The sequence below is a fragment of the Ambystoma mexicanum genome, chromosome 11 (assembly GCF_040938575.1).
Source record: "Ambystoma mexicanum isolate Mex_15411 chromosome 11, UKY_AmexF1_1, whole genome shotgun sequence".
Taxonomy (NCBI): domain Eukaryota; kingdom Metazoa; phylum Chordata; class Amphibia; order Caudata; family Ambystomatidae; genus Ambystoma; species Ambystoma mexicanum.
In genome coordinates, this window is record NC_090934.1 from 445576112 (window position 1) to 445864469 (window position 288358).

Genomic DNA, 288358 nt, shown 5'->3' on the forward strand with positions numbered 1-288358 from the left:
CAAAATGTTTTACCTCAAAATCTGTCGTATTGAACATAGGATCAGACATTGATCAACATCTCTGATGCTCATGAAAATGTGGATAGGTTGTGGGAGCAGCTCCACTATACTTTTGCATATGCACAGCAGAACTTGGAGAAGACTGTGGTGAGTGTGAAAACTCAGTTGACCTGAAGACCACCATAAAGGAATACAAGGTAGGTTATCAGGTTTACCTTTATAATTTCCAAAAGAACCACTATAAATAGTGCAAATTCCTTTCATCTTGGAGTGTCATGGCCACTTGCCCAGGACCAGAGGAGCTGCACCAGCAAGTTGTGGGAACAAGGGGTAGCATGGTTCACACACATCCCTTTGGAACGTTTATACACAGGGGGCCCGGTTGTACTCAGTCCTGGCGCCTTTGGCACCAGGCTCATAGAGAAACATAAGCAAGACTCTTTATTATGGGTAGGAATGCTTTTCAGCAACTTTCCATGTGTGTGCAGTCAGTCCGGGTGTGTCTTTCCATCTTGAGCTGCACGTGCAGCTTTCCATCTATAAGCTGCATGTGCAACTTCAAGGAGTGGCAAGGTGTGGCAAGCAGTACAGAACTAGTAGGCGTGGCCTTAAGAGCTCAGCTATAAAAGCCATCCCAACCCCAAGGCGCACGCTTCACGTTAATCTGCATAATCTCACCGCCGCCTGGGATAAAGCACCACTTACCTTTGGGAATCCAGTCTCCTGCCCATATGCTTACCTCCTGGAGTCAGCATTCACCTGCATTATTCAACGCTGAGCCTGGCATCCATTCTTCATCCTCCGGAATGCAGGACTTCAGCTCTGGACACCGCAGCACGACATCTTCTTCATCCTCTGGCATGCAGGTCTTCAGCTCTGGGCACCTCAGAACGGCATCTTCTTCATCCACGAAGGTGGACCCTGCAAAAGGACAAAAGGCAAGGTTAGACATTACGAACATTCAGTTTGAGGTCGCGCTTGCAAAATTTTTTACGCATATCCTTAAAAGCTCAATTACCTGCTGCCGGACTGCCGCAGGATCCTCTACTCCTCACCTGGAGCCACCTCATGCTCTGTAGCTCTGCTGGTCCACAATCACACCTATTTGGGAGAAGGATAGACATTATTACAGAGTTCACAACAGGCTGTGAGAAAGACAATACAAATACTTCAAGACAAAGAGAAAACTGAAAGACACTTACCAGAAAGGCATGGAATAGTTGCAGCTAGACTGGACACCACGTATGAAGGACCAGTGAAGGAACTCGGTCCTCATCCTCAAAGCGCCCCTGCGAGAAGTAGCAGGATGGAGAGCTCACCATTAATAATTTACAGGTGAGAATTAATGGGTCGATGCATGCTCATGGAAACCACGCTATGAGAATAAGGGTTTGAGAGGGAATTCACTCACAGATCAGCAAACTTAAGTCCTCTCATATCTACGCACGAGCAGTATTCCAATTCATTGCAGAAACCCACAGCCTATTTGCAGCGGGAGGAAGCAGACAGGGGGGTTCAACTTCCTGGGAGGGCTGCAACCGTGCCCCAATGTCCCGCAAATGATCGTAACATGAAGAGGTTCTTTCAAGGTCATAGATAAGATCCCTCCCATTGCCTACAAAGCAAAAGTACCAAAAGAGGAACAGACAGAGGAATGCTGGCTCCATGTGAATCATCTGAAGACCTGTCATCCCCAAAACTCTCTTAGATTAATAATCGAGCAATCAGTTTCTGCCACCAATGAGAATAACTCGGAATAGAATAAAATCTGCATACAAATTATAAATTCAATTTATTAGATGAAAGGATGAATGTTCGTGGAATATTTAACATTATATTACAATCACATCTCTGTTAGATTTATGGACTTTGATGTAGAGATTAGAGTACAAAATAGGAAATATAAAGAAATATGTAAAATTACAACTCTGTTATTATGTTGTATTAAACTAGCCTTAATAAAGCTCTCTTTAGTTAATTTAACTACTGTTCTTTCCAGCCTCATGGACGAAAGCAGTAGAAAAGGATAGGGAACAAATGGATTGGTATAAACTCCTCACCCCAATGAAGAATGTATACCCCAAAGATCCAAGTACACTTATCCGAAGAAAAAAGACCAAGCCAAAGCCACAGCACTAGCAAGACAAAGCCAGCTGAAGATCTAGGCAAAGAAGACCTAGAAGAAGTTGATCATGTTTGTGGCGCTGATATAGTGAAGGGTGAATAAAAGACAAATGTACACTGACTATATTCAAAGCGAGTGGTGCAGGAATAGTGACTTTTTCACTGCTTCGCTATTGTAATATTTTCCTATTGCTAAGATTTGGGTGCAACTGTGGAATGCAGCTAGTAACCTGCACACCTAAGAGACAGCACCTGACCTATGGTGCAGATTTTACAATAAACTAAACTCTGAGAGCGATAATTTTGGCTCATGAAAACATTTTGCTCAAATACTGAATTTTAACTAAAGAATGTGAAAACAGGAGATACAGAATGCCCTAGTTTAAAACAGAACTCTCTGAATTCATGATATCTTACCACAGTGCAACAAATTGTATGGGATTATACTAAACAAAAGATGTGGAGCCCAAAAAATGTAAAAGCAAAATTCAACAATAATCACATTTTTCCTTATAATTCGCAGAACTGCACATCAGAAATTAGAGCATGGCCTATGCTACATAAATATGTTGTTTGCAGTGGCAAACGTCAAGTGAATTATTCTGTCATTTCAGATGATGTTGACTTGTGTACTAAATGCAATTATCACAGTTGGGGAATACCATCAGGGTGCTTATGCGCTCCAGATTCCCTGGTCAATAGTGTAAGCGATCAGCAGCAATCTAGTTAAGAAAGGTGATGCCCCACACCTATTATGAAACCAATAAACTATAAATCCTTAACAGAATTGATTGCACTTGATCTAAATCTTATTATTGACTGTAATAAATAAACCTTGTGCTAGTCTTAAATATTTATTCACACATTTTAGATAGCATCATGTAGCTTTAGCAGTTATTCTATGCAAATTCTGCTCTGCTGCATTTGGAAGATATAGTCGCATCATGTAGCTTTAGCAGTCATTCTATACAAATTCTTCTCTTCTGTCCTTGGAAGATATAGTCAACATGTGTTTCGACCCATCAATATTTATCAAGACTATCTCACTATTCAAGGCAGTATTTAAAATCCCAAAAACCAGATTAATAAGATAACAAATTCTTAATTATAAAGCATATTATAAAAATGCACAAAACACAAGAAAGAAAAGCGAAGAGAGAAGAAAAGCAACATAAGTTGTCAGTATCTTCTATAATAACATTGTTGAAAAAGATTTGGTTTGAAATTGAATCATAATTTTATATTACGGTACCTCTAACAAACCACATGCATCAACACAGGAGCACTCCCCACAAAACCAGAGAGCATGCGATTGGTTTTGATCTCCTATGTGAGCCTCCACCTGGATTGTATCATTCCCATATAATGGGCACCAGTAGTGTTTCCCCTGGTGCTGTTCCTCCTAAGTTATTTTATTACTCAAACAAGTATTCCATAAAATGAGAATTGCTCTGTGTTCGTAACGTAGTTGTCCTATATACTTAATGAGTTGCATCTATTTATAATAAAAGATTAGTATTTAATGTTTAGTTACTAGTTTAGGATATTAGTAGCATTTTATGCCACAATAACACTCACCTATTGAGTTAATAACTTGTCCTGCTGCTCAAGTGTAATTAGTCAGTAATGATAGTGTTTTGAAAATATCATGTTATGGGTATTTATCAGAAATAGTATCCCATAAAGGATAGTTATGGTCAATAATGCAAAGATTCCCCGTGTTTGGTCTCCACTTACCTATCTTTCAATAACGTTGCGCTACCATTGTTAGGGTGTAGCGTTCTCGGCATGCCGCGATTGTTCTCTTTGCGGCCATGTTTTAGTTTTGTGTATATGTGTGAAGACATCATGCATACATAACAAGTGGCGTCACTGCCTCATTGGAATAAATAAACATGGATACCGCGATTGTGCGCGCTGGGAGATTTGGAAACCATACATGCCCCCAATGCATTACAATGCATTAACTTTAGTAATTTCCCTTACCTACTGAGTCCCTCCGCAGCTTTGCTGGATTTCTAGGATTTCTTTTTTTTCACCTGGTAAGAGTGTGAGCCTTTTTTCCCACTCTTACATGTGTTTTGCTGTGTATTTTAAATTTTTGTATTTATAGACTGGAGTCTCACCTACTCCAGAGGCATCACCTTTTTACTGTGTGTCACACAGCACCTTTAGTGCAGTGATACCAGGTCATCTTTTTCAGACTTCCCACTTTAAACTCCATGTTCTGGGACTGACTACTGTCTCCCAGAACATGTAAAGTTATATTTGACTTTATTAGTGTTTTTAAATTCACAGACCTAGTAAAAACTATCTTCCATAGAGTACTGGAAAGGGTTAATAGTTATCCCTTTTTGTCTGTTTCTCATGGAAAATTATTTATTTAAGATTTGGCTGGTGGCAGTGGTATCTACCATTTTTTTCCTACCGCGGACTATGAAAATAGCCTTGGTAATGTTTTAGGCTAAGTTAGTAGCCTCGAACTTTAATCCGCTGGATCCCTTTTAATTCTATTTGGTTCTGGCTGGGTTTATTCGCCATTTCTTTTTGTAAAGGTCTTTCTCGTGTTTTACTCTGTGTGCCAAACCAGGATTGGTTCCTTTGTTCGCCGTCCTTTGGCAGGCTTCTGCACAGAAGCGCTCTTTAGAAGCCTGAGTGTCTGGGGGGACAGTATGTGAGGGAGGGGTTTTGGGCCTGCTGCACAGGGTCTCCTTGGAGACCCAAGTCACACTATTGTTTGATTGGCTAGGTGACTGTCCTGCCAGGACAGCCACCCTGCTGTGTAATTGAGAGCCAGGCTGTATGAATGGGGGAAAATTGCATAAAAAGCAGGTCTCTGGGACTTGGAAGGCAGAGTCACCACTGGATTGAGAGAACCGCAGATAAGCTGAAGGAAGAGGTCTACTGCAACTACTGAACCTCCCGGTGAATCCCTGCTGCAGGTCCGAATCTCCTAAACTTTGATGACAGAGAAGATCTGCAAGGAATCTTCTTCCCTTGAGCTGGTGGGACCAACTAGTTCGCCAAACACCAAGCAAGGCCTCCCACCCCTGGTCAAATTTGCTGTGCATTGCTGCAGTGAACCGGATAGCCAGGAGGACCAGGAACGCACCTTTTATTCATAGCTTTGCTCTGCTATTGTTTTTTCCCTGGGCAGTGCAGGACCCTGCAGTCTTCCTCCTTCTTGTCAGTCCGACAGTCACTTCAGAAACCGTAAGCCTGCAGGACCTGCCAGGAACTTCTGCCTCAGCTACAGCATTCTTCTTCTACTAAGGTACTGTTCAAATCCGGTCTTTCATCCCGTCCGACCGCGGTGAAAGTGTTTGAAATCTTTCTATAATCCAAGGGCTTGTCCTTCTCTACTCTTTTAAATAACTTTTCTTATGACCAACTTCGTTTCGAACTCTTGGCATAGACTTAACCGCAAACTACTCTGAACTGTGTGATCCTCTGCAAAGACTCTGAACCATTAACATTGGCCCAGGCCTAATGATTTGAATCCTAGTTGTAGTAAGCCTTTTCTAGATTGCCCTGCCTACTTACTTGGTTGTGCTCCTTGATTTTGAACAACCTTGGGCCTCATTACAACCCTGGCGTTAACCATGGCGCTATTAGTGCCATGGTTAACGCCAGTATTTTACCAACTCCGCCATGGTGAATGGCGGAACTACCGCCCCATTCCAAGGTTGGCGGGGCTGTAATTCCCCATTCACCATTGGCCCTTCCCCATTCCCATTTTTGCCCCCATAGGGCTCAATGGGAATGGGGAAGGCGGTAAATATGGTACAGCAAATTGCGGTACCGTAATTACCTCGAAAGTCCCTTTGCGGGTTCCTTCCTTAACGGCTGGTAAAACCAGCCGTTAAGGTCGGGACAGCAAAGGGACCTTGAAATTAGGCGGTAAGGGTTTAACTGCGCCAACACCTTTTACGCCGCTGTTAACCTCTTACCGCCAGTGTCGTAATGAGGCCCCTTGTCTATCCCTTCCTTTTTAAATTGCTGGAGTGCCATTTTGCTCACACTTCATTTTGAACTTAACTTGTCCAGAATTCATTAGGTGGTGTGTAGTGTATTAAGATTGTGATTTTCTGCTTCTTTATATTAGTGAACTGTTTTACAACTGATGGTGTAAATAAATGTATATTCTTTTACTCAGAAAACTTGAGTCAGTGTTTGTTTGAACCATAGCAATCACTGTCCTTTGTGTAACTTTTGATACTGCTCACTTTACTCTTGAGATAAGTCTGGCTGCTCAGCCATCGTTACCACTTTATTGTGTAGTACAGGCTTGTACCAAAGGTGAATTTGTACTTACACTTGTAGTCTTAATTGTGTGTGGTGCTCCCAAAGGGCACTGCATATGATTCTGCCTAACAACCCCGCTTCTACCAAGATATATTTTTTCACTTAGGTGTTGCCATTAGGAATTTTCTGATTATCCCTGGAGTAGCTTTTATTCTTCAAGCAATGCTCATAATCTACAGGATTCAGGCAACTCTCATTAATATCCTGGTAAGCATCAGTCCTGGAGAGTGATGTGCTCAAGTAGGGGCTCCATCTAGCTGAAAATTATTTCATTGGAATTTTAGCATGGCACATTATAACTTTTTGCATTTGAAAATCCATATATCAATGCACTGAGACATTGGGCCTCATTACAAGTCAGGCGGTAAGGGGTTAACGGCGCCAGTAAAGGTGCCAGAGCCGTCAACCCCGTACCACCTGATTACAAGGTCCCCTCGCAGGCCCGGGTCAGGGTTCCCAGAGGGAGGAATTACCGGTCCCTCGGAACTCGGAATGGCCCGGTAATTCCTCATTCTGGGAACCCGGACCCGATTTTGGCAGCAGCCATGCCGCCAATACGGCATGGCTACTGCCAAAATCGTAATGAGGCCCATTGTATCTAATGGCTTAAATTATACACAGTTTCATTTTTTCAAATTACACAAATATGGTGGTTTGTTCATTTTTGAAGTTGGGCTTTGGTCTTGGTGTTTATCTTAGCCGTCCTGTAAACGCCCAACTGGGGGGGGGTCACAACCATGGCTATTTATTCCATCACTAGTTGCTGGAGTGTGTCCTATTTATTTGTTTGTGGGCCTTCATTATTTTGGGCACTGTTTGAGATTATCACATGCGTGTAGTACATATTTAGTGAACAGAAATGTTTTCTTACTATTGTATTGAATCTGTTTACAGTTCTTAATTTCCCTAACAAAGACGTTTCTAAATTACATGTAATGTAGAAAGTGGTCAGAGTGATTTGTGAAGTGGCCGCAGGGTGAAATTAGGAGAATGTGATGCTTTCTTCTATGTTGAGGCCATAGAATCTGTTGCCATGAATGGTGAATGATGTTTGACAACATCAGATGTGAGTTTGCTTGGCTGCTGTGGACTGTTTCATAATAAGTTAAGCTGTTATTTTTTGTCTGTTCTCTAAAGTTTAAATCTTCTCTTTGCTGCCATTTGATTCAGTCATGATATTGAGTTATTAAAAGAGTTATTTTTCTAAATGATGTCCTTTGGATCTCTTTCTGATTATGAGCATTTGAGTGCCCCCCATCTGGGGTGGCAGGAACACCTGCTTTTATGCTGGTTTTAGGGTCTATGAGCACCAAACCTTTCCATGGCAAAAGGAGGAGTGGTAGGACACCATGACACCTGCAGAGAGTGGATGACTTTATTGTACTCTGGGAACCTTGCTTTTTAGAATAGCACCTAGACATTTGGACTCAGGAACATAGGTCATCTATACAAGGGGAGACAGCTCTATAAGGGAGTCTAGGATCTTAGGGCTTGAACCAAGTCACACGCAGGTCATGGTGACATAGAAGGTTAATCTGAGTAGCAAGCTTGGAAGCATTGCATGGTATTCTTACTTTCTGAGTGTGCTAATTTGCAGTCACCCTGCAGGTGAAGCTTGGGCTGAGAGATTGTGTAGTGGAGGGAGCCTTTCTGTTATTGTGTTCCTATACTTTTGCTATGAGGAATTATTTCCATTATTTCACAAGCTGTGAAACCTTTTTTGTGTGTCAATGAATCTTCTTCCTATGTGTCATGTGTGAGAACCACAGAGCCATATACAAGTAGATAATTGAATGAATGCCTCTATTCCACTGATAAATGAGCCAAATTAAGGATGTGCACATCTATCTACCTGGACCCTCGGTTGAGTAGTGGGCTGGCCGGGCCACATTTAGTTACAAGGGAGTCCATTCAAATATTGTCAAGGGCACCTCAGTATGCGGCCCACCTTCTGATCATCCATATTTGTCAATAGGCCCAAGTGAGGAGGGGTAGCTCATAGGAGTCAAGATGTCCAGCTTTGCAGAAACTGAGAAGGTACGTACACCAAAGGAGGAGAAAAAGAAGACTAAATTACCAAAGTGGATATCTTAGTATAAGTCTAGCGATGAAACCATCCCTATCCTGACACTGTGTGGGACATCAGCGTAACCATGAGAATGAAATCAGGAGGTCCTGGAAAAAGGAATGTCACAAACCCGGTCCAAATATGATTACATTGTTGTGGAATTAGACATTGGTAGAAATGAAAATCACATGGACCCTTGAATAAATCACTAATTTCTGGCCTCCTTGCCTACATTAAGCAGTCAGACAACTGTATAACCCATCCCTTGATGATGTCATTGAGACCACCAGTGGGCATTAAAGAGCCTATCTTCCACATAATCTAGTGGTATATCCACCTTCAAATAAAGCTTTCTGTAGAGATGGAAGATATGAGGTAGCTCAACTCTGGTCACGGATCTCAACTACAAAGCCCTCCTGAACACAGCTGAACCCTCCCCTCTAGTGTGCAGGCTGACCACATTGCTTCTGCTTGTCTGCATCTTCACCAGGAAGAACTTATGGCTTCAACTCACATGACACCTGACCGAACTAGAAGACGTTCACCACCATGGATATTCGAGGGGGTGGAAGAGGAATACAAGGACCCAGGAGGTGATATGTTGGATTAGGGACGTGGATGATCTGGATGTATATAGACAAGTCGAACGTATTATGACTGTAGCATTATTAGCTTCAGCAACTCACCAACCTATTGTCAGGGCTAATTTGAAGTTTCCACAACAGCTACCCCTAAGAGGCAGGTACAGATCAGAGGAGAACAAAGGCACAGGGTGGTGTACCCTAAATCCAAACTCACCATAGAAATAGAAGGAACAGCCTTTTCAGTGAAGCATTAGTAGTACTGAGTTTCCCTGCACCTGTCACACTGGCAGCAGATGCAAACAAAGTTTAGCACTGGTTAAGCACATTTCAGGGTCAAGCAGTTGAGCCCATCCCTGGAACTTATTTAAATTAGTATTCACTGTCCTTTTTCCTCCTGTTCAGGGAATGGTGCCTCGACTGATTTAATTTCCAATTCTCTGAAAGTAAGAAATGACTATTCTAACAGGAAATAGGATCATATCACATGTATTTAAATTCAGGGAAAGAAATCCATTTTTGGAAGACTAGCTAAACAATGGGGGAATCTAAACATGTGTGAGGAAACAGAAAAAAGAGGAGGAGATATTGGGCAATGCTACTAGGCCACATGATACAATATATTTGGGAAATCTGAAGACACAAAGGAACAACCCGCTCCAGATGCAAATCCTGGAAATGATTAATTGGACATCCTCCAGAGCTCTCCCAGTCCTCCCAATGCAGGATAGAGAGATAGAGAGCACCAGTGACTCATACAGATAGTTGTCAAAAATCCATGGCAAAACTGGTATGCTCACATACATTCACAATGCAAGATATCATGCCTTGAAACACTTGTTTATAGGTGTGTTATAAATTCCATATCATATTATTTCATATCATTTCATATACACATCTAGGTTCTGGGACTGGGAGCTTCTGTTAAAGAGACAGAAGAGCTGGAGAGAGGTGGAGGGAAAGTAGGCTACTGAGGAAGGGGAAAAACAATCAGTAGAGAGATGAAAGGTTGGATGAGTGGAAGTGATATTTGGAAGAGGCTCACAAAAAAGTTTGGGAGAACAGTGGTGTTAGGATGGGAGGGATGATTTCACAAGACTTGTATGGATCACTGCCTAAGGACTTAGGGTGTCACCTTGGTGCAGAGCCATGAACTAGAAGTTTGTCAGCTCAATGAGACTACTGTGACAGAGTGCTCACAGGCACAATTCAGACAAAGACAGAGAGCTTATTGAAGACCTGATGACAGAAGATGGCAGGAGCAGAACAGATTTAATTTAAGGGCACAGTATTCTCTACATTTAGCAAGCAGGGTGAAATAACCACAAAACAGATACAAAGTGATATGGGGGTCAAATTAGGGTTGTCAGCACCAACTGAAGATCATAGCATATGCTGTTAGGTAGCGGGAGAAAATACTACCCATGCAACAAACCGTGGCATGATGATTGCCTACCCAATTTATCACAGTCAGGGATTTGCAAGTGAAGGAGAATTACACACTTGGTCATTCCAGTCACAATTACTCCAAGGAATACTGTAAGCCATCTACCTCTCCAGGGTCAATACATCTTACAAAAACTAGACCTATCCATGACAAAAGAAGGGTCTTGAAATGAATGCTAATGACTTTGTTGGAATTTGGGAATCTTAAATTTTAGACTAGGAGTTGGAATTTTGGACTGGGGACCTGGACTCCTCCAAGAACAAGGGGTATCCCCTGTTCTTGGAGGAGTCCAGGTCCCCATTATGTTTAACCCATCCAGTTGGGCAATGATTGGTCCTGGTCAAACCCCAAGACATGTGGCAGAGATATAACATATGGGCAACATTTTAGAGGTGATCTTTTCTGTTAGGGTGTCCCGGCATGTAGGCAGCAGAATGACATTTGTTCAAGTGGCTGCAGTGGTAGGTGGCAGGGGTGGGGGGCAGAGCATTTATATTGTTCTAGGCTCCTATTTTGCTGTTTAGAGTGTTACTATTCCACTATTTCAAAAGATGTGCAACCTTTTACTGTGCATCAATTAAGCTATTTCTACTGACTCACATCTCTGGAAAGTGGAGCCTGACCATGGCCCATGGCAGATTTAAGGAGGTATGCCATGCCCTATTACCTGTTTATCATCAAAGTTGTTGCACCTCTGAGACAAGTTGTGGTAGAAATTTGGACATAACTCATTAAAGCCTTTGTTTCGACTTGTACACCTTCCAACCAAAATATAATGTTGGCAAAGGAGCCATCATTGGAATTGTGTTTTCCCCCAGTGCAATTGTTTTTCCATTGGAATAACTTCCTTGTGCCTTCACTTCCAAAACTCTGGTCCATTTTTCCCACTTGTACCTTGCTGATCCCCTGGATTCTTTTGGCTCACATGCATTGTGTTGTTCTACCCTTGTGATTCTTGACATTTTCACCAAGAGTTTTTTGTATCTTGCTTCCTTGTTCCTGGACTTCCAAGTTACTTGCACAAGATGCCAAAGAAACAATCCATGCTGTCAAGTGAAAGCTTCATATTTCCATACCAGAGTTTTTACAAACTGTGTTTCCTCTTTTTGCATCTCAATGCCTGTTTCTGTTTCAAATTTTCCAATATATTTGGTTAATAAAGTACAGCCTGTAATTGATTCTGAGCAAATGTATTTGTGAAAAGACCAGGTGCAATTTCAGATTCACTTTAATATGTGTTTGAATCAACGGATTGATGGAAGCAGTTTACATTACATCACATCATCAAATTCAGAAGAAGAAGACATGTAGTTGTGCCACATACGTGGAGAATGAGCCCATTAAAAAACATTATGCCTCTCTAAGAGCTGGATAATTAAAGCAAATCATTAAGCACTTCAGATAACTAAATGCACTTGGCGATTAAATGATCATCATGGCGTCTTCTTTCTACGGAAGAAACAAACTCTCAGGGAGTGACCTTTCATGAGCATCGATTTCTCTATCAGGGAGATGAAACTGTGAGGAAAAAACAGAGAAAACAATACGTAAATGTGAACTTTATTTTCTGCAGTTTTTATAATGACTCACTTAAGAGGCCAACAGAACATTGTATAAATTGTAGAAATACTATACAACAAATAATAATTTTGAGTCTTCCTGGAATCCTAACAGGAGGTAACAACATCCAAACTTATCATACTTTTCAAAGTGTTCAGAGAAAGAAATGTAGAGACCTTATGAAGAACATGAAGGTGGATGAGACAAGATGTGACAGATCTACTCTGAGCTTTAAGAGAAAACTCAAAATCGAAAAGATTGGAAGAATCTTCTTATACCGGCGTATTAAGCTTTTACATTAATGATTTGAAGCCAATTTTCCTTCATTCATCATGGCACTGCTAAAAGGCATGACAATAAACAGGTGAAGGAATTTTCATAATTACTATCTAGTCTATTCAGAACCTGAGTGTCACTGGCATACCTAAAGAATCCAAAAGCAAAAGTACAAATTGAGGAACCCTGAGACACCATAAAACAGTGAAGGCAAAGGAGGACGTATCACATCTAATATAAATAGGTTGCTGGCAATGGTTGAGACAGGAATTAACAGACAAAAAGCGATGCCTCTGAGACCAATCTCTCCCAGATGGTGTAACAGTGTATTATGGTCAATGTTGCAGAAGGCTGCTGAGATATCTCTTACAATATGATCCAAGAAAGTGCTGCCATTGCTAACTATTCTAAGATTGAAAAATCACAAGTGGGAATAGTTTCAGTTCCCCTTGAGGGAGAAATTCCAAACTGGTAGTAATTGAGACAATTGCTATGTGCAAGGCATCAATAGAGTTTGTGCTAATCATAATTAATTCTCTAACAACATCAAAAGAAGAAGATAGATAGGCTGGTAGTTTCATAGGCAGAGAGAGTTGAGATCCAGCTTTTTTAGAAGATGTATTGTAACTGTGCTTCTGAAGGTAGGGAAAGGGACTCAAATTTGTGTGCCCTCGTCATAATTATTCCTCACATCCTGACAGTAACCAGTGACTTGGCATACACAATGAACAATAGGTTGGGGAGGATCGACCCATATGGGACCTTAATGTGGACAGTCGCAGTGGCATGACATTGGAAATGACATTGAAAAGTTTCTTTTTGAAATTCAGGAAGGAGAAAAACAGTTAAAAAATGCACCCACCAATCTACACTCCAGTTTTTAGGAATGGGCCAAAAGCCCACAACAATCAATCATCTTAAAGGCTTTTGACAGATGCAACATGAACATGACTGAAGTACTTCTGTCCATTGACATGAGCAAATCATCCACCCCATTTATATTCTATTCAAAAGCTGGCTCTAAAACTGGACTTAGAGAAACGAAAGGCGCAACCATTCTCCAAGCATTGTGCAAGCTACCTCTCTTTTACCACATGTAGAATCATTCCAGACTGAAAGAGATTCCAGATACAGGGCACTTCATGAAGTTTGATGGAGATGCAGGTGGGGGAGGTTTATGTATCAACACAAGAAAGTCAAAGTGAATCCCTCGGGTATATTACTGAGTACTTGATCTATGCAAAATGGGATCTAACCACAGTTGCCTTGATGAAAAGAATTTCCTAGATAATTGGGGCTGGACTGGGGCAGGCAGGCATGTGTGTTCTGTGTTGTATTTGATGATGAAACGTTAACGTGGGACTTCCCTCTCTCCATTCTAGAGTGTGAAGGAGTATGCATGTGTTTGGTGGGACAGAGTTGGTTATCTGTGGGCAGCAAATAATATGGACTGGAAGAGTATGTGGTTATATTAAGAAAGTTTGAGGATCAGAGGTGTTGTCATATAAGCATCTACCTATTTGTGAACACAGTTAAGCCTCTACAAGATTGTGGGAGGGGAGACTTGTTAGAGTTACTGTAAGGGTGGGAATAACTAATTCATGGTTATTAGAGCTTGGAGTTTAACATAGCTTTAGTTCCTCAATGTTTGAGATTATAGAATCCTAGTGCTCTACTGCCCCAGCAAAGATATGTCTTACAGACCATTTAAACATATGTATACTATATGCTTATATGTGAGGCTTCACTATAGTTCAAAGATGCAAAAATGCCTCCTAATGCTGTGCACATTGGTTCCTCAAGTCAATGCACACTTACCTTAGGTGGAATTCTCTGCTGGTCAAATACATATTTATGACCCCCCACCCTACCAAATATAGCAACTGTAGTGAACCCTATTAGCAAAAGGAAGGACACAGGGTCTTCATGTTATCCTTGCTCTTGTTTGCCCACTTGAGTGCTAGATTTGTACACTGTTCAGTGTGGACAATGCTAGCCTCAATATGGTGACACTAATGTTCATACTCTGTACTGTGAGGAACCAGGAATGAGACATGGCCACAGAGGACTCATGATCATTGCTATAATATTTTATGTAAATAATAAAGGGGTGGAAAAAGTCCCTAATCTAGGGGGTATTTCCCTACCTCAACCAAAAACTAAGGGCCTGTCCTGTGTCAAGATGTCCAAAGCAAAAATGTCCTCCTATACTATTCCTCTCATTCTAAGAGTAACTCTAAGTTGTTAAGTGAATTGTCTTTGGGTTGAACAGTGAACACATGTTCAAGTTCATCAAAAAGGCATAAATCCAACAAAGGCTCCACATGGACAATGTTCAGAGTTCCAGTGAATTGCTGCCGTCCCAGGTATTTCTCTAGTAAAACAAAAGTTCAAAAGAATAATCAAGATCTTTTTAGCTGAAGAGGGAGGATAAGCCCCTTCTACTGGTGTTGCAACTCACTCCAGGGGAAATTACTCCCTTCCCCAGGTCCTTTCCACATCCAATGCAGTTCAAAAACCTAAGGGCATGAATCTTACTTGGGATTCTCTTTTCTAAAATACTACAAATGCAGTTCAAAATCTTAAGGGCAGGAATGTTCCTTTAGATTCTCTGTCTCACAAAACAACTGGTATACTCTCCTGCCATGTTCTCTCACATAATTGATACAATTTGAGTGTGGGTCCCAGACTCGCAAAACACCTGGTATACTCTCCTGCCAGGTTTCTCTCAACTTACAAAACACCTTGTATATCTGTTGCCAGGTTTCTCCAATGCCTTTTTCACTCTCTCATATATCTTGGTATACTCTCCTGCAAAGACAATGGGCCTCATTACGACTTTGGAGGCAGCCATGCCCTTAACAAGGGCATGGCTGCCTCCAAAACCATGTCCGAGTCTGGGTTCCCTGAATGGGGAAATACTGGGCCATTCCGAGTATGGAGGGCCCGGTATTTCTTCCTTCAGGGAACCCAGGCCCGGTCCTTCCCCATTCCCATTTGCGCCCCCATAGGGCTCAATGGGAATGGGTGCGGGAGATAACAACGGGCCGATTACGACCGGCCCATTGTTAGCTCCCTGGTCCCCTCGTGGGACCCGCTCTGGACGTCTGGTCAAACCAGACGTCCAGAGCTGGTCCCGCGAGGGAACCTCGTAATATTGCGGAATGAGTTTAACAGCGCCAGCACCATTAGAGGCGCCATTAAACCCATTCCGCAATAGTTGTAATGAGGCCTAATATCTCTAAATATATGATTCTTCCTTGAGTTTGTATACTTCAACTATTACACTTAAGGGTGCAGGTGCAGATTTGCACACCGCCTGGTACACTCTCCTCTGAGGTCTTAATTACACTGTTCACTCTTGCTGTCATCCAGGTGTACTTTCCTGCCAGGACAACCTCTAAAAGGGTATGAGTCTTCCTTGAGAACTCATTTAACCATATGAGATTATGGGTGCAAGCCAAAGACTCGTACAATGCTTGGTTTTCCCAAATTTTTCACTTCCTCGGAAACAAACCCTCGCGTCTGGGTTTCTCTTCACTCCATGCTGCAAAGTGCCCCGGTATCCCATTTTTGCTTTCTTATTAGGCGGCTTTCGCATCCTCCATGCATTGGCGTCTCCAACACTCGCCGGTCCTCTCCCCACTCTGATGTAAGCGGCAGAGCTTCCCCCGATCTGTGTCTCGGGTCAGAGGACTGCTTGGTCTCGTGTCCCTTCTTCACTCATGTGTCCACCTGACAGGTCGCGTCCCAGGCAATCACTACCTATTCGGGTCTCTCTCTAGTTCTGCACAGCTTCATCTTTGACCTCCCACAGGAGTGAAAAGAGCTGTTTGGAGCCAGTTGGATTCCTCCAACAGCTGGACCATTAATTCCAGTCTGGCTGAGTAGACTTAATTCTGGTTGCTCTCTTTCTCGTGACAGTTTTTGCTACAGATAAGATTGCAGGGTGTTTGCAAGTTCTATGACTAAGTGTTGCAGAATATTAAGGATTACTGCCATAATTTGCTACGATTACCTGAGGTACTGAACAGGTGTTCCCTAAAAGGGAATGGGGGATACCATGCCTGACCCAATGATGTTGCTTTACTACCCTGAGGGTTGCCAGCAATGTGTGGTCCTCACTCGAACAGCCTCCCCAGGGTCAGGCTGCTGTCCACTGGCCACATGAGGTGATTCTACCTCTGGGAAAGGAGTTATGACACTGTCAGGTTTATCACAGTACTGTTAACATTCAGACTGATCCATGTACAGTAATGTTGCAAAGAGGTCATGGTGCAATCCCAGATATGCAAAAACATAATATGTAATAAAATCCCTCTCTTCTTAGGCAGTGTTGTGCAGCTTCTTTTGGATTCACAACTAAAATGTGATTGAGGAAAATTGATTAATTATTAACGGGTGAATGTGTTAAAACTGAAGAAAACAATACAAAATGGAGCAAAACTCCCTTGCAACCCAAACTACATATCACTTTCAAAGAACAACATAGCCTAAACACAAAGATTTGTTGTATGGTTAAGCATTAAAGGGATGTAGTAGAAATGGGAGGTTCCAAGAGCGGTATTGGAGGAAATCAAAACAGGAAATGAATGAGAAGGTACACTGTAAAACCAAAAATTTATTTTCAGCAAACATACATTGGGGACCACTACGAACCTTATTAGACACCAGTAATGTAATTTAACAAAATAGTGAATCCCATTAAGCAATTGCTATATGAGAATTTGAGAACTATCAGTCTAACATGCACATAAGAAAGCTTGGATGAATTGTACCTAGAATGCCTAACAACTTTGGAAAAAAATAGGCACTACTTGTGAAGATTTGTTAGCCAACCCAAATTTGATAACAAGTAATATAATCATTATGATTACGTTAATAAGAGAGTTAATACATTCCTGGGTATTTCTCTCTGTTGCCAGATCGTATGGTCAGAATGACGTACCTTAGATTTAGGTTACATGTCTTTGTAAGGCCAAAGAATCATGGAAACATATGATTCCAGAATGTCATAAAATAAAGACGTCTTAGAGATCGATGGTTGCAGAGATGTGTATCTGACATATTTATTTATCTATTTTTTTTATTTTATTTTTACATTTGTAGAGCGCACTACAGCCCCAAGGCATTGAGGCGCTGTTTACATGAAAGTGTACGTAGGCATGAGAGCATTAGGACATGCGGTTACTTGGTTACATCATATGTGCTAGGTTACAGAGTACAGGTGGGCATACGGCGCCTGACATTTCAGACAAACAGGCTGGTTTTTATGGCCTTGCGGAAGGCTAGGTGAGATTCGATTACCCTAATGTGTGGAGGTAGTGCGTTCCAGTGGGTGGCAGCGATGGCTGGGAAGCTGGAGCCCCCTGCACGCACTCTGCAGGTTTTGGGCTTGGTGATCAAGTTGGTGTAGGCTAGCCTAGATGGCTTTGTGGAGGTGGGGAAGGCGAAGCGCTGGGCGAGGTAGGGGGGTGCCAGATCATGGAGGCATTTGTGAGTGATGGAGAGGATTTTAAAGATGATTCTCTGTTTGACAGGAAGCCAGTGAACCTGTCTCCTTAGGTCCGATATGTGGTCCTTTTTTGGGAATCCAGTGGCAGCCCTAAGGGCATTGTTCTGGACAAGTTGGAGTTTGGCAATGTTTTTGCTGGAGGTGCCTCCGAGGAGAGCATTACAGTAGTCCAGTCTTGAGCCGATAGTGGCTCTAGCGATAGTAAGGCAGTTCTGTGTCGTTAGGAAGGGTCTTACTGCGTTAAGCAGTTTTGAGTAGTATGCTGAAGAGGCAGCAATGGCGTTAACCTGTCTATTCATGGTGAGATTAGAGTCTAGGTAGACACCCAGAGTTTTTACTGTATGGGACACAGCGATGGGTATATTATCGATGGTGAAGGAGCGATATTTCTTGTTGAGGTTGGCCAGGATGGTAGGTGACCCAATGAGCAGAAGCTCGGTTTTGTCACTATTTAGGCATAGCCAATTTTCAGCCATCCAGGCTTGGATGGTACAGTAGATGGAGTTGAGGGTGATCCTATCTGCCTCATAGTCACCTGTGAGGGGGATGAGCACCTGGGTGTCATCAGCGTAGTTGGTATATGAGATACCCATGGTGTCAAGAAGGTTGAAAAGGGGCCTAGTAAATAGGTTGTAGAGGGTGGGCGCAATGCAGGAGCCCTGAGGCACCCCACATTTGATCTGACTAGGGGAAGAGCATGCTGAGTCTGAGAAGACTTTCATGGCCCTTTCCTGTAGAAAGGAGGTGATCCATGCACATGCTTTAGGGGAGAAGTTTGCTGCGATGGAGAGGTGATGGCAAAGAGTATTGTGGTCCACGAGGTCGAACGCGGCCGATAAATCAAGGAGCAGAAGGAGCGCTGGTTTACCAGCGTCTCTGATGTCGTCCATTTGATTTTTTAAATCGAGGAGGGCAGTTTCGGTGCCGTGTCGTGGCCTGAAGCCAGACTGCCGAAGGCCCAGAAGGTGGTGATCCTCGAGGAATTTCTGGACTTGCAGGTAGGCTGCTTTGTCGAGAATTTTAAGCAGGAAGGGGACGGTGGTGATGGGCCTGTAGTTCCCTGGTGCCGCGGGGTCAAGGGAGGGCTTCTTGAGGAGCGGTCGTACCCAGGCCTCCTTGAGGTCAGATGGGACATGGCCAGACTGGAAGGAGGCATTGATGAATGCAGTCAGGAAGGGTGCAAGTGTCGCGCCGCAGTCCTTAATGAGCTGAGAGGGGCAGGCGTCGCCTTTACAGTTAGATGGTTTAATGGTTTTTAGGAGGGAAATGACTTCAGATTCCGTCACGTCCTTGAAGTTGAATACAGGGGAGGGTTTGATTTTGGTCTCTTTATTCTGTTTGCTATTCTGAGTGGCAATTAGTAGGGTAAGGGCCTTTTGGTGAGCTTGGATTTTTGTTTGTAGGGTGTTTAGTTTGTTGAGCATGGCCGATTGGATGTCGTTGCACCATTTCTCATCCTTTAGAAGCGTGGGTGGCGGGGTGGAAGGTGTTTCCAGCTCCCTAAAAATGGTGAAGATTTCCTTAGTGCTGGATTTGGCGTTGGCTATCCTAGTGTTAAAAGAGTTTGCTTTGGCATGGACTATGCTTAGTTTATAGTCTTTGGAGATGGTCTTGAAAGCTAGTTTGGTTGCATCATTGGGGTTGGCTTTCCAGGCTGCGAGGGCGGCTCGTTTCTTTATACGCATCTGGAGCAGATCCTGGGTGAACCAGACATTGGTGTGCTTGGATTTCTTAGCTTTCCTGAGAGTGAGGGGGGCAATAGCGTCAACTGCTTGGGTGATTGCTAGCTTGAAGGATCTGGCAAGGGTTTCTGGGTCCTGCGAGAAGGGGGCCTGGAGTGCGGGCACTTTCAGGAGTGGGGTAATGTTTTCCGCGGTGAGTTGACGGGAGCTTCTGGAGAGCCCTGGAGGGAGGGGGATAGTGGGCAGGGGGGTTCTTTGGAGGTATCGATGTTGAATTGGATGTAGTGATGGTCGGACCACGGTATGGGTGAGTTCTTAGTAATAAGTACTGGGCAGTTGTGGTGGCTGATCCAATCCAGTGAGCGTCCTTTGGAGTGGGTGGGAAGGGAGACGGCTTGCGCGAATCCTAAGGTGGATAGGGCTTTTTCCAAGGTGGCTGCGTGGGCGTCGTTGGGATCATTAAGGCCAAGATTAAGGTCACCTGCGAGTAGGACTTTGGATGTCTTTTTCAAGTTGCTGGAGAGGGAGTGAATAAGGGATTCATGGAATTCAGTGATAGGCCCCGGGGGGCGATAAACGATGTGGAGGGACAAAGTCATATTAGGGGAGAGATTGATTTTGAGTGGGAGGTAGTCACAGTTGTGGCCTAGGTTGCCTTCTGTTCTTCTGATAGCAAGGCTTTCTTTGGCGATGAGAGCTACTCCGCCGCCCCTAGTGAGGGGTCTATCTTGTCTGTGGATAGTATAACCATCTGGGATGGCAAGGGCGAGGGCTGGGCCCGAGGTTTCATTCAGCCAGGTTTCAGTGATAATGAGGATGTCTGTCTTGTTTTTGAGTATGAGGTCATGAATATCCAGGGCATGGGCTGGGATAGATCGGGCATTGACCAGGCCACATTTCAGAGAAGTGGTGGGTACAGATCCATGTACAAGCTTGGGGGTACCATGCACAGTGGTAGCAGTGGGGGCATCAGGCACATCAATAACAGTAAGCGCATCAGGCGCAAGCAGTTTGGTAGCAGTGGGGGCATTAGGCACATCAATAACAGTAGGCGCATCAGGCGCAAGCAGTTTGGTAGCAGTGGGGGCATTAGGCACATCAATAACAGTAGGCGCATCAGGCGCAAGCAGTTTGGTAGCAGTGGGGGCATTAGGCACATCAATAACGGTGGGCGCAAAGACGTCAGCTAGCGCTTGCTCTGTGGATATGGTAGAGACAGGAGGCGGTGTGTGGCCAGCCTGGAGTGGGTTATGTCCATTGGTGGGGGCAGCGTCTGCTAGTGGCGTTGCTACTGAAGGGCGTTGTGGTGCTGCAGTAGCCGCAGGAGGCATGTGACGGAGGGCAGGCGGGTGGCGCATGGTTGCCTGGATCCGCCGATGTTGTGCAAAGCAGAATGTTCTCCCCCCCAGGCGTTTGTTCCGCGTGTGGAGAAGCGGAGCGAGGGAGGTTGGAGGGGCCAGGGCTGTGCGCAATCTTAATCGCGCGTTCCTTGCAGAGGGTAGGGGTGGCATCAGGTGGTCTGTCAAAGCGTTGAGGCGCATGATTGCAGCCTTACCTTTAGTGATGTGGCCAGCCGCGCCGACAAACGCCGTCGAGCAGCGGAGAGCTGCAGAGAGGGGGGAAGGCCTTTTCCCTTGGCCTTCTCCCGGCGGCTTCGCCTGTCGGCCTCCTCCCACTCCCTTTAAAGCAGGAGGAGTGGCAAACCTCCTGCTTTAATGCCCAGGAAGAGTGGCAAACCCTGTGGTGGGACTCCAGGGGCAAGATTACAGAAACTTTCACAGGTCACAAAGCCATTTAAATTTGCTTGTAGGCCCGGAGTACCCCCTAATTGCTTCTGCTGCTGCCCCAGGTGCATCCGGCGCCCCCTCCTGATACCTCCTCCCCACCAGGAAAAATTGCACTTGCTGCGGTGCAAAGGTTTTCTAATATGGCCCACATGTGTTTAGCACTAGGGCAAACTTTGCCCTGCTGCTAATATCGTGCAACATGGCACTAGCGCTGGCGCGAATCTTCTGTAATCCATGCCCTGGTCGCAGTTCCATCTATCTATCGAGCAGAACTGTTATGGGCCCTGTTGTTGTTGGTAGTAACACAACTGTAATAATGGTACTTGCTCACTTTATTAAGCATGTATATCAGCTGCTAGGTGGCATTTCTACTGAAGAAGTTTAGTTTATGTTATTGATCAATTAATTGAATTTGTTGCACAGTCTCACTTTATTGAGAACGTTTATTAGCTGCTAAGTGCAATTGTACTATCCGTTTAGACTGTGTGATGATTAATTGATAGTATAGACTTCTTGAATAATAAATAGTGTTTGTTTAGTCACACTGTGGATTATGTTAATTGTTGGATTATTTACATGTGTAAAATTGTGTTTACAGAAGGGGAACAAAATCCTATACACGTCACCTTTAGTGCCATACCAAAATGTTCACTTCTGCTTACACGGCCTGGATATTTCAATTCTGCAAGGAAACACAAGCATAACCATACAAGCTTCAATGGTGCACATAGGCCCAGAGGTATGTCCAAAGGTTATGCTGCCAAAGTTCTCATGCTAACTGACACTGATAGGTAAACAAGCCAAAACATGCCTGTGGGTTGTTTTTGCCCTTGTGTAGAAGGAACGTAGATTGTAGATTCACAGATTGGAATGTGCTTTTTCCGTTGGCAGAAAAACGAGGTGCAATGTGTCTGGTCCATATCTGTAATCTTGCAGACATAATATTGCTACCAAAGGTTGTTCAGATCAATTGACAGCAGTTTTGATTTATTATAAGCTTTCCATTCACTGCATTTTGGGTGTTTCTAAGCTGACCAAGTATTTCCCAAATGTATGTAGTCAAAGAACAAATTGTACATTCCGAATTCTCAAGTTTGAATAATGTTTTGTCAGTGATTTTATCATATGTAGCTTACCAAAGGTGTAGGACACTTGGAATCCGGCAAACTGGACACCACCATCGCTGTGGAACTGGAGCAGAAGAGAGTTGCCAGTGGATCTCACTGGGGGGAAAAGAATGGATCCGCAGTATGATCCTATTCGTTTGGCATAATAATCGGGACCATCGAAAATAGACAAGTAGTCATACATGCAATTCACATCGTTCTCAAGATGAAAATCACTGCACACCAGCGAGATCTGCAGGGTGACAATAGAAGGAAAGTCTATATTAGTCAATAATGTTGATGTTTCCCCTCATGGAAGAGTCATATTGTGCCATTAAACAATCCTTGGCAAAACCAATCAGATTTTAAGGATTTGCTACTGAAATGTCAAGTGCTGCCTCAAACGCAAAGATAATGCTGACATATTCTCGAAATGGACTAGCCTGCATTTGACATAGTCTGTTTCGCGACAGACCACCTTGGCCGAATTGGGGTCTGTCAAAATAAATGCATCTGCTGTTTGTGTATGTAAATGTATAGTGTGGCCTGAGCAGGAAATGGATGTTGTGAGGTGGTGTGGGTCTGAATGGGACAGGGACTAGTCGCTCAATACGGGGAACAGGAAAGAAGACAAAGGGGTGAAGTTCTTGGGGTTTCGTCAGTCACCACTGCAATCAGGGCAAAGGCTGATCAGTGATGAGTATAGCAGGAATATGGTAGAAGGAGCGTTGCTGGGGTCTCTAATGCATTGCATAGAGATGGAGGAATGTGTGGGAGGATGGAAGGGCAGTGGGTAACAGGAATGTGGAGTGGGGGGAGTTTCTGCAGGAAAACCAGCCTCCCCAATGTGTGAAACGCTTGTCAGAAAAGTGGCTTTTTATGCAAGCAGATGGAACCCTAGTAGCTGTATGGTTTAACATAACCTTGCATGAGAATCAATGCCATCGTATGCCATGTGCTGCTGAAATGCTCCATCAATATTCCATATAAATCTTCCAAATAGACAAATACATGTGTAGTCATGATTGGAATACTTGACTAAGCTTTGCATCATACGGGTGCCCTTTTCCGGGAAGTTTAACATTGCATTGTTTGCACATTATCTTAACTACAACATAAGTTCTTTTTTCATGAATCCATTTTATATCTATTTGTATGTAGCGCTTCATGTGGTTTTTCTGCATCTTTTGAGCACGGTCACTCTAATACTAATACCAAACTTCATGGAATCTCGATATTAGAAGGATGAAGAGATGAGTCACACTTGCCAGGTTTCAAACTTTTGCCATGCAACCTTTCCTCATCGAGTATTTCCGCATAAGCTATCCACCTCGACACCATTTGAAAACAATACATTTTTAACCATAAATAAACCGGAGACAAAATGTATGTCCTTAATTTCCACTGACCTGTCAACTACAGTGCATGTGTGTGTGATTCATGATATAGTTTTTTTTCTTTAAGTTGTATGCTCCTAAGTCTATTTTTCATCTTTACATTTGTGTTGGTCCACTAAAACAAGCTCTTACCTTTAAAGGCTCATAGCTGACATACTATAATAAACATGTTTTATTATCCTATTGAAATTAACACAGGGTGCTACTTGGTTGATGGTTATTATTTATGTTCATTCATTGCTTGAAAAGTAACATCTTTCCGCTGTCCTCTACTCTTAAACCTCTGGAGTTGAGAGATATTTTACCCACTCTACAGATATTTTCTGGGGAAATTGTCAGCGTCTGTAGATGTTTCATTAAACTATTAAGGGAGTTCTTCAATGGAGTAAAACCAATGCCTTGAGGTGCGTACAAAAAGTAAGATGGCCATTTAAAGCAGCTTTTCCAAAAGATTGCTGCGGCTTCTGAGAACACCCTTTCATGTGTTCTAACTTGAACACTTAGGAGCTCATTTTGAAAAAATGTGCAATTTGGCAGCAGGATCAGATGCACATTAACGTAAGCGGGTCCCGCCGGCAAATTTTTGTGGTTTCCACTGCAGGGTGCAAATGTAAAGGGCAAAAGTCAGCTTACAAGCTTGTATGCCGCATTCAGCCTTTCACATTTGCACTCCTCAGTGCAAAGTGAATAAATGCTGCCTGGAATGCTGGCATGTCAGATAGCATTTACTTTTGATTGAGAGCACTGCTTGCCATGCTCACATGGGAAGTGGCACTCACAATTACAATTAAACACTCTCTGAGATGCAGAGACTTTGGAGAGCCTTTAATTTTCATTTGTGAACACTGCTTACCATGCATGCACAATGGAAAATAAATGCTGTCCGTCATGCAAGCATGTTGGACAGCGTTTATTTGTAATTGCAAACATCAACTGCATGTGAGCATGGCATGCAGCATTTACAATTGATCCCTACGGATCCCCTGCTTTAAGTTGATAAATGCAGCTGGCACAATCCATAGGGATCACCAGCATTTGAGCCGGCATAAAAATATTTGCTGGGGCAAATGCTGGAGAATTTTTATGGTGGAGGGGAAAGCAAGTTGTGTTGTGTCCCTCCTTGTTGTCATACAAATGATTGAACATGGGGGATAACTTTAATGGAAGGCTTAAAAGCCTTGCTGTTATGCTTTCTATTAATGTCATACCCCCATTGAACACGAGCCCCCTAGTGTTAACCACTGTGCAGCTTTTGAATACCTGGTGGAGGTGCATCGAGTCAAACCTTTAATAGGGAATTGAGATTCATTCTGGTAGAAAACGGTGATACAGTCATTCTACACAAGAAACATACATTGTGATACAAACAAACACTCCCAGCACTCGCAGGGGCATTAGGAAAGCAATAGTAGCACCTTCCTAATTGCGAATGAGAATACATGCTAATGATTTCTCATGAAACAGGATCTTGAAGGAAACGAGTGGCGAAAACTAAAGTGAAAGGCACTCATCATGAGTGCCTATGAGTGCTGCAGGGATCATGCTGAAGGTCGGCTGGATTTACTGGCTGGTGAGTAGATGTGATGCAATGGAGTTCCAGGGCAGAGGGTTTGGCCCTCCCTTGGGCCCTCCCCCAGAACGAAAAAAAGAATAGAGTTAATGGAGAGGGCTGGAGGGGTGCCATGTGGGGGACTTAGGACATGGTTTGGGGAGGGCAGAGTGTGAGACACAATTGGGGAAGGAATTGTGGGGGGAAGGTGGGCCTGCAAAAGAAAGTAAAATAGGCCGAAAGGGAAGTTGCTTAAGCTTGGAGAGTATGCAGCCAACATTGCACCCAGAACTGGCACCAAAGTGGTGGTGGCAGATGTGTGAATAACACTGTTAGAGAGTTATTTTGCAATAGAATGCGTTGTGAGATTGCCACATAGAACATGGTAGCAATAGCTGTCATACATTGTTTCATATCGTGGGAGAACATGAGCACATTATGCTGATACATAGCAAATTAAGGTACTACCATGCTATTATGTCAATAGCTGGTGGTAAATGTCCCGAGACTAGGGTGTATGATGGGTGTTCTGGCAAATGGCTGTCTACTGCCTATATAAAACAAACACGTTTGGCTTGGTCAAAGCTTATTTATATAGTTGGTATCCAACAAGACAATACAAAGTTAGTGGTACAAGACACAGGCCCTCATTCCATGTTTGGAGGTAGCCATGGTGCTATTTGCGCCATGGCTGCCTCCAAACCCAGGTCCGTGTCCGGTCTGGGTGAATGAGGAGTTACCGGGACATTCCGATCTGTGCGGACCCGGTAAGTCCCCATTCACCCGACCATTCCCTATTCCCATTTGAGCCCCCATAGGGCTCAATGGGAATGGGGTAGGCGCTAATTACGGGCCTGTTCTTAGCAGGCCCGTAATTAGCGCCCTGGTCCCTTAGCGGGACCTGTAAAGAACGTGTGGTCCGACCACACGTCCTTTGCAGTTCCCTCTAAGGGACCTTGGAATTGGACAGTAAGGGATTAGAGGCACCGGTCTCCTTACCGGTGGTCGGTATCCTTTACCGCCCAACTCGGAATGAGGGCCACAGGTTTGTCTTGAAAAGCAACATGATTTAGCATTAAAGCACTTTCTGTTTTAAAGATGCAGGCCAAGTTGTGGGCAATTGTCTGGAATAGTCTGGGGTCAAAAGGAACCCTTAGATTGATATGGAGGCAAGAAGATCTTCTTCCTTAAATTATGTCGCAGAGTTATTAGGTACTGTTATGCTCTTGTTGATCCAGTAATGCAGTAGTCGTCTCCTGCCATTTTTTAAGTGAAACTACATATTACACATCTCCACTTCTCTGATTTTTCCATTACAAAGCTTTATATAAACTCAGTGACTGGGGAGTGTTTGAAGCCCTCATTAGCAGTCCTCAGGTCTTGACTGGCTTTGTGAAGTGCTTTTTAGAAATGTGCCTGGTAATAGTATACATTGAACTTGCCTTATATCCCACTGGAGCCATAATGATGTAGGTGCAGTCCCTTCCAGGTGTGTAGTTGCTGGGATAGTTTGGTGATGTCATGGTCCCTGGTGAGCTAAGGTAGCTACCACCACATTGTGCTGTGAAATATTTAAACAAATCTAATAAAATATGCATATATGTCAACTCTGACCTGAATCAAAAACATGACCACAACCACATGACCACAACCTTGCCAAATTTGTCTCTAAAATGTTGAGATCTAAAAGGTATGTATACTTGCTTGTCACTGTGCAGCTGTTATAAAGTCTGTTCTTAAACCTTCTTCAATTAAGTCATATTATCATAAAGCACCAGAATACTATCCATTAGAAAACTGGGAGGGTACGCTGGCCAATCAGGAGGCTTGGATCACAGACTGTATTGTAGCGTCCCTTCCCTTCCTACACAGATGCTAATAGTGTCTTTTTTATCAAAGAAAAAAAATGAAAAGTACCTTTGTTGTGAATGCTGATGACATCACAGGAAATGGAAAAATGACTTCACTGACAGCAGCACCGCATAACGCTGAGACATACAACAATTACATGTTCTTCTTTTTAAACAAAAAACACCAGTAGCACCTGTTTAAGAAACTACACGGTTGATAATGACGCTATTAATCTCAGCCGTGGGCCATCCCTATCGGTAACGCACCTTTGCCCATGTTAAAAAGGTTCCCGGTAGGTCGGACACTGCCGGCGACAGCAGCCACGGTAAGCAGACCTACACAGAAGCACCGGCACTGTTATTTACGATGCCGGTGCTTCCTTGTTCCCCAGTCCCATTGAGTCCTGTAGGACCCAATGGGAATGGGGATTAACATTTACTGGCTCCTGACTTCCCGGAACGCCCGGGTCATAATCCCTTGGTAATTCCTGCAAGCCAGGTGCCGGTAAATATTGAAAGTCCAGCAGCAACCTGCCGGTTTTACCCGGATGGCTTCTGCCGGACTTGTAATGAGGCCCATTGTGTTGATATAATGCATCCCATTACATATCAATGGGATAGTTCCCCCGATCTGGTGTATTCTCAATGGTGGGATCCCTACAAAAACCAGAAACAGGGGAACAGCTTGTGGATGCAGTCTGGAAACCCACGTTTCCTGCTTCGCCACCAAATACCATCCAATGTGGAGGCATCTTGGTTTTCTTGAGCATGGTCCTCAATCCTCTCCTTCTCAATTCTGCTGGGCCCCTGACTTTGCCCGCCGACAAGACTCCGCCCTCTCTAGGTCAGCCATGCCAGAAGTATTTCCTGTGGTGCTAAATGAGGGTTGAGCTCTTGGATTATCCACTTTGGCTTTTGTGCCTTAACTGAGATGCTATGGCATGGGCGATACCCCTCAACGATAGAGATTGAACAAATTCAACATTCCTTGATATCAAGCAACTTGATCCTATAACTTGGTGCATTTGTTCATCAGTCTGCATACGTCGGATTGTAAGAGCTTTGCTCCCTATTCACCTTGTCTAACATTGGTTTTAGAACATCAATCACCATTTTCATTATAGATAGTTGGTTAGTACCCAACCCTGAGCTCTCCAGTAAGTTGACCTTGCTAGATAAGGTAGCCATATGGTGAAGGTCAATCTTGGATGCTGCCAAAAGATAGGAAAAGTAGCAAATACAGTTCTCAGTGCTCTCACCACACTTAATATCTCAAAGTGTGATAGATTTGTAGGGTGTCTTTGCAGAGATCCTTTCCTTGTTATGTTGTATGCCTATTTCCAAGGCTGCTATTTATGTGGCTTCTTCTGACTCTCCAGCTTTGTTGATCCATTCAACTTTCCTTTCCTTCTTTGGCAGATGACCTCTCAGTGCATCAGGTGGACTAGAGAGGATTCATGACTTTCCCTTTAATTTCTATTTCCCTTTCACTTTCCCTTTTTCTCTGTCTCACACAATAACAAAAGAAAAGGGTATTCAGAACAGCTCTGTTCCTGAAGTTTGGGACCTGGAGCCCGGGAACAGGTTAGTGGTGACTGTGTGTGTCAGTTGTAACCAACAAACATTGACCTCCCTGGTGGTGCAGGGGTCTCAGCACCACCATAGTTGCTGGTTCATTCAGGTGACAGTTTCCCGAACCCCCCCTCATCCTACACTTAATCTATCATGGTGTATTTTTGCTGTGCAGCTATAAAGTCTGGGTTCCTTGCAGGGATAGGTCAATTATACAGTCCATGATCACTGCTACATTGGAGCTGAACAACTTGCCAGGCTTGAGGGGCTCACTGGAGGTGGACAAGGAAATCTCATACATACTGTTCAGATGGCCTACACCCTGCTGTACTACCACTGCTCCAATATTGCCTTTCCTTTTCACAGAAATGGAATATTTGGTGCATTTTCCAGATTCTATTGTCATTACCCTTTTCTTTGTAACCGGTGGGGATGTGAGCCAGTTTGTAACTTTGCTCTTCATACTTGCACTTACCTTGCGCTGTACCATGCACGAGAAAGTTAGCAAATATAGAATGTTGTTAATAAAATATTAAGCCTCCTCCACAGCCAGGGCAAGGGCAAACCGCAATGTAGCTTATTCCTTTTTGAGGGATGTTAGTGAGCACCATTTCTACCTCCTGGGCTTGTGTATCAGACCCCCTCCCAGATGAGTTCAAAATGGAGGGAGGACACCATGGGCATAATCAGCACCGGAATCTGATCTAAAATTGTTGCACTGGCACGAAGCTAGAGAGAAAACAATCTTACCTTTAGCACATGCCACCTCTGTCGCCTCACCTCGCCATATTGCCACCATCTCACTTCTCCTTAGGCACGGAGTAGCTCAGCAAGGCCATGCACCATATCATAGTTAGGGTTTATCACCTCGAAGAAGGAAGTACATGGGGGGATAGAGGAAAAGACCTGCTAGGGTCCCAGAACATTGGTTCATGCTGCACTACTTCCATTCAACGGGAGAAGTTACTTTTTACACACCATCGATGGTCACTGTTTGCTCATACTATTTGCCAATGGTGACATTAATTCATACAATAGTACACATCATTTCTTCACTGAAAAATTCTGAAATCATAGGCACTGTTTGGCCCCTCCTATTTCTATGTGTCCCATGATAATCTGAGAAGAACTGTAGGGAATGCTCCTCATCAGGACAGACAAACAGAAAGTAAAACACACATCAGCACGCAGCTGCAACCTGCAGCCAATCAGGTGGCTCAGAATGCAGGTTGTACCTACTTGTGTGAACCTTCGTTTACGATATTTGATCAGTTATAAAAAAAGCAACATATTTCTAACTTTTGGTATTTTTTTTTCCTTTTTTTTTCGAAGGTCTCTGTCACCCAGTACACATTGATTTTGGAGTGATATACACAAGTTTATTGGTCTAAAAGCTGCACAAGTCTACTCAGGTGCACACACCAGCCTCCCCATTATATGACTAGTAGTAACACAATGTAGGCTGTATGCCAGCTATTAGAAGCAAACAATATCAACCTTTCCAAACATTCTGTTTGGCTCATCTAATCAGTATTGGGGATTCTGAGCAAATGATTGGCACTGTTACCCAATATTTGTGCATAATCCTCTTTTTCTGCCTGACTCTGCAAATCAGAAGGTTCCTGGATGCTCTGTCAGTCCTTTGCTTTTCCAGCCAGCTTCATCTTGTCCTGAGGTGTCCCGGGTTCTTCCCAGCTTTTCCTGCTTCCTGCCTCTCCACTATGGTCATTTGGTCTTTGGTCACTGCATGTGCCAGCCCCCTCACATATTCTCGTGCCAAACCAAGCTGACAAGGTTTCCAGAAAGCAGCATGGCTGCACCAAATATTTCAGATGACAAACTCGGACCCACAGTGCTCCATCTTTTTTTAAAGATAGGCCTTGCCCACGCCCACTCCACTGGTGCTAAAAGACTTAGGGCCTCATCACGAGTTGGGCGGTAACACCGGCGCTCATAGTGCTGGCGTTATTAGCCCTCCTGCCAAACCCAGTGGCGGTATTAGCGCCGGATCATGGGTTTGGCAGAAGGGGTATTGCCCATTCCCCATTGAGCCCATTCGGGAATTCCCCATTTCCCATTGGGCTCAATGGGGAAATTTTGTGCTTTTACCGTCGGCGGATTTCCTGCCGGCGGTAAATGCGCCGAAAATCGGCAAATTCTCAGCAGATTTCCCCCCAGCTGACAGCTGGGGGGAAATCAGCCGAAGCCATGATTTGGCAGACCCTTAAATGCGGCGGTAACAGCACTACCGCTGCATTCAAGGGCTACCGCCAAACTCGTGATGAGGCCCTTAGTGCTTTGGGGCTGGCCCTCCCAGGTGACTGGTACCCAACTGCCCTTGTTTTAATAGGGATGTGATGTTGTCCTTCCTACCTTATACCTAGAAATCCCATACCCCATGGTAAAATGTTCTGGTGGTGCACAGGGCATACCTGAAGATAAAATAGAGGAGCGTGTGCTGCAGAGATCCACACACAATCACAAGTCTAATGTCATGCTTTCGAAAGAATATAGTGAAGACACTAATGTGATGCAGCAGGTTACAAGAACTGCCAGGTGAATCACACTGGAAGCCAATTGCTGATTCCTTTGTGCATTGATGTGTAATGAGAATGAGGTGTACCTGTACTAAAGGAGGCCTTGAAGCCACTGGCTGTGGTGGAGCCATCAGTCTTAAACTCCACCAACATCACACTTCCGGAAGAGGTAAAAGGCGGGAGTTTGCCAGTTCCACATGCTCTGTTCAGTAAGACCGGGGATGCAACGCTGCCTCCATCATTGATTTTAACATAGTCTGAGGTGCAGTCTGTGGAGGACTGGAGATCAAAGGCATCAAACTTCAAATATACCTGCAGAGACAAAATTGTCAAATGAGACGAGCAACACTTAAACTGACTCCAAAACTCTTCTCAGTCCGCTCTAGATAAGTGCACACATTCCTAATTCCCCTACTAATGATTCTTAAAGTTCAGTAGATCAGTGGCGCTTATTCGGATAAAATACCAACGCATAAAACATAACGGCTAGAGCAATTATGTGTATGTTTCCTGCTGCTACCAGTTTTGTCAATTAAATAGAATGCCACAGGTAGCCAAAGAGGCACTGCACATCCTGTGGCCCATTTATCATGCTTCATGATATGACATCAGTTGAGCTCTAAATCCAATGACATCATAATTAGTGATATCACAAGATCAATGATCCTTATAAATCAAAACATGAAGTCTTCAACACAATTACCCCGTGAATTACATACTGGAACTGCCAATAAATTCAAAGTTATAAGCCATTGTGTGTAGTGAAGAAAAAGGAGTGTGGAGTGGAGTGCTGTTAAACAATTGCTGTACATTTCTCACAACAAAGCATTCCCGGTTTACCAAGAACAGGAAGAAAACGAAGAAATCGAACCTCTCAGGAAACTTAGTTCAGTGTTAAGTGCAAGAGAAGAACCCAGATTTTGAATAATAGATACTGGAGATTCTCAGGAGTGTCACTTTTTGCGACGGTAAGGAGATGTGTGATTGTGTACAGGCATAAGGAGGAGGTCAACGGGCTGAGGCAAGGAAAAGACAGGCCCCTATAAGGGCTCAGAAAAAGCCTATGTAAAAATGAAGTTTTTCAAAAAGCTTTGAATATACGCTTGTGTACTTATGATCTTAACCATTTGAGTAGTTTGTTTCAAATTCTTGAAGGATTTAATATGAAGAACATTCATCCATGATACAGTCTGATAAATTTAGGTGGTGGTCAGGTGGGTTTCATCTGTGGATCTTTGGTTCCTAATGGGTGATTTGGTTTGACGAGGAAATGCAATATTTGACCCTATCTTGGAGAGGCTTTGATGAGTCAGGCACAGATAATACTTACGAAAGTGGGTTCAGACTGACAGTGGCCCTCATCACAAGGGCGGCGGAATGGGTTTACCGGCACCGGTAAAGGTGCTGGTGCCGGTAAACCCATTCTGCCCTACCACGAGATCTGCTCGGGGGACCCGCAATGGGCACCTGGAAAAACCAGGCGTCCATTCCGGGTACCGCGAGGAAACCAGGGAGCTAACAATGGGCCCGTTATTAACGGATCCGTTGTTAGCTCCATCCCCATTCTCATTGAGCCTTATGGGGGCTCGAAGGGGAATAGGGAAGGACAGGGTCCGGGTTCCTCAGACTGGGAATTACCGGGTCTGTCAAGGTTGAGATGACCTGATAAGTCCTCATTTGAGGAACCCGGGCCCGGAATGCGGTAAGGAGGCAACCATGCCGCTAAAACCTGCAAGATGATCAGAAATATTTTTGTGTTTTAACTTGAACACAGTTGCAGCAGGACTACCCAGTAAAGAGTGTGCCTTTAAAATACATTGGGCCTCATTACAAGTCAGGCGTTAAGGGTTTAACGGCGCCGTCGGTGCCGTTAACCCTTAACGCCTGATTAAGAGGTCCCGGGTTTTAACGCCTGCTTTTTGCAGGCGTTAAAACCCATGCCGCAAAGTGACCTTGGTGCTAAGTATGGTGCCGCAATTTGCGGCACCGTACTTAGCGCCTTTCCCCATTCTCATTATGCCCCATGGGGCAAAAATGGGAATGGGGAAGGGCAAATGGTGAATGGGGAATTACCGCCCATGGTCCAGCGCCGGACTTGTAATGAGGGCCATTGACTGTTTTCTGGTTGTGTGTTTTGTTAATCAAATTCACTGTCTGATTGCTTTGTATGAAGTTAATCTGTATAAGGCATTTCGATGCAATGGTCAGGAGGGATTAGAGGAGATATAAGGAATGGAGCGACATAGGTATTCATTCTGTCACGGCACTCCTGACAGTTCCATGTTAAATAGAGTCACACAAAGGCTGGCTGCATAAATCACCATTAAGGAGGAAACAGTGAATCAAACTACTTCTGTATCCTTACACAAATCTGGTTGCTCTCAATACAGGATTATTTTGGCCAGAGGGGAGTTTGCAACTTTCTAGTTAAAAGTGCAGACATAATTACTGCCCCATGCATAATTAGAGAAGACACAATTCTAAATAGTAATAGCTGAAATGACAAAGTGTCTGTGGATGCCTTAACACAATACTGCTAAACCAATCTGTCCTGCAGTTCACAGATGCAGTGGGCGATAACTCTCTGAAAGTACAAGCACATGTTTTTGGGAATAATTCATATGTGAAAGTTGAATGGACAACCTGTGGTCTTCTTGAAGCTCATCTTAACATACTCAAACGTTGGGAAGGTGAGTACTGGCTTGGAGTAGGGTAGTGACAGGCACTAGTGTAGGTGCAGGGCCTCATTGTGAGCATGTCAGTTTGGGTAGAATGATGGTAAAACGGTGGTTATTAAGTTACTTCCACTTTACCACAGCCCCAATACTTCAGGTTTTGTTGTTTAAGTGAAGGATATACCTCAATCAAAAAGCTGGATGCAAATCACGATTTTACCATCAGAAATCAGTAACATTACCAGAGCAAAATTACCACTAATGGAAATGCAGAAAAAATCCCCATTTGGTCAAATGGACTCCAGGAATGGGGATTTACAACTTATTGTCACCTCTCGTAACTCTGTGTAATTCCATGGGACCAAGTGGTCATAGGAGTAATTTGAATGATAATGTTGTGGTTTTACAGCCGTATTGCCTAATGAGACCCATTTATTTATTTATTTATACCACGTGCAATACAAAGCCCGAAAGCATACGGGCACCAACGAAGACAGAACAACAAAAAACATAAACAGAAAGAGACAGGGAGATGGAACAGGCTACAACAGGTCAGTGGTTTAATCAAATAAAAAGGTTTTCAGCCTGTGTTTGAAAAGATGTAGACTAGTGCATGATCTGAGATCCTTCGGAAGGGTATTCCAGATCCGTGGAGCAGCATGCAGAAAATATCTTTGCTCCACATAAGTAAGATGAGATCTTGGGGTTTCAAGAAGGTAGGTGTTGTTAGGTCTCAAAACTCTACGAGCCACCATGCATGAAATGCGGCTAGCCAAAGTCTTGGGCGCTTGCCCAGAAATGCAGTTGTGTGTGATACACATAACGCAATAGGTGACTCGACTGTGAATAGGGAGCCAGTGTAAGGCTCTCCTGGCAGCCGAGACGTGTTTTCTCCTTTGCTGACCTGCATTATTTTGAATCACCTGTATACGGGTCATGTCAGCTTTAGAAATTCCAAGCAGAAGACTGAAACAACAGGCCAAATGTGGCTCCTATAATTGTCCTTGGAACTATGGTGTGATTAGCCAATGAAAGAAAGGACTGTAGATGGGCCAAGAGATTAAGATGGTAACAGGTACTAGACACAGGACCATTAACCTGACTTTTCATGGATAGTTCTTGATCAAAAATCCCCCCAAGTGTCTTGACCTTGTGCTGAGTGACGACATTGCAGTCTGCAATTCTGCAATTCTGAATGAGAGATACTCTGGATCGAGTTTCTTCAGCTGCGTAGCAGTGCCTAGCATCATGAGTTCTGTCCAGGAGCTGTTGAGGGCAAGCTTATTTGCTTGTCTCCATATTTAAAAGAGTTCATAAGTAGAGCTTGAGGAGACTTCCATTGCCTTGTCTTGTACTTCCCTCCACTCTGACTTGATGCCTAGATACATCAACCAAGAAGACCCAAATAGAAATGCTGATTGAAAATGTTTTTCACTCACTATTTGTCACTCTCTATAAGCCAGTTAGCCAGCTTGTAATCAAGTAAGCGAGTTTGTAACTCAGTTAGCCAGCATGTAATCTGAAGAATGCCTACATTTATCACCCTAGCACCCAATTCTAGGCTGCTCAGATTGCAGTCAAAGAAACTTGTGATCCGTGCTGTGAAATGCTTGATGTGTATTGGTTGACATTTCCTTAAATGATTACCTTATCAAATGGGACTCGGATCAGATAGACCCAGCTGGCGTTGTTTGGGTATGCAGACGGATAGTTGGATGACACCAGGGTGCCTGTCACGGTAGAATACCGGCTACTGCACACACCTGCAAGCAAAGATTGAGAAGGAAAAACATTGTAAATTCTAAGTTATTACAATAGCCCTTTTCAAAGAAGCATACAAAAAGTGAGATATGCACATGCTATTTCAAGCTGGTAAGATCTTTGGGGTGCTATAAACTGAAGGCCCCAAGAAAAAAGATATGGGAACCCCCAAGATAGTCTGAATTAGTGGGGAATGGACCACAAATAGAGAAAGTTGCCAGTGTGCTTTGAAGTGAAGTTCTATATCTCACAGATGGAGGTCTTACAGTGTGAGCTAAAGAAGAAGTGTATCAGTGTAATGACCTAAACAAATTAGGATAAGGCCATGACCTTTTATACTTCTATTTGACCAGGAAGTAAAAAATAAATGGTTTTGAAAGGAGGGGATAGTTTCACTAGAACAGGTAGATATATGCTTAACCCCATATTGTCCATTCAGGGAAGGAAACATTGTTCCCAAAAAGTTGTTACAACAGCTGTAAATGTGTAATTTACACATGAGATTAATACTTCAAATTCACGAACTGGAAGTGGAAATTGCTCACATTTCCCAGAGCCTATGTAAATCTCTACCAATGGGCCCTTTAAGGTCGACTAATCGTGGCCCAAGGAAATGTGAGAACATCTTACTTCTTTTTCATTTTATGATTTTGGTGCAAAGAAAATACCCTTCTTTAGATGTAATTTTTAGACAATGCTGATGTATGTTGTCATCTATCTGGTGACTTAAAATCAGAGCAGGAGACGATTTGCATATCTCATTGTAGGAAAGGATTGCATGATTGTTTATTTAAATAGATTCTGCAATAAGAGAGAATGAAAGTGTGCTCGGGTGACAGCATGAGAATGGCTGCATTTTGAGCTTATTGCAATTGTTTCCTGCACAGGGATGCATTTAGAAACACAAGTGGCTTACCTGTGTATAAATTGGAAACCAGTTGTGACACGTTCAACCTTATTGTCCCCTCTCAGTTTTATGTGCCCAACCTCCTATTTAATCTTTACGCACAGCCTCTGGGATGTTTACTGAGAGAGAAGCCATGAGATGCTGTTTGATCATATGCTGGTGACACTTAAAGCCCTCCTTCAGCTTAAAGGGGGGCTTGATACCTTATCTGCATGCTTTTTCTGGTATGTGACTCAAGTCTGAATCTGGATGGACAAAAGTAGGCTCACATTCAAGCCTATCAAAAGTGATATCCTGGTCAGATTCCTTGGGACTACCCTCCAAGCCTTCTTTAGAGGAAAGAATCGTCAGGGGCCCTCTTGATGATCAATTGAATCATGGACTAGAAATCAGAACAGATACTCAAACATGCATTTGTATCAAGTTTCAACTTTTGTAGGGCAGAATGCCAAAGTAAAGAGTAACACAATGTGAAATTGCCTTTACACCCCGTTGTTTTCCAAAAAGTAAATGCTGACTTCAAATTATGGTTTTCAGGTGGTGGTTACTAAGGATTACTATGGAATCCACCTGCCACTAGTAAGTGATGATGCAAGGCTGATTCCGCGTGAATTCATTTGTTTAAAGAACAAGACAAAGAAGGAAAAGAAATGCTCTCACAAGACAGAGAAGGAAAGCATGGCAGCATTGATGTCTTCACTCTATGCCCCTCCTTCGGCTTAGAGCTAATTTTCAATGCCCCTGCAGCATAAATGAACACTGGCTTAACTCCTCCACTCATGCTCCAGTGATTTTCATAGTTTTTGAATGTGGAGGGTGGGGGCGTATTGGGAAATACATGTATGCCTTCCATTTGCCCTCCGTCTTCAAAATCAACTTGGTTTCACGCCAGTATGAGATGATCATGTTGGTGTGAAACCATTGATTTGTTATGGAAACCACAGGCGGTTTCCGTAAGAAAACATTGTAAATGCCACCATCAATGTGTACATGGATGGCAGGCAGCATTTACTCTATTTGCACTGCAGAGTGCAAATAGAGAAGTGTAAGGAGGCTTCCGCCACCTCTTACGCTGCTCATTGCTCTCTGCTGTGTAATTGATGTAATTGATGAACGTATCTGGAGGGGAACTGAAAGCACTTAATGGCAAACGTCAGTTGCCCTCTCAGGAGGATCTAAGTTTAAATAAAAAATTAGCTCCAGTGTATGCAGGAAAATAGGTTGGAAAATAAAATGAAGGATAAAAAGCATTGCACCTTGCTTTCATGCATTAATTCATTTTACACTTCAATCTATTTTAGAATGACCCCTGCTATCTTTTCACTTTTCCCGATCCTAAAACACTGATACCTTTCTTCACATTAAGGCTAGACTATTATAACATGGCTTACCGAGGGCTCCCTAAAGGCGACATCAGGTGTCTCCAATTAATGCAAAATGCTGCAGCCAGGTTGATGATGGGCCTGAGTATTCGAGCCCATGTCTCTACGGCACTGAGGAATTCACATGGTTTCCCAATGGACAAACGGATCATTTTTAAGAACATTTGTTTTGACCACAAGGCATGTGAGGGTTGTGGCCCTGGGTTTCTAATTGATCTGATTTTCCTCATAATCTCTTAAGAAATTTCTACTCACATCAACTTGCTGACCTCACCTAAATAAAAAAAATATAGAGCAGGCAGTGAAACATTTGCTGTCGAGCACTGGAAGACACTTCCTGTCCACTTGCACCATAAAGGGAATATTCGAAATTTAGGAAATGCCTTGAAACCTTCTTATTTGCCACATAATTGGATTATCTGCATTGCAGCTGCTGTATCCACAGCTTTCTGCTAGTGACAAGGCTTTGTTTGACGTGTGTGAGGGCTCTATACATACGGTTAATACGCACATACATACCGCACTGGTAGAGGGTGTTGACTTTAGCAAGATCCAGGTTGCTGAGTCCGTATCTCTGTCCAATTGGAACATTGGGATCTGGCTTGGGGATGATGGTCGCTTTCCCTGAAGTGTTACTGAAAGCAATTCTGGGGATAAGAAAATAGCCTTCCTTTAAATGGTTGCACTGATGTACTGGAGTGCCATACCAGATTATATTTTCAGTTATTTCTTTAACCAGGAAATAAGTAGGCTTTGCAGACAATCATTACTTTGATATGTTCCTTTATTATTGCCTGCCCATCCCACCACAGTTCTGACTAGAATACTCAGAACCACTGACAGATTTACCATCAGTTTTACATCCTTGATATTGGATTTTAAACATTGTGGAAGGAGATGTGAGTGGATTGGGACCTTATGTGAACAAAGGGGTTTCTCCAGTATCTCAAGGAGAAATGTCCTTATGCTTAGGTGAAAATTATTAACAACAATGCAATGGGCCTCATAACAACCGTGGCGGCCACGGTATGAACGTTGCTGGTAAGAGACTGGCACTGTTCATACCGGCCCGCACATTACAAGTTCTGCTACGGTCCCGCTCTGTACGCCTGGCCAGACCAAACATGCAGAGCGGGACCCGCTAGCAGTACAGGATGCTAACAACGGGCTAGTTAATGACGTGCCCATTGTAAGCATCCTCCCCATTTCCTTTGAGCCCTACGGGGGCTCAAATAGGAATGGGGACGTACCGGGTCCGGTCCGGGTCCCGCAAAAGAGAATTACCGGGCCCTCCAAGGTTGAAATGGCCCGGTAAATCCCCTTTTGTAGGACCCGGACCCGAGTATGGGTTTAGCCATGCCACCAAAAACGGCATGGCTACCTCCAAACTCGTAATTCCTCTCTTCTAACATGACCAATCTTTCTGCTCCTTCTGTTAGCAATACAGTAATTTTGGCTTCTGTGCATTAAACGGACAAACGGAAGGCATTCGGAGGTGTGCATTTCACGCTCATGTCTTGCATGTGGCCTAAGTGCGCAAGGTGACTGGTACATATTGCAATCAGTAAGTACAAGATAGAAATGAAAATAAGCCTTTCCATGAGATACACTCGTGAGGAATACCTAACGACGACTGGTGCATGCACCGAGGGAAGGGAATGTAGACTCCTCTCTCTCTGTATAGGAATTTTATTGCACAGCAACTGACTTATCAGCTAAGTATGCCCAATGGAAAACCCTCACCATACCATGTAACACCATGGAGCTGGGATTATCTTTGTTTCTTGGCACTCATCCCTAACACATTGGGTCACAAGTTCAGCATTGTGTATTAAAAGTGGTGGTAATTCTGTTACTGCACTGCCGAACAACAAGTTTGAACTTGACATGGGGGATTTTCCTCCAGCATCATGCTGAAATTAAATCCTCCACTTTATGGTCAAAAGTCGGTGCCACAATCCCTATGTAACGCTCACCTGACTCCCACGGGGGCGCTGGCCTGGTTCGCGCTGCTGTGACCTCGTCTAAGCTGATGCGCAGGGTTCAGAAGACGGACTGGACCGGGCCCCAGATCTGGCTTGTCTGACTCGCAGAAGTATCCTTCTGTAGGTGAGAGTAGGGGGTTAACTGTCTGCGGGGTAATGCAATCGGCCTCCCACTTACCCCTCTCACCCTCCTCAAAACCCTTCTGTGCTTCCCCGTAGCGTCTCACCTTAGGGTCTGGAAGGACGAGCTCTCCATCCTGCTTCTGATGCAGGGGCGCGTTGGTATCCAGTTACGTCACTGGATTTTCGGATGGGTGAGAACCAAACTTGCTTGGCTTCCAGGTAAGTTTTTCTATAAGTGGTTCCCCTTGTGTGCATGCATTAATGTTCTAATGCTAGTGTCTTTTTCCCCATAGGGGCTGGGGTACGGAATGCCGGGGAACAGGCACCGACCCGAGGTGAGCGGTGAAATCCTTGTGGAAATCAGGTAAGTCTTTAATGAGTGTTTTGGTAATGTCTTTTCATTCACTCATTAACGCTGATGTCTTTTTCCCCTTAGGGGCCGGGGTCCGAAAATGCCTGGATGCGGCAAAATGAAAAGGGAATGACCCAACAGGTAAGTCTTGACATGGAGTTTTAGCTTCCCTTTTCCCTTCTTTCTCTCACCTTTGTTCTTGTCTTTTTCTCCCTAGGCGCGGGGGCGCGACTGAGAATCCGGATGGTCGCTGCTGAACATGGAGGCGCCCTGTAAAGGTGAGTAGAATGCGGCGCTGCAGCGATCAATGCGATGTGCTTTTAAAAATAAATGTCTTCCTTTTCAGGATTGTCGCCGAAATGTCTCTGGGATGCAGATTTAGCAGGTGAGGCCTTTTCCTTCTTCTGTTCTCTTGTTCCCTTCCTTTGCAGGTGATTCAGGATGCTGGCAGGTGTGGCAGAAGTCAAGATGCAGGAGCAGACACGGTGAGCGTCCAGCTGCTAGATGCAGAACAAAGCGAAGCACGTGTGGCTGATCGGGTGTGGTTTAAATAGCCTTGGAAGAAGTTCCTAGAATGTGTCCTTCCTACAATCAGGTATGTATCCTTCCCCGACCACGCCCGGGTGGTAAATGAGTCCCACAGGTAAAGTAGTTCCTTTCAGACCTCAAGGAGGCTGGGGTTCTGCAGCATGGTCTGCATCAGGTAAGTGCACCCAAACACTTTCATAATGAGCCTGGCGCCTATGGCGCCAGGACTGACGTTTTCTATGAGCTAGGCGCCATAGGCGCCAGGACGCTGTCCAAAGGGCCCCTATAAGGGGTTGCTGGGACCTTCCCCGGGGACTTGATGTCTGCTTTCGGGGACGCAGGGCCTGAGCCGGCTCCCCGGGAGCGGGCATCGTGACAGCACTCCCCCCCAAGGCCCCTCCCAAGGTTGTTCCCTCCGGGGGTTTTGGTTTGTTTGGGACGAGTCGGTGGAATTTCCTGACTAATCGAGGTGCATGCACATGGTCACTGGGTTCCCACGACCTCTCCTGAGGTCCGTACCCCTTCCAATGAGTTAGGTAGAAAAGCTTTGACCTAAACATTTTTGAATCTAAAATGTTCTTCACTTCGAATTCGGGTTCCCCATCTATTGGAATAGGTTCTGGAGGTTTGAGTAGTCGGGTTCCGGGTACCACTGGTTTCAGAAGTGACACATGAAAAACAGGGTGAATTCGCATATTAGCTGGTAAATCAAGTTTAACTGCTACTGGGTTAATTATTGCCGTAATAGAATAAGGTCCCAGATATTTTGGGTTAAAAGTTCGAGGCCCTTTGAGCGGTAAATGTCTGGTAGCTAACCACACTTGATCCCCAATCTGATATGGAGGTGCTTCACTCCGATGTAGGTCAGCATTCTCCTTGTATTTTCTCTTGGCTTGTTGTAAATGCGTGGTTGCCTCTTTGAAGGCTCGGGTAATGGTAGAATGCAGATGTTCTACTGCGGGCACTGCGAGGTTCTGAGGTGAGTCGAGGTTTGAGGTTCGAGGGTGATGTCCAAACAAGGTATAAAAAGGACTATGGCCAGTTCCAGAGTGTACCGAATTATTATATGCGTATTCGGCTATCCAAAGAATGTCTTTCCAGTTGCTTTCAGATTGCTGTAACATACACCGTAAGTACTGCTCAAGGGTCTGATTTGTCCTCTCAGTCTGACCATCGGTCTGAGGGTGGTGACTGGTCGATAATCTTACGTCGATTTGTGCCATTTGACAACATTTGCACCAGAAGTGGGAAATGAATTGGCTTCCCCGGTCAGAGATTAGTATAGATGGGAATCCATGTAGCCGAACAATATTTTCGAGGAATTCTTTGGCTAGGACAGAAGCTGAAGGTAAACCTTTCAAAGGAATGAAGTGGGCCATTTTGGAAAACAAATCCACAATTACCAGAATGGTATTGTATCCCGAACAAGCAGGCAAGTCCATAATAAAATCCATTGATAGGGTGTGCCAGGGTGCTGGCGGTATGTCTAGAGGTTGAAGGAGACCGGCTGGTCTTTTCTTTTGACCTTTATTTTGGGCGCAAACACCACAGGACATCACAAAAGATTTAACATCTTTTCGCCAAGAGGGCCACCAGAATTGTCGTTTCACCTTTTCCATTGTCTTGGCAATACCGGGGTGTCCCTCTATTAATGTATCATGATAACCTGAAATAACTAGTTCGTGTAAATCCTTGTGTGGCAGGAATAAGCGTCCTTGGTAATAAGGTAAACCATTATCTATGGTAAAGTCTGATCCCTTTTGTATCCAATTCTGTAGGACTGTAGGGTCCAGGAGTTGTTTCACTCTGACTTGAATGTCTTCAAGCGTCTGTAACAAAGTCATGCCTAGAATTCTCTCTTTGGGAATTATTGGTACTGGTTCTGAGTTTGTATCAGATTCTCCCATTCCAATTCGGGATAAGGTGTCTGCTTTGCCGTTCTTGCAGCCAGGTCGATAGGTAATCACGAAATCAAATTCAGCGAAAAACAAAGCCCATCGGAGCTGGCGTGATGACTGAGCCTTGGCGGTTTCCAAATACTGTAAATTCTGGTGATCAGTGATCACTGTGAGGGTATGTCGAGCACCAAGCAGGTAATGCCGCCAGGCTTTAAAAGCGGACTTTATGGCTAACAGTTCTTTGTCAGTGATTGCGTAATTAATCTCTGGTGCCGAGAATTTTCTGGACCAAAATGCTACGGGATGCAGTTGGTTGGTTTCAGGATCTCTTTGAGACAGAACTGCTCCCATGGCTAGGCTGGATGCGTCAGTTTCGACGACATACGGGAGGTCTGGACGTGGGTGTTTCAATATAGGTGCAGAGGTAAACTTAGCTTTTAAATCCTGGAAGGCCTGCTCGGCTTCTTCAGACCATTCAAAACGTTTATTTTTCCTCAAGAGTGCAGTAATGGGTTGTACTATGCGTGAAAATTCCGGGATAAACCTGCGATAGAAATTGGCAAAGCCGAGCATGCTTTGAACCCCTTTTACAGAGCTAGGTGATGGCCATTTGAGGATGGCATCCACTTTTCTTGAGTCCATTCGGACTCCTTTGGGTGTCAGGATGAAACCGAGAAACTCAACTTCTGTGGTATGGAAAACACATTTTTCCAGTTTAGCAAATAGTTTGTGTTGGCGCAGTTTTTCCAGAACTGCCCTAACGTGTTTTCTGTGATCAGATTCCGAAGAGGAGTACACTAGAATGTCATCGATATAGACGACAACACAAACATCGATGAGTTCCCGAAGGACATCATTCATGAAGAATTGGAAGGCAGCAGGCACATTGCACAACCCGAAAGGCATTACCTGGTATTCGAATAATCCATATTTTGTACGGAAGGCTGTTTTCCATTTGTCGCCTTCTTTTACTCACACCAGATGATATGCCCCCCGGAGATCTAACTTGCTGTATATGCAAGCGTCCTTCACCTGGTCAAGGAGTTCAGGAATCAGAGGCAGAGGATAACAGTTTTTAACCGTTATCTGGTTCAATGCGCGGTAATCGATACAAGTTCTAAGGTTGCCTTCTTTTTTAGGCACGAAGAACAAAGCCGAGGATGCCAGGGACTTTGACGGGCGAATAAAACCATTGGCGAGGTATTGATCCAAATATTGTCTCAAATGCTGGTTCTCAGGTTCGGTAAGGGCATAAATCCTGCTACAAGGGGGTTGTGCACCGGGCACCAGATCAATTTGGCAATCGTACGATCAGTGAGGAGGTAACGTGTTGGCCTGTTCCTTTTGGAAGACGTCCTGAAAGTCCTGGTATTCCGGAGGTAATTGCATGGAGGCAGAGGTTACAGATGCTAGATTAATCTTCAGGTTTTCTGGGTAGCAGGTTTGTGCACAATCCGGGAAGGTTATTCTCTTAGCTCGCCAATCAATTCGAGGATTATGTGTCTCTAACCAAGGAATTCCAAGAGTAACCTGAAACTGTGGAGCCTTGATTACATCAAACACAACTGCCTCCCGAAGGCCGTCAGGACCAATAAGAGTCACCTAGTAGTGGAATGTGTTACCGGTCCAGAGGCAATTTCAGTTCCATCGACTATGGTGATGACATCTTTGCTGGTTTTAGGACGGAGAGGGAGGTTAATCCTAGAGACCAATGCACGATCCACATAGTTTCCAATAGCCCCACTATCGATGTATGCCTTTATTGCATGCAACCGCTTAGGCTTTTCTGGATCTACGAGAACCATTGGCACAATGAAATGCGAGGTCTGAGAGTTAGTTTTCAAGCTCGGCAAGCGGACCCCTACGCTTGTCGGGCTGAGTCGTTTCCCGAAACAAAGTCTTCATGGTTTTTATCAGCGTCTCCTACTGCTTTTCGGGGCGGTTTTGCCGGGCAATCTCGTAGAAAGTGTCCAGAGTTCCCACAATAAAGACATCATTTTAACTGCCGCCTCCTTTCACGTTCCTTTTGAGTTAAGGGTTCTTTAACCCCTCCAATTTGCATAGGCTCAGAGACATCAACTCCCTTGGGGTTAGCGTGGGTCTTGACCAACACCCGGGTCTCAAACCTGGACCGATCTGTTTTTCTGTTTTGAAGTCTGTGATCCAATTGGACCACTAAGTCTATATATTTTGTGCATTCTTGGGGCGGATTTACAACTTGGGCGAAGACATCTTTAAGTTCTCCGCATAGACCTCGATAAAATAACGTGACTCTTTTATCCTCTGCCCATCCCGTTTCCACAATTAGTCTATTAAAGGTTGCAATATAGGATAGGAGGTCCTGATTGCCCTGTCGCAGGGATAGAAGTTCGTCATCCAGAGCCTGCCCCTGAGAGTGTCGAGCAAATAACCTTTCCATGCTTGCTTGAAATCCTTGAAAATCACAGAGAATCGGGTCATCTTGAGTAACCAGTGGAACTGACCAATCGGCAGCGCAGCCGCTGAGATATGACAATACAAAGGCTACTTTGGTCTGATCATTAGAGAAGGCCCCAGGTCTGCATAGGAAGTGCAAACGACACTGATCCATGAATACGGCGAATCGTTTAGGGTCCCCAGCAAAGCGTTCAGGTGGGGCCAGCGGCATGTTTCCAGCTAGATTAATCTGCACAGGGTTACTGGGAACCACAGGAGCGGGGTTCCCTCCGGAACAGGGTAGAGGAGTTTGTCCAGCTTGACCTTGCAAAAGCTGTCTGGCCAGGTCATCAGTTCTTTCCTTTGATATTATTAATTCCCTCTTGAGGGCATTAGTCTCTTGACGAGCAGCATGTACTTCGGCCCGTAATTCCCCCAGTAATTGGGCCAACTGATCAGTCTCAGAAGTTTCCATAGCGCCTGGGTGGGAATTTGTAGGAAGGCTTTGCGTTCTGTAACACTCACCTGACTCCCACGGGGGTGCTGGCCTGGTTCGCGCTGCTGTGACCTCGTCTAAGGTGATGCGCAGGGTTCGGAAGACGGACTGGAGATCTGGCTTGTCTGACTCGCAGAAGTATCCTTCTGTAGGTGAGAGTAGGGGGTTAACTGTCTGCGGGGTAATGCAATCGGCCTCCCACTTACCCCTCTCACCCTCCTCAAAACCCTTCTGTGCTTCCCCATAGCGTCTCACCTTAGGGTCTGGAAGGACGAGCTCTCCATCCTGCTTCTGATGCAGGGGCGCGTTGGTATCCAGTTACGTCACTGGATTTTCGGATGGGTGAGAACCAAACTTGCTTGGCTTCCAGGTAAGTTTTTCTGTAAGTGGTTCCCCTTGTGTCCATGCATTAATGTTCTAATGCTAGTGTCTTTTTCCCCATAGGGGCCGGGGTACGGAATGCCGGGTAACAGGCACCGACCCGAGGTGAGCGGTGAAATCCTTGTGGAAATCAGGTAAGTCTTTAATGAGTGTTTTGGTAATGTCTTTTCATTCACTCATTAACGCTGATGTCTTTTTCCCCTTAGGGGCCGGGGTCCGAAAAGGCCTGGATGCGGCGCGGACCCAAAATGAAAAGAGAATGACCCAACAGGTAAGTCTTGACATGGAGTTTTAGCTTCCCCTTTCCCTTCTTTCTCTCACCTTTGTTCTTGTCTTTTTCTCCCTAGGCGCGGGGACGCGACTGCGAATCCGGATGGTCGCTGCTGAACATGGAGGCGCCCTGTAAAGGTGAGTAGAATGCGGCGCTGCAGCGATCGATGCAATGTGCTTTTAAAAATAAATGTCTTCCTTTTCAGGATTGTCAGCGAAATGTCTCTGGGATGCAGATTTAGCAGGTGAGGCCTTTTCCTTCTTCTGTTCTCTTGTTCCCTTCCTTTGCAGGTGATTCAGGATGCTGACAGGTGTGGCAGAAGTCAAGATGCAGGAGCAGACACGGTGAGCGTCCAGCTGCTAGATGCAGAACAACGCGAAGCACGTGTGGCTGATCGGGTGTGGTTTAAATAGCCTTGGAAGAAGTTCCTAGAATGTGTCCTTCCTCCAATCAGGTATGTATCCTTCCCCGACCACGCCCGGGTGGTAAATGAGTCCCACAGGTAAAGTAGTTCCTTTCAGACCTCAAGGAGGCCGGGGTTCTGCAGCATGGTCTGCATCAGGTAAGTGCACCCAAATACTTTCATAATGAGCCTGGCGCCTATGGCGCCAGGACTGACGTTTTCTTTGAGCCTGGCGCCATAGGCGCCAGGACGCTGTCCAAAGGGCCCTTATAAGGGGTTGCTGGGACCTTCCCCGGGGACTTGATGTCCGCTTTCGGGGACGCAGGGCCTGAGCCGGCTCCCCGGGAGCGGGCATCGTGACACCCTATGGAGTCCTACGGTCTCCAAAAACGGGGATTACCAGCACCCTTCAACCACTTGTAGTCCTGTGGGAAACCCACAGAACCAAGTGGTTGTAACGGTAAACAAGTTGGCAGTGATGTGTTGAATTTACTGCCGAATTACCACCAGATTCATAATGTGAGCCATTGTTCTCATTGCACACGGGGATTCAAACTCCATTGAGACATCTCCTTCCTTAATCCGTCATCTATTTGCTGCATCTCCACCCCTGATCCAGCCTCAAAACTGGTAGGCACATTCATAAACTTTTCTATTTCAGTTGCAGTCCCATCCTTAATCATGTAAAACACTTCATACTGTTTCTACAGTTATCGTATGCCTTTACGTTTGGGCACAATATAAACAACCCTTAACATAACATAACATTCTGGATCGCAGAGCTTCTTTTATCATGTCATTGACATTGACTAATAGACATGCATGACTATTTGTGAGGGGAAAACCTTGAACCATACAGTTAAAAAGTGCCAGTCTCTCAACTAAGGTTTACCTTGGGTAGTGCATCATGGACAAGTAGTCGTACTCCAGGCCCAAGTTATTGGTGTCTACTTTGATGAAATTGCCCATGTCACCTGTCAAAATTAAGACAACTAACTGAGCCTGAGAAGGAGGGAAAGACAAGAATACTGCTTTACAGAGATAAGCAACTGAGCATTTCACATCTGTGTACTCTCCTTGTACCCTGATCAGTTTTTTTTTTTATGTGTGTATTTCTATTGCAGATGCTAGTACCAATTTGTGTAAGTGACCTGCTGTTTGCTCCTGGTCAATACATATATTTATTGAAACACTTGAAGATTTTGACACATAATATATATATCTATTTACTTCATATAAACAAACATTGCCTGCCTTCCTCTTCTTTGGAGCCAGAAGAATTTTCACTATGGGTAGCTGTATTAATGTATAGAGCTACTAAATTCTAAAGTGAGACATCAAGTACAACCACTCACAATAGCTGCTGGGTGCATCATGATGTGGTGAGCCCACTTAGATGAAATAACTTGAAATGATGGATTGTTTAAATTGTTCATAAGTTGACTAAAGTTAAGGCTTGTGATATCTAGGGACATAATGCACACCCGTGCTGCTCCTTTGTTGCAGAGGCCTCACACTAAACAAGCACCCCCATATTAAGCAAAGACCCATTTTTGGCTAGTTGTGGTGGCATGTCAGGGGTCTCTCATCAAGTTTTGCACGGGCTTCCACATTCTTATTTATGCTACTGGCGACATTCCACAGGTGCATAACTGAAAGCGGCAGATGGCTGATCACAATCCTTATCGTTTCAGTTTTAGAGTGTTTATGGGAGTCCAAGGAACGTGAATCAGCCACGGCATGTTACTCTGCTTCTGCCACAATCTTGTGATCATTGAATGTGTCACACTACCACCTTCAAGAGTGTATTATGTTGAGATATTTTGATTTATGAAATTTAAGGTAAGGTGGTTGCTCTGCAGGAACGTGTGTTCCGATTAACATACACACTTTCCAAAAATACATTTTAGTGAGCGTTTGGCATTCCTTTCAATTTGATTAATAGAGTGGTAAATAGAGAGCTACTGTGGTTTGAATGCTCACATACGCTCATCTCAGGAGGGTATAGCCTGCCTGTGGCCGATGCTATTATTCACATCCTGTATATCGAATTATCTAAGGATGTCTCGACACATGGCACAGACATCCTAACTATGTGATCCATGCACACCTCTTAAAAAACTATACCTGGAAACCCCCAACAGTGCTATTTGCTGCTTCCATTTTCTTACAGGGATATATCAAAAGAACAAAACAGGAATATGCAGACTGTACATCCTCAAATAAATAACTTCTATCTAAAAAGAATTTATTTGTCTATTATAGGTTTTGATGATGTGCTTTGCTCTGAAAGACAAGTGTAACATTCTTATTAAGGCTCTAATACATACTGGAAGTGTTCCTGCGAAATGAACATTGCTTTATTTGTAAAATAACCAGCTTCAAGTGTTAATACAATTAATCACTGCAATTTGTATTAGCTCATTGCAGAGAATACAAACAATTCCCTCCTTCTAAATGTCCTTCATAGATAGAAAGGATTATGCTCAGATTTAAAATAATGAACTGTTTCTTCTGTGAGCACTAAGGCAACGCTTATCAGTGAATGATGTTCACTAATTTGAATGAGTGCTGTTGAACCTAAACATTCATTACAGTATGCAAAAGCATTACTAATAAGTAATACAAAATGTAAAATAATAAGCACAATGGTAGAGTCTGCAGCCTGGTCCTCTGGTCCATTGGATGGCCTGTCAAAACCCCAGCACCACTTAAAGAGCATATTTGCATTTGCTTACATCTCCACTTAAAGACAAGACTCCCTCTGTGTTATGGTGACATTTCTGCAGGATACATTGAATAATCATATACTCCTCTAAATACAAGGCGGGTAATGTTGGTGAGATGCCTCTGTCTTTAGTTCTCTCATTCGTCTGTTACCTTTAAGATATAGGTCTTATCTATGGTCAGCCTGATGTCAGCAAAGGCTGCAATGGCTCTAGCAAATGTGCACCTGGCAAATCAACTCTCACCCGCGCATGAATAGAGCAACAGAGGCATAGAGCTAGTACTAGAGTGTGTGAGAGAAACAGAGAGAGAGAGTGAGAGAGAGACAGAGACAGAGAGAGAAACAATATCAGACTTCATCACACTGAACTAATAATAGCAAGACCACCCAGACTCTTGAGGGCTAGTAGATGATTCATGTGTAGCTTGAATGTCAGAACACAAAGACATTGGGCCTCATTAAGACCCTGGCGGTACGGAGTGAACGGCGCCGTAAAAGGTGACGGCGCCGTTCACTCCGTACCGCCACATTACGAGTTCCCCTCGCGGGACACGGTAAGCATGCCTGGGAAAACCAGGCGTGCTTACCGGGTCCCGCGAGGGGAAGAGGGAGCAAACAACAGGCCATCTCATAATGGCCCGTTGTTTGCTCCCTCTCCCATTCCCATTCAGCCCTATGGGGGCTGAAATGGTAATGGGGAAGGACCGTGTCCGGGTCCGTGGAGGGAGGAATTACCGGGCCTTCCGAACTTGGAATGGCCCGGTAAGTCCTAAGTCCGAGGACCCGGACCCCGACGCGATTTCGGCGGCAGCCATGCCGCCAATAGCGGCATGGTTACCGCCGAACTCGTAATGAGGGCCATTTTCTGTTCAGTGACAAAGAACCTTGCTGTTGTCCTTTAACCACCATTGCATTGGGATTCACAAGGAGCAGTGTGAAATGTCACGGTAGATATCTATTCGGATTTCACATGGACCGGGTGTTGACATAGTGTATAAAGTGATATCAATATGTCCTGTGCCAACAGACCTGTTGGTGAGGGCGAGAGGATAATGAATACGTGCAATTTCTGGTCATATTGTTGATGAGAAGGAGACAGAAAATGCACACTGCAAACTAAAGGGGTGATTAGGTGCCTACTACTATTTGCTACAGGAATATCACATGCAATAACGATTGGTATAGCATGCAAAATGCTGGCTTTACTGCAGCTAGAGTGGGAAATTATTCCACGCATTCAGTATTTCACAAATACCCCATAATCGATTCCCCTTCAAATAAAAAAGTTATTGTCCACACCTGTTTGCAGGGTGGAAATGCATATGCATATGGGAGAGCAGCCGTTTCTATCACTGCTTTTCAGGTACTTAAAGATAGAATCTAAGAGTCAGCATGGTCCTTGCTGTAAATTACATAGGTTGGCCATAGGGCATCAGAATGCATGCATCATTGCACACATCATGGCTGTACTAGCTGTGCTTGCCATTTTCAGCAAAAGATAATAAGTGCAGAAGCATTGCTTCATTTGCAGGAGAGACATATTTTTGAAGCGGCTTCATAGTTTGCCCCCAAATTATTATGACCTCCTCCTTTTGGGTGTGGATAAAATATAGGGTACTTTTGGGTAGCATTCCACATCATAAACAGGGAGTTTTTTCATAAAAGCAGAATTAAGTATTCATCATTCAGTAATGAGGTGATAGATAACACGAAATGCTCACAGGATTTATGATAATTCAAGTGTGTACCCTTACCACACCAAAGAGTGCACATTTACCAGATATCATCTGCCAACTTTGGTGAAATTAGGTTTTAGCCTTTTCACTATAAGGGCAGAATTTAGGTTTTGGAATTTCAGTTGTCCCTTTTGGGGATACCTAAACATTTTGCTTTTTCCTCTGTTCTTTTTCAGATGTCTTTTTGTGGACAGTGGGACTTCTATTGAAGTCCAGCTGCGATTGCAACCATTTTTTTAGGATATGGTAATATGGTAGCCCATATGTCTGTAAGTGGAAGGGTGCTTTTTGTATGTTGCCCATTTTGGCCCTTATATTATTATATCCCCCTTCCTGGGTTTTATGGAGTAGTCTGCTGGCAGCTGTAATTTATTTTTGGCATTAGTAGCTTAATGAACCTTTCAGGTAGCCATTGGGTAACCTATGTATTTGCTTAATACCTACTCTCGGGCATTTCATTTTTGTGGCCTATTCTTTATTTAATCAAAATAATAAGACCAGTCTAAAATGGCCTTTGTGCATACTTGGGATCCATCTGTACCCAACCCTGAACCCTCTATAGTGGGTCGGACTCATTTAGACCTGTCCCTCATTCTTAAACCGCTACTATACACCTTTTGGAGATTGACCAGAAAGGGTGACATTTTCTGAGGCCAACCTAACTGTTTGGCTGCCAAAACCTTGGTTATATGCCCTGGTGTGTGATTGGATGACTGGTTTATGCAAACCCATAATTGTGTCAGTTTATCTAGGGAAGTCCATGATCCTGCCATCATTTCTGCAGGATTATTCTTGGAAGGATGCAGTTCTGCAATTCTGAATGAGAGATACTCTGGATCGAGCTTCTTCAGCTGCGTAGCAGTGCCTAGCATCATGAGTTCTGTCCAGGAGCTGTTGAGGGCAAGCTTATTTGCTTGTCTCCATATTTAAAAGAGTTCATAAGTAGAGCTTGAGGAGACTGAGTACTTCCATTGCCTTGTCTTGTACTTCCCTCCACTCTGACTTGATGCCTAGATACATCAACCAAGAAGACCCAAATAGAAATGCTGATTGAAAATGTTTTTCACTCACTATTTGTCACTCTCTATAAGCCAGTTAGCCAGCTTGTAATCAAGTAAGCGAGTTTGTAACTCAGTTAGCCAGCATGTAATCTGAAGAATGCCTACATTTATCACCCTAGCACCCAATTCTAGGCTGCTCAGATTGCAGTCAAAGAAACTTGTGATCCGTGCTGTGAAATGCTTGATGTGTATTGGTTGACATTTCCTTAAATGATTACCTTATCAAATGGGACTCGGATACTTAACTGCTGGAAGATGTTGGCACTAAAAAGATGCTGCTGAATTTTGAGGCCATATTGACTGGGCTTGAATCTCTGTACCTTAGCTCTGGCTGTTCTTTTCCTCTCCCTGGACCATCCTTATGGGACGGGCGAGTCTTTCCATGACTTGACCACCACTAGCCTGTTTTGCTGCCATATTCTTTATTTGACTGCCTTGGTAATTTGCCTTTGTGTAGGAAGCTACTGTTGCATGAAGGCTATTCAGACCACAACACTTGACCTCTCTTATTCTTCTGACATCCCTGGGATGCTTTCACTGTTATGTTCTCTGACTGACCATTTTCTTTTAGCTGGCTGCCCTCCTTTTTTCTCAGAAACATAAGAATCTATTTGGCTTCGTTCCACCCTCTTCAATGAGCCATCTGTTAGGGAGAATTCTCCAGAATGACTAATTTCCCTTACATGTTGAGTCGCTCAGCAGCTTTGCTGGATTTCTAGGATTTATTTGTTTCACCTGGTAAGATTGTGAGCCTTTTTTCCCACTCTTACATGTGTGTTTGCTGTGTGTTGTACATTTTGTGCTCATGGACTATGGAGTCTCACCCACTCCATAGGCATCATCTTTTTACTGTGTGTCACAAAGCACATTTAGTGCAGTGACACAGGGTTGCCTTTTTAAACTTCCCAATTTAAACTCCATTTTCGGGCACTGACTACTGTCTTCCAGAACATGGAAAGTTAACATTGACCTTACTAGTCTTTTTAAATTTACAGACCCAGTACAACCTATCTTCCAATAGAGTACTGGAAGGGTTAATAGTTATCTCTTTTTGTCTGATTCTCATGGAACATTATTTTGTTCCCCTTTCTCTAAGATTTGGCTGGTTGCAGTGGTATCTACCATTTTTATTTTACCGCAAGCTATGGAAATAGCCTCAGTACTGTTAGAGGCTATGGTGGTAGCCTCAAACTCTAATCCGCTGGACGCCTTTTATTTTTATTTGGTTCCGGTCAGGTTTATTCAACATTTCTTTTTGTAAAGGTCTTTCTCGTGTTTTACATTGCGTGCCAAACCAGGTTTGGTTCCTTTGTTCACCGTCCTTTGGCGGGCTTCTGCACAGAAGCCCTCCTTAGGCGCCTGAGTGTCTGGTTGGACAGGATATGAGGGGGGGGTTTGATGCCCCCTGAATAGGGTCTCCTTGGAGACCCAGTCACACTCTAGTTTTATTGGCTAGGTGGCTGTCCTGCTAGGACAGCCACCCTGCTGTGTGATTGACAGCCAGGCTGTGTGAATGGGGGACAACTGCTTAAAAGCAGGTCTCTGGGATTGGAAGGCAGAGTCGCCACTTGAACGAGAGAACCAACGAGGAACTGAAGTAAGAGGACTGCTGCAACTACTGGACATCCCGACGAGTACTGTTAGAGGCTATGGTGGTAGCCTCAAACTCTAATCCGCTGGACGCCTTTTATTTTTATTTGGTTCCGGTCGGGTTTATTCAACATTTCTTTTTGTAAAGGTCTTTCTCGTGTTTTACATTGCGTGCCAAACCATGTTTGGTTCCTTTGTTCACCGTCGGTTGACAAATGTATTGCTTGTAAGGTAAATCTGTTCCTCTTTTGGTGCCTCTTGTTTGTGGCTCCAAAGGCAGCTGCCTACAAATAAAATTGTACAACTGACCCTGCTGCCAAACTCCCCCGTGGATCCATGCCAACTTGGTTTTACCACTTTACTACAGCTGTTAATAAATAGTGCCTATTGGTGCCACTGGGAACTGCATTTATTTCAGCAAACTTCACATGGGGTGCTCAATAATCTCACTAGATTGTGGGATACCTTGATCTTCATCATTGGGGTCCTGTTAAAATAAGGAACCTAAATGTGAAAACATGTGCAATGCTTTCCAAGGCATATAAAACAACGTGTGTTGCAGTTTTTCTTTCCTATTCGATGAATTACTATGGAGTTTCACTGTACCGGTTGAGATATACTGTGTCATGATGGTCACATAATCATCATGATGGCTGCGGTTTTGCTTGTGGTAAAATCCCAGGGCATGGTGCAACTCATGCTGAATTGCACCAATTGTCATGCAAGATGCTGTCAATGATATTTGCTGGGCACCTCCAATTTTTCCGATGTAAGACCAGCACCTGGAAAGAAGGGAACACCACATATCAGATAATGCAACATTTGGTCTGTATCTTCCACTATATCAGGATCCTCAATCACACTCAACGTGCACAGTGTAGCCATGCAAACCAGTGTTCTCCACGATTTACCAGTTTTCCTCAGCAAGCCGTTTTGAAACTCCCTGCTCTCTCTCTCTATTTCTCTGGCTCCTCCCACTTGTATCACACAATGCTGGGGCTTCCCCATCCTGCTAACATAGTTCTTTCTTTGTGTTGGACTTGTGTTCTTTAATACTCTGTGTCGTTTCTTCGTCACAGTAGTTGATAGACAGACATTCTTCATTACTCCTGTGATCTTCCCCTTCACAGTACCAACAAATCTCTTTTTTCAGTAATTACATTACAATAGTATATACAAGAGTGTTATTGGTGTCTTTCATTTGACAGAACTAGATTGGACATTTGAGGGTTATAAAAATGTACTTAATTATTGAAAAGGGAGTCCTTATCCCTAAGAGGAGAGTCTCTCCCTGTGATGTCTCAATGACCACAACCCCTAGGGGGATTTGCATTGCAGGCTCACCTCCATAGCCTCAATCGAAGGGGCTCACCCCTGGGGCAAGTGATTGAATCCCTTGATTCATCACACCTCCTTCACTGAGAATTCTCCTGAAGACATCACTGAAATTGTGAACTCAGTGACAATTTCTGGAGAACAGAGATACATTGTTCTGCTGTTTTGTTGATGAAATTATACTTATCCTAACCCCCCGCCACCCCATCACCACGAACTGCAACACATCCTTTGGTACAGGTAAGATATCTGTGATCCTCATCCGACCTACCATTGGACAGTTACTAAAAGCAAACCTACTTTCAACCCTGATGTCCACAAAACTACACTCCTATATCAAACATTCAGTTGTTTGGCCAAGACTATTAAAAAACATTACCTTTCAGATTACTGCCCTGCGCAAGGATAATCTTTCCCTACACGATAACCAAACAAGTTTCAGACAACACAGAAGCATGGAGACTGCTTTGCTCTTTTTCGGAGGACATATTTATAATCTCTGAACACTAACAAATAACACTCCCTCAACCATTTATCATTTAAGGGATTGCTAGAGTTTACGATCATCCCACTCTCCTAAAAGACTAACATATTCCATGGGCATCACAGGAGTAATGATGTAATTTGTCTCCTCCATCACTGAGCATGGATTATCCCAGGTTGAACAAGGAAATGTCATCCCCTCTTCATTCCATCTAAAAATATGTGTTCCAATGTTTCTACCCTTTCAGCACGGCATTTTAATGCATACACTAAACTTATGGCAAACTCCCGAATAATGATTTTGTAATTGATCTCTAGTTGCTTAAAAGTCAACAAGATTGGATGGTGCATAATAACCTATGCTCAAACTTGAGCAAAACTGAAATATTGCTTTTTGGAATTCTAACCACAATGCACTTATTGTTCCAGTGGCCAGAATCTATTTGTCAAGACCTCTGTATAAATCAATAATATGGGGTTATTTCCAACCTGACCCTCACCTTTATACTAGAAATGAATTAGATCATTCCGAATATGCATTTCAAATTGATAATTATTTAAATTGTTAATATGTTCTAAAAATTTACCTGGTGAGAATTCTTATGCTGCTCCCAGGAATATTGTAACATTTCTTACCCGGGTTTCAATAAATCAACCACTCACTAGCTCTACATGTCTCACTACAGAGAAGCACGACTTCTCCTAGATTTGAAACCCCAACAACGTAAGGCCAGTGGCTTGATCACACTGAAATAGCTCCCATTCAAATGTAGTTTAGACAAAGCCACCATAACTTATAGTCCATGATCATATAGTCAAGAATGGCAAGTTGGAAATAGGCCTAACATTTGTTTAGTCTGTGGGGTCCCTATTAGGCATATTTAACAATGTGGTTATGTATGCAACTATGGAAGCTTTTGGGACTACCCAGGAAGATAGCAATTTAGAATGTCCGTATTGGTGTAGCCAGTAAGGGAAGCTTGAATAAAAGCTTAAAGTTCCTGGAAAGATATATATCTTTAGTAAATCCTGATAATGGACTAGAGTTGGCAAGAAGTGCATAGTCTTCTTCCGACAGAGGGTTAAACGAAAACAGTCTCCCCATTTATAAGCATTCATTTGTTGCTCCAAGACCGATATTGTGAATCTGGCACATTTTAGGAATTGAAAAGTAATTCTTAGTTGCAGTTTTTTTTGTGAAGAACTGAGCAATTTCAATGAAGAAAAACTGCTGCCGTAGTTGCTGTTGGGCTGCGCAGCTTATGAGTAAGATAGAAGAATTATATATTTGAGGCAGCAGAGTAGTCAAACAGTTTGAAAATATTGCCTTTTGATTTGAAGTATGCTCTTTTTGTAGTTTCTGAAGCCCTCTCATCATTGGGATCTCTTCAGATTTCTTTCAGATGTTTTTATTCCGGTTTTATATTCCTCAGTTCCTGGGAATACCACTGATTCAATCTTTTTTTTGTGCCCGTTTCCAATTTTAGGTAAAATAACATCAATCCATTGAGAGAAGTGTTCAATTAGTTGTTGGCAATCACTGTCAATAGTTGATAAATCATTGATGAACATCTCTAGAATTTAAGCATTCTTTTACGTAGTTCTGTGGTGAATTTGGTCCAATTTCCAGGTTGATCTTCCTTAATGACAGATTGATTTGGTCTACATTTTTGAATTAGTGAGTGAATAAATAGAACATCAAAGTGGTCAGACAACAGCAGAATTTTGCAGTTCTGCTGCACTCTCTAGGTGTTTAAATGTCTCTGTGCCTCATTACAAGTGTGGCGGTCCAGAATTAAGGGTGCTGGTAGCAACGTACCGGCACCCATTCTGGAACGCCACACTACAAGTCTGTGACTTGGGGCCATTTCGCTTGGCAGGTCTGGCCTGTCAGGCACAAGGGCACCTGCCTGCAGAGTATTCACAGAAGCACTGGCACTGTTAGGACCCGGTGCTTCCCTCTCATCTACTCCCATGGAGTCCTATGGGACTCCATGGGAATATGGATTAACATTTGCCGGTGCCTGACCTCCCGATCGTCTGGTAAGTCAGGCCCCGGTAAAGGGTTGCAAGCCTGGTGGCAACCCGCCAGAAGCACCTGCAGGGTTACCACCAGACTCGTAATGAGGCCGATTTCCCCTCACTCTTCCCCTCCAGACTAGAAGGATTGAAAGACTTGCATCTTGTCCATGCACCATTGTGATAGATCTCATATGGCCACCCGCAAAATGTATTTTGTTTTGGTATTATAAATTGATATAGGACACTTTTGAGAAAACAGATATAGGTAATTGATATTTATCAGAGTGCTTTCATGGAAATGTGGCTAGTAAAGACGTACAATGCTAAAGAAGAAGGAAGCTGCAATGTAGATCATATACTTACCCAGTCCCCGGTTGGATCTGGAGGTAGTTTGTTTCTGCTGTGTGAGGCACAAAGAGAATGCAGGTAAGTGTTGCATACTCCTGCATTGTGTCCACAATTGTAGGTATATTTGCTGCGCCTGTGGATAATGAGAGTGTAGGTTGAGTTTTTGTTCAGAGAAGTTTGAAACCCAGGGTAGGTAAACAGTAGGGGAAAATATCAGGAGGACATATGTAGGAACATATGTGGAATTTAACTCACTGTAAGCAGAACTGATGGTATATGGTATGGTGACGATTCCATTGCTGGATTTGGGCAAGAAGCAACTGTTGCCTGCACATTTCGCGGCACTGCGCCCAGGGAGAACAGCAATGCCCCCCTCACGTATCAGCTGTGGGCCACCTAAAACAAGAGCAGAGGGAAAGTGAAGGGATCTACAGCCCTGCATCTGACTCTGGAGGGACAAGGTCCCTATAATAGGATTTAGTGAGCAGATAGAATTGGAAAGTGGTAGCTTCTTGCACCACTCCAGTGCCAAGGCAGGTTAACTGAAGACAAATAATTTCAGCTAAACATAGTACGATTACACACAATAAAATAAGCATGTTGTCTTTTTATAAGCATGGATTAATTAATGTATACAGTAATGACCATTTGAATGATATTCACAAATGCTGCAAAAATGCTCTAAGGTACATGACCTGTATATAATTGTCTATGTACAAAACCAGTGATGTTTTGGGCTCAAAGGATTAATTTGATTTTTCATTGAAACTTTGTAACATGATATATAACACAAGAGTACATAAGAGTGTAGGGGCTACAGCTGTGGGAATTGCTTGTGGCTGGAAAAAACTCACGCTCCTTTTGAGAAAAGCAGGTGATCCAAAAAGGGGGAGTTTACCCCTTAATCATTTACATCTTCTTGGGATGATAGCTCAGCATCAACGTGTGCTCCTTGAAAGCAAGACGACACGGAGCAACAGAGGTTCGATCCCCGGGTTCGCGCTTAGAAACCTCTGGGTATTAAGCACGTTATAAATAACCTATCATATTGCATCTGACAAATTATGATGGTGTTGTAAAGCCAACCTTAGGCCTCTGGATACAAATGAAATGGATAACAAAGCTAGAATTACATATTACTCTCTCATTGTTAGGAAGCTAATATTTTTATAGTCTCTGAAGCACATCCTTGTTTGACATGAGATAATAATCAGCCGAGATTTAGCCCCAGTCACTGGCCTAGCATGGTCCCACAGATCCACCATGGTGCAGAGAGTCCTGGAACACTATGTCCTGAGTGGGAGTGGGCAGAGGGCTACATCCATCTTCAGAACTAAATTATGTCTTTCTGAATTCAGAATGCAGGCACTCTGAATTCAGAAAGATATATTCTGGCACCACGGGTTGGAGGCCTCAAGCTCCCTCTGCTACAATGTGGAAGGAAGGAGACAGGATGCTCTCTCTGCTTCCTGGTTTGTGTCAGTGTGGTGCAGTGAGCAAGCCAGTGGCCTGGAGTCCCTCTAGGTAGATGAATTCTGGACAGCAGATAGCACAAATACATCTTTTTTGTAAGTGGTGGATACTGGATGTTTATGATGCATGTATGTGTGTATGTATGTGTGCATGCATGCAAGGGTGTGTTATGTATTATGAAATGTTTGTATTAATGAGTGAGTGTTTGGATCGCTGGTTGCGTATGTGAATGGTATGAGTAAATGAGTGAGTGAATATTGTGTGAATATGTGTGCGCATTTGTTTGCAGTGGGCCAGCTGCATAGAAGCAGATTTTGGTGACTGTAGGTGACAGGCGGGGAGGGAGATTGCAAGGGTGGCACTTGCATTGGCAAAGTCAATAGGAGTGTGTCCTTTCGTGCGGATACTGCCATATATAGGCAGAGGCAGCCTGGAAATGTTTTCTTCTCGTATCATTACGGGTATTATGCGCAAAGCAAACATGATTATGTTCTCATATCGGAATATTGGCATATATCTTGGTGCTGCCATCATGGACATGTATGGGCATATCCAGATTGAAAACATTTTTATACTGGCATATATTATGGGCAAAGGTATCATGAAAATATATTGGGAAATGCTCCTGTGCACGATTGTTGCTAGAAGGCAACATTTTAACCCATTATTCATGAATATTTATTGTTGTTGGGAACACCCGAATGCCCTTTGGTTGGTTCGCTATGCTCGGTTGCTCTGGCGTATTTATGGGAAATGTTTACAGCCCTCTAATTAAAAAAGGCATCAGTTGCCACTTGATGGGTGGCTAATGGGTTAATAGATATGAGTTTGTGCATGCAAGGCTGGTGCCCAGGCCAGTGGCATTGGAGCATTGACACGTTCTTACAGGTTTTAATGTAATTGTTTGGCAAAGCAAACTTGACAAATGTAATCAGATGAAGGAGGGTTTGGTGTGGGGATTTATAGCACAATGGGATAGGCAGGCTTGACATTTTATTTCTGTAGCATGACATTTTTTACTCACATAAGGGGCAATGCCAATATGATGTGTGCTCTTACAAGGGGAATGTAGGGACAGTTGTGTAGTCAGAAAGTAAATGTTTTCTTACTGTGGATTTGCAAGTTTTACTGGTGTGAAGGGTATAGTTAACATGCTGAGTGTTCTTACATGGTGGGTCATGGGTGGAAGCATTTGTGCAGCCAAACACGGAAGTGGTTCATTACTGTGGCATTGCATGTTGTACTCGGACGGAGGACATATTTAACATGAAGGTTATTCTTACATGGTAGTGATGGGGTTGTGCAAGCATTTTGTTCAGCAGCAATAACATATTTTCTTCTTGTGGTGGTTGTTGCTTACCAGCACAAAGGGCAAACCCAACAAGAGAATATTTGTACATGGGGATACTGTGATATTCTGGCAGAGCCAGCATGAACATGTTTTCTTATGCATCATTATTTTGCATAATATGACTGCTTATTACAAGATGGGAGGAACCCATTTGGGGGATTGACCCGGTTACAAAATATAACTTGCAATACGCATAAAGCTCATCTTGACTGATCAAGCACCTTTTTAGAATGTACAAATTGAATTGATACATTTCAAGTTTTTCTGTATCTCAATTTATTCTTTAAAAACACACTTTATTTTTAGAATACATTATTTACATAAACAGATTTGGATGGTACATTTGGTGTTAGGACTGAGTAGCCAGGAACAGCTGCCTTGTTTCTACTCTAGGTGAAATAATTAGAGTTTGATTGAAACACATACATCTTTCACACAGTACAGTCCGTGGCATGCCCTGGTGGCAACAAGATCATCATGTGCATTGTGCATGCATGTTGGTCCAGGCTGGCCCAGAGTGTGGCATGGCTGTGCCTTGTTGTCAAGTTTTGTGTGAGTGCTGGGAGTGCACTCAGCCTGCTTTGCAGGGTGTCATTACATGTTTGTATTATGCCACTTGCCAATGTATTTACAAGTATTCCTTCAAATTTTTCCATCTGGTATTTCTTTATAGAAAACATCCCCAATGTATACAGTGTGAACACAAGAGGAGCCATTGCTTAGTGCACCTGGAGATTCAAGGTAAACCTCCCTAACAAGGCCTCATGTAAGACCAACATAGCAGCAGTGAGTGATGTTTGATGAAGAGTGGATGTGGACAAAGGGTTTGGGCTAAGCTGATCTTTTTAGGTTTAGTCAAGGCTGATGCACACACGTTTGAACCCATGCTAAAATGATGGTAAATGGTCCTCTAAGATATGTTTAGTAGTGTCTCCCATTTCAAACCCTAAGGGCTACAAGCACACCAGAATAAACACTTCCAATATATGTAACACCCATGTAAATTCACAGGTAATGTACTGACAGTCTTTTATCTAAATCAGGAAATGCCCATGAACATTTCAGATTTGATCTTCTTAACTAATGCCTGATTCACAAACCTAAAACTTGGACAAATCTGAGGATGCCGTTGAGCAAATTTGCTTGTGTGCCTTTTGCACATGAGTATCTCAAAGATACTCCAGACATCTGCATATATCCTCCAGGTGTATGCTTTTGTGAATACGGTGTAAGAGGCACTTGCAACACAGAGGGGTATTCCCCAATGTGTTCCAGTGCAAAAGTATGTGAATATGGCCACTGTTTACTAGCATCTATATCAAACATATCCATCACGTTTTCTGTCTTGACTTTTCAGGTTTGGCCAGAAGAGAGCAGTGTAGAGGAGGCCCCAGACATGGCCTGCACCCCTTCCGCTCATTTCGGGGTACCAGGAGCGTACTCGCCAAGGTATGTGACGTATGAAGAGCAAATGAACCTACAAAGATCTGCACTGGGACTCTGCCCAGTATACATCAGAAGATCCATACAGGTTGAAGCACCCATACCCAGACAACCCTGGGCAGCACGGTACCCTATCAGACAGCCATACCATCCGCTGATACGAAATGAGTACCTACACACGGTCCACAAAGAGACCCCAAAAGCCTTAATGGAAGGCCAGTGGAAATGACACAAGGGCCTGAACAGATCCGTGAATGAACGAAAGCAGCTATCGAAGATAACACGCCAGTGCGAGTAATTACGAAATTGAATGGAATAGGCACAGAGAGGAGTCAATGTTACAACGTGAGGAAACAGTGCTACGAGACAAGATGGAAGCAACCGTCCTGTTAAACGTGTGTAAATAGGCTTGAAATGCAAGATGCTAAGAAATCGATATTGCTTGCAATGCTTAGTAGAAGATAGAGCGGCAAGCGCCAACCATATATCTACCTCAATAAGGCACATTATACAAGTGCGACTCCATTTTGTAAAAGCAGAAATCCAGGTGGCCAGAGGCCTGACAGGCCAAGTTTTGAAACCCAGCCAAAGGCAAGAAAAGGAGCGGAATCGAAACTCAACAAAGAGTGGCTCATGCCTAGGAAATCGCGGTCAACCAGAGAAGGGGAGGAGAGCGTCAGCTCACAAGACTCCAACTTCAGAGCATACCAGCCTGCCTCATGAAGGTCAAGATGAGGGGGGCCCATGCAGATGGCTAGGCCAACACAGAATTAAATGCATAAACGCTGGAAACTGATGCAGATTCATGGTGAACTAACACGTGACCAGCTATGCGCAAAGTACCATCGCCTGATGTAACCCAGGACCTGAGGATGCCATAACTTTTCCTGATAAGAGACTACAGTTTCAAGGCCATCCTTAGCCAACTAATTGACACGTCGCCCTAAAACACTGATTGATGAAAGGGAGGCAGGGTGAAACTTGGGAAACCAGGCACATGGGTGTCCATTCTGCATGCTGCTAATTAAAAGTGGAAATGTATGTCTAGGGGTGTAACCTGCCTAATCACAATGGACCAAGTTATCTGGAGTCCTATAGATATTGTAACCAATAGGACATCGTAGTTATAGTGATGTTTATCACGTGTGATGTAGAGGGATGGGCGTAGACACCCATCAGATAAGAGTTATCCAATCCGCATGCCCTACTATCATATACAGATATAACACCTACACTTAAGTTACCTTTCCTAACCAATTATATTGCATTGTGATTTTTGTAAAGTTAGATGTCAATGATGACGAGTTTTATACATAAAAGTGACTGTTCAACTGAAGTTCGAGGAAGTCGGAGTGAGACAGGTGACCGCACTACAGCTGATTCCCATTTGTTTCCCTGTTTGATGTACTTGTCATTAAACAGACTTCCCTTTGCCAAACTATTGTGTCCTCATTATTGAGTCGTGTCAGAGTAAGTGAATCCTGCAACCCCTGTCCTCGCAAGGTGCGGCTATCTTGTCTTACAAGTTGTAGAGGGTGAGTGCTGACCAATGGGCCTGTCAGCATATTCCTCTCCTCCAGAACAGCAGTATACCCATCCATCTGTAACCGTGATAAGCCTACTTCTGAGGTTTAAATGGAGTTCTCCCATTAGTACATGGCTACGGAATGCTTAATGTTTAGTGAAACATCCCATCAAATGTCTTCATGTAGCAAACCAGTACCTATACCAGATCTGGAATGTAACTAGGAACACCCTCAATATTTAGCCTGTAATGTCTGATGAAGGATTTGCTCACCTTGAGTACAGCCTGTGAGGCCAGCATGCCCCTGAGTGTCTTGCCCTGAATCCTTGTGAGGAGGGGTGTGTCACAAGACAATGTTGGTATTAGAGATAGCAGACCATATCCACCTGTGTATTGACATGGTTAAGGACTTTTGTTCTGCTCTGGCTACACGATTAGTTGAAAACAAGTTTCTGAGATCCTGAAAGAATTGTTTAACAAACATTTAAGAACTGCACTTGAAATGTGCAGTAGACACAGCTCTTCTTCAGGAGTGGATGGTTCAGGGTTAAACGTAGGGAGAAGAATGTCCTGAGACTAACAACATTTCGTGAGGACTTTGGGAAAAAAGAAGGGTCATATTGCAGATTGCGGCACTCAACTTGAACTGTCAGTAGTGTAGGGGAAGTTACACGGTCCCTTTCTCCCACAGCCTCCAAGCCAAGGTAACTTCCACCAGGAACACAGTCTTAAGAAGTCAGGCGTTAAGGGTTTAACGGCGCCATCGGCACTGTTATCCCTTAACGCCTGATTCACACTTTAACACCTGCTTTTTGCAGGCGTTAAAGTCCAAGGCGCTAAGCGACCTTGGTGCTAATTACGGCACCGTAATTTACGGTGCCGTAATTAGCGCCTTCCCCATCCCCATTATGCCCTATGGGGCAAAAATGGGAATGGGGAAGGGCAAATGGTGAATGGGGAATTACCGCCCCACTCACCTTGCAATGGGGCGGTAATTCCGCCTTCCACCATGGCGGAATCCGGCATGGACCATGGTGCTAATAGCACCATGGTCCACCACCTGACTTGTAATGAGGGCCAACAACTTTAAATCACTTGAATACATTCGCTCAAATGGGGAGGATTTAAATCCTTGAGATCTGAAGCAAGATTTCCGGGGGGGCAGCCAACACGGGGGACTGGTCTCTGATAAAAGGAAGCCTTTCAATAAGAGACTAACAGAAACCTCCCCTTCCAATAAACCCTCCCAGGAGGAACCTAATAGCTAACCACTGGGCCCTGAGAGATTACACTGGTAATCCCCTAGATAAGCCTTCTTGGAAAAACTGCCTGACTTTAGGAATACTACCGTATAGTGGAGGAATGTGTATTCTGGTCCACCGATGTGGTTCCTCTAGTGCTTGCAGTAGGAATTCTGGCTTGCCTGATGTTGGGTGTTCTGAACGGTTGCCTTAACCTGTTCTGAGAGGTCCCTTTCATTCAGGCTCCTCCTTTCAATTTCCAGAACACACACATCAATCTTTTGGTTTCTGATCTGTGATTTGGGAGGATAATCAGAACCTACGAGGCTGATAAGCAACCCCAGGATCACCTCCACTCTGGCGTCCCTGATATTTAGACCGCCTTTTGAAGTATGTGAAAGGCCTGCAATACACTTATGCTTTAAGATACAGATATGATACCTCGCCATTTTGCTCCCCTGCATATGAACCTGCAACAGAAGGAAAAAAGTGTCACCTTCTCCTGGGAAGCAAACATGTCCAAGGATCGAGTCCTGAATATAAAACATATTTTCCAAAAATCCAGGGAGGCACAGTCCAATCCTGGGAAGGAGAACACCTCCTGTTGAGCATTTATGAAGCTGTGTTTCTCCTGATTTCTCATTGCCCCAGGATAGGCAGATATTTTAAAACATGTCTAATGTTCTGGTGGAGATCGTAGAATCAATTGAAGACTGCATAGAAGTGTAGCAGAGATGGATGCTGCATTTAAGGGATAGACTCAACCCCACACACGTTATTAAGGGTTCTGTCCACTTTATTATCTCATGTGTTCTAGATAGGGGACTTATCTGTCGTAGAATACCATCCTGTCAGACTGGGCAGAATCGTTTCATTTTGCATATTCTGAGGGTAAAGCTTCAACAGGATACAAAACATTTGAATCATTTCTGGCTCTTTCCACTCTTGAAAGATCTTACTTTATATGTCTCAGATCACGGGCAAATTATGGTTTGCTGCATGCTTCAACTGGAAAATGTGGGCATATTTATCAAGGTAAGTGGGATCCAACGAGAGCAAACATAGACTTTCGGCTGTTTCCTCTAGCACCTCCATCCCTATTTCAATGGATAGATATGTTCCTCTCTGATCATAATCATCTCTGACAGAATCATGCTTGTTATAGGATAAGGGTGACAAGGATGAAGAAGATGACTTGGAAGAGTAAGAGAAGGAGAATTGTGCATGTCTTTTCTTTTTCTTCCCATTTTCTTCCCCCGGGGTCTGTTAAACCATCTGCTTTACCTGAGCATAAGAGAGATCATGTTTCTTTTGTTTGTTTACTTCTTACTCCTTTTTTTGATAGAAGATTAAGATTCAGATTCAGAGGAGCAAGAAATGACAGCCTGCATTGTTATGATCTTACCCTTGGATGCCCTTTTACCGAGGGGAACCCACCCTGACTCAGAGTATCACAAAATGACACTAATTACTACAGGGATGACACTTTCCATCCCTCCCAGAGTGTGCATGCTCACATAGGCTCGAGGGATCCCAGAAAAAGGAAGGTCACTGGGCTGGAAATTAGAGCAGGTGGCATTCCATACACAAAAAACCCAGGAGGGAAACCCATGTTGCTGCTAGAGGGCCTTTCTACTTACATTCTGAGAAAGAATATGCCACAGTGTGGGAATCTCTTGACTAGCAAGTGTCAAAGTAATGACTTTGCCAGTGCCTTTCTGGATTGCGTACCTATGTGTTCCTTATTGTTGCTTAGGTTTGTGTTGAGACTCTCTGTAGACATATCTGGTCATGCTCTGGCGTGTCTGACTTCTTTCCTCTCCAACCGACCCTCCCAGGTCCAACTGGGATCCTTCCTCTACGACATCTTTTTCTCTACCTGTGGTGTCCCCCAGGGATCTAACCTCTCTCCCTGGCTGTTCAACAAGTATCTGGCACTCCTTGCCCACCACATCGCCGCTCTCTGCCCCAACCTTCAGTGCTATGCGGACAATACCCAGCTCATTTTCAGGCTACCCTCAGCCTCCTCCTCTCCTTCCCTCATCTCTGACTGTCTGTCTGCCATCCAGGAGTGGTGTGCCACAAACGACCTCTGCCTTAATGCCAGTAAGAATGACATTCTACTAATCGGCACACCCACTCCCTCCTTCCCTGCAGCTCTTGAGACCTCTTCCTACTCCCACCTGCAAGGCTAAAAACATTGGGGTCATCTTTGACTCTGTTCTCTCCTTCTCCCCTCACATCTCTGACGTCTCTAAGAAGTCACACTACCAGCTGCACCTCCTTAGAGGTATTCTTCCATTCCTCTCCTTCCCCCAGAAGCTCACTGTCTCCAGAGCCCTGGTCCTCTCAAGGCTGGACTATTGTAACAGCCTCTATCTAAATCTGCCTGCCTCTACTCTCGGCCCTCTGCAACTTATCCAGAACAGGACTGCGAGACTTGTCCTTGGCCTCAAGCCCAGGGATCGTATCTCTATAGGACTGAAATCTCTGCACTGGCTCCCAGTGGCTGTGAGGATTCAGTTCAAAACCCTCTGCATTGTACACATGGCCTTCTGGGGTCTGGGGCCGCAATACCTTCAACTCTCTCTTCCTAAATATCTTCCTTCTCGAGCTCTTCACTCATCCGGCTCCAACTCCCTCAGTGTCAGTGACTTCTCCAAGCAACGAGTTGGTGGCAGATTACTTTCTTCAGCTGGGGCCTCTCTCTGGAACAGCCTTCCTGCCTCCTGAAACTCGAGGAGAACCATCTCCGATTCCGGAAGCACCTCAAAACCTTCCGCTTTGCCTCTGCTTTCTCTCCCCCTCTCCCCTGCTGATTTCCTGACTGAAACTGCTCCGGTTACCTGACCACCCTTTCTGATCACTAGCCCAGGCCCCGTCAATTGCCCACTTGCACTGCCTCCCTGGCAACCCCTGCACCTGGGGACCGTTGTTCTGTATCCCTACATTCCCCCAACCAGCACTTTTGTCTGCTCTTCCTTGCACTTGCCACCAGCTGGCCCTTTATTTATTTCTTATTTATTCCACTTTTTCCCATGTACTGCACTTTCCCCTCTCCCTTCCCCTGCACACTTTTCCTTTTCCCCCCTTCCCATGCACTTGCACGATCTGAATGACACTTGGCCTAGTAGGATCATTGTCTGTCCTCCCTTTGTTCCCCCCCTTGCCACTTCGCGCCTTGAAACACTTGTGTTTAGGCGCGTTATCAATGCCATATCATATCATATCATATGCCTGTTGCATTGTTCAAAGACAACTTTAGATTGAGGATCAGGGTTTTAAAAAAGCGGGAAATAACTGAACTGAATTTGATTTAAAAACACTTTTCAAAAGACAAAAACGTCTCCAGGGCCCGCACCAATGTGCTCTTTTAGATTAGGATGCAACAGAGCATTATATCCTTTAGCTCTTTCTCACCCTATTACTTGCTTCATTGGAGAAGGCACACCACCACACCAGGTACACCACATATCCCTGATGGATCCTCCCCCTTTTAATTTGATCCTGAAAGTGCTACTCAATCAATTGAATGTCCTGTTTATTGGTCTGACTTTTGTACTGCATTGAGTATGGTCAGGGTTTGCTATTTCTCTCTTTGTTGAACAGATATGAAAAAGTATAAACTTGCTGGTGAGTATATTAATAGGCATCTGGTCGTAACTTAATGTTCCTCCTCAGCCTCTTCCAATTCACCACCCTTCATCTGGTGAAGAGTACAAGGGGGTCTGATCCTATCCATCATTTTTGGGTGTATCCTGTCTTCTCTGATTTGAAGGATCCTTTGACTTTATCTTTCCAAAACTATTATCAAAGATGTAAACCTTCCTTGTACTCACAAAGGGTAATTTAAAAATGTTTGTAGGCAGAATTAAAGACCTGTCAAATATGAAAGAACTCAAGATGTCTATTGTTAGGTTTGGAGATACAGTACTAAGGAAAACATAATTTCAAGTCCAAAAGACAGTGTTTTAAAACATAAATGAGTTGACCTACAGAATACAGCTAAAACCCCACTTTTTAATGAACTTTTTCATGATAGCAAAACCAGAACCACCAAACTATACACACACCTCAACGTCGTCCCAGAGTAGGCATCCTTTGGAATAGAGATATCACCAGAGACCAAAATATGCCCCCCTGACAAACCCACCAGAAACTGACATCACAAAACTGAATCAAACTGTTGCCACTGGGAATGTTAAAAAAGTTGCCTATTAATTCCAGCAGAAAGCGCAGAACACCTCATTTGTGGAGGGTACCCAACATTGAACTGACAACAACTAACAGTATCCCAGGTGGGTTGTACTCCTGTGAGCTAATCCACTTCACTCCAAAATCTAATTCCAACTTAAAACACACTTGTTCGTCCCACATGTATGGCACCACAGGACTAGCCAAAACACTGTAAAGTTATGGAGCGCTACGTTTCTCACTCTCCCACATCAGCGGCTATCAGCACCAAAACAATGCTTTGCCTCTAAGTTCTTTGGCTTTTCCCCTACATTGACTAGTGTCTCCACCAAACCCATAGAAATCATACCAGCACAAAGGATCCAGTAACTTCACACCTGCATCCATCAGTACCACATGTTTCATATCTGCATGTCCTGTTATTCAGAAAACCTGCCCTTTCCCCCCTCTTTCTTTGCAGAGCCATGCACATTGAGGCCAACAACAAATGTCAGAAAGATGCTATGTAAACACTTTGAAAACATGCTGACATATTTGGCTAAATAAAGCTTTAGTCCTCTATCATATCTATTGGAGGAACATCTCAGAGAGTTCCTGTTGTCAAGTGGTTGATCCATAATGTCAAGTTACTTTCATTGGTCAACTGTATCTAATTTATCTGTTGCCATACCACTGTTTATCAACCTCTTATTAACTCCCTTTCAATCCAAAAGATGCAAACATGCCCAAACCAATCCGAGGTCTCTTTAGGTTTGTATATTATAGTGCACCGGATGCCACACTGTACTTAAGTTAAGAATAGAGATACATTGAAAACTCAAAACATGAATTTCCAATTAATTTAGAGTTGCATGACAGAATTGGCTAAAACCTTTCAAACAAAAGGTTTGGCACTAACCCCAATCCTCCAATCCCCCACCCGCCACCCCGCCATGCCCTCCCATCTAGACTGAACATTTTGGGAATGATCTGTTAAACAATGAAAAAGTTATTAAGAAAGTAAACAAAAACTGTTTTGGCCTAGTCCCCATTAATGTTCCCATTGAGAAAAAGTCCACATTTTGCTAAAGCACATAGTCAAAACTGGTGGACGGAATTGGACCAGGCATGAAATAACTTGGCACGAAGCGTTCATTCGCTATCTGGGAGAAGTCTGGGGTTATTCCATCTAGTAGTTCTTAAAATATTTGATAGCGAAGGTCTCCCAAAATATTAGCTATATCTCCCATGGTGCTCTGCAGCAGAGAGGCTTTTCAGTTTTTGTTTTGTTTTATGCAACAGATATTCAGGGTTATTTCCTTAATATTCCCATTACCTGCAAACGAGAAGTTAAAAAAATGACATTTGGAGTAGGAAAAATAATGAAATGGCATCAGGCTAGAGGTGGAGAGGGGGAAAGAGGACACCATATGACATTGGGGAATTGGTGGGTTCAGGACCAAGTTCAGAGCTCAAATGTTTTTGAATATTCAGGCTTATTTTTCACATGTTCAGGGTTATGTTTTACTCTGGGCTATTTTTGCATTTTCATGGTTTATTTTAGAACATTGCTAATATAACCACGGATACGGGAAAACAGTTTTAAAAAAAGAGAGTTACAAACATTAGATTAATAGAAAAAAATGTGACTTTTACAGCTACAGTGAGGTGTGGGCTAACATATTGGGGCAACATGTCAAGGGGTGCAATATGGCTGTGGCCAGTGAGCACAAAGGCATATTGGGGGAAGATGTACAGGAACGGCTGGCCCGTACAGGGCTGTGTCCATTTTTTGTTTTAAGTATTCTTGCGGTCCCTATTAGAAATACCAATATTACTGTTTCTAACAGGAAACTGGTCACTATTAACAGAAAGAATCCCACTACAGTGGCCTTCCTTACCCTGCAAGACCCATACAAGACCCATACAATTGTTTGTTTTCTATTGTTATTGGACTGTGCTAAATATGTGTTAATAATAATTGAACAACTTGTTCAATTGTGTTTTGGGTCTCGCAAAATTTAGGGCTATGTAGGTCTTGTGGCATTATTTTAAGAATACCTGGCTTTGCTAGTAAAAGTATCCATTCTCTTTCAATTGCAGACCAGGCTGGTCATTGAGCAAACATTGGCAAAGCTAAAAGGTCTGTCTGTGTAGATATGCAGAAATGTAAGGGGTAAGACTTTGTTTGTGTGAAAATGATACCCACTTCATTTGCAATTATTGTTCATGGCATGCTGCACCCAGATGTGTAGATATATCAGAAGACCATCAAGAACAATTTGATTTAATATCCTACCTTTAATGATGGGAAATGTCCTCAAGTCTTGTGGCCAATTTACAGCTGGGTCCTACATACCTTGAGGACACCTGTATCAGGATTAACTCCTGGCCATTAGATCGGCAATATGACAAGTGAGGTACTTGCGTGCACACTCTAGCGGCTCCACCGTTAATCACTGACTCCGGTAACTAGTGGGTCTCCATTAGTGCACTGAATCTCATGTCTTTTATTAAGCGTGATGCGCTTACCTATGATATGATATGATATGATATGGCATTTGTAGCGCGCCTATACACAAGTGTTTCAAGGCGCGACGAGCCAGGAAGGGGGAACAAGGGGAAGACAGACAACGATCCTACAAGGCCAGGTGTCATTTAGATCGCGCAAGTGCAGGGGTAAGGGGGAGGGAAAAAATGCAAAGGGAAGGGGGAAAGGGGAAAGTGCAGTACAGGGTAAGTAGAATAAAAATAAATAATAGGGCCAGCTGGTGGCAAGTGCAAGGTAAGTGCAGACAAGTGCTGGTAAGGGGGGCTGTAGGGATACAGAGACAGTCCCGCAGTGCAAGTGGAGAGTGGCTGGGCCAAGGACCGAGGTTGGTGAGAGTGGCCCAGTTGCAGATTCAGTGCAGTTTCAGTGAAGAATTTAGCAGGGGAGAGGGAGAGAGAAATCAGAGGCAAAGAGGAAGGTTTTGAGGTGCTTCCGGAACCAGAGATGGTTCTCCTCAAGTTTCAGGGAGGCAGGAAGGCTGTTCCAGAGGGAGGCCCCTGCTGCGGAGAGAGATCTACCCCCAGCTCGTTGCTTCGAGAAGCGGCTGACCCTGAAGGAGTTGGAGACGGATGAGCGAAGGGCTCGGGAAGGAAGATATTTAGGAAGAGAGAGTTGAAGGTATTTAGGTCCCAGGCCCCAGAAGGCCTTGTGGACAATGCAGAGGATTTTGAACTTAATCCTCGCAGCCACAGGGAGCCAGTGTAGAGATTTCAGTCCTGGAGAGATACGGTCCCTGGGCGTGAGGCCAATGACAAGTCTCGCAGTCCTGTTCTGGATGAGTTGCAGAGGGCGGAGAGTGGAGACAGGCAGATTAAATAGAGGCTGTTACAGTAGTCCAGCTTCGAGAGAACCAGGGCTCGGGAGACAGTGAGCTACTGGGGGACGGAGAGGAAGGGAAGAATACCTCTGAGGAGGTGCAGCTGGTAGTGTGACTTCTTAGAGACGTCAGATATATGAGGAGAGAAGGAGAGTGTGGAGTCGAAGATGACCCCGAGGTTTTTTGCCTTGCAGGTACGAGCAGGAAGAGGGCCAAGAGAGGCTGGCCAGAGAGCTGCAGGGAAGGAGGGAGTGTGTGTGCCGATGAGTAGAATCTCAGTCTTACTGGCATTAAGGCAGAGGTCATTGGCGGCACACCATTCCTGGATAGCAGACAGACAGTCAGAGATGAGGGAAGGAGAGGAGGAGGCCGAGGGTAGTCTGAAAATGAGCTGGGTATTGTCCGCATAGCACTGAAAGTTGGGGCAGAGAGTGGCGATGCGGTGGGCAAGGAGTGCCAGATACTGGTTGAACAGCCAGGGAGAGAGATTAGATCCCTGGGGGACACCACAGGTAGAGAAAAAGATGTCAGAGAGGAAAGACCCCAGTTGGACCTTGAGGGTCGATTGGAAAGGAAAGAGGTCAGCCACGCCACAGCCTGACCAGTGATACCCAGGTTATCACGGAGACGGTTGAGCAGGATGGCATGGTTGACAGTGTCAAAGGCAGAAGAGAGATCAAGCAGAATGAGAACACACAGAGTGTTGAAGTCGAGGTTCGAGAGCAGGTGCTCACGGATGTCGGATCATCGTGTGATGTGATACGTGCGTATATTGTTGCGGTTTGCATTAACAGTGCACAATTGCATAATGCTGGCAGCACCTTGCACTCTCACATGTGGATTATCTTTGGAATGGAATTGTAGGAATCTGCTGCTAAATAAAAATAAATCTCTTCCATTTTGCATAAAATATAGGTTGTCATGAAACAAGCCCTAGATGTTGCATTCATGTTCAGGTCAACACATATCTGCTTCAAATCATTGTGGAAATGCTCTGTTTTTTCAGAAATAGAACAGGTGAAAAAACATGAATATCCACTGTTGGCCAACTGTATTTGATTAATCTTTCCATGGCAGGAAGATGGCTTAGTTATGGAAGAAGCGCACAGTTCTACCTTCTTATCGTTGAATCACATTCCTTTTTAATTGAATGCTCATATACAATGTCTAACTGGAAGCTATGCAACACACTGCAAACAAGATGCTGCTCGGAATGTCACAGTGAGATCCTTCTCTTCCATATCACCATTTTTCATTCCCCTTTATAACACATTGTGAGTATAACTGCAGACCTTGTCCAGTTAAATTGCTGATTATTTTTGCGCAGTAGACTAAATTAGGGCCAGTACTAAATGTGCCAAGTGGGGAAACATTTTGAATGACACAACCTCGAGAACTATGTGACTGAACTTATATAACACTGGGGTCAAAGTAGTGTGACTGGTTAAAAGCACCCACTGAGGACTTCAGTGATTGAGGAACGCCATTAGAGTCTGCTTTACACCGACATGGCCTGCTAGAAATTCTGAGAGGGTGTTGCACTCAACTTGTTTGTGAATGCACCCCCCTTGCCCTAAAATCTTTTGCTTCCATGCCCACAAAAACCAGTACCTCTTCTAGAGGAGGACTGTTACAAATGCCATTTGGGCTATATCTCAGTGAAGATACAATATGACTGGAAATGTGTCAGTCAGGTTTCAGGAATGCAGGTTATTCAATTTGTCTTGCAGAGGCATTAGGGTGTCACTCATTATCTGTGAAGGTCAGTATGCTCATGGTGCAGTACACCTTGATTCACAGTGGCTGTTGTGCTTTGCTCATACCTGCATTCTCGTTGTTGAATATCTGAAACATATCAAAGCTCTCAACCTGGTCTCTATGTTGTGCATCTGAAACAAAAGGCATATTTATAGTGTTATGTGTCTCAGAGAACACAGCTCTTCATGTGCCCATAATGCCAAACACCCAATGTAGTCTTTATGTCGCTATACATACCATCTTTCCCTGGAGTTTCCAAATAAATCTGCAAGACAAAAAGCAATTGCATTATTTTGGCCAGACAAAAATCACAATTTCAGATCATCAGCAACTCTGGTTGGGTGAAGTGCAGGACTGGCATATTGGGAATTTAGGAAATCTGCTGCAAGGTGGCTGCCATTAAGGGGCTGCTTGAGGCAGGTCTACTTGTGTCTACTTATCCCGAGGCCTGACTGTCTGACAAAAGACTGCAAGAAGGACTGAAACTCTTCCTGACCTGATATATACTTTCTAAAATGTCTGCAATGGACCAACATTGTGACAATTGCCTGTGATAAATGTCCAAATAGTTGCTAATGCTTCATTGGTTACAGGTGCCCCAGGTGCATCTGTATCTTCAACCTTCACAGAATCCTGCTTAGCTTCCACTATGTGAGATCTTCCAAGTCAGCAATAAACTCAAATCACAAACTGAATCACATGTTTAAAACTGAGTGGTTTGCTTTGTTATACAACATCAAAGGATCTTAACCTCAATAAAGCATGCATTGACCTTAGCCATTATTTTCTTTTGTTACTTGTGTTTAACTCTTGCATTCTTGTCACTAATAAAGTAGTAAATCATAGAGGAGATTATTTAGCTATTTTGTTGCTTGTATATCCATTTAAGAACGTATAAATGAAGACGCAGAAAATGAAATACATCATGCGGCTATTGCTTAACATGTTCTATTGGGATAATTGTTAATGCAATGAGTTTACTTCGCAAAGTCAGCTCTACAAAACAAACCATTAAAAGATAATCATTTACTAATAATTCTGCATTACTGTACAACTAGAGCTGTGAAATGATCTAGTCAGGATCCCAAAATCTAGACTGCAGTTCAAATCTCATCTGCACCACTTAACCAAGGTGTATCACCTTTAACAAGACCTTAACTATGGTTGTGCCTTACCTGTCATCATTGCTAGGAGTGATTCAGTTCACTATGTACAATGGAAAGTCTTGCTCATGATTTAATAGACTGGAGTGAAGCTCCAATATAGTGACCCTTCCTATGCTACACACCACATTTGTCATTTGTTTCTCTGGGGAACTCAAGGAATCCCTACTTGTTTTCTATTGCGCCAGCATGCAGAGCCAGGGTTTATAATGTAGATGTACCACACAGAATATGGTCAATAATCATATGCTAGAGACACATTAGAAAAGGAAGCACATGTGACTGGTCTCAAGTCAAGGGTACACGCGTGTGGATGGAGTCTCCCCATTTTTTTCAGAGGGCACTTTGATATGCTAATTTCTCATGTCTCATTCAATTGGTATGTTAATGAGTCCCCCACTTTTATTTTTAGAACTTGACCCTGGACATGAATTCTGCTATCTCTTTATTCCAGTGCATTGGTTTATTGTATTCATGTGCTGCCATTCAGCCCATTTAAAGTGTTCCAAATTGAGGCAGATTGGATAATTATGTTGCACAGAGGTAAAAGGATGTACACAATATTGCATACAGTAAAATGGTTAGTAAAGGAGATTCAGTAGAGTCCAGGTCACCGAAAACTTACATTCACCAACATATTCACAAGATCCAACTGGGCCTGTCTGGACTTTTCCCCAAAACGAGTACATTTCCTCAAAACGATGACCTTTGGAGAAGCCAGTACTGCTGATTGGCTAGCAGAGCTGTCACTGAGCCTGATTACAGCTGGGACGACCCTCTTCCTATTGTGACTATGCACACTCTCTCCCGCTAGACTTGCCAGTCATGCTACATGCTTCCTCTGGATCAGAATACCCAACATACAATGTGATTGCCTGGTTTACAATAAAAGTACCAAGCATTTATTTTAAGACCTGGCATATGATGTGAGATCCTGGTATGTGATGGTAATACTTGATATATGATACAAGTACCTGGCATTTGAGAGAATACATGGCACATAAGGCAATTATGTGCCCATTTGATTGCCCTTTCTGACGATGTCTGTCATGTGAAGTGAGAACCTGGCATTTAGTGGAATTATGTGAAAAATGATATATTTTCCTGGGAACTTAATTACAATACCTGATATGCAATGTTATTCCTGCTCTTTCATGGTGACACCTGCCTTTGAATGTAAGAAGCTGAGCATTTCATAACAACGCATGTCTTGAATATTTGCATCTGATTTCAGTGCATCGCATTTAATGGCAATTGCTAACCTATGGTGTAAGTACCACAAAGGCAAAGACTAACATCATTGGTGGAAGAGCTTCACACAACCTCTTACCTAAGCCTATGTATCTTATCTTCCCTGGTGCATCATGGCCAAACAAGTTCTTCATGTGAATATTAGGCATGGTATGGGCATGTTTGTCATATAACGTGTGAATATGTCATTTGAGGACAATGCCATGAATGTGACCAGATCACATAGCATTTGATGGCACTAGATGATGATATACCAGGGCTTGTATTGTCATATGATGTGAGTTCCTGCCATTGGATGTCAATATGTGACAAGATATATTCCTACATTTACAGGGTATGTACCATGGGTCAATGCATTTGACAAAAATACTTCTCATGTGATGTGTGCTCTTGTGCATTTGATGGAATTATCTTGTAGTACAGATACAATGGGGCTAATTGGTGGTAACTTCGGCAGTAAATTCAGCAAATTACATACAAAATTTGTTAGCATTATCGACACTCATTACCTTGGACACATTACAAGTGGTAGCAGGGTGGTGTATATCCCCATTCTCAGAGTCCATAGTTTTCAATAGGGATTTGGGTGGAATTACCATGAGCCGGAAATTCACTGATTTTTTCAGGTAAAGAGGAGATTTCACCTCAGCATTTTACTGGAGGGGAATCCTCCACTTTATTTCCAAAATTGAAATCAGTGGTTTGGTAGAGGTGCCAATAATTGCCTTACCACCTAAAGAAAGTGTCAGTACGCAATTTCGGCCATTTGTTGTATTGCACAGTCAAACTCGTATTGAGGCCCAGTGTCACAACACAATAAAACAAAAACAATATTTTTTCATGCACACAGTCCAATCATTCTTCAACAGAAATGTGGAAAAGCAGATTTGTTTCTCTTTGACATTGAAGCATTCACTGTAAATATTTCATTTATGGTACAACCAACTTTTAAAAACAATGGCAATACATATCTGTGACCAAGAATTATATTTACTTTTTAATTAAACGCTGTTATAAAGTTTATTTCAGGGGGTCCTCTCATCTGTTTTAATGTTTATGCAAAAATAAACTAATAATACACGCACGCAACTCACTGAACTAATCTCGGCCACATTGACCAAATATTTTCTCTGGCATATTTTTAAGCCTGGCTGACACTATTGCTGTGGCCCTTTACATAATGTGAAAGCATTCATGGGTATGCACACTGAAAGTACAGTGAATATGATGGGACACAAAATGGGTTTCTGCATCGTTGCATTTTTTCACAGCTGAGCCTAGCTGTAAGGACACTGGTAAACCGCCAACCCTGCAGTGCCTCTAAGAGGCCATCAGCGGTGGAGAAATGTCCTTCACATGTCAGGCGAGCCTGTGTCTGATAGGCAGTCACATGGCAGCCAAGAGTGAACCTGAAAGATGAAATGTGCTGGGGCAGTCAGCAACCTGGCAGGTGAGTTTGCCTCTGAAAGGTCTGGAAAAAGGTCAGTTATGTGAGCCTTCCTCTTGAAGGACAAAAGAGTTTAGTAAATTACACAAAAGATGTGTCTACTTATGAAATACAGGGCGAACCGTGGTCAGTCAGTCACATGACAGATTGACCTTCCCCTGAAATGCTGGTAGGGTTGGTGCGTAGTACAACAGATGTAAGGTTACGCGACCTCTGGGAAGGATGCTGGTCTGGCAAAGGTTCCATCACCTGCCATCAGTTCTGACCTTAGCGGCGGCAGTGCCCCGGGCAGTGAAAGAAAAATGTGGTGCCCCCTCCACGCACCCTTGGTCAATGACGGGGGTCAAGATTTGTTTAACTCCCTGCTTCCGCATGAGAGCAGTGTGTTAATCATTGGAATACAGTGCTGATGCACAGGAATCAGCACCCTATTCTAATGAAAACTACCACCCTCCCCCACTGGAACAGGGAGGTATTCACCTCAGTAGGGTACTGATGCAAAAGGATCAGAACCCTAATGCTATTAAAAGCACTCCGCTCCCACGCTGGAAAGCCCAGCGCTTGCACAAGAGTGGGCACATTTAATTTCAATAGGGCGCCTGCCGCGCTTTCTCCCAACACACCAACTTGGGGATGCCCTTGAATGATTTCCCCGAGCTGGCGTGGCAAAGGGATAATGACTCCCTGGGCGGTCGCCCGTGACACCCTGCCCTAAGGCCGGCCCTGTGTGCCATATAAGACTTTTCTGTGGATGTGCCTGCTGACTGTGAAAAGCAGATAGCTCTGAGGTAGCAATCAGTCACATGTACATTAAGAAAACATGTGAAAGACCGGAAGAGTGGTGCAGAAACAGTCACAAGTGAGATGAGCATGCCTGACCCTAAAATGAGATGACATGATGGCATGAGCAAGGGCAGTCACCTGTCCTGTGAACAGGTATCTGAAAGGCTAAAAGGACTCGGAATAAGTGTCGGCTGTCAGGTGAAACTTTCATTAAAAAGGATGGGAGCGGGGAGTGTGTGGCAGAGCCTGTCAGATAACAGGCACATGATTAATAATGTATGTATTTTTCACAATATTCTCTAAGGGGAGTACACCCTGAGGGAATTGGGGTAACTTCCAACAAAGTGACACTGGAAATCTGGAGCAAAACGTGAATACACAGACACCGGGTCTCATTACATATATGATGTTAAGGCAACAACGGTGCCGGTAGCGCTACTGGCACCGTTGCTACCGTACCACCATACTACAAGTTCTGCTCGCGGGTGCCATTGCAGCCACCAGGTCTGACCTGGTGGCCATACCGGCACCCGAGAGCAGAACAGGACTGCAGCACTGGTACTGTTATTAAGGGTACTGGTGCTACCACCTTCCCCATTCCCATTCAGCCCTATGGGGTTGGGGAGTCCCTTATTGCTGGCACCCGCGAAAGGGTAATTACCGGCTCCGCCGACCTCGGCATGACCCGGTAATTGTCCATTCGCAGATGCCGGTAAAATCACGGGTTCAGTGGCAGCCGTGCCTTTGTTACAGGCCCGGCTTCCGCCTAACCCGTAATGAGGCCCACATTATGACAGTGGTATATTTGGTGTGAGGCTATCAAGGCAGAGATATTATCTCTACAGCGACGAATGCACTATCCGTGTCAGAGTAGATATCCGATCACTGGGGCCCCAATATGCAGAATGCGTTAAAATTATCAGAACAGCTGTGGGAAGGGGTGGCAACCGTATTAAGAACCTGAGGTTATCCGTCTAATGATATAATCCTAGATAATTGCTCTTAAACTGTGGGGTAGCCCCCATTCTGAGGTGGGTACAGGGCCAGCAAGAGGGCATTTCAACTGAAATGTGCCCTTGAACCTTGGGTGGAGCTTGCAAGAGGGTATCTGTGACTCTAATATAGAAAGCGTAATTTCTTAAGGGGTCACTTGGGGTATCAGCTTTCCTGCTGGTTGACTTCCATTATTCTGCCATTAAGATGACAAAGATCATGTTTGTTGATAATCTGCTCGCTTCACCCACCTACAATCTCGGATTTCACCACGAAATCAAGAGGCCAGCTAAAATTGTTCAGTGCACATGCCCACTAATAAAGCAACACTCTTTAGCTGCACTGCTATAAAATAAGCTCGGACAATTCCATCAAGTTGGTGACATTTTAAATGTGTACTTGCTAACTAAAGACAGACATCTGAAAAGATGCTGACTATCAACAGGTATGTTTCACCCTGCTTTCTGCTTTTTGATGTGGGGCAGGGATTGTTCTTGGTGATGATTAGAGTTCAACATGTGGCTCATGTTGAGAAAGCTAAGGAAAGCACCCATTGCAGTTTGTATTAGGCCTCATATATTCTCTCGTTTAATCTATGCACAACACAGCTACAACTACTCCAAAGTGCTTACTCCAAAGTGCTTACAGTGGATTCAAGGTCCAAGCCAGCAGAGATCCCAAGCTGGCACTTCTCAGGTGGTTGTACATCCTTCAGTCATTTTTCTCTACATTTTTTTACTTGCAATTTGACATTATTTACCTTAAAAACGAAAATGACAGAAGTCAGACTGAAAACAGGAAACACTACTTTGGATAACACATTCCCATCTGTCTCAAATTAACGTAATCTCTGGAAGCAGAATCCATAGACATAAATAAGGAATAGGCATTTATTTTAGGTTTATCGATGAGAAGCAGATGCTCAGAGTGATTTTCCATATCTAGTGTCAGTACATCACTGTTCATCGAACCGGGAGGTTGTCAGAGACTGAGACCCTGCGATAAGAAGCATTGACAGCCTCAGATCTTTATCATAATAGGGTCACTGTATCAGAGTCACCTAGTTGAGGAGGATCTCAGAATCAGAGCCTCACAGACAGTGATCCCCTGAGAACTATTGAAACACACAGGTAGAGTTGTTGTACCAGAGACATTAGACAAAGATAATCTGATACTTGCGCCTTTAAACATCTCAGTGTATGAGCACATTATCAATACTCAATCAATATATAAATACTAAATCTATAAATCTGACACCCTCTCTTTAGAGAGTGTCCAGGAACTCAGACTAGGAGGGGCTCAATGTCAGATGTGTGCTTGGTGTAGGCAGAACTGTACCAACTGATATTTCTTGTGGCATGGCAATACGTGTATACCATTTATATTTCATTGTCACTTTGATTAGAATTCCTGAAATTAAACTGAATAGAAGCATGTTTGTTGACACATGTGGATGATATTCCCAGCTGAAGGCCACAGGTTGGTTTTCCCAGCTGTACACAAGGGGTCCCCAGATATCATGTTGAAAGGAGATCCCACACATTTCCATCCGGCCGTGGGTGGGGTGAAGGGGCAGAGACATGTTCAAGGGGGATCAAGCTCTCCAACTGAAAGACACTGCAGACTGATAAAACAAATAATCAGGTATGATCTGTCTCTGGTTCAAGATCAGGGACGGTGGCAAAGCATCTCTGAAACTGCAATGTTCATGAAGAGATGGCCGACTAAAGTAATTATTCACTAGTCATGAAGTGAAGCACATAAGAAAACTAGATGGGGACATGCGACTGGGAGACTGAAGGAAGCTGTGTTGGTAAAATATGAGAAATGAATGGATGGTCATTGTGAAGATCTGAAGGTGATCATGTGAGGGATAGAAAGTATGTCACAATGAAAGACAAGGGGAAAAGAAGGAACTGCAAAAGGCAGTAAAGAGAGAAAAGGGAAGAGATTGCAAGCCAAAGAGAAAAAGAGATGACGGAAGGGGATCAGGAAAGTTAAAGGAAGAAGATGCAACATTGAGCTCCAAGTACCTGTCAGGGTTTTTTTTTAAAAGCAGTCTTCTAAAAGTGAATGCCTTGTGTGGAGCTGTAAAGGCTCTACCAGTGTAATAAACCTATTTTAACCAGGTCTGCCTTCAGCCACTTGATTTATACGCACTATGCGTGTCCTTCACTAAAAACAAGCATTGGCAAAGCCAACACTTTTAGCTTGTGTTGATATATTAGGCATTTGCCAGACACTGTTATTATGTGTCAAGCTACTTGCACCATTTTGCAGCTGCTACCATTAATGGCCATTTATTGCCCCTAATGCAGTGCCTGGAAAATGTCTTTACAATGCCTACACAAAAGACAAATCTGTTAGTATTGCCAATGCTTGTTTAAAAGATGCCACATGTTTTCCAATGAAAACATGGTTCTGAAAATGCAATGTTTTCTTTGATATGATCCTTTAATCGACTAGAATGGTAATGTATGTCTGGTTCTTCTAAACATTCCAGCTAATTTTGAAATGCTGGCCCACCACATCCCAATCAACTGCCTGACAGTCTGCCCACATGTCTCCCTTTGCTCTTAAATGGTTCCAGTGATTCTTCTGCGATAGAATATTCACATTTCTTCCAAGCTCTATTCCACAACTGCCATTGTTTCCACATTTTGAGTCCTGCAGGGTTCTATTTTGTGTCCATGCTCTTGGACATTTACGTGTGGCACAGGGTAACATCCTCCATGCTGCTGGAAATGTTTATACATCTACTCCAATGATGGCTCAGATAGCAATAACGTCCACCCTGAACCAAATTCAAACCAGGCTGAATAATACCATGCAATACCTGAATACATCCCAAACTACATTTCCCAGACCAGAATCACATGAAACCCGCTCCATCCTTCATTCCAACAGAATAAATATGATGATCTTGGACCATGCAATCTTCAAGGCCAAAAAGGTCAAAATACTTGATCTAACATTCATTTGTTCAAGGCTCATATTAATTTCATCCTCGGTTCAGGGCACTGTACACCGACACCAATCGACAACAAAAAAGCTTTTCTCTCCACTACAAATGTCTGGTTCTTAACTCAAGTCCTTAGTACCACAAAACTGGATCACCAAAGTGCCATATTAGAAGGATCTGATTGCAGTCTAGTGCACATAATGACAATTCTCCAGACATCTGCGGCAAGAACAATATCCAGCACCAATCACCAAGAGTATTTCCTGTATACCTTAAAATCACTCCACCGCCTCTTCTGAGAGAGCTATAGAGGCAGGGACCTCATTTCACCAAAATGCCAGCGGTAGAGGAAATGTCATCACACAACCCTTGACCTTTGATGACATCACAGGAAGTGATGTCATTTGACCCCACCCCAAAGTGATATCACTGTAAGCGATGGAGAATGACCGTTCACCCCTTGACAAAACAGGAAGTGGCATCACATAGCATTGTTTCTAAGTACACTACGAAAAACATGGTTATGATATCACTGTAAAGTGATATATATTTCATAAAAGAATGGATCACCATAAGTGTTTTGTTAATATCAGTGCATATAGGCCCATGTAACCAAATTACTGTGAATGAAACCAGACGTACATGGCCAAATGATAATGAGGTGTTATTATATAGCACTTATGCATAAGTGCTTCATATAGAACAAATATACATACAATATCACCCAACCTGTGTTGGTACCCATGTATCAACCTCAGCAGGATGAAAGGCTGAGTTGACCTTGCTGGTAGTCGAACCTGCAACCTGCAGATCACACACACACACATTGCAGCAGCACGCACTTAACCCACTGAGCTATCTCACCGGCTATACATATCAAAAAAGCAGGCACTCCAAAAACAGAGAGCCACATGCTGCTGACCATTGCCCAGGAGCCTCAATTGAAAAAAGGAAAAAAAGTGTAAAAGATGTACCTGTATGGAGGCACCTTTCAATTGCTGTTTCTGATCTACAAAGCACTGCATGAAAATGCCCTGAACGTGTTATCCAACTTGATCTCCACCTATAACTTTTGAAGACTCATATACCAACCTAGATGAAATACTTGCTCAACTCCTCACACCACACACACTTTAAATCATCTAAACTCTTCTTCACTGCCTGTATGGTGTGTGCTACTCATCTCTGGAATGTTGTTCCCCAATATTTTCATGACACCACCAACCTAAACCGATATTGATATAAGCTGAAGACCTTCTAGAATGGTCCTTACGATAGCTACGTTTGCCATCCTGCTAAGCATTTTGAGGTTTTGCTGTGATATGAGCACAGTACAAATTGACTAAATAAATGCATAAATAAAAGACTGAGAGGAGAAAAATTGAAATCAGAAGTGACAGAGAAAGAATAATAATGTGGAGGATAGACATGACAGAAAATAAGGAGGGAGAGACAATAGTATTAAAGTCAGTTGAGGAAATGAGAAAAACAAGAAACTGCTTGAATGAGTGAGGTTCATTTAACTCAAGAAAGACGCTTCATTAGAGAAAGATTGCTTAGGCAATTACAAAAGGATTAGAACATTCCCACATCAAATATGATAAATGGGAAACTGCACTTGATGCAATGAATTAAAAGCTCACAATTACCAGCAGGCATATGGTGTAGATTACATTTGGAAACAAAAAGATAAATCATAATTGTTTGGTCGTAAGAAATGTTACTGCTGATTTTTTATATTGCTAATGACATAATACGTAGGTTCACAATTAATGTGGATCTTTTTGATAGCAAAACCTCGTGCAGAAATGGGGGAAACCCAATGAGCTTCAATGATAATGAAAAGGAATTCAGGTCAGCACAATTTCTGCCTTATACTGTGGAAATACAAAGTTCAAATCAAAGAATAAGTCACTATTCGAGTTAATACTTGATAATATATTTTACCAATAAAGATAAAAAAAGACATGTTTAATGAAGAAGCTGTTATTAATTTGAATAATATTCTTCAGAAAATTAAATAATATTCTTCAGCAGCAAGGTCTGTCATTAGATCCAACTCCCTTAGTAGACTTTATCGATGAAGCTGTTTCAATATTGGTTGATAATCATGATCCTCAAGGCTTAACTTTATCACATTGTAAAACCTAGACCTTTCCCCTCTTTCAGGACGCTCAAACTTAGGTGTGTTTTCTCCTCCTTTTTTAAAATTGCATTGTGAAAGTAATGCCGTTCTGTGGCTTTGCCTCCTAGCAAAGCACTCATCTAGCAAAGCTTTCTACCACTATCTAAGCGCCTACCGTCTGTCCAATTGTCAACTTGTCTCATCTCTCTCTGTCTTGCCTGCTTGCTCCCTGCCCTGTGTCCTTCCCTAGTGTTCTCCCCTACCCCTTCCTACTCCCTTCCTCTTCTCTCCTCTCCCTACGTTCTCTATGGTGCTCTCTGTCTCTCCTATTCTTTCTAAGTGCTATCAACTATCCTGCTCTCCTCAGTAAATCTGGTAGGAAGAAGTTTAAAAAGGTCTTCCTAGTCCCCAGCCCAGGCCTCCCTATTGCTGACACCTATACCAGTGCCTCCTTCAGGAAAACCTTCACCGACATCCTCTTTGACATTCCCTCACCAGCCCTATGGACTCTGCATATGGTCTCTGTGATCTCTCCCTTCTCTTCCTCTCCTATTCATGGTGGCACCCAGTGGGAGGCCCTCTTGGCCTCCTTCCACTCCTCTAAGGTCATCATTAATGTTTACGTGAATGGTACCGTCCTGGTCCAAGGCCCTCAAGTCAGCCTTCTTCTCTTTGATAGATGCTTCCAGTGCCTCATCAACTTCTTTGCTTCTCCTGCTGTCCCCTATCTCCCCTCCATGGCTTCCTCGCCTACCCCTGCTGTCTCCTCCTTGGCTACCTTGTCCTGTCCTCCTTCCTCGTCTGTCACCCCTTGTGCTGCTTTTACACCTCCACAGGGCGTGCCTCTGATTCGTACACCTCCCCGGAAGTCTTATAAGATCAGCAACCTTGTCCATATTACCACTCTAAACTCTTGCTCAGCTGTCAAACACTCCTCTGAGATCTGTCGCCTCCTGGAGGAACTTGACCTTGATGTCCACGGTCTGACTGAGACATGGTTCACGGCCAGCTCTGTCACGACCTTTGACATTCTCCTCCCTGATGGCTACAAGATCCTCTCTGCACCCAGATCCAACCGTTCTGGAGGGGATGTAGCCCTGATCTTTCCTGAGTGGATTCCTGCCTCTGTCATTCCTACGCAGTCCTACTCTTCTTTTGAATGGCTCGTCTGTATGCTCTCTCTCTCTCTCCTGGACATTCCATTACTGTGGCTATCATCTATCAGCCTCCTGGCCAGATCTCCTGTTTCCTCTCTGAGTGGGTAGACCAATCCTGTTCCTTCCAGGTCTCAACCACTGACCTCCTCCTTCTTGGAGACTTCAACATCCACCTGGATGCTTCCTGTCCTTCCACTGGACTCTTTTGTGACCTCTGCGACTCTCTCTCACTCTCTTCTCTCCCCTCTGGCCCGAATAATTCTGCAGGGCACACTCTGGATGTTCTGATATTTACAGATGTTCCCCTTTCGATCCCTCTCACCACTCTTCTCTCCTGGAGTGATCACTTTCTCCTTTCCTCCCATCTCACCCTCTCTAGCCCTTAGGCCAAGCCAACTACAGCACTGCCACTGCCGACCCATGAAGCGTGTGTCAGTTGAGGCTTACGCTGCCACTTTCTCCCCCCCATCCTCTTAGCTGACTCACACCCTGACACATCCCTTTCCATGCTCCACTCTTCTATATCTGATACTCCCAATGTTCTTGCCCCTGTCATGAGGATCTGCTTGAACCCTAAAGACAAGTGCAACTCTTAGTACGAATCGGACCTTGTCACCCTTAAACACAAGTGCAGGGTGGCTGAGAGGAAATGGCGTGCTTCCAGTATATCCTCTGACAAACTGGTCTGCCGCCTGCTCCAAAGTTTTATTCAGCTCTACGTCTGCACCAAGAAGAGAGCCCACATCGAAGCCCGTATCTCTGCGGCATCTTACAACTCGGCCAAACTCTTTAAAATCTGCAAGGGTCTGGCCAATCCTACTAGAGTCTCTACCTCTCCTGTCCCCTCACAGGCCCTCTGTATGGCCCTGGCTTCTCAGTTCATCTCTAAAACTCAGGACATCCTGTCCTCTCTCTCTTTCTCTCCCCCTCCTCCCTCTACTCCCTGCTCTTCCTCTGGCCCTTCTTCGGCCACCTCTCCTACCTCCTTCTCTGCCTTTCCCTGTTCTCGTCAGACGACGTTTCTAGACAAGTCCAGTCTATGAAAGTCCTGTCGAAACAGGTTCACCCCTGTTCCTACAAAACCATCAAGGACCACATTCACACCCTGGCTCCTGCTCTGGCTGATTTCTGCAACCACTCCTTTGCCACTGGAGTCTTCCCCTTCCCCCTAAAACACTCCCTTGTGCACCCTTTACTTAAGAAATACTCCATCAACCCTTCTTGCCCAGCTTACTATCACCCAATCTCTATCACGCCTTTCCTTGGCAAACTCCTGGAAAAGCTGGCCATCTCCCAGCGTAATCTCCACTCTGAATCTGTTAGCTGTCTCCATGACCATCAGTCTGTCTTCAGAGCTGCCAGAAGCATGGAAACTGCTCTCCTGAACATATGTGAAGACCTGCTCTCCAACAATGATTGCTGTCTTGCTTTGTCGCGGTCTGAAACACTTGTGTACGAGTGTGATAGAAAGAAAATATCAATCAATCACTCAATCAATTAATGATTCACCCCCTGTGTCCTTATCCTACTTGATCTCTCTTCTGCCTTTGAAACAGTCAACCATGCCATCCGGGTCAATGATTTTCGTGATAACCTGGGTATCACCAATCAGGACCTAGCTTTGCTGACCTCCTTCCTCTCCGATCAACCCTCCCAGGTCTAACTTCGGTCCTTCCTCTCCTCTATATCTACCTCTACCTGTGGTGTTCCCCAGGGATCTAACCTTTCCCCCTGGCTGTTTAACCAATACCTGCTACCACTTGCCCACCACATTGCCGCTCTCTGCCCCAACTTTCAGTGCTATGCGGATGACACTCAACTCATTTTCAGGCTCCCTTCTGCCACCTCTTCTCCTTCTCTCATCTCTGACTGTCTGTCCGCTATCCAGGAGTGGTGTGCTGCCAATGATCTCTGTAAGTAAGATCGAGATTCTTCTCATCGGCACACCTGCTCTCTCCTTCCCTGTCACTCTCTGACTGGCCTCTCTTGGCCTTCTTCCTGTTCCCACCAGTGAGGCTAAAAAACTCAGGGTCACCTTTGACTCCAAACATTCCTACTCTCCAAACATCTCTGACTTCTCTCAGAAGTCATACTATTAGCTGCACCTCCTCAGAGGTAATCTTCCTTTCCCCTCCTTCTCCCAGAAGCTCACTGTCTTCAGAGCTCTGGTTCTCTTTAGGTTGCACTACTGCAACAGCCCCTTTCTAAGTCTGCCTGCCTCTAATCTCCACCCTCTGCAACTTATCCAAAACAGGACTGTGAGACGTGTCCTTGGCCTCAAGCACAGGGATCAAATCTCTCCAGGACTGAAATCTCTGCACTGGCTCCCAGTGGCAGCGAGAATTACGTTCAAGACGGCATGCATTGTCCACAATGCCTTCTGGGGCCTGGGGGCTAAATACCTTCAACTCTCTCTTCCTAAATATCTTCCTTCTCGGGCTCTTTGCTCATCCAACTTAATGGGGTGGATGATCAAACCTGGGTTAGTCGATTCTCCAAGCAGCAAGTTGGTGGTAGATCTCTTTCTTCTGTTGTGGCCTCTCTCTGGAACAGCCTCCCTGCCTCTCTGAAACTTGAGGAGAACCATCTCTGGTTCTGGAAGCACCTCAAGACCTTCATCTTTGCTTCTGCTTTCTTTCCTCCTCTCACCTGGTGACATCCTGGCTGACTCTGAAACTGCACTGGTTACCTGGCTACCCTCTAATCTCGGGCCCAGGTCCCCTCCCCGCTAGTTGCACCCCTGCACTGATGACCTGGCAACTGTGCATTCGGCCACCAGTTGGCCACAATCATTTATTTATTTATTTATTATTGTTTGTATTTATTTATTTTACTGTTATCCCATGTACTGCACTTCCCCCTCCCCTTGCCCCCCACACTTTTCCCCATTCCCCCTCCCCTGCACTTGCACAATCTAAATGTCACCTGACCTAGTAGGATCTCTGTCTCTGTATCTCAACACTAACAAATCTTTCCAAACTAAGGAATCAATTGCGCAGGTAGACACAATAAACAAGGATCCTTTCCACTCAATTGGAAGATACCCCAGAAAAAGCCACCAAATAAACATTGTTGTGCTTATGCCCATGAGACAGAAGGCAAAAGCAAATGTTAAGGTATTTTTTGGAATTTCAGAAATATTTATCTGTTGATTCCTATAACTGTGGACACACTTCTCTTCATTATACTATTATAACAATGGACTCTGATACGTTGCCAGGATGTGTTAGGCAATGCAGGTTACCTTTAGCATCAATGCAATCACTTATAGAGATAATAAAAAACTTAGAATCCTACGAGATTATTTCACCAATTGACAGTAACATTGATATCCCAGTACTATAAATATTGAAACCCAGTGGACAACGTATACCCTGAGCAGGTCTAATGTAATTGAATCATAGGATGCATATGTTATGATGGCCTCTCCCTTATATCGACCAGAGGGTTAGTGCAGATCCAGCGTTCTAAAGTAAATACTGCCCTCGACTTGATTAATGGATAGTGTACCAACTCAGTGTTCTTCTCAATAGAAAGACCAGAACACCTCTCCCCATTTCTAACATCATCAGAGAAAGAAAATGTTCCGGAGGCTCTTTTTTTCTCCTATAAAATCTGAAAAAATGAATCCAATAGAGGCACTACTTGCATGGCTGGTTGCACACCAAATTCAAGAAGATGCAAGATTTCAAGAGGGAATACATAGAATTACGGTTAGTCAGCAAAGGCTGATCCTTGCACATGGAATTCTGCAGCCTAATAGGGAGGGAAAAGACCTCTAAAATGTTTCCTAGATCGGTCAGAAATTTCATTGGAGCAAAGAAATGACTGTCTTGCTCTGTTGTTGCAAGGGGAACTACACATCTCATATCAAACTTTAAACTCCATTGGAACCACTTCCTTTAATTAAATTAAACAAGGGTTGCTACATCGGGTAGGACAGATGGAAACTTTTTACTGGCAGAAAGTTTGAGTGATCAAGTTAAACCCTAATGAAACATCCTGAGAGCTAGGCAGTTGATTAAAGAACGTACCGTCTCAGTGGTTGGGGGAAAAAGACCTTGCTAGAGGTTATGGAGGACTTAGCCCTCAAATAATTAATTAGTAGTTTACCCTCTTCTTTACAAAGGGCAGTGTTAAAACTAAGTTAGCCCACTATGAACACTGCCATTGAAACCATCAAGGCTCATGCTGAAGCCTCAAAACAGCTTAGGACTTTACGTAAAAATGTGGAAGGAGACAAAGACCTGAAAATAGCGTTCTGAAACTTACCTCCTAACAAATTCTGTGGTTATTTTAGAGAGTGTCCCCCTGAAAACCAGATCAAATCTATAAGAATAGGGGCTAGATAGGCAAAACATACCATGTATGTGGGTTAGCAGGCAGGAGGCTTTCAGAGGCCTGACAGGGCTGGACAAGGTCCTTCGTAAGAGGCCTTGGCTATGGGCCTTTGCACCGGGCCGGCTTTTCCCGCCGGCTCCCAAGATCAATTTCAATTTGTTTCTCAGCAAGCCACTTGGAGCTTGCTGAAGGTGGGCTCAACGGAGAAGACATTTAAAGTGGCAGAGTCACCCACAAGGTGGCTGCCATCATGGAACAGCATCTCACCAAATTCTGAATCTTGTTCAATAGGTATTGCACATCATTGAGGGGCATCAGATCATTGAATTTGGATAAGGCCATGATTAAATCCTCTTTCCTTACCCGGTTATGTGAAACCAGTGGCTCATCCAGTGCAGCTCAATGGGTGCTGCAGTTTTTGTTGTAAATTCTTTGTGCATCAGTTAAGAGGGAACAGGGTATTGGGAAGGGAATAGGACAAAGTGACTAAGGGCTAAACGTCTGAAGCCAAAAAGTCTGACCCCTATTTGTTCGTATCTATATATGTGGGGGGGTAAAATTAATATAAATGTGTGGGGTTAAAGTTGGGGGGCTGTGGCGGGTCTCCCCCCAAATATATATATGCGAACAAATAGGGAGAAAAGAAAACGGACGTTTGAGACTCAGACTTTTCCATTCAGTAATTTCACGCAGATCCATGGGAAGAGGCCTTGATTGTGTCCTAATCTTTGCTTAAGGCGTTTTCCTTTTTTGAATGCATACAAAGTTTAGGCAAGGGAACTGTCCAGTTTCCTTGCCAAACCTTTTGTTCACATTCAAAAAAGTAAAATGCCTTAAGCAAATATTGGCTCTAGCAAAGAGAAATGTAATTGTTTGACCCAACACATTGGACCTTGATAGATATCTACTGCTGGGACATTATCCTTGTAATTCTTGTGTGGCTTTTAAGATTTTGAAAATACTTTGATCTTTTGACACTTTAGGCAAGAACTGACACTTGAAATGTTTCACGACATGCAGGAGCTATGATGCCATCTATGCCATTGTCTGCCTTTGTAATAAAGTCCACATTGGAAAAAACAATCAAGCTGTCATTCTTTGGATAAACATTGTTCCAAGATCCAAACCAGAACTATCACAGTCCCTCTACATTACACTACATTATGTTGAGCAGGCTACACAGTGGATTAATTAACATAGTGTTGTGTGTAGAAAGTTAGAGGTAGGAACAGTGATATTTTGGCAAGGACAATGGCCTACAAAGAACAACTTTGGATATACAATTTCAAAATTATTGACCAAGGATTTAATGTAGTTGAGTAATGGCAGTCTGCCAATATGAATATCCAGCCAGCCTTCATACATCGTTACGGACTCTGACTTTGTATGGTGCATTTGTATGCATTATCAACAACCCATTACATCAAGCAACATTCATTGCCCTAAGTACTGGACCCTCCTTGCCACTCATGCCTCCTTACTTGAGTAAGACTCACTGCATTTTAAGATGGCCACCATTGTGACTTATACATTTAGTCCTCTATCAATATTTAATGTTTCCCTTGACAGAGCGCAGTGTCCGGCTCCAGTAAAAACATATGAGGTTTTCAGTGCGGGTGGCTCACAATACATTGATTTCGGGTTTTTTCATCTTTTCTCTATTTGGGACAAAGCATCCCGCTTTGTCCCAAACTTGAAAGTTTGAGTTTGGGCTGTACATTTTACATTCATTGCCGAGATGCTAGCAGTGACTATACGATTAAGAGTAGTGTATCATAATAACGTGAGGCAGATGCCATGCTGTATGGACAAGATCGTAGGTGAGCCTACTTACAGTTGATATGGCATTTTGAAGGTCTAAAAACTGTGTTTTACCCCCCTTCTACAAAGATATATTTTTTCACATAGCTGTTACCATTAGGAATTATTTCATCATGCCTGGAGAAGCTTTTATTCTTTAAACAAGGCTCATAATCTGGGGGATTCAGGCAACTCTCATTAATATCCTGATAAGCATCAGCCCTGGAGAGTGCTGTGCTCAAGTAGGGGCTCAATCTACCTGACAATTATTTCACTGGAATTTTGGCGTGGCACATACTAACTTTCTGCATTTGGAAATCCATGTATCAATGTACTGAGACATTGTATCCAATGGGTTAAGGTATACATAGTTACATTTCTGTTTCATAATTAGCTAAACTGTTATTTTGTGTCTGTTCTCTAATGTTTAAATCGTCTCTTTACTGCCATTTGATTCAGTCATGATATTGAGTTTGAAAAAGAGTTATTTTTGTAAATTATTTCCTTTGCGTCTCTTTCGGATTGTGAGCATTTGAGAGCCCCGCATCCGGGTGACAAGCACACCTGCTTTTCTGCTGGTTTTAGGGTCTATGAGCAGCAGACCCCTCCATGGCAAAAGGAGGAGTGGTAGGGCACCATGACGCCTGTAGAGAGTGGATGACATGTTTGCACTCTGGGAACAAGGTTTTCTGGAATAGCACCTAGACATTTGGACTCAGGGACATAGGTCATCAATTCGAGGGTAGACAGTATTTGATTTATCCCCTCCAGATACTGTTATGATTACATAAAGCTCAGTTTTTCTTTTCTGTGTGTCCTTAATCTCTAAAAGGGAGTGTAAGATCCCAGGGCTTGAACCAAGTCACACTCAGCTCATGGGGACATAGGAGGTCAAACTGAGTAGCAAGCTTGGAAATATTGCTTGGTATTCTGTCTTTCTGAGTGCGCTAATTTGCAGTCACCCTGCATATTGGCTGGGAGATTGTGGAGTGGGGGGAGCCTTTATGTTATTGTGTGTTCCTATACTTTTGCGGTGAGGAATTATTTCTATTATTTCACAAGCTGTGAAACCTTTTCTGTGTGTCAATGAATCTTCTTCCTGTTTAGGATATATGGTGTTGTATGTTAGACCCACAGAGCCAGATACAAGTTGATAATTGATAGAATGCCTCTACACCACCGAAAAATTAGCTCAGTTAAAGATGTGCATGTCTATCATCAGGATCCTCGGTTGACATAGTGGACTGGCCGGGCCACATTTACTTACAAGAAAGCCCATTCAAAAATTGTCAATGGCACCTCAGTATGCGGCCCACCTTCTGATCATCCATATTTGTCAATAGGCCCAAGTGAGGAGGGGGAGCTCATAGGAGCCAAGACGTCCAGCTTTGCCAAAACTGAGAAGGTACCAACAGCCAAGGGGTAGAAAAAGAAGACTTAAATACCCAAGTGGATATCTTAGTATAAGTCTCGGGATAAAGCCATCCTGCCTGACACTGTGGGACATCAGGGTAACCATGAGAATGAAATCAGGAGGTCCTGGAAAAGGGAAAAGCTAATGTCACAAACAAATGTTTTAACTCACACCATGCTATCTGGTTTGAAAATACTGAAACAATTGTTCTCCTCCTCCATGCTCTAGACTCCTCGTAAGAGTAGAAATATGATACTGACACTAAGGTTACCTGAGACAGTGAGAGTTTTTATTGGCATTGATACCAGTTTGTCAAAATCAAACAGAAGCTAATCATGTGCTGCCAATTTAAATCTATATGTAGAATGGGGGTGGGGGTTTGGGCTCTAGATTGGAACCAACCTAGCTGAGCTCTGATAATGGGATTCCATGGTTTATGTTGTTGCGGCAAGATCACAGTTTGTGGTTGAGCTGTAGCCCACACCTCTTTTATTTGGTAGAAAGTTGGAGATAACCTGGATATCTTGCCTTACTGAATAGATGTAAAATCTTGTTGGAGAACGCTGCTTGGCAACAGGTCTGTTTATTTACTTGAATTGCACCCAAACATGGTGAGGGTGGGATTCTTAATGTCCCATGTGGTCAGCTGACACGTGTTTCGACCCGAAGGTCTTTCTCAAGGCTAGGTCTGTTCGGTCCGGTCCGGTTCAAACGCGGACATACTGTTCCAGACACACAGGGCTCAAAAGGAGCCACTGTATATACAGGACCAAGAAAATAAAACTAAATCTATACGTACATTTTTCTCAAAGCAGCAAAGATTTGTATGAAATGTGTTTTCACCAATATAGCAATTTGATAAGCCACAAAATGAACACAAAACTTGTCAGATCCGGAAATTTCGTATACAGAAAAGTCATGAAATGTGTTTTGGCCAATATAGCAAATTAATAAACCACAAAGTTAACATAAAATTTTAAGATCCGGAAATTCTGTCGGACATTCCGTACACAGAAAAGCCATGAAATGTGTTTTGGCCAATATAGCAAATGAATAAACCACAAAGTTAACACAAAATGATCAGATCCGGAAGTTCTGTACAAAGCCACCACATGTTTTGACCCCTTTGTGTCTTCATAAGGGCATTTGATTATCACTATTTCAGAATTTGAATGATGCAATCCCTATTCCAGATTAACACATGTGTTATTGATCAACTATCCACATACAACATCACTGTATCCAGCCTTTGTCCAAGTGCACAATTTCGGCTTGATCAATTCCTGGGCTTAATGACAGATTAGTGGCTTGTTATATTAAATATTGGGTCTTGACCATGTCCTATTTTGGGCTGACCCTCAGTTGCTATGTGTAACGTGAATGGCTTCACTCGAATTTATGCAGTGAATATGCTGCATTTGCAGCGTTGCCGTCAAAGATCGAAGTAAAGCGTCTCTTTCCAGCTATTTTGGGATGACCCTCAGTTACTATGTGGAACGTGAATGGCTTCACTCAAATTAATTGCATTTGCAGTGTTGCCGTCAAGGATCGAAGTAAAGCGTCTCTTTCCAAGCTGATTCGTAGGCCAATGTATTGCTGTGCGTGAATGCGAAGCCTCCTATCACTGCTTCAGCAAAAAAAACACCCTTAGTCCTTATTTATGAACTCTAAATTAGTAGCTGAGACTCCATGATGGGCTTGGGACAGATGGGGAAAATACATTACTCCTTAGCTCACTTGGGAAGTGGAGTTAATAGTCACCTAGCAGGGCCTAAACACTGAGAGAACAAGATCATATGATTACATTATCTATGAATACTTTAATGGTGGGCCACAACTGTGAATTGCATAGGGAAAAACTCAGGTAAATTACTTTATCAGCTAATGAAATCCATTGCCACGTCTCCTATAGGTTTGAAAATGTTATTATTACATTGTTGTGGAATAAAACATTGGCAGAGATGAAAATCACCTGGACCCTTGAACAAATCACTAATTTCAAGCCTCTTTACCTACATTAAGTAGTCAGACAACTGTATAACCGATCCCTTGAGGATGTCATTGAGACCACCTGTGGGCATCACGGAGCTTATCTTCCACACACTCTAGTGGTATCTCTAGCTTAAAATAAAGCTTTCTGTAGAGAGGGAAGATGTGAGGTAGCTCGACTCTGGCAGGTATCCCAACTACAAAGAACTCCTGAACACAGTTGAACCCTCCCATTCAAAGAGGCCAGAGAATAAAGACATCTAGAACGCTTCCCATTGTCATTAGTCATGCTCCTCACATGTTATTCTTGTAAGAAGGCTGACCACATTGCTTCTGCTTGTCTGTATCTTCACCAGGAAGAACCCATAGCTTCAACACACATGACACCTGACCGAACCGAAGGTGATCACCACCATAGATACCCCAGGAGGTGGAAGTGGAATACAAGGACCTAGAGGTGATATGTTGTACTGGGGACATGGATGACCTGGATGTATGTTGCCAAGTCGGTAGGATGAGGACTGGGGCATTATTAGCTTCAGTAACTCACCAACCTACTGTCAGGGTTAATTTGAAGTTTCCACAACAGTTACCCCTAAGAGGCAGGTACAGATCAGAGGAGAACATGGGACCAGCGTGGTGTACCCTAAGGCCAAACTCACCATAGAAATAGAAGGAACCGCCTTTTCAGTGAAACATTAGTAGTACAGAGTTTCCCTGCACCTGTCACACTGGCAGCAGATGTGAACAATCTTTAGCACTGGTTAAGCACATTTCAGGGCCAAGAAGTTGAGCCCATCTCTGGAACATATTTAAATTAATCTTCACTGTCCTGTTTCCTCCTTTTCAGGGAATGGTGCCTCGAATAAGACTAGTGGAGGAGTTTAGAATGTCCATATGATTTAATGTTCAATCTCTCATACAGATAGTTGTCAATAATCCATGGCAGAGCTGGTATGCTCACATACATTCACAATGGAAGATATTGTGCCTTGAAACACTTGTGTATAGGTGTGTTATAAATGCCATATCATATACACAGCAGGTTTCACACACACTTTCCTACTGGATCAACCTGTCTGGAAGTAGCTGTGACCATGACTTTTTTCCCTGACCCTAAATAGTGGGAAAATGGCCTTAAACATCAGAAACATCTCCTTCCCTGTATTTGTGGAGGGAGAGTGTTTACATACAAGAGGAGCAGGTGGGCAAAAATGCCCAGGGGAATTCAGGTACATGGACATCAGGAAGAAACAGGCCAGACAATCATAAGCTTTATTGTCCCAATCACAATATTACCCATACAAGGCATTCTGTAGAAACAATCAGTAGAGAAAGAAAAGGTTGGATGAGTGGAAGTGATATTCAGAAGAGGCAGACAAAAAAAGTTTGGGAGAACAGTGGTGTTAAGATGGGAGGGATGACTTCACAAGACTGGTATGGACCACTGCCCAAGGGCCTAGGTTGTCACCTCGGTGAAGAGCCATGAACTAGAAGGTGTCAGCTCAGTAAGACTACTGTGATACGATGATCACAGGGACAATTCAGAGAAAGAAAGGGAGCTTATTGAAGACCTGGCAACAGAAGATGGCAGGAGCCAAACAGATAGAACCATTAAGGGTGCTGAGCAATTTAAGGGCACATTATGGGTGAAATAACCACAAAACAGTTAGAAAGTGATATGGTGGGGGCACATTAGGGTTGTAAGGTACAGGCCATCAGCACTAACTGAAGATCCTAGCACATGCTCTTAGGTAGCGGGAAACAATACTACCCATACAACACACCATGGCAGGTTGAATGCCTTAACAATTTATCACAGGCATGGACCTGCAAGTGAAGGAAAATTACACACTTGGTCATTGCAGTCACAATTACTCCAAGGAGCCCTGGAAGCCAACAACCTTTCCAGGAGCAATACATTTTACACAAACAAGACCTCCTGATGACAAAAGAAGGATCTTGAAAGGAATGCTAGTGACTTGGTTGGAATTTGGGAATCTTGAATTTTAGACTAGCAGTTGGAATTTTGGACTGAGGACCTGGACTCCTCCAAGAACAGGGGATACCCCCATTTTGTTTAACCCATCCAGATATTGTTTTCATCGTAAAAAAGTTTCCTTTTCTCTTTTGTTATGAAACCTCTATATCACATATGACTTTTTTCAACCTTTCATTAAGTTCCATAAAGTGAGGATAGAATGGCAATGATTGGTCCTGGTCAAACCCCAAGACATGTGGTAGAGATATAACATATGGGCAACATTTTAGTGGTGATCTTTTCTGTTAGGGTCTCTGGAAGGAAATTTGTTCAAGAGGCTGCAGCGGTAGGTGGGGGGAAGAACATTTATATTGTTCCATGTTCCTATTTTGCTGCTTAGAATATTTATATTCCATTATTTCACAAGATGCACAACTTTTTACTGTGCATCAATTAAGCTGTTTCTACTGACTCACATCTCTGGAAAGTAGAGCCTGACCATGGCCTATGGTAGGTTTCAGATGGTATGTCATGTGCTATTACCAGTTTCCCATCATAGTTGTTGCACCTCTGACACAAGTTGTGGTAGAGGTTTGACATAACTCATTAGGGCCTTTGATTCCACTTGTACGTTTTCCAACCAAAATATAATGTTTAAAAGGAGCCATCAATCAAATTTTGTATTCCCCCAGTGCAATTGTTTTCCATTCGACACAGTTAACCATGACATCCTCATCATGCGACTGCAAGCATTCAGAATCACTGACAACAACTTACTTTGGGTCAGAGCCTTCCTTACAAATCGAACAGAAACAACATGGATGACACCCTACAAATCAAGCCCACATGAATCACCATGCAGAGTCCCACAAGGATCATCCTTCTCGCCATTACTATTCAACATCTACTGGTCACAACTAATTAAAATCATCGAAAGACATGGCCTCACCTGTTACAATTATGCTGACGACACACAAAGAATCTACAAAATACAAGACTCACAAGAATACAGCACAACACTAGAGAACTGCCTTCGTGAAATATTCAACTGGATGAACTTAAACTATCTTAAACTCAATCCAGGCAAAACAGAAATAATGATCATCCCAAAAAACGGAGAAGACAACCTCTATATCCCATGCCCAACCGAACTTGGCGAAACCCCAGCCCGGTCATCAATGGTAAAAAACCTTGGAGTCCTGATGGACAACAAACTTATTCTAGAGCCACAAGTAAATGCCCTAATGAAGAAATCTGCGATGAGTTAAAAGGATCCTGCTAATACTCTCATTCACCAATAAAACTACTGCCATCATCGCCCTCATCATGTCCAGACTAGACTACGCCAACAGCCTATATCTAGGCCTGCCTGAACGTCTCCTAAATATACTGCAACGCATACAAAATGCGGCAGCCAGACTGCTCCTTAAACTACCTAGAAGAGAACACATCACACCAGCGCTGAAAACGCTACATTGGCTACCCATCAAACAGCGGATCAAGTTCAAATCAATGAGCATAACCCACAGAGCAATCCAGGACCAAGGTGCAGAGTTCCTCAGAAGAAAACTAAACATACATCACATTGCAAGGCCACTCAGATCCAGCAGCAACATTGATTGTAACCCAAATCATATAACAAGAGGAAACTCAGAGGATCCTCTTTTTCTCACCTCGCCCCAAAAACCTGGAATGAACTACCAAAGAACATACAGACACCTACAATTCAGGAAACTCCTCAAATGATGGCTCATCACCCCATAACCTGAAAGAATGCCAATAAGGACATACACAAAGGAACTAGGCTGAGTGAAGACCATATCCCGACTCCCTAAATCATCAACACTCATAAAATAAGGACATACATATCTGTAACATTCCCACTTATCGATTAAAACCAAACACAGCAATCATACCATGAAATACCCCAGATCAATCGGGAGAGCAGGGTATGACACAGCAATAGCACCTGGCATCCCTCGAAGGCACAGGCAGCAATGGAACACTGATAGTAATAGATAGGAATGAGTGGGAGATTGATAATATAGCTCCACTACCTAAGCAGGGATTATGCTTGCCCTCTGAGTGTACTAAGGTCAAAACTTAAATGGAGGCCAGCATCAACCCTGAAACTAAACAGTCAGGAAAGGGAAGAGAAGTGTATACCACCCAATGGACCACCAACAGTAAACAGATAGCAAAGAGCTGGTTAGGGATAATATAATACCACTATTGAACTAGGGAACAATGCTCATCGAACCAGGGGTACTTAGCCAATTAATCTGCTGGAACTAGCCACAGTATCACCACAGAAGCTATACAATCAGTAAACCAAGAGAAAGAATATACCAACCCAGTATGACAACCTGGTACATACTAAACTACAGGGATTATGAGACATACAACCTACTAACCAAAACCTCAAATTTCTGCATACTCAATTCACACAAAACCCCACACAACCGCCTTTCTCAGAGCAAACCGCACAGACTTCACCACTCAGCAACTACAAACAATTAACACACAGATCACAACAACAGCACATGAGGACCGACTTTGATCCTATATGCACACCCAAGCTCCACACACAGTGAAAACCAAACTGAAGCTAACAACAGTACACCACCTCTCACTTTTCTACGCCCTCTTCACCCACTAACCCACCCCCCACATTTTTCTTCACAGATCCGCCTGAGCACTTGGAGACCAACTCCGTTGGTGAGGGAGCGCTATATAAATACCTTTAACATTAACATTAACATTGGAAAAACTTCCTTTTGCCTTCACTGCCAAAACTCTGGACCATTTGTACCTTGCTGATCCCTTGGATTCTTTTGGCTCACATACATTTTGTTGTTCTCACATGGTGATTCTTGACATTTTCACCAAGAGTTTTTTGCACCTTGGGTACTTTTTCCTGGACTTCCAGGTTACTTGCACAAGATGCCAAAGAAATAATCCATGCTGTCAAGTGAAAGCTTCATATTTCCATACCAGAGATTTAACAAACTGTGACACTTCTTTGTGTATTTCAAGGCATGTCTGTGTTTCAAGTTCCCAATGTATTTGGTTAGTAAAGTACAGCCTGCAATTTATTCTGAACAAATGTATTTGTGAAAAGACCCAGTGCAACATCAGATTCACTTTAATATGTGTTTGAATCAACAGATTGTAGGGAAGCAGTTTACATTACATTATCAAATTCAGAAGAAGAAGAAATGTAGTTGTGTCACATACATGGAGAATGAGCCAATTAAAACAGGTTAGGCCTCTCTAAGAGCAGGATAATTAAAACTAATCGTTAAGCACTTCAGAAAACCAAATACATTTAGCGATTAAATGATCATCATGGCGTCTTCTTTCTACGGAACAAACAAACTCTCAGGGAGTGGCATTTCATGAGCCCACAATGCATCGATTTCTCTATCAGGGAGATGAGACTGTGAGAAAAAAACAGAGAAAACAATACTTAAACATTAACTTTCTTTTCTGTAGTTTGGATAATGACTCACTTAAGAGGCCAATGGAACATTGTATAAATTGTAGAAATACTATACAACAAATAATAATTTGGAGTCTTCCTGTAATCCTGACAGGAGGTAACAACAACCACACATAGTTTCCAAAGTGTTCAGAGAAAGACGCGTAGAGACCTTATGAAGAATATGAAGGTGGATGAGACAAGATGTGACAGGTCCACTCTAAGCTTTAAGAGAAAACTCAAAATCGCAAAGATTGGAAGATTCTCCCTATACTAGCGCATTAAGCTTTAACATTAGTGATTTTAAGGAAATGTTCCTTCATTCATCATGACACTGCTCATGGGCATGACAAGAAACAGGTGAAGGTATTTTCATAATTACTATCCAGTCTATTCAGAACCTGAATGTCATTGGCATACTTAAAGAATACAAAAGCAAAAGTACAAATTGGGGAACATTGAGACACCCTAAAATAGAGAAGGCAAGGGAGGACATATCACATCAAGTATAAATAAGTTGCTGGCAATGGTTGAGATAGGAATTAACAGACAAAAAACCAAACCTCTGAGTCCAATCTCTCCCAAATGGTGTAATAGTGTATTATGGTCAAAGTTGCCAAAGGATGCTGAGAGATCTCATAACATAAGATCCAAGTAAAACGCTGCAATTGCTAAGTATTCTAAGATTGTGAAATCACAAGTGGGAATGGTTTCAGTTCCCCTCAAGGGAGACATTCCAACCTGGTAGTAATTGAGACAATTGCTATGTGAAAGGCATCAGCAGAGTTTGTGCTAATCATAATTCATTCCCTAGCAACCTTGTGGTGTAAAGAAGATAGATAGGTTGTTAGTTTCATAGGCAGAGAGGGCTGAGACCAAGATTTTTTCGAAGAAGTATTGTAACTTTGCTTCTGAAGGTATGGAAACGGACTCAAATCTTCGTGCCCTTGTCATAATTATTCCTCACATCTTGAGAGTAACCAGTGACTTGGCATACACTGAAGATCGCCCATACAGGACCTTAATGTGGGCAGTCACAGTGGCATGACATTGCAGATCACATTTAAAAGTTTCTTTTTGAAATTTGGGAAGGAAAAGAACTTTAAAAAAATGCACCCACCAATCTCCACTCCAGGTTTTAGGAATGGGCCAAAGGCCCACAACAATCAATGGTCTTAAAGGCTTTTGACAGATACAACATAAAAATGACTGAAATACATCTGTCCATTAACATGAGCAAATCATCCACCCTGTTTAAATTCTATTGAAAGGCTGGCTCCAAAACTGGACTTATAGAAAGAAAAGGTGCTACTATTCTCCATGTATTGTGCAAGCTACCTTTCTTTTACAATGTGTAGAATCATTCCAGACTGAAAGAGATTCCAGATACAGGGCAATTCTTGGAGTTTGATGGAGATGCAGGAGAGGGAGGTGTGTGTATCAACACAAGAAAGTCAAAGACAATCCCTCGGGTCTATTACTGAGTACTTGATCTATGCAAAATGGGATCTAACCACAGTTCCCTTGATGAAAAGGATTTCCTAGATAATTGGGCCTGGATTGGTGCAGGCAGGCATGTATGTTCTGTGAACTATTTGATGATGAAACATTAAAGTGGGACTTCTCTCTCTCCAATCTAGAGTCTGAAGGAGTATGCATGTGTTTGGTGGAACACAGTTGGTTACCTGTGGACAGCAAATAATATGGACTGGAAGAGTCTGTGGTTATATTAAGAAGGTTTGAGGATCACAGGTGTTGTCATATAAACATCTACTTGTTTGTGAACACAATTAAGCCTGTACAGGATTGTGGGTTCCCAAGCCAGTCTATAGGAAAATTTGCATCTGAAAGCATAGGGTGAATCCAATTCATGGTTATTAGAGCTTGGAGTTTAACATAGCTTTAGTTCCCCGATGTTTGATACTATAAAATCCTAGTGCTGTACTGCTCCAGCAAAGATATTTCTTACATATCATTTAAACATACCTATACTATAGGCTTATATGTGAGGCTTCACTATAGTTCAAGGATCCAAAAATGCCTCCTAATTCTGTGCACATTGGTTCCTCAAGTCAATGCAGCCTTAACATAGGTGGAATTCTCTGCTGGTCAAATACATACTGATGGCCCTCACCCGACCAAAGTCAGCAACTGCAGTGAACCCTATTAGCAAAAGGTAGGACACAGGGCCTTTCTGTTACCCTTTCTCTTGTTTGCCCACTGGGGGACTACAATTATACACTGTTCAGTGTTGACAATGCTAACCTCAATATGGTGACACCAATGTTCATACTCTGTACTGTGAGAAACCAGGAATTAGACACAGATACAGAGGACTCATAATGATTGCTATAATCTTTTGTTTAAATAATAAAGGGGTTGGAAATGTCCCTAATCTAGGAAGTATTTCCCTACCTCAACCAAAAACTAAGGGGATGTCCTGTGTCACGATGTCCAAAGCAAAAATGTCCTATGCCCAAACTCCTATCCTAGCCCTCTTATTCTAAAAGTAACTCTAAATTGCTAAATTAATTGTCTTTGGTTTGAAAAGTGCACACATGATCAAGTTCAACGAAATGGTGTACATCCAACAAAGGCTCCAAATGGACAATGTTCACTGATCCAGGTAATTACTCCCTTCCCGGGTTTTTCTCCAGCAAAACAAAAGTTCAAAAGAATAATCAAGTTCTTTTTAGCTGAAGAGGGGTGAAAAACCCCCTTCTCCTGGTATTGCAACTCACTCCACAGTAATGTACTCCCTTCCCGAAGTCCTTTCAAAATCCAATGCAGTTCAACAACCTAAGGGCATGAATCTTCCTTCGGATTCTCTTTTCCAAAATACTACAAATGCAGTTCAAAATCCTAAGAGCATGAAGCTTCCTTCAGATTCTTTGATTCACAAAACAACTGGTCTACTCTCCTGCCATGTTCTCTCACATAATTTCTTGATACAATTTAGGTGCAGGTCCCAGACTCACATATCACCTGGTATACTCTCCTGCCAGGTTTATCCCAACTTACAAAACTCCTTGTATACTCTCTTGCCAGGTTTCTCCAATGTATATTTCACTTTCTCGTACATCTTGGTATACTCCCCTGCAAAGACAATGTCTCTAAAGGTATGATTCTTTCTTGAGATGGTATACTTCAACTATTACACTTAAGGGTGTGGGTCCAGACTTGCACAACACCTGGTATACTCTCCTCCCAGGTCTTAATTACACTATTCACTCTTGCTGTCATCCACGTGTGCTCTCCTGCCAGGAAAACCTCTAAAAGGGTATGAGTATTCTTGAGAATTCATTTCAGCATATGCGATTATGGGTACAGGCCCCAGACTCGCACAATGCGTGGTTTTCCTAAATTCACTTTTTGTCCACTTAGTTTTCACATTGTCCCAACTCCCTTTTTCACTTCCTCGGTACCGAGCCTTCCCGTCTGGGTTTCTCTACGGTCCATGCTGCAAAGTGCCCTGGTATCTCCTTTTAGCTTTCGTATTAGGCAGCTTTGCATCCTTCATGCATTGGCATCTCCAACACTCGCTGGTCCTCTCCCCACTCTGGTGTAAGCAGCAGAGCTTCCCCTGATCTGTGTCTCTGGTCAGCGGGCTGCTAGCTGTCGTGTCCCTTCTTCACTCATGTGTCCATCTCACAGCGTGTGTCCCCGGCAATCACTACCTATTTGGGTCTCTCTCCAGTTCAGCATGGCTTCATCTTTGAACTTCCACAGGAATGAAAGGAGCTGTTTGGAGGCAATCGGATTTCTCCAACAACTGGACCACTCATTTTGTTCTAGCTGAGTATTCTTCATTCTGGTTGCTCTCGTCCTCATGACAGTTTTTTTTACTGATAATACTGCACGGTGTTTGCGAGTTCTATGACTAATTGTTGGGGAATATTGAGGATTACTTCCACAATATGCCATGAGGGCCTGAGGTACTGAACAGGTGTCCCCTAGAAGGGAAAGGGGCATACCATGTCTCACCCAATAATGTTGCTTTACTACCCTGAGGATAGCCTTCTGCGTGTGGTCCCCACTCAAACAGCCACCCCCAGGGTCAGGTTCAGTTAGTGTCTGCTGCCCACTGGCCACCTGAGGAGAGGTTACCTCTGGGAAAAATAGTTGTGACACCATCTGATTTATCACAGTACTGTTCACATTCAGACTGATCCATGCACAGTAATGTTTCACACAGGTCATGGTGCAATCCCAAATATGCAAAAAACATAATATGTAATAAAATCCATCTCTTCTTAGGCAGTGTTGTGCAGGTCCTCTTTGGATTCACAAAAAAAACGTGATTGATGAACATTGATTGATTATTAATGGGTCAATGTGGTAAAACTGAAGAAAAGAATACACAATGGAGCAAGACTCCCTTGCAACCCAAACTACATATCACGTTGTATGGTTAAGCATTAAAGGGAGGTGGTAGAAATGGGAAGTTCCAAGAGCGGTATTAGCGGAAATCAAAACAGGAAATGAATGAGAAGGTACACTGTTAAACCAACAATTGTATATTTCTTTTCAGCATCCATACATTGGGGACCTCTACGAACCTTATTGAAACCAGTATCACTATTTAACAAAATCGTGAATCCCACTAAGCAATCGCTATATGAGGATTTGAGAAATATCAGACTAACAGGCACATAGGAAAGCTTGGATAAACTGTATCTAGAATGTCTAACAACTTTGAACAAAATATTCACTACTTGTGAAGATGTGTTAGCCAACCCACATTTGATAAAGGTGTGGGATCGGTCTAAGCAATGTGATAAAAAACAAGAGTACTAGAAATGTTATCATTATGATTACGTAAATAAGAGAGATTTAATACAGCATCTCGTGGTGTCAGAATGACATAACTTAGATTTAGGCTAAACGTCATGTGCGCCTTGGACGCAATGGGCCCTCGATGAGGGCTCCTGCATAAAGACAGAGGTTGTTGTCTCTGTAAGGCCAAAGAAGAGTCATGGAAACATCTGATTTCAGAATGTCATAAAATTTCTGTCCTAGAGATCGTTGGTTGCAGAGATTTGTATCTGACACGAGCCCTGTTATTGTTGGTAGTAACAAAACTGTTATTATAATACTTGCTCACTTTATTAAGCAGGTATATCAGCTGCTAGGTGTACTTTCTAATGAAGAATTTTAGATTATGTTATTGATCTTGAATTTGTTGCACAGTCTCACTTTATTGAGAAAGTATATCAGTTGCTAAGTGCAATTGTGCTATACGTTTTTTAGACTGTGTGATGATTAATTTTGATAGTATAGACTGCGTGAATAATCGTGTTTGTTTAGTCATATTGTAGATCAAGTTGATTGTTGGATTATTTATATGTGTAAAGTTTTGTTACAGAAAGGAAACAAAATCATATACAAGCCTGTATGCCGCATTTGCCCTTCACATTTGCTCTCCTCAGTGCAAAGTGAACAAATGCTGCCTGGAATGCTGGCATGCCAAGTAGCATTCACTTTTGATTGAGAGTGCTGCTTGCCATGCTCACATGATTGGCTTTGAGCAGTGATTGTTACAAATGTGCCTGGTGATAGTATACATTGAACTTACCTTATATTCCACTGGAGCCATAATGATGTAGGTGCAGTCCCTTCCAGGTGGGTAGTTGCTGGGATAGTTCGGTGAAGTAATGGTCCCTGGTGCGCTAAGGTAGCTACCACCACATTGTGCTGAGAAATATTTTAAAAAATAAAATAAAATATGCATATTTGTCAACTCTGATCTAAATCAACAACATAACCACAAAAACGTGACCACAACCTTGCCAAATGTGTCTCTAAAACCAAGTTGAGATCTGAAAGGTATGTATGCTTGCTTGTCACTAAGCAGCCGGTAAAAGGTTTGTTCTTAAACCTTCTTCAATTAAGTCACATTAACATAAAGCACCAGAATACTATCTATTAGCCAACTGGGAGGTTATGCTGGCCAATCAGGAGGCTTGGATCGCAGACTGTACTGTATGGGACAAGCCCCCGTTACGAACTGCCTGGCCAGTCCATGCCCCTTCCCTTCCTACACGGATGCTAATGGTGTCTTTTTTATCAAAGAAAAAAAAAGAAACATACCTTTGTTGCGAATGCTGATGACATCACAGAAAATGGTAAACTGACTTCACTGACAGCAGCACTGCACAGCGCTGAGGCGTACAGCAATGGACATTTTATTATTTTTAAAGAAAAAACACCATTAGCACATGGGTAGGAAACTACATGGTTGATAATGACGCTATTAATCTCAGTGGTGGGCCATCCCTATCGGGAACGGCAACTCTTCCTGCATTAAAGCACCACCACTTCAGTCGGTCCCTTAATGCGGGCGGTGGGCTTTTACCAAAATAGTTGGCAGTCCGCCTCGGTTAATATCGCCTCATTAACAACCTAATCAGCTTCGTCACATTTGTTTGTTCATTATGCATCATTAGTTACTGCCTTTGCTGTGTGAGTTAGTCATCTCTCTGGTATCTTGTAGTGATTGCTGACATACACCTATTGTCCATATCTTCTAATTGGTCAGTCATTGATGGCCAATTCAATTCAACTTAACTTTACTGGATTGAAAAACACTCCATAAAATAAGAATCTATAAATGCAAACATGCAAAAGCATTGAGTTGAAAATACAATTAAATACATGCTCAAAAAAAGATGAAATTAGGAAACATGCAGTAAATATGACAATACTCTCGTGAAAACCTTGACATGTGTTTAAAAACAGTTTAAAACAATTTTAATACAAGGTCATCTTCATTACTTAATAAACAAAGATAAAATAACAAATAATATTATCAAAATAGACAAGTTGCATCACAAACCAAAAGGATCAAAAGGTTCTCGCACTATTCTCATAGCGTTAATTAGATACAATTCTAATGGATATAATACTAATAGTTCCTTGCACATGACTGGAAAGAAAATAGCCTCTAAAAATCATGCCCCTTAAAATCGGAAGGAGTATTCTTCTCCCAAATAAGCTTGTACAATTAATAAAATAATATGAAATATGCCACATATTCCACCACCACGGAATCATATTTGCACCCATATGAACCATTTTCTGCTTTACATCACGTGCATAATTCTCTTTTCTGCAGTACCATATTACATCTGAATTTTCTTACATTTTGTTATAAGCTAACACCCATATCTTTGTGCAACAAGAGTAAAAAAGGCTCGCAGATCCTTTTGTAATTCAAAATAGCTTGAGTTTGCACCCCCAGCTTCACTAACTCTTGTTCCTCCCTTTTTACAAAATGAATGGCAAATGTTTTTAATATACCTTTCAAAATTATACTCATTGATGATGAATTTTCAAACCATGCCACCAAGCCCAAGATAGTCAATTATTTTTTAACATAACCTAACAATGGAATCAGTTTTGTCACATCACTTGCACATACATCAGTCAGAATATTATGTGCTAAAGGATTCTGGGAATTACTTCAGACTGACACCCATATCAAAAGTGGTTTCAGCCTCAAATAGTCTGTTAGGCACATGGATTCAAATTCTACCTGAACTGAAAATGTTGGTGTCCCCCTTGATACTCCTGGTACTTTCTGGAAGACCTTATTTTCACACATTTCCAATTGAGCAGACATGGAGTGCCCCAAGTGCCAGCCCCATATGCTACAGTTTCCACCGTTTTTATTCTGTTAACACGTAACATATGATATGCAGGGAGTACCCAATGTTCATTGCAAAAGCAAATATGGCAGCATTCAGCTAGTGAATGCCTTCTCAATATGGTTCCCCCATGATAGTGATCTTGAAAAGGTAATACATAGATAATCATACTTATTGTCCCACTCCAATTTTTGCTTCTTACACCAAATACACGGGTCAATAATTTTCTTCTCCCCATCATCATCAGTTTCGATTTTTGTGATGTTCACTGATGATCTATGTGTGTCCATGAACTATCAACATGTATTAATGACAATGTAAAGGGCTTTCAGAGTACATGGTAATACATCTGCATCTTCTGCATATAATAATAATATACGCTGACGACCAGAAAACCTGTGCACATCACTAACAATAGTACATTCTAGATCCAAGTCATTGATGCAAAAAAAGTGGTGCGCAAATGCATTCTTTTCATACTCCTTTCTCCGAGGAGGAAGGGGAAGGTGCTAATAGCTTGGCATCAAGACCATGCCTGACTTTAGTAGTCAACTCCTAGTATCAACTTCAAATCAAATGCAGACAATAGGTCAATGAATGCCAATAATATTGGGATTCCTTGTCCAAGAAACACCTTGCCAGGTAATATATGTAGATTTTGAGGCTGGTCACATGTGCCTAATCTAAGAGACAAGTAAGTATTAGTCTTCCAAATTATTTGGCTACCTCATCCAGTAAAGGTATAGGATGATAGGATCCTGGGTCCCCTCTACCCCAATGGGACAGATATGTCCTACTTCAAGGAGTTAGGAACAATAATGTCCTTGCCAATTGCATTAAATAATGTTGTTAGGTTTGGAAGCCAAAACCCTAAATCCATTTTATACTCATCAACTGGTCAATAATCAGGACCTAGGCTTTTTCCGCTTGCCGCTTTAATAAGTGCTTCTTTAACTTTCTCATTATGAAGGTTTGAAGTTCATATGCTTCTTTCACCTGGGGTAGTCATTTCCTCACTAGCACTCTCACTTTGTACTTCCCTAAGAAATGTTGATCTGTACAATTTGACAAAATGCTTTACCCATACTGTCTCCATTATATTGCAGTAAGGACCTAGCATTTATTCTGAGCCTTTTGTAGTCTCTGCTGTTGTGATACAATCTCTGCAGTAGTTGGCACCTGGGGTTGCCTCATTCAATGCCTCTCAGGGCATTTATTTCTGTTATTTCTTTCCCTGTTTTAATGTTTTTGCAGGTACATATCTTGTTGCCAATATACCTACCGTGTCTTGTGTCTCATTCGTTACCACCACCAGAATTTATGTTTTGTGTGTTCTAAATGCTTCATTATATCACCCAAGCACACTCTGTTTCCTTCTCCTTTGTATGATCTCCCTCGTCAGGAGAGGACTCAGACCAGACCAGAAATCAAGGTTGAAAAGCAATGTGTGGTTTCTAATACACCCCTGAGTGATAATAGTGTCCCATCACGTATAGCGGTTGAGATATTAAACGGGGACCACTTATGACCAAAGTGAGAGTTTGACCATTGTAATGCTCCTCTAATGTTTACTCCAGAACTGGAATTGAGGACAGTTAAATCAGCTATCAGGCTTCCAAATTACAACAATCCTAAGATCATACGAAAAAAACAAGGGATAATATTCTCATCTTGATTGCTCTACAACCCTCATATCTCTCACCCCGTGCCAATCCTCTATTCATGCCACACAATAAGTTCTGGTATTAATTTACTGCAATCCCACCTTGTAAATTCCCCACCCAGGGACATCCGGGCATTCTTCCCATTTTATGTTCTCAGCCCTTCCTTGTACAAACAAGCCAAAGACCTAATTTGCTGCCCGCCCCTCCTGGGGTCAAGCAGTGATGTACGTGGTATGTTTACCATCACACCCTCTTCCTAATCAGAGAGGTCCAGATAACTATATGAGCCTTCAATAAATTATAATAATCTCTGCTCATAACACCTACATCCCCCTATTCTCCAGAAAGTTATCTCTTATGGACCATAAGTGATATTTTGTCATTCACACCCTTTGTAGCATTATAAAAAGTCAATGTAGTAATGTACGGAAGTAGTTAAATTTGAATGTCATTGCTGAAATTGTGTCTGTGAAAGCAAATGTTACACTATAACATATTTTCAAATTCCTGGAGATCTAAATGATGAGAACCCTCATGTTCCAGTTCCTCTACATACATAACCATCTAGTTCTATTTCACTTTCTGACCACATTTCCTGGTGCAACACAACATGCAATGAGCTCACAAAGGTTAATATTACTTCATCAATCATCAATCATTATTGAGGAAAGTCCTGCAATATTCCAACTTCCAATCCATATAGTTACTGTTCAACCTTCCTTAAGAATGCCCGCTGTTTGGCTTGCACTACGCTAGTGGAGTCAATCAACCTTGTCCAGATCATTTTTCTCCTCAATCTATTTACACACAGTACTGTTGAATAGAATCTGATGTTCCACTGATCAGCCAATAGATTTATTTGATGGTTCTCAACAGTCTTTTTGAGCCATATTCCTATGATCACATGAAGGGTTTGTAGAACAAATTGCGTTTCACCAGAGACCAACAACTGTCCCCTTTGTGCAATCAAAGTTTGTTTGATCACCATATGCCATCTGCACCATTCTTTGCTGAACATTTGTGTGGCCTCTTCTCGTAATTACAGCAAAAAAGCCTGATGGGATGGCCTAAATATTGGTCGTTTGGGCTTTTGTGCAATTCATAATCATTTTTATTTGTTTGGTGACAAGCAATGACCTGATGTGATAACTACAGTCTCCTTCAAACATTTTGTTCCTGTTGGCAACCAATGCAACTCTGCTGTCCATCAAAACATGATTATTTGGTTGTCAAATTTCCACCATCATTGGGCCTCATTGCAAGTGTGCCAGTCGGGTAACAACGGTGCCGGTAAGCCTTCCAGCACCGTTGTTACCGGACCGACACACTAAGGGTCTGCTTGCCGGAGTTTCTGTGCCTGGCAGGTCTACATGACCTACATGAAAGCACAGGCAACATTATTAACAATGCTGGTGCTTCCTTGTTCCCCATTCCCATTGAGACATGTACTGGCAAACCAGGTGCCGGCAACCTGCCGGTTTTACCCGCACGGCTATCGCCAGACTTGTAATGAGGCCCATTGTATTGATATAATGCATCCCATTGCATATTAATGAAAGAGTTCCCCCGATCTGGTGTACTCGCAATGGTGGTACCATCATGAAAACCAGAACCAGGGGAACAGCTTGTAGATGCAGTCTGGAAACCCACGTTTCCTGCTTTGCCACCAATGCCATCCTATGTGGAGGTATCATTGTTTTCTTGAGCCTTGTCCTCAATCCTCTCCTCCTCAATTCTGCTGGGCCCCTGACTTTGCCCGCTGACAAGACTCCACCTTCTCCAGCTCAGCCATGCCAGAAGTATTTCCTGTGGTGCTAAATGAGGGTTGAGCTCTTGGATCATCCACTTTGGCTTTTGTGCCTTAACTGAGATGCTACTACATGGGTGATACCCCTCAATGATGGAGATTGAACAAATTCAACATTCCTTGATATCTAGCAATTTCATCCTATAACTTGGTGCACTTGTTCATCAGTCTGCATACATCGGATTATAAGAACTTTTCTCCCTTTTCACCTTGTCTAACATTGGTTTTAGAACATCAATCACCATTTTCATTATAGATAGTTGGTTAGCACACAACCCCAAGCTCTCCAGTAAGTTGACCTTGCTAGATAAGGCAGCCATATGTATGGTGAAGGTCAATCTTGAATGCTGCCAAAAGATAGGAACAATAGCAAATACAGTTCCCAGTGCTCTCAACACACTTAATATCTCCAGCTGTGCTAGATTTGTAGGGTATCTTTGCAAGTATCCATTCCTTGCTTTGTTGTATGCCCACCTCCAAGGCTGTGATATATGTGGCTTCTTCTGACTCTCCAGATGTGTTGATCCCTTCAACTTTCATTTACTTCTTTGGCAGATTACCTCTCAGTGCATAGGGTGGACTAGAGAGGATCTATCGCTTCCCCTTTAATTTCTATTACCCTTTCTCTCTGTCTCACACAATAACAAAAAAACAAGATATTCAGAACAGCTCTATTCCTGAAGTTTGGGACCTGGAGTCCGGCAACAGGTTAGCAGTGACTGTGTGTGTTTGTTGTAACCAACAAACATTGACTGCCCTGGTGGTGCAGGGGTCTCAGTACCACCACAGTTGCTCGTTCATTCAGGTGACATTTCCCTGAAACTCCCCTCATCCTACACTTCATCTAACATGGTGTATTTTTGCTGTGCAGCTATAAAGTCTGGGTTCCTTCGGGGATAGGTCAATTATACTGTCCATAATCACTGCTACGTTGAAGCTGAACAACTTGCCAGGCTTGAGGGGCTCACTGGAGGTGGACAAGGAAATCCCATATATACTGTTCAGCTAGGCTACACCCTGCTTCACTACCACTGCTACAATATTGCCTTTCCTTTTCACAGCAATAGAATATTTGGTGCATTTTCCAGATTCTATTGTCATTACCCTTTTCTTTGTAACCGGTGGGGATGTGAGCCAGGCTGTAACTTTCCTCTTCATCCTTGCACTTACCTTGCGCTGGACCATGCACGAGAAAGTTAGCAAATATAGAATGTTGTTAATACAATATTAAGCCTCCTCCACAGCCATGGCAAGGCTAAACTGCAATGTAGCTTATTCCTTTTTGAGGGATGTTAGTGAGCACCATTGCTACCTCCTGGGCCTGTGTATCAGACCCCCTCTCAAATGAGCTCGAAATAGAGGAAAGACACCATGGGCATCAGCAGCACCGGAATCCGATGTAAAATCGTCACACTGGCACGAAGCCAGAGACAAAACAATCTTACCTTTAGCACATGCCACCTCTGTCGCCTCACCTCGCCATCTTGCCACCATCTCACTTCTCCTTAGGCACAGAGTAGCTCAGCAAGGCCATGCACCATATCTTAGTTAGGGTGTATCAACTCTAAGAAGGAAGTACGTGGGGGGATAGTTGAAAAGACCTGCTAGGGTCCCAGAACATTGGTTCATGCTGCACTACTTCCATACAATGGGAGAAGTAACTTTTTGCACACCATCGATGGTCACTGTTTGCTCATACTATTTGCCAATGGTGACATTAATTCATACAATAGTACACCTCATTTCTTCACTGAAAAATTCTGAAATCATAGGCACTGTGTGGCCCCTCCTATTTCTATGTGTCCCATGATAATCTGAGAAGAACTGTAGGGAATGCTCCTCATCAGGACAGACAAACAGAAAGTAAAACACACATCAGCACGTAGCTGCAACCTGCAGCCAATCAGGTGGCTCAGAATGCAGGCTTTACCTACTTGTGTGAACCTTCGTTTTGAGCTGTCTGCCTGCTATCCCTCCCTATCCTCAAACCTCACTTTTATATTTTAAGAAAAGAATATACCTGCAGCGATTTTGTGTTTGGCCTTCAACCTCATACCACATGTCTACACAAGCAGCTGGTAGCTATGGAAATAAAAATGAGGGCACTGAATGTTTTGAAAATTTCCTATTTCTTTTTTCCATGGTATCCATATATTTTCACTTTTAAAGCATTTTGTGCTCCTTTTTCATTGACCTCAAAGAACAAAGATTTCTGTCAACATATTTGATCAGTTATTAAAAAATAAACATACTTTTAACTGTTGGTGTTTTTTTCCCTTTTTTACAAAGGTCCCTGTGACACAGTACACATTGATTTTTGAGTGATATATACGTGTTTATTGCTCTATGTGCCACATAAGTGTACTCATTTGCACACTCTAGCCACCCCATTATATGACTTGTAGTAACACAATGTAGGCTGTATGCCAGCTATTAAAAGCAAACAATATCAACCTTTCCAAATATTCTCTGTGGCTCATCTAATCAGGATTGGGGATTCTGAGCAAATGATTGGCACTATTACCCAATATTTGTGCATAATCCTCTTTTTCTGCCTGACTCTGCAAATCGGAAGGTTCCTGAATACTCTGTCGTTCCTTTGCTTTTCCAGCCAGCTTCATCTTGTCCTGAGGTGTCCCAGGTTCTTCCTAGCTTTTCATGCTTCCTGCCTCTCCCCCATGGTCATTTGGTCTTTGGTCACTGCATGTGCCAGCCCCCTCACATATTCTCGTGCCAAACCAAGCTGACAAGGCTTCCAGAAAGCAGCATGGCTGCACCGAATATTTCAGATGACAAACTCAGACCCACAGTGCTCCATCTCTTTTTAAAGATAGGCCATGCCAAGTCCTGCTTCACTGGTGCTAAAAGACTTAGTGCTTTGGGGTGGCCCTCCAAGGCAACTGTTACCCAACAAACTCATTAATGCCCTTGTTTTAATAGGGATGTGAAGTCGTCCTTCGTACCTTATACTTAGAAATCACATACCCCAAGGTAAAATGTTCTGGTGGTGCACAGGGCATACCTGAAGATAGAATAGATGAGCTTGTGCTACAGAGATCCACACACAATCACAAGTCTAATGTCATGCTATCAAAAGAATATAGTGAAGACACTAATGTGATGCAGCAGGTTACAGGAACTGCCAGTTGAATCACACTGGAAGCCAATTGCTGATTTCTTTGTGCATTGATGTGTAATGAGAATGACGTGTACCTGTACTGAAGGAGGCCTTAAAGCCACTGGCTGTGGTGGAGCCATCAGTCTTAAACTCCACCAACATCACACTTCCGGAAGAAGTAAAAGGTGGGAGTTTGCCAGTTCCACATGCTCTGTTCAGTAAGACTGGGGATGCATCGCTGCCTCCATCATAGATTTTAACATAGTCTGAGGTGCAGTCTGGAGGACTGGAGATCAAAGGCATCAAATTTCAAATATACCTGCAGAGGCAAAATTGTCAAATGAGACGAGCAACACTTAAACTGACTCCAAAACTCTTTCTCAGACTGCTTTAGATAAGTGCGCACATGCATAATTCGCCTACTACTGATTCTGAAAGTTCAGTAGGTCAGTTGCGCTTATTCGGATAACAAACCAACAAATAAAAAATAATGGCTACCAGTTTTGTCAATTAAATAGAATGCCACAGGTAGCCAAAGAGGCACTGCACCTGTGGCCCACTTATCACTCTGCATGATATGACATCAGTTGAGCTCTAAATCCAATGACATCAAAATTAGTGATATCACAAGATCAATGATACTTATAAATCAAAACATGAAGTCTTCAACACAATTACCCCGTGAATTACGTACTGGACCTGCCAATAAATGCAAGGTTATCAGCCATCACATGTATGGAGAAAAAGGAGTTTGGAGTGGAGTGCAGGTAAACAATTGCTGTACATTTCTAGAGCAAAGCATTCCTGGTTAACCAAGAACAGGAAGAAAACGAAGAACTCAAACATCTCAGGAAACGCAGTTCAGTGTTAAGTGCAAGAGAAGAACCCAGATTTGGAATAATTGATACTGTAGATTCTCAGGAGTGTCACTTCTTGCAACGGTAAGGAGATGTGTTATTGTGTACAGGCTTAAGGAGGAGGTCAACGGGCTGAGGCAAGGAAAAGACAGGCCCCTATAAGGGCTCAGAAAAAGCCTATGTAAAAATGAAGTTTTTCAAAAAAACGTTTGAATATATGCTTGTGTACTTATGTTCTTCACAATTTGAGTAGTTTGTTTCAAATTCTTGAGGGATTTATTATGAAGGACATTCATCCATGTTACAGTCTGATACATTTAGGTGGTGGCCAGGTGGGTCTCATCTGTGGATCTTTGGTTCCTAATGGGTGATTGGGTTTGAGGAGGAAATGCAATATTTGGCCCTATCTTGGAGAGGCTTTGATGAGTCAGGCACAAATAATACTTATGAAAGTGGGTTCAGACTGACAGTGACTTCTCTGATTTGTTTTGTTGCCAACACCTGCAAGATGATCAAAAATGTTTTTGTGTTTTAACTTGAACACAGTTGCAGCAGGACTACCCAGTAAAGAGTGTGCCTTTAAAATACATTGGGCCTCATTACGAGGTATGCCGGTAGCCATGCCACTATTGGCGGCATGGCTGCCGGCAAAACCGCATCCGTGTCCTCGGAATGAGGACTTACCGGACCATTCCGATTTCGGATGGCCCAGTAATTCCTCACTCGAGGACACGGTTCATCCCCATTCCCATTTCAGCCCCAATAAGGCTGAATGGGAATGGGAGAGGGAGTAAACAACGGGCCATTACGAGATGGCCCGTTGTTTGCTCCCTCTTCCCCTCGCGGGACCCGGTATGCACACCTGGTTTTTCCAGGCGTGCTTAACATGTCCCGCGAGGGGACCTCGTAATGTGGCAGAAATGGGTTGAACGGCGCCGCAGCCTTTTACGGCGCTGTTTAACCCGTTCCGCCAGGGTCGTAATGAGGCCCATTGACTGTTTTCTGGTTGTGTGTTTTGTTAATCAGATGCACTGTTTGATTGCTTTGTATGAAGTCAATCTGTATAAGGCATTTGGATGCAATGGTCAGGAGGGATTAGAGGAGATATAAGGAATGGAGCGACATAGGTATTCATTCTGTCACAACACTCCTGACAGTTCTATGTTAGAATAGAGGCACACAAAGCCTGGCTGCATAAATACCCATTAAGGAGGAAACAGTGAATCAAACTACTTCTGTATCCTTACACAAATCTGGTTGCTCACAATACAGGATTATTTTGGCCAGAGGGGAGTTTGCAACTTTCTAGTTAAAAGTGCAGACATAATTACTACCCCATGCATTATTAGAGAAGACACAATTCTAAATAGTAATAGTTGCAATGACAAAGTTCACATTTTGGTTACAAGACAGAGGCAGCAAGTGGAAGATGCAGTGGGCGATAACTCTCTGAAAGTACAAGCACATGTTTTTTGGATTAATTAATATGTGAAAGTTGAATGGACAACCTCTGGTCTTCTTGATGCCCATCTTAACATACTCACAAGTTGGGAAGGTGAGGACTGGCTTGGAGTAGGGTAGTGGCATGCACTAGTGTAGACCTCATTGTGAGCATGTCAGTTTGGGTAGAATGATGGTAAGACAGTGGTAATTAAGTTACTTCCACTTTACCACAGCCCCATACTTCAAGTTCTGTTGTTTAAGTGAAGGATGTACCTCCACCAAAAAGCTGGAGGCAAATCACGATTTTACCACAAGAAATCAGTGACATTACCAGAGCAAAATTACCACTGATGGAAATGCAGAAAAAATCCCAATTTGGTCAAATGGACTCCAGGAATGGGGATTTACAGCTTCTTGTCAACTCTAGTAACTCTGTGTAATTCCAAGGGACCAAGTGGCCGTAGGAGTAATCAATTTTGGTGATAATGTTGTGGATTTACAGCCGTATTACCCAAATGCATAATGAGACCCATTTATTTATGTATTCATACCACGTGCAAGACAAAGCCCAGAAGCATACGGGCGCCAACAAAGACAGAACAACAAAAGACATAAATCATAAAGAGTCGGGGAGATGGAACAGGCTGGAACACTCCAGTGGTTTACTCAAATAAAAAGGTTTTCAGCCTGTGTTTGAAAGGATGTAGACTAGTGCATGATCTGAGATCCAAAGGAAAGGTATTCCAGATCCGTGGAGCAGCATGCAGAAAAGATCTTTGCTTCGCATAGGTAAGATGAGATCTTGGGGTTTCAAGAAGGCAAGTATTATTAGGTCTCAAAACTCTAGGAGCCACCAGGCATGAAATGCGGCTGGCCAAATACTTGGGCGCTTGCCCAGAAATGCAGTTGTGTGTGATACACATAACACGATAGGTGACTCGACTGTGAATAGGGAGCCAATGTAAGGCTCTCCTGGCAGCCAAGACATGTTCTCTCCTTTGCAGACCTGCAACCATACATACTGCATTATTTTGAATCACCTGTAAACGGGTCATGTCAGGTTTAGAAATTCCAAGCAGAAGACTGAAACAATAATCCAATGTGGCTCCTATAATGGCCCTCGCAACTATGGTGCAATTAGCCGATGAAAGGAAGGACTCTAGATGGGCCAAGAGTTTAAGATGGTAAAAGGTACTAGACACAAGACCATTAAGCTGACTTTTCATGGATAGTTCTTGATCAGAAATACCCCTCAAGTGTCTTGACCTTGTGCTGAGTGACGATATTACAGTCTGCAATTCTGTAATTCTGAATGAGAGATACTTTGGATCGAGCTTGTTCAGCTGAGTAGCATTGCCTAGCATCATAAGTTCTGTCTAGGAGCTGTTGAGGGAAAGCTTATTTGCTTGCATCCATGTTTGAAAGAGTTCATAAGTAGAGCTCAGGGAGACTGAGTACTTCCATTGTCTTGCCTTGTAAGTCCCTCCACTCTGAATTGATGCCTGGATACATCAACCAAGAAGACCCAAATAGAAATGCTGGTTGAAAATGATGTTCACTCACTATTTGTCACTCTCTATAAGCCAGTTAGCCAGCTTGTAATCAAGTAAGCGAGTTTGTAACCCAGTTAGCCAGCATGTAATCTGAAGAATGCCTACATTTATCACCCTAGCACCCACCTCTAGGCTGCTCAGATTGCTGTCAAATAAACTTGTGATCCATGCTTTGAAATGCTTGATTTGTATTGGTTGACATTTCCTTAAATGATTACCTTATCAAATGGGACTCGGATCAGATAGACACAGCTGGCGTTGTTTGGGTATGCAGACGGATCGTTGGATGACACAAGGGTGCCTGTCACGGTAGAATATCGGCTACTGCACACACCTGCAAGCAAAGATTGAGAAGGAAAAACATTGTAAAATTTAAGTTATTACAAGAGCCCTTTCAAAGACGCATACAAAAGTAAGATATGCACATGCTATTTCAAGCTGGTAGAGTGCCAACTGACCTGCAAGATCTTTGGGGTGATACAAACTGCAGGCCCCAAGAAAGAAGATATGGGAACCGCTAAGATAGTCTGAATTAGTGGGGAATGGACCACAAATAGAAAAAGTTGCCAGCGTGCTTTGAAGTGAAGTTCTATATCTTACAGACGGAGGTCTTACAGTTTAAGCTAAAGAAGAAGTGTGGCAGTTTAATGACCTATACAAATTAGGATAACGGCCATGACCTTTTATACTTCTACTTCACCAGGAAAAAAATAAATGGTTTTGAAAGGAGGGGATAGTTTTACTAGACCAGGTAGAGATATGTTGTAACCCCATATTTTCCATTCAGGGAAGGAAACATTGCTCCCAAAAGTAGTTACAACAGCTGTGTAATTTACACATGAGATAAATGCTTCAAATTCACAAAATGAAATGGAAGTGTAAATTGCTCACATTTCCCAGAGCCTATGTAAATCTCTCCCAATGGGCCCTTTAAGGTCGACTAATAGTGGCCCAAGGGAATGTGAGCAAATCTTACTTCTTTTTCATTTTATGATTTTGGTGCAAAGAAAATAACCTTATTTAGATGTAATTTTTAGACAATGCTGATGTATGTTGTCATCTATCTGGTGACTTAAAATCAGAGCAGGAGAAGATTTGCATATCTCATTGCAGGAAAGGATTGCATTATTGTTTATTTAAATAGATTCTGCAATAAGAGAGAATCAAAGTGTGCTTGGGTGACAGCATGAGAAAGGCTGCATTTTGAGCTTATTGCAATTGTTTCATGGACAGGGATGCATTCAGAAACGCAAGCTGCATATCTGCATATCTGTGTATAAATCGGAAATCAGTTGTGACACGTTCATCCTTCTTGTCCCCTTTCAGATTTATGGACTGTGACATTCCTCAAGGATCCTCTTTGCCCCATCTCCTATTTAATCTTTATGCACAGTCTCTGGGATGTTTACTGAGAAGCCATGAGATGCTGTTTGATCATATGCTGGTGACACTTAAAGCCCTCCTTCAACTTAAAGGGGGGCTTGAAACCTTATCTGCATGCTTTCCATATATGTGACTCAAGTCTGAATCTGGATGGACAAATGTAGGCTCACATTCAAGCCTATCAAAAGTGATATCCTGGTCAGATTCCTTGGGACTACCATCCAAGCCTTCTTTAGAGGAAAGAATCGTCGGGGGCCCTCTTGATGATAAATTGAATCATGGACTACAAATCAGAACAGATACTCAAACATGCATTTGTATCTCCTCCTGTGGAGTAGTATTCATGGGTAATTTTGAAAAAAATAAATGCAAGTTTCATCTTTTGTAGGGCAGAATGCCAAAGTAAAGAGTAACACAATGTGAAATTGCCTTTACACCCCGTTGTTTTCCAAAAAGTAAATGCTGACTTCACATTATGGTTTTCAGGTGGTGGTTACTAAGGATTACTATGGAATCCACCTGCCACTAGTAAGTGATGATGCAAGGCTGAACCCACGTGAATTCATTTGTTTAAAGAACAAGACAAAGAAGGAAAGCATGGCAGCATTGATATCTTCACTCTATGCCCCTCCTTCGGCTTAGAGCGAATTTTCAATGCCCCTGCAGCATAAATGAACACTGGCTTAATCCTCCACTCATGCTCCAGTGATGCTCATAGTTATTGAAGGTGGAGGGTGGGGGCGTATTGGGAATTACATGTATGCCTTCCATTTGCCCTCCGTCTTCAAAATCAATTTGGTTTCACACCAGTATGAGATTATCATGTTGGTGTGAAACCATTGATTTCTTATGGAAACCACCGGCGGTTTCCATAAGAAAACATTGTAAATGCCACCAGCCATGTGTATATGGATGGCAGGCAGCATTTACTCTATTTGCACTACAGAGTGCAAATAGAGAAGTGTAAGGAGGCTTCCGCCGCCTCTTACACTGCTCATTGCTCTCTGCTGTGCAATTTATGAACATATCTGGAGGGGAACTGTTAGCACGTAAGGGCAGACGTCAGTTACCCTATCAGGGCAATCTAAGTTTAAATAGAAAATTAGCTCCCTTGTATGCAAGAAAATAGGTTGGAAAATAAAATGAACGATTGAAAGCATTGCACTTTGCTTTTATGCATTCATTCATTTTAGACTTCAATATATTTTAGAATTACCCGCACTCTCTTTTCCCATTTCCCCATCCTAAAAATCCTAACACACTGATACCTTTCTTCACATCCAGGCTAGACAATTGTAACATGTCTTACCGAAGACTCCCTAAAGGCGACATCTGGTGTTTACAATTAATGCAAAATGCTGCAGCCAGGTTGATGATGGGCCTGAGTATTCGAGCCCATGTCTCTACAGCTCTGAGGAATTCACATGGTTTCCCAATGGACAAATGGATCATTTTTAAGGACATTTGTTTTGACCACAAGGCATGTGAGGGTTGTGGCCCTGGGTTTCTAATTGATCCGATTTTTCCTCATAATCTCTAAAGAAAGTTCTGCTCACATCAACTTGCTGACCTCACCTTAATAGAAAATATAGAGCAGGCGGCAAAACATTTGCCGTACAGCACTGGAACACACTTCCTGTCCACTTGCACCATAAAGGGAATATTTGAAATCTATTAAATGCCTTAAAACCTTCTTATTTGCCTCATAATCGGACTATCTGCTTTGCAACTGCTGTATCCACAGTGTTCTTCTAGTGCCAAAGATTCTTTTGAGGTGTATGAGTGTTCTATACAAACAGTTTATGCGCACATACATGCATACATACATACCGCACTGGTAGAGGGTGTTGACTTTAGCAAGATCCAGATTGCTGAGTCCGTTTCTCTGTCCAATTGGAACATTGGGATCTGGCTTGGGGATGATGGTTGCTTTCCCTGAAGTGTTACTGAAAGCAATGCTGGGGATAAGAAAATAGCCTTCCATTAAATGGTTTGCAGTGATGTAGGTCTGTACTGGAGTGCCATACCATATTATATGTTCAGTTATTTCGTTAACCTGGAAATAAGTAGGCTTTGCAGACAATCATTACTTTGATCTGTTCCTTTATTATTGCCTGCCCATCCCACCACAGTTCTGACTAGAATACTCAGAACCACTGACAGATTAACCATCAGTTTTCCATCCTTGATATTGGATTTTAAACATTCTGCAAGGAGCTGTGAGAGGATTGGGACCTTATGTGAACAAAGGGGTGGCTCCAGTATCTCAGGGCATCATGGAGAAATGTCATTTTGCTTAGATGAAAGTTACTTAACAACAATGCAATGGGCCTCATTACATCCATGGCGGCCACGGTATGAACGGTGCTGGTAAGGGACCGGCACCGCTCATACCGGGCCGCCACATTACGAGTTCTGCTGCGGGTCCCGCTCTGTACGCCTGGCCAGACCAAACGTGCAGAGCGGGACACTCTAGCAGTACAGGATTCTAACAACGGGCCCGTTAATGACGGGCCCATTGTTAGCATCCTCCCCATTCCCATTGAGCCCTATAAGGGCTCAATGGGAACAGGGACGTACCGGGTACCGCGAAAGGGAATTAACGGGCCCTCCAAGGTTGGAATGTCCCAGTAAGTCCCCTTTCGCGGGACCCGAACCCAGACCCGAGTTTGGGGGTAGCCATGCTGCTAAAAACAGCATGGCTACCTCCAAACTCGTAATGAGGCCCAATGACCAACTGGTCACTTATAATTCCTCTCTTCTAAAATGACCCTTCTTCCTTCTCCTTCTGTTAACAATACAGTAATTTTGGCTTCTGTGCATTAAACTGAAAAATGGAAGGCATTCACAGGTGTGCATTTCACGCCCATGTCTTGCATGTGGCCTAGCTGTCACTGGTGGCACTGACTATAATGAGTGTGCAAGGTGACTGGTACATATTGCAATCAGTAAGTGCAAGATAGAAATGAAAAAAAGCCTTTCCATGACATACACTGGTGGGGAATACCTGACGACGACTGGTGCAAGAACCGAGGGAAGGAAATGTAGACTCCACTCTCTGTGTATATGAATTTTATTGCACAGCAACCGACTTACCAGCTAGGTATGCCCAATGGAAAACCCTCAATCTACCACATAACACTATGGAGCTGGGATTATCTTTGCTTCTTGGCACTCATCCCTAACACATTGGGTCACAAGTTCAGCATTGTGAATTAAAAGTCGTGGTAATTCCATTACTGCACTGCCGAACAACAAGTTTGAACTTGACATGGGGGAAATTAAATCCTCCACTGGTCAAAAATCGGTGCCACAATCCCTATGGAGTCATATGGTCTCCAAAAACGGGGATTACCAGCACCCTTCAACCACTTCTAGTCCTGTGGGAAACCCACAGAACCAAGTGGTGGTAATGGTAAACAGGTTGGCAGTAATGTGTTGAATTTACTGCCGAATTACCACCAGATTCATAATTTGGGCCATTGTTCTCATTGCACACTGGGATTCACACTTCATTGAGACATCTCCTTCCTTAATCCGTCATCTATTTGCTGCATCTCCATCCCTGATCCAGCCTCAAAACCAGTAGGCGCATTCATAAACTTTTCCATTTCGTTTGCAGTCCCTTCCTTAATCATGTAAAACACTTCATAATTTTTCTACAGTTATCGTATGCCTTTAGGTTTGAGCACAACATTAACAAATCTTAACATAACATAATATTCTGGATCGTAGAGCTTCTTAAATCATGTAATTGACATTGACTAATAGACATGCATGACTATTTGTGAGGGGAAAACCTCGAACCATACACTTGAAAAGTGCCAGTCTCTCAGCCAAGGTTTACCTTGGGTAGTGCATCAAGGACAAGTAGTCGTACTCCAGGCCCAAGTTATCGGTGTCTATTTTGATGAAATTGCCCATGTCACCTGTCAAAATGAAGACAAATAACTAAGTCTGAGAAGGAGAGAAACAAGATAATACTGCATTACAAAGATAAGGAACTGAGCATTTCACACCTGTGTACTCTCCTTGTACCCTGATCAGTTTTGTTTGTGTGTATTTCTATCGCAGATGCTAGTACCAATTTGTGTAAGTGACTTGCTGTTTGCTCCTGGTCAATACATATATTTATTGAAACATTTGAACATTTTGACACATAATATATATCTATTTACTTCATATAAACAAACATTGCCTGCCTTCATCTTCTTTGGAGCCAGAAGCATTTTCACTATGGGTAGCTTTATTAATGTATAGAGTTACTAAATTCTAAAGTGAGAGATCAAGTACAACCACTCACAATAGCTGCTGGGTGCATCATGATGTGGTGAGCCCACTTAGATGAAATAACTTGAAATGATGGATTGTTTAAATTGTTCATAAATTGACTAAAGTTAAGGCTTGTGATATCTAGGGACATAATGCACACCCGTGCTGCTCCTTTGTTGCAGAGGCCTCACACTAAACAAGCACCCCCATATTAAGCAAAGATCCATTTTTGGCTAGTTGTGGTGGCATGTCAGGGGTCTCTCATCAAGTTTTTCACGGGTTTCCACATTCTTATTTATGCTACTGCCGACCTTCCACAGGTGCATAACTGACAGCGGCAGATGGCTGATCACAATCCTTATCGTTTCAGTTTTAGACAGAGTGTTTATGGGAGTCAAAGGAACGTGAATCGGCCACTGCATGTTACTCTGCTTCTGCCACAATCTTCTGTATCTTAATATAATACACCCTAATACAAGGGTGTATTATATTAAGATGTTTTGATTTCTGAAATTTAAGGTAAGGAGGTTGCTCTGCAGGAACGTGTGTTCTGATTAACAAACTTTCCAAATTTACATTTTAGTGTACGTTTGGCATTCCTTTCAATTTAAATAGAATGGTAAATAGAGAGCTACTGTGGTTTGAATGCTCATATACCCACATCTCATGAGAGACTAGCCTGCCTGTTGCCCATGCTACTATTCCCATCCTGTATATAGAATTATCTAAGGATGTCTCGACACATGGCACAGACATCCTAACTATGAAATCCAGACACACCTCCTATAAAACTATACCTGGAACCCCCAACAGTGCTATTTGCTGCTTTCATTTTCTTACAGGGTTATATCAAAAGAAAAAAAACAAGAATATGCAGACTGTACATACTCAAAAAAATAATTCTATCTGAAAATTATTTATTTATTTATTCTAGGTTTTGATAATGTGCTTTGCTCGGTAAGACATGTGTAACATTCTTATTAAGGCTCTAATGCATACTGGAAGTGTTCCTGCGAAATGAACATTGCATTATTTGTAAAATAGCCAGTTTCAAGTGTTTATACAATTAATCACTGCCATTTGTATTAGCTAATTGCAGAGAATATGAACATTCTAAATGTCCTCCATAGATAGAAAGGATTATGCTCAGATTTAAAATAATGAACTGTTTCTTCAGTGAGCACTAAGGCAAAGCTTATCATTGAATGATGTTCACTGATTTGAATGAGTGCTGTTGAACCTGAACATGCATTACAGTATGCACAAGCCCTAATAATTAATACAAAATATAAAATAATAAGCACACTGGAAGAGTCTGCAGCCTGGTCTACTGGTCCATTGGATGGCCTGTCAAAACCCCAGCACCACTTAAAGAGCATATTTGCATTTGCTTATATCGCCACTTACAGACAAGACCCCTCTGTGTTATGGTGACATTTCTGCAGGATGCATTGAATAATCATATATGCCTCTAAAAAACATGGCTGGTCACCTTGGTGAGATGCCTCTGTCTTAAGTTCTCTCATTCATCTGTTACCTTTAAGATATTGGTCTTATCTCTGGTCAGCCTGATGTAAGCAAAGGCTGCAATGGGTCTAGCATATGTGCACCTGGCAAAGCAACTCTCACCCGCAAATGAATAGAGCAACAGAGGCAGTACTAGAGTGTGTGAGAGAAACAAAGAGAGACTGAGAGAGAGAAACAGAGACAGAGAGAGAGAGAGAGAGAGAGACAATATCAGACTTCATCACTAAACTAATAATAGCAAGACCACCCAGACTCTTGAGGGCTAGTAGATGATTAATTTATTTGTAGCTTGAATGTCACAGCCCAAAGACATTTTCTGTCCAGTAATGTCCAGTAACAAAGAACATTGCTGCTCTCCTTTAACAGCCATTGCAGTGTGGCGCACAAGGAGCAGTATGAAATGTCAGGGTAGATATCTATTCGGATTTCACATGGACCGGTTATCTTGACATAATGTATAAAGTGTTATCAGTATGTTCTGTGCCAAGAGACCTGTTGGTGAGGGCGAGAGGATAATGAATACGTGCAATTTCTGGTCATATTGTTGATGAGAAGGAGACAGAAAATGCACACTGCAAACTAAAGGGGTGATTAGGTGCCTACTACTATTCGCTTCAGGAATATAACATGCAGTAACGATTGGTAAAACAAGCAAAATGCTGGTTTTACTGCAGTTAAAGTGGGAAATGTTTCCACCTATTCAGTTTTTCAGAAATACCCCATAATCGATTCCCTTTAAAATAAATTGTCCACACCTGTTTGTGGGGTGGAAATGCATATGCATATAGGAGAGCAGCCGTGCGTATCACTGCTTTGCAGGGACAGAAAGATAGAACCTAAGAGTCAGCATGGTCCTTGCTGTAAATTACATAGGTTGGCCCTAGGGCAGCAGAATGTGTGCAGCTTTGCACACATCATGGCTGTAGTAGCTGTCCTTGCCATTTTCACCACAAGATAATCAATGCAGAAGCACATTACTTTCATTTGCAGGAGAGACATATGTTTGAAGCATCTTCATAGTTTGCCTCAAAATTATTATTATCTCCTCCTTTTGGGTGTGGATAAAATATAGGGTACTTTTGGGTAGGATTCCACATCACAATCAGACAGTTTTTTTATCGTAAATACTGAATTAAGTATTCATCAATCAGTAACGAGGTGAAAGATAACATGAAATGCACACAGGATTCATGATCATTCAAGTTTGTACACTGACCACACCAATGAGTACACTTGTACTATAGCCCATCGGCCAACTTCGGTGACATGACGTTTTAGGCTTTTCACTATAAGGGCAGAATTTAGTGTTTGGAAGTTCAACTGTCCCTATTGGGGATACCTAAACATTTTGCTTTTTCCCCTGTTCTTTTTCAGATGTCTGGACTCGTTTGGTGGACAATGGGACTTCTATTGAAGTCTAGCTGCCATTGCAACATTTTTTTAGAATATGGTAATATGGTAGCCCATATGGCTGTTAGTAGAAGGGTGTTTTTTACGTAGCCCATTTTGCCCTTACATTATTATATCCCCCTTGTTGGGTTTTATGTAGTAGTCTGCTGCCAACTGTAACTTAGTTTTGGCATTAGTACTGTAATGAACCTTTTGGGTAGCCATTGGGTAACCTATGTATTTGCTTAAGACCTGCTCTCAGGCATTTCATGTTTGCGGCTGATTCTTTATTTAATCAAAATAATAAGACCAGCCTAAAATGGCCATTGTGCATACTTGGGATCAATCTGTGCCCAACCCTGAACCCTCTATAGTGGCTTGGACTCATTTAGACCAGCCCCTCACCCTGAAACCCCTACTATACACCTTGTGGCGATTGACCAGAAAGGATGACAGTTTCTGAGGCCAACTTAATTGGTTGGCTGCCAACACCTTGGTTATATGCCCTGGTGTGTGATTGGATGACTGGTTTATGGAAACCCATACTAGTGTCAGTTTATCTAGGGAAGTGCATGACCCTGCCATCAGTTCTGCAGGATTTTTCTTGGAAGGATGCAGGTATACTTAACTGCTGGACGATGTTGCCACTAAAAAGATGCTGCTGAATTTTGAGGCCAAGTTTGGCCATACTGACTTGGCTTGAATATCTGTACCTTAGCTCTGGATGTTCTTTTCCTCTCCCTGGACCATCCTTATGGGACTGGCGAGGCCTTCCATGACTGGACCACCACTAGCCTGTTTTGCTGCTATATTCTTTATTTGACTGCCTTGGTAATTTGCCTTTGTGTAGGAAGCTACTGTTGCATGATGGATATTCGGAACACAATACCTGACCTCTCCTATTCTTCTGACAGACCCGAAATGCTTCCACTGTTGCATTCTCCAACTGACCGTTTTCTCCTAGCTGGCTGCCCTCCTTTTTTCTCAGAAACGTAAGATATTTTTGGCTTAGTTCCACCCTCTTCAATGAGCCGTCACTGCCATTTCTTCCACTTCTGTTTTAGGGGTCCGACTCCTGGGAAGACCGATGTTTCTACTTTTTTCCTATCTATTGTTGGTAAGGGGTGTTGGTAAGGGGTTTAATCCCCTGGGTGGCCAGGGTCTATTAACCACAGGATAGGTAGATTCCAACACAGCTTTTTCCATCAAGGGATATGTCATTGCATTTATTACAACACATTTTACCGCACAGGTACATGGGGGTGGGTTAGGGAATAAAAAAAGTTACAGTGAAGACTTGGGGGGCAGAGTCTCCCCCTGCACACATTTGTGGCAAAATGCCAGACAAGAAAATGTGTATAATTCTCCCCTGATTAAAAAATCTATAGGAAATCACATAGAACCAGCACACCAAGCAAAGACGATTGACTTTTTTCGTCCATCTGAATATTTTTTGGGGGGGAACCGAAACTGCAAGATTTTACAGCTGGGCTCTGGGGTAATGGGTTATTCAAGGTGATTATCCTTAGGGACATCCATGTTCTTCTGTTAAATTGTTCTGTAGATTCCCTTCAATCTCGTTTTGAGATAGACTCCTCTTGGATAAAATATTGATGGGAAGCACCTCTTCCTGGGCCTGGTTGGTTATCCAACTGCACTGGAGCTCTTCAAGAGGGTCTCCTCTGTCATCCCCTGAAATTTGTTGCAGTCTTCTCTGAAACTGTGAGGTAGAATTGGTACTTACTATACTTTTCCCCAAAGTCATAGCGGCGTCTCATGATATGTTCTCATTTAATTCTACGGTGAACCTCTGAGCTAACCTGGAGCTCTACCAAAGTCACTTTTGAGGTACTTCCCTTCCACTGGATATTTCTTCCTTTCCAGGTCTCCCCATGTTCCCTGGAGTTCTACGCCAAAACTGGAGTTTTAGCTTGTGCCATTAAATGTATTCTGAGTCCAAATATTTGTTGTGTTATGTTCTTAAATGTTTGACTTTTTCTTCCACACTAGGTCCGACATTTAATGTATGATGAACATTTACAATACCCGTAATACATTGTCATAGAGGACAATGAGTTTTGGGGCTGTATTTCAATGTTGGCACATAGGGTCCTGATGGTGATTACCATAATTCATTTGACTGTTATCTAGGATCACCTTTTTTCTGATTGCTTAGCCTATTTGCATATCTCTCACCAGATAATGGACTATCTTTTTAATTTTAGAAGTGGTTTTGGTCTTACTTGACCATTATTCATTTAAAAGAGAACATGTTTATATTTCAATGTGTGTCAGTAATAGTTCTTATTTTAAGCTTATAAAGATTATGTATTTAATTTCAAGTAAAATTTAAATGTTTTAAGATACCACTGTATTTTTTTGGAAATCTGTGTGGACTAACTGTATTTCCCTACTGAAAACATTTATCTTGGATGGTTGCACTGCCCTCATCAGAGGGTTGTGCACAACTATCCCCAGCACTCACTATTATTGCCCCTCCCCAATGTGTCTAGATGTATTGCTTGTAAGGTAAATCTGTTCCTCTTTTGGTGACTCTTGTTTGTGGCTCCAAAGGCACCTGCCTACAAATAATGTTGTACAACCAACCCTGCTGCTAAACTCTCCCACTGATCCATGCCAACTTGGTTTTACCACTTTACTACAGCTGTTAATCAATAGTGCCTTTTGGTGCGACTGGGAACTGCATTTATTTCAGCAAACTTCACATGGGGTGCTCAATAATCTCACTAGATTGTGAGATACCTTGATCTTCATCATTGGGTCTTGCTAAAATAAGGAACCTAAAGGTGAAAACATGTGCAATGATTTCCAAATCATATAACACAACGTATGTTGCAGTTTTTCTTTTCAATTCAATGAATTACTATGGAGTTTCACTGTACCGGGTGAGATATACTGTGTCATGATGGTCACATAATCATCACGGTCGCTGCGGTTTTGCTCGTGGAAAAATCCCAGGGCATGGTGCAACTCATGCTGAATTGCGCCAATTGTCATGCAAGATCCTGTCAATGATATTTGCTGGGCACCTCCAATTTTTCCGATGTAAGACCAGCATCTGGAAAGAAGGGAACACCACATATCAGATAATACAACCTTTGGTTTTGATCTTCCACTATGTCAGGATCCTCAATCACACTCAATGTGCACAGTGTGGCCATGTAAACCAGCATTCTCCACGACTTACTTGTTTACCTCAGCCATCCATTTTCAAACTCCCGTCTCTCTCTCTCTATTTCTATGCCTCCTCCAACTTGTATCACACTATGCTGGGGCTTCCCCATCCTGTCAACATAGTTCTTTCTTTGTGTTGGACTTGTGTTCTTTAATACTCTGTGTCATTTATTCATCACAGTGGTTGATAGACAGACATTCTTCATTACTGCTGTGATCTTACTCTTCACAGCACCAAACGGATCTCTTATTTCAGTAATTACCTTACAATAGTATATTCAAGAGGAGTCTTGGTGTCTTTAATTTGCCAGAACTAGATTGGGCATTTGACGATAATAAAAGGTTGCTTAATCATTGGAAAGGGAGTCCTTATTCCCAAGAGGAGAGTCTCTCCCTGTGATGTCCCACTTACCACAACCCCTAGGGGGATTTGCATAGAAGGCTCACCTCCATAACCTCAATCGAAGGGGCTCCGCTTTGGGGCAAGTGATTGAATGCCTTCATTCATCAAACCTACTTCACTGAGAATTCACTTGAAGACATCACTGAAATTGTGAACTCAGTGACATTTTCTGGAGAACACAGATACATTGTTCTGCTGTTTTGTTGATTAACTATATACTTATCCTAGCCCCCACTCCTCATCACCACGATCTGCAACACATCCTTTGATAGATGTCAAATTTCTGTGATTGTCATAGGACCTACCATCGGACACTTGCTAAAACGAAAACCCACTCTCAACCCTGATGGCCCAAACAGCTACACTTCTAAATCAAACATTCTGTTTTTTGGGCAAGACTATTAAAAAAAAACATTACCTTTCAGCTTACTGCCCTACGCAAGGATAAACTTTCCCTGCACGATAACTAAACATGTTTCAGACAACACAGAAGCATGGAGACTGCTTTGCTCTTTTTGGGAGAACATCTTTTATAATCTCTGAACACTAACACTCCCTCAACCATTTATCATTTAAGGGATGGCTACAGCTTACGATCATCCCACTCTCCTAAAAGACTAACATATTTCATGGGCATTACAGGAGTAACGCTGTAATTGCTCTCCTCCATCACTGAGCATGAATTATCCCACGTTAAACTAGGAAATGTCATCCCCTCATCATTCCATCTAAAAATATGTGTTCCAATGTTTCTACCCTTTCAGCATGGCATTTTAATGCATACACTAAACTTAAGGAAAACTCCCGAATAAATATTTTGTAATGAATCTCTAGTTGCTTAAAAGTCAACAAGATCGGATGGTGCATAATAACCTATGCTCAAACTTGAGCAAAACTGAAATATTCCTTTTTGGATTTCTAATGCACTTATCATTCCAGTGGCCAGAATCTATATGTCAAGACCCCTGTATGAATCAATAATATGGGGTTATTTCCAACCTGATCCTCACCTTTATACTAGAAATGAATTAGATCACTCAGAATATGCATTTCAAATTGAAAATTATTTAATTTGTTGATATGTGCTAAATATTTACATGGTGAGATTTATTATGCTGCTCCCAGAAATATTGTAACATTCCTTAGCCGGGTTTCAATAAGTCAACCACTCACTAGCTCCACATGTCTGACTACAGAGCAGCAAGACTTCTCCTAGATTTGAAACTACAACAAAGCCACCCTAACTAATAGTCCATGATCTATTTAAGACAAAAACTGTTTTCTGCAGCAAAAGGCTTGTAAGATTCATGTGGCTCTGAAATCTAGATGAACATCTAGTGATGCCTACTGGGTGGCACTGTGAAAGGCATAACACGGCCTGAATTTTTTTTCTATGTTCACATTGTAGGTGGAAGGTTTGTTTTCAAGCCTTTTTAAATAAACCATATTTGTGAGGCTATTTCAGCGTATAGATAAGGTGTTTGTCCTCTGCATAATCATTCATTGTCATTCCAGAGGTTTTAATCATTGTAATCAACATAGTGAGGTAAATAATAAATATCAGGAGGGACAGTAATGAACTTTGGAGAACCCCAGATGACAAGGACCGCAGCCCATAATGAAAAGGGTTCAGATAAATATGTTCCTGCATATCTATGAGAAAATATCTGATCCAGTCTAGGGCCTGATGTATGTATGTATGATGACTATGTATGCAATATGAGCAATTGCAATGCTATGGATGAGTGTATGAAACCACACCAAGGGGTCCAAGAGGACACTGTCCCCAAAATCACTGTTAGCTGTTTTGGCCTTAGGACTATCCAGTATGGACAACACCACATATTATGTTCCATGTAGGGGTTGAAAGTCAACTTGGAATTGATCTACCTTTTCTAAAATTCAACAAATCCCTGCAACTGTTGATTAGCCATTTGTTCCAATAGTTGAGTCAAGAATGGCAGGTTGGAAATAGGCCTAACATTTGTTTGGTTGGTGGGGTCCTTCTCAGTCATATTTAACAATGTGGTTATCTAAGCAACTATGGAAGCTTTTGTGACTACTCGGGAAGATAGTGAGCAATTTAGAATGGCCTTATTCGTGGAGACAGTAAGGGAAGCTTGAATAAAAGCTTAAAGGTACTGGAAGGATTTTTTAGTTGGAGTTTTTTCTGTCAAGAACTGAGCAATTTCAATGAAGAGAGACTGATGCAGAGTAGTTGATGTTGCGCTGTGCAGCTCATCAGTAAGATTGAGAAATTATTTATGTGAGGCGGCACAGTAGTCAAACAGTTTGAAAATATTGCCTTTTGATTTGAAGTATGTTCTTTTTGTAGTTTCGGAAGCCCTCTCATCACTGGGATCTCTTCAGATATCGTTCAGGTGTTTTATTTTTTGTTATATTCCTAAGTTCCTTGGGGGGATTCCACTGATATAATCTTGTTTTTGTGTCTGTTTCTTTATATTTTTAGGTAAAATAACATCATGCCATTGAGAGAAGTGTTCAATTAGTTGTTGGCAATTACTGTCAATATTAGATAAATCATTGATGAGCAGCTCTAGAGTTTAAACATTCTTCTAAGTAGGTATGTGGTGAATTTGATCCAATTTCCAGGTTGTTCTTCCTTAATGACAGATTGATTTGGTCTACATTTTTGAATTACTGAGTGATTAAAAAGAACGTCAAAGTGGTCAGACAACAGCAGAATTTAGCAGCTCTGCTACTCTCTCAGGGTGTTTAAATGTCTCTGGGCCTATTACAAGTGTGGCGGTCCAGAATTAAGGGTGCTGGTAGAAACGTACCGCACCCATTCTGGAATGCACCCTACATGTCTGTGGGTGGGGGCCGTTTAGCTTGGCAGGCACACGGGCACCTGTCCGCAGAGTATTCACGGGAGCACTGGCACTGTTAGGAACCAGTGGTTCCCTCTCCCCTCTCCCTATGAGACTCAATGGGAATAGGGATTAACATTTGCCGGTGCCGGACCTCCTGATCGTCCGCTAAGTCAGGCCCCAATAAAGTGTTGCGAGTCCGATGGCAACCCGCCAGAAGCACCTTCAGGGTTGCCGCCAGACTCGTAATGAGGCTGATTGCCCTCACTCATCCCCTCCAGACTAGAAGGATTGATAGGCTTGATTCTTGTCCATGCACCATTGTGATAGATCTCATGTGGCCACCAGCAAAATATATTTTGTTTTGGTATTTAGAATTGAGATTGTACACTTGTGAGAAAACAGATATAAGTAATTGATGTTTATCAGAGTGCTTTGATGGACATGTGGCTACAAGGTAGACCATATACTTACCCAGTCCCCGGCTGGATCTGGAGGTAGTTTGTTTCTGCTGTGCGAGGCTCAAAGCGAATGCAGGTAAGTGTTGCATATTCCTGCATTGCATCCACAATTGTAGCTGTATTTGCGGTGCCTGGGGATAATGAGAGTGAACATTGAGTTTTGGTTGAGAGAAGTTTGAAACCCAGGGTAGGTAATAAGCAGGGGCAAATATCAGGAGGACATATGTAGGAACATATGAGGAATTTAACTTACTGTAAGCAGAACTGATGGTGTACGGTATGGTGACGATTCCATTGCTGGATTTGGGCCAGAAGCAACTGTTGCCTGCACATTTCGCTGCACTGCGCCCAGGGAGAACTGCAATGTCCCCCTCACGTATCAGCTGTTGGCCACCTAAAACAAGAGCAGAGGGAAAGTGAAGGGATCTAGAGCCTGGCATCTGACTCTGCAGGGACAAGTTCACTATTATAGGATTTAGTGAGCAGATCGAATTGGAAAGTTGTAGCTTCTTGCACCACTGGAGTGCCAAGTACTAGGCCGGGCAGGTTAACTGAAGACAAATCATTTCCGCTAAACATAGTATGATTACACCCAATAAAATAAGCATGTTGTCTTTTTATAAGCATGGATTAATTAATGTCTACAGTAAGGACCATTTGAATGATATTCATAAAAGCTCCAAACATTTTCTAAGGCAAATGTCCTGTATATAATTGTCGATGTCCAAAAGCGGTGATGTTTTGGGGTCAAGGGATTTATTTGATTTTTCATTGAAACTTTGTAACATGATATATAGCACAAGAGCCCTTACGAGTGTAGCGGCTACAGCTGTGGAAATTGTGTGTCGCTGGAGAAAACTCACGCTCCTTTTGAGAAACGCAGCTGATCCAAAAAGGTGTGCTTTTAGTGAGTTCCTGAATTGTAAATAGCCAGGCTCCATCTGAGCAATTGCAAGTGGTACATCTGGAGGGGTGAACGTTGATGGTGGAGAGATCGCCCCTTATTCATTTACATCTGACAAGCTATGATGGTGTTGTAAAGCCGACCTTGGGCATCTGAATACAAATGCATGGATAACAAAGCTAGAATGACATATTACTCTTTCATTATAAGGAATCAAATAGTGGGAGGGGGCAGAGGGCTACATCCATCTTCAGAATGAAATAATTTCTTTCTGAATTCAGAATGCAGGCGCTCTGAATTCAGAAAGATATGTTCTGGCACCATGGGTTGGAGGCCTCATGCTCGTTGTGCTTCAATGTGTAAGGAAGGAGCCAGGATGCTCTCCCTGCTTCCTGGTTTGTGTCTGGTGTGGTTCAGCGAGCAAGCCAGTGGCTTGGAGTCCCTGTAGGTAGATGAATTCTGGACAGAAGATAGCACAAAAACATCTATTTTGTGGATACTGTATGTTTAGGATGCATTTATGTGTATGTGTGCCTGCATGCAAGTGTGTGTTCTGTATTATGAAGTGTTTGTATTAATGAGTGAGTGTATTGATGGCTGGTTGGGTGTGCAAATGTTATCAGTAAATTAGTGAGTGAATATTGTGTGAATGTTTGTGTGCATTTGTTTGCAGTGGGCCAGCTGCACAGAAGCAGATTTTGGTGACTGTGAGTGAGAGGCGGGGAGGGAGATTGGAAGGGTGGCACTTGCATTGGCAAAGTAAATAGGAGTGTGTCCTTTTGTGAAGATACTGCCATATATAAGCAGGCGCAGCTTGGAAATGTTTTCTTCTAGTATCATTACGGGTATTAGGTGCAAAGCAAACATGATTATGTTCTTATATAGAGATATTGGCATATATATTGGTGCAGCCATCAAGTACATGTATGTGCATATCCAGATTGAACACAATTTTATACTGGTATATATTTGGGAAAAGGTATCATGTAAATATATTGTGAAATGCTCCTGTGCATGATTGTTGGTAGACGGGAATATTTTAACCCATTATTCATGAATATTTATTGTTGTTGGGAACCCCTGAATGCCCTTTGGTTGGTTTGCTATGCTCGGTTGCTCTGGCATATTTATGGGAAATGTTTACAGCCCTCCAATTAAAAAAGTCATCAGTTGCCAATTGATACTTGGCTAATGGGTTAATAGATATATATGTGTGCATGCAAGGATGGTACCCAGGCCATTGGCATTGGAGCATTGACATGTTCTTACATGTTTTAATGTAATTTTTTGGCAAAGAAAATTTGACAAATGTAATCAGATGGATGAGGGTTTGGTCTGGGGATTTATAGCAAAATGGGATAGGCAGGCTTCAAACTTTCTTTCTGTAGCATGGCATTTTTTACTCACATAAGGGGCCAGGCCAATATGATGTGTGTTCTTACAAGGGGAAGGTAGGCACAGTTGTGCAGTCAGAAATTAAATGTTTTCTTACTGTGGATTTGCAGGTTTTACTGGTGTTAAGAGCACAGTTACCATGATGAGTGTTCTTACATGGTGGGTCATGGGTGAAAGCATTTGTGCAGCCAAACACGGAAGTGGTTCATTACTGTAGCATTGCATGTTGTACTGGCGTGGAGGACACATTTAACATGAAGGGTATTCTTACATGATAGTGCAGGGGTTTGGGTAAGCATTTTGTTCAGCCGCAATAACTTATTTTCTTCTTGTGGTGGTCGTTGTTTACCAGCACAAAGGGAAAAGCCAACAAGAGAATGTTTGTACATGTGGATACTGCCATATTCTTATGCATCATTATTTTGCATAATATTACTGCTTATTACATGATGGGAGGAACCCAATTGGGGGATTTACCTGGTTATAAAATATAACTTGCAATACACATAAAGCTCATCTTGACTGATCAAGCACCTTAATCTACACATGGAATTGATACATTTTAAGCTTTTCTGTATCTCAATTTATTCTTTAACAACACTTTATTTTTAGAATACATTATTTACATTAACATATTTGGATGGTACATTTGGTGTTAGGACTGAGAAGCCAGGAACAGCTGCCTTGTTTCTACTCTAGGTGAAAGAATTAGAGTTTGATTGAAACACACACCTCTTTCTCACAGTACAGTGCGTGGCATGCCCAGGCAGCAACACGATAATCATGCACATTGTGCATGCATGTTGATCCAAGCTGGCCCAGAGTTTGGCATGGCTGTGCCTTGTTGTCAAGTTTTGTTGGAGTGCACGCAGCCTGGTTTGCAGGGGGTCCCTACATTTTTGTGTTATGCCACTGTCAAACAAGATATTAAATTATGCCTCCTATTATAACGATTTGTATGCATATTGGCCTACGCCAAGTTGCTTAAAATTGTACGAGAATAACTCTCTATGGCAAGGTCTTGACCTTAGAAATTGATGTAAGCCGCCATCTTGAATCAAGCCTCCATTTTAGGTTAGAACTGCCATTTTGGGGTTTTTGTACAAAGTCACCCTGAAATCTAAAATGGCCATCTCGTGTGCCCTTGTTCTTGCCTTAACCTCTCCAACCTCTGTAGGGGAGTTAATGTCCAACCTGCCTTCAGGCTACATGTAAGGGTCATGTAGACCTTGTCCTTTGTTGGCCTCGGGAGCAGGGGATTTCTTGAATTAGCAATGTTAAACTACAAGTATACAAGAACAGTAATGCTATCCAAATATAATATGTGAAACATTTGTTTGGTCTGTATTAAAACAGCATGTAAAGAGTGTAAATGTTAAATTAAAGAATAATGAAGTGTGTTAGTAAATATATTCAAAAGTAAACCGCATGCACGAGATATGTAAATTAGGAAAGTGAACATGGCACGACCCTAGCCCAGTGTATAAATAACCTGTAAGAGGGCTGGACATCATTTTACAAATTGTATAAATGCGTCGATGTCCAGCTAGGAAATTCTGTCCACTGCTCACATTGAACCCTGCTGGTGGTCTCTGTGATGTATTGACGGCCAAATAGCTATTTGTGTACTTTGTTGAATACTGTTCAGTTTTGTAATAAAGATTCTGGGAATCTTTACAAGCCTGTGTCGGTGTATTGTCCTTTGCTTGGTGTAACAGCCGTGATAATGTATTCTTTCTGATTCCACACCACTTGCCAAAGTATTTACTCCTTCAAGTCTTTCCATCTGCTATTTATTTATATGAAAACACCCCCAATGTATGCAGTGTGAACACAAGAGGAACCACTGCTTAGTGCACCTGGAGATTCAAGGTAAACCTCCCTAACAAGGACCCATGTAAAACCAACATAGCAGCAGTGATTGATGTTTGATGAAGAGTGGATGTGGACAAAGGGCGTGGGCTAAGCAGATCTTTTTAGGTTTAGTAAAGGCTGATGCACACAAGATTGAACCCATGCTAAAATGATGGTAAATGACCCTCTAAGATATTTCTAGTAGTGTCTCCCATTTCAGACCCTAAAGGCTACAAGCACACCAGAATAAACACTTCCAATATATGTAACACTCATGTAAATTCACAGGTAATGTATTGACAGTGTTTTTATCTAAATCAGGAAATGCCCATGAGCATTTCAGTTATGTACAACTTAAATAATGGCTGATTCACAAACCTAAAACTAGGACAAATCTGGAGATGCCTTTGAGCAAATTTGTTTGTGTAACTTTTCCACATGAGTATCTCAAGGATACTCCAGACATCTGCAGATATCCTCCAGGTGTAGACTTTGTGAATAGGGTGTAAGAGGCATTTTCAACACACCGGAGTATTCCTCAATGTGTTCCAGTGCAAATGTATGTGAATATGGCCCACTGTTTACTTGCCTCTATATCAAGAATATCCATCATGTTTTCTGTCTTGAGTTTTCAGGTTTGGACACAAGAGAGCAGCACACCCATCCATCTGTTCCCACGAGAAGCCTACTTCTGAGATTTAAAAGGAGTTCTCCCATTAGTACATGACTATGGAATGTTTAATGTTTAGTGAAACATGCCATCAAATTTCTTCATGTAACAAATCAGTGCCTATACCAGACCTGGAATGTAAGTAGGAGCACCCTCAATATTTAGCCTGTAATGTCTGATGTAGGATTTGGTCCCCTTGAGAATCGCCCGTGAGGCCAGCATGGCCCTGAGTGTCTTGCCCTGAATCCTTGTGAAGAGGGGTGTCACAAGACATTGCTGATATTAGAGATAGCAGACAATATCCACCTGTGTATTGACATGGTCAAGGTCTTTTTTCCTGCTCTGGCTGCATGATTAGTTGCAAACAAGTTTTCTAGATCCTGAAAGAATTGTTTAACAAATAGTTAAGAACCGCGCTTGAAATGTGCATTTGACACATCTCTTCTTCAGGAGTGGATGGTTCAGGGTAAAAGGTAGGGATAAGAATGTCCTGAGACTAATGAAATTTTGTGAGGATTTTGGAAAAAAAGAAGGGTCATATTACAGACTGAGGCACTCAACTTGAACTGTCAGTAGTGTAGGGGAAGTTACAAGGTCCCTATCTCCCACAGCCTCCTAGCCAAGGTAACTTCCACCAGGGACACAGTCCTAAGAGTCAACAACATCAAATCACTTGAATACATTCGCTCCAATAGGGAGGATTTATCCTTAATCCTTGAGATCTGAAGCAAGATGTCTGGGGGGCACCCAACACAGGGGGCTGGGCTCTGACAAAAGGAAGCTTTTCAATAATAGACTAAAAGAAACCTCCCCTTTCAATAAACCCTCCAAGGATTCCATGAAGAACCTAATAGCTAACAACCACTGGGCCCTGAGAGATTACACTGATAATCCCTTAGATAAGCCTTCTTGGAAAAACTGCCTGACTTTAGAAATACTACCATAAAGAAGAGGAATGTGTATTCTGATCCATCGATGTGGTTACTCTACTGCTTGCAGTAGGAATTCTGGCTTGCTGGATGTTGGGTGTTCTGAACGGTTGCCTTAACCTGTTCTGAGTGGTCCCTTTCATGCAGACTCCTACTTTCAATTTCCAGAATCCACACGTCAATCTTTTGGTTTCAAGACCATCGACCTGATCTGTGATTTGGGAGGATATGGGATGTAGCAGCCAAACCTCTATCACCACCAGTTGTATACGAATTGTTCGTTTTACAACTGCTTGAATGACAATTGACCTTTTCCAATTGACCGAATTGTGAAGGTCAATTGTACCATATATGTGGGGGGGAAACCCCCCACAACCCCCCACCCAACGCCAAACCCCCATATATATCGGTCAATTGTGAAAAGGTCAATTGTGACCCTTTAAATTCGGTCAATTGTTCATTCGAACAATTGTAAACGAACAATTTTGGTAATGCCATCACCACCAGAAGAATAAGAAATCAGAACCTACGAGACTGATAAGGAACCCCAGAATCACCTCCACTCTGGTATCCCTGATGATTGGACCCCCTTGGGAAGTATGTGAAAGGCCTGCAATACACTTATGATTTAAGATACAGATATAATTCCCCGCCATTTTGCTCCCCTTCATATGAAAGTGTAACAGAAGGAAATAATTATCACATTCTCTTGGGAGGCAGACGTGTCCAAGGATCGAGTCATGAATATGAAACACATTTTCCAAAAAGCCCAGGGAGGCAAAGTCCATTCCTGGGAAGGAGAAAACCTCCTGTTGAGCAGTTCTATAGCTGTGTTTCTCCTGATTTGTAATGGCCCCAGGATAGGCAGACATTTTAAAACATGTCTAATGTCCTGGTGTAGAGCCTAGAATCCATTGAAGACTGCATAGAAGTGCAGCAGTTATGGGTGCTGCATTTAAGGGATAGACTCAACCCCACACACATGTTGTTAAGGGTTCTATCCACTTCATGGGTTCTAGATAGGGGACTTATCTTCCTGTCAGACTGGGCAGAATCGTGTCATTTTTCGTATTCTGAGGGTAAAGCTTCAACAAGAAACAAGACATTTGAATAATTTCTGGCTCTTTCCACTCATGAAAGATCTTACTTTTTATGTCTGAGATCACAGGCAAACCATGGTTTGCTGCATGGTTCAACTGGAGAATGTGGGCGTATTTATCAAGGTAATTGGGATCCAACGAGAGGAAACCTAGACTTTCTGCTCTATCCTCTAGCACCTCCACCCCTATTTCAATGGATAGATATGTTCCTCTCTGTTCATAATCATCTCCGAAGGAATAATCCTTCCTGTAGGATAAGGTTGACAAGGATGAAGAAGGTGACTTGGAAGAGGAAAAAAAGGATAATTGTGCAAGTTTTTTCTTTCTCTTCCCATTTTCTTCCTGCGGGGTCTGCTAAACAATCTGCTTTACCTGAGCATAAGAGAGATCAAGTTTCTTTTGTTTGTTTACTTCTTACTCCTTTTTTTGATAGAAGATCAAGATTCAGATTCAGAAGAGTAAGAAATAACATCCTGCATTGTTATGATCTTCCCCGTGGATGCCCTTTTACCCAGAGGAACCCAGCCTGACTCAGAGTATCACAAAATAACACGAACTACTACAGGGATGAAACTTCCCTCCCAGAGTGTGCATGCTCATATAGGCTCAAGGGGTCCCAGAAAAATGAAGGTCATCAGGCTGGAAATTAGAGCAGGTGGCATTCCATATACAAAAAAAAGCTAAGAGGGAAACCTCCTTGCACTCACAAAGGGTAATTTAAAAATATTTGTAGGCAGAATTAAATACCTGTCAAATTTGAAAGAACTCAATATGCCTATTGTTAAGGTTGGAGATACAGTACTAAGGAAAACATAAGTCCAAAGGACAGTGTTTTAAAACAGAAATGAGTTAACCTACAGAATACAGCTAAAACCCCACTTTTTAATTAACTTTTTCATGATAGCAAAACCAGAACCCACCAAACTATACACACACCGCAACGTCGTCCCAGAGTAGGCACCCTTTGGAATAGAGATATCACCAGAGACCAAAATATGCCCACCTGACAAACCCCCCAGAAACTGACATTACAAAACTGAATCAAACTGCTGCCACTGTGAATGTTCAAAAAACCTGCCTATTAACTCCAGTAGAAAGCACAGGATAGAAAGCACAGAATACCTAATGTGTGGAGGGTACCTAACATTGACCTGACAACAACCAACAGAATCCCAAGAGGGTGTGTACTTCCCTGAGCTAATCCGCTCCACTCCAAAATTAATTTCCAACTTAAAACACACTTGTCCGTCCCACATGTATGGCACCACAGAACTAGCCATAAACACTGTAAAGTTATGAAGCGCTACTCTTTAAACTTTCTCACTCTCCCACATCAGCAGCTATCAGCACCCATTGGGCTTTTCCCTCTATTGACTAGTGTCTCCACCAAACCCATAGAAATCATACCAGCACAAAGGATACAGTAACTTCCCACCTGCACCCAACAGTACCACATGTTTGATATCTGCCTATCCTTCTATTTCAAAAACCTTCACTTCCCCCCTCTTTCTTTGCAGAGCCATGCACATTGAGGCCGACAACAAATGTCAGAAAGATGCGATATAATCACTTTGAAAATATGCTGACATATTTGGTTAAATAAAGCTTCAGCACTCTATCATATCTATTGGAGGAACATCTGAGAGAGTTCTTGTTGTCAAGCGCTTGCTCCAAAATACTCAGTTACTTTCATTGGTCAACTGTATCTGATTTATCTTTTGCCATACCACTGTTTACCATCCTCTTATTAACTCCCTTTTCATCCAAAATAAGCAAAAATGCCCAAACCAATCCGAGGCCTTCCCTCAGGCATGCCTCAAAATGTGATTCTACAGTTTTGCATATTATAGTGCAGCGGATGCCACACTATACTTAAGTTAAGAATAGAGATATATTGAAAACCAAAAAAATGAATTTCTAATTACTTTAGACTCGCAAGACAGATTTGGCTGAAACCTTTCGAATAAAAGCTTTGGCACTAACCCCAATCCGCCAATCCCCCACCCGCCACCCCGCCATGCCCTCCCATCCAGACTGAACATTTTGGGAAATAACACACTGTTTCGACCTAGTCCCCGTTAATTTTCCCATATAGAAAAAGTCCACATTTTGCTACAGCACACAGTCAAAAGTGGTGGACGGAACTGGACCAGACATGAAATAACTTGGGCACACATTGTTCATTCGCTATCTGGGAGAAGTCTGGGGTTATTCCATCTAGTAGTTGTTTAATATTTGATGGAGAAGGGGGTGCTCCCGTATCCCAAAATATTAGCTATATCTTCCATGGTGCTCTGCGGCAGAGAGTCTTTTCAGAAATGAAAAAGCCTCCATTGTTTTTGTTTTGTTTCATGCAACAGATATTCAGGGTTATTTCTGAAATATTCCTGTTAGCTGCAAACAAGAAGTTGAAAAAATGACAGAAAAGATGAAATGGCATCAGGCTAGAGGTGGGGAGGGGGAAAGAGGATGCCATGTGACATTGGGGAGTTGGTGGAGGTTCAGGACCAAGTTCAGAGCTCGAAGGTTTTCGAATATTCAGGCTTATTTTTCACATGTTCAGGGTTATTTTTTACTCTGGGCTATTTTTGCATTTTCATGGTTATTTGTAGAACATTGCTAATATAACCACAGATACGGGAAAACAGTTTAAAAAAAAGAGAGTTACAAACATGAGATTAATAGAAAAAAGTTGACTTTTAAAGCTACAGTGAGGTGTGGGCTAACATATTGGGGCAACATGTCAAGGGGTGCAATATGGCTGTGGCCAGTGAGCACAAAGGCATATTGGGGGAACATGTACAAGAATGGCTGGCCCGTACAGGGCTATATCCATTTTTTGTTTTAAGAACTCTTGCAGTCCCTACTAGAAATACCAATGTTACTCTTTCTAACAGGAAACTGATCACTATTAAAAGAAAGACTCCCCACTACAGTGGCCTTAATTACCTTGCAAGACCCAAACAATTGTATGTTTTCTATTGTTATTTGACTGTGCTAAAAATGTGTTATTAACACTTGTGCAATTGGGTTTTGTGTCTTGCAAAATGTAGGGCTATGCAGATCTTGTGGCATTATTTTAAGAACGTCTGGCTTTGCTAGTAAAAGTATCCATTCCTTTTCAATTCCGGACCAGGCTGATTATTGAGCAAACATTGGCAAAGCTAAAAGGTCTGTCTGTGTACATATGCAGAAATCTAAAGGGTAAGACTTTGTTTGTGTGAAAATGATACCCTCTTCATTGGCAATGATTGTTCATGGCATGCTGCACCCAGATGTGTATATATATCAGAAGACCATCAAGATTAATTTGATTTAATGTCCTACCTTTAATGGTGGGAAATGTCTGCAGGTATTGTGGCCAATTTACAGCTGGGTCCTATATACCTTGATGACACCTGCATCAGGATTAGCTCCTGGCCATTAGATCAGCAATATGACAAGTGAGGTACTTGCGTGCACTCTCTAGTGGCTCCGCCGTTAATCACTGACTCCGGTAACCAGTGGATCTCCATTAGTGCACTGAGTCTTGTGTCTTTTATTAAGTGTGATGCTGCTTACCAATGTCAACGTGTGATGTGATGCGTGTGTATATTCTCGTGGTTTGCGTAAACAGTGCACAAGTGCATAGTGCTGGCAGCACCTTCCGCTCTCAAACATGGATTATCTTTGGAATGGAATTGCAGGAATCTGCTGCTAAATAAAAATAAATCTCCTCCATTTTGCATAAAATATAAGTTGCCATGAAAAAAAGCCCTAGATGTTGCATTCATGTTCAGGTCAACATATATCTGCTTCAAATCATTGTGGAAAGGCTCTGTTTTTTCAGAAATGGAACGGGTGAAAATACATGACTATCCACTGTTGGTCAACTGTATTTGATTAATCTTTCCATGGTGGGAAGATGGCTTAGTTATGGAAGAAGCGCATGGTTCTACACTCTTATCGTTGAATCTCGTTCCTTATTTGAATGCTCATATAGAATGTCCAGTTGGAAGCTATGCAACACACTGCAAACATGATGCTGCTCGTAGCCTCACAGTGAGATACTTCTCTGCCATATCACCATTCTTCCTTTCCCTTCATAACACATTGTAAGTATAACTGCAGACCGGGTCCAGTTAAATTGCTGATTATTTTTGCTCAGTATTAAATGTGCCAAGTGGGGAAACATTTTGAAGGACACAAACTCGAGAACTATGTAACTGAACTTATATAACACTGTGGTCAAAGTAGTGTGACTGGTTAAGGGCACCCACTGAGGACCTCAGTGATTGCGGAACTCCATTGGAGTCTGCCTTACACTGACATGGCCTGCTAGAAATTCTGAGAGGGTGTTGCATTCCACTTGTTTGTGAATGCACCCTCCTTGCCCTAAAATCTTTTGCTCCCATGCCCCCCAAAACAAGTACCTCTTCCAGAGGTGGACTGTTCCAAATGCCATATGGGCTATATCTCAGTGAAGATATAATATGACTAGAAATGAGTTTCAGGAATGGAGGTCAGTCAATTTCCATCCTGTATTGTAGAGGCATTAGGGTGTCACTCATTATCTGTGAAGTTCAGTATGCTCATGGTGCAGTACACCTTGATTCACAGTGGCTGTTGTGCTGTGCTCATACCTGCATTCTCGTTGTTGAATATCTGAAACATATCCGAGCTCTCAACCTGGTCTCTATGTTGTGCATCTGAAACAAAAGGCATGTATAGTGTTATGTGCCTCAGAGAACACAGCTCTACATGTGCCCATAATGCCAAACACCCAATGAAGTCTTTATGTCGCTATACATACCATCTTTTCCTGGAGTTTCCAAATAAATCTGCAAGACAAAAAGCAATCACATTATTGTTGCCCAACAAAAATCACAATTTCAGATCATCAGCAACTCTGGTTGGGTGAAGTGGAGGACTGGCATATTGGGAATTTAGGAAATCTGCTGCAAGCTGGCTGCCATTTAGGGGCTGCTTGAGGCAGGTCTACTTGTGTATAATTATCCCGTGGCCTGACTGTCTGACAAAAGACTGCCTGCAGGACTGAAACTCTTCCTGACCTGATAAATACCAAATAGTTGCTAATGTTTAGTTGGTTACAGGTCCCCCAGGTGCATCTGTATCTTCAACCTTCACAGAATCCTGCTTAGCTTCCACTTCTGTGAGATCTTCCAAGTCAGCAATAAACTCAAATCACAAAGTGAATCACATGTTTAAAACTGTGTTGTTTGCTTTGTTATAGAACATCAAAGGATCTTAACCGCAATAAAGCATGCATTGACCTTAGCCATTATTTTCTTTTGTTACTTGCGTTTAACTCTTTCATTCTTGTCACTAATAAAGTAGTCAATAATAGAGGAGATTCTTTAGCTATTTTGTTGCTTGTATTCATCCATTTAAGAAGGTATAAATGAAGACACAGAAAATTAAATACATCATGCTACTTTTGCTTAGCATGCTCTATTGAGATAATCTTTAATGCAATGGGTTTACTTGGGAAAGTCAGCTCTACAAAACAAACCATTAAAAGATAATCATTTACAAATAATTCTGCATTACTGTGGAACTACAGCTGGAAAATGATCTAGTCAGGACCCCAAAATCTAGACTGCAGCTCAAATCTCATCCGCACCACTTAATCAAAGTGGATCACCTTGAACAAAAACTTAACTATGGTTGTTGAGAGTGCGTTCAGTCTGAACAGCTGTTGCGAGCTACCTTGATGCTGTTTTGTGAGAGGTCACTGCACTGATATTGTGCTATTTGTTTGCTGCATGTGGAGCTTGGGACATTGCGGCTGCCCAATGTCATGAATGAATTCCTTGGAAAAATACCAGACTGCCACTTTTGCGCTCCAAATATAAATTTTATTTGATTGATTACATAACTAACAAACTATGGTTGTGCCTTACCTATCATCGTTGCTAGGAGTTATTTATTTCACTATGTAGAATGGAAAGTCTTGCTCATGATTTAATAGACTGGAGTGGAGCTCCAATAAAGTGACCCTTCGTATTCTACACACCACATTTGTTATTTGTTTCTCTGGGGAACTCCAGGAAACCCTACTTGTTTTCTATTGTGCCATCATGCAGAACCAGGGTTTATAATGTGGATGTATCACCAAGAATATGGTCAATAATCATATGCTACAGACACGTGAGAAAAGGAAGCACATGAAACAGGGCTCAAGTCACGCATGTGGACGGAGTCCCCCACTTTTTTCAGGAGTCTGCCACTTTTTTCCGAGGGCACTTTGATATGCTAATTTCTGATGTCACATTCAATTGGTATGTTAATGGGTCCCCCCACTTTTATTTTTAGAACTTGACCATGGACATGATTCATCTGCTATCTCTTTATTCCATTGTTTTGGTTTATTGTATTCATGCACTGCCATTCAGCCCATTTAAAGTGCTCCAAATTGAGGCAGATTGAAGAATTATGGTGCACAGAGGTAAAAAGATCTACCGAATATTGCATACAGTAATATGTTTAGTGAAGGAGATTCAGTAGATGCCAGGCTACCGAAAACTTACATTCACCAACATATTCACAAGATCCCACTGGGCCTCTCTGGACTTTTCCCCAAAACGAGTACATTTCCCCAAAACGTTGATGAACTTTGGAAAGCCAGTACCTCTGATTGGCTAGCAGAGCTGTCGCTGAGCCAGATTACAGCTGGGACGACCCTTTTCCTATTGTGACTGTGCTCACCATCACCCGCTAGACTTGCCAGTCATGCTACATGCTTCCTCTGGATCAGAATACCCAACATACAATGCGATTGCCTGGTTTACAATAAAAGTACCAAGCATTTGTTTTAAGACCTGGCATATGATGTGAGATCCTGGTATGTGATGGTAATACTTGATATATGATACACGTACCTGGCATTTGAGAGAGTACATGGCACATAATGCAATTGTGTGCCCATTTGATGGCCCTTTATGACGATGTCTGACATGTGAAGTGAGAACCTGGCATTTAGTGGCATTATGTGGCAAATTATATATTTTCCTGGGTACTTAATTACAATACCTGATATGCAATGTGAGTTCCTTCTCTTTCATGGTGACACCTGCCTTTGAATGTAAGAAGCTGAGCATTTCATAACAACGCATGACTTGAATATTTGCATCTGATTTCAGTGCATGGCATTTAATGGCAATTGCTAACCTATGGTGTAAGTACCACAAAGGCAAAGACTAACATCATTGGTGGAAGAATGCTTCACACAACCTCTTACCTAAGCCTAGGTATCTTATCTTCCCTAGTGCATCATGGCCAAACAAGTTCTTCATGTGAATATTAGGCATGATATGGGCATGTTTGTCATATAACGTGTGAATATGTCATTTGAGGACAATGCCATGAATGTGACCATATCACATAGCATTTGATGGCACTAGATGATGATATACCAGGGCTTGTATTGTCATATGATGTGAGTTCCTGCCATTGGATGTCAATATGTGACAAGATATATTCCCACATTTACAGGGTATGAACCATGGGTCAATGCATTTGACAAAAATAATTCTCATGTGATGTGAGCTCTTGGACATTTGATGGAATTACCTTGCCATAAAGATACAATGGAGCTAATTGGCGTAAATTTCGGCAGTACATTCACCAAATTATATACAAATTTTGTTAGCATTATCACCACTCATTACCTTGGACATACGACAGAATTACAAGGGGTAGCAGGGTGGTGTATAGCTCCTTTCTCGGAGTCCATAGTTTCCAATAGGGATTTGGGCCAAATTACCATGAGCCGGAAATTCACTGATTTTTTCAGGTCAAGAGGAGATTTCACCTCAGCATTTTACTGGAGGGGAATCCTCCACTTTATTTCCAAATTTGAAATCAGTGGTTTGGTAGAGGTGCCAATAATTGCCTTACCACCTAAAGAAAGTGTCAGTACGCAATTACGGCCATTTGTTGTATTGCACAGTCAAACTCGTTGCACACAGTCCAATCATTCTTCAACAGAAATGTGAAAAAGCAGATTTGTTTCTCTTTGACATTGAGGCATGTACTGTAAATATTCAATTTATGGTGCAACCAACTTTTAAAAACAATGGCAATACATATCTGTGACCAAGAATTATATTTTCTTTTTAATTAAACGCTGTTATAAAGTTTATTTCAGGGGGTCCTCTCATCTGTTTTAATGTTTATGCGAAAATAAACTAATAATACACGCACGCAACTCACTGAACTAATCTCGGCCACATTGACCAAATATTTTCTCTGGCATATTTTTAAGCCTGGCTGACACTATTGCTGTGGCCCTTTACATAATGTGAAAGCATTCATGGGTATGCACACTGAAAGTACAGTGAATATGATGGGACACAAAATGGGTTTCTGCATCGTTGCATTTTGTCACAGCTGAGCCTAGCTGTAGGGACACTAGTAAACCTCCAACCCTGCAGCTTTTAGCGCCATGACTAGCACCAATACCGGTATCGCCACCGACGTGGTGGTATGGAGACTTACCGGTATATTCCGCCCTTTGCGGGACCGGTAACTCCCCATTTGAAATGCCATTCCCCATTCCCATTTGAGCCCCCACAGGGCTCAATGAGAAGGTGGAAGGCAGCAATAACGGTACCACAAATTGCGGTACTGTTATTGACCCCGGTATCCCTTTGCGGGTTCGTCCTTAATGCCTGCTAAAACCAGGAGTTAAGGAAGGACCCGCAAAGAGACCTCGGAATAGGGCGCAAAGGGATTACCGGCACCAGTGTCATTACCGGTGCCCGGTATCCCTTTGCGCCCGGGTCGTAATGACCCCCATTGACTTGCCATGAAGTGAAGCACTAAAGAAAACTAGATGGGGACAAGCGACTGCGAGACTAAAGGCAGCTGGGATGCTAAAATATGAGAAATGAATGGATGGTCATTGTGAAGACGTGAAGGTGATCATGTGAGTGATAGAAAGTATGTCAATGAAAGACAAGGGGAAAATGAGGAACTGCAAAAGGCAGTAAAGAGAGAAAAGGGAAGGGATTGCAAGCCAGAGAGAAAAAGAGATGACGGGAGAGCATCAGGAAAGTCAAAGAAAGAAGATTAAACTGTTCCTCTTCAAGGGGCAACTTCTTCATTCCCCGAAATATGCATCCCTTAACCCACACAGCCTAATATTCTTGCTGACGTCTACACTTCAAACTGTCGCCTTTCATTGTGGCAACTTATTTTGTTTGTTATTAAATAAAATAAATAAACAAACTGATTGCAAAGGCGAGTAAAAAGAAGGGATAGAGGGAGAATGTGAGCCAAGAGGTATAAGAATAGAAAATGAATGTGAGAGGCAGGTAGAATTAGAAATTGTTACCATGGCCAAAAACAGAAAATCATAAAAGGGAGGCTAGAGGAACAGAAAGATGGAAAATGAGAGGAGAGGAAAGTTTGAATAAGAGAGGGTAAGTAGCAAAACAAGGAATTCAAGGGACTGGTTGACAAATTGACACTTGGGAGAAGGTGGGGAGAGATGGATAGGAGCAGAGTAAGAGCCCTGGATGAAGAGACATAATTGATCGACGAATTGGGAATCAAATGAGAAATACTTTGAGGAGGAGATTGTGATGATACAATCTAATGAGATGACTTTTAGATTTGGCTGTTAGGTGGTGTGTTGTGTCACCTATAACCCTAAACTATTGTATAAGAGTATAGCTAGGGAGAAGTGTCTTATGAGGAGGAATTGTATGTGTTGTTTGGTTATTTACCAACACATTGACTGCCCACAGCCATGTTAATCCCTAGGGCCATTGCCACCCACTTCCTGCCCCTCCCAGCCGAATCCCATCCTCCTCAGATCTCTCAGATCTCTTTGAGCTCGGTTTTGAAAGCCTTCCAATCAAACATTGAGCTCCAAGTACCTGTCAGTGTTTTTATAAAAGCAGCCTTCTAAAATAGTGAATACTTTGTTTGGAGCTGTAAAGGCTACCAGTGTAATAAACATGTTTTAACCAGGTCTGCCTTCAGCCACTTGATGTATAAGCACTATGTGTGTCCTTCACTAAAGCTTGTGTAGATATATTAGGCATTTGCCATGCACTGTTATTATGTGTCCAGCTACTTGCACCATTTTGCAGCTGCTACCATCAATGGCCATTTATTGCCACTTTGGCAGTGCCTGGAATTTGCCTTTCCAATGCCTACACAAAAGACAAATCGGTTAGTATTTCCAATTCTTGTTTAAAAGATGGCACATGTTTTCCAATGAAAACAGGGTTCTGAAAATGCAATGTTTTCTTTGATAAGATCATATAATCGACTAGAATGGTTGTGTATGTCTGGTTCGTCTCAACATTCCAGCTAATTTTGATATGCTGGCCCACCACATCCTAATCAACTGCCTGGCATTGTCTGCCCACATGTCTCCCTTTGCTCTGAAATGGTTCCAGTCATTCTTCTGCGATAGACTATTCAAATTTTTCCAAGCTCTATTCCACAACTGCCCTTATTTCCACATTTTGACTCGTGCAAGTTTCTATTTTGTGCCCATGCTCTTGAACATTTACCTGTGGCATGGGGTAACATCCTGCAAGCTGCTGGAATTGTTTACACATTTACTCCAGTGATGGCTCCCATAGCAACGACTTCCATCCTGAACCAAATTCAAACCAGGCTGAATGATAACATGCTATACCTGAACAAATCCCAAACTGGATTTCTCAGACCAGGATCACCTGAAACCTGCTCCATCCTTCATTCCACCAGTAAAATCATGATGATCTTGGGACCATGCCAAATTCAAGGCCAAAAAGTTCAAAAGACTTGATCTAACCTTCATTAATTCAAGGCTCATATTAATTCTGTCCTTGGTTCTGGTCACTGTACTCCTACACCACTCCACAACAAAAAAGCATTTCTCTCCACTACAAATTTCTGGTTCTTATCTCAAGTCCTTATTAACACAAAACTGGATCACCACAGTGTCATATTAGAAGGATCTGATTCCAGTCTAATGCATAAAATGACAATTCTCCAGAAGTCTTCGGCCAGAACAATATCCAGCACCAATCACCAGGAGTATGTCCACTATACCTTAAAATGACTCCACCGCCTCCTTCTCAGAGAGCTGTAGAGGCAGGGACCTCATTTCACCAAAATGCCAGGGGTAGCTGAAATGGCATCACTCCTAAGTGATATCACTATAAGTGATGGAACACAATCTTTCACCCCTTGACAAAACAGGAAGTGACATCACATAGCATTGTTTCCAAGTACACTATGAAGAAAATGGTTACGATATCACTGTAAGAATGGATCACCATATGAATCATTAATATGAGCGCATATAGGTCCATATTAGCAAATTACTGTGAATGAAAGCAGACGTCCATGGCCGTATGATAATGAGGTGTTATTAAATAGCACTGAAGCTTAAGTGCTTCATATAGAACAAATATAAATACAATATCACCCAACCTGTGTTGGTACTCATTTATCAACCTCAGCAGGATGAAAGGATGAGTTGACCTTGCTGGTAGTCGAACCTGCAGATCACACACACATTGCAGCAGCAAGCGCTCAACCCATTGAGATATCTCACCGTCTATTGATATCAGAAAAGTGGCCTCTCCAAAAAGAAAGAGCGACATGCTGCTGGCCACAGTCCAGGAGCCTCAATTGAAAAAAGAATAATAACACATTTTTTTAGGGGTAGCAATGGAGACCACAGGGGTAGCAAGAGAGATATCAGGGGTCAGAGATGCAACCCCTGGCAACCCCTAAAATATGTTCTTGTATAGAGGCACCTTTCAGTTGCTGTTTGTGCTCTACAAAGCATTGCATGGAAATGCCCTGAACTTCTTATCCAACTTTATCTCCACCTATAACCTTTTGAAGATTCATATACTAACCTAAATGAAATACTTGCCCAACTACTCACACCACACACACTTTAAATCATCTAAACTCTGCTTCACTGGCTGTATGGTGTGTGGTGTGTGGTCCCCATCTCTGGAATGTATTTCCCCAATATTGTCATGACACCACCAACCTAAGCCGATATTAATATAAGCTGAAGACTACAGGCCTTCTAGAATGGGCCTTATGATTGCTAAGTTTGCCATCCTGCCAAGCATGTTGAGGTTTCGCTGCGATATGAGCACAGTACAAATTGACTAAATAAATGCATAAATAAAAGACTGAGAGGAGAACAATTGAAATCAGGAGTGACAGAGAAAGAATAATAATCTGGAGCGTAGAAATGAGAGAAAATAAGTAGTGGGAGACACTAGTGTTAAAGTCAGTTGAGGAAATGAGAAAAACAAGAAACTGATTGAATGAGCGAGTAGAATTAGGAGAGATAAATAGAGAGCAAGACAGTCAGCAACAGGCAATGTGGGATTGCAAATTCTTGCAATGCTGCTGCTCGCTCTGTAGATTCCCCTGGTGATTAAAGTTTACAACGAGGTAGCCTGCACCCCACCTGTTCTGTGAGGACAGGGAAACTAGCATAAACGCTGCCAGTAAAGCACCAATCATCATTTTTAGTTTTGGCTATTAGGTGGCGATGAAAAGCGCTATCTTTATGCTGAAACTATTGTCATTAAAATAAGAGCTTTCACGTAAGAGCTTCAAATAGGAGCTGTGAATGAGGGTATCTAATGCTTTCCAATGGAGATGGCATATGAGGATTGATACATAGGCTTTTTGTGTTGTTTGGTTATGTGTTCACCCATTTGGCACCCATTTCTGAGTCAAATCTATATGATTTTTCAGCCATACGCACCCAAAACCGCTTTTGCTCTTTCCCGGCATTTCCATTGTGTGCATAATTTTGCAGCCATTTCAACTTCCAAAATTGCAGCCTCTATAAGTTATTGTTTCTAAAAAGTTATTTTAATTTTTTTGTTTATTTTAAAAATATATACGAGTGCTATAATTACCTTTATTTATTTGGTATTAAAAATAAACAACGTGTTGCTATAGCTACAGTTTGTTGCATAATGACTCGGAACATGTCTATGGACTTACTTGTGGGTGATGGTCAAGTGTTTTCTGTTGGAAGCAGTACCTGATTTGTTGTGCAAAACGTTAGTGATGTTAGTAGGGTGTGATTGGGTCTAGAGTGTGTGTTTGTCTTGACAAGGTAGCCATTGTTTCAGCATTGGAGGAGAGAGGTAAGACTGCTTATTTAGTCTGTTTGTGTTACATTGTTAATTGTGTGGTGATATTTTTGCAAACTGTAGGTATTTATTTATGAAATGTGCACTACTTATGTGCTCTGTGGTGCAGTTATAAAGTTTTGGCATTTCCCTGCATGCCAAGCACAGTCAATGGTGCACTCCTGCTGCTCCCTTTCTTGTATTGAGCATGCAGTATCTGTCTCAGTGGGTGCGTGAGATCCCAAAAAGTAGTGGAAAATCTCCTTCAGAGGAATTTAATCCAACAATGTAAATACAATGGCATTTTTCCTTCTTTCTAATCACTGGTTTGCCAGTTATTTGTGGCTATATTGAAAGTTCATTGTGTAAAGCCCTCTCCGCTTTTACAGAATCTGTCAATGTTTGTTGTACACTGTCTCTTGGCTATGTTGCTGGACTACTCCTACATTTCAGTGCACTGACAACCACCAATATCATTTTGATTGAATCCTCGTGTTTTGAAATGGAGCCCCAATCTTACTTTTGGTCTACGCTGTACACTCCTAATTGGAAACACTGCACATGATTTTAGAGATCCTTGGATGGCGGGGGCTGCTTGTGACTAATGTGGTACATTTGCGAGTGGGACGTACCTATTTTAATGAGCATGTTCAGCTTACGAAATACCCTGCCCTTAACTGTCATCATTAAGCCCATGTTTTACACCTCCAAGTTATACTATAAATGTGTATACTACATTTTACAATGCCATGCAACGCTGACTTTTCTTTGCATTTATGAAAACACGCTGTATCATGCTAATATCACTGCAGTTAAGTCAGCACTAATTTTCTCCCTGTGCCCCTAATAAGACTTGGCTTCTGCATTGTTCTGTGTACTTTGCAGCTAGGCTCTTAAAGGGGAGACTAAAGACAAGACCACTCTCCACAGCAGACTATACGGTTGTAGTCCATCACTGTAGTGTAACCTGACTGCTGATATTTTAAGGTTTTGAGAGCATAATAAGGTTTCCTAGAATAAAGGGATGTGGGATAAAATCTTAAATGTGTTGAGCCAGGTACCTGTAGCAGTATTTGTGACCCAACAGAAAGAATTATTCTAATTTACAACTTCAACCACAGTGTGACACATGCAAGAATGAAAATGCCCTGGTCCTGCCATGTCCAGATCACAGGCCAAATATGTAAAGGTTTTTCTTTCACTAGATTAGATATAACATTTGCTGGATGCATGTACCTCGCATTGAACCTCAAAGCGACCACTCCCGTAACATGCTTGGCAACTTTGTGGCAAACGTGGGATCATTATTGGATCTTGAAAGTGTTAAATGCCCTTATTTATGTTGCTAACTTCCAAGAAGATAAATGTGATTGTAGGGGGGACAGGAAGGTGATTCATTAGATCAACGATGAATTATTTGCCGGAGATGTTATATGAAACTTGCGCATGGTGGGAACATAAGCCATAGGTGATGTCAAGTGCCCTTTCCCAAACAAAAGATGGTCTACCTAACTCAGGTAGTGGGTGTCCCTATGTTCTGAGATTTAAGAGCTCAGCTAACCATTTGTTGGTATGGGGGGATTCTGGTAACCAGGCTCATGCAATGTAATCCCATGTGCCATTTACAATTTGATTTAGTATGGGCTATTAGGTGTTGCCTAAAGGACAAAACTATTGCAGTGGGGTACAGATAGCCCCATGCATTTTAAACAATCACTGTCATGACGCAAAAAGAATGTTTTAATGGAATAATTGGGACACCTCAGTGATTTGACAGCAGGGTTTGCTAGCTGGTGTACACGTACAAAGATGCCCCTGTTTTCGTCAGATGACATGTAAAGGGGCCAACTACGGATATATTGCTTTTCAGAATCTGAAATGTCACCACCGTTTTTAGTAAAATTAACAAATAATAGTGATAAGATGTTGATTTAAAATCGAAACACACTCGGGAGGATAGCTAATCTTGGGAGGATAGCTAGGGGGCAATGTGCTGTATTAGAAGCAAGACGTCATTGAGCAAAATGGGTTCGATCCCGGGACCGTGCTTAGAAACCTCTGGGTATTTACCACATTGTAAATTACCTATCATATCATAACATATCACTTATGTGAAAATGGATGCAATATCCTACATTTTTAATACATTCAACTACATCTTTCTGACCATTTCACAATATCCCAGACAGGAGCAGCTTAACCCTGTTGGTTGAACACCTTATGTGCCTCCGGCATTATGCTCGTCCTGAACTCCCATAAAAAAATCCTTACTTATGTGCCACCCCATTACTCCTTACAAGATATAAGTAGGGTGGTCGTGTGGTGCCCCGCACATCTTCGCTTCACTCTACTAATTGCAAGTGATGGGATGATGGAGAGGGATGGAGGAAATGTTTCCAATGCATTGCATAATCTCCAAATCATATTTTATTTGACACATTAGTTATATCCCTCTTACAAGTGGCAGAGGCAAGGAGGAGGGTGGTTGCCGCGGCACTCCTCCACCATGCCCGGTTCATCCCCACTGGTTTCCACATGGCAAGTGATCACATTGTTATATTTCGTTTTTATTGAAAAAAACGTACATGCACACCCAAGGGTGCATTGCAGCATGCACGCTTGCCCTCTGCTTGCTAAGAAACAGCAGCCACATTGATCATTTGTGAAAGTTCACCCAACATGTTCTTTTCCTTCTTGGGTGCGCCTGTGCTGCCTAGATTGATTTCTGCCTGGTGCCTACATCCTAATTTGAAGAAAGAGAAGATTCCCTGCAGAGCAAAAGACCGAAAGGTAGGTTTTTGGGTGTTTTGTCATATATGAATGTGTGCATCTTTGTATCTAATGTATGATATGTGTGCGTGTGTGTGTGTGTGTGCACGGGTTCAGTCTTTAGCTGTGCATGCATGTTTATGTGTGTTACTGACAGTGTGTATGGGGGCTCTGACTGTATGATTGTCAGGTTTTGGGTATAAGTGTGAATGCAATGCCTGCATATATGGTGGGGTCAGTAGAAAAGCGGATGTCTATTGTGGACTTGCAGATGCAGTCATGAAAATATTGTTGCAGTTTTAGGTGTACTGTTGGTGATATGGCATTTACTGGATTTGTTTTCATGTTTGACCCTAGAACCAATTGGTTATTGTTTGGCATTAACACAATTTTGGTGTAATTTTCACAATTGTAAACATTAATTCACAAGCATTGGCAATGCCAACAGTATGGGATTATGTGTAGGCATGGGAAACACAATTACCAGGCAAAGTCATAGGGGTATTAACTGCCCATTGATGGTATCAGGTGGAAATGGTGCGAGTACCTGGGCATCTAATAGCAGTGCCTGGTAAATTACTAATAATTGCATACAAGCCAAAAGTAGTGGCTTTATCAATGCTTGTTCGATATGTGTGAGGTGGGAGAGGGCTTTTATTTGTACTGCTGAATGGAGCAATGGTATTTATCAGTTCCAGTTTCCATAAAAACGGCTGGCTCTGTTTGCTTTCTGCAATCTTTGCCATTAATTGTGAGACCGTGTTAGTAGTTATGTTTACTGGGGAGCAGAGTGGAATGTACTTCTCAAGGGAGACCTTGGCACACAACTGAAGACCCCTCAGCAGAGCAAGGAACAAAACCACCTTATCAGAACAGAAATGTGAGCAGCCTAGCAAGTATATCATGTGAGAGAAAGGACCAGCAGCAGCAGTTTCATACCAGGTATGGATGCATTGGAACAAAATGTGATGTTTTCAGCCCAGGCACATCTCCTGAGAGCGAGCAACACACTAACCAAATAAGAGCAACTCTTATTATGTCATCTGAGTGAAAATAATGCATGAATAGTGTCGGAGCATGGATCGGAACAGCAGTATTGGGGTGTACGCAATGAGTCATCCATGGAGGTCCATGATCAAGTCTGACCACATGGAAAGACGGATTGCTTCAGGTGTAATCCTCTCTAATCCTCATTGGGTTTGGCTGATTGAAGGGCTGCCCGTGGGGTATTCTAGGGTATGAGACTGCGACTAGACTAGTGAAAGGCTGCTCTCTTCTGTGCTACTATAGGCATCAGGGCGTCGCTGCCACATGCATGGTGATGATTACTTAACGATTACAGCTAGGATGGTCTACTTCCACGCATAGTTAGATTGTCAAGGTTAATTGCTGCAAAGTAATTGATTCTCTTTGATAAATAATGTTGTCACTGAAGCTCGCAACTGGAAAGGTACACTTGCAGTGGAACACATCTGGGGGCATGGTGTATATGCAGGAATATATAACACTGCAACCAAAGCACTCACCTGGATATGTACACCCACACTGAAACACAACTAGGAGACTGGCAGGTATATTGTTAACACAGACGCTTCCTCTAGGGTTCCCACCTGTACAGACACACTATGACTGTCATACACCAGGGTGTCTGCCATGCACAAAGAGAATCAGGCATACTCTCCGTAGGACTCTCACCTGTACAGGTAAAGTAAAGCAGGAGTTCACCATCCATAGGGTGAAGATGACCCATACTCTGCCGTCCATCCTCGGGTTGTTGGGAGATCTTGGATTATCTCTATCCTGTACAGCAGGGATTTTTCTTCAGTCAAGTTCCTGCTGTATGGATGCAAAGCTCTGCCGTTTATATACCTTGAGAAGAGGAGCATCAACCAATCAGATGCCAGGATAATGGGTTACACGAGTGTATGCAGAAGCCATTGCCTTTGAAAGAATCCTCACAGCATTAATTAAAGGATGGGTCGCCCCAGGAGTTGGGGAACAGGTTGTCAACGTGAACAATTCGATTCACCACAGACCCTGACTGAAGATAATAGTTTTGTTTTCTTTTGCAATATTAGTTCCGCTAAGATCACAAACACAGAGCATTCCTTTTATGAAAATTCTGAATTTGAGATTAGATACAGGTGCACTCAAGTATCACTCAAAGTCCAAAAAGCACTGCAGCTCACAATTCTGTACGCCACTAAAAGTCCATGTTTAATATTATTCCGATGGACACATGGCAGGCACAGGGAGACAGAGAATATGCAGAATAGTTTACCCCAACTGTTCATTTTAGCAATTGTATTAATCTCTGAGAGGTTTTGTGCCATCTAAAATACAACATCACCGTTTGAGTTTTTTCTGGAAGAGGAAAACGTCAGCACAATCTTCAATATTGTTAACATTCTGCTGATGGGAGTGCATTATTCTGCACAATACCAACATTCTCATGTGTATTCTCATATTAAGTAGGCACTGGGAAGCCAGAGGAAAGAAACATTTTGCATTTTTTTTAAAGGGCCGTCTTCTGTTTGCACAGTACAGCTGTTCGTGAGATTACACACCTGGCACTTTTGATCATAGTTGTTAGTGGTATTCAGAGTGCTTCATCCATCGTCCATGACCTTCCCGTCTGCCAATGTGATATGTTCAGACTGTCATGGTCTCAGAAATGAAGGGATAACATATATTTGGACAGTTGTGATATCACAACTAGCGGATTATAATGTGATCAGGAAACTGTGAGCTGGACAGCAAGGACATGGAATATGCTTGGTCAGTTTTAATAAAACAAGTGTCAACATTGTATACACGCAGTAGAGATGCCACATTTGGAGGATTATAATTTAACTGAAAAGTTGTGATATCACCAGTATGAAATGATAAATATATAATTAAGCAGCATTACCCATGGCTGCTGCCATTTCTGGACCCGGAAAATCAACTTATTAGCACGAGCGACTTGTAAAAGACGTCACCGACACAGGTGAAAAAGCACTGGATGGAATTTGCTTCAACAAAAATCTTACTAGGGCAGTACTCCCACTTTTTGGAAAGCCCTCTTTAGAACATAGTTCAGCATCCCCACCCACTGTCATGCCACCTAAGCACATTAAGGTCATCATCACGTTTGAAAGAGCATGGATACGCCTTAAGGCAGAACACCTTTTCCACAGCCCTGGCTGACTCCAAGCCAGAGATACCCACATGCCACCGCACTAACCCTGGACTAAGCACTCCACAAGCAACATCCATGGTAACTTTCACCCAGGAAAAGTTGCCCCCAAATAAAATTATACAGAAACTGAGAGGCAATACATGTATCCACAAGGTACACCAATACATTCAAAAGGTTCAATCAAATTAGGATGGATAACTGTACAACATTTCTGCTTTGCCACCTCAACTCATTTTATCAATAAAGTGACAAAGATACATAATCAGCTGCATGACAAAAATACATCTAAGAACATGAGGATAGTCTCCGGAGGATTGCTCGGGGGCAACGTACTCGCCTTGTAAGTAAGATGACATGGAGCAACACAGGTTGGATCTGCGGGTCCGCACTTAGAAACCTCTGGGTATTAAGTGCCTTATAATTAATCAATTACAATAAGAACTGCTCCAATCCTGCAGTCTGTCCTCATTTTCTCCATTCACTGACTAGTAGCCCTTGAGACTTGTCAGCATGTGAATGCATGTGACCAACCAGAAAGTCACAAACCCTTCCGCCACAACAAAAGGCATTTATTTGGCATTTGTATAGTGCACCTAACCCTGAGACATCTGGGCGCAATTCTCGACAAGTACGTGAGTGACGTTACAACAAGAGTGCATTAGGTAAATACAGTTCACACATGGGCAAATTCAGTTACAGCATAGATACAGAGTGCAAGTGTAGATGTATAAGTGAGATAGTCATGCTGAACAGTATGGCAAGCAGAGAACTATTCTATGTTTAAGGATGAGACTGGGTGCAAATTACCTACCGCTCATGTGCGAAGAGCCATGAAGAGCATTGGCAAAGAGAGCACTGTGGGCATTTATGCAGTCATGGGATATGGATTTGCCGGAAACTGCAATAAGATGGCAACAGTTTGAACATGTTATTACCTTTGCATTTGTTAGACGTGCCTGGGAAATGCATAACTACTGCTTCATTTACAGCTTCAATTAACCACATGAAGGTGAAAAGTAAATATAGGATCATTATGTAAACTGTGAACAAAAAATAAAAATGACTCAGTGCCTGCATATGTGTTACATGCAGGGCCATCTTAAGCACTTTTGGTGCCCGGGGCACAGACCCCTTTTGGGGCCCCCTCCATCAAGCCAAAGGAATTAAGGCATCTAGAATATCTGGTCGTGCCCCCTTCGCAATCATAACACATAGGTTGGCATGTTACCTTGCAGCAATTAAATGTTACTCCCTTTCAGTCCCCTTACCCTCTTCATTCTTGATCTAATAAGAATGATAAAATAGTAGCATTTCAAGAACAACATCAGCATTCCACAACAAGGCTACTTGTATTGTAGCATAGGTACAGGACACTCTTCATCATTAGCACTCAAGAGGAAGGTACACCAGCCCTAGTATACATTGAGGACACAGAGCGTATGTAAAAGGTGCACATAATCCCGAATAGATGATGACTTAGATTATCTCTCTCACAGAATGCAAAAATGCTCAAGCATGGACACAGGAGAACAACGGGAAGCAAACAGAAAGGTAAACCTGCCACAGTATACATAGTGGATGAAGATTAGAAGCTACCAGGAAGGTGCACACATCTAGACAGATTGAGATTAAAAGAGGGACATGGTTTTCAAGTAGGGTTGCCATAAGAGAGCAAAGAAATAAGTGGGTGTGGTTAGCAATTTATTAATGCTCACTATTATTATAGAGGAAGCAACACTACGACCAGTGAAACCATGTGTGAAGCTGCTGTGAAGATCATACCCTGAGAACAATATCACTCAGAAGGGTGACAATTGTGAGTGGTTTAGGGACTGCCAATGTTGACATATCAGTCAATGCAAGATTAAATGAGATGCCCCTGATTACACATTGGTTAAGAGGTGAAGCAGGGATTTGCACCCAATGTTTGCACTTTAACACTTGCTTCTCTAGTACATACCATGAACTAAAATAATCCCATTCTTTAGATCTGACTTCGAAAGAAGACAAATCACAGAACAATTTTAAAAACAAAATGTTATAGAAGTTTATCATGCAAAATGGGAATTATTCTAGCTTCATTACCGGCAAGGGACGTATATAGGTGCCAACATACTGTATGATGAGAACCTAAAAGATTACATCTGGGTTTCTCTTTTGTATTTTAATGCTTTAAATTTTCCCATAACACAGGCTTGTAAAATTGTTATTTATGAACATACACAAAAATCTTTGAGTTGTACAAAAAAGCAAACTGGTTTTGGTGCCAAATGAGCAGACCTTAACATATGCTTGCCAGAGGCCTGCAATATCGGATCAGCTCTCTTCTGTCTAGGAACCCTTCCGCTGAAATTACCTACATAAAAAGTCAAATCAGGTAATGAATGGGCTAAACAATATACCCAGCATGTGAGAAGCCAACCTTTTCAAGAAAGACAGCACAGTAATGTCAGTGAAATAAGTTGATTTGTCCAGGGTCACTGTATCGTCTGCTGGGGAAGCCAGGATAGAAGCATGAACACTTTGGGTTCACAGTCTTCAATTTGCATACTTAATCACTTCTCTGACTAACCCTTTATAGTCTTTATTTGAGGTGGCTGCCCAGGTGTTACAAGCCTCCATCTGCAGAAACCAATTTCTAGACCTTCACCATACTGATGTTATATTTTTTTTTATAGCAGGTACAGGTACACTGCTGAAAATAGGACCTATTGCACTACAAAACAAAGAACACATACCTGCAGATTTATCAACTTCAAACATAGGAAAGTCTGAGTGTGCCTTGCTGGAATTCAGTATTATAATCTTGCATATGAACATAAATATGTGCAATTAGTGCTTAACACACGGAGCTATCTTCTGAACCAATGTGGCACTCACATTTATCAGTATGCATATAAACTTTGGCTATTGCACATGGTCAATCTAATTCCCATAGAAAGGTGACATTGCTACAGGAGTTGTGGTAGTGAACACACAAACTATATGTGGGACCGTGAACACAGAAAGCATTACAAGATGAATTGATCAGAGCAGAAAATATTTGTTACAACAGACAGGTAATAGGTTCAGAGCCTCAGCAACATGCCATACGATATCTTGACATGTTCTGCTTAAATCTTGTAAACAATGGTCACTAACTTCTTTAGATTAGACACCCTAGTGGGGACCCGCCTCCAAGGTGGGGGACCGGGGTAAGTGCCGCTTTCGCCCTCCCATAAAGACGTCACTGGTTACGTGTGCAGCATTCAGCTCTCTACAGATCATTTACTTGTGTATTGGTCTGTCCACTCAGAGTGGCCTATGTTGAAAGATTTAGGAGGAGATTTTGACCTACTCATGCTCCAATGGCTATCCAATATGAGGGGAACCTCCTTTGGGTCACATACTTAAATATGATTCTTTAATACACATTTCAATGCTACTACAGTAAAAAACGTGTGTTACAAAGACCATTCTCTTGAAGTTAAAGCTTTGCATTGCAAATGTCTTTTTTTTCTCAAGAATGTTAGGCATTAGATCTTGATAGATTTGTTTCTTCTCTGTGGCAGGTTGAAGCACGTTTCCTTGAATTGTATTTTGTAGGAAACAACTTGAGATAGTATAGGAGGCTTCCTAGAATATGGATCTGACCGGAGATAAATATTTGTCTGGTTACCTCAGTGGATTCTGGAATTTCTAGATGAAGTGCTACAATCTGCAAGCTGTGTTGTTGTCTTTTTTATATTTCCTACCTCCGAACCCTCTGGAATTCCAAGACTGCAGACATTATTTTAATATTCCCTAAATTCAAGGTATCCATCCAAATTTTGACCTATTGAAGGGATATAACAAACCCTAGGGTTGTGTTTCTTGTTAATCTAATTTCGCTCTAGGTCTGCTACTCATTGCTCAACCTCAACCATGTAGCCTAAAGTTCCTTACAGATCAGATCTGTTTTACTTCATGCCCCGTTCATTAACTGATATGCCTTACGCCATGCATTGGTTGGAGGAGAGCATGATTAGTTGTTGAAGAGGGGTGCGTGTTTCCTGCTTTCCTTGAGTTGTAAGAAGCATCATTCTCTTTCGTAGATGTTGCAGTACATCTTCACAGCTTCAATTCAAATAACTCAGATCATGCCATTGAGGATGAAAGTCTTTAAGAAATAATAAAAAGGTCAAAAAATAAATGTAACTGTAAACCCTGGATACCTTTATGAATGTTGTAAGGATCGAAATGTGCTCTTGCAATATGCACTACCAACCATCCAGTTAGAACTAGTATTCGTATATGATATGTACCTGCCTCACTGAAGTAATATGTTATGCTTGTGGAGGTCACTGATTATTTATTACCATCCACCATCTACAGAGTGAGTGAACACTTTGGTAACGTAGCTTTGCTGTGAGGATGGTTGATGCAGTTCAATGTGGTTCCCAACGTTGTGTCTTTATGAACGATTATTTCTTTAAATGTGATGTCTGATTCCCTTTCTGTGATAGCACATAGTAAGCTGTGTGCCTGAACCTTTTCTTTGTAAAGAGAGGTGCTATTACTATCATGCCACCATTGATTTAGGAGGATCAAAAACTCCAGTTCAGAACTTAGACAATCACTAAAAGCAATGTTTCACCTTATCTTATCTTCACTGTTGTCACATGACTGAACTAAGGAGAACAATGTCTTGGGGGGCGGGTATAGACACTCTTCTGCTTGAACCCAATTGAAGATCCTTCTGAACTGGGATAGAAGGGCAGGGCAAAACTAGGTGGAGGGATATAGCCCCTCTCTCCATATCCCAACAATCCATGGAGTACCAATGGGAATTTACCCTGGGTGACACACCTTTGCTCGGCTGATATGTCTGACTAACTGTGGTCTGGATAAGGGAGTAAAGTTGCATTGCTGTTCAATTCTGAATGGCAGTCCCCCAAGAGTGAGCTTCGAGTCATGAGCTTATAGAGCTGTGTCTCAAGCTCCCCTGAGCCACACCACTGCTGCCAATAGAACACTGTTACTCAGTCCAACCTCTCTAAATGCAATTCTGTGACAGACCTGTGGGAAACGGGCATGCACACTCTCCCCCTTCACCAAGTCTATTCCTTCCTGAAGAGTCTGTTCTCCAGGCAGAGGCAATGAGGATAGCCAGTGGGCGACTGATTCAGCATCACAGCCTTCTCTTCTATCTATCTATCTATCTATCTATCTATCTATCTATCTATCTATCTATCTATCTATCTATCTATCTATCTATCTATCTATCTATCTATCTATCTATCTATCTCTCTCTCTCTCTCTCTCTCTCTCTCTCTCCCTATCTATCTATCTATCTATCTATCTATCTATCTATCTATCTATCTATCTATCTATCTATCTATCTATCTATCTATCTATCTATCTATCTATATTCCAGGAAGAAACTTTAGTTACAGGGACATTAAGGTGAGAACTTGATGCAACAAAACCCTGGAAATTCAGCTAAAGCCACCTTAATGTTGTGCCCCCTGTTGCGCAGATTATAACTACAACTAATTACATTACAACAATAACTGGCATTAAGCAAGGACTTCGGCCATGGTCAGTGTGCATGGCCAAATATATTTTAACATTGTCCCTGCAACTAAAGTTTTTTTTCCTTCAATTTCCAAGGTTTTGTTACAATGTGTTGCTCACCTTAAGGTCCCTGCAACTAAAGATGTTTCCTTGAATTTCCATTTTTTTTTATTCCATAGCTTTTGAACACTTCCAGACCACTAGCACAATCTTCATCCATGGTCAGTGGGCATTGCCATTGGCCGTGCCCACTGTTCATTTTAAAACACTACCAGACCACTAGCTATTACAGGCTTTTGAGAACTCACATTTTTTTTCACCGTGAGATTAAATTATTTACCATCAAGCACACACTTTGGTTAAGCAGCATTCTCCAAGCAGTACACCCCTTTTGGGGCCATCATTTTGGCACGGGCCGATTTTGGCACGCCCATTCCGTCGCAGCACCCATTTCGGCATGCTAGCCATTCTGACATTGCAGCCATGTCTAGATGCCATCATGCTAAATAAGATCACAGGACTGCCCTGCAACAAACATTGCCACCTCCCACTTGCGTTGCTTTTTCGTTTTTTTAACATTTTATTTAAGCAAATAGGCAGACAGATTGGACACAGGCTTTTCTTTAAATTAAATGAGTTGAATAAAAAAATAAAAAACATACAGCCTTGAGCCCTGGTTTGCCAGAGATCGAGGCCCAGCATTTAACCACTAGGCCACAACATCTTGCTGCTTCATGAGTCATACATTTCAAATTTAGCCTATAATTTAATATGTTCAAAGAAAAAAGGCTAGGTATGAAACTTGTGAAAACCCAAACAATAACATCATTGTAGCATAATGTATAACTGCTGTGTCTCAAGCTCCCCAGTCTCTGATAGCAGCTTTCATCATAAATGTGAAAGTCGCTAGAAAGTCGCTGTTATGCTGTGAGTACTCTATCAGTGACCTTGTGGATCCGCTAATCCATTTGGAATTTACTCTGTTGGTATGCAACAAGAACTTTGCTGGACACTGTGAACATTACTATTCATTTTTGAAGTGAGTACTATAATTATAGTGCTTAACACTTGATTTTAATTTCATTTTCTAGTGATAGCCACTCCCCCTTACCCATAATTCCATTTAAGGGGCTGACGCACGCTTCAGCACGCGCGCTTCAAGCAAGTCTCTAGAACTTTCGGATTCGACTAGTTTATACTCTTGTGTTTTGAAAAGCTCCTCCTCGAACGAGCTCTGGGCTGTCGCTAAAGAAAGTAGGAGCATGTTGTTTTTGCTTCCTTGTTAGCTATAAGTAGCAGGATGACGGGGAAAAGCAAACCTTTTACTTTAAAAACTGGAATGCCGCAGAACATCATGATAACACGTGCCTCAGTCACGCTACAACCTTCACTGGCAAAGCCTTCCCCAACAATCGCGATGAAGAGGAAAATCAGCGGATGCCCAATTGTGATACCGCATGGCTTTGGGGGACATCTGTGAGTTTTGTACTTTATGCACACATAATTTGATTTCCAATAGCTCTAATTACAGTAACAGTATGTTCCCTGAACTGTGTGATGATGTACATGCAATGCCCGTAGCGAACATAACAATATCTGACACACAAATCTTGCCTGAAATTAAAGACGTGACAGTCGGGTCAGACACGGTGAGCTCAGCTACTCAAAATGACGGAACAAAATTGCTTGCAGTTGTCAGAGAAGTTACAGACCCTCAGAAACACATGCCAGACCTAGATAACATGAACAACAATGCACCAGAACATGGTAAGGTGGAAGCAGGCCCAAGTAATAACGAGATCTCGGTTATAAATAAATCTGAAAACAAAATCATGGATATTACATCTCCAAGTAAAACACTGATGGCGGAGGCTGAAATAAGCCTTTACCAATCGCTGAGTCTGTTTGACCATCTAAGCAACGAATCAATGCAAGAATGTAGATCATTTGCACGATCGACGCCACAAAAGTCTGTCGTACCTTGTAGTTCTTTTGCTATTTTGAGACTACGTCAAGTAACCGAAAAAAGTGCTGCCGGATTAGATATCACTCTGAAGGCTATGAACACTGCAATATTGACTATGTCCAAACTATTTGACACATTAGAAGCAAAAATAGGGAAACAAGAAAAAAAGATTGATGCCATTAGAAAATGGATGAAGGAATGGGAGACCAAAAACGAGGGTGAAAAGACACCTTTGAAAATGAACCCACCTCCAGATTAACAAAGTATAGTCAACCCATCAACGATCACAGATATGACATCTAATCTGACTCTTTGCCCACCAAGACCCTCCCTTTCTTTAAAGACATCATACGCCCTGCCACACAAGAAGAACTAAAAGACAACGCGGAAGAGCTGAGTGAAAAATCCCTACCCCAACCAATTGCTATACCTAAAACAGGTCCTATGTACAACATATTTGAAAAACATGTGAATGAGTACCTTGGCAACATCGATCCAAATTCTGAAAAATTCAATCGTAAAACAAGAACGTCAAACAAAACTATGAATCAGAAAAAAAAGACAAACACAAAAAATGTCATCCAATGATTGAAAACCCTTAAATAGAGCTGACAGTCGAGCTTCACTCCGACACATTCACTTGACAAAACTAAGACAAGACGCGTTGACAAAAAACAACAGCTAGAAACGAGGACTATGCGCCCCTAAATGACATCATGTCCTTGCTTGAGAAACCAGACAAAACACAAACACTCTCAGTGAACACGGAAGAGGGAACAGAAGAAGCGGCATCCAAAATTGATATAAGTCAAACCACTGTACTTCCATCTCCTAAAGGCAGAACCAAGAAAACAGACAATAAAACTTTTTACTCTGACGAAAATTCTAAAAGACACCAGAGCTAAAATAAAAAGATCCATTGATGACTTATGAAATTTAAAGAGGTATCTTCTGATTGGAAACAAGTTACAACAAGTGTAACCGAAGACACTGAGCCTAGACATGAGAAAATCTTGCTACCAGTGGTAAAACAGCTTGCGTTCACCACTAAAGCACAACAAGCACCTGAGTCACTGAATAACGTGACTAAAAAAGTGGAAGTGAAACCTAGTGAGCCGACATTGTATAGTAAAGTATTATCAACCGTAGATAACAAGACAGAAAAAAAACGTCCATACAATAATTCATAGAGCAATGGATGAGTACTTTTATTCAAACCGTGAGAGATTAAACAGAGAAGTGAAATTAAATAATAATCAAAAGAAAACAGAAATGCAGGAAGAGCAGAAATGGCCTCAGACTCAACTGAAATGAGTAAGGGAAGAAAGCCTCTAAAATTAAACTTAAATGCTTCAAGAGACTCTAATCATAAGCTAAACCCAAACATGCATCACAGATTCTTCCTCAAATGTCGAGCTGAGCCATTCCCACAATATGACATGTGTCAAACTATTATAATGGCTATATTCGGAGAGTTACCGAGCTTGAGTGACATCACTTCTGGTGATATAGCACAAGTTGAATTTCTGAATGATGAAAATGGGTCTGTGGTCAGACTGTGGGTTACCTCAAATGTTATTAGAAATGTGGAGTGGCAAGCACAATTAGAACTGTTTGCATTGGGATTTTTGTTGGCTATTGACATGATGATGAATTTGAGCGGGAGCTAGACAAGGCTCAAAATACAGACAAAGCGTTGAATGTTTACAAATTGGATAAGCGTCAACAATCACAAAATGTAATGAATGAAATGTATCAAACATCTAGATCTGCTCCTCAATCTCAAAGAAACCCGTCATAACTATCGGAAGAGGGGAATGTAACACAACATTCCATTGCAAGTTGGAATACTTGCGGTTATGTACATTTACTTAATGATTGTTCAAGCCTTTTGCCCCACACTATAATGATGTTGCAGGAAACTTGGCTTCTTACGGCAGCATTTTGGAGTGGCTATGAAGTGCTTTCCACATCTGCAATCAAGACAAATGGTAGACCAGCTTCAGGAATGCTAGTGGTGGTAAAAAGATTATCCACAAGCACAGTATATTTTCAGTAATTAACATATATAGAAATCCGTTGGGCATAACAGAAACAAAATTCTTTAAAGACCTACAAGATTTACTTAACACTGTCTCGATGACAAAAGATGTAACAAAAATCTTGATTGCCGGTGATCTAAATCTTCATTGTCTTTCCACCTTGGCTCGTAAGAAAAACGCAGTGTGCCTCATATGGGAAAACATTATGAAAACTTGCAATTTTATCATGTTAAATGGGTCACTAAAAAATGATATACCACCTAAAAACACTTGGGGGTTAATTCATAGAATTCAGCGCACAAGTGGCGCACGCGGCTGGCGCACAGTGTGCGCGTGCGAATCCCTGCACCAGCCGTGTGCGCTAAAATAAGTTTCCACGCACAGCATATTCATGGATTCCAGCCACCAAAACCAGTCGTGGTGCACAGCTGAGCAGCGACCCTGCAGCAGCGTGATTTACGCCTCCAAGAACACCTCTTGCGCAGGGAAAAGCCATCAAAATCCCCAATCCAGTGCAAAAGGCTGCGTTAACGCTGTACCAGCACGGCAAGCGGGGTACGTGTATCACTGGGGTGCGCGGGAAGTTTCTCACGTGATTTCAGCTGGGTACTTGTATTACTGGGGTGCGTGGGAAGTTTCACACGCGATTGGCCCTGTGCGAGCGGGGTACGTGTATTACTGGGGTGCGCAGGAAGTTTCACACGCAAATTCAGCAGGGTACGTGTATTTCAGGGGTGCGCGGGAAGTTTCACACACGATTTCAGCAGGGTATGTGTATTTCAGGGGTGCGCGGGAAGTTTCACACCTGATTCCATCAGGGTACGTGTATTTCAGGGGTGCACGGGAAGTTCCACACGCGATTGGCCCCGTGCGAGCAGGGTACGTGTATTACTGGGGTGCGCGGGAAGTTTCACTCGCAAATTCAGCAGGGTACGTGTATTTCAGGGGTGCGCGGGAAGTTTCACATATGAATTCAGCAGGGTACGTGTATTTCAGGGGTGCGCGGGAAGTTCCACACGCGATTGGCCCCGTGCGAGCGGGATACGTGTATTACTGGGGTGCGCGGGAAGTTTCACACGCGATTTCAGCTAGGTACGTGTATTTCAGGGGTGCGCGGGAAGTTCCACACGTGAATGTCCTGTGTACGTGTATTTCGGGGTGCGCGGGAAGTTACACACGCGCATTCAGCAGGGTACGTGTATTTCAGGGGTGCGCGGGAAGTTCCACATGCAATTCCATCAGGGTACGTGTATTTCAGGGGTGTGCGGGAAGATCCACATGCGAATGTCCTGGGTATGTGTATTCCTGGGGTGTGCGGGAAGTTTCAGAAGCAAATTCAGCAGGGTACGTGTATTTCAGGGGTGCGCGGGAAGTTCCACACGGGAATGTCCTGGGTACGTGTATTCCTGGGGTGTGCAGGAAGTTTCACAAGCGAATTCCGCAGGGTACGTGTATTTCAGGGGTGCGCGGGAAGTCTCACACACAAATGTCCTGGGTACGTGTATTTCGGGGTGTGTGGGTAGTCTCACACGCGATTTCAGCAGGGTACGTGTATTTCAGGGGTTCCGGGGAGTACTACACGTGAATTGGCCATGTGGGTCCTCCCAGGTGTTCGCTCTACAACCTCCATGGCCCCTGCAGGCAGCCCACACCACGGGGGACTACCCTGCACCTCTGCTCATGTCCCGCAGGCAGCCCATCCACCATGGGCATGCCCCCCAGCCAAGCCACATGTCACCTTGCACTACTGATCAACAATGCATGTCTCCCAGCACCCCCAACCCCCAGCAGTGCAGGGCACCCTCCACCAGACCCCCACTCCTGTCTCCCTGCACCCCCACCCCCCACAAGTCAGGGTCACCCTCCACCAGGCCCCCACACATGTCTCCCAGCACCCCCACCCCCCAGCAGTGCAGGGCACCCTCCACCAGGCCCCCTGTTAGGGAGAATTCTCTGTTTAGGCTGAATTTCCTAACCTAGTGAGTCCCCCAGCAGCTTTGCTGGATTTCTGGAGTTTGTTTTTTCCATCCTGCCAAGAGTGAGACTCTTTTTCTCCCACTCTTGGACATGAATGTGTGTAATTCCTTTGAATGTCAATGTGTTCTATGGTCTATGGGGTCTTTTACTCCATAGGGTCTCATATGTTTTTCTATGTGTGTTACACCGCAATCTCCATGCCGTAACACTGGGACGTTCTAGTGGACCTCCATCATAGACTCCATACCCGGGGACTGACTACTGTCTTCCCGGGCATGTAAAGTCACCATTGGCTTTACTAGACCTAAATTTACTAACAGAACTAGTACAAACCACCCTATTGTGGACATGTAGTAGGGGTAATTCGATTACTCCAGGGTCTGTTATTCGAGGGCGCACTGTCCCGTCCCCCCTCGTCGAATTTTGGCTGGTGGCAGTGGAAACTACTTGTTATATTCGACCCCAAATATAACCCTATGGGATTCTTCCCATTGTTGGAGATTAATACCTTTTTCCTGTTAATCTCTAACATACCACCGGTTTCCTTATCTTAAATAAGTCTATCGGATGGTATTTTCTGCCAGAACTCGGTTTTTAAAATGGCGTCTGTGTTCATCTCTGTGACTCCTAAACCAAAGGTTGAGCCCTTTGTTCCACTTTTGGCAGGCTTCTGTACAAATACCCTCCAAAGTGGTGCCATTCTGTCTGGGTTACCACAGGGGTGTGGGTGGGCGTTTAGGCACCGTGGACTGAGTTGCCTTGCCAACTCCGGTCGCACTCTGGTGTGATTGGCCCAAGTGGTGAGCCTCCCCGCTCACCACTTAGCGTGTTTTGATTGACAGCTGGGCTGAATGAATGGGGGTTTTCTGCATAAAAGCAGGGCTTTTGGGACTGGATTTTCAGAAGTCGCCACAGGACATAAGAATCCGACGAGGGTAAAGCTGAGCCGACCTGCAACGACGACACCTCTGGTGGAGTCCTGCTGAACCGACTCACCACTTCCCAACGACAGAGGAGATCTCCCTGCCGGAGAGTCTCTTCCCCTGACTGGTGGGAACAACCAGTCACCTTTGCTTTTTCTTCGCTCCAGGATGCAGTGGTCGAATTGCCCGTGCAGAGCACCTCGGCAACTGGATAGCCACTACCCCTGTACTGCAACCAAAAGGTGGTGCCTTGTGACGGAGCACTCCGCGGCTGGTCTCTTCCCTGGTGGTGCAACGGTCTTCAACTTTCCTTCGACGACGAGATCATCTCTTCTCTTGGCAAAGACCCGACGTGCATCCACCACCAGGAACAACTGCCCCCGCCGGAGCTGTCGCTCCACAAACAAGGTACCGTGTCCGCCTGGCTTCCCGTTCTGCCGGATAGAGTGAGGTGTCTGAATCCTCGCCTTTCCATTGGGTCGCCTCCAAGCGTTCTTTAACTTTCTGTTCTGAACTGGTCCAACCTTTCCATAACAATTCGCGATAAAGACTCGAAGCGCATTTCCACTGAGACACTTTTAGGACATATCGCCTTGCCTCTCTCCGAGTGGGCCTGGCCTCTGAACTTTGTGATCTACAGTAGACCCTGCCTTACTTGCCTTGCATTTGTCCGTAAAGTATTGGTACCGAGTTGATTTCATAACCTGCCTTATTTTTCTCTCCCGAACTAACGAATACTAGAGTGCCATCTAGGTTAAAGCATACAACTCTGTCTGCAAATAAGTGATGCCGGTGAACCTAGACTTGTCGAACTATTGTTAGGGGGATTGATCTTTTTCTTCGTATAGTAATTGTGATTGAAGTTGTTTGCCGTATTAGTGCCAGAGTGTTTTCTATAGATGTGTTGTTATAAATAAATACCTTTATATCTTTACACCGAAGCCTTGTTCCGTGTTTGCTTGTTCTACTGTGTAAATTGCCCTATATTGTATACTCCACATACTGCCTAACTCTTCTTGAGGGAAGTCTGACTGACTGCTCAGCCACAGCTACCAAGTGAATCTGTGTGGTATAGACTGCTACCAAGTGGGTTTCCTGCCAAACACCTGTAGTCCTAAATCTTTTGCAGTGGTCCCAGAGGGAACTGCACAGGTTTCCGCCTAACACTGGTGTACAGCGGTGGGATTTGTATTGCGTATACAGTTTAGAGTGCTTTTCGACACTTTAGGATAACTAACCACAAAGCTTAGCACTAAAAAGAAACTTTCAAAAACATGTCTACTATGGAAGTTTACAGTCAAGAATCCTTGTCAGGTGAAAATACTGAGAGTTTACAAGCTCTCTGTAGGCAAGAGAATCTTTCTGTAAGAGGCAAGAAGTTAGAACTGATAGCGAGATTGCTGGAAAACCAAAGTCTGGGTATTGGTTCAAAGGAACCAACTTCTCCAGCAGATGTAGATAACAGTGATGGTGTTGATCTAAATCGTAATTCTGATGATAGTGATGAAGAGGCTGAAGAGGAAAGAGAGGCTAACAACACTGTCTCCCCTGCCCCTCTGTCTGCCTTACCAGCTGTACCTACTGGGCCTATAACAGGTCCCACACTAAGTCCTCAAGTCCTTGAACTAGCAAATAAGTGATGCCGGTGAACCTAGACTTGTCGAACTATTGTTAGGGGGATTGATCTTTTTCTTCGTATAGTAATTGTGATTGAAATTGTTTGCTGTATTAGTGCCAGAGTATTTTCTATAGATATGTTGTTATAAATAAATACCTTTATATCTTTACACCGAAGCCTTGTTCCGTGTTTGCTTGTTCTACTGTGTAAATTGCCCTATATTGTATACTCCACATACTGCCTAACTCTTCTTGAGGGAAGTCTGACTGCTCAGCCACAGCTACCAAGTGAATCTGTGTGGTACAGACTGCTACCAAGTGGGTTTACTGCCAAACATCTGTAGTCCTAAATCTTTTGCAGTGGTCCCAGAGGGAACTGCACAGGTTTCCGCCTAACACCCCCACTCCTGTTTCCCTGCACCCCCACCCCCCACTAGTCAGGGGCACCCTCCACCAGGCCCCCACACATGTCTCCCAGCACCCCCACCCCCCAGCAGTGCAGGGCACCCTCCACCAGGCCCCACACATGTCTCCCAGCACCCCCACCCCCCAGCAGTGCAGGGCACCCTCCACCAGGCCCCCACTCCTGTCTCCCTGTACCCCCACCCCCTACCAGTCAGGGGCACCCTCCACCAGGCCCCCACACATGTCTCCCAGCACCCCCACCCACCACCAGTCAGGGGCACCCTCCACCAGGCCCCCACACATGTCTCCCAGCACCCCCACCCCCCAGCAGTGCAGGGCACCCTCCAACAGGCCCCCACTCCTGTCTCCCTGCACCCCACCACCCACCAGTCAGGGGCACCCTCCACCAGGCCCCCACACATGTCCCCCTGCACCCCCACCCCCCAGCACTGTGGGGCACCTGCCAGCAGGCCCCCCCTCATGTCCCACACATGTCTCCCAGCACCCCCACACCCCAGCAGTGCAGGGCACCCTCCACCAGGCCCCCACACATGTCTCCCAGCACCCCCACCGCCCAGCAGTGCAGGGCACCCTCCACCAGGCCCCCACTCCTTTCTCCCTGCACCCCCACCCCCCAGCAGTGCAGGGCACCCTCCACCAGGCCCCCACACATGTCTCCCAGCACCCCCACACCCCCGCAGTGCAGGGCACCCTCCACCAGGCCCCCACACATGTCTCCCAGCACCCCCACCCCCCAGTAGTGCAGGGCACCCTCCACCAGGCCCCCACACATGTCTCCCAGCACCCCCACCCCCCAGCAGTGCAGGGCACCCTCCACCAGGCCCCCACACATGTCTCCCAGCACCCCCACCCCCCACCAGTCAGGGGCACCCTCCACCAGGCCCCCACATATGTCTCCCAGCACCCCCACCCACCACCAGTCAGGGGCACCCTCCACCAGGCCCCCACACATGTCTCCCAGCACCCCCACCACCCAGCAGTGCAGGGCACCCTCCACCAGGCCCCCACTCCTGTCTCCCTGCACCCCCAGCCCCCACCAGTCAGGGGCACCCTCCACCAGGCCCCCACACATGTCCCCCTGCACCCCCACCCCCCAGCACTGTGGGGCACCCTCCACCAGGCCCCCACACATGTCCCCCTGCACCCCCACCCCCCAGCACTGTGGGGCACCTGCCAGAACGCCCCCCCCCTCATGTCCCACACATGTCTCCCAGCACCCCCACCCCCCACCAGTCAGGGGCACCCTCCACCAGGCCCGCACACATGTCTCCCAGCACCCCCACACCCCACCAGTCAGGGGCACCCTCCGCCAGGCCTCCACACATGTCTCCCAGCACCCCCACCCCCCAGCACTGTGGGGCACCCTCCACCAGGCCCCCATTCCTGTCTCCCTGCACCCCCACCCACCACCAGTCAGAGGCACCCTCCACCAGGCCCCCACACATGTCTCCCAGCACCCCCAACGCCCAGCAGTGCAGGGCACCCTCCAAAGGCCCCCACACATGTCTCCCAGCACCCCCACCCCCCAGCAGTGCAGGGCACCCTCCACCAGGCCCCCACTCCTGTCTCCCTGCACCCCCACCCCCCACCAGTCAGGGTCACCCTCCACCAGGCCCCCACTCCTGTCTCCCTGCACCCCCACCCCCCACCAGTCAGGGGCACCCTCCACCAGGCCCCCACACATGTCTCCCAGCACCCCCACCCCCAGCAGTGCAGGACACCCTCCACCAGGCCCCCATTCCTGTCTCCCTGCAACCCCACCCCCCACCAGTCAGGGGCACCCTCCACCAGGCCCCCACACATGTCCCCCTGCACCCCCAGCCCCCAGCAATGTGGGGCACCCTCCACCATGCCACCACACATGTCCACCTGCACCCCCACCCCCCAGCACTGTGGGGCACCTGCCAGCAGGCCCCCCCCTCATGTCCCACACATGTCTCCCAGCACCCCCACCCCCCAGCAGTGCAGGGCACCCTCCACCAGGCCCCCACACATGTCTCCCAGCACCCCCACCCCCTAGCACTGTGGGGCACCCTCCACCAGGCCCCCACTCCTGTCTCCCTGCACCCCCACCCCCCACCAGTCAGGGGCACCCTCCACCAGGCCCCCACACATGTCTCCCAGCACCCCCACTCCCCAGCACTGTGGGGCACCCTCCACCAGGCCCCCACTCCTGTCTCCCTGCACCCCCACCCACCACCAGTCAGGGGCACCCTCCACCAGGCCCCCACACATGTCTCCCAGCACCCCCACCCCCCAGCAGTGCAGGGCACCCTCCACCAGGCCCCCACACATGTCTCCCAGCACCCCCACCCCCCAGCAGTGCAGGGCACCCTCCACCAGGCCCCCACTCCTGTCTCCCAGCACCCCCACCCCCCACCAGTCAGGGGCACCCTCCACCAGGCCCGCACACATGTCTCCCAGCACCCCCACCCCCCACCAGTCAGGGGCACCCTCCACCAGGCCCCCACACATGTCTCCCAGCACCCCCACCCCCCAGCACTGTGGGGCACCCTCCACCAGGCCCCCATTCCTGTCTCCCTGCACCCCCACCCACCACCAGTCAGAGGCACCCTCCACCAGGCCCCCACACATGTCTCCCAGCACCCCCAACGCCCAGCAGTGCAGGGCACCCTCCAAAGGCCCCCACACATGTCTCCCAGCACCCCCACCCCCCAGCAGTGCAGGGCACCCTCCACCAGGCCCCCACTCCTGTCTCCCTGCACCCCCACCCCCCACCAGTCAGGGTCACCCTCCACCAGGCCCCCACTCCTGTCTCCCTGCACCCCCACCCCCCACCAGTCAGGGGCACCCTCCACCAGGCCCCCACACATGTCTCCCAGCACCCCCACCCCCAGCAGTGCAGGACACCCTCCACCAGGCCCCCATTCCTGTCTCCCTGCAACCCCACCCCCCACCAGTCAGGGGCACCCTCCACCAGGCCCCCACACATGTCCCCCTGCACCCCCAGCCCCCAGCAATGTGGGGCACCCTCCACCATGCCACCACACATGTCCACCTGCACCCCCACCCCCCACACTGTGGGGCACCTGCCAGCAGGCCCCCCCCTCATGTCCCACACATGTCTCCCAGCACCCCCACCCCCCAGCAGTGCAGGGCACCCTCCACCAGGCCCCCACACATGTCTCCCAGCACCCCCACCCCCTAGCACTGTGGGGCACCCTCCACCAGGCCCCCACTCCTGTCTCCCTGTACCCCCACCCCCCACCAGTCAGGGGCACCCTCCACCAGGCCCCCACACATGTCTCCCAATACCCCCACTCCCCAGCACTGTGGGGCACCCTCCACCAGGCCCCCACTCCTGTCTCCCTGCACCCCCACCCACCACCAGTCAGGGGCACCCTCCACCAGGCCCCCACACATGTCTCCCAGCACCCCCACCCCCCAGCAGTGCAGGGCACCCTCCACCAGGCCCCCACACATGTCTCCCAGCACCCCCACCCCCCAGCAGTGCAGGGCACCCTCCACCAGGCCCCCACTCCTGTCTCCCTGCACCCCCACCCCCCACCAGTCAGGGGCACCCTCCACCAGGGCCCCACTCCTGTCTCCCTGCACCCCCACCCCCCACCAGTCAGGGGCACCATCCACCAGGCCCCCACACATGTCTCCCAGCACCCACACCCCCCAGCAGTGCAGGGCACCCTCCACCAGGCCCCCACTCTTGTCTCCCTGCACCCCTACCCCCCACCAGTCAGGGGAACCCTCCACCAGGGCCCCACACATGTCCCCCTGCACCCCCACCCCCCACCAGTCAGGGGCCCCCTCCACCAGGCCCCCACACATGTCCCCCTGCACCCCCACCCCCCAGCACTGTGGGGCACCCTCCACCAGGCCCCCACTCATGTCCCAATCATGTCCCCACTCATGTCCCCCTGCACCCCCACCCCCCAGCATTGCGAGGCACCTGCCAGCAGGTCCCCACTCATGTCCCACTCATGTCCCCCTGCGCCCTGACCCCCCAGCATTGCGAGGCACCTGCCAGCAGGCCCCCACTCATGTCCCAATCATGTCCCCCTGCGCCCCCACCCCCCAGCATTGCTAGGCACTTGCCAGCAGGCCCCCACTCATGTCCCACTCATGTCCCCCTGCACCCCCACCCCCCAGCATTGCGAGGCACCTGCCAGCAGGCCCCCACTCATCTCCCAATCATGTCCCCCTGTACCTCCACCCCCCAGCATTGCGAGGCACCTGCCAGCAAGCCCCCACTCATGTCCCAATCATGTCCCCCTGCACCCCCACCCCCCAGCATTGTGAGGCACCTGCCAGCAGGCCCCCACTCATGTCCCAATCATGTTCCCCTGCACCCCCACCCCGCAGCATTGCGAGGCACCTGCCAGCAGGCCCCCACTCATGTCCCAATCATGTCCCCCTGCACCCCCAGCATTGTGAAGCACCTGCCAGCTGGCCCCCACTCATGTCCCACTCATGTTCCCCTGCACCCCCACCCCCCAGCATTGCGAGGCACCTGCCAGCAGGCCCCCACTCATGTCCCAATCATGTTCCCCTGCACCCCCACCCCCCAGCATTGCGAGGCACCTGCCAGCAGGCCCCCACTCATGTCCCAATCATGTCCCCCTGCACCCCCATCCCCCAGCATTGCGAGGCACCTGCCAGCAGGCCCCCACTCATGTCCCAATAATGTCCCCCTGCTCCCCCACCCCCCAGCATTGCGAGGCACCTGCCAGCAGGCTCCCACTCATGTCCCACTCATGTCCCCCTGCACCCCCACCCCCCAGCATTGCGAGGCACCTGCCAGCAGGCCCTGACACATGTGCCCCAGCCAACACATCATCAAAATCTAGATCCCTGGCCCTTATGGGCAGCCTCCAAATGCCAAACACCTACCCAAGTATTGCATCCACCCACTCAGAATTGGCAATTACATGATACAACCCCAATGGCAAGTATGTAAATGAACACATGTCCCTCACATACACACAATGGCCCTCATTACGACCCTGGCGGAAAGGGGAAAACGATGGCGGAAATGCAATTCCGCCATCGAATAGCGCTCGGTGCGACTATGACCCGTCACCGGAAAGTACGAAGCCATTAGCGACACCGTAGTGAACGCCAACGCTAACTGCACCAAGCACGCGCGCGCGCGCCATGCCAAACCGCAAACACCACCATGGCGCAAGGGTACGCCAATTCCGACCCTAGCGGACATGGACCTAACGCCATCAGGCATGGCGTAATGTACCATTCCGCCATGGCGAGAAGTACGGCATCGCGAATCAACCGTAAACGGCCCCACTGAGTGCCTGTACACCGCTCCCTGCCCACAAAGTACAACTCCCCGTAGGTGCAATGAAGTCACAATGCAACCATTGAAATGTACAAGTCACCCCTGCATGGCAACGAACAAAAGAAACACAAGAGGGGCCAATGGGAGCTGCAGGGCACAGATGGCACGAATACAGAAGCCATCCCAATGGACATGACCACAGTCCCCCACCAAGAAACGCACGCAAACACAGGCACCTGTGACCAGCAATATTCCGAAAATCACATCATTCCACCAGTCCACCTGGCTGACCGGCATCTGTTACACAAAACCCAATCCCCCGCCCCTGAGCATGACAACATTCAAACAGTCATATTGGCAGCCCCCATCCCTGACCTCACTGTGCTTCGTAGGCAAACGCGCCCAGCACAGTACCACGCAACTAAACCCCGAAGCTGGAACCCAATGCAGATCTCCTCACAATACATCGCCCCCCAAATAGGCATATGCCACATCACTTGCAAAGAAAAAAGCTACACGGGCCAAATCAGAATAGAAATTTAATGCACATCAAAGTCACCAAGCCCATACAGCCATCAGGCCATGAACTTCAAAACACTAATCACCATTGTGGGCTGCATCCGCAAGAAATGACCAGCCACTACCTGTGTGTCGCCCTGTTCCCCCATGGTACACAGAGCCACAATCACGTACGAAAAGGCAACATGGAAGCGCACAGAACCGCAGGGCCGTCCCAATGGGGAGGCACTAGTCCAGCTGAAAGGCCGAAATGTTGCTCCGAGCCACCAGTACTGCGTAAGGGCATGTGGGCCATTGGCGATCGTCCCATAAGATCGTAATGCTGCTCCACTGATTAACACGAAGCAGCAGGTGTCGGGAGTAAAATCCATCTGCAGGAGTGGCATACAGATGGCAGTGGCAAAAGGGGAGGAGATACCTGTCAACCAAAAGAAAAGAACAAGAACAGAATGGCCATCAGAACTGCATTCGAACAACTCATTTCAATGATCACACGAAATCCACAGCCATATGCATGCTAGCCCACTCAAAAGGATCATCACCACCCCAAAACCACTTGCGACTCATGACCATCTATATCGAGGTGCAAACACCATCACAAACGAGTGTACCTGTGCATGCGTCTGTCAAAACAGAATCCATCAGATGGGAATGTTAACGTGCATGGACACAAGTGTCTGAGGGCGCGTCGAGACAGGGAGGGCTCAACAAGGCCAGATAGACGATGGTCCCACTATGGCAGCCCTGCATCACATAGCGTAGGGGAGGCGGATAGATCCCAAGAAGCCCTGTACATGGCAAACTCTGTATCAAATCACCTGCCCATGCATCCATTCATCATTCCCTCATCCCGGGATCAAAACGCATGAATAATTACTCACATAACATTAGAAACATCCATTGAGTCTGTGCGTAATGCAGCCTGCTAAATCCACAGTGCCCCAGCCCATAATTCCAGTGTTGTGAAGTAACATGTATTTGGGAACGGCCTGCCTCATCGCCCACGTAGCTATTGCGCATCCCAAACTATTCATATCAATCATTGCTCCCTCGCCATGGGCCCTGTCTCAAGGACATTGAACAATAGAACGTTACATTTGCAGTCAGACCTGTGGGCATCTCCTCGCCGCTAGCTGGAAACCGAAAGCGCCGCCCTTCGAATTCCTCATTTGCAACATCACGTCGAAAAGGCATCTGTGGCCGTTTGAAATCACTAATTATTCCATCGAGTGCGGCTGTGTGTGAAAATGGCAACTGCCTTCACCCACAAATGGGACGCCCCGCCCGTCGTTGCAACTCGGTACAGTGATGCATGAGGGCCCACCGTTACTCGAGTACTACGTTCCACTGACCCTTCACAAGTCCGTTCGTGACTGCACAGATAGTATGGGAAACAATGGGACCACAGCAGAATGAACATATCAACCAATCTTACACGGCCATCGGGTACAAATACATGATTGCAATAGCAAGATACCATTCCCCGATTTGCAGCGTTGTGCGCGGGACGTGCTCGGCCAAAGGGGAGAGCAGTTTGCACAGGTGGAATTAATCACCACAGGTGGAGGCCATACAGCCTGGAAACACATAAATTGCACAGCCAGTCTCCTCCCACAACCACACCGAAATGCTACCGGCAGGACTCGCGATGTTGGCCCTGGGGGACCTGATAGCACTGCAAGTGCTCCGACTCCAAGAAGAAGACGAACACCAACTACAACCAGCCGCACGGAGGAGACGCAGGAGGAGGAGGAGGCCAAGGCAGGGCCAGCAAGGCCCACCAGCACAGCCACTACCACCACGCAGGCAGCCCGCAATCCCACGCCTCCGAGCACATCCGTTCAACCTCACTGATGAGCAGATCCACACCCTCTACCGTCTGGACCGGGACACCATAGCCGCCATTGTGGACATGACACAGGCTGACCTTGTCAGCATGATAGATAGCCCAACCGCCATCCCACCCCTACTGAAGGTGGTGTCTGTACTACACTTCCTGGCCACAGGCACCTACCAGCACACAGTCGGACAGTTGCATGGCATTTCTCAGCCACTGTTCTCACGGACACTATTTCAAGTGCTCGATGCCCTCCTGCAGCACGCAGACGACTACATCTCTCTACCACGCTCGGAGCAGGAAATTACCAACACAAAAGTGGGATTCCATGCACTTGCCGGCATACCGGGTTGCATTGGTGCCATCGACTGCACCCATGTTGAATTGGTCGTCCCACATGCCATGGAGGCCCAGTACCGCAACCGAAAACAATTTCATTCCCTGAATGTACAAATGGTGTGTGACTCCAACAGGATCATTACACATTGTTGTGCCCGATTCCCTGGATCAACCCATGATTCTATGGTCTTGAGGAACTCTACAATACCACGCTACATGGAGCGACACGCAGGGAACAGATCCTGGCTACTCGGTGAGTCTCATTACATGCATGATGATGTGGGGTATGTGAATTGGCAATGTACTGGCAGGAAGGGGGGGGGTGTGCGTACGTATCAATGGCATTCCACATCATACGTTTCTCGTCCACATACAGGTGATGCTGGATATCCACTGAAGAGATGGCTCCTCACACCAGTCCGGAACCCACGGGACCAGCATGAGGAGGACTACAACCATGCCTACTCACGTACCCATGTAGTCATAGAACAGGCATTCGGCCTACTGAAGGGCCGTTTCCGCTGCCTCAGCAGGTCTGGCGGGGCACTCCTGTACCGCCATGAGAAGGTTGCAAAGATGGTGATGGCATGTGTCATGCTCCACAACATGTGCGTACGTAGAAATGTGCCCATGCCCCCTGACGCAGAACTGCAAGCACCTGATGATGGTCATGATGAGGGTGGGGATGTGGCAGCACCTCATGGAGTCTGCGAGGCACCGGAGGCCCGTGACATTCGTCAGCATCTCATTGATGCATGCTTCTAGCACTCACGCCTGGTGGCTGATACATGGACACGGGACTCGTGGCACTGTGTGTGTCTGGGACATGCACAATATGGACTGTACGCCTATGATGGCCTAGTACACAAAGATCAATGTCCACACATCTCATTGGTTGATCGTGCACTGTTTATGGCATATGTGATATCATGTTGAACACCCTATCGACCCGCCACTCAAGTGAGCCCAACACACCCCCTCCACCCTCCTACCTCCCCCCCGAACACCAGTGTCCAAAGATGCTCATTGTCAGTGGGCTGTCACTATTGCAAGCCCCCTCTGCGGGTATCAGGGGCACCCCTGCCTGTGGAGCGCAGGTTCCTTCCAGATCTACGTTGGGGGCTGCCCTGGACGGAACTTGCAACGGATGATGTGTCTGCCTGCTCACGTCCATGCATGTCCCTAAGGGTTTGCGAGAGCTCAGTGAGCACACGGCGCACTGCGGCAAGTTCGGCACATACGTCTTTGGACGTTGCATGCAGTTCCCCCCTCAGGCTCTCGGTGCTTCTCTCAATTTGTGCCCTTAGCGTCTCTGTGCCTCTCTCCATTTCTGCCCTAAGTGTCTCAGTTGATGTTTCTATGTCTGCCTTAGTGCCCCCACATTCATCGGCATGGTCCTTGAGGAGTGTGGCCAGTTGCTGCTGTTGTTCGATCAACTGGTCGAGGGACTGTTGCCTCTGCTGGGCCATGGCCATTTGCGGGGGTGTCGCAGAGGGGCTGTTGTCCTCATGTTGCCTTGCCACAGGGCTTGTGGGGGATGGCTAGTCGTCGTCTTGTGGGTGCCCCTGCGTGGTATCCTCATGTTGTACGGGATGGGACAGACAGGGGGATTGGGACAGGTCATGGATGGATCTGACTTCGGCATCCCCGTTTTCTGTGTCGGAGCATGCTGCCATCAATGAGGTGTCGCCTATGGTGCTGCTGCCACCTGAGGCAGTGCCTTCTGTGGCATCCATTGGGGGGACCTGTGGTGGTGGTGTTGTGGGCATGCTGGCTGCTGGGGTGCCTGTTGATGTTCCCTCCTCTGTGCTGCCACCTGATTTGTGCTGCTGCCGTGTCTTGATGCGTGCAGCTGAGGTGGAGGGTCTCTGGCCGTTGGTCTTGGCCCTCTTTGCAGGTGTGCTGGTAGGGGTGTCCTGTAGCTCGTCGTTTGGATCGGACCCTGTGGTGGAGTAAAGGAGGGCGAGGGTTATTGATGGGTCTGTGGGAATTGGAATGGCATTGTATCACATGCTTTGGGGTGGTACCTGAGGGTGATTTGGGTCGGGGCCTTGGAGGTGCTTTGATTTGTGTGTGGAGTGAGGGTGCAGTTGTTTGGCAGCCTGCAGTTAGGGTGTGCCTGCTGCACGTGTAGTGCGTGTTTTAGGGGTTTTTGATTATTTATGTATTTATTGTGGGTTTTAACGTGCGCTATCAGGCCGATGTGTGTGGACGTTCTCCTGGACATGTGTTTCTGTTGCACTATGTGGACGCATGGTACTTCACATGGATGGACTGTGTGGATTTGGCATTGTTTTATCTGGTCCACCTACCTGATTCTTCGGATGTCTGCACTCCTTTCTCCATCCCTCCGACTCCCTCTATGCTCTCCATTCCGATGGTGGAGGCACAGATTTCTTCCCAGGGGGTCAACTTGATGGGTGATTCAGGACCTCCCCCGGTGGCTGTGGCGATGTTGCGGTTGGCAGAGAGTATGCTGCGGACGCGTATCCGCAGGTCGTCCCATCGCTTGCGGCATTGCTGTGGGGTGCGGGGTGCGGTCCCCACCGCACTTACCCGCTGTGCCACCAGAGCCCATATGGCCTTCTTGTTTGCAAGTGCCGTCCTGGTCATTTGCGTGGAGAAGACGACGGCAGCATTCTCCTGGAGGGTCTCTGTTAGCACGGTGAGTTCCTCACGGGAGAAGTGGACCTGCCGCTTGCGGTCGCACGCTTTCTTTGCTACTTTTCCCATTTTTCTTGGTTTCGCTAGGGTGGTTGACAGGTTGGGGTGTGTTTCAGGGTGGTGATTTTAGTGGTTGTGTGGTTTTAGTGTTTTTATAGGTGTACGCCGGGATGTTTCCCGTTCCGGGCCCATGTTTTAACTTCCGTTTCCGTATATTTCCGGTCACCGTACTTTCCGGTAGGCGCACACTGCGGTGACCGCTGAGAGGGGTGGCGGTATTGCACCTAGGGCGCCGTACGGCGGCGGTGTGGGCCGTTTTGGGGTCATTTCCGCCATCGCGGACTTTGCACTTCCGCCGTGGCGTGGTGCTCGTGCCCGATGGGTCGGAATGGGCCGCACTTTGCTCCTTCGTGCAATGGCGGAAACGCTATTTACGCTGTGGCGCTCCGGTCAGTCGCTTTCCGCCAGGGTCGTAATGAGGGCCAATGGGTGTAAGGGAATGTCAAAACCCATATCATGACATGCATGAAACCAATGATATGATACTACACATTGAAGTTTGATAAAAAAAATGTATTAAAAGCAACATAAATGGGATTAAAAATAAACAAACGACAATGGGAATTAAAATAAAAAAAGCAGCATGTCCGTAAAATAATGAAAAACCACAAATCATAATCCAAAGGAAAGGTGTCCAAAGTCACAGTTCAAAAAAGTACATCCAAGGGAAAAACAAAACCAAAAACCATTGCTCCATGGGTAAATAAAAAAAAAACCATAATCCAACAGTCAACTATATACAGATAAACAATCCAGGGTCCATGATCCTAACTGAAGAAATGAAACCTATCTAAAAATACTACGTAATAAAAAAACTATATACAAAAATGTTGGCCATTGTCCAAAAGGTCCAAAATCAAGAAAAAAGCAAAGGAAACCTAACACTAACTACATAACTATTTACAAGGGCAGCGGGCTAGTCCAACGGCTCACTGGATGTTGTCATGGGCCAGGGCATCATCGAACTCCTGTTCAATAGCTTGGAGGCGGGCATGTTCCCTGGCCCGAGGTCTCGCAGGGATAAAGCAGTGTCCAGCTCTAACTCCCTGCGAAGACCCTCGAGGCACTCAGCCCGCCTCAGCGCCCTCCGCCCTGACCATTGTGAGCCGTTCCTCCTCTGCCCGCTGCCGCTCCGCACCTATCTGCTGGCCCAACCGCTCCCACACGGAAGGTACTCCCATTCCAGGGTTCTCCTGCCCTCCGGCCGATGTCTGCACCCCTGATGTTGAAGGCCCCGAGCCATGTTGCCTCCCACGTCGAGCCTGCCGCTGCCTCCGACGCAACTGCCTGTGCCAGCACAACGGCATCCAGGCTGATGGAATCCACTGACGCCGTCATGCACGTGCCCTGCCCGATGATGCCGTCACATCCTCCATCTGCTGGGGTCCAGTTGCTGGTGTGTCCACCCCTGCTGGACCTCCGACTCCCGACTGTGGCAGGGATGGGATCCCCACCGAGTTGGCTGCATTGGTCGGGGTAGGTCCACAGGGGGCCCTGGTGGCATCTGGGCCGGAAGATGGCATGGAGAACGACTGGCGCATAGCCTCCACAGAGGAGGAGACCGCGACCGCTCCCAACTGGGCCACGTTGGCACGGTGCTCTTCGTGATGACGTGCGTGCTCCCCCCGGGAAGCATGCACCTCATCACGAATGACACCCGTGCGCAATGCGACACCAATCAGGACCTTCTCCATACGGCCAGGGGTCCCCTCGTCCGCAGGTGGAGGGGAGTCAGATGACATGGACATCCCCCCTACCTGCGGACGGGCCTGGGATGGGGCATCCCTGCTGGTGCATGGTGGTGCAGTCACAGTGTCAGGGACAGTGACATGCACAGGCACCTCCATGGCGACCTGTGCTGCCTCCTGCCCCTGCTCCTGGACTGCACCACTTGCACCAGCAGGGATGATCCCACCAGGCCCCATGTGCGCCTCAGTAGCGGCCTCCTCCTCCTCTGTGGAAACCACCAACCTGGATGGCTCCACACCGTCTTCCGCCATTGCAAGCCCCTGTGGGGGCTCACCCACCCCTTCCGCTGCAGCCGTGGGGGCATCCCCGCCGCTTTGCTCCACAGCGCCGTCTTCGCCCTTTTCTTCACTTTGCGCTGCGTAGAGGGAGACATAGAACACAAGCATCAGGGTACTGTACAATGGTCCCCTAGACAGGAAGCAATAGCAGATGAGTGGCACTGTCAAAGATCACTTCCATCATGTCCCTCCACAGCACATGGATCAGTGCAGGCAAAACACATGCAGTAACAGGCATGGCGCATGCTATGGACATAAGCAAACATGTCCAAGGGACTCTTGAAACATACAATGTTGTTTTTGAACTCACATGCATCATGGGTCATGCCTATCACATTCACACACTTCACTGTACTTTCATCCATCTGGAGTCGTACACCCCGGACACAGTGGATGCAAGGATCGCTAGGCTGCATCAGTGGATCTGAACATTGACACAGACATGTGTCATGCATCCATGGCATTCACAAGTCACAGACACGCAGGTCAGACACACAGACATGGAAACCATACATGTACATGGCATCATCACCCATCCCTCACCCCCACCCATGTCCAGGAACAGAGACTGGCATGCTCTCATGTGTCTATTCCGCATAGGGCTCCCCATGTAGCATTTAAACACATACACCAACCGTGTGCTTCACATATTACTGGTCTCACATGCATGACCATGATGTCCCTGCACACACACACGCGTACATGGCCTATGTCACACACACAGGCAAGTATCAGACAACCAGCACACTACAACATGCCCTGTCTCACACAGCAATGCCTGGCCACTTACCGCTCGACTCCAGATGGGTCTGCCTCTCAAGGACCTGGACGTGGAGCGCTGGGGATATGCGTTCTAGGACCCTCATCTGATCTTCCGACAAGTGGCCCCGGCGCCCCTTAGCATCCGCTGCCTTCAAGAGGCGCCGGGCCTTGTTGAGGGTCCTGGACCTGAAGTCCTCCCAGCGCTTCTTGACATGTTGGAAGTCGCGGACTGCCACCCCCTCCACGTTGATGGCAGTCACGATGTCCGTCCAGATCCTGTCCCGTCCATCCTTGTCAGCACGTGATGATCCGAAGAGGGCATCATAATGCCCCAGGACATACTCCACCAGGACACCAACTTCCTTCTGACTGAAGCTGGTGGCCCTCTGCCCCTCTGGCTGGGGGTCGCCAGTGGTCTCGGATGGTGTTTGCCCCGACATGGCGACCCCCGAGGCAGATGTGGGTGGGCAACTGGGTCCTGCGGCTGGGCTGTGAAGCGATGGTATCCCAGTCGGGAGTCTTCTGTTCCAGCAGGGGTGGACACAGCAACTGGACCCCTGCAGATGGCTGACCAAATGGCAGGGCACGGTGGCAGCCGGCAGGCAGGCAGGCAGGCAGCAGCAGATGGCCCGTGGGAGGCTGCTCGGGGCTCTGGGGGGCAGTAATTCGGCCTTTTGGGCAGGAGCATGGTCTTCCGTGTGCTTACTCGTGGCCAGCTTGATACGGAGTGATTTGGCACGTGAAAATTCTGCACGTCAGCATGTAATTCGAGGAAAGGCCCTTAGCGCGTAAGCGCGTCTGCATGCATACGCAATTTCATTGGACAGAAGGCCCTTCAAGCGAAAGCGCCTCTGTGACGTGACACGCGCAGGCGTGCATGGGTGTTTCAGCGCGCGTGAAAAACTGCACGTCCGCCTGGGAATGCTTGTAATCGGAGGAAAGGGCCCATGCGCGTAAGTGACGTGACGCGCGCAGGCATTTCCCTCAGCACGGGTTAAAGATGAGCAGGGGCAGCAGTTTGCTGTACGTGCCTTTCGTGGAGACCGACGTGTGTTGCTGCTTCCTGTTGTTTTGCGCGCCATCACAACTTCACAGCTATCAAGGATGTATCTCTTCTTTTGGCGGGGGTATTGGCTACGCGTGTTTTTCTGCATCGCGCTAGTCAGACGGTGAGTCGCACACTCTATTTTTCCCACTGCGGGTGCCCCTGGGTATCACACCCATTTTCGATGTCAGAGTAGCCTGCGTGTCCCACGCGTACGCGTTATTCGTGTTACTGGGTGCCACTGCGTACTGCAGGAGGTTGATTCCACACACGTAGGCTGCAGGGTTGCGTGAACGGTTTTACTGAAGTTTTGGGGTGCCTGAGCGTTGCGTGACCTGTCACTACATCACCGGGGTCACGTACAGCCTTGCAGGTGCAGGGGGACTGTTAACATCTTGCTTCCCACCACCTTCACCCCAATTGCCCAGGTCAATTGTGGTGTACACCTCCCATTGGCACTACTCCATCTCTGCCGGCACTACTGCATCTGTGCCATGGTTGGGAGGACACCAAAGGTGAGGGGTGCCTCAGCTGGGCGTACTCCTCGTGGCGTGCGTGGTCGGGGACGTGGCCGTGGTGATCAGGGAGTAGGGGGACTCCAGGGTGTCCAGGGCAGCCACAGAGGGGGAAGAGGCAGGGGTGCGCCACTTGAGCAGAATGTTGTGCCATGTGTCGGTGCAGTCATGCCACCACCCCCTGTGGTTCCGGGGGATGTAGCTTCTGCATCTGGCACTGGCGCCCGTGTGACCGGCAGTCTGTTCCATCGACTGCCACGGGCCCAAAGGTAGTGGTAGCTGCAGGTGCAGCTCTGGACACCGCCACCCAGGCTCAGGGTCTGCCAGCGCAGGCTGCGTTGGCACTTGAGGAGCCCTTGGTAGATTTCCAACAGGCCATGAGGGAAACCATAGGGGCAGGCAAGGCTGCTCAGACCAAGACACGTGTCCCTGGGGCAGTTATGTCATCTGCTGCCCCGAACAGCCGGGTGTTGGCAAGTGCAGGGGCAGATGCACCCAACAACACCCCGGTTGTGAGTCTGCCAAAAAGGACCGTTGCGGTCAATGACCCTGCCACAGCTGATGTTGCTGCGCAGGGTCCATCAGAGGGCACCCAGATGCCACTGACACAAGTCAGGCCTTTGGTCGTCCCTCCACCTGCCACTCCCTTGGCTCAACCCACCGAACCTACTGGCCATACTGGTCAGGGCGGCATTAGCCAGCCAGGGTCTGCCCCACAGTCCAAGAGGAGGAAGGTTGCACCTGCAGCACAGGCTGGGACCCCACACACAGCCACAACCTCCTGCACATCGAGGAAGAAGCCTTTCTGCAAGCAGGAACTGGACTTCGTCGTGGGCTATGTGTGGGGCCACAGCCCTGACATGCTAGTGGGTGCCAATAGTCAGACTACGGCTGCCCAACGTGACACCCAATGGAATCATGTTGCGGAACATGTCAGTTCATTCGGCCATGAGGTGCGCACGGCGCAAGAGTGCAAAAAGCATTGGAATGACATCAAACGCAGCACTAAGGCTAAGCGTGCCTCTAATTACAACTTGACTCTGGTGACTGGCGGTGGGCCTGCACCAGAGGAGGAAGAGCTCACTCCGCATGAGGCACTTGTTGCGGAGTTCATACCACCTGAATTGGTCGAAGGAGTGGGAGAGATGCTGGACTTTGATGCCCAGTCCAGTGAGTGTTGATGCGTGTTTGTTGAGGACGTGTGTGTTTCACTTGTGGAATGTGTTGTGCATGATTGCCACTACATGTGACGTGTACATGGTTCTGATGTGTAAGTAATGCAATGCTTCCGTAATGCATGTCTGCTCTGCTGAATGGTGGACATGTGGAGCATACGGGGACTGTCCGCATCACCACTATTGCACCCTACTGACATGCTGGTTACAAGTATGCCCCTCCGGTCCATGTTCCAGCTCACTGGCCCTTCTGCATGTGGCGTGGGGTGACCTTCCTCTCAGCCCAGGCACAATGTCATTGCATGACTGACGTGCATGTCTCCTCTGCCTGCATGCGGGGACTCCATGTAGGCATGCTCCCTTGCCCCTCCTCCGCCACTCTGCACCCCAGTTCCACCTTTGCACTGGTCTGCTTCAATCTTGCCAATGTGTACTTTCCTGTTCATGCGTCCTGTGTAGATGCTAACTTCCAGCGTACAATCTGCCAGACATATGCCGTGTGGTACAGCCTAAGTACTTGATGCGGGGTATCTCACTTGTACTGTGCATAGGTCAGATGTCCCGCAGGGACATGAGTGCCCATTCATGCTCCATGTGCATTGCACGCATGTCCCTATGTGTCCTTGACTGGATGATCACTGTAATAAAATTCCTGGGTGACATACATTGCATGGCATCTCATCAGCCTTCCCATGTCAACTGTGGGTCAGTACTGCGTTGCACACATGTTTAGGGTCTGACAATCTGTGTGGCTCACAGGCCTCAGCCTGTTTAATGGCCAATTACTCTGTCCAACTGTTGTAGTGTCTTCTTCACACGTGGGCGGCCTCCAGAGTTTTCATCATGTGTCCTGCTTACTGTCCCATCATCATTTGCAGTGTTGTCACTTGCATCACATTAAGCTTTTGATGCCAGTCAACACTGCCTGTCAATACACAGGTCTATGGTCAGCCTTTTGATACCATGCTAGGCATCCCTGCTTTTGTACTTGGGTGGAGGGGTGCTTGGCTTCTAGATATGGTACACATTGAATGCACAATGCACGTGATGCCTGAACTTGACCTTGCACTGCCTTCACATTTCCTGACACACACCATGGAGTCCTTGTACATGTAGGTAGTGAGTGGCGTACACATTTTCTGCACTGCATAGACCCACTTCCATGGAAACTGCCACCTTTCAACAGGTCTGATCACAGAAGCAATTCAAAGTTGACCCAGCATGCATGCCAGGTTATATGTTGTGTGTCACATGTCTGCCTGATGCGTTTGTTGTCGGTGTGTGCGTGTGTTGTGTGCTTCTGACATGTGTAGTGAACTTTTTTCTCTATATTTTTCAGGTGATGACGCAATGGAGGCGGAGGATGGTGTTGTCATGCCAGACACAGGGTTGTTACCACTACATCACCCCGGCACAAGTGGGGGTCGTGGGGTGCTACAGTCCTTCTTGTCTCTGGCTGCCTATGAGTCCAGCCTTGATGACGACTCTGACGTCCATGTTGAGTTGGATGAGCATCAAGTCCATGTGTCAGGAGTGAGTGATTCTGATGTGGACACTCCTCTGTCCGCGACACCTGCACTGAGGGATCAGACAGTCTGGGACATCACGTCAACGGGGGCATGTAGTCGTGCAGCCGTGGGCGGTGCCAACACAGCTAGGACACCCGGTCCTTGGGTCTCGCAGGGGTCAAGCCCAGCAACGCGGTCGCCGCGCGCAACCGCGGTATACTGAGTGGGAGCAAGACATGACTGCCAATTCAGAACGGCAGGGGGCAGCAATGGAGAACATCGCTGAGAGCATGGAGCGTGTGGCCCGATCTGTGCTCCCCCCTGCTAGGCAGGTGCTTCTCCAGCAGCAGGCGGCACGGTCCACGGCCCGCTCGCTCAGGTTGGGCATGGCGGCCTCAGACAGGGCACGCCAGGCTGAAATGTCGTCTCTGCGTCAAGCAATTGCTGCTCACGCAGAGGCGCACATGGATGCCCTGAGGGAGGAGTATGCTTCCCTCATATCCACTCTGGGTGTCCTTATGATGTCCCAGAGGCAGCGGGCAGAGGAGAGGTTTGCACAGCTTGAGCGTACCATCTCGGCTGAGCTACAGGCTTGCCGGGAGGTGCAGCGGTTGTCCAGCCAGGCCTTGCAGGAGGAACTCTGTGTTACACGTGCTACCTTGCAAGAGGAAGCACGTGTATCACGTGAGGTTCTGCACCAGACCTACGTCACATCGCCACACAGAACCAGGCTCACCCGTCCGGCAGACTTGCTGCCGACGAGGGGCAAGCTGCGGCTAAGCGTGGCCAGGCTACTGTGCCAAGTCCTCCTTTCCAGGATGAGCCAGACTCAGACGACCATCTATCTCCCACATAGGTCGGGCTGTGCAGGCGTTGTGCAGCCCATGGAGGTTTTTTTTTTGGCTCAGCATCATTGCATGTGGGTGTTGACCAGCATCCTGTACCTCCCCCCGCCTGGGTGCCTCCGCTTCCCCCCACGTCGTATGTTGCCATTTTTGATTTTTCTTTTAGTTTAGTTAGTTAAGTTTCTGTTTGATAGTTAGCTTAATTAGGTAATGTAGGTTTTTCATAGTTAGTGTAATTAGTTAATATAGTTTAAAATTGCTTGTCTATTGTGCTTTCATGTGACGGTGCAGTGCTTTGTGGCTTTTGAAGGCATCCACTGTCTGTTCCAGCTGGGCCCTTCAGGCTTGTCTTGTGTATGTGTTTGCTGCTTGGGGTCCTTGACTCACATATGCCACTCCTGCCTCCCTTATCCATGGGCTCACAAGGATGGTTCGGTGTGACAGCCTATTACACAAGGGCTTTGGACTGTCATATCTGTGGCATGTCTGGTGCTGTGTAACTTGTGTTGACACCCCTAGTGGGGATGATTGCGGTGTTATTGTCCACTGTTCAGCTTTTGCTAGATGGGGTGTTTCATGATTAATGTGTACATTCATTGCTATGCATTGTGTAGTATGTTTCTTATCTTTACTGTACATGTGCTTGTTGCAATTCATGCCGTAGATAGTGTGTTCCACACTTTGGATGTGAAAGACGGACTGATGGTGTGATTTCTGATGTAAGTCTCTGACATGGTCCAGTAATGAGATGCCTGAAGAGACACACACAGATGACTTTAAAGCATTAATCATGTGTTTCATGCCCTTTATGCAGGGGGATCAGCCTCCAGACCACCTTTGCCAGCAGACATGGCCCATTGGACGTCTGAATTCTGGACACGTTTGTTGGTGCCCACATGCACATGTGTGCACAAGCAGAGGCACAGGGATTGCAGACCTACATCCTAGAACTGCTGACGTGTTCCAAGGAACTCCAGGCAAGGTGAGCAGCACAGGGGGGCCACAACACAGCAAAGCTTGCACCAGGCGAGTTGCACATGCAGGCTTAGTAACAGCACTGAGGGTGAGATTGGACGAATATTGGTGTTGAAGCACACAACAGATGTGTTGGTGGACTGATGGCTGTTGATTATAAGGTTGTCTGGGGCACCTGCAGGGGCAGTGGCACATACCCTCCGGTACACCAAGGTCCATCGAGGCACTTGTATCAACCATGTAGCCTTCCGAGACATGGAAAAGGGGCATTTCACAGGGACATACAGCAAGGGACATACTCGGGTGCAGTGCATTTCATTTCCATGTACATTTTGAAACATGCACTGCCTACTTTGTTTCGGTCATGGTGGAACACAACTTGTTCTGAAGTCATGCCTTGCTATATGGGTCTGTCTGCTTACCCAGGGAACATTGCATGTTGTGTGAATTGTGACACATTGGTGTTCCATTTGCCACGCAGCAACCGGCAGCTGACTTACTGCATTGACTGTGTATGACCCATCACAGGGGTAATGTTACGTATGGGTACGAAGCATCTACACCAGATTGTCTGTTTGTAGAGTAGTTTGTTGCTATGGGGCATGTTTGGTGGTGTGTTTTTGTGTTACGGACATGGACAGATTATTAACTGTGGCTCTCTTTGCAGCATTGAAGTGCTCCTGTAACCGGACCTGAGAGTGCACAGGCAGGAGGCCAGCACTCAAAACCAGAGCTAAGTGTCTTTTTGTTTTTCTTTCAAACTGCTCTGCATAGTCTTGCTGGGGGGTGCACTAATGCATGGATGAATGTGTAATTCAATTTGGTATGTTTGTTTTCCCCTAATCACCCGGAGTCCTATCCAATTTTAAACCCTGTACCCTCTACCCGGTGTTCCTGCTTCCCGTACCTATCCAAGCAACGTTCCCTAACCCTCTTTCCCCGCTGGGGCTGTGGATGCCTGTGTAAGCCCCAAACTTGCAGGTGCCAAAACCCTAGAGGGGGTGGTTGGTTCATGCCACTCCTAAGCCTGGACTACAGAAGGCCATGACAATGATGTCCAAGTTTGTTCGGATTGTGTATGTGTTCATGCAGGTAGTACATTTTCGTGCATTCCCTACTTTCATGTGTCATTCCTCTTCCCCTCTCCTGCCACTCATTCCAGTTATCCAGTGTGCCAACACCTGTCCCGACTGCATATCCCTGACCCTCCTTCCCCACCAGGGTCTCAGAGGCCTGTGTGAGTTTGAACTTGCAGGCACCCGGGCCACGGTGGGGGGGGTTGTTTCGTGCCACTCCTGCGCCTGTACACGGGACCTGTGACAGTACACATCCATTCATGGTGCATCATTCTATGTTATGTACCACACATGGTTCACATCCTGTTGTGACATTGTTTTACTGTGCTACCTTGGTTGTTACATCATTGTGGTAGTACTTGGTCTTTGTGAGGTACTGCTACGTCAAGTCATCTACTGGAGGGTGTTCTGGTTCGTTTTCCTGGCTTGGATTTTGTGATTTTGCAAATGAGGGTGGACTCTGAGGGTGCAGGCACATTTTTACACACAAGGTGGGAGATGGTGACGAAGGGGAAGGGTGATCCTGTGGCCAGGTGAAAATGAGGGTTGAAGGCTCCATGACCCAGGTGCAGTTTTTCAGTGGGTCATGGTCATTTGTGAGGGAGGGGGTGAGTGTTTTGTTGTTGATAGTTGCCTTGCCCTGCATTGTGATGGGAACCCTGACATTGTAATTGTGGTATCCTATGTACATGTTGTGTTCTGCTGATCAATGCCTGTTCATGTGTGTGTTTACCTTTCAGGTGTGAGGGGATAGTTGTGGTTTGACATGCTGGGGTGTACACATGGTGAATGTTCACATGTGATGTGTAGAGGACACTGATGGTCACTTGATTGCACATGCATATGTTGAGTGCATGTCCTTACTGACCCACACACTTGCACTATGATGCACTACATGTACAAGTACCCTTGGATATCCACGTGTACACTCTGTTTGCCTTCTGGTGCCCACTGTGGCCCTGCAGCACATGTTCTGTGACCAATTATGGATCCACTACATGCCTAATTTGCTTTTTGATGTGGTTTGTCGCTTAGATGTGATGCTCAGGGGTGCATCACACACAATAGCTGTTCACTGTGCTGTGCGCTGAGCAGTGTGTTGCAGGACAGAAGCTGCAGTGTTGATTTTGCAATGCACAATGTGCATGTAGACAGGCATTCATTGTTATGTTACGTCTACAACTTTTGTAATGCATTTGGGAATTACTTATTTTGGGTGGGAGGTTGTTGGTCAGTCATTTCATCTGATTCCATGTCAGGCATCATTTTCTGATGCCACTGTACATTTTTGACATGGCAATGTGTACCTTATTGGTACTGTGTTGGTGTATGGCTATTGCTTGCCATGTCATTTTGTGGTTTGGGAGGGTTTGAGTGACATAACAGTGATGGTCATGGCCTGTTTTGCAGGTGTGTGTGATTCACACCTTGCATGTCAGGGTCATCCGCTTCTCAAAGCAACTAGCTGGGGGTAGATCTCTCTCCGCGGCAGGGGCCTCCCTCTGGAACAGCCTTCCTGCCTCACTGGAACTTGAGGAGAACCATCTCCGGTTCCAGAAGCACCTCAAGACCTTCCTCTTTGCTTCTGCTTTCTCTCTCCCTCTCCCTTGCTAAATTCTTCACTGGAACTGCACTGGATCTGCAACTGGGCCACTCTCACCGACCTCGGTCCCTGGCCCAGCCACTCTCCACTTGCACTGCCTCCCTGGCAACCCCTGCACTGCGGGCCTGTCTCTCTATCCCTACAGCCCCCCCTTCCCAACACTTGTCTGCACTTACCTTTGCAGTTGCCACCAGCTGGCCTATTTATTTGTTTTTTAGTCTACTTACCCTGTACTGCACTCCCCCCTCCCCTTCCCCTTGCACTTTTCCCTTCCCCCTACCCCTGCACTTGCGCAATCTAAATGACACCTGGCCTAGTAGTATTGTTGTCTGTCTTCCCTTGTTCCCCCCTCCCTGCCTCATCGCACCTTGAAACACTTGTGTATAGGCACGTTACAAATGCCATATCATGTCATATGTCATATGTGTGCCTTTTGGTCACACAGGATAGCTTGTGTTTAAGTGGCTAGGGATGCAGACAATGTGGCACTTCTATGGCAACTATCTCAGGGTGGTAGGGTTGTGACAGTTGACTGTCTCTTTGTCATCATCGATTGGCACCTGGTATGTGCCAGGCCTGTGTGCACTCCGCAGGGGTGGGAGTTTAGGTGAAAAATGTGGCCACAAGCTGGGTCCGGGCTTCCTCGCCACGTGCCCTGTCCCCTCCCATGGGCAGAGCCTGTGCCTGTGGTTGGGGATGTGGGGGCACCACCATGTCCACCAGTACGCCCTGCCATGTTGCAACATTGTGCAGGACACATGCTGCCACAATGATCCTGCACCCTACTGGGGTTGCATAGAGTAGCTGCCCGCCAGAGTGGTCCAGGGAGCGGAAACGCGACTTGAGCACTCCGAATGTGCGCTCCACTATGGCCCTGGTTGCAATATGGGCGGCGTTGTATCTTACCTGGGGTGGTGTGGTGGGGTTCCGGATTGGCGTCATCATGTGGTTGCTCAGAGGGTAGGCACTGTCCCCTGGGGAGGTGTAAATGGTTGTGATTATTGGGGTTTGTGTATTTGTGTGTGTGTGTGTGTGTGACATGCATGCATGTGCAAGGGCATTTCTACTCACCTAAGAGCCAGGTGTCGCCATGCTGCCCAGCTTCCAGGGCCCGGCTCAGGGCGGACATTCTGTATATGAAACTGTCATGGGTGGAGCCAGGGTAGTTTGCATAGACAGAGGTGATGATTCCCTTTGCATCGCATACCACCTGTACATTGATGGAATGCCAGTGCTTGCAGTTTCGGTAGATGTGCTCAGTGGCCCTAGGTGGACGTAGGGCCACATGGGTGCAATCTATGGCACCGAGCACTTTGGGGAAGTGTGCCACCTGTAAAAATCCAGGACAACGGCCTGCCTTTCTGCGGGTGTTCTGGGCATTTATATGTGCCTGCGGACTGAGGGGCGCGCTGTCATGATTGCCAGTACCTGGTGTAGGCAGCGTGACTGCGTGGCCTGTGAGACCCCCCCCCATTATGGCAGTAGTCCGCTGAAATGACTCAGTGGCCAAGAAATGCAGGACATTGAGCACCTTCTCCAAGGGGCTTAATGCTTGGGAGCAAAGGGTGGGGGATGTAAGGTCATCTTCCCACTCCCTGTCCAGGTCTAGGATGATATGGGGTGGAAACCTATACCTGCCGTAGACCTGGTTGTCAGGCGTCCCAAAAAGGCTTGTCCGTGGTGCGAAAATGCATGCCCTGCTATTCTCCTCCTTCTGTGGTGTCCCACGATCAGTGCTGCGACAAATGGGGCATTCATCGTAGCTGTATATACGTGTTTGTTGTTTGCGTGCACTTTTATACTGTGCGCGGGGACGCTTCCGCCTGCCTTCGTGTGGCGGACACGTTGACGCCTGTGTGCGTCTTTTGCCGTGCGCGGGTTTCCCGTATTCGAATCCATGAATACGGGTTGTTCGCGTGCGTGTGGGCGTTCCGTGTAGTTCCCTGCAGTACTTCCCCAGTTACGCCTTCTTTTTCACGCGTTATTCCCCATTCCGCATGTTACGCCCACTGTTCCGCCCACTTTGGTTGTGTGCGCCGCGCTATGTGCGCTTTTGCTGTTCGCGTAGCACATGCCTTGTGTGCCCGCGTGCGCCATGGCAGGATTTGGCACACGGACAGCGGGAAACACACGCAGCGTCTTCCTTGAATCGCATGCGTGCGCGTGCGCTGGGTTTCTCACGCTTGCGCCACATTGCGCCTGCTTGCGCTGGGATTTTCGGCGCACGTTTGCTCCATGAATCGACTCCTTGGTGTAGAGGAACGTGCAAGTCAACAATTAACTATATATATGTTGACACCAATACTTGTTGTCAAATAACTAACTTTGAAGTTTTGCATCAGAAGCACAGTGATCACGAAATGCTCACTGCCACTTGGAAGAATACATACTTGAGAGAAAAGAATAGAGACAAAAGCTATACACCAGTGATGGTGATCAATAATTCCAGAATTCGCTTCAGCTGGAATCCCCGCAACCTAGAAAAATTCAATCACGACATCCTATTAGGCTCAAAGAAAAATGGGGTTGTAAAGGAATCCGATACCTCTTGTTTATAAATAGATAAAATAACACGAAGCAGTAGCACTCAAAATTGCTATGCTCCCAAATATAAGTTTGATGATAAAATTCAACAATGTAAAAACAAGCTGTGGAAGGAAAAAATGGCAATGGTTTTACCAGCTGAAGTGAGAGCTGGAGCTATTAAATCCTTAAAAAATAAGTACTAGAATTGGATTAGAACACACAAAGAGTGGCTCTACCAAAATCAGGGAGAAGAGATGCTAACTGCTATTGACTCTAAAAAAATCTCTGAAATCTGGACATTGCTAAATACTGCAAGCCAATCTACCCAACTATCGGTACAAATCAATGGTGTACTAGAATCAGAGCACTACCAAGACCTTTATGCTAGTAAAGGTCTGGGAAACCTAGAAAGTACAAAATACCCAGACAACTTTGAAAAATTACTCGTCTCGGAAGAAGACATCTTAAGCTTTATAAATAAATCCAGTAGATCACGAGCACCGGGACCAGACGTGCTAAGCAATTATATGATCAAAGAATATGCTGAACAATGGGCAAAAATCCTCTTTAATATCATTTCATTGGCTGTAGCACAGGTAGAATACCGGAAACATGGCGGAAGTCTGTCATAGTACCCATTTTTAAAAAGGGCAATCGGTTGTGTCCCTCCAACTATAGACCAATTGTCCTTTTGGATGTTCCGGGAAACATTTTTGCAAGGTTTGTCTTAAGAGACTTTAATAAATGGGTGATAGACAACGACAAAAGAGATCCATGCCAGACAGTATTTGTAGCGGCCCTTGGAACTTCAATTAACTTAATAAAATGAACATCGATAATACACCATCACAAACAAATAAGACAACCATTCTATATTGTATTTGTAGACTTCCGTGCTGCTTACAATTCAGTTTCACGGGAACTGTTGCTACAAAAACTAATTCAGGAAAATTGCCCGCTGTGTAAAATTGCTATAATAAAAGCTCTATATTCCGAGACGAGTATTCAAATAAGACTAAGCCAAGAGGGTCTCTTGACAAACTCTATTCAAACATACAGAGGACTAGGGCAGGGATGCATCCTTGCCTCTGCCCTATTCAGTTTTTTTTATAGCAGACCTACGTAGGATTTTTGACACCATAACAGCAGATGCCCCAAAACTAGTAAATAAGAAAATCCCAGCCCTGTTAAATGCCGATGTCTTGATACTCTTGTCAAAAACACCAGTGGGACTACAAAAGCTGTTGGATGCCTTATCTGCCTATGTAACAAAAAACCTACTTTTGGTTAATTTGGAAAAACAAAGGTTATGGTATACAACAATACACAAAAAAATAGTAATTGTACATGGACTATACAAAAACAAAAATTGGAAAGAGTCCAACAATAACGAATGCCTACACATTAGTGGTGCCCAGATATAAAAAGAGCACAGCGGGCGGCTCCAGCTTCCCGGTCATAGCTGCTCAAACCTGGAACAGACTCCCCCTTGACCTCAGAATGGACCAACCCTACACTAGCTTCAGGCGGAAAGTCCTCACCTGGATTCGCTCCTCTGACACTTAGCCTGACCACCTTACCGCCACTTATCTAGAGACTGCGGATGAGCATAACTAGATTACTGGTCGCTAGACAACATACTCTATCTACATTTCTGTATTTCTGTACTGCCTGTATATGCTTTCCTCTCATCTGTACAACCGTTTCTTGTATTGTAACTATGTTCTCAAGTATCCTTGTACTGCCTGCGCCCAGTTACCCTTGCAGGTTTGGTCCTCTGCGCTATACCAAATAAACAAAACAAACTTACTTGGGGATGATAATTGCAGGAGCTACCCATGAAGCACAAATGTTTAAATGGCTCAACAAACTTTGTATGTTGACTTCTCAGGCCAAAATAATCCATGCAAGATACAGGAAGTTTTCCATTTTGCCAGCCTTGACTTACTTTGGACAAAAAGTAACACCTATTTTATTGTATCGTGCTGAAACCTTACCAATTTTGCATGAAACCCTATGGTCTAGATTCGAATTTAAAGTTTGGAAAAGCATCTTGAATTTACCGAACTGTGTTCCAATAGCACTAATTAGAAATGAAATGGGTCTGACAACAATGTTTGCTCGATACTTGTGGTATTTAATATCCCTAAGTAGAAAATGCATTCTAGCAACTAAATCAAACATGCTCATAGGGGTATTAGCGCAGCATATACTTTGTTTAAATGACACTTTTAGCTAAGGTGGCGAAAGGAGGTCATAAATGCACTGGCCTATGCCGATGTCACACTGAAATTATTAATTTAAAACCCAAATGCAGTTAAAACCAAACTATTTCAGTGGGACTGGTGCAGAAATAGAGCCATGTGTCTACGATATAAAGACTTTGATGGAACAGTGTTTATCCATAAAAAATATAGTGTTGCTGAACCATATTTGATAAAGAGTCCATCTCCACAACATAGAAAAGATTTTATGAGACTAAGATTCAACTTATGGCCGACACAAGAAGTATTACTGAAAAGGAAAACGATTTTACCTGCTGAAAATTGTTGCCGGTTTTCTAAAACTATAACACAAACAGAAACTTTACGCCATCTATTGGTAAACTGTATTGAACTCTGCAATGAACGCAAACAATTCTTAAAACCGGCGGTAAAGGACTATGTAAATCTGACACATGACAACTTATGGAAAATGATTGTTGGTGGATTATCTATTCGGTTGAAACTGCGAGCCTTACATTTTTTAAATACTCTGGAAGAGATGAGAATGTAAGATAAAGACAAGCTAATAACGAGGAAAATGCAAAACCAAAATGTAAAGATATTATATCTATTTCTAGAAAGTTAATGTATTGTTTTGACATGATTCTGTTTCTCTCGACTTAATTCCCTTTTTATTTTTCTTATTTAGAATTTTAATTTAACTGCTTTTTATCAAATCCTATTCTCCATTGTACAAATGTAAACGGACCAGTGAACCTAGGGGAAATCTCAGAATGTTGTGGGGTTTGGCTTTGCAAAAGCACATTTTTATGTAAACTAGATTTCATATTAGTATGATAAAGCTTGTCTTTGTCTTTGTAAACCTTATTTTATTCTAAGTTTTGTTTTATTTTAAGTGTTTTTTTATCTTTTCCTTTGTTTTGATAAATAATAGTAAAGTTGATTTATCTCAACTAAAAACAATAAAAACATTTTTTTTTAAAAAGTGAATTTTTAATTACATTTTTTCCGTTTTATAATGTTGCCTAGAGACGGTGTAGTCCTCTTTTTGAATATATGTGCAGTTTAAGGGGGAATGTGTGGTGTGACGGTTTGCATGTCATCTCAGAGGGTGCGCATGCAATGTGTGTGTCTTTGATGTGAGCGTGTGTGTGTACATGGTGTGAAGTTGTTTGTGAGGGATAGTTACATGCATTTTATAACGTTGCAGTAAATAAATGCATTTTATGTTTAATACGTGTTCAATTCTGCAAGACTGTGTAATACATGTACCATCCTGTTTTATATTGGTGCAGTAAATAAATCTGTTTCACGTTTAATCCATATTACAAAATGCAAAGTGCCTGCAGTTTCATGCCAATTGCGACTTCTCATGCCAAAACATCCTTGCTCTGAGAGGTACAAAATGCAAAGTGCGTGCAGGTTCATGTCGCGCAAATTGCCACCTGTCACACCAACACATCCTTGCGCCGAAAGGTCTCTGCCCCAACAGGCTGCGTCTAACTGGCCACACCCGAACAGAACCTGCGGCAACAAAGGTCACGCCGTAAGGAATTGCACCTAACTGGCCATGCCAAAATGTCCTGACCCGTGCTCCAAGCACCTTGTTTTATGGCCAGTCTCTTGGTGAGTGCTGTGATACATCAAACAAGCCCAACTAACAACATTTAAGCATCACGGAAACGGGAAAAAAATGACCGACTTTAAGAATAACATATGCCAAGGTACTTTCTGCACCCGTAGCGAAAATCAAAAGCTGGCACCCATGAATATATGCACAGTACTGCTTGGCTTCAAAGTGAGGATGGGGGCCAGCCCCCTCAGGCCATGTTACTCTAAGGGGTCTTGTAAGGTTGCCACAGTTATTAGGCACCATGGCCTGCTGAGCTGGACTTTTCCTCATTTTGAAGCTAAGTAGGGATCAGTTCTGGTTACTACGTGGATGAGAGACTTGGCTCACCAGTGATTTTTCACCGTCGATGTGGCTGTAAAAATATCTATTTTTTTTATTATGTATAAAACATTGCAGGCTTTGAGAACTCCCAATGTTTTTAGTTAATACCCTGTGCGATTAAATTATTTGCAGAGGAACACACACTTTGGTTAGGCTGCGTTCTACAAGCCCCTTGTTTTATGGCCGGTCTCTTGGTGACTGATGTGATACATCAAATGACCCCAAATACAGGCATTTAAGCAGCACAGAAAAGAGTAAAAAATTATCAGCTGCAAGAATAACAAACCTATGCCCAGGTACCTTCTCCCCGTAGCGAAAATCAAAAGCTGGCACCTGTGAATTTATGCAGAGTATGTGGTCACATATTTTAAAGTGAAGAAAGTGGGCAAGACAAAATAGCATTGGACGTTTAAAAAAAGTAATGAACAACCGAAAAATAACCTGAGAGAGGAACTCTTTCAAAAAATATGCTGCCAAAGTATAAAAGGTGCTCACCTTTAAAACCAAGCAACGTGTAGTGAAATATTGCATGGGAAACAAAATCCCAATATGAAACAAGTACTTGTGTTCTTGTGGGAAAGTGTCTGCACTGCGAACTTGACAACCTGAGTAAAATCCTGGTATCCAAATACTTGAGCAGCTTACCAACCTCAAAAGAAACAAGGGGTTGCATCCACACTCTGACGAAAGTTACGCTGTCCACCCACATGTGTCCTTTACTGGTGCCCTGACAAGCAAATGCACCAATTTCCAGGATTCTAAACTCTCTTACCACATCATGGGCAAATACTCATAACTTACTTGCCCTCTCATCATTTCTCCTACTCACGTCCATGTATTTCTTTCAAAAATACTCTGCTTTATAAAGATAACTTCAAAAGTAAACATACCATATTGCCACTCAAATATATAAATCCTTATAGAACTATGTTAGGCAAAAGTGTACCATTGTAACATTATTTCCCTCATCTTGACTGTGAGACTACAAATAGCAGACTGCAATTCAGCAAAGGTGCAAAACTTTCAAGGACTGACAGTAGCACGGTTTAAAAAAAAATGTGGATGCTATGTGTTATGAGATATTTAAAACTTAAAGAACTGACAATGTTTTTAGGTAATGCACAGTGAGATTCAGTTATTTCCTAGGGAGCGCACACTTTGGTTAAGCAGCATTCTCCAAGCAGTACACCCCTTTTCGGCAGCATCCCGGGGGGATACCTCAGTGGCAACGTGTTCAGCTTGGAAGCAAGACAACATGAAACAACACAGGTTTGATCGCCGGGTCCGTGCTTAGATACCTCTGGGTATTTAAGCGTGTTATAAATATGCTACTAAGACAAAAAACAATTATGCAACTAAAGAAAAAAATCCTGTAATAGCGCCTTGATGCCCACAGGCTTTGTGAGTGCTTTAAAAATGCAAATAAACATAATTTTGGCACGCGTTAATTTGGCATTCCCACCCATTCCGCCGCAGCAGTCTTTTCACCACACCCTTTTCGGTGCAAAGCCATTCCGGCACCATTATTTTGGCGTGAGTTATGTTTGGACGTGTCTGACATTGAAGCCACGTCTAAATGCCCTCATGCTAAATAGGACCATTGGACTGCACTACAACAAAACTTGCCACCTCCCGCTTGCGTTGCTTTTCTTTTAATTAAATTAAATTAGTTAAATAAAAAAAACACACAGTCTTGAACCATGGTCTCCCATAGTTCAATACCAAGCATTTAACCACTTGGCCACTTGGCCACAATGGCCTGGTTTGTGATGGGGCATACATTTCATTCTTATAATAATACTTATAATAATAAGTATAATATAATATTTAATATGTTCAATGATAAAAGGCTATGTATGAAACTTGTGAAATTCAAAGCAATAATGTAATTGCAGCATAATGGTTAAGTGCTGCGCCTCAAACTCCTTAAGGCCAGGATGCTCTGATAGCAGTGTTCAGCATAAATGTGAATTAATGTTTCAGTGTTATAAAAATGCAAATGCGGTGCATAATGAGATATTTAAAAATAAGAAAACACACAGCATTCCGTGGACTGTCTACCATCCATGCAGTAACCGGGACCAACCCTGTTTAGTTTCAAATCGAGAAAGGATCCAGCCCCCTTAGGCCATGTTTCTCTAAGGGGTGGCCCATATATTAGGCAACATGGCCTTAGTATGCTGAACCCTTCCTCACGTTGAAGCTAATCAGGTTTCGTGCCAGTTACTGCAGGGATTAAAAACCCACTGTTGTGTAAAAATACCTATTGTTTTTTATTTTCTATTATTGACTGTGAGACTACAAATACCAGAATTCAATTCAACAAAAGGCAAAACAGTGTTTCTGAGTGCAAAACCTTCAAGGACAGACACTAGCATGGTTTAACAAAAGTAAATAATTCAGATGGCCATTTGCAGTAACCAGGACTGACCCTGCTTAGCTTCAAAGAGGGTCTCTCCCTGCTTAGGTTCAAAGCAAGAAAAGGGCTTGTCAATTCCTCTAAGTGTTCTTGTAAGGTCAGGGCAATGTGGCCGAAGAGACTGGCCTTTTCTTCACTTTTAAGCTAAGCAGATCTGTTATGGTTACTGCATGAATGAGAGGCATGGATGACAATTGAGTCACTGGCCCACAGCCAGTGATTGTTTTCACCCCCCAAAGTCACTGTAGTTATGAGAATATCTTTCAAAAAAATATAACTGAAAGATTTAAACGTGGGTACCGAACTACACATACCCGCTGTTATGTGTAGTCCTTTGCAAAACTCAGATATAGCCGTGAATATCAGCAAAACAGCCAGATAAAAAGATTCCCTGACCCCCCAGGCCATCACCATGTGGCTCCTTCATCTGTGCCAGCTGCCCCCCTGTACCGAGACAGCCTACTCACCTCTCTCTTTCACCCCAGAGCACACACTGCTTCTGTGACGCAGTTTGCATTCAGATGTCAGCTATTGGCGCCTATAGCTGAGGGTACAGAAAGCTTTGTGTTGCAAACTCGGTCTCTGGACCCCCTCTAAGTCCCAAATTTCATTCAGTGCTTTCTAGCCATAACCCCATCTCTACCCTGATAGCATTTGTTTGTTTTTCGACATCCAAATAGCTTCTTACTGCATTTCATTTTCCCATAAACTCGGATATAGCCACAAATATCTCGTGCATTGAAAGAAAAACAAGATGGCAATCATTTCATTTCAGCATAAGCCACTTGGCTCAAAACTCTGTCCGCTACTGACAGGAGTCTGCTAACATTACACTCACAGAAGTATAAAGATCTGATCCTCACTACCAAAGCTTCTATTTTTTATTTTATTTTTACATTTGTATAGCGCACTACAGCCGAAAGGCATTGAGGCGTTTTTACAGGAAGTGTGCATAGGCAAGATTGTGGTTACAGACTGTAATTGCTTAGTTACGACTAGGAAATATACATGGTGAAGATTATGGTTACAATGTGGTTACTTGGTTACAAAGTGGAGGATCAGAGGTGCTCAGATGCAAAATACAATATGGTTAGGTGAAGTTCAGTGTGCACTAATGTTAACTGATCAAACAAATAGCCTGGTTTTGATGGATTTGCGGAAGGCTAGGTGAGAGTCAATTCTCCCGACGTGCGTAGGTAGGGCGTTCCAGTGTGTGGCAGTGATGGCTGGGAAGCTAGAGCCACCTGCACGCACTCTACGGGTTTTGGGCATGGAGATCCTGTTAGTGTAGGCCAGTCAGCATGACTTAAATGGGGTAGGCATGGATATGCGTTGAGCCAGGTAGAGGGGTGCAAGATCATGGAGGCATTTGTGTGTGAGGAAAAGGATTTTAAAGATGATTCTCTCCTCCACGGGTAGCCAGTGGACTTTTCTTCTGAGGTCGGGGATGTGGTCCTTTTTTGAGAATCCTGTGGTAGCCCTGAGGGTGTTGTTCTGAACTAGTTGGAATTTAGCAATGTTTTTGCCAGGGGTCCCACCAAGGAGAGCGTTGCAGTAGTCCAATCTGGAACCAATCGTAGCCCTAGCAATGGTAAGGCAGTTCTGAGAGGTTAGCAAAGGTCTTGCTGCATTAAGCAGTTTGGAATAGTATGCCGAAGAGGAGGCAATGGTATTGACCTGCTTGTTCATAGTGAGATTAGAGTCGAGGTAGACTCACAAGGTCTTGACTGATTGGGATATTGCGATGGATATATTGTCAATAATGAAGGAGCAATAGTTTTTGTCCAGGTTACCCAGAATGGTTTGGTGAACCAATGAGTAGAAGCTCTGTTTTCTCGCTGTTAAGGCACAGCCAATTCTCTGCCATTCAGGGTTGGATGGTGTAGTAAATGGAGTTAAGGGTAATCCTGCCTGCCTCAAAGTCACCTGTAAGCGGGATGAGCACCTGGGTGTAATCAGGATAGTTGATGTATGAGATGCCCAGAGAATCGAGCAAGTTCAAAAGAGGCCTTGTGAAGAGGTTATAGAGGGTGGGCGCGATGCAGAAGCCCTGAGGCACCCCACATTTGATGTGACTGGGAGTGGCACATGCTGAGTCGGAAAAGACTTTCATAGCCCTTTCCTGAAGAAATTAGGTGATCCATGCCTAAGCTTTGGGGGAGAAGTTAGCTACAATGGAAAGGTGGTGGCAGAGTGTTATGGTCCACAAGGTCAAACGCGGCCGATAAATCGAGGAGCAAAAGCAGCGCAGGTTTGCTGGCATCTCTGATGTCATCCATTTGATTTTTTAAGTCAAGGAGGGCCGTTTCGGTCCCATGTCGTGGTCTAAAGCCAGACTGTCGAAGGCCCAGAAGACAGTGGTCCACAAGGAATTTTTGGACTTGCAGGTAGGCTGCTTTGTCCAGTATTTTCAACAAGAAGGGGACAGTGGTGATGGGCCTGAAGTTCCCCGGTACCGATGGGTCGAGGGACAGTTTCTTGAGGAGAGGACGTACCCAAGCTTCCTTGATGTTAGATGGGACATGTCCAGACTGGAAGGAAGCATTGATGAATGCTGTTAGGAAGGGTGCGAGTGTCTGGCCACAGTCTTTAATGAGCTGAGCAGGACAATCATGCCCCTTGCACTTAGAAGGTTTGATGGTTTTTAAGGAGAGAAATTAATTCAGATTCAGTCATATTCTTGAAGTTGAATACTGGGGAAGAGTTACTTTTAGGCTCCTTGTTGTGGATACTATTCTGATTAGTTTTAGGCTCCTTGTTGTGGAGACTGTTCTGATTTGCAATTTGGAGGGTCAATGCTTTTCGGTGAGTTAGGATCTTAGTTTGCAGGGTGTTTAGTTTGTCAAGCATAGCTGATTGGATATTGTTGCACCAGTTTTCATCCTTGTTGAGAGTGGGTGGAGGGGTGGAGGGAGATTCCAGCTCCCTGAGGATGGTGAACATTTCTTTGGTGCCTAATTTTGCATTGGCTATCTTAGTGTTGAAGGAGTTAGCTTTAGCTTGGATAATGCTTGATTTATAGTCTTTGGAGATAGCCTTGAAGGCTAGTTTGGTTGCATCATTAGGTTTGGTTTTCCAAACTGTGAGGGCAGCTCACTTTTTTGCACTTAAATGGCAGAGTTCCTGAGTGAACCATGCGTTAGTGTGCCTGGTTTTCTTGGATTTCCTGAGGGTGAGGGGCGCAATGGAGTCAACAGCTTGGGTGATGACCCGATTGAAGGTGCTGGCCAAGTTTTCAGTGTCCTTTGAGAAGGGGGCCTGGAGTGCAAGCACCTTGAGGAGGGGAGTATGTTTTTCCGCAGTGAGTTTGCGTGAACCTCGAGAGAGGGCTGGAGGGAGCGGGATGGTGGGCTTGGGTAGCTCATTAGAGGTGTCTAGGTCAAATTGAATGTAATGGCGATCCGACCATGGGATGGGTGAATTCTCTATGATAAGCACTGAACAGTTGTGTTGGGAGACCCAATCTAGTGAGCGGCCTTTAGAATGAGTCGGATTGGAGATTGTTCGCGAAAACCCTAGATAGACAAGGCTTTGTTCAGAGAGGCCGCCTGAGCGTCATTGGGATCGTTGAGGCCTAAGTTGAGGTCACCTGTGAGAAGGACTTTCAAGGTCTTTTTCAAGTTGCCTGAGAGAGATTGGATGAGGGAGTCATGGAATTCAGCGATAGGGCCCGGTGGTCGATAGACGATGTGAAGAGCCAGGGTGAAGTTGGGAGAGAGATTGAGTTTTAATGGAAGGTAGTCACGGCTATGGCCAAGGTCACCTTCAGTCCTCCTAATAGCAAGGGTTTCTTTAGCGATGGAACGGCAAGTGAGAGGGCTGGGCCAGAGGTTTCATTAAGCCAGGTTTCTGTAATAATGAGGAGGTCGGTTTTATTCTTGAGAATAAGATCATGGATGTCCAAGGCATGAGCTGGGACAGACTGTGCATTGACCAAACCACATTTAAGGTTGGTAGTGGGTGTAGTTCCGAGGGCGGCTTTAGGGGCTTTGGGAGGTGTTGTGGTGTCATGAGCTACAGGCTATTGTGTAGTGATTACTGTGGGGTCAGAGGGCATGATAGTGACGATGGGGGCTGCAGGCACAGGCTTTGTAATAGCATTGGAAGCTGCAGGCCTAGGCAACGTCAATGGAAGGCAGAGGCATAGTCATAACATTAGGGGCTTCAGGCACAAGCATAGTCATAGCATTAGGGGCTTCAGGCACAGGCATAATCAGGTCAGGCACAGGCATAGTGATAGTATTAGGGGCTTCAGGCACAGGCATAGACATGGCAGATACAGGCATAGTGATAGTATTAGGGGCTTCAGGCATAGGAATAGACATGGCAGATACAGGCATAGTCATAGCATTAGGGGCTTCAGGCACAGGTATAAACATGGCAGGCACAGGCATAGTTGTAGAATTAGGGGCTTCAGGCACAGGCATCATCAAGTCAGGCACAGGCATAGTCATAGCATTAGGTGCTTCAGGCACGGGCATAGTCATAGCATTAGGGGCTTCAGGCACAGACATAGACATGATAGGCATAGGCATTGTATGCAGCAACAATGATGTTTTGTCGCCAGGAGCAACTATATACAATGAAAGAATTTCCAACTTAGCCTCAAGACAGGAACTCGTCACCATTCTCTGTCAACTCGAGAACCCATATTCCCCTTGATGCTGTCATTAAAGACAATGCATGGTGCAATAAGATTCAAGACAGGAAAAATCAAACAACTCCAAACCAAAATTCACACCAAACAAGCCACATTGACCACCACCCACCCACACCAGATCTTGTGAGAGATGATATCCCACATTTTAAATTCCAACCTACTACCATCGCCGACCTCTCCAACATTATGTTGGGTCTTAAACTCTCAAGGTGCATGGGTGACATACTCTCAGCCTTCCTTGTCAAAGACTGTGCTGAGCCCCTACCCCTACTCCCGCTTATAGCTGCCATCATCAACTCCTTCTTCACATCCTGCTCCATCCCCCTCTGACTCAAAGAATCCTGGATATCACTGCTCCTGAAAAAACCCTCCCTTGACCCAGCCATCCCCACAAACTACTACCCTATAACGACTGTGCCTTTTGTCCTCAAAATCATGGATAAAAAAGCCTATCTACAAATCCAATCATACCTCAAACTCCACCATATTCTAGATGCCCGCTAGTCAGGCTTCTAGCCCAAACAGGGGACTGAAACAGCCCTCTTGGACCTAAAAAACCAGCTCGACACTAGCATGGACAAAGGTTCGCTATCCCTGCTCTTTCTTCTCAACCTCTTAGCAGCTTTCAACCTTGTGGACCACAACTTCTTCTGTCAAGCCCTAACCTCAGCTGGCCACTATTCAAGTGACGCCACCAAATGGGTTGCATCCTTTTTAGCAAACAGATCTTCCAGAGTATTTGCAAGTGAGGCCACTGCCACTCCGACACCCAACCCGTGTGGGGTGCTCCAAGGATCATGCGTCTCACCCACCTTGTGTAACATCTACACCATGCTACGATTTGACTGTCTTGACAATTTGGGTATCTAGTACGCCAACTAAGCCGATGATACCCAAATCATTATCCCAATGACTGGAGACCCCATGAAAGACACGCTCAAAATCAACCAAATCTACAAATCCATCCAAGCCTGAATGGCCGATCACAGTCTCTGTCTCAATGACGAGAAAACAGAACTTTGGCTTATTGGAACCCCGGCCCATCTGAAGAGTCTTCCCCAAGACCACACCTCCTTCATTATCGACAGAAACAAGATTCCAGTCGCACCCCATGTCAAGAACCTCAGGGTCTATGTAGACTTGTCACTCTCCATGTCCCACCATGTCAGCCACATCACCTTCACATCAAGCTATGCAATCAAACTCATCAATGCTAGCAAACTGTTCCTCACTACCACCAAATTTCTGGAAGTGCACAAGCCCGTATTTGCTCAAAACATGACTACTGTAACTACTTCCCTCTGAAAAAAACCTTTGCAAACTCCAAAACACCCAAAACAACGCAATCAGAACTGCCCTGAACATTGGTCAAATGGGATCACATATCAGCTGCCACAAGATCTGCCCACTGGCTTCCAGTCAAAGAATGAATTTCAAAATCTTGTCCCTCACCCACCACTGCCTCTCGAATGATGCGCCTGCTGCCCCCTGGACTCCCTAAAATACACACCTCATTAAGACCTTTCAGAGCAGCCTACAGACACTGCCTACTCACCCCCAGATTCAAATGGGCCAAAAGGTTTCAAAAGGCGCCAGCTTCCCTGCTCTGGCACCCTCTCTATGGAACAAGCTTCCCTCACACCTGAGATCAGAGCATTCCTGCAATATCTTCAGAAAGCACCTCAAAACACTCTGTTTAAAGGAATGGTGTGGTCAGAAATATTATTGTCCCTATGGTTTGGCCATGTGTTTTTAACCATACCTTGATCGGTCGTACAAACCTTTCCTATGCACCTTACCTGACTTTTCGTCTTTTGAACACAAGCAAAATTAGGCAGCAGGGCACGGCCATCTTGTGATAATTTTATCAGTTGACACATCGCCCTGGGTGAACTGCCTTTGCAGCACTAAATCATATCCCCTGCCCCTGAGCCCCACATCACCAAATCATTGATATTCTCCGCCTCTCTTCATGACGTTACTGGGCAGTGTAGCCAAACGCACCCAGTCGTCACCTACGCAACATGAAACAGAACCCGGAAAACAACACACATCATCTCACAACACAGCGCGTCACAATTCGGAATATGAAACTGTACTTTAAAAGGCAAGACTGTACAATTGGTAAAGTACATTTATTTCACATTAAATGTTTCGAGAACATTCGGAGATTGACATATTCAGTCAAAATTGAACTTTTTTTCTTTGCTCTCGATCCGCAAATGTTTATCGTGAGTCATGCGCTGCTCCTTTCTGGTACACAGGGTGTTCGTTTTGGGTAAATGGAGCACTTTGGTTGCACGGTGAATTGCAAGGCTGGTGCATCAACTTGGCACTAGACCACCGTAAAGGTTGTTATGTTGCTCCTAATTGATGGTACACCGTAAGGGCACATTGGCCCTTGGCGATCGTCCCAAAAAAGAGCCAAATAAATCCAGTGATTGACATGTAGCTGCAGCTGGCTGTTGAAGAAACAATTGTTTGGGATCTGGAATAGATGACAATCGCAGAATGGCAGGATGTACCTGTTTGCAAAACATAAAAATAGAAATGTGTCTCAGTAGCCGATCTTTATTACACTTAATCATTTTATTTATTAGCGCAGAGGTGATACAATGTGGACCGAGAGAACACAATGTGGAATATCAAAGTACTCCGCTATTTGGTTCCGAGGATAGTGCAATGGAGTATGTTCAGCTCTAAACGTAATGCGTAAAATCAGGCAACAAATCGAGGTGCACAATGTAATGATTTATTAGCTCTAAAACAAGGGGGAAACGAGTGGTGGTCTACATGCGGTTCGATTCTGGACTGCACATGTCCCCGGTAGAAAGACCAGCACACAAAGGTTGTACTTGCACTTCATTGCAATATGCCACACAGAACGAACGAGTACAATGTAACTCAGCAATAACGGTCAGCTATTCGTATTTGGACTAGTTCTGGTATAAAATCGTTCAAAGAGAAACTTACATTATATGCAGCATTTCCATTCTCTTGGCGTAATGCAGACCGTAACGCAGACTCGGTTCGTGTCAACGATTTTTCATAAACTGAACTTTAATGAAACGAGGTCCAGTTTCGGAATGGACAACCTTATCATATCTTACGTTATTACACCCCTTCTTCAATTCAATCCCTTTCAGAATGGTCACTGTCTCTCAAGGTCAAAAAACAATAGAACCCTATACTGTGTGTGCGACGCGTGGGCCTCCCCAGCTCCCAAGCAAAAATTCAAAGCTGGTGACCTTCACTCACAATGACGTACATTCTTAGTTTGCAACATCCTGTGTCAACGCATCCACGAGAACTGGAATTTTGAAGCACGGGCCCTGTAGTAAAAAATTACGGGCTGTCACTGCTCGCTGTTAGTGGCGCTGCTTAGGGATAGGGGAAACTTGCCAATGACAGATTGCGCCCTACTCCAATATTGTAGTTGATGAAACACAAAAACGGAGTCAAAGTGTGTCTAGTAATAGCCCCACCTATGCTTATCTCACGGCCTCCTAACACATGGCATGTTTTCATAGTCAATACTTCTTGCACGCCTAGTATCTTATGTAGCCGAGGTCTCATCCCTTTTGCGTGATGAGCAGATATTCATCTGTTTGGGGAACGGGATGGCAAGGCAACTGTCAAAAGCCAAAGACTCTTACACACTGTTATACTGTTATCCATCGGGCACTAACACGATAAATGAAGGCCCCACAGGAGCTCGACTAAACTGTGAAATGTGAAAGCATTGTTACATTGTATGTCAATCGCAATAATTGTACTATTTTTTTTAAAAAGGACTAAGAGGATAGATTTGAAATGAAAAATTGTATACTTTATTTGGACACTTTATAAAAACATTTTCGGCAAAAATAAAAACATATGGTAATCATTTGTACCGGGATTTGAACTGTTCAACAAGCTCTGCTTTGGGTGGACATGGCATGTTGGCAATGTTTTTTTACAATGTATGTGTGCTCCGAACAGATTCGCAAACAATTCCATGAGTATGCATCTCTACGACATTAATAATAAGATATTCAACAAAATCGAATTCCTTTTCATCATATACTATTTTGACCACCCATTTGTTGCTTCTTTTATTAAAGGCCATAGTGTAGCGAAGCATCCCTAAGTTTCCTACAGTCCTAGATTGTTCACGGCCCACATTCTCGTTATGCGCTAATACCGCTAGTAATGTCCCATATTTCATCCCTCCGATGCCGAAATGCAATCTCTTTGGCCTGTACTTTAGGCACATATTGTGGAACACCTCCAAATCTCCTGTGTGACAGAATTCTGTGAGTCCCTTCAGATCTCTTGATAGAGTTTTATCAAACACAATCTTCACAAGGGCTTTGTGTGGAGGTGTAGATGGACTCAACCACTTCTTCTTCGGTGCCTGCTCCGGGGACAAAGGGCCATGTTCACATTGGTGGAAATGTTGGTTTTCTGTCCAGTGTTGAACGTTGGAACAGTGGTGCATTAGTGATCCCCATTTTTCCAGTAGAATTTCCACAGACCCATCACATGTTTTGGAGCTCCCCCAAAGATGGTTGCTGAAAGACTGGGACCACTGTGAAATACTTTCCAAACCTTTTTTTCCCCCCTGCAGCACATATTTTTTTATTGATTGATTTGGCAACATGCCATACATCAAATTGATGTTTAATATTTGAAACTGCTCTCTCATTGTCTTGGCTATTGAAAGGTGTCTGTCCATGGCTATGAGGTCGATTTGCATTCCCCTCGATTATAGATCTTCCAGGGATTTTATAAAAACAAGTTTCTCCATGGCCACTGAGGATTTCCATTCGGGCACCTGCACGGTCACCAAACTCACAATTTTCTTACTTTCCATGTGCTGAAAGTAGTATGTGCAGTACTTAGCAGAAAATCCAGGGCTCTCACACTGTCCATCGCTGGCTAGCCTGAATCGTTTGTCGTAGAATTTTCTTTGAGTAGACACTTGTTCCATTTTCCAAGCTTCACTAATGGCAGGGAATAGATAATCACGTTGATATTGGTAGTACTGCTTTTTAGAAATGAAATGGAGTCCCACAAACTGAAAGAAACTGGATAACTTCCTGAAACTAGAGCCACTGAAAAGTAAAGCTGCTGCACAAAGTAGATTGTCAGCTGGCAGTTTCCCCAGCATTGGTTGAGCGGACCATGAACATGTTTTATGTAACCTTTGACAGGTGGATGTGTTTTGAGGTTACTGCCTTGTGTTAGACAAGTCACATTCACCAATGCTGCCCACATACTTGCCCTCTCACTGAATGCACATATTTCAGCATCTTTATAATCTCCATCAAGCTGCTGTCGAATACTATGTATTTGGTCTCCTGTATTAGACTGTCATCCTGGATCACTGTTGTTTCGGACTGAACTGTTGTGGACATATCAGCCGAACTGGACATACTATAGTTGAGATCTTTGTCTAGTTCATCGGTCAATATTGTTGATGCTTCAGTCTTTGTCATTTCAACATCTGTTACTTCACCGTGGATAGGAGAAAACATCAGTGTCGACTGCTTTTTGGGTGGCATTTTTTTGGCGGGTGTCGATTGTGTCAAGTGCTCTGCGACTAATGTAAAAGTATCTTCTATACATTCAGTTTCATGTTCATCTGGCGGAGCAGTCGCATTGTAGCAATGGTCCAAAAACACTTTGTTGGATTCGCCAGTCACATTAAATTAATTTTCTGTCAACTGGACAAAGGCATCTCAAGTCTGAACATGCCGCGCCTCAATAGTTCCTCCATGGTGAAAACAGTTTGGCAAGCTGCATCTCTCATTTGTGCCGCTGTCTGTGTCTGCATAGTCCGTACTCCATCGGGCAACTACAGGACAGATAGGAAAAAAGGATGTTCAGTGTAAATCCAACATATAGTATCATACAATTTACATTAAAAAAGCATATAATGAAGGCCTCAGCACAAAACAATTGCTAAAAATATAAACTGTTTATAAATAACCTTATTTTTCTTTCTTTTCTTTGAAACCTTCTTTACTCTAACATCACCATCAGCAAGCTGGTGCACCGACTTGGATCCGCATAACTCCCGTTCAATATACGAATCTTGTATACATCCCTAGAATAGAGTATCCATTTAAAATAAGTCATTTGCATTACACATAGAAGTATACCGACTTTCTTTCATTAGAGGGTACTGTCACTATACATACCTCTGGCTCTGGAACAAGTACAAGGGATAATGTAATTGTATTGGATGCTTCAGCATCTCCCTGAAACACAGTACTTGCATTAGTAAGGATGAACATTTTGTAAAGTGAACACACAAATTGGGATGACGACAAAGGTACATATCAATAGCAAACCACAAATGAAACATTGTGTAAACGAATGACACGATAGGTAAATATGATCAGATTATCTCATTCGATGGACTGTCAGTACGCATATCTCTGGCTCGGGATCAACTACAAGGGATGATGTAATTGTAGTGGACGCTTCAGCATCGCCATGAAACACAGTACTTGCATTAGTAAGGATGAAAATATTGTAAATCGAACACACACTTTGGGACGACGACAAAGGTACATATCAATAGCAAACCACGAATGAAACATTGTGTAAACGAATGACACGATATGTAAATATGATCAGATCATCTCAAATTCCATGCATAAAACAATTCCGGAACTGAATAGCTAAGTAAGACTACCTGATACGCGCTCAAAGTGGATGTTGACTCCAGGCAAGACATGGATGCTGAGTCTTGCTCCTTCATATTCAGTGCATAGTCATGGAGTTGTAAAGGGAAAATATTATTTGATTTAGAAATGCTAATTTTAAAAATTGGCATGTAAGTAGACAGATTATGAAAACATTATGCTTATTACAAAGGACACTATAGCATAGTTATTAGTGACATTTACACCTAAAATACCAATCAATCCATTTGGTTACTTGCACACTACAGCAAGGCCTAAAGCTAAATCCGGAAACATGACTCACGTGTGGCGGCATGTGAACAAATAAAGTCGGAATAGCGTTTGGGAGCAATTTTCGAGTCGTTCTGAGTTGATTCTTCTTTGTGTACAAGAATGTGTCGTACATATCCGGGGTAAAGTGCAGGCTACAGATGCGGTATCGATCACCCCTCTTATCCTCCAAGACTTTTTTACTCGACTTTCAAGCTCTGCTGGTGCATAGCCGCAATATCTGACCCATTCTCTAATTCGATCTACAGTCTTAGGGAACACATGTATTGTAGTGCCTTCAGATTTGTCATGGGTATTCGAAGGGCAACCGAAAATCGAACATGCAGGCATTGTTGTAAATTCTGCAAAAAAATGGTCAACATTATTTCAAATTTTACATTGTATAAAAATGTGAGAAAGAAGGAATTAGACCATACATTCTTCAATGCAAGCTTTGTTTTGGTCACTACAGCAAAACCAGTGCAGCGTAGGAGGCTGCATTATAGGATTTCTTTCACAAACAATTCATTGATTTGACAAAAATAAGAACATGTTAGTCCTCCCTTGAATGTACTATCGTGCATGAAAAGGAAACATGCTTATATTATAGACACGGTCCGCGAAGGGTGCAATTCAATGCCAATTGACACTGATGAAAAGTGATGTATCGATAACATAACAAATGAAACTCAAGTCAATAGCAATGAGACCAATGAACATAGCACTACTGAGTACGTTACTTTGAAATAGATAGAAATTTACAGGTGAAGGAGATATGATTAGGATACATGCCCTTACCTTGACCATCAAACAGTTAGATTCAACAAGCAGAGTAGTTAGTGACAGCAGAACAGGGAGATGTTCACAGGTAGCACACTGACGAGTTGACTTGCAGCGGTCACAGAAGTTCACAGATATCACGACGATGAGCAGATTAGCATCGGTCACCAGGGTTCTCAGGTAGCACGTTCATGACTTGACTTGCAGTGCTCAAAGATGTTCTCATGATAAATATCAAGGGGTTTATAAAGATATACAAAAAGCGGTATGTTTGTGAATGAATGACGTGTATATGTTGTGGTATTATGTGGATTGCAGGGGCGCGGCCTGCTTCAAGGGGAGCCTGCCTGGAGACACGGGGTCTGAGGGGGCCATGTGAACAATGACCCCTGCGTGAAAGATAGCTTTCAAGTGTCTTTGGCATCTTGGCCGTTTGCGCCCCTGATAGCACCCCTTGGCAGTGCCATCCACTGGTGCGAACTGCCTTTGATAGTGGAAGGGGGATCGATGGGCCTCGGGCATGCAGACAAGGCACCAGAACACTGCTGAATGGAGACACACTTGATTCACTTAAAAACTGAAACAACGATTGATAAAAAATATCTTGTGTTTTATTTTGTTTCTTATTTTGGTGGCACAAAACTACTACACATTGTAAAGTTCTGGTTGCAGCACAGCGAGGAAAAATCCCCTGTACTGACCGTTGTCACTGGGTAACATTTCTCTAATGGCACCAACGACACAGGCGGGTATTACTCGTCAAACGCGGTGTCCAAACCTCCCATGAAGCCACCATGTAAAAGAACGATAGGCCACCAGCCGGTACCACCTGTGAAAGAGAAAGATGCAAACTGTTTTTAAATGACCAAGATAAGCGTATTAAACCTTAGTTGTCAATGACAATTCTTGTATCAGATGGCATTTTTGCCAGGACAAATGCTAACTAGACACTGCTCAATAGTGAACTACTTTTATAAAACTATTGCTAGAGAATTGCAAGACTAAATTGATATGACAATGATATAATGAAGTTACGAGAATATAGGAGACACCCATGAAATAGTAGTGGCCTAACTGACATCACAACCAGAGTATACTTACTCGTTACTTGGATTACGAGGGTGAACTGTTGCGTGAAGTTCGTGCATAAGCACCATCAAAATCCTCAACACAGACCGTGTGAGGTAGGCTGCCCTGAAGTCTGGCAGCTCGGTAACACATTGCGATATGTAGGACAAGCATCCAGAGTTTTCTTGGCAGCAGCAGTTCTCCTCCTCGGATGGCATTAGCGCGCACCGATTGCAGGTACACCAGGTGGAAACACCGTCCATGCGACTAGGTCCAGGCTCTTCATCTGTTGAATCGTCCTCCCAACTGTCGTCCGAACCCCCATCGTTTACACATCTTTCTCTTTCCAGTAATTCCTCCTCGGAAACTCGGGCTCATACTGGTAGGGTATTATTGTTGTCATTGTGTGGTAAACAAACGAAAATAATTTATAGAAATGGTACTTGTATCTGTTCACACGGGCTACAAGCAACCAAGGGTAGCTGAACAGAGCACAGAAACGAGTCACAGAATACTAAAAGAAATACAGTGAGAGGAAAGGAATACAAAATCTGTTGTTGTGTCTTGTGAAATGGTCTGTTTGTACTTATTGAGGAAAGAGACCTACTGCCATTTCCATACGAAAGGTCATTAGCTGAAGCGCCGAGAATGTTGACAGGAGACGTGCTTTGGAGTTGTGAAATGGGCAGTACGCGTCTAGTGTTTTCAGGCTCAGGGGCAGGGGATATGATTTAGTGCCGCAAAGGCAGTTCATCCAGGGCGATGTGTCAACTGATAAGATTATCACAAGATGGCCGCGCCCTGCTGCCTGATTTCGCTTGTGTTCAAAAGGCGAAAAAGGTGCATAGGAAATATTTGTACGACTGATCAAGGTATGGTTAAAAACACATGGCCGAACCATAGGGACAATAATATTTCTGACCGCACCATTCCTTTAACTGACTGTCCTCCCCCTCTCCCTGTCCCCCTTGACATGTGTTCCTTGCGATGCAACTAGCGCCAAGATGCCCACAGGCATTGCGCACTTAAACAAATATAAAAATAAATAATTGCATAACATTGTTTTTTATGTTGGATGTGTGTTTTGTGACCTTTGAGCATGTGAGACCTTGGAGAAAGATAGAAGAAAATAGTTTAAAAAGGAGCAATTGTAGTCTAGTTTTATATGTGCCATACAATGTTTTTTAGGTTGTGTATTCTCACTTATGGTATTATGTTGTGTGGGTGTGCAATGTTTGCCGATCTAGTTTACTGTTATGTATTTTTCTATGGTTTCTTATTTTTCAGTTACTTTGCATAAGTACATGAGTAGTGTTGTTCTGTATTGATCATTTAAGTTGGATTTTAGTATAAAACTTAAATTCAGTGCATTGTCAACTGACTTTTTGTAACCACAGTTATGATAAAGGTCAATGAACTGTAGCCATGTTTAAAAAAAAAACATGTTTTATTATTATTTATGGTATTTGAGTATTTTATATTAGTAGTCCTTAAAAGCACTGTTTTGGGGTACACCTAATGTGAAACTTTAGCACATTAGGAGTACTGTTTTGATGTTATGAATGAAAACTCTATTTTCTTCATCGATTAAGTGTACTCTGTCATGCCTATATAAATTATCCATTTAGAACTCTATGTTGTTGTTCCCAATCCATAATTGTTTGTGGTCTGTTATGAATGCTGAAACTGCTTTATTAACATTTCTCTGGGATTTCTCAATTTTACCATTAAATCTGGTGGTCCATCTCCATTTTTGCCTCTGAGTGAGATTAGAAAAGATAAAGATGTTGTGAGGAAGTAGTTCCATTAGTTTTCCCATGTCTTGTCTCATCATTAAAGTAAGGGACACCCATCGTACATTCCCCAAATCATTGCCTTCACAATGAATTAGTATGACGCCTGGATGCCCTCTACTTCTCAGACTTAACAATTTTGGAAAGATTTGCAATCAACACATTCTCTGTAATGCAAAGCATTTAATTGCAAAATCTCTCAAACATATGTCCATGTTAATGTCCAATCAGCCACACAGTTTTCAAACCAGCCATGATATCTGCAGTCTTTTTCTGTTTCCAGAAAAATGATTCCTAGTTTGAATTTCTACCAGTTTGTATGAGCAGGGTATGTATGATGTGTGTGTCTGTTGTTGTTTCTAATTGGTTGATGGTTCTGTTGCTATTATTTGCAGCTATATAGCAGCCACCCAGAGCGTGGCATTGCTATTCCTAGGTAGATACTCCTTCTGCAGCCGCTGCTAAATTCAGGCAATTGACACGTCGTGTGTTTGTGGACATGTGGTAGCCGCGGATATCCAAAGGTTCGGGCGGGGTGGCATCTTATATGAATTGAGTGGGAGATTATGAGAGACTAGAGAAGCGGATGAGGACTATGCGGAGTGGAGGGGGGCTGGTGGACATTTTGTGGAACATTTCTGGAGTTTGGTGGAGTGAAAATGCAATTTTGAATCCATAGTTTTTGTGATTAGCCACGGATATCAGCAAACTTCCAGGAAGGCTTTGTAGATAACCGCGTCTATGAAAAGCACGTGTGTAGGCGCATTGATATTATTCTGCATTTTATTCGTTGTAGCCTGAACCACGGGTATATTTAAAATTGAGTCTATAAATATACATTTTCAGTGCAATAATAATACTTTATGTGGGTGATACAGTACAGAATTTTATTTGTGTGTGTTATTGTATGTACTTGGTTGTTTCCTTATTTGATTTGAAGATTTCAAGGCCAATTTAGTTTGATTTGGGGCTTGCAGAAAAATATATGTGTACCCGAGGCTACAAGTAAGCTTTGTAGCTGCGTTGAATATCCGTGGCTACTTTTGATGCTGGGCAAGGTTTTATGTGTTTTGGTGTTTCTAATTGGGTAGTGTTAAAATAAAGTTGTTAATGTTTACTTCATCGTGATACGTTGCTGTGATAAGTTGGGCATTTTATTAATTTTATTAATTTTCTCACAATATAGTCCTCTTTTTGTGGTTTTGATTTTGGAAAGTATGATTGGCATTAATCAGTTGTTGGTCATTGTTTTGTTGAAAGTTTGATTTCATAAAGTTTTGATAATAGGGCTCATTGTTTTTTTTTTAACTGTATTTGTTAACAATGAAGTGGTGCTGCTGTATATGTAGAAAATGGGTTGGAATAATTATTGAAGGTTGTTTATTAGGAAAGAAATTGAATTTTAGTGAGGTGCATGATATAACATCATGAAGTATGCTTGTTGTTTTCAGAGTAAAGATTTATCACAGAGTAGTAGTTATAAGCTGTTAACTACAATGCTTTTTTAATCACTTATTATGTGAGTTAAAGTATTTTTGGGGTGATATAAAAATGTGTTTGCTTTAAAAGGATTTATTTTTTGCTGGTGTGGTGTGATATTTAGTGTGCCCATATCTATTGGTTTTCACTACTGTTAGGGCTTTAATAAAGACTTTCGGGCAGTATCTGACACAGGAATGCCCCTTGGGCTTTGGGCTTATTGCTATGCAAACTCCTATTATGTAAAAAAGAAATGTTTTTCGGTGCGAATTGCCCCAGTAAATCCAGACGCAGTATGTGTTAGGGAATTCTAATTTAGTACACAAATTAGAGGTTGTAAAATGTTGGGATGGTTTATTTGAAGTTTACATGTGCAACAGTTTTAAATAGGAAACACTGTTTGTTTTAATGTTCTTGTTGCTTTACTGTTATTTGCTACAGAAATACTGGCAGCTGTCAATGGTGCTTTACTGGGAACACAGTACCGGACAGTCCTGTGATGTCCGCGAACATCCTTGATGTTCGAGGGCATCTATACTTATTTGTGCATTACAGGGTTGGTGAAAAGCAGTTTCTAGATGGCTTACTACTTTGGCGCCACTCAATGAAACTGCATGAAATTCTGGAATTACATTCTAGAGCAGATTCTAAATGGTTTTGCAAAGTGTGGTGCTGTTTTGTCAAGAGGGAACAACATTAGAGTAGGGGTAGCAAAACATTGTAAAGGCTTATAAATGTAGTGCCATTTGGCAAATCTGGAGAAAGGTTTGCAAACAGATTTTATATCTAGATATAAATGTAGTTGCAAAGTTTGGTGGGATTTTGTCAAGAAGGGGCAAAATTAGAGGGGGGGCCTCACCATTTTTACATGGCTTATAACTTTGTTGCCGTTTGACGAATGTCGACAAACGTTTTCAGAAAAATTATAGACCCAACTTTGAATGTTTGTGACACGTCTGAGTTGATTTTGTCAAGTGGGGACTAAGTTATATGACTATTGTATGTACATACACTTTGACACTTTTGAAAAAATAAAACATGGTCAGATTTCCAGCAAAGTCACTTAAGGAGCATTGGCAAGGACCTGAAAGCATCGTTTTGCAAATATATGTGTGTTTTATTTGTTGACAAGTGTCATAATGTAGGTACACAAAATAGTGATAAACCTTTGGTGACTGAGGTATAGCCTCTGACCATGGGCAGTGGCCAGATTTTCTGGGACACGGCATAAAGTCATGACCCAGACAATCTAGCTACTGGCCATGACTACGAGGGATGACCAAGAGGTTCAAGTGGCCATGTGCACCAAGGAACGGCTATGTGGTAATGTTTTTTTGAAATTGGGATAGGTTTGAAAGGGAAAGAAAATTGCTTCTGGGTACAGGTTGAAGTGCTGAATGGCATTGCAGCCAATATGCACGAGGAGGGTCAGCAAGAACTGGAAAGCATGGTTTTGCAAATATGTCCTGTGTTATTTTTTAAAGTATAAATAGTAAGTACACAACACAGTGATAAAACTTTGGTGACTGGGCAATGGGCCTGGCCGTCAGCAAGAAGAAATGTGTACTGTAATTTGCTTATTGGGAATGCGGCATGGCCGAAGTGGTAAGTTAGAATGGGCAGACATATTTTGCTTGTGGTTACTGCCTGAATTGGTGGACTAGATTTCAACAAACCTGTGCGACGAGCATTAGCAAGGACCTGCTGGCACGTTTTTGAAAAAATGTGTGTGTAGAATGTAAGTAGAAAATTTAGTGATATATAGTTGATGTCTGTGTAGTGCGCCTGGCCCACAGCAAATGCAAATGTGTACTCTGATTTGCTTATTGGGGAATGTGGGGAGTGCGGCTAGCAACAGCTTAAGTCTTAAAACATCTGCAGCTTTGGCACTCTCTATTTGAATACTTATTAGAAATTATGATAAATCATGATAAAGATGTGGGAGGGGCTCTGACCCTCCCATATCACTCATCACAGCCACTGCCTATTCACTGCGCTTACTTGGCTCTCCCTCCCGACGGGAGGTTGCACTTAAGTTTTTCATTTCAAGCACTTCACCCCGAGCACTTCTCCTTAGCACCACAGTACCTATCGCTGGAAAAGTAGATGTATTTTGCATTATAATATTGGTCTAAGCACATACACATTGAACCGCAGCATTGCTATTTCCGATAACGCTATCTTGGCTGCTTTGCTCTAATTTTCGAGTTTTCATTCTGAACGCAGTGAGAACTCACAGAGTCACTTCTTCGGTAGCTTTCCTAAAACATACCCCTACACAGGAATGTTGAAACCGCTGAGCACGCTAAAATCTGTAACAGACAACCTTGAAGCACTGGCACAAACCTAGCTATTCTGTAAATTAGGTGCCATCCTGTCTTCCTTGACTGTCTTGTTTTCTGCAGCTATTGTGAATGTGTGATCCAGACAAAGCAAAGCACAATTCACAGCATATTCTGTTTCTGAATGATCAAGCTACTGGGTAGAAATACAGACTGACCTATTAGTCTAGTATTGACATAGATAAAGTAGCGTGAGGAATGTTACCTTGTGCTGGGGAACACAATATCCTCCTATACCCCTCTCTGTTATGCTTCCCAGACAGTAAATAGTCTGCAGGGTGACAAGAAGTGTTCACGCACAGACCAAATCCCTCATGGTATTCCGAATGTGCACACGTTTTTGCTCACATTTCCTATGCCTGTATGCCATGCATTGTCAAAGTCGAGTCCGCTCGAGTATGAATAAATTGTTGTTTATATATTTGTTCCTCGTGACTGGTGTGTCTTCATTTCTTTGCAGTAGCCTCCTATTTTTGGACTAACAGAATGGCGGCCAGAGCGTGGGCTCTTATGATCAGGACCCATCACTTGTAGAGGATGGAGTGGACGACTTAGATCAGAGTATTAGGGCCCCTGCACATCTTGAGTGCAACCCTTCAGTAGACTGCTGCTGATATCTCTGGACATCATGCCTCGCCCAGAGGTCCTGATGGCAAGATTCCCGGACTAGAGGCTTTTTGGGTAGACGGCCAGCCATGACGATTGGTTGCTTTCATATTGGATGGCAGATTTTTCTTCCTTTGGAATCAGGTGAGTCTGTTTCAAACTGACGGTGCTACCTGATGTTGATTTGAAATATTTGAACGTGTGCAAATATTGACCTGGTAGAACTGCTTGTTTAGACATGCCAGGCTTTAGCACGTGGTCATCCTGTTGGGCAACACTTTGTTGCAGGGGAAGACAACTGAATGATTTGGAGCATAGTCAGCCGGCGCCACCACCAGGGTCACCAGCGTTTGAAATGTATATAAAGTATGGTATAGGATCTGTAGTATTCAATAGTATTTCGCATCGTCAAACCAGACATGAACCAGAACTTTAGTGGCCGTAATTGGGGAGTTTTGAGATAGCAAGAATTGGGCATTGGGAAATTGTAAGGTTGCAAAAGAAAGCAAGACCGACAGCATTTGACGTGGGATTGGCAGAAGGAAACCACCCAATGTCTTAGAAGAAGAGAGTAACAAGCATGCAAGCACTAAACATAGGCAGGTAAAGCCTTAGCACATGACCAGCAAAAAGAGGAATAGGCCATAAGAAAGATGAATAGGGGTTTCCAATTAGAAACACAGAAAATATACCCGTCAACAGATTTGCATGCATCTGATGACTTGATAAATAAATTGTTAAATGAGAGGAGAATGTCTAATACCGCACCACCTCCATATGTATCGGCACAGCCACAAGCACCACAAGTGCAGCCAGCATTGCCTGCACCAGTTACACATTCTGATAGTTTTTCCTTGCCTGCTAGTGCACACGACTTACTCTTACTTTCGTTACCAATTACTTCTAGAACTCAACTGTTGACACATGATTATTTTGTTTAAGAAAAGAAGGTACCTGGTACATGGGCACGTATGATAACTGTGTAACAAATGTTTAAACATTGCTGTCTTAGTGAACGGAAATAGGCCCTTATACATTAGGGGACCCATTTACTTTGTTTGTGGGAAAGAGGCCTATCCATGGTTACCTAAAGATTGGAAGAGGACTTGTTATTTGGGGATATTGCTGCCAGGGGTTTATGTTACATCCACTGCAGACATACTGAAACATCGTCCTAGGAGGGGAATAGATGATAATACCCCCCTCCAGGTATTGGGTGAGGTAGCAACAGCCATGATTCCTTTTTGGAGCCAAATCATTAATTCACTAGATATTAGGAGATTGGCGAGAAGTATTAGAGAATACTATCCATGAAACAACTGACATCTTATTTAACATGACCTTGGAGCAAAGAGCAATTAGACTAGTGGCTCTTCAGAATAGAATGGTTTTAGACGTCATGTTAGCTGAACGTTGTGGTGTATGCAAAATGGTTGGGTCGAGTGTACCTGACTCCTCCCCCACAGTGTTCCAAGCGATAACATGACTACACATACTTAGTACTGAAGTTCACGTTCCCGAAGGGGATTGGGACATAGGAACATGGGCCTGGAATCTGCTCAAAACCTGAGGTTGCGGGGCGGGGGGTTGCTGTTGTGCTTATTCAAGTATGGCTGCCTGAGTTAGGAGCTCGGAGCTGGGGAAGATCCTGTTACTCGCTTCTACCATGGTGGTGCCGAGTTCCTCCTCCAAGCTTCACGGACTGATTTCCACCAGGTTTCTGCAGATCCTGACAGAATAGTGTCCCCCGAGGCGAGACGGTTGGTGAGAAAACTTCACCTCTGATTTGATGGCAAACCTACCCACGGCACCCCGTGCCACACTTCCTCAGCGGGCGGACACCGATGTGCTCAAGTATCGTGATCTCGGGCCTGGATAGGGGAGGGGCATCCGGTCCCCGGTGCTGTGCACCCAACCCAGGACTTACCTTACATCATCGATGAGGTGGCTGAGGACCCCCTGACACCTTGCTGGTCTTCCCTAATGGTGCATTCCTGGGTGTTATTACCCCCCCCACCATCGTCCATTGAAATCCAGCCAGAATATACATCAGGGCTGCACTCTCGGCACCCACAGGAGGCACACCTCGAGGGCTAGACTTCTTCTGCTCCACACCACCAGTGGCCGGGAGATCTGCGACCCCAGTGGTGCACCGTCTCAGCTTCCCCCACCGCTGCCCTGCGGACCAGACAGTGACTCAGCTGACCTGTGGCGGGACAGCATGAAGGAGGAGACGCTGCCCGCCAACCGATCCTCCAGGTACCGGGTCTCCTGCCCGCATTAACACGTGCTGCTCTAGCACACCCTTCACCCTTCACCCACTGTGGTGCTACTGCTGCTGGTGACACGCGGGGGATGAGATACAGCTCCTGCACCGAGGGTCACTAAGGCACAGACCCTGGCTTTACTGCACACTACTTGTACAGCCAGCTCAGCACTTAGGCATCAACCGTGGAGCCAACCCCTGCCAACCCGTGGACTGTGGCTTCCTCCTGTGACGGTGCTCGCTGTGGGCACATTGGCTCCCCTATGCTGGCTTGCAGCATTCTGGTTGCCGCGCTGCTCAGCTGTCCACAATAGGAGATCACTGGACACCGTCTCGGACCGGGGACACATGCTGCTCTGTCCCCCACAAGTGTACTAACTGATCCTGCACTACCTTCCGGCCCTGCGCCCACATGGGGTGCATGTATAGCATGCCTCGACCTCTGGGTAGGATCCGCATTCCCTCATCCCACATCACAGTGAGTGCGGCTCGGTCCTGAGCAGCACAGCGCAACAACCCTGAGGTCAGGGTAGGTCTATCAGTCTATTCTTCCAACTGCTTCAGCCCATAAGACCCGTGGCTCGCTGGACCCTGTGAGTAAGGACCGATGGCTGCCACCCAAGATGTGTCTACCCAGGAGCCCAACGACTGGAGCATAGCGCTGATTAGTAAAGGAGCCTCTGAGTACCACCACTGCTGGATGGCCCCATGCCGCACAAACTCCTTTTCTTACTGTCGGCCTCTGCACTATTGAGGCCCATAATCTCCACCCAAGGCAGAGTAGCTGCTTTTCAACTCATCACGGGCTGCCACCTACGCCCAGCTAATTGGTGGCCCATCTTAGCCACCTCCATCAACATACTTTGCCCCTCTGTACGAGGGAGGACACAATCTGTTCGTCCATAGACTGGTAGGTCACTCTGAATACAATTGTATCATTGTTTGACCCAGGCAACCTGTCCATGGTGGGGAATGAGGCGGGACACGCAGACCTTATCCTCAGTAAATCCACCTCCTGGAGGGTTTTGCACTTGACCTCCTACTTTGTCTGTCTCCTGGCTATACCAAACTACAGCTGCTGGCCCTTCGTAACAATCCTGCCTGACAGTGTTCTGAGGGGCACGTTCCTGCATCTGGCAACCAGACGGGGGACTCTCTGAACACTTCTATCATACGTTACTGCTTGCTAATTAAGCTCCGTGGCCCACTCTCCCACTCCCGATCCTGTGGCTACTACTTAGCTCTGCTTCTGCATGCCAGAAGTGATCATGTCCAGACAGGTACAAGATGTCAGCAAGACAAATGAGGATTTGTAATCTCGCTCCAGGAGTAATAACTTACGCATCATCGGCGCACCAGAGGATAACATAGAAGGCCCTATGGAAGATTTAGTTGAACGCACCTTGCTTTTGCTGCTGGACTCCAGAAACTCTCCCTGCAGTTTGCAATCCAGAGAGCCCACAGCTCCCTAACAACAAAACCCAGACCTGGTTCTCCTCCCTGTCCTATTATTGCAAGAGTGCTAAACTACAGGGATAGGGATGCTCTTCTCCGTGCGGCAAGAGCCAACGGTAATCTCCTATTGGGCTCCTCCAGAATCCATCTTTACCCTGACTTTTCTGTGGCAATACAACAAGAACGGAAAATCTTGCTGGCCATTAAGAAGAGGGTGCGAGACTTAGGAGGTAAATACTCTTTGTTATACCCTGCTAAACTCAGGGTCGAACACTATAACCATGTCTTCTTCTTTACCATTCCGGATGAGGCATCCAAATTCATAGATGAATATTTCCCTGGTTAATTGAAATTGGGCATTATCCCTGCAGTCTCGTCTCCCTCTGCTTTGTGAGGAGAGCTGGGAATTCCTAAAACGGAGCAGGAAACGGATGGCTGCCATGCTTGCAACCCATCAGATTCATGTGATCAGATGCCATGCGGCCTTGCCCGCAATGTTTGGGTTTATTTTCTCTGTTTCCTCCATATTGCCTTTACATTGTACACCACGGAATACCTAGTCGACCTCCCACTTCGGATCTACTTATGCTCATGGCCACTGCACGGCCCCCCAGGCGATGACGCAGTTGTTTTAGGTTCGATTGAGGATGTTTCATGTTATCACTTCTCTGATTGGGAGAGGGGTGGGGGAGGGTTGGGAATGTTGTGTAGTTGTTAAAATACTTGACATATGGCTAGGAATCCGAGCCCATGAATCCTTATATAATGGTCCTGCCAGGTTGGGACCCTGCTGCTCCTGGGCTGGCCTTTGTGGATCCTTCCCCGCTGGGCCTCTTGCTCATTGATGCTGATTTATCGTCCCAGTGGCTGACAATAGTGTTGTGTGTATGAGCTAGAATGTTAGGGGGCTGGGCAACCACATTAAAATGCAGAAAATGCAGCTGTATGTTGAGCGGCACAAGGTTAAACTGCTTTTCCTGCAAAAAACACACGCTCTCTCCAGTGGCTGTGAGGGTTTTGCAAAGATCATGGGGCCCCCAATGCTATTATGCCTCCTATTCTACTCAGAATCAAGGAGTCATAGCCTTAATTCATAAAAGCTTCAAATTCCAACAAAAAGTGACCCATATAGACCACCTGGGATGCTATGTGATATTATTCGGGTCCCTGATGGGCAGGGAGGTTGTGCTAGTGAACATATATCCTCCCAACATCGATGATCCAGACTTCTATGTACATCGTTCCTCCTTGCTACCTGGATTCCCTCTTATCCCTATTCTCTGGGGTGGGGACTTCAACACTATCCTGAATATTAACCTAGATAGATCAGGCACTAAACCTCGCCAACTTTCCAGGGCAGCCAGAACCATCATAGATTTGCAGGCCCAGTTTGATTTGTTTGATGCATGGCGAATGATCCACCCCGACTCGTAAATTCTCCTTTTATTCTTCGTTTCATGATTCTCATTCACGTATAGATAGATGGGTTATCTCAGACACACTTATCAAAACCATCAGTCAAATGTCTATACTTCCCAGAACATTCTCAGACCACTCCCCGGTGATGGTTTCCCTAAACTGGGGGACGGGCACCCCAGGGGCTCGCTCATGGAGGTTGAAACCGCATTCTGTCCACAATGTTGCCTTCGAGTCTGAATTGGGAACCAGCATCGACGATTTCTTCACATTAAATACTGGTCCTGTGAAAACACATGAAACTCTCTGGGAGGCATTCAAAATCTATATTAGAGGTATCCCAATCTCCAAGGAGGCAGGGATACTTAGGGTAATCTGTAAGGACATTGCAGAGAGCGAATCACGACTTTCCCATTTTGAGGCCCAATATGCCTCCCTTCAGTCACCCATCACTCTAACCGATACAGGCACCGAATTGGACGTGTTCCGCGCTCACAAGGAGCGCAAACGGAGGTTTCTTGATGACCCCCAGGCCGCTGAGAAATATGGGAAGGGTGAGCGCCTCAGCCGTATACTGGCCAGGCTGACCCATCATGAAAACGGGATGTCCCATATCCCAGCTATCGAGAGGGCGGATGGCACTTTAGCTCTCTCCTCATCCGATATGAATACTGAATTTTGCATCTTTTATGATACCCTCTATTCCAACATCGATAGCGCTGCCACCACCAATAGAAACATATCTGGACAGTCTCCCGCTCCCTATCCTTTCCTCAGAGACTAGGAATTCCCTAGACACCCCGATCACACCCGAGGAAATCTCCAAGACCATGGACTCGTTGTCCTCCGGGAAGGCCCCTGGAACTGAGGGACCCTGTGTCGAATTTTATAAAAAATATAAGAACAGCCTGGTCCTCCACCTGTTAACCCTTTGGGAAGAGGCCTGCAGGACGGACATCTTTCCCCCCTATTTTTATGCGAGGGTGATAATCTCAGTGCTGCTTAAACAAGGCACGCCCCTCCACCCAATGTGGATCATACCGGCCCCTCTCATCAACTGCAATGTCAAATTATATGTGAAGGTGCTAGCCCTGAGATTAGCCCCCTACATGTCATACATTATTCATCCTGACCAGTCGGGCTACTTCCCGGGATGCTTCACTTCCCTCAATCTATGCCGTCTATTTAACATGCTAGCCCGGATTGACCCAGGCACACATGCAGTTGCAGCTACCCTCGATATGCAGAAATGCAACTTCGGCCTCCACTTCAGGTCCTAGGTGAAACTCCTCTACTCCTCTCCAGTCGCTAGGGTCAGCATGGGGGACCAGTGTTAAGCCCCATTCCTAATAGCTAGAAGCACAAGACAGGGTTTCCCCTCCTCATACTAATTTTCGCCCTGGCTATCGAGCCTTTGATGAACAGAATATGGCAATGACATGCGCAGTGGTATAAGATTGTCGGGCCTACCAGAGATCATCTCCCTCTATGCAGACGATGCTGTCCTCTTTATCCGCTCACCCGAGTCCAACCTAGCGCCAATATTGAAAACATGCTCTTCTGCAAGCTCTCCGGTCTCCGAGTAAATTGCTCTAAATCTATATTATTCCCTCTGACCGAGGCCACAACCCCCCCAGACCCTCTAGGTTTTGCGTGGTGACAATCCTCCGAGGTCACCTATCTTGGAGTGGTGGTCACACGTAAACAAAGCTCCTTATATGAAGCAAATTTCACAAGGTACCTCTCTGAGCTTGACCAGAAGGCTGGGACTACCAATTACCTTGGCTGGCAAGACCTCTATCTTTAAGATGGTGGTGCTGCCTCAGCTCCTGTACAGGTTTCTAAATGTTCCCCTATGGCGGGGCGCGAGTTCTTCACAACACTTACCCGGACCATCAATTCCTTCCTATGGCACTCTGGCAGGGTCTGAATGAAACTAGGTACGTTAACCATCCCTGCATCAAGGAATGGCTTTAGTGCCCACCACTTCAAGAGTTACTGGATAGCTGCTCAAGCACACTTGGCATCACACTGGTTTGTACCTACTGATCCTCCCCTTCATGTTAAAGGGGGGTGATATCCGCTCCTTAGTCCTCCCCTACCATCACATCAGTTTTGCTTCCCTTGACCCGGCTGGATCCATGGCACTTGCTCTTAAAAAGATATGGAAGCACACCAACACCCTGCGCCCCTTCCACAGTGACCTTTTCCTTTGGAACTTTTTTCCGGACTCTCCTCGTGTGGATACCACAACTGTGCGTCACTGGTCAGGTGCTGGCCTCGGTACAGTCCAGGATGCATTCCATCAGGGCATCTTTCTGGAATGGCCAGATCTACCGGTGACTCTACGAGGAAACCCCTCCCACTGGCTACACTATGCAGGCCTATGCCGCTCTCTTAAGTATAGACTCATAACCTTTCCCGCTATTCCCCCAGATGACTCAATACTTTCAGAAATGTTGGATTCCGCGATCCTCAAGGGAAAAGTCTCTAGGTTGTACACCATCCTTCAGAGCAGGGTAACCTCCCCATTCTCTAAGCTCTGGGACTCCTGGAGTGAGGATTTGAGGGTTGAGATGACAGACCACCGCTGGGACAACATGTGCACCCACACCCATGAAATCTCATTTAACCCTTTAAGGGCCATGGGTATTTCTCCCCAGTGCCAGAGCCTTTTTTGGTGATTTCGGTATGTGGCCATTCAATGGCTTGTAACATTTTTGTTACATGAGATATCTCAACCAAATGTGGCTCCTTTTTTTCCCACATGTAAGCGGTCATAATGTCACCCAGGAATCCTAAGTTGCTGTAGGGGGGGCGAGAGAAAATAAGCAATAAGTGTGGCAATTTTGGGTTTTTACAAAGGAATGCCAATAAAATGATGCACAAAGAAGCCTGTGTTTTTTTCCTTGTAAGAGCTAGGAACAAATGGTTTGCTGTGCTGAGTTTCCCAATTTCCTGGCTTTCAAGAACAGGTTGAGTGGAAATGAAAAAATATTATTTTGATGTGGTTATCAACCGTTTTGTGAGAGGTAGGCACTTTGGCCATTTTTGCCAATTGGGCATGCATGGACGGAATGGAAGAAAAGGGTAGGAAAGCCGAATTGGAGGACAGAAAGGCATATATTTCTGAAAAGTAGACAAAATTCCAAGTTTAGGAAGGGGTGATTTGCGTAGGTCAGGCAACAACTCGGTAGGGGAAACTGCCATAGATTGGGGAAAAGTGGGAAAATGACCGAAAAAAAGGTATGTGTTGGACATGGTTGGCTTGGTATGGCAATGGCTTCTTTGAATTTTGAGAAAATCAATGCTCCGTTACATTCCTACGACTCTTGCAGTTAGGAGAGCACACATTTTTGTAGTGTTTTACAAAACAAGCAATACCACAAGCCAAACACTGAGCCATGGTACACAGGAGTTTTACCCTCACGGCCTGAACACACGCATTTAGCATGTGTAAATCGGGAAAACCAATGTGGTGAGGAATGGCAAGCATACATTTTTTGAAAGAGCACAGGCAGACCTTTTCAGGGTAGCTGACTTGACCATGTTACAAAAGTGTATGGTGGCTAAAGCAGTAAATAAATGTAGGTCACATTTGGGAAATGAAAAGGTTGTGTGACAAAGGGCACCAGCAAATGGGTCAAAACGTTATGAAAACCACACAAACACAACACATGTTATACCTTTCCACATTTCCCACTGGTGTCCCGATGAAAATGTTACCTCACATGTGTGGGTACACCTACCTGGGCGCCAAGGGGAAAGCCTAAAACACAAGTAACCCCAAGTCTGTTTTCGCACCGGAATTTCAGTCTCTCTGCCGACCGGCACACCATACAGATATGGGCCTCGGGTGTCCAAGCCACCAAGGAAAACAGGGAACCCCATGCATTTCCGAAAAGAGGACACCCGTGGGAATCTGCAGAGGTATGATGTGCGCAAATTGCCCCAGAATGTATTACCCAGACACCCCCTCAAAATCCGAAATGTGGGAAAGAAACGCATTTTCCGCACATTTCTCTCAGATCACCCATCGAAACACACCCCCAACAACACATGGCCTGCCGTCCCGCGTTCCCATAGGTGTCTCGATGAAAATGGTACCTCACATGTGTGGGTGCACCTACCTGGGCGCCAAGGGGAAAACCTAAAACACAAGTAACCCCAAGTCTGTTTTCAGACCGGAATTTCAGACTCTCTGCCGACCGCCACACCATACAGATATGGGCCTCGGGTGTCCAAGCCACCAAGGAAAACAGGGAATCCTATACATTTCCAAAAAGAGGACACGCATGGGAATCTGCAGAGGTATGATTTGTGCAAATCACACCAGAATGTATTTCTCAGACACCCCCGCAAAGTCTGAAATGTGGAAAAACAAAATGCATTTTCCGCACATTTCGCTCGGCTCACATATAGAAACAAGCCCCCAACAACACATGGCCTACTGTCCCGCGTTCCCACAGGTGTCCTGATGAAAACGGTACATCACATGTGTGGGTGCACCTACCTAGGCGCCAAGGGGAAAGCCTAAAACACAAGTAACCCCAAGTCTGTTTTCAGACCTGAATTTCAGACTCTCTGCCAACTGGCACACCATACAGATATGGGCCTTGGGTGTCCAAGCCACCTAGGAAAACAGGGAACCCCATGCATTTCCAAAAAGAGGACACCCGTGGGAATCCGCAGAGGTATGATTTGTGCAAATCGCCCCAGAATTTATTACCCAGACACCCCTGCAAAGTCCGAAATGTGGGAAAAAATGCATTTTCCGCACATTTCGCTCTTCTCACCCTTTGAAACAGGCCCCCAACAACACATGGCCTACCGTACACATGGCCTACCGTACACATGGCCTACCGTCCCGCGTTCCCACAGGTGTCCCGATGAAAACGGTACCTCCCATGTGTGGGTGCACCTACCTGGGCACCAAGGGGAATGCCTAAAACACAAGTAACCACAAGTCTGTTTTCAGACCGGATTTTCAGACTCTGTGCCGACCGGCACACCATACATATATGGGCCTCGGGTGTCCAAGCCACCAAGGAAAACAGGGAACCCCATGCATTTCCGAAAAGAGGACACCTGTGGGAATCTGCAGAGGTATGATTTGCGCAAATCGCCCCAGAATTTATTACCCAGACACCCCTTTAAAAATCGAAATGTGGGGAAAGAAACGCATTTTCCGCACAATTTGCTCGGCTCACCCATCGAAACACACCCCCAACAACACATGGCCTACCGTCCCGCATTCCCATAGGTGTCCCGATGAAAACGGTACCTCACATGTGTGGGTGCACCTACCTGGGCACCAAGGGTAAAGCCTAAAGCACAAGTAACCCCAAGTCTGTTTTCAGAACGGAATTTCAGACTCTCTGCCGACCGGCACACCATACAGATATGAGCCTCGGGTGTCCAAGCCACCAAGGAAAACAGGGAACCCCATGCATTTCCGAAAAGAGGACACCCGTGGGAATCCGCAGAGGTATGATTTGCGCAAATCGCCCGAGAATTTATTACCCAGACACCCCTGCAAAGTCCGAAATGTGGGGAACAAAATGCATTTTCCGCACATTTCGCTTCGCTCACCTATTGAAACACACCCTCAACAACACATGGCCTACCGTCCTGCATTCCCACAGGTGTCCCGATGAAAACGGTACCTCACATGTGTTGGTGCACCTACCTGGGCGCCAAGGGGAAAGCCTAAAACACAAGTAACCCCAAGTCTGTTTTCAGACTGGAATTTCAGACTCTCTGCAGACCGGCACACCATACATATATGGGCCTCGGGTGTCCAAGCCAGCAAGAAAAACCCATTCCTGAAAAGAGGACACCCGTGTGACATTCCTGAAAAGAGGACACCCGTGTGAATCCGTAGAGGTATGATTTGTGCAAATCGCCCCAGAATTTATTACCCAGACACCCCCGCAAAGTCCGAAATGTGGGAAAAAATATGCATTTTCTGCACATTTCACTTGGCTCACCCATTGAAACACGCTGCCAACAACACATGGCCTACTGTCTCGCTTTTCCACAGGTGTCCTGATGAAAACGGTATCTCACATGTGTGGGTGCACCTACCTGGGCGCGAAGGAATAAGGCTAAACTACTGCTATCCCCCCAAAGGGTTTGGGGAGCCAACCTACAGATTTAGGCCTGGGGTTTTGCAGCCACCAAGAAAAACAGGGACCCCGATTTCTGAAAAGAAGTCATCTGTAGGTATCCACAGTGGTATGACTTGTGCCAATCGGGCCAGAATGTATTACCCACAATCCCCGGCAAAGTCCGAAATTTGGCAAAAAAAACACAATTTTCAGATATTTCCCTTTGGTCACCCACTGAAACAAATCGCCAGCACCACATGGCCTACCGTACCGTGTTCCCACAGGTGTCCCAATGAAAGGCAGACCTAGTATGTGTGGGTGTCGTACCTGAGTGAGAATGGGTACATCATTTGCACAGCAAGTGGTCTTTAGTGCTCCCAGTACATAGGAAAATGCTGTCAGTAAGCCCCTTCACATGCAACTTTTCTCACACTTCTCATACATTCACGTCACAATGCAGTCGGACAAGCAATTTGGGATTCAGCACACGGAAGAGTCTCCGTGCTTAGCACAAGGAGGAACGTCCTTGTGAGCAGTGATGCCATGGCAAGGTTACCTACCGAATCACTGACCGTTCATACACCTTTCGTGTCTGCAGTCAGTGGGCATCCATGTCAGCAGTTGCACCTCTACCAAATCACTTGGGCCAGAGCTAGCGTATCTGCACACTTGTACCATGTGTCTGTGTGCACACAATGCAACTGTGTCTCCAGGCAACATCTTTCACATAATTTTCCAGCAATTGCTCATCAACTGTCCGCATTCAAATGGCATGTGCCAACAATCGTATATGCACACTGATAGCAAGTGCACATTGGCTCCCTTGGCTACCTGGCCTACAGGCGCTGTCTCTCACACCAACTTCAAGTATGGCCATAGCAAGATTTTTACAGCACTCATATGTGCAACCTTACCCACACTAAGCTAACACTCTCTAACATGCTACTCATTTCTGCAGTGCTGGGAAAGTGCATTCACAGAAATGACATCTGCATGTTCTATGTTGCTATACCTCACTCACACAGCAATCGTATCCAAGTCATTCCTACAGAAGACATTTCAGCTACACCACACTTACCACAAGTTACAGTAAAACAATAAAGAGGGAAGGGTGGTACGTGGTACGCAAGACACCGCGGCCATGTAGGTGTCTAAGTACCACTTTCATGACACTTCGTCCTCAAGGGAGGGAGCCAAAGTGGCGTGTACTATTTGCAGACCCCTTGAGTGGGGGGAACTGGAATGGTGTCCCATCTTCACCAACGCATCCCTTGAGTGGAGGGAGTGGGACTGGCGTTTGTTTGCATGGCAAGCCTTAGGTGGAAGGTGCAGAAATCGCCTTCCATTCCACTGTACGCCTGAAACGGAGGGAGCTTCACTGATGTTTCTTTCTAAGGCAGGCCTCAAGTGGAGCGAGCTGCACTAGCATGCCTTGCAAAGACACCCCAAAGGGGACAGAACCAGAGCGGTGTTCCCTACTTCCCCAAGCAATGCCTCAAGTGGAGGGAGCTGGAGTGGCATGCCTTTCCAAGATACGCCTCCAGTGAAAGGAGCCTGAATTGCGTTCCTTTGCAAGTCACACCTCGCGCAGAGGGCGCTAGACTGAGCCTTTCCATCTACGGCAGGCCTCAAGTGAAAGGTACTGGAGTGGTGTGCCTTTCCAAGGCAGGCCTCCAGTGGCGGGAGCAGCACTAGCAATGCTTGTGAAGGCATGCTAAATGAAGTGACGTGAGGTGAAATGCTGTTGCATTTTCATTGATGGTACACCTCCAGTGCAGGGAACAGGAGTGCCATTTCTTTGTAAGAGGTGCACGAAATCAGAGCCCAAGGGTTCCTTTCAAGGGATGATGGCCATTTCCAGAAATCAGTCCATCTCCCAATACTTTTCCTTTGTATGATACAAAAGGAAACATGGCTGTAGGCAGAGGCCTGGATTTTAAAGGTGTGTCTTCATTGCTGTAGCAGGAACAAATCAGCAAAGTGTCCATCTTGCAATCTGGCCACATCTTCTACCTCTGGAAAGGAGGGAATTTCTACATGGACCATAGTCAGCGATTGAACAATTTCTGTTTCAAAGTTCAATAAGGACAGGTTGTTTTGTGGAGTAGCTGCACGGTACACGACATAAGCAATGAACGTTGCTATATGCATAATGCGTGTGGCCAACTTTTTGTACCAGAAGCGCGACTTGCGTTCAGCCTTGTATGACTCAAGCACTTGGTCGGTTTTATCTACTCCACCCAGGTACTTGTTGTAGTCCAGAATGCAGTTGGGCTTCCACACTTGCTGAGTCTGCCTGCGCTAAGAGACTGCTGAAGTACTTTCATCATGAATAGTACTCAGCATGTACACATCCCTTTTGTGGACGAATTTTACTGCCAACAGTTCATCCCGCCGCAATGCCATACATTCTCCCCTGGCCAACTTCTTGCACACTAGTTTCTGGGGAAGCCTTTGCGGTTACAGCGCCTTGTACCGCATGCCAGTGTGTCCACATTGAACAATTCCCTGAACAGTGGAATTCCTGTGTAGAAATTGTCCACATACAAATGGTGACCCTTGTGGAGCCATGGTGTGAGAAGATCCCAAACAATCTTCCCAGTTGTCCCTAAATGGGCTGGGCAGCCCGGAGGGTTTAGAGTAGAGTCTTTCCCAGTGTAGACTCTCATGTTGCAGACATACCCAGTGGTACTTTCACACAACATGTAAAACTTGATCCCATATCGTGCTCATTGCTTGAACACTAGCTGGCCTTTGAACATCAATGACTCCGCAAATCGCTGAGTCAAGTGCTTCAGAAATGGCTGAAGTTTGAACAGCCTATCATAGTTTGGGTCAGTTCTGGGTAATGCTGCCGAGTTGTCATTGAAATGCAACATACATAGCAGTGCTTGAAAGCGATTCCTACTCATTGTAGCTGGAAAAAACGGGGTTGCATGAACCACTACAGTAGACCAGTACATTGAGACAGACGGCTTCGGCGATATTCCCATGAGCAGAATGAGACCCAGAAATGTTCTCATCTCAAGATCGGTTGTTGGAACCCATGCTTGTGCTCTGGAATAGGGTTTCAGAGTGGGACCCCTTGACCTCAAGAACCGTGCAGCGTACAAATTGGTTTGCTGAACCATATCTGCAATTAACCCATCATCAACAAAAAGGTTGAAAAAGTCAATAGGCTGAAACCCATCTGTATTTACTGTGCACCCTGATATTCCAGTGAAAGGGGGCACAACAGGCAGAGCCATTGCAGGAGGCACCCACTGCGAATCATCGTCCATGACAGGAACTGGCACATGACTTGCACGTCCTGCTTGTCCCCTCCCCCTTACAGGTCTCCTGCGTGTGGGAAGGGTGGGAATAGGTGCATGTACTCTTTCTACCTCTTCGTCATCAGATGATGAGCAGGAAGAACTACCACCTACAGAGAAATCACTTCCCCAATCACCCCCAGAAGCAGTATCTGTTTCAGATTCCATTTCCACCTCTGTGCCATGCTCTGAGCCAGATTCCATCAGTGCAGCTAATGCCTGTGCACCAGACAGTGATCGTCGCCGAGAAGCCATGACTACTGTCGCTATGGAACTCTTCACTGCCCAAAGAACAGAGAAAGACTGAAACAATAACTATGTGTGCTTCTCAAAGTGTGGAACCTAGTAGAGTAAGTGCTATGCAATGCCACAAACCTACACCACACAAGGATGCTAAAATGTCCAAACTCTGTTCACAAACTGTAGCAGCCCTCTGCAATATGACGTACTCTGAGCACGCTACAAAAAACGGAGTACAATTTTGCAAACACGTGAAATGCTAAGGACCAGCTCACTGCTTACTTACGAGTGGGTAGACAGCTACAACACACCTGCACCTAAAACAAAGACAACAAAAAATCTAAGCAAGATGTCCTCTTCCACTATAGATTACAGAAATACAAGTGTGGAGACCCTCCTCTCCTCCATGAAATGCTGATGCATGGGAAATAGCGTTGAGAAGCAACCATGTAACGTATTAGTGATTGGGTGAGTTGAAAAGGCGATCATGACGCAGACAGGGAACAAAAGGAAAGTACATACCAGACCCTTCCAGACAATTGCTGGCATGCTTTTCACAAAAACTCTGCTCATTCATGTAGGGTTCAGTGTTGGAAGGGGAAAGGTCACAAGGACGGAACTACTTCAAGGGCAAGCAAGTGCAATTAGGCTATTGAAAGTGGTGATGGTTAGCAAACAAATAAGCTGCACCAACATACTGAATACATTCACATGCCATGAACACAAAGCAATTGCTAGGAAGTTGGAGTCTCACTGTCAACAAATGTACTTACATGTTTATTACACTTACACAATCGAGTAAGTCCATCATTTATTGGCTTTACGCATGCCGACGTGAAACTAAAGGTAATCCAGCCCCCCTGGCAGTGAGGGGGTCCTCCCCCTCACATAGCCCGGGGGATGGATTACAGTTTTGCTCGATCCCTGATTTGCAGGGATCGAGCAAAGCAAAGTGCCAAAACCGACGAGCCGGCTCGTCGGTGGCAACCTGGAGCGGTTTCCACTGAGGAGCCGGCTCGTCGGTGGCACTTAAAGGTTTAACTCACGATTCTAACTGATCCAATTCAAGGTGCTCCAAAGATTCCACTACACCCCCAATAGACTACACCGTATGTCAACAGATCACTCACCCACATGCCCTAGGTGCGGATCAGACAACGCTACCTTCATGCACATGATATGGTTATCCCCGCACCTCTCTCTATTTTGGGAGGAAGTATGTACTACTGTTTCCGTAATATTGGAATGCATCATTACCCCTTCCCCAATTACATGTCTTTTCCATGAGCTTCCCCAACTCGGATGGGACTCCAGGAAACTGGCTGGTCTCTGTCTACTGCTGGAAACCTGTTGCATCCTTCTGCTTTGGCTTTGCCCAGTCACCCCTACACAAGTTCAGTTGCTCCGGGCTGTCACCTGGGCCTCCGATACTGAGGAATGCTGGGCACAACTACAACCGATGATGTCCAGACCCAGGAATATCTGGAACCGATTCCGCCCCTACCTCTCTGCATTGTCTGCTGATTCTGAAGATGATACTGGCAGCCGGATCACTCCGTCACCCACCTCAGTTTAACATATAAGTGTGGAACGCCACTGTGTCACCAGTGCCGGATTGCTTGTTTGCTTTGCTATACCTTTCTCCTCCTGCATATGTACACGGTATGTATATTTAAAGTTTTTCTGTATACTGTTTGTTTCTCTCTGCAGTATTGTCAAGCTCAATAAATGAAGTTTAACATTTAAAAATTTAAAAAAACCTGGGATTGGAAAATCTTCTCAGCGCTTGCTATTTTCTTTGGGGTAATGCTATTTTTCTGAAGCTGTATCCAATGTCTGCCCATCTTAGGTTCTGCATTAAGTAATTGTTTTTCTAAATCCCTAATTAAACTCAAGCCTGTTCCTCATCCTCCTGTAAATGTAACTAATGCCTTGATAATGCAAGAAGCCACTCTCAAACAGTTTATGTCTATCAATATAGATGACAGTGATGACTCTGCTTGTTCTCATGCGTACGATAATACATGGTCATATGATTCTAGCAATATGTCGGCTTAGGCCAAAAGGAAGGTTTGTAAAAGTAGATGTATTTTGCATGATAATATTGGCCTAAGCACGTACACATTGAACCGCGCCATCCCACTTTCGGAAAATGCCTTATTAGCTAGTTTGCTCTCATTTCCGAGTTTTCATTCTGAAAGCAGTGACAACGTCACCACTTTGGTAGCTTCCCTAAAACATGCCCCTACACAGGAATGTTGAAATCACTGAGCATGCTGAACTTTCAAACAGAGAGCCTTGAAGCACTTGCATTAATGTAGCCAATCTGTAAACTAGGTGCCATTCTGTTGTCCTTGACTGTCTTGTTTACCCTAGCTAATTGTGAATGCGCGATCCAGACAATTAAAGTGAAGCGCAATTCATAGCATATTCTGTTTCTGAATGATCAAGCTACTGAGTAGAAATACAGACTGACCTTTTAGTCTAGAAATAACCTTGTGCTGGAGAACACAATATCCTCCTACATCCCACTCCACCTCGCTTCCCAGACAGTAAATAGTCTGTAGGTTGACATGGAGTGTTCATGCACATGTTGCCATGGTAAAATGCCCACTTCCATAGGTCTGTAGGTCACAAACCATTATCATGTGATGGGCTGGCCTGAATCCGTCATGGTATTCCAAAGGTGCATAAAACATGTCTACACCCACAAGTTTATGCTGACTTTTCCTATGCCTGTATGCCATGCATTGTCAAAGTCAAATCCGCTCGAGTGTGAATAAACTGTTGTTTATATTTTTGTTCCTCGTGACTGGTGTGTCTTCATTTCTTTGCAGTAGCCTCCTATTTCTGGACTAATAACCCTCCCCACCCTTCACCTTGCACTTGCATGTTCTGAACACTCACAAGGCGTAGTAGGTTTGTCTCCCCTGCCCATTAGTCTCACTATTTGTTTTATACTATTAATTCAATAATTTATTTATTTTTATAATTCATTGTCTACCTACCCTGCCCCCACTCTGTCACCCTGTGCGCGCTTTGAAACAGTGTTGCTAATTGAATAAGCGCCTAACAAATGACCAATACATAAATAAAAACAAAATAATAATACATTGTAGAGAGGTTTGGAGAGGTGGCTTCATTTTTTGTGGCATTGCCTTTTTAGAGTTGTCATTTTTGTTAGTTTATATTTTCATCATCAGTTGTACATTTGAATATGTCTAACATTGTGCAGGAAAGCACTCAGATATGGCCCTTCTAATGTTTCATTCGAAAAGTTGGGAACATCCATTATGATAAATCATTTTGTGCAAGTCTCCTGGGATGATGTGGATAATGCGTATTAGAAATTGCACAAGATGGTCTGGATCATACTGGGCTGCAGCCTTTTTTGGCTTATATGTAGTTATTTCTTTTTTGAATCTGTGAGCAGTTGTTGCACATAATCAACTTTCACTTATTAAAAGTATTGCCAGCAGCAGCTAGAGTTGTGAAACACCTGCAACACTGGAACAGTCTTTTTGAAGAGCCATTAGAAATTCTAGGGAGGTACAAAGACAAGGCTTCATTTTATGTGAGTTGTCATATTTTTTTATTTTATATTTTCATCACCATTTGGACATTTGAATATGTCTAGCATTATTCACGAAAACACTAAGACATGGCACTTCTAATGTTTTGTCAGAAAGCTTGGGAACATCAATCATGATAAATCATGTGGTGCAAGTCCCCTGGGATGATGTGGATGATGTGTATTGGAAATTGCAGAAGATGGTCTGGCCCATACTGGAGAGCAGTCTGTGTTGGTATATGTGTGGTGTTCTATCTTTACTGTAGCTGTGAGCAATGGTTGTGCCCCCATTATAGCTGCTACCAGCAACAGCTAGAGACTTCAAACACTGGCAGCACAAGAACACTCTATTTGAAGAGTTATTAGAAATGATAGAGAGGTTTCATAGAGGAGGATGTTCATGAATTGTTTACAGATGTGCTCCTCTCTCCAGTAGTACAACTTGATTGAGCGAAAGGCCTTCCCAGGATCTTTTGTTTCTGATGTAATTAATCTGTTGGAGGTTTTCATCCACTTCATCCCGGCGTACTAATAGTGTCTTCATTCGGTTGAAGACACTCCAGCATTTTTCATCTGAAAAAAGAAAATAAATTATGTGAGATATGAAACTTGAGAACATTAATTATGATAAATCATTTGGTGTGAGTCTCCTAGGGTGATGTGCATGTTGTGTATTAAAAATGTCATGAGATGGTTTGGACCATCCTGGGCTGCAGTCTTTTTTGGCTTATAAGTGGTCTTATATCTTCATTGCATCTGTGAGTGGTGGTTGTACAGAATCAATGTCCACCCATTAAAGGTGCTGCTGTCTACTTCATCCTGGGGTACTAATAATGTCTTTATTCACTTGAAGAGACTCCAGAGTTTTGCAATTGAAAAAAGAAAAACAACATGTCCACCATGGAATGGGATATGAAGCATTTAAACATCAATTATGATAAATAATTTGGTGTGAGTTTACAGTGATGATGTGGATGATGCATATTGGAAATTGCACAAGATGGTCTGGCCCATACCGGGCAGCAGTCTTTTTGGATTGTATGTGGTCTTATATCTTTATTGTAGCTATGGGCAGTGGTTGTGCAGAATCAATCTTTACTGATTAAAGATGCTGCTAGCAAGAGCCAGAGTCCTCAAACACAGATAGCACTGGAACACTCTATGTGAAGAGTTATTAGAAATGGTTGAGATGTTCATAAAGGAGGCTTTTCATGAAGTCTCTACAGATGTGCTGCTCTATGTCTATCAGTAAAAATTGGATGAGCGAGAGGCCTTCACAGGATCCTTTCTTTCTTATACAATGTATCTGTAGGAAGTCTTCATCCACTGCATCCCAGTGTACTAGTAATGTCTTTATTTGGTTGAAGACTCTTCAGCATTTCGCAACTGAAAAAAGAAGAAAGAATGTGGGATATGAAGCTTGGGAATATCAATTATGATAAATTATTTTCTGCAAATCTTCTGCAATGACTGGATGATGTGTATTGGATATTGCATGAGATGGTCTGGACCATCCTGGGCTGCAGTATATTTTGGCGTATGTGTGGTCTTATATCTTCATTGTAGATGTGAGCTGTGGTTGTCCAGAATCAATGGCCACTCATCAAAGGTGCTGCTGTCTATTTTATCCTGGGGTACTAACAGTGTCTTTATTCGATTGAAGACAGTCCAGCATTTTGCAAATGAAAAAAGAAAAAAAACATGTCTGCCATGGAATGGGATAGGAAGCTTGTGATCATCAATTATGATAAATAATTTGTTGTGAGTTTACTGTGATGATGTGGATGATGCGTCTTGGAAATTGCACGAGATTGTCTGATCTACACTGGGCTGCAATCATTTTAGTTTACGTGTGGTCTTATATCTTCACTGCAGCTATGAGCAGTGGTTGTTCATAATAGACCTCCACCCATTAAATGTACTGCTAGCAACAGCCAGAGTTTTCAAATGCTGGCAGCACTGGACCGCTCTATTTGTAGAGGCATTAGAAATGCTGGAGAGGTTAAGAATGGAGGCTTCATTTTTTGTGGGATTGTCTTGTTAGAGTTGTCATTTTTGTTATTTCATCTTTTCATCACCAGTTGGACATTTGAAGATGTTTAACAATATTCAACAAAACACTAAGATGTGGGTGTTCTAATATTTTTTCAGAAAGTTTGGGAACATCAATCATGATAAATCATGTGCGAGTCTCCGGGGATAATGTAGAAGATGTGTATTGGATACCTTACAAGATGGTCTGGTCCACACTGGAGGTCAGTCTTTTTTGGCTTATGTGTGGTGTTATTTATTTACTGTAGCTGTGAGCAGTGGTTGTGCAGAATCAACCTCCCACCATTAAAGGTACTGCCAACAACAGCCAAAGTCTTCAAACACTGGCATCACTGTAACACTCTATTTGAAGAGTTATTAGAAATGCCATAGAGGTTCAGAGAGGAGGCTTTTCATGAATTGTTTATAGATCTGGTTCTCCTATCTTCAGTAGTACCACTTGAATGAGCGAGAGGCATTTCAAGGATCGTTTCTTTCTGATGCAAAGCATCTGTCAGAGTTTTTCGTCCACTGCATCCCGAGGTACTAATAGTGTCTTTATTCAGTTGTAAACACTCCAGCATTTCACATCTGAAAAAAGAAAAAAAAAGAATGTGAGATATGAAGATGGGAAACATTAATTATGATAAAAAAAATTTGGTGTGAATCTCCTAGGATGATGTGGAAGTTGTGTATTAGAAATTCCATGAGATGGTTTGGACTATACTGGGTTGTAGTTCTATTTGGTTTATAAGGGGTCTTATATCTTCATTCTAGCTATGAGCAGTGGTTGTGCATAATCAACCTCCACCCATTAAAGGTGCTTCTAGCAACAGCCAGAGTCTTCAAACACAGGTAGCACTGGAACATTCTATGTGAACAGTTATTAGAAATGGTTGAGATGTTTAGAAAGGAAGATTTTCAAGAAGTGTCTACAGATGTGTTACTCCTAATGTAATGAATCTTTCAGAAATGTTCATCCACTTCATCCGGGGTACTAAATGTGTATTTATTTGGTTGAAGACAGACCAGCATTTCAGACTGAAAAAAGAAAAAAAAGATGTGGGCTGAAGCTTGCGAAAATCAATTATGATAAAGCATTTGGTGTGAGTCTCTTGGGTTGATGTGTGTTGGAAACTGCATGAGACAGTCTGGACCATACCGGGCTGCAGTCTTTTTTGGCTTACATGTGGTCTTATATTTTCATTGTAGCTGTGAGTGGTGGTTGTGTAGAATCAACCACCACCCATTAAAGGTGCTACTAGCAACAGCCACAGTCTTTAAACACTGGTATGGTGTCACTGGAGCACTCTATTTCAATAGTTATTAGAAATGGTAGAGACATTTGGAGAGGAGGCTTTTCATGAAGTGTCTACAGATGTGCTGTTCTAGTTCTACCAGTACCACTTGGATGAGAGAGGGGTCTTTGCAGGATCTTTTCTTTATGATGCAATGCAGCTGCCAGAACTCTTGGAAATATCAGTTATGATAAATCATTTTGTACAAGTCTCTTGGGATGATGTGGATGATGAGAATTGGAAATTGTGTGAGATGGTTCTGACCATATTGGGCTACAGTCTTTGTTGGCTTATGTATGGTCTTATATCTTCATTGTAGCTGTGAGCAGTCGCTGTGCAGAGTCAACCTCCACCCATTAAAGGTGTTACCAGCAACAGCCAGAGCCTTCATACACTGGCAGCACTGGAACACTCTATTTTCTTTTTCTTTTTTATGTATTTATTGCATTAAAATTGTCCCATTATTTAGCAATATGTTACAAAATTATCACTCAACAATAAGACAAAAAAATACATTTAGGCAAAACAGCTAAGCAAGCAATGCCCAAACAAAGAAGAAACTCAAGATTTATACAAACAACAATCAAGTTAATCTGACAGGGCCGGTCTCAAAAGGAATTTCATCAAGAAAATTAACAAGCGCAATTACATTTTTAGTTCTGTTTCTCTGCAATAACAAGTTCCACCAAAGTTAAGAGTCTGAAATGAGCAAATCAGAAAAAAGAGATCTTAGTACTTAGTGCGTAGGGCGCTTAAACCTGGACACTCCGACACAATGTGAACTAGGGTTTCAATCTCGGTCGTGTCATTATAGAACCGACAATGTTTTTTTTTAGACAAGCCCCGGATTGCCTGGATCTCGTTTGTTGAATATAGGTTCAAGCGAGCTCACAGAAATTGGTCTCTGATTCTTTTATCTGGGAATTGTTTCACGTAAGTACAAATGATGTTCAGTGTCCGACCTTCTGAGGCAAATGGGCTACCGAACGATAGCCATTAACAAGATCCAAAGTTTGGATCCAATCAGGAGTCTTCATTTTTAATTTGACTTGCGTAGGGTTTGTCACCAATTTTTCCAGACAACTACCAATGTCTTCCAGACATGTCGTCACATTCAAACACCAGCCCCACAAACATGGGTTGTCATCCACATCATTTCGTTATGAATCATTTCTAAGAATGGAGGTCTTGGAATGGAGTAACATTTTTCAAAAAGGGCAGTCTGTTCCAGTTGGAGATACACCTCAAGGATGAAAGTCTCAGCTCTCTGCAGAGAATGGCAATCACGGAAGATTGGGAAACAGCCAACACCCTTTTCCAAAAGACTCCCTTGAGGCGGGTCCACAGGGGCCCTGAGATGTTAAACATGCCATTGTCTCCATAAGTTATGACTGCTATGACTTTGGCTTTTTTAGAATCGTACAACTGGGAGAATAGAAAAATGCCCAAATTCTCTGTTTATTGTGCATGTTTGGCTAGATAATGATTTAATTTTTTCAAAGAGATGGGATAGCATAGGAGCTTCTGATCTTACATTACTTAGCCAGACACCCAGATATTTAAAAGATTCTATATATTCAATCTCTCACCGCCGATATGCCATGTAGGGCGTTTCTTATTCCTCACAGATAGGCCAAATTCCTCTTTCAAAGGCCGTTGAAATGATAACCCTATTTCCAGTGACAGAAATGCTCTGGACTTTAAAATAGCACTAAGTTTAAAACTTTATGGAATGTATTCAAATTGAAGCAAGCACACACGAGGAACTAAATGTGTGTTAGATACTCTTCTGAAGAGCACTCGGAACATAAGAGGTTGAAACACGTATAGAGAGTTCACACCTTTGCAAATAAATAAATACTCTGTCAGTGCAAACAACCAATGTTGAACTTCTATTTGGCAATCACCTGATAACTGAATATTAGCACAGTTTGGCACAATTAGGATTATACTTACTTTCAGAACTTATATCTTCATTGTAGTTGTGAATGGTGATTGTGCAGAAACAACGTCCCCCATTAAAGGTGCCGCTGTCTACTTCATCGTAGGGTACTAATAGTGTCTTTATTGAGTTGACGACACTTCAGGCTTTTGCAACTGACAACTTTTTTTAAAAAATGTCCGCCATGAAAAGGGATATGAAGCTTTTGAATATCAATTATGATAAATAATTTGGTGCGAGTTTACTGTGTTGATGTAGATGATGTCTATTGGAAATTGCTCGAGATGGTCTGGCCCATACTTGGCTGGAGTTTTTTTTTATCTTCACTGCAGATGTGAGCAGTGGGTGTACATAATCAGCCTTCACCCATTAACCCCTTAAGTGCCAAGTGTTTTTCCCCCCAGAGCCAAGGCCTTTTTTGGTGATTCGGTATGTCAACATGCAATCTTTTGTATCTTTTCTGTTACATGAGATATCTTGGCCAAATTTGACCCCTATTCTTCCCACAAGTAATCCTAGTTTGCTGTATGGTGGTGAGAGAAAATAACCAAAATGTGAGAAAACATTTTTTTTCAGAAAATGTTCAGAAAATGCCAATAAAATGTGTAAACAGAAGCCTGTATTTTTATTTATTTATAAGAGCAAGGAACAAATGGTTTGCTGTGCTGAGTTCACCACTTTCCAGGCTTTCAAAAACAGGTTGAGTGGTAGCCAGAAAAGCATATTTTCATATGGTTTCCAGCTGTTTTGTGAGAGGTAGGGAATTTGGCATTTTTTCAATAAGACATGCGTGCACGTAATGGAAGAGGAGGGTAGGAAAGCTGAATGGGAAGACAGAAAGGCATACATTTCTGAAACGTATCACAGGTGTCCCAACGAAAATGGTACCTCACATGTGTGGGTTCACCTACTTGGGCGCAAAGGGAAAAGGCTAAACTACTGGTAACCCCAAGTCTTTCGGCAGAGCAGAATTTGCAGGATTTTACTCTTGTAGACAACGTACAGGATTGGCCCTAGGATGTTGAAGCCACCAAGGAAAACAGGGAACCCCATACATTTCTGAAAAGAAGACATCCGTGGGAATCCACAGAGGTCTTACTTGCACAAATCGCCCCATAATTTATTACCCACAATCCATGGCAAATTCTGAAATTTGATGAAAAAAACACCATTTTCAGACATTTCCCCCTGATAACCTACATAAATACACTGCCAACAACACTTGTCCTACCTTCACGCGTTCCCACAGGTGTGCCGACGAAAACAGTACCTCACATGTGTGGGTGCACCTACCTGGGCACAAAGGGAAAAGGCTAAACCACTGGTAACCCCAAGTATTTCAGCAAAGAAGATTTTGAACGATTTTGCTCTTGTTGACAAACTACACATTTGGACCTAGGGTGTCGAAGCCACCACTTAAAAGAGGCCACCCCATTCATTTCTGAAAATAAGACACCAGTGGGAATCCACAGAGGTCTGACATGTGTGAATCACCCCAGAAGGCATTACCCACAATCCCTGGCAAAGTCTGAAATTTGGCCAAAAAAACAACATTTTCAGAAATGGTCCCATGCCAACCCACTGAAACACGCCACCAACAACACATGTCCTAGCTTCCCGCATTCCCACAGGTGTCCCAATGAAAATGGTACCTCACATGTGTGGGTGCACCTATCTGGGCGCAAAGGGAAAAGGCTACACCACTGGTACCCCAGGTCTTTCGGCAGAGCAGATTTTGAGGAATCACCCCAGAATGTATTACCTACAATCCCCGGCAAAGTCTGAAATTTGGTAAATGAACCCACAATTTTCAGACATTTTCTCCTGCCAACCCACCGAAACACATGGCCAACAGCACATGTCACATGTCCTACCTTCCCGCATTCCCACAGGGGTCCCGACAAAAATGGTACCTCATATGTGTGGGTGCACCTACCTGGGCGCAAAGGGAAAAGGCTAAGCCACTGGTAACCCAAAGTCTTTGAGCAGATCAGATTTTGTGGGATTTGCTAAAAAGGTTCTCACCTGGGTTTGAGTAGCGGGAGTCTCCATGTGTGTACATCCTGTACTTTACTGAGGAGAGGTTGGATTTGACCCCCTCCTACCTCATGACCAAGATACATTACTTACCCTCTGAGCTATCTGGCACTTGGTGGCCTTGATATTGAGGCTAGCCTTTTTCAAAGCCTGCAATACTTTATACAAGTGTGTCAAATGCATCAAATGCCCCTCCCAAGTGGAACTGTAGACAGCGATGTCATCTATGTAGGCCACACAAAAGGCCTCCAGCCCACTGATTGCATGATTGACTAAACATTGGAAAGTGGCAGGTGCATTCTTCAATCCAAAAGGCATGACCCTAAACTGGTAGAGCCCCTCTGGTGTCGAGAAGGCAGTCTTTTCCTTGGCATGGTCCATCAGAGCTATTTGCCAATATTTGGCAATTGCCTAAGGTAAGGTAAGGTCAAAGGTGCTCATAAATTTAGCAGCACCAATGGTGTCCACAAGCTCACGGTGTAAGGCCTGGTGTCAGTAAGAACAGAGAGGCATACTGACGGAGCAAAGCCCTGCAGGCCCTCTGCTGCTCTGTCATCAGATCTGGAGAGAGATGCACTCCCTCCACTGAGCCATCCTGAGGGTTGCTATGCAGTAAATCAGGAAGGGGCTCACTCTCATCCTCTTCTTGCTCTGAAGCCAGCAAGAGACCTGAGACTTCTGCTCACCTATCGAAAGGCTTGAGCCTTTTAACATGGAATTCCTGAGGGGCTTCCCCAGGGACTCTCATGTCAACCAGATAATTGACTTCGCCCATCTTGGAAATGATCCTGAAGGATCCAGTCCACTTATCTGCCAAAGTCCAGGCTTGGTAGGCTCCATCACAAGGATCTCCTATCCTGGGGTCCAATCCACTTGCAAGGCTTTAAGGTCATGCCAGTATTTGTTCAATTCCTGGATGGCCTTAAGATTTGCTGTCGCCTGACCCATCATCTTTGTCACCAACCCGTCTGAGGCCTAATACCTGCTTGGCAGGACCTGGAGGGGTGGCTTCCAAACCTTCTCCGATCAAGGCAATGGATCCCCTCACTGGAAGGCCAAAGAGTAACTGAAAGTGGCTGAAACCAACACCCTCTTGAGGTACCTCTTTGTAAGAGAACAGTAGGCATGGTTGGAGGAGATCCCATTTCCTCCTTAGGGGCTCTTCTAAAGCACCTAGCATGCCCTTGAGAGATTTGTTAAATCTCTCAACCAGACCATTGGTCTGGGGTGGTAAGAGGTGGAGAACTTGTAGGTCCGCACTCTTTCCACATTGTTTTCATGTAACTCAACATGAAGTTGGATCCTCTGTCAGAGACAACCTCCTTAGGGAATCCAACATGGGTGAAAATGCCCAGGAGAGCCCTGGCAACCACCTTGGCAGTAATAATCCAAAGGGGTATAGCCTCAGAGTACCTGGTGGCATGATCAACCAATACCAGGATGAACCGATGTCCATCTGAAGTGGCAGGATCAAGGGGACCGACAATGTCGATGCCCACCCTCTCAAATGGTGTGTCACCCACTGGCAATGACTGCTGTGGGGTAATGACACAGCCTCCATTCTTGCCAGACAACTGACAAGTTGGGCAGGTCCTACAGTGGGACTACACTTCTGCTCCCCTCTGAGGCCAGTAGAAATGAGCAGAGAGCCTTTTCTTCATCTTCTTTGTCCCAAGATGACCAGCAACAGGCACCTCATGTGCCAACTTCAGTAGGAAGGGCCCTTAAACCTGGGGTACCACCAACCTCTTGAGGGCACCAGGTTCAGGCTCAGTGGGCTCAATAACAAGCAGGTCTCCCTCCCAATATATCCGGAATGTCCTAGGAACTCCTCCCTGTACCTTGGACAGGGCCTGTTTCCTCAGACCCTTGAGAGAGTGGCACTCTCTCTGACCCTTACAGAAGTCCGCCCATGAGGTTCCCCCTACACCCAACAGGCATTGAAGGATGGGGTGGTTCTCCTGGTTGAGCAACTCTCCCGCTGGAGGGTCTTCTTGCTCTTCTCCCTCAGGAGTTGAGTTTGGATTTACCATAGGACCCAGCATGTCCGGAGCATGAACCCCAATGAGTGCTATAGGAACAGCATGAATGAAGGAGCCCCCTTTACAGAGGTGGCCTTCTTATTTTCCTTTTCCATCTTCTTGCATTAGGCCTTGCCTTTGGCTCGGGTACCTGACTCACAGCCAGACCCAGTGACCCCTGTGACTGAGTGACAGCAGCAGCAGTCATGGTGAGACACAGTGATACAGATGAGACAAATTCTACCATTGGCCTACCCCTTATAATTATTATTTATTTATTTACTTGTGTACAATCAAAGGAAAAATTGATTTTTACAAGAAGTTGATGAATACAGTAGGTGTAAATCAAAAAGAAAATCAAGAGAAGAGTTCGCCAATGTAAAGCTTAGCGACTAAACTTCACGGAAGTTTTCAGAGTTGCACCGGCAGATCACTGGCTAAGCCACCGATTTTAATGAAGGCTGCTTCCAATATTTTGGCCGTGGCTACCGCCCATCGAGGCTTCTCGCCAGATATTAAACGGCACCACCACGTGTGCTCCTCGATCAAGACCGAGTCAAGCCAAAGCGGAGTCAAAAATGGAGCGCGAATGTCGTTCAAAGCCGGGCAGTTTAAGAGCAGGTGGCGGATGTTCTCCACCGAGCCAGGGTCTTCACACAATCTGCATGTAATTGAACTGGCCTGCAGTCTTCTTCCTAAGATTTCACGGGTGTGGAGCAGATTTAAGCGAGCCCTCAAGAAAGTTGAGCGCAGTTTTTTATCTGGAAATCGCAGACAGTACATCATGGGACGATTCAATTTGTTATAAGTTGGAGGTAAATGGTTTAAGCACTTGGTGGAAGCTGCTTTGTCCATGGTGGTGATCCAGTCCTCCAATTTTAGTTTTTCACTTACTCTTTGTGGGTTTGTTATTAAATCATTGAGTGAGCATTGTAGGGCTTCCAGTTTGGTTTTTTGCAGAGAAACCCACTTTTGGACCGACTTAGTAGTGGTTGATTCAAGTTCCTGCCCAATTATTTTAAAGATCGGCAGGCTATCTTTAATTAGGGTTTTCCTGAATAGGGCAAGCGCAGCCCCGCTGACGGTGGCGTTTAGAGACAAAAGGCCCAACTCTCGTCTGATCGCTTCTATGGGAATCGCATTTGGCAGACCTAAAAGGAACTTCCATATGTAGGCCTCTAGTTTCCGCCATAGTTCGCAAGGAACAGTGAACATGGCGTCCATGCCGTAGGTCAAAGCGGGCACCATTTTGCCCTTGTAGAAATTGATGGCCGGCATTAGTGAAAATTTGCCAAATTTCCTGTCAAGTGCTCGTAATTGGGAGGTCAGTTGTTTTGTTTTGGTCCAGAGATGTTGCTGCATTTTGATTTCGTATGCCGACCCGTCTAAGAGCACACCTAGATATTTAAATTGCTGGACCACTTCAATTCTGGTTTCACACACTGACCAGGACCAAGTGGTTTTCGGCTTGTGGCCTGAAGAGGACATGATCATAATTTTGGTTTTGGTCTGATTTATTTGAAGATTGTTGGTGGACATATAGTTTGCCAAATTGTCCAGCTGCCTTTGGAGGCCGATCGGAGTTTGATCAAACAGGATCATATCATCGGCGTATAGAAGGCGGGACAGGGGAAGATTGCCAAACTTCGGGGGGAAACATCGAACCAGCACTTCCGAATCTTTGTAATCCCCCAAAAAGGCCACGAAAAGTGCCGGGGCCAGAGGACAGCCTTGTTTAACACCTCTATACACCTGAATATTTTTGGACAAGGCCCCCTGTTTGTTTAGACGAACGTTGAGGGAGGTGTTAGTATGCAAGGCTATTATAGGGAGTAATATCGCCGGAGGACACTTCCAGGTTTCCAGCTTTCTCCATAGTCTATGACGATCCACTTTGTCGAACGCCTGAGAAAGGTCGATAAAAGCCTACCCCTTATTGGGCGATCATGCATCAGTCTTAGACAATCTCCTAGGGGGGTGTGGATCACTATGCCCCCCTGCTCTTGTATCTCAGGACTTTTGTGCACTGTGTTACTCCTAGATTACTCCTATCTTACTCCAATGGACATATTAACATAAGACACAAAGAAAACACATGAATCGATTCAACAATAGAAACACTTTTATTCAGACATAGCAATGCATGATGCAAAACATTTGTATAATGCAAATCTCGAATGTGCACCTTTTATGCTTTTGGTGCAAATCTCCCATGCAATAAATATAAGCCTTACACTATAAGCTATACGCCACACCATTCCTCTCTATTCCACACCATACTTCATACTTTCTCTCTAAGACAAACCCTGTGTGATTACCCCATCTATAGCTCTGTGTGAGTGTCTGTTCTAATTCCCCATGCACGTATCTTATTCAGAAATACTCCCCTTTTCTCTGTTTTTTGCTCTTTCTCTCCTCTCCTGCTAACTCTGCAACCAGTCAGTCAGTGTCAGGGCCAGGCCTCTCTCTCAAGATCTGGTCACTCGATCTGCCTCAATGCCTCTGCCAAGCTCTCGAACTTCTGCTCTCATCAGAATGCTTCCCCAAGCTTCCTCGATCTCAGCTCAATCTCTCAGAGTCCAGCTCCCTCCAAAACTCCATCTCCAACAACTAGAAACTCCCAAACATTATACTGTTCAAAGATGTATTCAAATCTCTATGGTTACACTCTCTTTCTGTCTGTCTGCAATTCTAAATATGAGCAGCGCCTAAATGTCTGTGTTGCATGTACTTGTACTTTGCAATCACTGCGTGTTCTTTGTCAATGTGACATTTGCCATCATATCTAAACCATATCTCCTTCTGTCTGCCTGCGGTACACCATCATTTCATATTTCTCCATTCACTCCCTCTATACTCCTGCATGTCTCTGCCTATACACGCTCTCCCTCTCTCCATGGCGCTGCCCCCACCTTCCTCTCTGTGTCTGCAAACACAAGTATGCTGATAAGCCAGGCTGTCTCATTTGTTTCTACTGGGCAAAGTTACGACCTTCCTGCCAAGAAACTGTTGACATTCCATGTAACTCAAATCAATTTCTCCGCACTCCGCGGAATGAACAGCTTCTGTGTGTCTCAATGGAATGGCTTCATAATGCCAAAGGCCTCATTCTCGAATGTAGTGCCTCACACATTCATTCATACCAAGCACTATACTCAAAGCTCAATGCATATTCTAAGTACACACTCAATGTGTGTCTCTCTACAAATAACAAAATATCTCTACATGTGTCTCCAAATGTCTCTACATGGCACTTCAAATATAACAGGCCTGATTCTATTGCAAATGCATACAAAGTGGCAGAATATTTTGGATAGTCTAATGTTACTACTTCATGTCACTATTAGTCAGTACTAATCAGAATTTATGATGGATAACTGAATCCCTAAATGGGTAATGATACCCTAACAATGAGTAATGATTCCATAATAATGGGTAATGATTCTGTAATGATAACAATCCAGGCCTCTCCATACTCTCAGGTTCTACAATGGGGAGACCATCAGAGATCAACCCCAACTCTACTAGATCATTGCCTAACAAACTGTTAGCAGAGACATTGTCCTGAACCAGGACAGGAAGCTTTGCTGTCTTGTCTCGAATCATGAGTGTGGCTAAGGCTACAGGAGATAATTTGGGAGGCCCACCAGCTAACCTGATGGTTCTCAGAGGAGCACCTACATAGTCCTCTGGCTTGAGCAAGGTCCTGTCCACAACTGTCATGCTTTCCCCAGTGTCTCTCAAGCCATTAGAAGGCTGGCCATTCAAGAGGACACTTCTCAAAAACCTACAGGTGTTCTGTGGGATTGTCGCCAGTACTTTTGCATACTGGTCTCAGACCCCAAGGGACAATATGGAAATCTCTACAGGAGCAGCGAATGTGATTCCTGTAGAGGAAGGGATGACAGTGGCCTCCACCTCAGACATGGGGTAAGGGTCATGCTGCCTTACCTTTACACTTGGGGTCACCCTTCTTGTGATCCAGAGCCCCACAGCCCCAACAAGTGCCAGGAATGCGGGGTATAGTACTGGAACCAGTTGGAGCCTGCTTTGCAGCAGGTGGACCACTTCTCTGACTCCCACCCACATAGGACTTATCCCCACTAGAATTTTGGTTCTTAGGAGAGGAAGGTTTTGGTTTATTCGACTGTGATTGCTTCTGGGACTCCTCAGCTTTCTTTGTCCTTGTCCTTCCCACTGGAGTCCTTAGGGGACACCCAGTGGGAGACCCACTTGTCAGCTAGCCTGGCCAGCTTAAAGGTATCTAAAATGTTCTGTGAACAGGCTTCAGAAAAATTCTCAAAACACAAAAAGTGAGACAATTCAACAAATGTTTTCACTTTGTAGCCATCAATCCACCCCATCATGTTCATATGTGCAGCATTCACCCAGTCAATCCAAGACACATTCTCTCTCTTCTCTCTCTTCTTAAATTCCCTGCACCTTTTAAGGTATTGGGTAGGTTTGTTTGTTTGTTTGTTTGTTTGTTTATTTATTTATTGTGCGCACCAGACCCTAGGGTAGCAGGGCGCAAGAGAACAAGGAGGTTTACAGCTTAGTTAACGTTTACAGGTTACAGATTAGTTAACGTTACAGGTTACAGGCATGGTGGACATTTCGAATCTGCAGGGTAGGGCAAGTGCAAGTGCAGATAAGGCGTAGCTAAACAGTCAAATCTATGGCGATCAAACAGTAAAAGCAGGTTAGTACAAACATTATAAGAAGACGTTACGTATAAAGTGACATACGCTATGTCGCATTCTCAATAAGCCATTTTATGGTGTTCTTTCTGAAGTTATTGAAGGTTTGGTCAGATCTGAGTGCAAGGGGTAGGGAGTTCCATAACTGTGCTGCCTTAACAGGGAAGCTGGAACCTCCAATGGTGGCTGGTTTGAATCTGGGCACTAGGAGGCAGTTGGGGCTGGCTGTCCTTGTGAGTCTCGTTGGATTTTTCCTGTTGAAGCGTTCTGAGAGGTATCGGGGAGCTTTGTTGTTTAGGCATTTGTGGATAAGGGACGCAGATTTAAGGTTGATTTTTTCTTGGGTGGAAAGCCATTTGTGTTTTCGTCTTATTTCTGAAATGTGTGCACTTCTGGGGATACTTAGGGCCGCTCTAAGTGCATTGTTTTGGAGCACTTGGATTCTGTGGATGATTTGTTTGGTAGTCCCTATGTAGAGGGCGTTGCAATAATCTAGTTTCGATAAAATGAGGGCTCTAGCTAGAATAAGACAGCTGTCCTCTGAAAGGAATGGTTTCCCAGCTCGTATTAACTTGCATGTATAGGCAGTGGATGATGACAGTGAGTTCACCTGTTTGGTGAAAGATAGTGTCGCATCAAGGTAAAAACCTAGGGTTTTTACTTCTCTGGCGACCTTGATAGTGTTGCCATCGATGATGAAGGCGGAGTAGTTTTGGTTAAGTTTGGAGATACGGGCTGCCGTGCCCAGGATGATGAGCTCTGTTTTGTCATCGTTCAAGCATAGGCCATGGTTGGCCATCCATGCCTGAACGATGCTGTAGACTCTATTCACCAGAGCCAGATCTTCGACGTAATCCCCAGTAAGTGGTAAGAGAATCTGAGTATCATCTGCATAGTTAGTGTAGGTGATACCCAGATTATCAAGATCGTCAAAGAGTGGCTTGGTGAAGATGTTATAGAGTGTCGGCGAGACGCAGGATCCCTGGGGCACTCCGCAGGTGATTGGGATAGGGTCTGCTGCCGCTGCGGGGGAGAACACCCTCATGGTCCTGTCACTAAGAAATGATTGAATCCAGACTATAGCCTCCTCTGAGAAGTGGGCAGCCGAGTTCAAGTGATTACATAGGACTTTATGGTCCACCAGATCAAAGGCGGCTGAGAGGTCTAGAAGGAGGAGGAGAGCTAGTTTTCCCTCGTCTCTGAGTGAATCTATTTGGGCTTTTAGGTCGATAAGGGCAGTCTCTGTGCCGTGTTGCGGACGGAAACCGGATTGGCGGGTGCCGAGGAGATGGTTCATCTCAAGGAAGTTCTGGATTTGGGTGTATGCTACCTTGTCTAATATTTTTAGTAGGAAGGGAACCGTGGTGATGGGCCTGTAGTTAGTAGGAATGTTGGGGTCCAATGTTTGCTTTTTTAGGAGGGGGAGTACCCAAGATTCCTTTAGATTGCGGGGGATGGTGCCCGTAGTAAAGGAGGCATTGATAAGTTTTGTGATAAAGGGGGCTAAATCCCTAGCCGCATCCTTGATCAGTTGTGCGGGGCATTGGTCGCCTTTGCAATTAGAAGGTTTGAGAGTCAAAATGGTCTTCTCTACCTCAATTACTGAGACCTTGGAGAAACGGAATTGGGTGGATTCTGGGTTGTTGGATGAGGGAATTTTGACTATCAGAGGTAGAGTTGGCAGAGAGGCTTTCTTTAGGGCAATTTTTGTTTGGAGGTTGGATACTTTGTTGGTTAGTGCCAGTTGTATGTCTGTGCACCAAGTTTTGTCTTTGATGGAGTCATCCTGTACTGTGATAGGAGTTTCCAATTCCTTTAGGATGGAGAATAGCTCCTTCATGCTGGAGTTGGATTGGGAGATCCTATTATTATAGGTTTCTTGTTTGGCCAGGATGATGTCTCTTTTGTATTGCGAGGAGATGTTAATTAGGGTAGGTGTCTTGCCAAACTTGGCAATCAAAGCAGACTTCATGCACTCATACTGACACCTTTCTTCCACACTCAGTTTCAGAATGTAGTCATATCTAGTCTGAGGCACTCTGCTTAACAAACACTTAGCCCAATCTCTCTTATCAACATCATGATTCTACAAGCTATTTCAAACACTTAAATCCATTGGAGGATATCAGAACCCTTTGCTTACACAACAACTAAATCGTTCATAAACTTGGTGGCTGGGGACCTGACACTCTCAGCTGGTTTTGCTGAAGTCTCCCCTCTAGCTCTCTCCAGCTGAATTATCCGGTGCTCAGTCTCCCTATCTTTGAGTATCACTTGTAGTGCCAACTCCTCTTTCTTCCATTCAGCTTCTGTTGCCAACTTTTTATATTGAAAGGCTAACTGTTCTCATTGTAGCTCCAATTTTAAAAGTTCAATCTTCAGGGCTTTCCCTGAAGAGCAGTTCTGGTGTTCGGAACAGAGGCAGCAGGAATGGTGGGATTACCAGATTCAGATTCAATAACAACCCCAGGGGCAGAGTCCTCATTGGTTATATTCCCCCCTTCAAGAGCTTCACAATCATTCTGGTAGTCCACCAGGGCAGCTATCTGCAGCTCAGCCCTAGACTTATCCTCAAAGTCTAACTCCCTGGCTTCACAAGTACTCTGGAGAGCCTATAAGCTCATCCGAGTCAATTTACCATTTTCAGTAGACTCCATTGCTTGGAATGTAGTTATCTTGTACACAACTAAACCTCAGTTTAACAAAGTGTAGATATTTTGTAGGTTGCAAGGTTACACACTGATTCTTAAAACCATAATCATCCCACCACTGCCACCAGTGTAAACACTGGAGGGGGTGTCTGTACACCTGCTCTCCATATGGCAGAGGAAAGGCACAGAGCAACCCAGCCAAGATTCTCTATTATTGGTAATATAGTCGAGCAATCAAGGTGTAGCTCTCAGGAGGTAATACAGGCTGGTTCTTAAGTACAGTGTAGCCCCGAGCACCCACAAAGCAATGTCCACACACTGTATTAGTGAAAACACAGTCTTTATATAAATAGGATTCAGGTTATGTACAAAATCACAATAACACACTTTGTGCTCAGTTATTCTAAAATGGCCAATATATAAACAGTTCTTCGTGGTACCACAATTACTATTAGATTTCATTAAAGTGCATCAACTGTACTTTGTTTAAATGTCACACAAATCATGTAAAGAAAAAAAGAACCAACAATAGACATAGGAGGAAAACAGTTGGTTAGAACAATTGGCAGAATATGGAGCCCCTACCACCAGGCACAGTTCTGTATGAGGATCCTCCCACCTGGGCAACCTGTAAATAAAGATATATCGTACAAGCCCAGTCCATATATTGTTCACAAGAGTCTTATTTCCTTCTAAAAATTCTGCAACCCCATTGTACCTGGAATAGCAGAGTTCGACGTCGGTTCATCGACAAATCCTTCTTCAGCGGTTCTCTTTAAGGCAGGAGCAACAGATCATCGAGATCCCACTAGGAAAAAGGGTGAACACTGATGTTGCGACAGCAGCTTCAGTTCTTGCAGTGCTCGGTGACGATCAGTCAAAAATGTCCTGCAAGCTGAGGCTTGCGGTTCACCTTGACGTTGAGTGTTCGTTGCCGCAAGAAGTCAATGAAGAACTTTGGCCCAGCAAGGGCGTAAAGTCATCAGCGTCTCTGCGATCTTCAGGTGGCAGGAAACCCACTGGTGGATTCTCCTCGTCATTGGTGGCCTTGACTTTCTCCTGCAGGATGAAAGCATTTGACGATGGTGAGAATGGGAGTCCTTGTTTCAATTTCCTTAGGGAAAGGAGCACTGCAGCTCTGGTTGGCAGTGGCTGTCGTCTACTGTGATGGACTTCAATGTCTGGGTGCTTCACTTCATGATTCCGTGGCAGCTCCTGTCTCCGGCGGCAGCCTTTCGAGAGTCTGATGTCCAGCAAGCTTTGGCAAAGATCAACTGGTTCATAATGGTCCCTCATAGCTCATGAAGAGGTCTATTAGCCAGGTCCTCTCTTGGATCAGTTCCTTGATGCCACATCAGCTTTCAGATTAGTGAAGGACAGCAGCAGCAGTTGTTTTTCTTCCAGTGGGCTTCAAAGTTAAACATCAGTTTCACCTTCAGCTTCTGAACAATTTCTAGCAGTGAGAGGCCCCAGATATTGGGCCTGATCACGACTTGGCCATTACCGCCGGCGGTATTACCGCCGGCGGTAATAGCCCTAGCGCCGAACTCACGGCGCTAATAGCGCCGGATCACGAGTTCGGCGGTAAAGTAATTCCCCATTGAGCCCATTCGGGAATGCCCCATTCCCCATTGGACTCAATAGGGAATTTTTGCGCTCTTACCGCCGGCGGATTTCCCGCCGGCGGTAATAGCGCGAATTTTCGGCACATTTCCCCCCAGCTCAGACCTGGGGTGAAATCCGCCAAAGCCCTGATTCGGCGGACCCTTAAATCCGGCGGTATTAGCGCTACCGCCAGAATTTAAGGGTTACCGCTGAAATCGTGATCAGGCCCATACTGTTGATCTCCCATTCTCTCTGCTCGTTCACACTCAGGCAACCAATCATTCAGAAGGGCATTCAGGCAGTCAGGAAGCCAATCAGACTCACAGTGCATTCAGGCCATTCTTCTCCACCCAGACACTCACAACACAGGATGTGGATTCGGACAAGTACCCAGCCATTCAGCACTACACACTACATTCACACCAGTTTCGGGCAGGGCTGTCTCAGTCAGTGTGTCAACCACAAGATACTAGACACCCACAACAAGAGATGCGTATTTGTCACACACTCCATTCACCCCGGTCCCAGCCCACTGGCGTACCCACAACTTACAGCCATTGGGAAGGCTCCAGCCATTCTGGCCTGGTCTTCCCCCAATACCATATATGGAACTTCCACCCAACAGCCAGTCAGGGGGGAAAAGACAGAGTCAGGGCTTCCGGGACCTCAGGAATACAGGGAAACAGGCAATAGAAAGCAAGAGGCCACGGGGGCCATCTTGTTTCATATCAGGAATCAACTATCCCAAAATGTAGGATACTCAGAGCACCTGTCAAATTCAGCATGGAGACATGCCCTAGAAGTACAGGGTTGTACTCACACCCATGGGTGCCATAAGGGTATCCAAGGGTCTGTTAACCAAACCAAAAAGAGGAAGAGCTGCACCACCAGGAGTCCAACATGAACTCCTGAGTGGAAAACTAGTCAGAACATACATGATAAAGAAATAAAGGAAAATGATGTGGAGGCCCTGTCTCTCCAATGCATTTCCAGCATCACAGTCCTGACGAGAACAGTACCTCACATGTGTGGGTGAACCTACCTGGGCACAAAGGGAAAAGGCTAAACCACTAGTAAGCCCAAGTCCTTCGGCAGAGCAGATTTTGCAAGATTGTGCTCCTGTGGACAACCTACAATTTTTGGCCTGTGGTGCCAAAGCCACCAAGGAAAACAGGGAACCCCATGCATTTTCTAAAAGAAGACACCTGTGGGAATCCGCAGAGGTCTAACTTGCGCAAATCTCAGCAGAATGTATTACCCACAAACTCTGGCAAAGTCTGAAATGTGGCAAATAAAACACAATTTTCAGACATTTCCCCCTGCCAACCCATCGAAGCACACTGCCAACATCACAGCCAACATCACATGTCCTACCTTCCCGCATTCCCATATGTGTCCTGACAAAAACAGTACCTCACATGTGTGGGTGCACCTACCTGGGCGCAAACGGAAAAGGCTAAACCACTGCTAACCCCAAGTCCTTCGGCAGAGCAGATTTTGCAGGATTTTGCTCTTGTGCACAGCCTACAGATTTGAGCCCAGGGTGTCAAAGCCACCACGGAAAACAGGGAACCCCATGCATTTCCAAAATGAAGAAACCCGTGGGAATCCACAGAGGTCTGACTTGCGCAAATCGCTCCAGAATTTATTACCCATAATCCCCGGCAAAGTCCACAATTTGGTGAAAATAAACACAATTTTCAGACATTTCCCTCTGGTAACCCACCAAAACACGCTGCCAACAACACATGTCCTACCTTCCCGCATTCCCACAGGTGTCCTGATGAAAATGCTACCTCACATGTGTGGTTGCACCTTCCTGGACACAAAGGAAAAAGGCTAAACCACAAGTAACAGCATGTCTTTCCGCAGAGCAGATTTTGAGGAATTTTGGTTGTGTGGGACAACCTAAAGATTTGGACCTAGGGTGTCGCAACCACCATGGAAAACAGGGAATCCCGTGCATTTCCAAAAAGACAACACCTGTGGGAATCCACAGAGGCCTGACTTGCATGAATCGCAACAGAATTTATTACAAACCCTGGCAAAATCTGAAATTTGTCAAAAAAAGCACATTTTTCAGACATTTCCCTCTGCCAACACACCGAAACACGCCGCCAACAACACATGTCCCACCTTCCCATGTTCACAGAGGTGTCCCGATGAAAAAACAGTACCTCACATGTGTGGGTGCACCTACCTGGGTGCAAAGGGAAAAGGCTACACCACAGGTAACCCCATGTCTTTCGGCAGAGCAGATTCTGAGGAATTTTGCTCTTGTGGACAACCTACAGATTTGGGCCTAGGGTGTCGCAGCCACCAAGGAAAACATGGAACCCCATGCATTTCTGAAAAGAACACACCTCTGGTAATCCATAGAGGTCTGACTTGTGCGATTCACCCCAGAATGTATCATCCAAAATCCCTGGCAAAGTCCAAAATTTGGCAAAACCCCCCACAATTTTCCGACATTTCCCTCTGCCAACCGACGAAACACACCGCAAACAACACATGTCCTACCTTCCGTGTTTCCACAGGTGTCCGATGAAAACAGTACTTAACAAGTATGGGTGAACTTACCTGGGCACAAAGGGAAAATGCTAATCCATTAGTAAACCCAAGTCCTTCGGCAGAGCAGATTTTGCAAGATTGTGCTCTTGTGGACAACCTACAATTTTGGGCCTGTGGTGCCAAATCCACCAAGGAAAACCGGTAACCCCATGAATTTTCCAAAAGAAGACACCCGTGGGAATCCGCAGAGGTCTAACTTGCGCAAATCTCTGGAGAATATATTACCCACAAACTCTGGCAAAGTCTGAAATGTGGCAAATAAAACACAATTTTCAGACATTTCCCCCTGCCAACCCACCGAAGCACACTGCCAACATCACATGTCCTACTTTCCCGCGTTCCCATATGTGTCCTGACAAAAACAGTACCTTACATGTGTGGGTGCACCTACCTGGGCGCAAACAGAAAAGGCTAAACCCCTGCTAACCCCAAGTCTTTCGGCAGAGCAGATTTTGCAGGATTTTGCTCTTGTGCACAGCCTACAGATTTGAGCCCAGGGTGTCAAAGTCACCAAGGAAAACAGGGAACCCCATGCATTTCCATAATGAAGAAACCCGCTGGAATCCACAGAGGTCTGACTTGCGCAAATCTCCCCAGAATTTATTACCCATAATCCCCGGCAAAGTCCACAATTTGGCGAAAATAAACACAATTTTCAGACATTTCCCTCTGGTAACCCACCAAAACACGCTGCCAACAACACATGTCCTACCTTCCCGCATTCCCACAGGTGTCCTGATGAAAATGCTACCTCACATGTGTGGTTGCACCTTCCTGGACACAAAGGAAAAATGCTAAACCACAAGTAACAGCATGTCTTTCCGCAGAGCAGATTTTGAGGAATTTTGGTTGTGTGGGACAACCTAAAGATTTGGACCTAGGGTGTCGCAACCACCATGGAAAACAGGGAATCCTGTGCATTTCCAAAAAGACAACACCTGTGGGAATCCACAGAGGCCTGACTTGCATGAATCGCAACAGAATTTATTACAAACCCTGGCAAAATCTGAAATTTGTCAGAAAAAGCACATTTTTCAGACATTTCCCTCTGCCAACACACCGAAACACGCCGCCAACAACACATGTCCCACCTTCCCATGTTCACAGAGGTGTCCCGATGAAAAAACAGTACCTCACATGTGTGGGTGCACCTACCTGGGTGCAAAGGAAAAAGGCTACACCACAGGTAACCCCATGTCTTTCGGCAGAGCAGATTCTGAGGAATTTTGCTCTTGTGGACAACCTACAGATTTGGGCCTAGGGTGTCGCAGCCACCAAGGAAAACAGGGAACCCCATGCATTTCTGAAAAGAAGACACCTCTGGTAATCCATAGAGGTCTGACTTGTGCGATTCACCCCAGAATGTATCATCCAAAATCCCTGGCAAATTCCAAAATTTGGCAAAACCCCCCACAATTTTCCGACATTTCCCTCTGCCAACCGACGAAACACACCGCAAACAACACATGTCCTACCTTCCGTGTTTCCACAGGTGTCCGATGAAAACAGTACTTAACAAGTATGGGTGAACTTACCTGGGCACAAAGGGAAAATGCTAATCCATTAGTAAACCCAAGTCCTTCGGCAGAGCAGATTTTGCAAGATTGTGCTCTTGTGGACAACCTACAATTTTGGGCCTGTGGTGCCAAAGCCACCAAGGAAAACCGGTAACCCCATGCATTTTCCAAAAGAAGACACCTGTGGGAATCCGCAGAGGTCTAACTTGCGCAAATCTCTGCAGAATACATTACCCACAAACTCTGGCAAAGTCTGAAATGTGGCAAATAAAACACAATTTTCAGACATTTCCCCCTGCCAACCCACCGAAGCACACTGCCAACAACACATGTCCTACTTTCCCGCGTACCCATATGTGTCCTGACAAAAACAGTACCTTACATGTGTGGGTGCACCTACCTGGGCGCAAACAGAAAAGGCTAAACCCCTGCTAACCCCAAGTCCTTCGGCAGAGCAGATTTTGCAGGATTTTGCTCTTGGCACAGCCTACAGATTTGAGCCCAAGGTGTCAAAGTCACCACGGAAAACAGGGAACCCCATGCATTTCCAAAATGAAGAAACCCGTTGAAATCCACAGAGGTCTGACTTGCGCAAATCGCCCCAGAATTTATTACCCATAATCCCCGGCAAAGTCCACAATTTGCTAAAAAAACCCTCAATTTTCAGACATTTCCCTCTGCTAACCCACCAAAACACGCTGCCAACAACACATGTCCTACCTTCCCGCATTCCCACAGGTGTCCTGATGAATGCTACCTCACATGTGTGGTTGCACCTTCCTGGACGCAAAGGAAAAAGGCTAAACCACAAGTAACCGCATGTCTTTTGGCAGAGCAGATTTTGAGGAATTTTGGTTGTGTTGGACAACCTAAAGATTTGGACCTAGGGTGTCGCAACCACCATGGAAAACAGGGAAACCCATGCATTTCCAAAAAGACGACACCTGTGGGAATCCACAGAGGCCTGACTTGCATGAATCGCAGCAGAATTTATTACCCACAAACCCTGGCAAAATCTGAAATTTGGCAAAAAAAGCACATTTTTCAGACATTTCCCTCTGCCAACACACCGAAACACGCGGCCAACAACACATGTCCCACCTTCCCATGTTCACACAGGTGTACCGATGAAAAAAACGGTACTTCACATGTGTGGGTGCACCTACCTGGATGCAAAGGGAAAAGGCTACACCACAGGTAACCCCATGTCTTTCAGCAGATCATATTCTGAGGAATTTTGCTCTTGTGGACAACCTTCAGATTTGGGCCTAGGGTGTCGCAGCCACGAAGGAAAACCGGGAACCCCATGCATTTCTGAAAAGAAGACACCTCTGGTAATCCATAGAGGTCTGACTTGTGTGATTCGCCCCAGAATGTATTATCCAAAATTCTTGGCAAAGTCCAAAATTTGGCAAAACCCCCACAATTTTCTGACATTTCCCTCTGCCAACCCACGAAACACACTGCAAACAACACATGTCCTACCTTCCATGTTTCCACAGGTGTCCGATGAAAACAGTACCTAACAAGTGTGAGTGAACCTACCTGGGCACAAAGGGAAAAGGCTAAACCACTAGTAAGCCCAAGTCCTGCGGCAGAGCAGATTTTGCAAGATTGTGCTCTTGTGGACAACCTACAATTTTGGGCCTGTGGTGCCAAAGCCACCAAGGAAAACCGGTAACCCCATGCATTTTCCAAAAGAAGACACCTGTGGGAATCCGCAGAGGTCTAACTTGCGCAAATCTCTGCAGAATATATTACCCACAAACTCTGGCAAAGTCTGAAATGTGGCAAATAAAACACAATTTTCAGACATTTCCCCCTGCCAACCCACCGAAGCACACTGCTAACATCACATGTCCTACTTTCCCGCGTTCCCATATGTGTCCTGACAAAAACAGTACCTTACATGTGTGGGTGCACCTACCTGGGCGCGAACAGAAAAGGCTAAACCTCTGCTAACCCCAAGTCCTTCGGCAGAGCAGATTTTGCAAGATTTTGCTCTTGGCACAGCCTACAGATTTGAGCCCAAGATGTCAAAGTCACCACGGAAAACAGGGAACCCCATGCATTTCCGAAATGAAGAAACCCGTTGGAATACACAGAGGTCTGACTTGCGCAAATCGCCCCAGAATTTATTACCCATAATCCCCGGCAAAGTCCACAATTTGCTAGAAAAAACCCTCAATTTTCAGACATTTCCCTCTGCTAACCCACCAAAACACGCTGCCAACAACACATGTCGTACCTTCCCGCATTCCCACAGGTGTCCTGATGAATGCTACCTCACATGTGTGGTTGCACCTTCCTGGACGCAAAGGAAAAAGGCTAAACCACAAGTAACCGCATGTCTTTTGGCAGACCAGATTTTGAGGAATTTTGGTTGTGTTGGACAACCTAAAGATTTGGACCTAGTGTGTCGCAACCACCATGGAAAACAGGGAAACCCATGCATTTCCAAAAAGACGACACCTGTGGGAATCCACAGAGGCCTGACTTGCATGAATCGCAGCAGAATTTATTACCCACAAACCCTCGCAAAATCTGAAATTTGGCAAAAAAAGCACATTTTTCAGACATTTCCCTCTGCCAACACACCGAAACACGCGGCCAACAACACATGTCCCACCTTCCCATGTTCACACAGGTGTCCCAATGAAAAAACAGTACTTCACATGTGTGGTTGCACCTTCCTGGACACAAAGGAAAAAGGCTAAACCACAAGTAACAGCATGTCTTTCCGCAGAGCAGATTTTGAGGAATTCTGGTTGTGTGGGACAACCTAAAGATTTGGACCTAGGGTGTCGCAACCACCATGGAAAACAGGGAATCCCGTGCATTTCCAAAAAGACAACACCTGTGGGAATCCACAGAGGCCTGACTTGCATGAATCGCAACAGAATTTATTACAAACCCTGGCAAAATCTGAAATTTGTCAAAAAAAGCACATTTTTCAGACATTTCCCTCTGCCAACACACCGAAACACGCCGCCAACAACACATGTCCCACCTTCCAATGTTCACAGAGGTGTCCCGATGAAAAAACAGTACCTCACATGTGTGGGTGCACCTACCTGGGTGTAAAGGGGAAAGGCTACACCACAGGTAACCCCATGTTTTTCGGCAGAGCAGATTCTGAGGAATTTTGCTCTTGTGGACAACCTACAGATTTGGGCCTAGGGTGTCGCAGCCACCAAGGAAAACAGGGAACCCCATGCATTTCTGAAAAGAAGACACCTCTGGTAATCCATAGAGGTCTGACTTGTGCGATTCACCCCAGAATGTATCATCCAAAATCCCTGGCAAAGTCCAAAATTTGGCAAAACCCCCCACAATTTTCCGACATTTCCCTCTGCCAACCGACGAAACACACCGCAAACAACACATGTCCTACCTTCCGTGTTTCCACAGGTGTCCGATGAAAACAGTACTTAACAAGTATGGGTGAACTTACCTGGGCACAAAGGGAAAATGCTAATCCATTAGTAAACCCAAGTCCTTCGGCAGAGCAGATTTTGCAAGATTGTGCTCTTGTGGACAACCTACAATTTTGGGCCTGTGGTGCCAAATCCACCAAGGAAAACCGGTAACCCCATGCATTTTCCAAAAGAAGACACCCGTGGGAATCCGCAGAGGTCTAACTTGCGCAAATCTCTGGAGAATATATTACCCACAAACTCTGGCAAAGTCTGAAATGTGGCAAATAAAACACAATTTTCAGACATATCCCCCTGCCAACCCACCGAAGCACACTGCCAACATCACATGTCCTACTTTCCCGCGTTCCCATATGTGTCCTGACAAAAACAGTACCTTACATGTGTGGGTGCACCTACCTGGGCGCAAACAGAAAAGGCTAAACCCCTGCTAACCCCAAGTCCTTCGGCAGAGCAGATTTTGCAGGATTTTGCTCTTGTGCACAGCCTACAGATTTGAGCCCAGGGTGTCAAAGTTACCAAGGAAAACAGGGAACCCCATGCATTTCCATAATGAAGAAACCCGCTGGAATCCACAGAGGTCTGACTTGCGCAAATCTCCCCAGAATTTATTACCCATAATCCCCGGCAAAGTCCAAAATTTGGCAAAACCCCCCACAATTTTCCGACATTTCCCTCTGCCAACCGACGAAACACACTGCAAACAACACATGTCCTACCTTCCGTGTTTCCACAGGTGTCCGATGAAAACAGTACTTAACAAGTGTGGGTGAACCTACCTGGGCACAAAGGGAAAATGCTAATCCATTAGTAAACCCAAGTCCTTCGGCAGAGCAGATTTTGCAAGATTGTGCTCTTGTGGACAACCTACAATTTTGGGCCTGTGGTGCCAAAGCCACCAAGGAAAACCGGTAACCCCATGCATTTTCCAAAAGAAGACACCTGTGGGAATCCGCAGAGGTCTAACTTGCGCAAATCTCTGCAGAATACATTACCCACAAACTCTGGCAAAGTCTGAAATGTGGCAAATAAAACACAATTTTCAGACATTTCCCCCTGCCAACCCACCGAAGCACACTGCCAACAACACATGTCCTACTTTCCCGCGTACCCATATGTGTCCTGACAAAAACAGTACCTTACATGTGTGGGTGCACCTACCTGGGCGCAAACAGAAAAGGCTAAACCCCTGCTAACCCCAAGTCCTTCGGCAGAGCAGATTTTGCAGGATTTTGCTCTTGGCACAGCCTACAGATTTGAGCCCAAGGTGTCAAAGTCACCACGGAAAACAGGGAACCCCATGCATTTCCAAAATGAAGAAACCCGTTGAAATCCACAGAGGTCTGACTTGCGCAAATCGCCCCAGAATTTATTACCCATAATCCCCGGCAAAGTCCACAATTTGCTAAAAAAAACCCTCAATTTTCAGACATTTCCCTCTGCTAACCCACCAAAACACGCTGCCAACAACACATGTCCTACCTTCCCGCATTCCCACAGGTGTCCTGATGAATGCTACCTCACATGTGTGGTTGCACCTTCCTGGACGCAAAGGAAAAAGGCTAAACCACAAGTAACCGCATGTCTTTTGTCAGAGCAGATTTTGAGGAATTTTGGTTGTGTTGGACAACCTAAAGATTTGGACCTAGGGTGTCGCAACCACCATGGAAAACAGGGAAACCCATGCATTTCCAAAAATACGACACCTGTGGGAATCCACAGAGGCCTGACTTGCATGAATCGCAGCAGAATTTATTACCCACAAACCCTGGCAAAATCTGAAATTTGGCAAAAAAAGCACATTTTTCAGACATTTCCCTCTGCCAACACACCGAAACACGCGGCCAACAACACATGTCCCACCTTCCCATGTTCACACAGGTGTACCGATGAAAAAAACGGTACTTCACATGTGTGGGTGCACCTACCTGGATGCAAAGGGAAAAGGCTACACCACAGGTAACCCCATGTCTTTCAGCAGATCATATTCTGAGGAATTTTGCTCTTGTGGACAACCTTCAGATTTGGGCCTAGGGTGTCGCAGCCACGAAGGAAAACCGGGAACCCCATGCATTTCTGAAAAGAAGACACCTCTGGTAATCCATAGAGGTCTGACTTGTGCGATTCGCCCCAGAATGTATTATCCAAAATTCTTGGCAAAGTCCAAAATTTGGCAAAACCCCCACAATTTTCTGACATTTCCCTCTGCCAACCCACGAAATACACTGCAAACAACACATGTCCTACCTTCCATGTTTCCACAGGTGTCCGATGAAAACAGTACCTAACAAGTGTGAGTGAACCTACCTGGGCACAAAGGGAAAAGGCTAAACCACTAGTAAGCCCAAGTCCTGCGGCAGAGCAGATTTTGCAAGATTGTGCTCTTGTGGACAACCTACAATTTTGGGCCTGTGGTGCCAAAGCCACCAAGGAAAACCGGTAACCCCATGCATTTTCCAAAAGAAGACACCTGTGGGAATCCGCAGAGGTCTAACTTGCGCAAATCTCTGCAGAATATATTACCCACAAACTCTGGCAAAGTCTGAAATGTGGCAAATAAAACACAATTTTCAGACATTTCCCCCTGCCAACCCACCGAAGCACACTGCTAACATCACATGTCCTACTTTCCCGCGTTCCCATATGTGTCCTGACAAAAACAGTACCTTACATGTGTGGGTGCACCTACCTGGGCGCGAACAGAAAAGGCTAAACCTCTGCTAACCCCAAGTCCTTCGGCAGAGCAGATTTTGCAAGATTTTGCTCTTGGCACAGCCTACAGATTTGAGCCCAAGATGTCAAAGTCACCACGGAAAACAGGGAACCCCATGCATTTCCAAAATGAAGAAACCCGTTGGAATCCACAGAGGTCTGACTTGCGCAAATCGCCCCAGAATTTATTACCCATAATCCCCGGCAAAGTCCACAATTTGCTAGAAAAAACCCTCAATTTTCAGACATTTCCCTCTGCTAACCCACCAAAACACGCTGCCAACAACACATGTCGTACCTTCCCGCATTCCCACAGGTGTCCTGATGAATGCTACCTCACATGTGTGGTTGCACCTTCCTGGACGCAAAGGAAAAAGGCTAAACCACAAGTAACCGCATGTCTTTTGGCAGACCAGATTTTGAGGAATTTTGGTTGTGTTGGACAACCTAAAGATTTGGACCTAGTGTGTCGCAACCACCATGGAAAACAGGGAAACCCATGCATTTCCAAAAAGACGACACCTGTGGGAATCCACAGAGGCCTGACTTGCATGAATCGCAGCAGAATTTATTACCCACAAACCCTGGCAAAATCTGAAATTTGGCAAAAAAAGCACATTTTTCAGACATTTCCCTCTGCCAACACACCGAAACACGCGGCCAACAACACATGTCCCACCTTCCCATGTTCACACAGGTGTCCCAATGAAAAAACAGTACTTCACATGTGTGGTTGCACCTTCCTGGACACAAAGGAAAAAGGCTAAACCACAAGTAACAGCATGTCTTTCCGCAGAGCAGATTTTGAGGAATTCTGGTTGTGTGGGACAACCTAAAGATTTGGACCTAGGGTGTCGCAACCACCATGGAAAACAGGGAATCCCGTGCATTTCCAAAAAGACAACACCTGTGGGAATCCACAGAGGCCTGACTTGCATGAATCGCAACAGAATTTATTACAAACCCTGGCAAAATCTGAAATTTGTCAAAAAAAGCACATTTTTCAGACATTTCCCTCTGCCAACACACCGAAACACGCCGCCAACAACACATGTCCCACCTTCCAATGTTCACAGAGGTGTCCCGATGAAAAAACAGTACCTCACATGTGTGGGTGCACCTACCTGGGTGTAAAGGGAAAAGGCTACACCACAGGTAACCCCATGTTTTTCGGCAGAGCAGATTCTGAGGAATTTTGCTCTTGTGGACAACCTACAGATTTGGGCCTAGGGTGTCGCAGCCACCAAGGAAAACAGGGAACCCCATGCATTTCTGAAAAGAAGACACCTCTGGTAATCCATAGAGGTCTGACTTGTGCGATTCACCCCAGAATGTATCATCCAAAATCCCTGGCAAAGTCCAAAATTTGGCAAAACCCCCCACAATTTTCCGACATTTCCCTCTGCCAACCGACGAAACACACCGCAAACAACACATGTCCTACCTTCCGTGTTTCCACAGGTGTCCGATGAAAACAGTACTTAACAAGTATGGGTGAACTTACCTGGGCACAAAGGGAAAATGCTAATCCATTAGTAAACCCAAGTCCTTCGGCAGAGCAGATTTTGCAAGATTGTGCTCTTGTGGACAACCTACAATTTTGGGCCTGTGGTGCCAAATCCACCAAGGAAAACCGGTAACCCCATGCATTTTCCAAAAGAAGACACCCGTGGGAATCCGCAGAGGTCTAACTTGCGCAAATCTCTGGAGAATATATTACCCACAAACTCTGGCAAAGTCTGAAATGTGGCAAATAAAACACAATTTTCAGACATATCCCCCTGCCAACCCACCGAAGCACACTGCCAACATCACATGTCCTACTTTCCCGCGTTCCCATATGTGTCCTGACAAAAACAGTACCTTACATGTGTGGGTGCACCTACCTGGGCGCAAACAGAAAAGGCTAAACCCCTGCTAACCCCAAGTCCTTCGGCAGAGCAGATTTTGCAGGATTTTGCTCTTGTGCACAGCCTACAGATTTGAGCCCAGGTGTCAAAGTCAACAAGGAAAACAGGGAACCCCATGCATTTCCAAAATGAAGAAACCCATGGGAATCCACAGAGGTCTGACTTGCGCAAATCGCCCGAGAATTTATTACCCATAATCCCCGGCAAAGTCCACAATTTGGTGAAAAAAACACAATTTTCAGACATTTCCCTCTGCTAACCCACCAAAACACGCAGCCAACAACACATGTCCTACCTTCCCGCATTTACACAGGTGTCCTGATGAAAATGCTACCTCACATGTGTGGTTGCACCTTCCTGGACGCAAAGGAAAAAGGCTAGACCACAAGTAACCGCATGTCTTTCGGCAGAGCAGATTTTGAGGAATTTTGGTCGTGTGGGACAACCTAAAGATTTGGACCTAGGGTGTCGCAACCACCATGGAAAACAGGAAATCCCATGCATTTCCAAAAAGAAGACACCTGTGGGAATCCACAGAGGCCTGACTTGCATGAATCGCAGCAGAATTTATTACCCACAAACCCTGGCAAAGCCTGAAATTTGGCGAAAAAAGCAAATTTTTCAGACATTTCCCTCTGCCAACACACCGAAACACGCCTCCAACAACACATGTCCCACCTTCCCATGTTCACACAGGTGTCCCGATGAAAGAACGGTACTTCACATGTGTGGGTGCACCTACCTGGGTGCAAAGGGAAAAGCCTACACCACAGGTGTCTTGTCTTTCAGCAGATCATATTCTGAGGAATTTTGCTCATGTGGACAACCTACAGATTTGGGCCTAGGGTGTCACAGCCACCAAGGAAAACAGGGAACCCCATGTATTTCTGAAAAGAAGACGCCTCTGGTAATCCACAGAGGTCTGACTTGTGCGATTCGCCCCAGAATGTATTACCCACAATCCCCAGAAAATACTGTAAATTGGTTCAAAAAACATAATTTTCAGACATTTCCCTCTGCCAACCCTCCGAACCATGCCGCAAACACCAACTGTCCTACCTTCCTGCGTTCCCACAGGTGTCCTGATGAAAACGGTACCTCACATGTGTGGGTGCACGTACCTGGGCTCAAAGGGAAAAGGCTAAACCACTGGTGTGTGACAACCTACAGATTTGGGCCTGGGGTGTCGCAGCCACCAAGGAAAACAGGGAACCCATGCATTTCTGAAAGAGGATACCCATTTAAATCCACAGAGGTCTGACGTGTGCAAATCTCCCCAGAATTCATCAAGCACAAGACCCCAGCAAATTCAGAAATTTGGCAAAAAAAACAAAATTTTCTGACATTTTGCCCACCTCCACCCCCCCCCCCGCAAAACTCACCGCCAACAACACACAGCCTACCTTCCTGCATTCCCACAGGTGTCCCAATATAGGCAGACCTTGTATGCATGGGTGTCATCACTTGGGTGAGAATGGGTAAATCATCTGTATGGCAAGTGCTCTGGGAATACAAGAATCACTGTGTACTACTCACTGCCACAGGCCATTCACAGGCACCTTTACTCACACTCCTCATACATACAGTTCACAGTGCAATAGGACAGACAGGTTTGGTTTGGCACATTACCCAAAGGTAATGTGAGCAGTAAAGCCACGTCAAGTCACCAACCGTTTTACTGGCCACTTATACACCTTTTGTTTCTGCATTCAATAGGCATCCATTTCAGCAGTTGCATCTCTACCAAATCACTTGCTCCACAGCAACGTATCTGCACACTTATATAATGTGGACATCATCTGCTCAAAATGCAACCGTGTCTCCAGGCGATATCTTTCACACCATTTTCCAGTACTTGCATATCAACTGTGTCTGTATTCAAATGTCATGTGGTACCAACCATATCTACACAATGATAGCAAGTGGACACCCGCTCACTTGGCTACCTGGCCTACATGCGCTGTCTTTCACCCCAACCAAGTACACCCATAGCAAGTATGCCTTCATTCACCGGTCATAGTGAAACATTCATATTTGCAACCTTACCCACACTAAACACACATCCACTAACATCCTAATAATTTCTGCAGTGCTGGGAAAGTGCATTCACAGAAATCACATCTGCTTGTACTATGTAGCTATACCTCACTCACACACCAATCATATCCAAGTCATTCCTACAGAAGACATTTCAGTCACACCAAACATGACATTAGTTCAGTTAAAAAAATGAAAAAGGCAAGGTCGTACGAGATATACGAGACACCACCGCCACATAGATGTGTCCAAGTACCATTTTCATGACACTTAGGGCCTCATTACGACTTTTGCGTAATGGGTTAACGGGCTCCGCTAATGGAGGTGGACCTGATTAACACATTACGCAAAATTACAAGGTCCCCTTGCGGGACCCGGTAAGGACACCTGGTAAAACCAGGTGTTGTTACCAGGTCCCGCGAGGGGACCACGGAGCCAACAACGGGCCGGTCGTAATCGGCCCGTTGTTAGCTCCCTCTCCCATTCCCATTGAGCCCTATGGGGGCTCAGATGGAAATGGGGAAGGTCCGGGCCTGGGTTCCCAGAGAGAGGAATTACCGGGCCCTCCAAACTCAGAATGGGCCGGTAATTCCCCATTCTGGGAACCCGGACCCGGTTTTGGTGGCAGACATGCCGCCAATAGCGGCATGGCTACCGCCAAAGCCGTAATGAGGCCCTTAGACCTCAAGCGAGGGAGCCAAAGTGGGGTGTACTCATTTCGAAAGACACCCCTTGAGTGGACGGAACCGGAATGGTGTTCCTGTTTTCTCCAACACACCCCTTGAGTAGAGGGAGCAGGACTGGCGTTTCTTTACATGGCAAGCAGGTGGAACGAGCCGGAATCGCATTCCTTTCCAATGTATTCCAGAAGCGGAGGGAGCTTCACTGACGTTTCTTTCTAAGGCAGGCCTCAAGTGGGGGGAGCTGCACAAGCATGCCTTGCCAAGACACCGCAAAGGGGAGTGAACCAGAGTGGTGTTCCCTTCTTCTCCAAGGCATGTCTTAAGTGGAGGGAGCTGGAGTGGCATTCCTTTCTGAGATACGCCTCAAATGAAAGGAGCCTGAATTACTTTCCTTTGCAAGTAACACCTCGCGCTGAGTGAGCTAGACTGACCTTTTCTTCTAAGGCAGGCCTCAAGTGAAAAGTGCCGGGGTGGTGTGCCTTTCTAAGGGAGGCCTGAAGTGGAGGGAGCAGGACTAGCATTGCTTGCCAAGGCACGCCAAAGGGGAGTGAACCACAAGTGTGTTCCTTTCTGGTGTAAGGCACGCCTCCAGTGGAGGGAGCAGGACTGATGTTTTTTTTTGTAAGGCATGCCTCAAGTGGAAGGAGCCAGAATTGCATTCCTTCTCCAATGTACACCTGAAGCGGGGGGAGCTTCACTGACATTTCTTTCGAGCTGCACTAGCATGCCTTGCCAAGACACCTGAAAGAGGAGTGAACCACAGTGGTGTTCCCTTCTTCTCCAAGGAACGCCTCAAGTTGAGGAAGCTAGAGTGGCATTCCTTGCCAAGGCATGCCAAAGGGGAGTGAACCACAATGGTGTTCCTTTCTTGTTTAAAGCACGGTTTAAGTGGAGGGAGCTGGAGTGAATTTCTTTTGCATGCACGCCTCAAGTGGAAGGAGCCTGAATCGCGTTCCTTTGCAAGTTGGGCCTCGAGCAGAGGGAGCTAGACTGATGTTTCTTTCGAAGGCAGGCCTCAAGTGAAAGGTACCCGAGTGGTGTGCTTTTCTAAGGCAGGCCTCAAGTGGAGGGAGCAGGACTAGCAATGCTCGTGAAGGCACGCTAAAGTGAAGTGAGTTGAAAAGGAGTTGCATTTTTATTGAAGGGCACGCATGAACTGAGACGCTATGGGCCCCTTTCAAGGAATGATGGGCATTCCTGGAAATCAGTCGAACTCTGAATACTTTTCCGTAGTATGATACAATAGGAAACATGACTGTAGGCAGAAGGTTGGCTTGGAAGGGCATTGGGGACAGTACACCCGATTATCCCTCCTCATTCCTTGTTTTGTACACACCTTACATTTTTTGTATGGTTGTGTTTTCATGGGTGTGGCAGGAACATAATCAGCAAAGTGTCAGTCATCCTTTCAATCTGGCCACATTCTACCTCTGGAAAGAAGGGAGTTTGTACATGGACAATGGTCAGAGGTTGTACATCTTCTTTTCGAAAGTTCATAAATGATAGGTTGTTTTATGGAGCAGCGGCACAGTATACAACATAAGCATTGTGCGTAGCTACATTCATAATGTGTATGGCCAACTTCTTGTACCACATGCACAACTTGCATTCAACATGGTATGGCTGAAGCAATTGGTCTGCTCTATCTACTCCACCCATGTACTTGTACTCCAGAAACAACTTGTGATTCTGCACTTGCTGAGCCTGCTAACACATAGTGACTAGTGAAGTACTTTCATCATGAAGGGTACTTAGCATGTGCACATCCCTTCTATCGCAGAATTTTACTGCCAACAGTTAATCCCGCTGCAATGCAATACATGCTCCCTTGTCCAGCTTCTTACACATAAGTTGTTTGGGGAAGCCTTTGCGATTACTGCCGATTGTACAGCATGCCAGTGTGCCCACATTGTACAATTCCTTGAAGAGTGGAATTCCTGTGTAGAAATTGTCCACATACAAATGGAGACCCTTGTGGCGCAATGGTGTGGCAACATCCCAAACAATCTTCTCACTTATCCCTAAATTGGCTGGGCAGCCCACAGGGTTTAAGCTTGAGTCTTTTCCAGTTTAGACTCTCATGCTGTAGGCATACCCAGAGGTACTTTCGCACAACATGTAAACTGTTATCCCATATTGCTCTCTCTTGCTCGTAAGGTACTGCTTGAACACTAGCCGACCTTTGAACAATACCAGTGATTCATCAATGGATATGTTCTGGCTAGGAACATACACCTCTGAAAATCGCTGAGTAAAGTGCTTCAGGAATGGCTGAAGTTTAAATAGCCTATCACAGTTTGGGTCAGTTCTGGGTAATGCTGCTGAATTGACATTAAAATGCAACATATGTTGCAGTCCCTGAAAAACGATTTCTACTCATTGTTGCTGGATAAAAAGGAGGTGAAAATACCGCCATGACTACCATCGTGATGAAACCCTTCACTTCAGTAGACCAGTACATTGAGATAGACAGTGTCAGCAATATTCCCATGAGCAGAATGAGAGCCCAAAATATTCTCATCTCAACATTGGTCGTTGGAACCCATGATTGTGCTCTGGAATGGGGTTTGAGAGTGGGACTCCATGACCTCAAGAACTGTGCAGCATACACATTGGTTTGCTGAACTACATTTGAAATTAACCCATCATCAGCAAAAAGGTTGAAAAAAGTCAATAGGCTGAAACCCATCTGTATTCAATTCGCACCCTGATATTCCAGTGAAAGGGGGCAAAACAGGCTGAGCCATTGCTGGAGGCAACCACTGCAACTCATCAGCCATGCCTTTATCTGGCACATTCCTTGCACATCCTGCATGTCCCCTGACCCTTACAGGTACCCTGCTTGTGGGAGGTGTCAGAAGAGATGCATGTACTCTTTCATCCTCTTCGTCATCAGATGAAGAGGTGGAACTAGCCTCAATCGAAAACTCACTTCCCGATTCAACTTCCTGCTTACCCTCAGAAGCAGCGACTGTTTCAGATTGCACATCCGGCTCTTTGCCTTGCTCCCAGCCGGACTCCATCAGTACAGCGAAAGCCTCCTCACCAGACATTCCACAAGAAGCCATGACTACCATCGTGATGAAACCCTTCACTGCCCAAAGAACAGAAGAAGACTGAAACAATAAGTATCTGTGCTTCTGAAAGTATGGAACCTAGTAGAGAAAGTGGTATTGAATGTTACAGACCAAAACCACACAAGTACGCCAAAATGTCCAGACTCTGCTCACAAACTGTAGCAGCCCTCTGCAATGTGATGTACTCTCAGCACACTACAACAAACGAAGTGCTATTTTGCAAACACTCAGGTGAAATGTTAAGGACGAGCTCACTGCTTTCTTACAAGAGGGTAAACTGCTACAACACACCTGTACCTACAACAAAGACAACAGAAAATCTAAGCAAAATGTCATCTTCAGCTATACAATACACACATACAAGTGTGGGGACGAGGATGGAACCCACAGTACCAATTCAGAGACAGCCACTGCGCGTTGCATCCTCCCCTCCACCATAGGGTGCAAGTGGATGGGAAATGCAAGTGAGAAGCAACTATGTAACATATTAGTGATTGGGTGAGGTGAAAAGGCAGAGACCATCTAGACGAAGACAGTGAAGATAAGGAAAGTACATGGCAGGACCTTCCAGACAATTGATGGCATACTTTGGAAAAAAGTACCTGCTCTTTTCACATAGGGTCCTGTGTCTGAAGGCGGAAGGTTACAAGGACGTAACAACTGCAAGGGCCAGCAAGTGGAATTAGGCTGCTGAAAGTAGTGATGGTTTGCAAAGAAATATGCAGCACGGACATATTGAATACATTGACATTCCATCAACACAACATACTATGCAATTGCTAGGAAGTCAGAATCTCACTGTCAACATATTTACTCACCATTTTATTGTCATGCCACACAATCCAGTAAGTCCATCAGTTACTGGGCTCCCCCCAACATAGCAATCGGGCAAAGTTCATAATGTCTGCAATGAAAAAATCCATTCCTCTCTTTGAAAGGTGCACTCCATCTCAATGAAACATCAGTTCACCTTTGATGAAGCCATGGTGAATTGTCTGAACTCTATCATTGCCCTTTGTCAGTCTTGCCAGCTCGCCATTCAGTTTCCTCACTGAGGAGTGAATGGCCTTTTCCTTCCCTGGAGTTCGCCAATCCCTCCTGGGAATCATCTGGGACCAGGCCACCACAGAGTTTGGGAACCTCAGTGACATCCATTCCAGTTCAGGCACTTAAAAATGATATCATTAATGTATTAGTATCATGTCATTCCTTTTTCTTTTCTTTTTCCGAAAAGTATGGTATTTTCTATATATGACAAAGTCCCTTCATTAAAGTTTGGTAGGTTATCTTTAATCCAAATACCTACAGTTATGGTTACAGTAGTTAGTGTATACTTTCAAGCAGGAAAAGACCAAATGGTCAATCAAGTGCATTTAGCCTATGCATTTCGGTATACAACACCATCTTCAGGGCTATGCAAACTTAAATTCATTATTTGTATAAAAGACAGTTACATTCAGCATTGAATACATACTATGATAGATCAGTGATTTTCTAACATTCAAATAATACGGAGAATGAGGCAAAAACAAAAACAAAAATCTTTGTGACCAACTATTTTCTAGTGTGATCCAATAGATTGCAACTACAATATTATCACCTACAGTGTTTCTATAGTTAAAAAGTTTGTACCTTAATCCTGCCGCCCGTTTCCCCAAAGTATGTAACCCGTACTGTGTGCAATATGAAAAGTGGGGTATCCTATGAATCTATATTTTGTTTTAGTATCAGATACAAAAAACAAAAACGTATTCTTCGTTTCTTGACGAACTTTGTAACTCTCTTACCTGCAGTGTCAAACAGATGCACGTCGATGAAAGCCGCAAAGATGCGCAGCCTTAGATCGTATTTAACCATTGCCATGGAGACTGGCCGAGGCATCGTGTTCTGGTTCTGAAGTGCTGGTGCACGTACGCCTCGCGTCCCACCATCTCCTAGCAATGGGGAGGGCGGGTTCTAGACCCCATTGGAGCAGTTGTGTTGTGAAACCGCTATAAGGATACCTGTAATTAGTGTGCTAACATCAGGTATCGTTGAATAGTTCATAAAGTGATTGCCATACTTCACCTGGGTATTAATTAATGAGGCACATGCAATCTAAGCCTGAATTTGAAATTGTGTGGTGTATCGCTTGTTTTGAACAACGTTCCTATGAATGTATACCCGTCTAGTATCAAATAGTGTATACGTCTGCCTCATTCAATGCATAACGCACATGGATTATGTAGTGTTAAAGCAGATCACGGACCCGATTTCTCAATTGCAATTCTTCTCCTCACCAGTCATTAGTAGTTTCAGTACTGTATTTTACATGACTGTATAGAACCTGCCCCTATGTGTATAGATGTCATTGTGTACAGACAGATAGATCACCAATCTAATCTGTAATTACACAAACTTCCTTTATCGTGCAGCTTTTTGTGTTTGTACCACTATAATTCCAAATGTGTGTGTCATTGGAGTTGCAAACCAGTCACAAACCAACAGCCTTAAATAACGTGAATGAGTAATTCGATCTTGCAGCATCATCAAACAAACTCATGTACTGTTACTTAGCATTCAATCGTGCAGCATAAGTAGATCCCATATGGGTTATCAACTTGAGTGCTGTGTTTTCCATGACTGTATCATACCTTCCTCTATATACATACATATGTTGTTGTGTTGTTATGTTGTTGTGTACAGACCGATCACAAACCCAATCTGTAGTTGCTTAGCCATTGTTGTTAGACAACTTCAGCTTTCATCATGCAGCATTTTATATTTGTACCACATTACTTTCCAAATATGAATGTTTTTGTAGTTGTAAACATGTCTCAAACACATATCCTTATTTATGGTCAATCAGCAATTCCTTCTAACAGCATTAATATCATGAAGGTTACATTGTATGTGTGTCCTATATATAATAATAACCTCCTGTTAGACTGTCTCTTTCATCTTACACATATCTGTAGTCAACAAGTTCACAAAAACACATGAAGTTAATCTCTTCACTGAGACCCTTTGGTGTCAATGTACCCAATTTATCTATCCAAAAAGATTCTCTTTGGTCCAGGCTTTTCTGGATGTTCTCATGTGCATCTTTCTTTGTCACAACTTCAAGGATCTGGAAATGGATCTGGGCCATATTGTGCTTCTTCTCAAGCCAGTACCTGGCTACTGCTGAATTAATGTTGAGCTTTCTAATGCATGTCCTGTGCTCATTCCATCTGGTTTTCACTACGCTCCTTGATTGTCCCACATAATACAGTTCACATGGGCATTTGAATGAGTAGATGATGCTCTGTGTCTCGCAAGATTAACTTGCATAATTCCTTAATCTTATATGTTCCCCTGTGTAGGGATGATTGACAATTTATCCTTTAAGGATGTACCCACAGTTGCTGCAGTTCAGGCAAGGGAATGTTCCAATTCTTTCAGCCAGTTTTATCTTCATTGGGGGTCTCGTATTGACAAGTCTATCTTCAAAATTTCTACTTCGCTGAAATGTGAAAGTGGGGAAATCTTTGAAGAGATGTTCGACTCTCTGGTCACATGTAACAGTTATCCAATTCTTTTTAATGATGTCTTTAATTCTCTTGCTTTGTTTTGAGTACTTGGATACAAAAACTAAAGGTGGTACTGTGTCAGGTTTTTCTTTTGCCTTTAGGAGATGTTCTCTCTTTTCGGTCTCTACTAGTGTCTCTGCCATTTCGAATTCCTCTTTGGTGTAACCATGGTTAATTAATTTCTTGCCCATTTCTTGTGCGTCTTTAGTATTGTCTCGCTAACAATCCTTTTAACCCATAGCATTTGACTGTATGGCAGGTTCTTGGTGAGACTAGGTTGATGGAAGCTAAATCTACACAGCAACATAACACACCCATGCAAGTAAATACCTGCCAACTGACCAAAACCCAAAACATAACACAACCACCTCAAGCCCTATGCACTTCACTTGACATACTAAGACAGTACTTACAGCCAATGCACACACTCTTCAATGCATGTCCTCTCCACCCAATACTCGACTGAATACCCAAAACCAATACATCAGAGCATAATGAAATACCCAGTAGTGCGACCAGTCGGACACCGCAATCACATCACAACCTTCTTCCACCTAAATAAATACAGCATTTGACCCATCTCGCGCTCCCCCACCCTCTTCAGCCACTCTTCCACACCAACACACTCCACAAATTTAGATTTCTGCTCTGTTCCACGCCGCGTTGTCCGCGGATATCCGCAGATCCAACATGGGGGTGTGCATCAGGAAAATGTGACGCACCTCATGCTTCAGTCCAACCAATCAGCGGACACGTTGCTTTTCTGTGGACATGACGCAAGCCTATTGGCCAATCGGCGTCCTGTCCGCGGAGCGAACATCGAAGTGTGTCTGTGGAGCGGACCCAGATATCACACATTTTTTTGGACCTACTTTTTTGTCATTTTTTACTGACTGTATGGATTTCCACCATATATACAAAAGCACGGTTTCGAGACCAAGCCGGCGATCCTGCCGCAAACTTGGTGAAAATCCGTCTATCGGTTTTGGCTGTAGGCGTGAGCAAAGTTTTGCTCCATTCAGTTTATGGGAAAACATTTAATTTTGGGACCCCTCCCTATAATTTTGCCCCCCCTTGACCAAACTTTGCAAATTCAGAGTAGGCCATATACTTTTTTTGCAAAGTGTGGTGAGGATTCGTCCAGGGGGAGCGAAGTTATAAGGCTGTCACGACCCTCGCCCAAAGCCCCCTCTGGCAAACCCATTGGCCAGGTGGAGGCAGGACTCGGGCCTCTAGAGCCTGGCATTCTCTTGAAACGCCTTCATGGGGCCAGTCCTGGTGCCTATGGCACCAGGGTCATACACCATGAATAAACAATGTGCTTGGGAACTACTTTATTATTGTCAGCCAACATGGAGGCATCCACATAGCTTGGTTCCTAAGAACCAAGCTATGCAGTCTGGTGTTTTGGGTGTGGTAGCTTAGGGACTACTTTTCCTGGACTATTTTATTGGGGCTATTTAAACCACACCCGAGCAAGACAACACGCTTTGCGTTACTTTGCAGCTTGCAACGTGACGCTCACTGTGTCCAGTTATTCCCTCGAAACTCGGAGAAGCAGAACCTGCAAAGAAACAAAAGGAACATCATTAGCAGCAGCATCTTACCTGCAGTCTTCATCTTTAAACACTCGCAGCTACTGAGAACAGCTTCCTCGAATCTGCACGCCTCCCGGACAGAACGACCTAAAAGAGGAAGATAGAGGCAACATTAAAGAAAGCAGTAGAGACATTTACAAATTACGAACTGCTCAAAAGGCTTACCTGGCTGGTTGCCTCTTGGCTGGCACCACTCCGGACATTCCACTCGCACTGAAGAACATCGCGACCTACAAGGAAGGAAAACACAGGTTAGCAAAGGCAAGACTTTACAGCGCTGCGTATAGCGCTTACTTACCGCATCATAGCGCTTTTAATGCACCAACATTTACCAGCGGGGCTCAACAAAGCCAGTTCGTCGTGCTGAAGCTCTGCATACCTAAGGGAGAAAAACGAGACATTTTAAACAAAGAAAGGCATGCAGGATAGCAACAAAACTAAAGAACAGCAATAAGACCTACCTGAACAATATCAAACGGGCTGCCATCAGTGAAGTAACTGGACCGCACTCGCCCATGAAAGAAAACGCACCCCTGCAAAGAAGGCAGGACAGAGAGCACGCCTAATTCTACCACAAGGTGAGGAGAGGCCCCCAGAGGGACTGAAATCATACGGGGGTGGAGGGAGGATACTTACCCCAGTCGGTCAGTCTTGAACACAGTCCTCCTATATTTTCAGGCAGAAACATCCCCGTAGACCACATCAGGGCAAAGCTGAGAAGCATACCAGCGAGTAACCCGGCTGGGTGGCGTCCCTGTGGATACCAGGTGAGCGTAACAAGCAGTCCAAAAAGTGCTCTTCCTTTGGATTTAGCAACTTAAACATTACTACATGGCCGTGTAGTTATGGTTAAGTTGCTGTTTCCATACGAAGAGCACTTTTTGGGTGGCTTATAACTTCGCTCTCCCTGGACGAATCCTCACGAAACTTTGCAAAAAAAAGTATATGGCCTGCTCTGAATTTGCAAGGTTTGGTGCGGTTTGGTTTAGGGGCGGGCAAAGTTATAGGGGGGGGTCCCAAAATGTCTTTTTTTCCCATAAACTGAATGGAGAAAAAACTTTGCTCACGCCTACAGCTCAAACCGCTGGATACATTTTCACCATATTTGCAGCAAGAGCAGCGGCTTGGTCCTGAAAGTGTGCTTTTGTAAATTTGGTGAAAATCCCTCCAGTAATTTTTTTGTTAAAATGACCAAAAAGTAGGTAAAAAAAAATAGTGATATCTATGTTCGGTCCATTGACACACTTCCCTGTTCGCTCCGCGGACAGTGTCCTGATTGGCTAATCGACTTACGTCATGCCTGCGGACATGTGGCGTGTTCACCGATTGGATGGTGGAGAGCGTAGCATATGTCAGATTTTTTGAAATGGCCACTATCTTGTATCTGCGGACGTCCGCCGACAGCGCTGCGACAAATGGTGGGAAAATACAATTTTGGCAAGTGTGTTGGTCTGTAAGACTGTTTGGGGATGGTGGGGGGGTAAGAGATGGTAGGCACCGCTATTGTGTTTGTTGTGTCCGCGGACAGCTGCGCTGTGCTCGATGTCCATAATTGATGCATATGGGGATGTCCTAAGGACGCTATACCTGTCCGGACTGTTCGCAGGCAAGGTGATATTATTCTACAAACATACACGGTGTCTGGGATGTCTGTAATTAAATGAAAATGGATATGTCCTAAGGACACTATACCTGTCCGTACTGTTCGCAGGCAAGTTGAAATTGTTCAAAGAACACACATGGTGTCCGGGTTGTCCATAAAAAAAACAAATATGGAGGTGTCCTAAGGACACTGTACATGTCCGTACTGTTCGTAGGCAAGTTGAAACTGTTCTAAGAACACAGATGGTGTCCGCAGACATTAAAAAGGCTATTTGTCATGGTTAAAATGTTTGATTCTATGGGATCAAACATGGGTGTGATCTATGGGTGTCATATGCTGGGGTGGTAGTGGGAAGGCCTAGAGTCTTGGGTCCATTTGGTGGTTGTGGTGAGGGCCTAGAGTCTTGGGTGCATATGGTGGCTGTGGTGAGGGCCTAGAGTCTGGTATGCATGTGGTGGTTGTGGCCAGAGTCTATGCAAGACGAAAGTTATAAGTAACAAAGTTATATACTTTCATGGGTGTGATATGCTGCGGTAGTTGTCTTATGGAGCAGTATTTATGAGTTATACTTATTGTA

At 44.5% G+C, this 288358-nt stretch overlaps 1 protein-coding gene across 1 annotated transcript; it reads right to left on the reverse strand.

Annotated features, from left to right (window-relative positions):
* Positions 1-21270: 21270 nt before the first annotated feature.
* LOC138504994 (embryonic protein UVS.2-like) lies at positions 21271-159513 on the reverse strand. The gene is made up of 13 exons (XM_069625355.1): positions 159445-159513; positions 146649-146676; positions 146479-146544; positions 135258-135398; positions 135018-135135; positions 131018-131193; positions 124774-124855; positions 122757-122884; positions 119762-119877; positions 31443-31668; positions 26840-26958; positions 22482-22704; positions 21271-21296 (listed from the first exon to the last, which is right to left on the reverse strand). Exons 1-13 carry the CDS (start codon positions 159511-159513, stop codon positions 21271-21273), a joined length of 1518 nt encoding a protein of 505 aa, XP_069481456.1.
* Between the last annotated feature and the right edge of the window lie 128845 nt (positions 159514-288358).

Excerpts from the sequence above, each read along its gene's own strand:
- LOC138504994 (XM_069625355.1), bottom strand. The coding sequence starts at position 159,513 with ATGGACGGCAGAGTATGGGTCATCTTCACCCTATGGATGGTGAACTCC. Across the intron at positions 135,399-146,478 it reads ATTCAACAACGAGAATGCAG|GTGGCCAACAGCTGATACGT; the intron begins GTATGAGCACAG and ends CTCTTGTTTTAG. Across the intron at positions 124,856-131,017 it reads GACACAGTATATCTCACCCG|GTGACATGGGCAATTTCATC; the intron begins GTACAGTGAAAC and ends TCATTTTGACAG.